General features: G+C 42.8%; 7 protein-coding genes and 5 long non-coding RNA genes across 24 annotated transcripts; 7 read left to right on the top strand and 5 right to left on the bottom strand.

Moving 5' to 3' along the window:
• Positions 1-4,361: 4,361 nt before the first annotated feature.
• On the bottom strand, positions 4,362-19,394 carry PLP1 (proteolipid protein 1). Of its 2 annotated transcripts, none has more exons than XM_070605097.1 (7): positions 19,248-19,394; positions 11,308-11,494; positions 10,259-10,520; positions 9,019-9,187; positions 8,471-8,544; positions 7,600-7,665; positions 4,362-6,469 (listed from the first exon to the last, which is right to left on the bottom strand). In XM_070605097.1, exons 1-7 carry the CDS (start codon positions 19,249-19,251, stop codon positions 6,398-6,400), a joined length of 834 nt encoding a protein of 277 aa, XP_070461198.1. In that variant the 5' UTR covers positions 19,252-19,394; the 3' UTR covers positions 4,362-6,397. The 2 variants fall into 2 exon arrangements, with proteins under 2 accessions (XP_070461198.1, XP_070461199.1); XM_070605098.1 differs by having other exon boundaries at positions 10,364-10,520.
• Positions 15,581-33,753, top strand: LOC139081074 (uncharacterized). The gene is made up of 5 exons (XR_011536035.1): positions 15,581-15,723; positions 19,592-19,755; positions 20,566-20,688; positions 32,087-32,140; positions 33,153-33,753. It is a non-coding gene; the product is annotated as an uncharacterized lncRNA (long non-coding RNA).
• Positions 23,980-26,114, top strand: LOC139081076 (uncharacterized). Its single transcript, XR_011536037.1, has 2 exons — positions 23,980-24,075; positions 25,280-26,114. It is a non-coding gene; the product is annotated as an uncharacterized lncRNA (long non-coding RNA).
• A 28,967-nt stretch (positions 33,754-62,720) lies between the features above and the next one.
• LOC103541794 (glycine receptor subunit alpha-4) lies at positions 62,721-89,213 on the top strand. 2 transcript variants are annotated; one of them, XM_070605096.1, is made up of 10 exons: positions 62,721-63,305; positions 66,820-66,950; positions 67,235-67,302; positions 67,938-68,161; positions 68,300-68,382; positions 69,905-70,045; positions 72,957-73,171; positions 77,802-77,951; positions 83,633-83,970; positions 88,994-89,213. In XM_070605096.1, the coding sequence occupies exons 1-9, from the start codon at positions 63,235-63,237 to the stop codon at positions 83,921-83,923; spliced, it is 1,374 nt and encodes a 457-aa protein (XP_070461197.1). In that variant the 5' UTR covers positions 62,721-63,234; the 3' UTR covers positions 83,924-83,970; positions 88,994-89,213. The 2 variants fall into 2 exon arrangements, with proteins under 2 accessions (XP_070461197.1, XP_008506885.1); XM_008508663.2 differs by lacking the exon at positions 88,994-89,213 and having other exon boundaries at positions 83,633-86,605.
• A 2,538-nt stretch (positions 89,214-91,751) lies between these two features.
• Positions 91,752-100,940, top strand: LOC139081075 (uncharacterized). The gene is made up of 3 exons (XR_011536036.1): positions 91,752-91,878; positions 98,742-98,847; positions 100,810-100,940. It is a non-coding gene; the product is annotated as an uncharacterized lncRNA (long non-coding RNA).
• Positions 100,941-101,483: 543 nt separating this feature from the next.
• Positions 101,484-113,983, top strand: MORF4L2 (mortality factor 4 like 2). 3 transcript variants are annotated; one of them, XM_008508661.2, is made up of 4 exons: positions 101,484-101,623; positions 104,359-104,448; positions 110,969-111,072; positions 112,435-113,983. In XM_008508661.2, exon 4 carries the CDS (start codon positions 112,459-112,461, stop codon positions 113,323-113,325), a length of 867 nt encoding a protein of 288 aa, XP_008506883.1. In that variant the 5' UTR covers positions 101,484-101,623; positions 104,359-104,448; positions 110,969-111,072; positions 112,435-112,458; the 3' UTR covers positions 113,326-113,983. The 3 variants fall into 3 exon arrangements, with proteins under 3 accessions (XP_008506883.1, XP_008506882.1, XP_070461194.1); XM_008508660.2 differs by lacking the exon at positions 101,484-101,623 and adding an exon at positions 102,811-102,950; XM_070605093.1 differs by lacking the exons at positions 101,484-101,623; positions 104,359-104,448; positions 110,969-111,072 and having other exon boundaries at positions 112,533-113,983.
• A 2,531-nt stretch (positions 113,984-116,514) lies between these two features.
• On the bottom strand, positions 116,515-124,255 carry LOC103544920 (uncharacterized). Of its 8 annotated transcripts, XR_011536031.1 has the most exons (6): positions 124,147-124,255; positions 123,856-123,958; positions 123,395-123,449; positions 121,718-121,812; positions 121,476-121,563; positions 120,228-120,331 (listed from the first exon to the last, which is right to left on the bottom strand). XR_011536031.1 is itself a non-coding variant. In XM_070605094.1 (5 exons), the coding sequence occupies exons 1-5, from the start codon at positions 124,031-124,033 to the stop codon at positions 120,326-120,328; spliced, it is 615 nt and encodes a 204-aa protein (XP_070461195.1). In that variant the 5' UTR covers positions 124,034-124,169; the 3' UTR covers positions 120,228-120,325. The 8 variants fall into 8 exon arrangements, 2 of the variants coding, with proteins under 2 accessions (XP_070461195.1, XP_070461196.1); XR_011536033.1 differs by lacking the exons at positions 121,476-121,563; positions 123,856-123,958; positions 124,147-124,255 and adding exons at positions 116,515-116,965; positions 123,671-123,799 and having other exon boundaries at positions 120,260-120,331; XR_011536034.1 differs by lacking the exon at positions 124,147-124,255 and having other exon boundaries at positions 123,387-123,449; positions 123,856-123,990.
• A 15,647-nt stretch (positions 124,256-139,902) lies between these two features.
• On the bottom strand, positions 139,903-143,435 carry TCEAL1 (transcription elongation factor A like 1). 2 transcript variants are annotated; one of them, XM_070605091.1, is made up of 3 exons: positions 143,083-143,435; positions 142,581-142,645; positions 139,903-142,220 (listed from the first exon to the last, which is right to left on the bottom strand). In XM_070605091.1, exon 3 carries the CDS (start codon positions 142,206-142,208, stop codon positions 141,729-141,731), a length of 480 nt encoding a protein of 159 aa, XP_070461192.1. In that variant the 5' UTR covers positions 142,209-142,220; positions 142,581-142,645; positions 143,083-143,435; the 3' UTR covers positions 139,903-141,728. The 2 variants fall into 2 exon arrangements, with proteins under 2 accessions (XP_070461192.1, XP_070461191.1); XM_070605090.1 differs by having other exon boundaries at positions 142,922-143,144.
• LOC139081073 (uncharacterized) lies at positions 142,570-182,233 on the top strand. Its single transcript, XR_011536028.1, has 3 exons — positions 142,570-142,667; positions 181,719-181,804; positions 182,063-182,233. It is a non-coding gene; the product is annotated as an uncharacterized lncRNA (long non-coding RNA).
• Positions 182,234-182,397: 164 nt separating this feature from the next.
• LOC103559759 (transcription elongation factor A protein-like 3) lies at positions 182,398-183,258 on the bottom strand. The gene has a single exon (XM_008533493.2). It carries the CDS (start codon positions 183,256-183,258, stop codon positions 182,653-182,655), a length of 606 nt encoding a protein of 201 aa, XP_008531715.2. The 3' UTR covers positions 182,398-182,652.
• On the bottom strand, positions 182,398-193,515 carry TCEAL4 (transcription elongation factor A like 4). The gene is made up of 4 exons (XM_070605089.1): positions 191,881-193,515; positions 191,133-191,318; positions 183,636-183,702; positions 182,398-183,285 (listed from the first exon to the last, which is right to left on the bottom strand). The coding sequence occupies exon 1, from the start codon at positions 193,513-193,515 to the stop codon at positions 192,826-192,828; it is 690 nt and encodes a 229-aa protein (XP_070461190.1). The 3' UTR covers positions 182,398-183,285; positions 183,636-183,702; positions 191,133-191,318; positions 191,881-192,825.
• A 26,909-nt stretch (positions 193,516-220,424) lies between these two features.
• On the top strand, positions 220,425-233,077 carry LOC139073324 (uncharacterized). Its single transcript, XR_011536026.1, has 4 exons — positions 220,425-220,719; positions 226,105-226,238; positions 228,487-231,629; positions 232,028-233,077. It is a non-coding gene; the product is annotated as an uncharacterized lncRNA (long non-coding RNA).
• The last annotated feature ends 34,633 nt before the right edge of the window (positions 233,078-267,710 follow it).

Raw genomic sequence — 267,710 nt, 5'->3', positions numbered from 1 at the left:
AGGTACGCACATCACCCTGAGATCTTGTTGAAGTGCAGTGTCTGATTCAGTAGTCCTAGGGCAGGGCCTGAGATTCTGCGTTTCTACTAGCTCCCAGGTGATCCTGATGCTGCCTGTCCTCAGACCACACTTTGAGCAGCAAGGTCATGGGGGGAGGGGGCAGGAGGTGGGCCCTAACATGTTTTACTATAGGGCTGCGCAATCAAAAACATTTGAAGATGACTAGGGAATGGATGGACCACACTGCCTTCAGGTTATCTTCCAAAACTAATGCTTCTCTCGGTGGAGTTTCTAGTGGGGACTGAGCTACAATGACTGCAGTTCTACTCCCTGACAAACACCTGGATGCAGCTCATCTCTGCAGCTGTAGCAGTCAGCTGAACTGAGATAGCATTGACATCCTCAAATTCAAATTGATGTGATCAATAATGGCTCGTGTTCCAGCCTGGAGCTGAGGGCTAATAGTTGCTTCTGCCTCATAGGACTGGCGCAAATGTTAAACGAGATAAGATGTCTAAACTGTTTTGTAGAGGGCTTAGTAAAGTGCAGCTACTATTGTGGGAAGTATGGTTGCATGTGGACTGGGCCAAGATTCTTTTCAGACAGTTATTTTGAGTCTTCTTTAACACTGAGACAAATAGGTCACCAAAGCCGCATGTCACAAAGCATGACATTTAAAAATTTTTTAACCTGGGAATATTTTTAAGTGGCTGTAATCACCTCAGTTAATGAAAACAAACAAATAAACAACAACACAACTCAGTTAGCACACATAAAGCACCTGACTTTGAGAGATGTGGTTTATTGTGTGTCCTCCCAGACAAACTAGCTGCAGAATCTATCCTGTGGCACTTGCTCTATGGAATTGTTTACACTGTTCACCAACAAGAAGTTGGGAACATCTACTGAAAATGACATATTTGTTTTTAGGAAAATCGATATGTAGGCTTTCTTTCTAGCAATAATTAGCTGGGCCATTTGTTTCCTAAGACCACTCTTAGCTTGTGATAATAACATCATCTGCATATGGGAGAATGCTTATGTTTCTGTTCTCATTTTTTTGTTAATGTGGGTTGATATCAGACTTCAGATCAAATGAGATTTCACCAAATTCATATCCGGTACATCTCGGGGCATGGAGGAGCGCTTTGATTGTAAGGGTCACATTTCCCTTCTTTTTTTGAGTGGCGCTACACGTGAGCTCACATCATCAAATAGAATTAGAGCCATCTATAAATTTTCAAATATCAGCTAGCCTGTTTGGTTTTCATATTGTAACTCTCAGAATCCAGCTGTGTGGTTTCCCTTTTCACGTAGAAAAGGTAGAGTTTCACATAGTATGTGGAATACTAATGGAGCTAGTTCCCTCAGAGACCAGAGCTGGCTTACTGTCCACATTGGTAAGCAAAACAGTATAGGGCCATACAGCATGTTTCAATAGTAAATCATAGCATGTCAGGCCTCTTTCTCTAGACACAGACTTGCATGCCTCATCTTCTTTTATTTCACTCTTTGTTTCTCATGGGTCTGGACAAGGTTCTCCCTGATTCCGTCTTTTCTACCTTTTCTGTAAAAGATACAGTCTCAGTCTTCAACATGCTTCCTATCTCCCTCCCTAACCTTGTTGGTCTTTAGTTGAGTTCCAGGAGGGTGGAGATTGTGTCTGTTGTATTCACTGCTGTATGACCAGTACTTAGCATAAAACTTGGCACCGAGAATTTGTTAAATAAATATTTGTTGAATGTTTGAATAAAATGTTGAGGTTGGATTTCCTTTGATTATTTCATAATCTGGAAAATACTAATTACCTTCTCTGATTTTTCTTTCCTTTGGAATAAAGTAGATGAATTCAAGGCACACCAGAGTGGGAACACGTAGACACCAAACTTTGCAGGATAACAAAAATTTTGAAGAGCATAGTTGCTTGTTTCAAAGCAAGTGAGTGAACAGGGAAAATCTTTTCCAATTTACAGATATTGACTTGAATCCCTTACTTGCTTATTGATGTAAGAAAAGGCCAGGTATTGATTTTATTTATGTAAGAACAAGTATTTCTTCCATTGTTACTTAATATTCATCAAGATAACCGTTAATATCAAAATAGACACGCTATCTGTGCTCATAGTAAGGAAATTCAAAGAGAGAAGTTCCTTGTATCTTATATTACCCTTCTATGGCTTCTCAGATTTAGCCTGGATGGAAAGAAAAGGCCATGCGGAATAGCCTGTGTTTATATAAATCATAATCCATGTGCCCTCTAACCCCCTAGATGACTGAGTGGGTGGAAGCATGCACATGCATTGTGACAGTGTGTGCATAAATATTGTCACATGTAATGCTAGAAGCAGGATGACACAGAGCAAGTCACAAGTTGTCAGGAATCTAAATTGAAGTTTTGTTTTTATCAGGGCCCTAGAAAACCAGAGCCACGTGAGTTCACTGCCTTTAACCACCACCTCTCCCACGTACTGAAGGGAGAATTCAGATGCCCGTTGCAGTCAGCTAGTCAGATTGCTTCTTGCATGCTCCCTGCCTCCATTCTGGTCCACTCTAGGAGACCTCTCTGCTATGGCTGAGGCTGAGTGAAATCCTTAAGTGTAAGATCATATCTTTATCACCTTTCTACCCACACCACCCCCAAACTTGAAACTTCCAGGGTTTAGCACAAAGCTTAGTAGATACTCAATAAATATTTGTAGACTGAATTAATGAAAGGATGAATGTGGCTCTGGACAAAGCTACAGCTTCCACACCCTGCATAACGGCACTCAGTACTGACCCTGAAGATGGGAAAAGCAATACAACCGATGCTGTAAGAAAATGTTTCTTGTTTATACTGCTGCATCCTGATCTTTGGCTGATCTAAGCACAAAGAGAGCTCTTTCAGTTCAGAGAAAGGGGTTTATGGTGTGTGGGAGAGCTAAGAACAATGGAGTCAATTGATAGACTGGAGATGCTCTCAGCTTCTGAGAGCCTGGAACCTCCATCTATAGATGGGTCCCAGAGGGCAGAGCCAAATAAGGGCAGATGGAGAACACAGCTTTCTTGGGAACTGGCTTTCCGCTCCTCTGAGGCAAAAATACATTCACTCTATAGCACCCTGAATCAATTCTCCAAAATATGGTGCTATGCCCTTGTTTGCCAGTGTATAAAAATAACGTCTTGTCATATTTTTTTTTCTGTCTTAAAGTCATCCAACCAGACTTGCTTGCAGAATATTAATTGTGCTGAAGCAGAAATCGGAAGATTAGGGGCTGGCCCGGTGGCACAGTGGTTAAGTGCGCACATTCTTCTTCAGTGGCCCAGGGTTCACCGGTTCAGATCCCAGGTACAGACATGGCACCACTTGGCAAAAACCATGCTGTGGCAGGCGTTCCACATATAAAGTAGAGGAAGATGGGCACAGATGTGAGCTCAGGGCCAGTCATCCTCAGCAAAAAGAGGAGGATTGGCCGCAGATGTTAGCTCAGGGCTAATCTTCCTCGAAAAAAAAAATTAAAAACCAAAAAAAGAAGATTAAATTTAAGCTTCTTTTGAATGGAGCTCCTTAACTGATGACTGACTTGTTGCCCCTGGCCAAAGTCTCCTTTCTTTCCAGTCATGTTCCTTGCCAGCTGCAACTATGGGACAATGAATCTACCGCTAATTTAAGTCAGCTTTCTTTAGGCTGGTCATTAGTGTGCTGTCCAAGAGTGCCAAATTCTAGCCTAGGGTAGTGATAGGCATTTAATGCTGTGTCGCAGGTGGGCTAGGGGGCTGACCATCCAGGGTAGTAGATGTCACTAATTTATTTTAATACTGCCCTGCCACAGCCTATTTAAACCTACATTGCCCTTCCCATACCTGTTCTGCCCTTACATTAAACCTTTCATCCAGTACTTTCCAAATAAATCTAAGTAGTATTCATGTATGAGGCACTTAAGAGCTCATTACTGGAATATCCAAACAATTCAAACAACAGGTAACAGTAACTTAATCCTAAACACACCAGGACTGGGACACCATCATTGTATTGAAGAAGTAATCATACATGACTCTGAATTAGCAGAAGACTCTGAAACGCAACTTGTAAGAGAAAAGAAATCTCAAAACAGGCAATGATTTGGTACCAATACTTGAGTTCTAGTCCAAGCTCACATGTGTACTTATTGGGTTTCTTTGGGTAATTTACTTTGCCTGTATTTCTTAGAGTCTCCAGTTAAAATAGAAGCGATTTATCTAGTCTTTATTTCAGAGAATTGTTGTGAGAGCGACTTGGATAATCTGAAAAGTAAATGAGCTCCTTGAACAATGCACAATAAAGGTACAATTATTCGAGTTTCTCTTGTAGAGTCAGAACGATTCACTCAAAGGACACAATGTTTGATTGAGAACATTCTTAATTTTATTTTCTTTAATTTTATAAAATACATTTTGTAAGATAAGCTTCTAAAAGTTTGTCCTTTATGTGTGTTAAAATTGAAATTCTACATCAGAAATGAAGGAAACACTTGCAGTTGATTAACTCTGTGTGTACATGTGTGTGTATGCGAGGGCGGTTCAGGGAAGGATTGGTTATTTGTTATGTTATTAAATCAAAACAAAACACGAAGTATGGATTACTTCACTTTCCGTGATCTTGATTGGTTTCTTACAGAACCTTTTCCATCTGCTCCCTCTATGCAGCCTGGAAGCTTATCTTGTATACTGGTCTGAAAACAAATATCATGTCTTTGTTAAAGCTCTTACGTCTTCTTAAACATTGCTGAAACCTCTTTGGGGGACAATACAAAACACCTCTTTACAACACAAGAGCCACCTACAGCCATACCCGTAGAATCCTTTCTTCAATAAAGACCAACCAGCCTTTTATTTTTTTAACCCAAAGTTAACAAACTCAGAAAGAGAAGACTAAAACCTGGGAGCTACTCAGGTATCAAACTCTCTCCACCTTTCCTTTTCAGTGGAAGCTTACCAACTGAATAGCTGACGGCTGGTGCATTCGGTCATGTGGTCTATACAAGCAGAGAATAAACTGTACATTAAACCTGACTCTTTAACTTGCCAAAGCAATATTGCTGAATCAAATGATCTCCCACCAGCTAGAAAAAACGATCAAATAGGTTATTCAAATTGAGGTTCAAATTCACCAGATCTGTTTCTGCAAAGGGCAGAATAATTTGTAGAAAATCCCAATAGATGCATGGAACTAGCCAATTTTAAATATCATTTGTGATGCGAAATGTCCAATTTTCATTTGCTAAAGAATCATAATCAAAAAATCATTCTCCAGACCTTTCTGGCACAACCCCAAACAAGTGATAAACTGGAAAATGTGAAATGCGTATCATTCTGAAACAAATCAAGATCTTCATAACACCTACTATGACTGAATGGATAACACCCCATGAAAAGAGCACCATTGTGAAGATATGACAGAGGCCAGAGTATACAACTAATTAACAGAAAAAAGACATGCTATCCAAAGAGTTATCTATCCTGTGTTTACCAGAGGGCTGGCTCAGTTTACACCATTAGCCACTAGCGACTGCTGTTCTTTAGGCCAGTCTTTTTTTGTATGAGCTAGTTTCTCTCTAGTCTCAGCTCCTAGGAAACCACAGGGTTGTCATGGTAGCTGTTATCAGGAGAAGGGAGTGAGAAGATGCTGACAACACCCTGTTTCTCTTCTCTAACGAGGTGTAAGGCCAGGTGCCCCCTTTGTCTACACAGATACTACGCTCCCTTATGCTGTAAGTAAGGTTGGCTGAGTTAGGGCTTAAATAGTCCATTGCCATTGGGGTCAGTGCTCTCTTTCTATGGGTGAAAGATCCTTGCTTTGACCCCCTTCTCCCAGCTGCAATAGGTAGATTTGGGCAAATGCTCTTATTGTATTGCTGGCATTCTTTTTTTTTTTTCTTCTATCTTCAGTGGTAATAGGGAGACAGGAGTAAGTTCTCTGTTTTGTACACCAAGGAGAATATATTTGGCCCCTACCCTATAGATGGTGAGGGGACCAGGTACATCCCTTCTCTCTACCTGAGCATTTTTCTTTCCACTTTGTTTCCATCAGTGGAAGTGCCTTTTGAGAAGAAAACACTTCCTGGTCCTCAGGAGATGCTTGACAATTGAATTTGAGCCTCCATTTCTTTGTGACTTGCAGTTGAGGAGTCACCATCTTAAGCATTTCCCATTTCTAGCAGGAACCAGCTGTGAAGCAAAATGACTAAAAGAGGTATGTAAGAGGGGAGAGTCCACAGAGAGACATTAATCACCACAAGACTCTCCTTTCTTGTTACACTCATCAAGTAAGAAGAGGGCCAGTCAGTGGCAAAGGCAAAGAGTTAACATGGGAGACGCAGCATCGTAGGCTGTGTGGTTAGAGCCTCGCTATTAGAGAAAGGGAAGTTTCTACAGGAGATCAGAACTTGGTGCCTCGGCCCATGAGTTTGAGGACGGCAAAGTTGTAAGTGGCAGCGATCATGAAAGTGAGCTGTAGGGAACAGAAGAGAGAATATGAGTGACAGTAGAAAAGAAAGCTCTCCCTCCTCCAATCCGTTTGCGAATGAGGAAGGGAAGAAATAAAATCATAGCTAAATAAACAGAAAACCCCTGCTCTGCAAAATCAGCAGGTCCCAGGCTGTTGCTCCATATACTTGACAAGAAGTCCTCTCTGAGACATTTCCTTCCAACGGCCCAGGCCAAGAGAATGAACTCAGCCAAGATTTATTCCACACCTATGCTCAGCCTAGTACTGAGTTTTCCTCAGGGAAGTGAACAATACATGGGCTCTGCCATCAGCATATCCACAGATTTGAGAGACCTGAAGTCATAGGGTAGTTGGTGTAAACACACAGCCACACTGTGCACTACAGCCCTCCCCTGCTTAATGCATCAATTTATTTTACAAAATAAGAAACAACTCGACTCTGTACAAAAGCCTCAGCAGTAGGGGCCAGGATTTCTGTGAGTTTATCCTTGAACATTCACCATTTATTCAAATGATTGCAGACAAATGGCTTCACCTTTCAGTGCCCTAGGTTTTTAATCTGAACAATGAATGCACTACATTGACACTGCACTGTAACACCATCAGCAGGACCTGGGACATAGACGCGCATTATAGTAATAACAATTCTAAATGTTAGGAGGTCTTTCTGGGATTTTGGGGAAAGTAACTAAATCTCTTGGAGAGTGTCCAAGATAGATTCATATTTACAATATACAGAATTCCAGGCTTTGGAAGGTCATGTTTAGTAATGTTTCAGTGTTCTTATCATCATCTGACTAGGACGTATTGAGAATTAACCATAATTTATGATTGCAAAGTTCTTGGCAGTATTATATGCTCTGTAAATGCCAAATATTATTATTCTTGACTATGAATATCTTACTTCCTCTTTCCTCACACCACTTTTCTTGTTCCTGTCTAATTTCTGAAGTTTTTCTACCTTGCCAACCTCAAGTAGAAGTGCATAGTCTCTACACTTTGCTGTCTCTTCCCAGTAGCTTCTCTCTAGCATTTCAAGGTTAGAAGGAGTCTATCTTTTTCCCTGTGAGCAGAACTGTACCCAAGCTATCCTTGGATCATTTATTTGCCAAGATCATTCAAAGACAACTCACCAGGGAAACCAGTGTGGCTGCAGCCCCCACAAACGCAGCAATAAACAGGTGGAAGGTCATTTGGAACTGCAAGAAAACGCAAAAGGGAGAAGTGTTTCTTGCAACAGCAAAAAGATGTTCTGCTGTAGATCGTGAATGCAGTTTTCTGAATGTGTTAGTATCTTTCTCTGTGTTAATTCTGCATCTCTAAGTTGTCACTTCCCTGAGTGGAGGCCTCCCATTCTTCAATGTACACCACAGTCCCTAGGCCTATAGCACCCACAACAAAGAATACTCATAAAATACTCATAAAGTATTTTAATCAATTGGTTCCCTACACTTGTGCCTAGGACTTCCAAATATAAAGTCAACATTTTGCTTTCAAAAAATAATTTACTGCCTAGGATTTACTTTTATTCTTCTGCCTCATTTGTGTATAATATCCATTCTCAATACAGTATTTTCCTTTTTCACATGTACTTTTTTTTTTTACTTCTCATTAGAGATTGAGAAGCTTCAAAATGAAAGTATTTTGTAAAATCTATGTCTCTATGCACAACCCATTTTCTTGATCTGGTTTTTAACTAAAAGAATCAAAATTTTCACTTGGGGGATTTCTCCATTAAGCTCTATCTTTACCTAAAGCTACAAATTTCTCTTTTAAGGGAGGAAGTCTTGGAATGGAAGGCTTCCTTCCAGCTCTAGGGAAAATAGATATTTTACCATCTATGCTTATTGGCTCAGGCATAATCAGCCAATATTTTATAGAAGGCAATCTGCAAACTCAAAATCCAGCAAAGAGAAACTGTGGTCCTTAAAATTGAAAGCCGTGGGTAGGAATTTGTATAGTATTAGCCATTCCATTGCAAAGCAACCAAAATAACCCACTCACCTCAGCTGTTTTGCAGATGGACAGAAGGTTGGAGCCACACACCTTGCCAGGGAAAGCATTCCATGGGAGAACACCTAAGTAAGACACAGAAGTCAACCAGGGTGTGATTCACAGAGTTGTGGGGCTACACGGAGACTTTCCTCCAGTGCCTTTCTTCCACCTTTAATCATTCTGGTTGAAAAGTTGGATCCTACTAACAATCAGGATCCTCTTTTCTGAAGGTTTGCCAAAAATAGAAGGTGATATTGAACAGTTGTGAAATCTTGTGTTTGTTATTGAAGTGTCTTGCTTCTGGGTTGGGAACAGCAGTCAACTAGGGTAGAGCAGTGTGACCAGCCAAGAAAATTCCCACCACTTCCAAGAAGTTCCCTTCCAAGGGAAGACATGTCTCCAGTTTCAGTGGAGAGGGATTAACAGACTAAGATCCAGGCATCCATAATCTTATTTTTTTCCCCATAATTACCACCCTCCTTACCCTGAGTAAAGAACCAAATACGCAGTGCTTCCATAGGGGGTAGGGGAGCCAAGGCACCCATGTCCTAACTCACCATACATTCTGGCATCAGCACAGAGACTGCCTATACTGGCAGAGGTCTTGCTGGGGAAGGCAATAGACTGGCAGGTGGTCCAGGTGTTGAAGTAAATGTACACAGGCACAGCAGAGCAGGCAAACACCAGGAGCCACACAATGGTCAGGGCATAGGTGATGCCCACAAACTAAAACAATTGACATGGGGTGGTTAGAAATCAGCATCAGCCTTGCAAACGTTGAAACACAAACTGGGAGACCCTGGAGTGACATGTGCCAGACATGAAACCAGATTCCAGGAATTTCCACCAAATCAAATTAGTAAGCAGGGCACCTCTGCCAAATGCCATTGGCAGTATCTACTAAAGAACGGGCCCCAAGTGTGACGGAGGGTGGGGGGAATGGGTGGGGGTTGGAGTGAGGAGGATCCCTGGGTTAGAGAGGCTTCAGGAGATTTTTTTGGCAGATAAGATGTGAAGAAATCAAAACAGATCTTGAAAGAAAGTCGTGCCATTTCTTGCCTTAGGCTGAGCTTAGAAAATGTTCCCTGTCACAGGACTTGTGATCCCTAGTCATTCAACAAAGCCAATAAGATATTTAAATTTCAGATCCAAAAACCTTTCTAAGCCAACTGCTGGCCACAAAAGACATCACTACAACCCACAAGTATTCAGCCCCCAAAGGATCTTTAACTCTAGAGACTGAAAACCAGCGTATGCCTCACTAGAAGCATGGATAGCCCTCAGACAAAGATGAAGCACTGAATATGCAGATCTGCACTAGTTCCCTCTGGGACCTCTAACAGTGTAGAATCCCAGAATACTGTGAATTTCACCTTGGAATCAATTATTTAATTTCCATGATCCACCCTCCCTCTCAGATCAGGTACCTACATCTCAATCCCACGAGTAGCATTTTAGATTCTTGGGCAGTCAGGTCTACTCTTGTGGTCCCTGTTAGGAGGGGAGTAAAGGGATACCAACAGATGACTTAGAAATGGTCTCATTATACAAAGCATCCCATAAAACTCATGCTTTTCATTTTGAGATGAAATTTTCTAGGGAACTTTTGAAAGTTGAGGCTAAGCCGGCTGGGCACCACGTTCTTCCTGACCTTCTCGTTCGGCTGTAGCCATCACTTTCTCACTCAAAAGCCAGGCCCCTAGAGAGGACCCAGCCTTGAGTGGAGGTGAGGCCACAGACTCACGCCCAATTGTCCCCCACCCCTTGTTATTGCCACAAAATCCTGAGGATGATCACCTTGTCGGGATGTCCTAGCCATTTTCCCAAACAATGACACACCCGCTCCAAAGAATGAGCTTGATGTTGGCCTCTGGAACCCCTCCCCTTCTGGCCCCCTGTTACCGTTGCGCTCAGGCCCTTGCCGCAGATGGTGGTCTTGTAGTCGCCAAAGATCTGCCTGACTGCGCCGGTGGTGTAGAAGCCCTCAGCCAGCAGGAGGGCCCCATAAAGGAAGAAGAAAGAGGCAGTTCCATAGATGACATACTGGAAGGCATGGATCCTGCGTTAACATAGACAAAAGAGACCAGAGATTCTTATTAATGAGGACCCAGTTCCCTTCCTGCATAAGTGAGGTAGACACTTGAGTGGGCACCTACACAAGCCTAGGGATTCTTTAGAGGAATCACTAGTTTCTTCCTCCATGCTTCCACCTTATCTTTATTGAAGCAAAGGAAGACAAGGAGCATCTTCCAGTGGCCAGCAGCACATCCTCCTCCACTTATGCCTTGCTTACTGTGTGACCTAAGAACTGGGATGCTACTCTCCTTGGCCTGACCCTTCAGAGACACTCCCTCAGAGAAGAGAGGAGAGGGTAGCTAGGCAAGAATGGAGAAGGATGAAGGAACAGGAGCTTAACTTGCTCTACGAGGATGGGCTTAGTGCTGGGCCTGAGCACACTCAAGCGATGTGTCAAACCAACAGCAGCAGCTCCACTCTGCCTCATCATTGTGCCTCCCCTGGGTTCTACGACCACAGAAGCTTCAACTCAGTCATTGTTAACCTTACCAAGCAGAAGTTAGAGCATGTGGGACAAAGCAAGGGCGGTGATGGGGGGAGGTGAGAAGTGGGCTGGCAGGCAGGCAAATCTCCCCTTTATGAATGTGACAGTTTCCCCTCTTTTAGGGCTTGAGATGTGGCACAGGTGGAATCTGCACACAGAGATAAGACTCAGGGATCCTGTCCAGCTCCACACCGATCCCCCACTACTCACTAAGGTACTGATGAGTTCTGTATCTTCAGGATGGAGAGAGGGAAAGAGGGGTTTGTATGAGACAACAGGTACTTACACATTGATGAGATACTCATAGTCCTGGTAGTTTTTGGAGAAATAGGTCTCAATTAGCTTTTCTGTGCCAGTGAGTGCTTCATGTCCACAGCCACAGAACAGTGCCACCCCAAAGAAACACAATCCAGTGGCCACCAGGGAAGCAAAGGGGGCCCCTACGAGACATCTTGCACAGCACTCTAACAAGCCTGAGGAAGATGGAGGGGAAACAGTTAAGGATGTACAATAGGCAGCTCGTGCCACTCATACCTCTCTGCCAGACCAGTCAGACCCTGTGCTCGCATCCACAGATAGAGTGGTCACCAGAGAATCCAAAAGCAGGAGAGTCTAGTGCTTTAGGCTTCTGGAATGTGAGATTGACCCCAAAACCATACTTTGTTCCATTCCTGAAAATATATCTCTACTTTAAATTCCCAGAATTTGTTCTTTTTTTAAAGTATCAGGAATTCAAATAGCGAGCCAGAGAAATTATGCAATCATTCTCTCCTTTCTTATCATTCCGATTTGTCTGCGTTAGTCATTCATCAACTCTCATGGAGATGTGCCCGGCATTGTGCTAGGTGTTACGTGGGATGTGAAGACGTAAAAGACATAGACTCTGCCATATGGGAGTCTCTTGTTTACTGAGGAAGAATGAGCAAGGCAGACCTAGTATTTTCAACTAACAATTCCAGGCAGCCAAGTACGTAGTTACAAAGGGCAAACGAACTTAGAGTTCCAGGAAGGAATGAGCGCTGGCCAGAGATATTGGTCTTGCAGGCCCCACACCAATGCTGCTGAGAAACAGGAAAGGCACACAAGAAGTCACAGGAGAGCAGCTGTGCCCCAAGTACCAGCCCCACACTCTAAAGTGCCACACGGAGTAAAACCTAACCAATGTCAAGTAGATGACTGACTAGATGGGAAGAGAATTACTCCCTCTGGCCTCTTGGCCAGATCCCCAAAAGGTGGAAGAAATGAAAATGTTGAGCTCTTCAGAAAAGAATACACACACACACATACACTATATATATATATATATATATATATATATATATATATATATATATGCTGACTGATTTTATACATCTGTTCATATATCACACAATATATAAAGATACATATGAATTATTTTTTGTATTTAGATATATGTATATATGAATTATTTGTGTATACACACATACACACACAAATAATCAGCAAATGTGCTGAGTAGTTGCTATTTTGGAAAAGTATATTGGGGCTCCTTATAAAAAGAAAATAAATTGTATTAATTTTAGGTTTGAATTTTTATCCAAAGCTCACTTGTTTATACTAGGGTGCAAGGGACTAGGGGAGTCCTTTGTCTGACCCTGTTAATACTAGCACAGGTTCTTTTTACCCCGAGTGCTTGAACATCTGGTGATTTTCATGGCTGAATTTCATCAATATGAACAGATTTTGGAGGACCAAATTATCTCTAACATGGGAAAGTTGGGGTAAAGGCATTTGTCTGCATTCTCAGAGCCACAGAATGACTGAGTCCTATTACCCACTGTCCCCTAAAATGATAGCCCTTCCTCGGTCCTCAAAGAGCCTCTTCCTCAAAGACTCTTGCATGCCACATCAGAGGTGAGGCCCAGAAGTCCAAGCAAGCAAAGAAAGCAGCTAACATTTGCAGCAGAACTGAATTTCCTTCCTCTTCCAAGAACCAAAGCACTGCTGTCAGAAAACTTGGCCTCTATGGGAGGCAATCAATTTGTAGCTGTGCTGTTGTAAGTGGAGGCAGAGTTTACTTAGTATGAACTTAACAATAGTGCTTGGTAACAGCACCTCAGCCATGCACACAAATGGGCACATGCACACATGTGTATACCAGAGAGAAAAACACAGATGTTGAAATTAATCATTGTTCTCAAAAATTGATCTTCTTTCTCAACAGGTTAAGATACTAGATGCATCTGGTAAGTCAAGAAAAGGAGCTTGGAAATAAACAGTGCTGCCATTTTCCTTCTCTGTCTATCCAACTCTTCCCCACCCCCAAACTCTTAGACTTGTCTAGTAAAGAAAGTCTCAGAAGCCTGGGGGTGGGGGGAGGGGAAGGTCAGTGACCTCACTGTTCCCTCTCTCCCCAGCACAGGGTCAGGGCTTGGACAGAGCCCTCCATAGCTCCCTCAGACAAAGAAGCCTTGTTTTTCCCTGAGATCTCAGGAGCCTCATTGGTATTCTGCAGGGGCCCACAGGCCTGGGGGTGGGGAGGGGGTCAGATCCAGGGAACAATGGCAGAACTGTTTGTTTAGCCTGGAGTAAAGAGTGCCATCCACCCTAGCAAGTGACCATCCTGTGCCCACTCACCCCAGCTTTTTCGCCCTGGGAAGGGTTAAATGGTGGGGCAGGTGTGATCAGGGATGGAAGAACTTGAACTCTTGCTGACTACACAGAGAATTCCACTCTAAGTTTTAGCTGATGCCGCCTCCAGGGTTGTAAAGATGAGGAAAAGTCCTCTTTAGTGTGCCTGACCCCTCAATCATCATCCAAATAACCAGAGAGTCATATGTAGTGTTCTTACTGGGGGGTGAAGGGCTAAGCCTTGGGAGCAACTCTGAATCACCAACTGATGCTCTTCTTTTTTACATGCATTTTTCCTCTATTTTCTTTGAGCTCATATAACTGAGCTTTCCCTTATCTGCTCCACTGTCTCTCAAAGCAAGGGACAAGAAGGACATAGGCTTTAATGAGTCTCTAACGTGGAGTCAGAAATAAATGGCCCTGGATAGATCTATCACTCTTGAGCTATAAACAGTTCAACAATATCAGCATAAGCATCAGATATGCATCTCTTCACAATCCAAATGAAGTGTTTGTTCTGGAGGCATTTAAGTTCAGCAGAAGTGAAGAATCTCTGTTAGTTTGTCCAAGCAAAAAAAATCAAATTTTGGATTCCAATTGGGAAACATGCAAGAAATTGTGTCTTCATCAAAGTAGCTGACAATCAAAACATCCTGAGAAAGGTCCGTTGGGTTCACTTTGATTTTTCACAGCCCAAAAAATGTCCTTGGGAATGTGTGAACAATAGCCTAAAGCCACAGGCTCTCCATTTCAGAACACTTCGCAGTTGAAAAGGTATAGGTTTGATTCAGGAAAGCTGTGAGGGGTTCTGGAGAAGTTCCTTGGCTCTCTTAAGAGACATTCTCACATTTCCAGGCTAAGTACAGACTGAAACATGGTAGAGTTGACATAAAAGAACTGTATAGTAATATTACCCTGTGCAATTCAATTGGATTAAACCACCTGACTTTGATGAGAGGTCATAGAGAAAAGTAATGACACTCTCAAGTGTTTTCCTTTCATTTCTGCTTATGTGGATCCAGTAAAATTACCAAGCACATTAGCAGTAATCCATACACTATGAGAACCAAAAGGGAATTATAAGGCCCAGTCCCTTTCTTCAAAGACCTTTCAGTCTTGTTGGGGAGAACAAACTTATGTCTGTGAATCAAAGACCAAAGCTACCTGTAATCTAGTGTTAAAATGTGTGTAACCAAGTCCTGTGGGCAAAATGTAGGGAAAAGGGAAATATTCAGTGTTGGCTAGATTTATCTACAAACTCCCAATACTAGTTTAATCAATCTGTGATAGAACTTCAGGCTCTTCTTGGCAATGCTCTTCAGAGGAGTCTGACAGAGATCAACAGGACCATTGTGACTCATCCAGATTCACAGCCATCCAAGGGACTGTGTTGATCCTGATGCTGTCTCTTTAAGCAGGAGCCAAGAGCTCCCAAGCCCTCCCTCCTTTCCCATGCCCCAGGCACGCCTCAAGGACCAGCTCCATGATGGAAATTCAGTGTGAATCTGGGAACTCATCAAAGGGAGGAGAGGAAGGGCTTTCATCGAAAGGGATGGTAGAAAGAGACCAATTGTGCCTTGCACAATTCCCAGCCTGTCCCTTGAATCCAGCTGACAAAGGGAGAGACAGAAGAACCCTATACAATAGAGCTAAACAACAGGCAGGCTCATTGATTGAAAAACTGGCCCCATCTCCCTAAGTCTCTAATCTACACCACGGTCTTACCCTCCTCACAGAACCCACCCCTTAACCTCACCCCATGAACAGAGGCCTCCTTGATCAGGGCCTATAGCAGTTGACAGGGCCAAGATGCTAGAGCAGCCGTGACTGGTACTGGGGATGGATGGGGATCAGTGGGCGGGTTCTAGGAGTAAAACAACAATAATCAGGAGGTACCAGAGACAAAGACTTTTGCTTCTGGCCTCATCCTGGTCAGACAAAGCCCTGCCTATAATCTTGCCTTTCTTACATGATATCAGCACTTATACCACATTCAAGTGCTGGAAAGGGGCCCTGCGGTTGCTAGGATATATGATTCCAAGCCTGCTGGATAGTCAAGTCATGTGGACAGCATTGAAGAAAAAGGAATCTCAGCCTCTTCTTTGGACAGGTATTATTATTACCATGGCAACAGCATCTGGACCACTTTGTTTCCAAAATGTTCCATTCCTCCCCAAACACACACACACACACACACGTACATGTGTGCTAATTTATGCCCAAACATTGATTGGCTAGGGTAGAAGTATGATTGTTAAAATCTATCCCTGGCACAATTGTCTTCACCTTGCCCACTTATGGGAAGGTGGAAGAGAAGCAATTGGCACTAAGCTAACAGACCACAGTTTCCGCACCTTATTCCTTAGGTCAGTCTCCCACCAATTGGTCCTCTCTCCTTGGTTGCATTGTGAACCTGATCTGGGGAGCTTTGTTCTCTTCCTTAGGAAGTCACTGACTCTTTTCCAGAGCCCTTCTCGGCAGAGAGCTCAGAGGCCAGTTCAGAGTTGAGAGATCACCCTTAGGACTCTTTTAAAATAGCCGAGGAGGAATTAGTCAGTCCTTGCTGAGCTTTTGATGTCAGTTTGGCACTGGGCAGGCTCTGACAGTGGGAAAGGAAGGGAAAGCTGCTCTGTTCATCTGCCATGGCTGGTGTGGCCCTTCCTGATCAAGTCAGTGCCCTGACTTGATCTTCTCTGGACCTGAGGTTCTGTGGGCAGGGAATGCATTTCTACTGTTGCTTTCTTTCAAGACCAAGAACTACAGCCTGTGGATGGTTTTCAGGGCTTCAAGATAATACAATAAAAACGAACAAAGGAAAGAGATACCACTGGCTGGGGTTCTGTCTTGATGGGTTTGGAGTCTATATTTCCCCTCCCACCCATCTCCCAAGGGTTTTTTGGGCTTTGTTACTACTCAGTTAGCTTTGAGAGAGTAGTTCTAGTTGTCAGGCTGTTGAGTAAACTTCTGGCTCTTCTAGCCAGGGCAAAAGCCCCCTGAGGTAGAGCAGACCTTCCAATTGGCCTGGCTCTCCAAGAGCTCCTCTGGCTCTGCAAGGCCAAGGTGGGGAGTGCGGTGGGCTGTCCGTGATCATTTCAGTCAGTGTCTCTAGGAAGAGAGTAAGTGACCATGCTGGTTTAGACCTGGTTTCTCTTCAGCTCCTGGCATTCTTGCAGGATTCTTGCTATCATGGTGGGATTCAGTTAGTTTTCAGGCATTTTCTAAAACTGGACCCCTGCTGTGCCTCCACACTTTTGGCCTGGGCTACACCCACTTACTCTGAGCCAGCCAAAACTACACTGCTCGGCAAACAGCCACCTTTGGAGGGAAGCATCATAGTCTGGTTACCAGGGTAACAGCCGCTGTTCTCAGACAACAGGCTTGCAGGAGCCAATGTTTGGCTGTTCAGTAATGGCATTGTGTTACTGAGCAGAGAATAATCAGCTACTGCTCTTTGGCTCTTTTCCGGTTCCATTGTTATCCCAAAGACTCATTTGGAACATCCTCCTCCCAAGTCTGGAGAAGGTTTAACGAACTATCATTTCCCCCATAAACCTTTTGCATAGACAGTACTGAATTCAGTGTTCCTCTTTGCATCCAATCCTATGAGATTCAACATGGTTGAGGTAGTGAGCTCCCTATTCCTGGAGGTGATTAAGCAGAGACTGTAGGAATGGTTAATTGGTTGTTGCAGAAGGGATTTCTGCATTGAAAGTTGGCTCAGACAGCTTCTAGAGTTCCTTCCAATCCCAGATTCCATGATCTAATTTGTCTGCTACAATTGTTAAACAGCAGCACACTCCAAATCAGAAGTAGTAACAGTTCAACATCTTGTTAGAAATGGCCTATTATTTACAAAGTATTTGAGATGGCTATTGAATAACTGAAAACTCAACAGCCACTCCATCATGTGCACCTGTCCCAAGTATCACCCACCCCCAGGATCTGGGATCCAGTGCAAGACCTCGACTGTGCCTTTATCTGTGGCAATCTCCCCTGGAGACAATCATCCAGCCTCCATAACAGGGAACTATCCTGTGGTCACCTTATTTGTTCCTGCCTTTTCCTCAGGGCTTTCATCCCCTGAGAGAGTAATATTCAGTGTTCTTCTTTACTTCCTCTCCATTTCTAATTCACGACCTACCCAGTTAGCTGCCGTGACATTAGGTAGGGTTCCTAGAGCAGGAATTGAGTTCCTCCAACATTCACCTCTCACCTGACCACACTCAATTGGTCAAACAATTCTTACCCAAGTGCACACAAAGAAAGCCCAACCATTTTGGAAAGCGTACGATTCAGCATGTATACATTATTGTATAATAATCAGTATTATCATGATTTACAATTGTTATAGAGCTTGTCATTTTCAAAGGACTTCCACATAGTTATTACTTGATTTTCACAACCCTGAAAGTAGACAAAGCAGTTATGGTTATCCTCATTTTCCAGATGATGAAGTGACAATTCACAGCGACCTACCCAAGGTCAGGAAGTTCATAAGTGGCAGATCTGGGATTCGAACCTGGTTGTTGATTTCTAGTCCATGCTCTGCCCTCTTAATTATTCTATCTGAATACATGGTTCAAAGCACATGTATATGTTTCAGAATGAAACAACCTAAAGGCTGACATCAGCTTAATATAACTGAGAACCTATCTCCGTGGATGTTGTCGGAATTTCTAGGTACTACACTTGATGGTGAATATGCAGGGCAATTGATTCTCATTTCATTTAGGATGCATTCAGACTGCTACTCTTGTTTTGCCAAATGTGAGCAATGTCTCCACATCTCTGGCATCCTGTGTGGACAAAGACCCTTGTACTCTGCACACCTGCTCTGAGCAGACACTACCGGAGACCAGACCCTGTAGCTTCTCTCTTTGTTCATGAAACCGGGAGAAGCTCTCAGTATTCAACCAGGTCAGCAAGAGCCCTAAGGTTCCAGCAGCCTCCTTGTCATAGTAGGGATTTAGAGTCGGAGCCATGTCCTTGGGGAGGCTAAGTCTATGATATTTGCGAGATATGATCACCTATACATGTGCGCACACACATACACACACGCACACCCCTACCCATAATCATTCCCCATGGTAAAGCCATTGAGGTCTTTATTTTCATTCCCTGAACCTGAGCCTGGCCTCCTCAGCCATGGCCAAGCCTGAGTCCATCTTGCCCAATTCCCCAATTTCCTTCCGATGCCAAACAGGGTCCAAATTTTGTATCAAGCAGGCAGTTACTTTGTACATCTGAGGGTTAGCCAACACTCAGTTGCCTCCAGCAGAACCAGGGACATCAGCTGACCTGGCCATTACCAGGGCCTGGGAACCAGGGGAAAAGACAAAGTAAAGGGAAATGAGGGGGTAGGAGGACACATGACCACATCTAGCCCACGGGACACTCTCTCCAAGGACCTGTGGGACTCTCCACGTGCTGCTGGAGTTCTTTGGTAATAAAGCGTTGTTCTCAGTACAGCAGAGAAGGAGTTAATCTAATAGCATGTTAAGGAATTAAAAAGAAAACAAGTGCCGAAACACAACTCATTTAAACCATTGGAAACCCCGAATCCCAAAGTTTGAAATCCTCTTGCAAATTCCTGTGCCTGCTTGAATCTTTCATGCTAAAGTTTTTGAAACTCACCCATGTCTTTGGGACTCTGACTCCAATTGTAGCCGGCTGGCTAGTCTGCTTTGCGGCTGACTTTGTTCAGCTGGAAGGATCCTGGTCTCTCCAGTCTCCTTCTTCGATCCTTTACTTTTTCTCTCTGAGTATCTTTGTCCTCTTCTCCTGCAATGAAAAGGGCTTTCTGATTGACAGCCAACCCCCTTAAAGAGACAGGCCTGCTTTCCTCCTCCTCTCCTCCTCCCCTTCTCCTCCCCTTGTTCCCACCTCCTCAGGGATACTCCCTTCTCTAAGGACTCTATCTTCTCTTTCTGTCTTTCACTGCCAATTGCTTCATTTTCTTTTTTCTTTTTTTCCCTAAGGCTTGCCTGTATGGAATTTCACTTTGCTGCAGAGACATCTGGAAATGTGTTTTCGGGATGGAAACAAAAAGAAGCGGTCCCGGAAGCCTCCAACTGATCCTTGGATCTATTTGGTGCGGGATGTGGCATCACAAGTGTCAGGAGCCGTGGAAGTGGTAGCCCTGGTGAGAGGTTCAGGGTCACAAACCTTGATGCTATCTCCCAGAGGCCTTCCAACTCTGCCTCAAGCCTACCCCTCACTCCTAGCTGTCTTTGGCCTTATCCACCTTTCCCCTCTCCCCACTCCTTGGCAAATAAGCACCCCTCCCTCGACCCAGCTCTAGAAACACACTATAGAAGAAAAAAATGCCTTTTGAAATAATTACCTCCAAACCCTTTTTGGTTTCAACTGAATGAGGACAAAACGCAAGCTGTTGATTCCACGAACAGATTGTGACCAAACTGGAGGAGGCTACCACTGTAACAATTTTATAAATAGGATAACAGAGACCCAGAAAGGGGGCAAGACCTATGCAGTTTCACAGAAGAGCCTAAGGAAAAGGTCAGAGTTAGGGATGTGGGGGATTTCCAAGAAGGGTAATTGATTTTGAGACAAGTCGAGAATATGATCTTGCAATCAGGTAGTCGATATCCCGTCCCGAGAATGTAGTGTCATTAGAGAGCTGAGGACAGGCTGGTGAGAGGCAAGGAGTGGGTTGGGGCGAAGCAGCAGGTGCCAGTGAGGGTGGAGAGAAGGGGAAAGGAAATACAGTCCTTGTCTCAGAGAAAAAAACACTGAGAAAATAATGGCCAAGCAGCAAAATCAGGGGAATAATATATGAAACTTGCATTACCAATAATAGTTATTTCTAAAGACTGAGAAGGTATTTGAGCGCCCAGTACCAGGTGATATTAGCCCGGGAAGCTTTTCTAGGAGAGGTGAATCTTAACCAATGTCTATCTAGACTCTTTGTCAGTGTTCTCTGTGCCTTCAGGAGCCTCGGAGAGACGTAACTCTCTTGACCTTGAGGCCCACATCCTCCCATGGATCGCCTGTGAGGAAGCTGGTTGGCATATAAACTGGAGGAGTACCTGTTGGAAGACTACAGGGAAGGAAGGTATGGCCCCCCCAGAATTTTTCTTATGGCTTTGCATTGAGATCAGTGAAGAGAGAAAGGAGGTACTGAGCAGAGCCTAGAACCTTCCTGTTGGGAGAGAGGGGCAAGATTATGTCTTACAATTTTCTCTTTGGGCTGTGACCTTAGACACATTCTAGCTGTTAGAAAATCAGTGAGTCCTCTGAAAATGCCCCTGTGAGTCCACTCGTGTCTTGTGTCCTGCAGTATTTGAGGTTTATCCAGAGTCCTAGAACTCTAGATCCTTTGCTCTTACACCAGCCCAAAGGACAAAGGATCCCTGTAAATGCTGCCCCTTTTACAGAACCGTATAGTAATAGCTTTCCAGAGCAGACCAGACTAAGGCTATATGACTGATGTTAGAGGGTCCCAGGACTCCTGACCTTGCCAGTCCTGCTCTCCAGCCATAGATTCTGTGATTCTGCCTGCTGAGGAAGCTGAGTTGTGGGATTGTGCCAACAAATAACTTCTGGATGGTTGTTGTCACTCTCAGGAGAGAGAGGACCAAAAGCAAGAAGTCACCAAATGTGTTGTGCCCTCAGCCCCTCAGATGGCGGAAGGAACTGAGTCCAAACTCTGGGAGTTCTGATTTAGGGGATGAGAGAGATGGTTTTTCACAGCTCTGCGTGCAGGAGAAATCACTCAGACTGAGCCCTCTCATAAATCTGCCCTTGGATTCTCAGAAGTAGCTCTGGGGACTGCCAGGCTACTTGGAAGAAAAGATGTGTTCCCAATAAACTCACAAATACCAATTTTTCAACCACATTTCCCTAACACACATTTCTCTTCTCCTTTCCTCCATCTCTATTGCCTTACTCTTCATTTTTTCTTCTCCCGAAGTCTCATTCTCTTGGTGTCTCTGTTTCTCTCTGTGGATCTGTCTCTCTGTCTCTCTTTCTTTCTTTTTCTCTCTCCACACTCCTTGATGGAGCATGTCTTCCTGTCTCTACCTGTTCTTATGCCCAGGAAAGAGAGAACCACCTCGGCCAGGTGATTGTGTCATGCTCACTGTCCCAAGTGCCTCAAGGTTCCAAGTTCCCCGGGATCTAGGGTACTGTAGTCGCTCTGTACATCCCGACACTCTGCCTCAGCGCCCACTCATCACCCTTCTCCTGTGCCCTCCCCACAGTCCTCACAGGGTCTCTTTCCAGGTCCCCAAGGGGCCTTTTTTTATCTACCCACTCCCACTTATTTCTGTGATTCTGCTTCCAATGGTTCTGCTGGGTGCCCTTGGCAAAATGTTCAGGTCTAGCTGGGTCCCTGGCAGTGCTTAGGGATTCCTCAAGAGGGCACTGTCAGCCTTCTTGGTGCTGCCTGCACTGGGTGCCTGTGGGAACAATGCAGGATTGTATGAAACAAGTAAACAGTTTGCTTCATGCAATTCTGATGGTACCTCAGAGGATCTGGGCCCCCTTGATCGTAGCTTGCTTTGCTTGTGCAGCTTTCTTGCAAGTAACTCCAAAACACTTGGATATTACCTCCACTCTCTGCTGTGTGAGCCCATAGTACCAGATCCTTGAAGGCCACTGGACAAGTAAGTGGGTTCTTTCTGCTCCATTGTATAGACTGAACTCTGAAACTCAAGGAAGTCCAGTGCACTTCTCCAAGGAAAGCAAATAAGGGCTCAAGTGCCCAATCTGGCGATCCACTTCTTCACGTCCACGTAGAAGATCATAAAGGGGAAAAGAGAAGGCACAGTACCAGTGAAAGCCTGGCATCACCTGCTAGCATTGTGGCTTCTGGAGCTGATGTTTTGCTTTTTCTCCCCAAGATAACCTCCTCCAAGACATTTCAGGAAAGCAAGTGGCTTCCTGGCACAGAAGGCTGGCTGGCTGGCAGGCAATATATTATGTCCTATGTACTTGCAACTAGAACTTTCCACACCCAACTTCATGCCGATTGGCTTGGCCTTGTCTTTCTGGCCAAGAGAACTAAAGGCTGAGAGCCAGAGACGTCACATATTTTGAGCTGGCATGGGGTGGGGGGAGTGGAGGGTGCACTTCTTCCTCTCCTGAAGATGCAGGAGCAGTGCAGTGATGGGTGGGGACAGAGGATGAGAGGATGAGAGGAGATGCCCATGGCTTGGGGATAGAGTGAAGAATAGCCTGGAAGCCAAAATAATCAGATTAATAAGCTCAGGAAAGGAGTGCCTGGGGAGCACCAAACAGCTACTAACAACGTGGAGAAATCAGTTGTCCACATAACCCACCTCCATCAACATGAAAATTTAGCCAGATTTGGCACCGTGGTCCCTGCAAAGAGGCTGCATGTTTGATATGATCTCTGAGCACAGCAGAAATAATACTACTCTCCTTGGTTATCAAATACCCACCTAACTCCTGAGGGCCAACGTTATGTGTTCCATTTCACTGATGGGATACAGAGGTAGCTTTCCCAATGCCACCCAGCAGGTAAAGGACAGAGCCACCTCTAGAGAATGCCTCTTCCCAGACTCACATTGCTTGGAAGTTGCTTGGAAGATTGTTCTGCTCCAAAAGAATGTTTGAACAGAGAGCCTCTGGCCTGAGCGAGAACAGCCAGGGGAAGGATGGAAAGGCTTCAGGTTGCCATGGCCCGGTCTCCAACCCTCTCAACATCTCAGGCTAAACAGGAAGCTCACGTTAGAAATCCAGGCAGGGCAAGGTGCATGCAGTGTGTAGATCTGTAGGATTCAAAATCAGTCAGTGGAAATTAGATGATACTAAGGACTTTGTTATATTTGTTAAGTGTGATAATAGGGTGATTATTACACTTAACATTAAATTAAATTAAAATTAAATTAAATTTAAAGTGTGATAATGGTGCTTATGTTTTTAAAAAGGGTCTTTATCAGTTAGAAATGCACAGGGAAATATTTATAAATGAAACGTCATGATGTCCAAGATTTTTCCTCCCCCAGAAAATTACAGTAACAAGGTTAGATTAAACAACATCGGTCAAATGTTGAAAATTATTGAAGCTGGCTGATGGGGACATAGAGGTTCATTATACTATTTTCACTACTTCGTGTATGGTTAAACTTGAGGTCAGAACAGAGAAGTCATTACAGTTAAGATTCAAACTAGCCCTGAAGAAGAAAAGAGAGTACATCTCCAAGAGAAGGCTTTGATCTTTCTGGGAGGATGCGTATAGCACAGTAAAAGTGGTTGCTTCTGGGGAAGGGGTTGGGGGCTTAGAGAGGGGGAGAAATTTTTCAGTCTACACCCTTTAGTATGGTGTAAATTTGTAATTATATGCATTTCATACTTTTTCTATCGAAAAATCTCATTTGAAAAGTCCTTCAAGCAGATTGAAGGACAGCCTGCAGGCTCCTCGGGTTTGCTCCACTGCAGCAGGTGGCTCAGGAGAGAGAAGCCTCCGCCATGGCAGGTTGGCCAACCCCCACTCCCCTCACACCACCCATGCTGCCCATGACCTTCTTTGCCTGTGTCTCCAAAATATTGACCTATTCCAAAACATGGGCCGTCCCTGGCCACAGGAGAGGACTCCCAGGAACCCCTCCTGAGGCACAGCTGGCTAGGAAAGAGGAGGTGCTCTTGACTTGCTCCCCATGGGAGGAAAAGACATGAGCCCTTGAAAGCAAGAAAAGTCCTCAGCCCAAGAGGCTGCTCCCTCTGCCTTCCAGGGGAACAAGGCCCCTCCTTGCCCCTCTGCTGACCCCACAAACAGTGAGGCTACATCTGCCACTGAAGGAACTTACTCAGGCCTCCTCTATTCAAAGCCACTGCCCAAGACTGCCTTTTCAGAGATATGGTTCCTCCTCCTCCAACATCATCATCGTCAAAGTTTGCTGTCTCTTTCAGAGAAGGCAGGCCAAGCCCTTCAGCTCTGGTTGCTCAGCTGGGTAAAATGAGTCACTGTGGGCTGTGGACAATACTCAACCCAAAGCCAGGATCTTATGAAGCAGACTGTCTACCCTCGAGGCTGGGATACCTTCCCTGGGAAACCGTGTCAGCAGCCATGAGAGAGAAGAAGGAGAGCCTCAGTTCTCCCTGCTGAGATCATGATGCCAGAGCTTAGAGCGAGTGCCCCACACGGGGAGACCAGCCTGCCCCAGCCTTTTGGCTAAAGCTTGCTTTCCCCCTACCTTTTCCACCACCCTGGCCAAACCTAGGGGAAGGTCTGGGCAGCTGCTCCCCTCGCCAGCATGAGTTCCTCCTGCCATCCAGTAGGATGGGGCAGGCGCAGGGCCACGAGGAGCCCCCACTCTTTAATCATTCCTCCCCTAGGCACTCCATTGCTGTGGGATTTTCTCTGTGATAGCCCGGAGGACACAAAGGCCACTGGGCCCTGCAGCTGAGGCTGTGGACAGGCTTTGTTGAGCTGCTACCTCCCCCAGCCCCTGAAGCGGGGAGAGGTTAATGCACTCCTCCATCCTGGCCTGTCTCTTCCTAGGCATACACACTCTAGCCCCGGAGGAAGATGGGTTCTTTTTTGAAGCACAATTAGTTCAAAACCATAAAGTCTAAGAAGTGATTCCCCCGGAGGACCCTCCAAAGAGGGTTTTACATGTTCCTTGGGTTATCCTTGAAAATCCTTCAAAATTTCTAAAGCACTGCAATTATTTCCACAGGCTGAATCCAGCAGTTCTTGGAAGGATTTCAAAGGGTAGAGTGGCAGCATCTCCCCTTAGCCTCTGCTCACTCCCCATAGCAGAGACCTTCGAAAAGAGAAGCAAATCCTCACTGGGCTGTCCTCTCTACCCTGGCTGGACCGCTGCTGCCCAGCTGCAGAAGGCCTCTTCAGTCGTCGGCCCATGAGTCCCCCTCCAAGGGGCTGGCCTTAGAGGGAGCAGCTGAGCCTAAACTACAAGCCTAAAGAGCCGATATGGCTGTCTATTCTGGGGCAAGAGCTGCCCAGCTGTCCTCAAATTTCCTCAAAAGGAGGGACTTGGAGGTGGCTGGTGGATGCAGAGGTAGGGCTGGCTATCCCAGTTAAAGCTGAGTTTGGAGAGTAACTAGTCATCAATTTCCTGGGAGTAGCCATCTTCTCTCTGCTGATAAACAACCAAGAGGGAAGTTAGTAGAATTACAGCATGAAGGATTTTAGCTACATATCAAGTGGGCCTTCCAGACAATCAGGGCTCTCCATGAGCAGTGGAGTATAGTGATTAAGAACATAGACCCCGAAGTCAGACACCCCCAGGCTTGGATACCAGCTCTAGCAAATGGCAGTTCTGTGTCTTTGGGCAATTCAGCCTCTCTGTGAGTTTCCTTTTTTTTTTTTTTATTCCTAAAAAGGTATAACAATAGTAGAGACCTCATAGGCTCATAGGTCACTATGAGAAGATTACACAACATCAAATATTTAGCACTGTGCCTATGCTAAGGTGCAATAATAATAACAATAATGATAACCAGATGAGGTAACAGTATCTCCAGAAATGTTTAATAAATGTTTGACAAACAGAGGCTGAACTTTAGTGATCTCTAGAACCAATGCCTTTCAGATCTAGGACTCCTAGACTTCTCCAGAACCTGTCCATCTTTAAAAGGAACCACAGGAAATGTGCTTAAAAGAAGTTTTGAGACTCACCTAGCAGTCTAGCCATGTATTTACTGTCTTCCAACATCTCTAGCTCCTCTAGGGATGTCCCTCACTAGGGTGACCAACTGTCTGGGTTTGCCAACAACTAAGAGGTTTCCTGAGATGTGGGAATTTCCATGCTAAAACTGGGTAAGTCCCAGGAAAACCAGGACAAGTTGGTCAGCCTACACCAGCACTGGCACTCAAGCAGGGCCATAAGCACTGTGCCTGAAGCAGTTCCCTCAAGGGCTGCCAGGAACAGCGGGCAGTAGGTTGCCTGTGCTGAAGCCACTGAACGGGAAATCCCAAAAGCCCCCTGTTCCTCCACTATCTGAAATACGCCCAGGTAAGGAGGCTTGCCAGGTAAAATACACGATGCCTGATTAAACTTGAATTTCAGATAAACAACAAACAATTGTTTAGGATATGTAAGTATGTCCCAATAGCGTATGGGATATACTTATATTAAAAAATTGTTTATTGTTTCTCTGAAAATCAAATTTAACTGGGTGCCCTGTATTTTTATTTGCTGATTCTGGCAACCTGACAAGCAAGGGCAGTATGCCATGGCAAGCCAGGCTGGCTTCTGGGGAGGGAGCCAGGGGAGTTGCAAGGGAAACCTCAAATAAGAAATCATGATTCCCTACGGACACACCTACTCTGCATTTCAGTACCCACTTCCTTCATCCTGTGAGCCTTACCGGCCCCCCAGCCACACCTAGCTCTAGGGAAGATCATTTGGGGCAAGGCAAGATGCCATGGGCCCTGAGGCAGGCTGCATAATGCAGTCGTTAGGGACTGGGGCTTTGTAACAAGCCAAATTGGGCTCATATCCCACTCTAGCTTAGGACATAGGACAATTAGTAGCGATTGTTGTTAATACTTAGAGTCTGACCTTCCCCCTGCTTGTCTTCTCTCGTGTCTTCTGATCCTGCATCCAGCACTTTGCCAGGCTTTGAGGGGACTACAGAGAAATGGGAAGATTTCTGGACACAGCCCTCACGTGAGGGAGATTAAAGCCTCCTCGTCTAGACAGCATATTAGAGACTTTAACCAAATAGAGATTCAGACACAACTGACATTGAGCACCTACCTGTGTTTGGCTGGCCCTCAATGCCCATGTAAACCAGATGTCAGCAGAGGGTCAGCCTTTTCTTCCTAAGTCAGATGAAATTGGCTCGAGCTCCCATCCGACCCTTTGTCGGGGAAGTCTGGTGTCTTCCCCAAGATTTCTGAGAATTCTGAGGGAGCTCAGAATCCCATGACCAATTCTGGTTCTGAATTTGGGCTCCTAATGAACTGCTTATTCACACCCCGTTCATCTTCCATGGCCACTCTCATCTTCCTACTTTTTGTTACACCAGATTGGGAACACTGCTTTTCTTTTTGGATTTGTATCAAAACCTCTCACACGAAGGATTTATGCAAGTAGCAGAATTTATCAAGGTTTGGGTATATGGGGGGCATATATTATAGCAACACAAACAATTAAAAATTGATTTCTAGACATTCCTGTATTTAAAAGTCCTTGGCTATGTTGCTACTTAGAATTTCTCTGCAAAATCCAACCTCCTGCCGTGAACTCACGCTTGCTCCTTTCTCCCATTTTCTCCTGTTTCTTCTCTGTCCCACCCCAAATTCATGTTTATTTCTTACGAAGAGCAGTTTAGCTGCATATGGGCTATCTTCCAATCCTTTCTGTTGGAGCTTCTTCTTCCCTGAAATTGCCCTTCAGAGTATTTTCCTTTAAAAAAAAACCTGTCCCTTTCTTAAGAGAAACCCTGATGTCAACTAATAAAATAATCATTCTATCACCTCATTCCTCTTGCACAAACGTAATCCCTGTTAATCTCACAACACGTGAGGTATGGTTGTTATACCCATTTTACACATGAGCAAACTGAGGCTTCTGAAGCTCACAGCTACCACTGGAAGAACTAGGAGTCAAACTTAGTTCTTCTAAGTCTGAGTCTAGTGTTCTTCCCACTACGCCAAGAGCATTGCTGCAGAGAGAATATATCCGAAAGTGCTGAATGGTGTACTACAAACAATTAGAAATATGTCAGGGATCGGGGTTGGAGAAATTGCTCTCAGGTAGAGGGTTCCCTGACTGGGGAAAATGGTCTACTGCAGGCTACAAGCCTCTCCTTCAAGCCAGCTCCAGAGCCAGCAGAGCAGCGTTGTCTGTCTATAGGAAAATCACAGGCACCCAGATTCACTAGGCCACTGGATTCCTGAGTTGTTTAATCTAGGAGCCACTTCAGGCACAACCTAGCTATCACACCTTCGTTTTGTTTTTTAAACAAATTTTACTTCTAGGTCTTACGGCAGCCCAAAGAAGTGGCTACTGCTACTTTGTCCAATTTACAGATGAGCATGCTGAGTATCAGAGAGCTCAAGTGACTTGCCCAAGGTCACATAGCTAGTAAGTGGCAGGAACCAAAGTACGGGCTCTCCAGCTTCGTGTGTTGTCAGGGCCCTTCAGCAAAAGACCCCCAGGAATACACCTGTGTTTGATCAAGTTGGGTTTATTGCTTGTTACAGCAAAAGGAGACACCCTGTCACTCCACTGTCCCCCAAGTTTCTCCCTCGTGGCTACGAGCAATAAGCCCAACTTGTTCAACCCCAGGTGTGCTCCTGGTGGTCTTGGGCTAGAGGCCATTGACAGCAATGGAGGTTCACTGAAATTCAGCTGAAGCCCTCACTTCCTTGGACCCAGATCTCCCACCTAGTAATGGTGACCACATCTGAGACTCCATGTGTCTATCTGTTTGAGACGCAGGGCTGCCCATAGCTGGGAGGTAAGTTCACGCTGAATTGCACTCTGATATTTCATTGAACTCCCTCAGCTTTAGAGTTATTTTCCTTTTCCAGGAATGAGGTCCGTTGGGGTACTTTTGGTTATCTGATCAGATTTGTATTGTCCATTGGTAAAACTGTTTTCTAGCCTTCTAACATGTGCTCCTATAGTCTATCTGCTTGGCTAGCATCTTTGATGTTTGTTTACAAGAGGAAAAGTCTATAGGGAGAGGATGACATAGATTCAATAAACTTGTCCTTGAGCTGGTCCTGGGGACTGAAGAGTTCAGAAGGTCTCCTCAGATCAGTGTTTTTCGAGCAAACTTTGTGTCAGGTTATCATTTCAAAACCTATGAAGACTTTCAATCTTATCTTTTTGTCCCTGAGACCTGCTTTCGTTAGTTTCATCTACCCAGAATCAGGAGATTTTGTCCGGCCCCTGATTGGTGGCAAATTGGCCTTTGACCAAACTCTGGAGACACAAAGTTCACCACTACCATCAAAACAGACCTTTGAGTTCTCATGGGGTTTTTTCCATCTAAAAATGGACCTATTCCAGGCTAAACACCTGCTTCCTTCATATTTTCTCCCCATAGTGCTAACTTGTATGCTTACCCTTCTAACTGGCACAATTTCGGTAGGGTCAATTTAAAATTGCAGTGGCCCCTTTGAGGAGCTTTGAACATGAACAAAAGAGGTACTTTAGAACAAAAAGCAAAAGAAGCTCTCATGGGGATTTTCCTGTTTGTCTAAAAGAGAGATGACTTTGTTTAACATAGGCGATATCACCTCCCTGGTTTCCACATTTGGGGGATTAATAAATGCTGGCTTTTTAATTATACAGCTTGATAAACTTGTCAAGGGTCCATGTTATATCAAAACCAGATAACTAGCTCTGTACAGTGATAATTACATATTTGACTGTAGCTGGCTCTTCCATTTTTATCTTTTTTCTGTTCCATTTTCTCTCTTTTTCCTCTCTTGTGATGTTTTAAATATTAACTTATCAAAAAATTATTTATTTTGCATATACTCTAGGAAAATCTAGTCCAGATAAAGTCAAATTTGTCTAAAAGAAAGTTTTAAAAGTTATTAAACCACGTTACATTTTTGTGTGCACTGAAAAGTCTATTTACCTAATAACCTTGTTACTATCGCTATAAGAAAATAAGAAGAGGCTTTAGTTTCAAGATAAAAGAAGAATTTGGTGTGATTCAGTGTCTTTAGCACATTATTTTGATTTGTTCAAGACCAGGTTTAAATTTCTAATAATTCAAACTTCCTAAATTTCCTTCATTGGTTTCATGAATTAAATAGTTACCACTGTTTCTATCACTTGTTTAAAATTAAAATTATATGTCTAAAATTGCATTCAACTAAAAAGAATAAAAAGAATGGGTATATTATCAAAAGTTTAACTTTATGAAATTCTTAAAATACTATGAATCGTAAGAATTCAATGTTTTAGCTAAATCATAATTTCCGGATTCTCAGCTAACTTTAAGACCTTAGACCTAAGTTAATTACAGATAATCTTTGGCTGTCTGGACAGTTCCAAAAATAAAAAAATAAACCAGATACAAACATAGCTTTCTTCTTCTTTTTTTTGATGGCAATCAATTAACAAAATATGCAAAAGCTTTTGGATATATTTTTTTTTTCCTCCTAAAACTGTTACAATGATATGAAATAATTGCTTGTGGAGAAAAAAATAGCTAAACAATTCTTTATTTTCTTTTTCTAGTTTTCTCTTATCTTTGAAGAAAGAAAAGTTGGTTATTTTGATTAAAGATAAGAATTAATATAAATGGTTAGTTATACTTAGTACAATAATTACCAAGAAATAGAAATATGTATATAAGATAATGGATATTATTTTAATTTTGTTTATTAAAAAAGTTATCATAGTTTATTCATATGATAAATTTAATATATTTTATTTAATATACTGATAAGCTAATTATATTTAAACCTATAGTTAAAAGCTTGAGATTATTACCTATTTTCATATTTATATATCAGTGTATGCATAAGTACATATATATAAGGGTATATTAATAAAACCTTTACTATAAATTGCTACATGATAATATAGCAAAGGAGTAAAATTCGAATTTGGGTCTTTTTTATGTGGAACGACTAAGTTATTCTATGCCCAGATTAGTAGAGGCTCCTTTTTGTCACCAAATTATTCTGTTAACTCTCAGAGCTTTGTGAGATATTCTGAAATGATTTTTTGAAAAATTCCTTACTTTAAAAAAAGTGAATTTCCTAATAGACTTTGTTGTTTATTGTTGGGTAATTTTACAATGTTAACTATAAATATTTCTTGCCTTAGATATTTATAACTTATACTTTATCCTTTCTAACAACTATTCTTAATTTCGCCTTTCCCAAATACAGACTAATAAAAGTATTAAGATGTCTTTTATGCCTCACTTTGGGTTTCCTAAAATGGCCATTAGGTACCACAAAGATTCGCCCTTTTACACTATAAAAGAAAAGATAATAAGAATAATTAGGTTTGTCTAAATTTCTCCAACTTTTGATAAAGTCAAACTGTTATGAGAATCTTGTCTACCAAACTTAGTATTAAAAGAACCTGACAGGGGCCAGCCCGGTGGTGCAGCAGTTAATTTCGCATGTTCCGCTTCACTGGCCTGGGGTTTGCCGGTTCGGATCCCAGGTGCGGACATGGCACCACTTGGCAAGCCATGCTGTGGTAGGCGTCCCATGTATAAAGGAGAGGAAGATGGGCATGGATGTTAGCTCAGGGCCAGTCTTCCTCAGCAAAAAGAAGAGGATTGGCAGCAGTTAGTTCAGGGCTAATCTTCCTCAAAAAAAAAAAACAACAAAAGAACCTGACATAGTAAAAGACAGAGGTTATCTTTTGGGCATAAGTAAAATATGCAAATATAGATATCTATCTCCAATAACTTTCAAGTTAAAAGAAGCATACTCATAGTTAAGCACAAAGACTGATACAATACCTGTCTAGCAAAGCATTTTTCTAGGATTCTAGATTCTCCAACCCTTTTTCTCTGTTTGTTCACAGAGTTTCTGGATCGGCAGTGGGGGCACTAACTTAATCACATGGGAGTTGTCCGAGGTATATTGCTTATTTCAGTCTTTCATTAGATCCAGTAGCTAAGACATAGCACCTTGTCGAAGAGCTATAACAGCAATAGCAAAACATGTAAAAACTTCAATTAGCTTAGTTCTAGATCTCCACTAAACGTAATGGTTCCCCATGCTGTGCAAACTCTTTCATTGACAAAAAATGCTCACCACTTTCCAGCTAGTTGCCTAACCTCCTAGGAAATATTGCTTTCCTTTTCACATTGTCGGTTACTGTGACACTCGAAACCCAGGCAGCCTTTTTCATTTACTTGAAGAAAGAAAAACCCACACTTGCTTACTTCTGTTAGGGAATTCTCCACATCTGTGTAGGCAAAGACTTCAGAGATACTCCAGACTGCTTTGCAAGAACTGTTAACTCAAAAAAATGTTAACTTAGAAAGACACAAAATGGGCTCACTGCTATTGTCATAAGTGGTACTTTTGCTGCCAGTACAGTCTGTGCCCCACTAGGGTACTAAGTGGACATGAGACATCACACTAACTTATCCTGTGTATTCAGGGCAATTTTTAGAGACTTTCAGATATTTGAAATTACCTCTCCTCCAGAGGATCATGTTTTCTAGAAATAATTTTTAAATTACCCCAAAATTACCCAATTACCTCCAAAATGAGGCACACACAAGCCACTATCTCAGAAAGGATAACTGATTGCCTCTTCATGGATACTCTTCAAGATGATTCCCACATTAGCAATAATACAACTGGTAAAGATGGTCCAAAACTTGTTTCTGACCCCAGAAAAATTCTTAAATGATATAACATCTACTCCGAAAGCCCAACAAACTAGCCTAAATTTAGTAGCTAGGGCTGTTATGGACAATCACGTTACCCTTGGTTTTCTCTTAACTAGTCAAGGGGGACTTTATGTCATAGCAAATACTTCTTGCTATGCCTATATACTGTAAGATAAGTGAAATAGCTGGAAAAAAAAGCCACTTGTTTCCTGGCCTCATTGTCCTTTTGTTTCTGATCGTTGTTAGCGTTACAGTTGGCTGATGTATCCTGTCTAGAGTTTCAAATGATATTATACAACCACTGTCACGTCAGAGGACTCAACAACTCATCTTGCAGCATAACAAGCAGAACAGACGAACTCTAATCCTACTACAGACTACCTTCTCTAAGCAACCTCCTGATCAGCACAATCGTGGCAATGCTGAAAGTCTGGATGCCATTGATTAATGTCTTGTAGCCTGACTTCATCTGCCCTTGGCTAAAAGAGAGGCACTAAGCAGCCCCTGACAGCTAGGACCTGATCTCGTACTATCAGTTGAGCCTTGCTGTTTTCCCGCTAAACAATTTCACAGAACATCGTCATCAAATAAGGCCAAGTTGTGATCTTAATGGATCAAGACCAAAAAAGACCACTGTGGAGGCTGAAATAACTCAGTTGGGAGAGCATTTGACTGAAAAGACCACTGTGTAATCAGATTTGAACATGGAAAACATGAACAATATCTAAACCATAGAAATGACCAAAGTTCCCTGTTTTCTGGCTAATATGAGTGACTGCTGCTTCATTAATTATATCTTTATCTTTGCTCTAATATTCCCTCTTTTTAAATAAGAATTATTAAGATACCCAATTAGAGAATTACTCCCGCTTCCTGATAGCATCCAGTCCAGAGCAAAGCCCCACTTCCTTAAATCCTCCCCGAAATCACTTTAAGTCCCAATCCTGAAGCACCCCCTGATTCTCCGTTGTATGCATTCTCGCTCCCTGCAGTGAGTAATACATACATTACCTCACTTTTATCCCACAAGGAAGTCATTATCATCACCATTTTGCAGATAATGAAACTGAGACTCTGAAAATTTAAATAACTTTCTCCAAACTACCCAGCTAGTAAGCAGAGAAGCTCACACAAAAACCCAGGACTTGTTCTTTACAGTATGTCATGCTGCTTTTAGAAGAGTACTTAAAGAGAGATTCTATTGGGTCTCTGGCAATTTCTCTAAAGAAAATTCCATTTTCCAGTAGGCTGCATCTTACTCTTAGTTGACATATTGGCGTATCGTCCCCTCCGTGATTATTCTCGGCCACTTTTAATGCTCTCATTAACGTTACACACAGTAGTTGCTCATTAAGTGTGTGTGTGTGTGTGTGTGTGTGTGTGAATATGTGTGTGTTGTGGGTGAGTGGGTTGTAACCTATGTTGATGTGTCCTGAAGATTTGTCCTGGGGCCTGCACCTGGTTGCTAGAATCACCCAACCATATCCGCACAGAACAAAACCAAGCAAACCTCTTTCTTCAGACTCCTTCCAAGCTGAGCTGCTGAGGAGCTCACAGGCCGGTGGCAGGTGAGCCTGCCTGAGGAGGCTGCTTGCTCAGCGCAGGGGTAGCGAGGCAGTGTGAAGGGAGGAGCCAGAGCTGCCACTGCAGAGCTTCTATTTAGTGCTGACAGCAGAGAATTGGCTGTCAGTCACCCAGCAAACATGAAGTGAATTCTTACTGCTGTCAGCCTCCTGCCCACGTTGTGCTGGGCACAAGGGCTGGAAGAGGGAGTTGAGAAGGGGTATAAGATATGGCTTTTGCCATGGGGAGCTTACCTTAGCTTCCCGCAATGAGACTGTCTCCTGCTTCCTCTTCTCTCCCTCCCACCTGGTGCCTTGCACTGAGATGCTAAAGGAAGCACTCTTGGGGGTAGGGGCAGATGTGCTGGCCCATGTGGGCATGAGGCACAGCCGGTGAGAGCCCTTAGATGAAGAAGCATGAGCATTCATTGACCTAGGTTTGTCTGCTCTAGGATAATTACCAGTCAAGAAAGTCTCAAAGGGTGATGAGGAGGGAAAAAGGGAGGGAGACAAGGAACAAAGTTCCAGCCATTTTTATGTAGCAGGGGTTTTGGGACAGCGATCTGGAATGTGTGTTAAGGGAGCGGGGGAGTTGGCCTGGAGCCTGCTTCTGCTTAAAGGTACCTTATTTGGATTACACTTTCATTTGGGGAGGCCTGGTGAGCAGGTGGCAGCCTGCAGCAGTAAGAGTAGAGCTACAGCTGCTCTCAGCCACCCCTGCTTTCTGGTGAGATGAGAGGGCCTCCTTCCCTGGGCCAGGCAGGCAACAGAGGAAGTCAGAGAGATGGGTCTGGAGTCTTGAGAAAGGGTCGGCAGGCAGCAAACTATTCAGATACAGCAATGGCTCCTTCCTGAGAATCAGCTGAGACAGTGGCTGTTTATGAACTGCCCGAGTCTACATTCAGGGCACTGTGGCTGGCAGAGGATGTGCTACATATAGCCCATGTGTAAGGAGTATGAGGACCAGGTAGCCCCAGCCTAGTATGGTGCCTTGTTCACTGCTGGCCTTTCTCAGATAATAAGAGAACATTTTCCCATCTCCACTCATAGATTTAAGAGGAGAATAGAATCAGTGGAATGATCCATAGCATTCTTGAGATTTTATCCTCCAAGCTTTGAACTGGAAGGTTAGAGTAGAGGGCTGACTTGGTCCCTCTGGACTTCCATCTTCTTGTTTATCCCACAGCCACGAGAGCCACCAGCCCAGTTTCTGCTCCTCCTCTTAGAAAGCCCCAGCCCCAACAAAGACACAGTGCCTTTTCCCTGTCCTCAGCAGCCCAGCTGACACAGGCTGGCATTTTTAAAAAAGAACCTCCCTCCATCCGCCCTCCAAATAGGAGATAATGAATAGGAAAGAAAGTATCAATAATATCAAATGAAAACATCTCCAAAGCACTGAACAGTTGATTAGAGCCCTTCACTGAAGAAAAGTGGAGTTTCCCAAAGCATGTTTCAGAGAATGTCCTTTCCACTGGATGTTGAGAGGTGTAATGTGAAAAAAGAGGGTTCTACAGGCAAATATATTTGGGAAAGGCTGGGTTAACCAAAACTTAAAAATAAGAAGTCTTTTTACTTTGAGACTTCTCAGAACCTCCAATATGCTAATATGCATTATGGCTTCCAAAAAATGGAGAGAATAGAGTTTGTGGCTAGATGCCATTTATCAAGCACTGACTGTGTGCTAGGCTCAGAGCTAAGTGCTTTACATGTATTAGTCCTCTTGTAATCCTTATCGCATAAGATAAAAGCAACTGTTCATTCTAGTGATGAGAAAATAGAGGCACAGAGGCTAAGTAACCCATCCAAGGTCACACGCTATAATCAGCAGAGCTGACACTTCAGGGGATTGCAAGATAGAATATGGGGTCAGTCTGGCAGGGGCTGTACAGATGCTCACTGAAGGTATTTCCTCTTCTTACAGGGCCCACCACCAAATTAGATCTCCCAGGCTCCCTTACAATGAGGTGATCAGCCCTTAGCTGTGGAATGTGAGCAGAAGTGCTGTGTGTCCCCTCCAGGCTGAGGCAGATAAGAATGGGTATGCCTCCTCCACCTTTTCTCTTTTCTCTCACCTGTTGGTGGAATGCAGAACATTCAGTAAAAGACTCCGGGGACAGAAAGATAGCCAAGCTACACTATGAAATAAGCTTGGGTCCCTGGATGACTGTGTAGATCAGAGCCCACAAGCCCAGCCCAACCTCACTCTTTCCAAGCAGCACTGGATCGTGACGTGGATAAAAAGAGAAATTGTTGGTTGCATTAAACCACTGAGATTTGGGGGCTGTTTGTTACAATATTTATCCTATCCTGTCCTAACTAATACAATAAAGAAATTCTTTTTTCCTAGAGTATTTCCTGAGACAAAGATTCTGAGGAGTTTGCACTGAGGAATGGTTGTGTAGTATAATAAGCCAGTAAGAACTAGATTCAAATCTCAGTTCTGCACCAGCTGTGCAACTTTGGGCAAGTCACTTAACTTTTCTGAGCTTCTGTTGCCTAATGTAAAAGTGAAGATAATAATGTCAAACTCAGAGAGTAGTTGTGAGGATTAAGTGAGATTGAGTACTGAAAGTGCCTGACACACAGTAGGTGCTCATTAAAAGTTAGCTATTATCATTACAGGAAAGCCCTGGCACTCTGCCTACCACATAATAATAATGACCTCATAAATAGTAGTTCCTTCTCTGTAATTCCTTCCCACAACCCCATAGCCTAAAAGCTGGCTTCACTTGGCCAACACCTTGTCTGGATTTCTACCCTCCCTGTTCCCTCCTGACCAGTGTCTTCTTGGCAGACCGTCCTTTGCCTCAGCCTCAGGAGCTGTTCCGTGCTCCATTCTCATCCTGTCCCAGACAAAAGCCAAAGCCCCAAGTGAAACTACTTGCCTCTTTAAAGGGTTTCGTGGGCTGAATAGTGTCCCTCTTCTAGATTCAAGCGCTCAGCTCCAACCTCCTCTGGAGTCCTCCAAGCTGACTCTGACGACTGGGATGGGCCGGGGTTATGCTGCTGCCCTCTAGTCCCAGTGTCCAATCTAATGCTACCTTCAGCACGTAGGGACCAAAGGTGAATTCCTCAAGTGTCAGCCAACGTGGTGCCACTGAATCCTGCAAAGGGGCATGTCCAGGCCCTGGGAAGACCAGAGTTGTAACAGCTGCGGACAGAGGGCTGGGAGGGGGAGTGCCTACTGCAAAGAGAATTCTGGTGGCAAGAGAATCCTTGATCTGTGGTGATATGTGACCACTCCAGGCAGTGATCCAGAAAATTGAATTCACACCCACTTGCCTTTTCCTGGAACAAGCAGAACAAATCTTTCTTGTATCCTGTCCAGCTCCAGCACCCTCCTAATTCCCTCTCCCCCTCCAAAGGAAAAAAAATGAAAAGCTCAGCTATTTTTAATTCTCTGCTTCTTCAAAGTTGGCCTGGATCTTTCAACTGTTGTTCCTCTTGCCTCTATGCTGGAGTCTTCATTGATTCGAGACTCCCTTATTCCCTTAGGCTGATCCACCTCCAGAGGTAACCTCTTTGGAGGGTTGCATTGGTGGGTATCAGTGGGGAGCATGCTCTTGCGGGGGACATGGAGGGCCTTCCCTCAGCCCCTGCAGGCCGTGAACTTCTCGCCAGCTCCCTCTGGCATTCCCTGCTGTTCTTGACTAGGAAGCTCATGGCACCACCCCCACCCTCAATCTAGACCATTCTGTCCTCTGCGTGAAGTAGAGAACTGGGCTTTAAGCCCTCAAGGAATGACAATGATGGAGCTAACACGGGCAGCACTTCTGGAGGTCTTCAAGCTTGGGGCTGATTATACTGAGCTGAGGCTGAGCCACGGATCCCTGGAGAGAAATCTTTAGAAAGTGCCATGGCCCCTCTTCAGGCAAGGCATCTAATAGGAACTCCTAGCAGCTTGGGAGTTGGGAACAAATCCTCCTATCCCCTAAAAGGCAGACTAAAATGACATCAATAGCAATTGGGGGAGGGGACAACACATTCCCAAAGGGCAGACAAGCTCCAGCCTAGGAAGGGCATGACTGGCAGAGGGATGATCCATGATCCACATCGTCCTGCCTTGACTGTGGTGGAGGATGGGGGAGGGAAAATAATAATTATAGCTAACAGTTATTGAGTGCTCAGCATATGTTCAGCACTGTTCTAACCATTTGTCAATAATAAAGCACTGAATCCATAAAACACCCCTATAAGGAAGAAATTATTATTACCCCCATTTTAGAGGCAAAGAAACTGGGGCACAGAGAGGTCGCACAGCTGGTGGGATAAGAACCAAGGTTTGGACCTAGACAGTCTGTCTCCAAACCCCGGGCTCCTAACCACTATGCACAGCGCCTGGCTAACGTGCCTGTGTGGAGATAAGCCCCTTCCCCTGCCTTCTACCTCCTGATTTAGTTCCTCTCCACTCAGGACCTGGTTCCCTATCCCTGGGGGCTTCACCAATCTCAGAGAAAATCCCAGTGTTTTGCCATAGTAAGGCCCTGGGCCAGTGTGGTCTTAAGGCACAGACCAGAAAGCCTCTCCTAAGAATCTGAGGAGGGCCAGGAAAGGAAAGGAGGAAGGGTAGCTAAATCACATGTCTGCAGAAGGAGGCAGCCAGTGAAGTAACTGGAAGCAGAGAGAGAATCCCCTCCCCTCCCCAGGCAATACAACTGCTCTCCCAACCCTCCCTCCCAACACACATGCACACGCTCACACACACATATTTCTGTGCTCAATTATTCCAACAGAAGGGCAGAGCAAGGCTGCCAGAGAAGAGACTGCTCGTTAGTGAGGGAGCTTGGCAAACATGCCCTCCGGCTCTGCTTTTGAAAGAGGCCAGAGCATTGGGGGCTGGGCGACATGTCCAACTCCTGGGGTTCAGGAGATGTGAGGGCAACTCCTACCGAGGGCAGATGCTGAGAAGACACTTGGCTGTCCTACAGGACTGGCTTATTCAAGTCTCTGTAAGCAAAGCTTTGTGGATAGCCTCCTCGACTCTCAATTAAGTCCTAAGGTTCCATTCTGGAATCTTCCTAAGGCAGACATAACAGGGCTATTCAGAGGAAGCCTCATTCCCTCTTGAGGTTGCTTATCCTGCAGGACCCTCTGCATCTTCCCAACCAGTGGGCTACCTGAGGACAGAGCCCTAGCTTTCCCTAGGCTTTCCAGTTCCCTAGGCTCTGACTCCTCAGCATAAAACTACAGTCCTGGTGACTGAGGCCTCGGTTCCCCGAGAATAAGCTTGCTAAACAGAAAGCAAAGCCTTCCCACAGTGTTCTCCCAATGGCTCCCCATCCTGTGTCGTTAGAACCTGTCCACCTCACGTCATCACACATCTCTGCAGTTGCCACCTGCTCTTCTCTTCTTACCCTTCCACTTCTACAGGCACGGTTTCACACGTACTTACCCGACTTAGTTTATTCAGCTGTAAAATGGAGATGACACTGCCCTGCAGATCTCCCAGAAGTTTTGAGAATCTGATGAGACAAAGTTCAGAGTGCTCTCGTAAAGTACACAGAGTGCTGCGTGTGATAGGAGGTGCGTTCGTCTCACCACCAGCCTGTGAGCTTCTCATCAACCTGATTGTTGCCTTCCTAGTGCCCAGCTGAATGTTTTGCACAGAGTAAATACCTAATAAAATGGTGCTTCATAAATTCAAGATATGACTGGGAGCATAGCATTTTAGGACTGCAAATAACAGTCAAGCCCCTGTTACCATGAGCTGCTTCACAGCCTAAGCCTGGGACCAAGCCCTTCCTGTGTCCCCAACAGCAGCATCAGGTGACACCAAGTGAAGCCAATGTCACTCATTTTTCTTCAGAGGGGTCCAGTGGGAGTAGGGCTGTGCTGGGCTGTAAAGAGATTGGGTCAAGGCAGTGTCTCTCTTCCCATTAATGACAAGGAATTGGGGGGGGGGCAATACCAGGAACCAAGTGTGGTGGTAGAGAGTGAAAGGGGGACAGTAGGAGACATGGAGACTGTTTGGGCTCTGGTTCTGTGTTCGTTCCTAACTGTTTCAGACCCAGTCAATGTGAGGGCAGTGAAGGAAGGCAGCTCAGTGGGGCCATTTGACTCTCTCAGCAGGCAGATGGCCTAAGACTCAGGGGAGAGAAAATGATCACAGACCCATAGACCTGGATGAGACCTTCAAGGCCACCTCCTTCATTTTACAGTTGAGGCCCAGAAACATGAATTCATTTACCCAAGGTCACAAAACCAGAGAAGGTCACAGCCATGACTGGAATCCAGGCAGCCCAACTCAGACTAGTGTTCATTCTATTCCCCATCCTCCCACCAGGGGGAACGGTTCTTTATTCTTTCATATCCCCTATCCCATTTGATCTTCATGGCAATGCCAGGAATCGGACAGGACAAAGGCTGTCATTCCCATTTTTAAAAATTATTTTATTGAGGTCACGTTGGTTTGTAACATTGTATAAATCTCATATTTATATATGAGATTATAACTCATATATATTCCAGCTTCCACATACCCATTTTACATCAGAGAAAACTGAGGCCCAGAGACCTTTTGCATTAATAACCACAAATATTGGGGACATGGCCAGGATCATAACCTACTGCTCCTGATAGGTCAACTGAGTGGTTAAGGGCACCGCAACTGGAGTCAGACAAGCCTGGCTTTGAATCTCAGCTCCACAGATCGCTGTCCCTGAAACCTTGGGGGAAGTTATCTAGCTTCTTTGGACCTCAGTTTTCTCAACTATGAACTAGGGAATGATAATAGTGCTGAGGTGAGAGGCATATAGTAAGTGCTCCATAACTCTTAGTAATTCTTCCCTTCTCTCTGCACCCTCCCCCCAGCCGCAGTACCTCTCTCTTCAGAAGGAGTCCATTGGGATTCAGGGGAGGGACGGTTGATAACAAAAGCTGAGAAAGTGAGTTTTGGAACACATGACCAGCAGTGTTCCCCTATCACCTGGCCCCTGCCCCTCCTCCCTCCCTCATCTCACCAAGGACGCTGGACAAAAGAGTATTCGGAGCAGACTGGCACTCCCCATGCCATTTGTGTTCCTGGGCAGGCAGCCTGCAAATTCTTTAAATACAAATTAAAAAAATAAATAAATCAGCAAATCCCAATTGCCTGACCTTGGAAGCAAAGAGACAGACAGTCAGACAACAGATGCAGAGGAATGAGCCAAGAGGACTGAGGGCTCCACAGCTTGAGGGTGGGGGAGGAGGTGGAGGTAAAGATAAAACGAAGGCGAGGAGAAAAGCGTGCATAAATATGAATGTTCACCATGTGGCTGAGTCTCTTTTCCCCCTGGACAGACAGCCAAGCAGCTTTGTGGCCTAGTAGGACCGGGCGCCCTTCTCCCTTAGCACCACCCAAACCAAGGTCAATTTCAAGTCCTGACACTGGCCCAATGACAATCTCAGCAAGTGGGGGCTTGGTTCAAAAGAGCAGGGAAGTAAACAATAAACATTTGCTCTTTCCAGAAGCCCTTCCCCTTTATGCCCCGATGTGTACTTGTTTCTTCTTTCCCGTCTATACCGTTCGCCTGGTTCTTAGGCCACTGGCCTGGTTTTGTCTTGGGACCTCTACAAGGGACTGCTATTCCTCAGCTACAAAATAGGTCAAAGCCAGACTGGAGACTTGAGGCATTGCTGTCTAGTTGCCTCCATTGTCACGACTCAAGTCTCATAGACTGCTCTTCCTTAACCACGCCCGTGGGAGCAAGGCTTTTCCTATTGCTTTTCTGGCTTCTCATCTTTGGCAGCAGGTCCCTGAAGGCTACTATCTCCAGAACTGGCCCTGTTCATGCTGAGCCAGGCTGGGCTAAACTAATTGGCCCCAAGCAGAAATCAAGGCTGAGACTAGTGAAAAGCGGGCTTCTCAAGCACCTCCCTGTTAGGGCCCTTTCAGCTCAGCTTGTGGGCTAAGTCTCTGCCACAGTATCACGTCCTTTGAGTTCATTTCCTGTGTCCCTATACAGGGACGGCAATTTCCTTAAACCAGCTGCCAGGTATCTTGGCCCCCAGGATTCCTGCGCTACAGAGCCCATTTCTCAGAGCAGCCAAAGGGATCTCTGGGCAGGTATAGTGTTGGTTCAGACAAGAGAAGAGGTAAACCTTCTCTCCACCCTTGAGCGAACAGGAAGGCTAGTCTCACTGGCTCCAGGACTGCCAGGCTGGCAGCCCTACTGATGGGCTCCTTGGGTCATGTTCTCAGTACAAAGATGGTGGGATTGGGGACAGGAAGAGCAAAGGGAGCTCACATCCCAGTGAGAAACATTCAGGATGTGGAGGCCTCCTGTTGGTCTCTAACCACGTGCCCTCGTTTCACTTTGGTGTCCTCCAGCACCTCCTCCAGGTGAACCAATTGGCATCCATGGACAGATCCAAATGCCCAGGTGTTTGGTTCCTGGGCTCTTAGTACTCCCTACTCACTACTGCTTCCCTCTCAAAGAAGAAAAAGATGAATCAGGAAAAAGGAAACTCACATTTGCTGAGCAAGTATTGGTTGCCAGACACTGTCTTGGGCACTTTCCTATATATCCTCCCATTTCTTTCTTTCTATTTTCTTTTCTTTTTTTGGTGGGGGGAATGTTGTGCCTCGGATGTAAAAAATGGCATTGATCGAAATTCTGTTAGAGTCAAACTATTATTAATTCATGCGTGGCCCACTTTGTTTTATTATATTTCTATTTTTTATTCATCTTACTTTATGTCTTTCCCTCTTTATTTCCCTTCCCAATCTCATGTCCTTTCCTGATGAACACTCACTCTTATGTTTGATTTACATAAGTGATATAATCCTGTACATCTTTTTCTGCTTCTTTGTTTCATGCAACATCACAATTATACAGAGCTAATTGTGTTGATATCTATGGATCTAGTGTGCTCATTTTGACTACTGCATAGTATTCCATGGTTTGCATGTTTTGCATTTTATTCATCCATTCCCCCGTTGATGGACGTTTAGGTTGTTTCCTATTCCCTTCTATTGCAATATTGCAATAAACATTTTACCAGCCACTTAGTGTACCAGTGAAAGCAGTTCTTGGAGGATATATACCCAGAAGTAGAATTGCTCTGTCACAGGGTATATAAAAACTTAAATTTTCTAAATATTTCCAAATCCCTCTCTAAAATGACTATATCCATTTACGTAATTCTTAGCAATGTATGAGGATCCCCGTCTCTCTACATTGTAACCAACACTTGTTATTAGCTTATTCTTTTTAACTGTATTGCCAGTCTGATGAGTATAAAAGAGTATCCTGCTGCTATTTTAATTGACTTTCCCTAATTATAATGAGGTTGAACATTTCCTCAGATGATTATAATCCACTTATTTGAGCGTCCCCTTCTGCAAGTTGCCTATTGGTATATTTGCTGTTAACTTTATCAGATTTCCTGTCTCTTTCTTGCCCTACATATTCTGGATATTAATCTTTTTTGCTCATGTACATTACAAATATTTTCTCCAAGTCTGTCACCTCTCTGTTCAATTTGCCCATTGTGTTCTCTGTAGAAAAGAAATCTTTACTGTTAATGGACTTTAATCAAATCTGCCTACTTTTGCCTTTATGATTTGTGCTCTCCACACCTTAAGAAAGCCATTCTACCATAATCCTGCAAAGATATTCTCCTACATTTTCCACTAAGGGTTGTATAGTTTTGCCTTTTATGTTTAAGCCTTCAACACCCTTAGAGTTGATTTTGTATAGGGCATTAGATAAGCTCTTAATCTTATTTTTCTATATAATAAGCCAACTTTCCCCACTATCCCTCTATCGCTGCACTATGCCGATTTTACATAGCATGGACCTTTCCTGTGACCCTCAGTTCTTGAGCAGTAAGTCAAGATCTGTTTACTGAGCTTCTATTGTGTTTCAAAGCCCTGAAAATGGAGTCTAGTGGACTTTATGTTACGGAGCCTACCTTCAGGAAACGTGCCATCTAGCCGGGAGAATAAAACAAGGACAGAAGGACTTGAGAGTATACACAAAGCAACACCTAGGGGAGGATAAGTAAAGACCTTAGGAGCTGAGAATGCAAGTGTGAAGGGTTAAAGAGGGAGCAGGGGCTCTATTCGCAAGCGAGGATGGATAAAATGTTTGGGAGGGGTGCAGGGACACCGTTTGATACCTTTGCTCTGAGATGCTCATCCAATCAAGCTAGGTTTATGTAGCTGCCACAGAATGAAAGAGGAGATAGGAGCCACTGACACTTCACCATTTGCTATCATCTGGCCTTGCTGGTGCCCTCAGGGTTTCCTTCCCATGCCCTTCTCCCCTCCTGTAGCTCCTCAGCCCCAGGGTACCAATTAAGAAGGAAGCAAGGTCATTTTTGACTAGATCCCAGGCACCCAGTCCACAAAATTTCCCTGAATTAGCTGTCTCCCATCTTAGAGCAATTGAGTGAATTGAAGGGAACTATTTATAAAAGAAGAAGAAGAATATAATACCCTCACAGCCATTCTGGAGCCCACATTTTCTTGACAAATGTGCTCTACCTTCGTCACCAGTGGGAAGGGAGGCAGCTGATGGAAGAAGATTTGGTGGACTGGGTGCCTGAACTCCAGTCAAAAAGGACCTTGGGATGTGGAAGACACTAGACAGGAGTTCCATGACTGCCAGAACTGAGCTGCCTCCCTTTTTCCAGAGGCCTCCCTCAGCCCAAACTCCTGGGTTTTAGTTTGCCTATGCCTTTCCTGTTCTGTGGCTAGGAAGAACAAAACCATAGAGGCTTCAGAGAGCTTCAGGGAACCCTCCTCCCCCACCAGTCCCCCTCTGCCTCAGGAAGCTGCACCTGCCACAAAGGTGTAACATCTTGCATTCCAAACTTGGCCCTCCCTGGAGTCTGCATCGCAAAGTACACACCAATTATCCTCAGCAGGTCAGCCTGTATTTAGTGTAGCCTGCATCAGGAGCTGATTTTGCTCCTGGTAATCTCCTTCTGCTTTAGTGATTTGAGATTTTGGAGCGGTAGGAGGGAGGGGAACAGAGAGGAAGCAGGGTGGGGGAAGAAAAGCAAACAGAACTCATCAAAACCAACAAACAAAAAAGCACAAGCTTCCAGCTCCTTAATCCTCTCAGGGCCTACTCCTCACCATGGCAACCAGTAAGCCTCCAGGCCTCCTCAGTCCTCATCCAGTTGTTAGTGAAGAGCAGCGGCTGGCTGTTTTGCCTGGGATGATTTCAATACTGGGCAAATTAAACTGGTGCTGGGGAGATGTGGAAGTTGAAAGAGGAGGAAGCGGCTGAGAGAAGAAAGGGAACACTGAGGTAGGGAAAGGCAGGTTTCCATTAGGTAGCATCTCTCAGGAAGTCTCTTGGGAAGATGGAGAGGACCTCCAATGCAGGCCTGGATTAACCCTCAAAGGTCCTGGTAAAGGCCAGCCCTCCTCACTCTCTTCCCCATTCCCCTCAGGCAAGCCTCTGCAGTCTGAGGGATCCTTCAGTGTGTGTGGATGCCAGTCAGCTCTTTGTGGCCTGAAGTGATTTGTTCCTTCTTTGGCCAAAAGCAGAAAGAAGAGATAGAAAGTAAAAGTCAGCAGAGTACCCACTTTCACCTCGCCCGGGAGGTAGCTGGTCATTGGTAAGAGTATAACTCTCCAAAGAAATAGGAGGTGCACTCCTCAGGAGAGGTTCCTGGCAACTCAGCTCCTCTGACCTCCAGCTCTGCCTCGCCAGGCCTCCCAAAGGCACCATTTCCACAGCCCTCATTTGGTTCGGTCTGTCTGCTAAAGGGCACTGACTCTCAGGGATGGACAGTCAACTGCCAAGGTGGACAGCCCTTCACATCATATCAGAGGCTCTATAACTCCCACTGGCAACTGCTTTGGCAACTGTCTTTCCTAAGAAACTGAGGCTGGAGATGGGTATGGGGCTGGAGCAGATTCACTGACCCACATAATGAGCTGGGTCTTGACTCGAAAATCAGTCCCAAGGCTAGTCCCCAGGCCCCTCACACTGGCTCTGCACGATAGCAGTGTGAATAAATTCTTAGATCCCTTCCCAAATGCATGCTTTGACAAGGAAAGGGCAGGCAGTAAGTTGGGGAAGAAGGACTCAGGGAAGGCCCTTCGGAGTTTGGCTCACGTCCACAGCTAGTGAAGAGTTTCTTGCTCAATTTGTTCTTCGTGGGTTTGGTTTCACCTATTGCAAAGGGAACTAGACACTCCTTACTCCTTAAAAACACTATCTTCCTTCCTCGGTATGTCCCCTTGTTTTCTGATACCATCCACACACTCTTCCCATTCCCTTAGTGAGCAGCTGAGTCCCGAGTCTGGAAAAATAACCATCTCCCCTTCAGCCCCAACCTCCAAGATCTTAATAACTTACAGTAATTAGTTTCTGAGCCAGGGTGGAGTCTTGCTTTCACACTCACTCACATACCAAACATTTATTGACAGTCTCTAAAATAAAGTCCATGCGGGCAGGTGCCGTGTCTGATTTTGCTCACCATTGTGTCTCCAGTGCCTGCAGTAGATATTCTGCGAAGATTTTTTTTGAATGAAGCCTACTTTGTATATAATCTGAGTTTGTTGATCACTTAAGATAACAGTGGCATCTAAAGCCACCCTTTATTGAACAATTACTATGTGCCAGCGCCTGTGTTAAGTACTTCATATGCATGCTCTAATATAATGCTTATGAGAACATGGAGGGGTAGAAACTATTGTTTAATTCCATTCCAGAGATGAAAATAACAAGGCTCAGGGACGTTAGTTAATTTTTCCAAACTCACATGGTTAATAAATGGCAGAGCCTGATACCAAACTCAGGTCCCTTGGCCTCCAAAGCCTGACTCCCTATACATGTGGTGTTAAGGAAGAGCTATTGAGATGGAGGTCACTATCTTGGCTCCCCAAAATGCCAGCTAGCCTTTCACAGAGGCAATTCCTTGGCTACATACTTTATTCCCAACACTGGCAAATCAGTTTGTTTGAAGAGGCCCAGGTGAGAGAGTGTGAATTGCTAAGTGTGCCTTTCTATTTAGCAACATCCCTTACACAGGTACAATGTTGTACAGTTTACAGAACACTTTTATCTCTCCCATGGTCTTCCCAGCAATCATAAGAGGGAGTTCTGTTACTGTTACTCACTTTACAGATAAGGAAACTGAGGCTCAAGGAGATAATGCAAATTGCCTAAGGTCACACAGCCAAGAAAAGGTAGAGCTGGGGCTAGAATCCACTCTTTTCTGGTTTGAAAACCCCAGAGCATAAGCCCCTGGGTCCTTGGCATATAAAGCATTGGCAACCTTGGTTTGCATTATGTGCTAATTCCCACTAAAGAACCTCTGCCTTCTATTCATACAAGGATAATCTTGGGCTTTGGCGTTGCATCCCAAATTGCTAACTGGGAAGAAGCTTGGCATCTCTCATGCGCTGTCGGAAGTAGAAACACATTACCTTGCAGGAAAACCTTTTGATGTCTTCTCCTCAGAGGTGCTGTCTAAAAACTAGCCTCTCCCTGGCCACCCCCCAAACTACGGAGGGATATGTACACAGATGCAGTGCAACCTGGCAAGGGCTTATGTGAGTTTGTTTCTTTTCCCCTGGCACCTAAATGAGAACCAGGAATGCATGTCACTCCTTCCCTCCATCTGTCCTCTTTCCCCTCTGAGGACTGTTAATCATTTTTAAAGTCTCAATGAATAAAAAAAAAAAAAGAGGCCACCACCCCCAGAGATTACAACACTGCTCTCTGGAAGTAGGCATTGGCCATAAAGAGATTACTGCTTGATGGGGCAAAAGCCAAAAGATTACTGGGGATTTGTACCAGCCTAAATTGGCTTAGCTCCTAAGTCTCAAAGTGGCTTGGACAAGGATCCCTCAGAATTCTGTTAGTGACACCTGTGTAGCCTTCGTTCTCCTCATCCTCTCCTGCACCACTATCACCCCAGCCCCCATTCCTCCCATAACAAGATGCAGTCTTTCTCTGCCTCGCCCAATGTCCAGGGACTCTTCTCAGAAGGAATAACATTTCTTGGGCTTCCTTCACTGAATTATTCATCTTCGCTGCCTGGCCATGACAAAACTTCTCGTTAAAAGCCCTGGGTGGGGGCTGGCCCAGTGGCGCAGTGGTTAGGTTCCTACATTCCACTTCAGTGGCCCGGGGTGCACCGGTTTGGATCCCAGGTGCAGGCATGGCACCGCTTGGCAAGCCATGCTGTGGCAGTTGTCCCACATATAAAGTAGAGGAAGATGGGCATGGATGTTAGCTCAGGGTCAGTCTTTTGCAGCAAAAAGAGGAGGATTGGCCACAGATATTAGCTCAGGGCTAATCTTCCCCCTCACACACAAAAAAATGCCCTGGGTGAGAGACACCTACCTGCTCCCAGACCCCACAGCTAGCTGGGGACAAAGCCACAGGGAAGGAGAGATGCAGAGGTAGGGCTGGGAGGTTTCCCCAAAGGGCCTGTGGAAGGGAGTCCCTGGGGCCCAGGGACACAGGAGGGTGGGGGACACATGGAGGCTCTTCACTGCAGGGTGACCACAGTGCTGGTCTGGGGCGTCATCCTTCTCAAAAGCTTTGGACAAACACAGAGGGCCTGATCCCGCCATTTTTCCCAGACTTAGAACCTTCCAGTGCTAGGCAGTCAAAGGAGATCCAGTCATGGGATTGAAGAGAACTCAGCCTCTGTCTAGGCCATCAGGACTCTGCTTGGCTGAGGCAAGTAGGGTAAGCTAACCGAATTGTACTAGCCGGGGTCGGGGAGAGGAGACCTAACTGCTGGTTGCAGCTCTGGCATTAACTGGCTGTGTGACCCTGGGCACCCGGCTTGCCTTCTCTTTGTCTGAGTCTTCACACAAGTGCACAAGGGAGGCAGCATGCACCCTGCAGCAGCAATTCAAGGTGTGGGCCCTGGAGCCAGGCTGCCCGGGTTCCCATCCCAGCTCTGCCTCTTCCCAGGGACGTGATGGTGAAAACCCTTTTAGCCTGACAAAGCCTCAGTCTCCTCATCTGTGAAACGGGGACAACAGTAGTGCCCACCTCGAAAGTTGCTGCAAACGAGTGCACAGCAGTCAGCACGCAGCCTGAAAGAGCACTCAATAAACGTTAGCTATTTGCCTCTAGTCAGAGATCCTCATTCTCTGGAGTTTTGTCACCGGTGTATGTCCTAGCAGCTCAAAGGAAGTCATAAAAGTACTTAACACTTCCTCAAGGTTGTTTTTCAGACCTATGTTAGGAAGAGATACCATCGCCAACTGGCCTGAACCAGGCAGAGCCCTACAGCGAGAGCAGCGCCTGCATGGACGGCCCAGAGTTGACCTAGTCTCCCTCTGTCTCATTTTAATACTAAAGTCTCCACCCCGGGAAGAACCTAAGCCTTATTAGCCTCACACATGATGTACGTGAGAGCATGTGTTCCCACTGAGCCTGCACCCACGGCTTTCCCCACTGAATATGCATTCCCCATCCGAAAGAAATGGCCCCTGCTGTCCCGTGCTAGGGGAGAGCCACGACTTGGGAAATGATTCCACGTGATCTCCTCCTTGCTACAAATAAATTTTACTTCGTGTGACAACTACTTCTGGTGAAGGCTCTGATTTCAACTCACCAGGAAGCTGATCCACTTTGGTTCAGTAACAGTTTGATCTGTTGAACAGTGAACTTTCAGGTCTGTCATTTGTTCCAGGGTTCAAGTCACTGGGACCTGGCTTTTCATTCTGGACAGAGCATGACATTTTGGCAATGAGAGGAGGTGGTCTGCAGGTTGCCTGAGCCACCCCTTCAGGATCCATGCAGATCATGTCCCATGTGATTTCATGCAAAAGCACGTGTGTCCTCCTCATTTTTGAGGCCCCAGTGGAAACACTGCTGTGGAGACCAATGCTCCCGGGCTCCCGAGGCCACCTGCCCACAACTCTGCATACAGCTGGGTAAGGGCTATGGGGCAAGAAAAGTAATTTTCCCTCTTCCCTTCCAGGCTCCTGGCTGAGACATCCCTGTAATAAAACACAGACTGACAGGAAAAAAACAAACAGAAGTTTAATACCATCTATACCTCCTGGATACACAGGAGAGACCCAGGAAACTTGAGTAACTGCCTGAAATGGCCCAAGCTACCACCTTAAATCTCCAGCTAAAGACAAAAGACATTGTGGTGGGACAGTTTTGGGAGGTTTTCAGGGAAAGCAAGGTCACCAAGGGTAAGGTTGTCATGCAGATTTAAGTCCTTGCCTCCCCATCGAGAGGAGTTTCAAGAGATTTAGAGTCAACCTTCTCTTCCTGGTACAGTACAGAGAGGGAGACACCCTTACAGAGATTTCCCGTATAAACATAATTGTCTCCTAGAAAGGGTAACTTCTACTCAGTTCTCAGAGCTTTCCTATGTCTGCTGTTTCTTGAAAATAATCAGCCTAAAATAACCCTGATGCCAGTGAGACACATTTTGGGGTGGCAAACTCTGCTCCTTTTCAGTGTCCACCTTCAGAGAGCCAGAGACAGGGTCCAGGGCGAGGGCAAGGGTGCAGCCCGCCCCAGGGCCTCTCCTCCCCCGGCCTCTGGGTGCCCAGACAACCAGCCTGAAATGGGGCGCCTGCTTCCCCTGCCTCCTACCCAGACCTGGCTGCTGTGGCTTCTCTGTTTGCTTTATGTTTGGGGAGTGACTGGGACTCTGCCCAGAGACGGGAGCCTACGAAGAAGGGGCCCAGGCCCTGCTTTGTCACCTTTCATGCCCATTAATGGGGTGGCAAGCGACCTTCCCAAGAGAGCAGCGAGGACTGACACTCAGCATTGTCGTCCAGGCCGGGGCTGCCACCAGTGCCTCCCCAACCGTTCTTTCCCTCATGCCTTCATCCATTCATTCATACCGAAATATTTAGCTGCCACTTCTCCTTGCCTGGCCCTGCATGAGGTGTGTAGGGGGCTCAGCCATGAGAAAAACGGGCATAGGCCTCGACCTCGTGCATCTGACAGTCTCGTGGGTGAGGGGGCATTTATGAGGACCCACACTTGGATGCGAGATTACAAATTGTGAGAAACAGAAGAAAACAAAAAGCAGAATGTTGTGAGGACCTGTCAGATCGAGTGGGAGGCCAGGAAAGAACTCGGAGGAGGTGATGTTCAGGCCCGACCCTGGAGAAGAGAAGGCACCAGTCAGGCAGAGTGCAGGGGAGATGGGTGCAGGAGGGCCCAGGTGTGTCCCTGCCCCTGGGCCAGGGCATTTCTGAACTTTTTGCCCTGCTGGAGGCAGGCTCCCTTTGGTCTGGACGCTTGTTGGCTTTCACTTGTCAAACAAACTCTCTGGCTGCTGCTGCTGAGGCTTTTCAATGCCTAGCCCTCAGACCACGTGTGTCAGAGTGGGCCAGGAAACTTGACCAAGTGTCGGTGTCTGGGCCACATCACCTGCCAGAGACTTGGATCAAGCAGGTGGAGGTGGGGCCAGAGAATTTGCATTTTTAACAAGGTCCCCAGGTGGTTCTGACTTTACTGGAACTTGGAGAACCTCTTTACATAGTATAGCATGGGGAAGATGGCTTGGTGGCAGAAAACAAACTATGAAATTATTGCCCATGTTTATTAACCTGGGTTAAATAGTGCCTTTCATTCGAAAGCCTTCTGTGGTCTGGTCCCTGCATGCGTGTTTTTAACGTCAGGCTCTGAAGAACGGGGCTCCCTTCATCTTGGGCTTTCTGAGTGAGTTTTTCTGTGGGTTACCAACTGTCCTGGCTTATCTAGAACTCTCCTCGTTGCATAATTGAAAGTTCCATGTCCCGTGAAACTCAGTGTTAGTAAACCCAGACGATTGGCCACCTTAGTTTCTTACAGAAGTGTCCACCCAGATTTACTTTGAAGAGGGAGGAATCATTAGAAGTGTCCCCCATATCCCTCTGGCCAAAGTGCTCCCTACCTGCTCAACTTGCCTTCTCATCTATCTGGAAAGAGCTGCACAGGGAGCTTCTCCCTCCAGCTCCCCAGCCATGTACCTTCTCTCTTTTTTCTTTCTGGACAGGTATCATATCAAAGAGAAGCCATGACAATAAGCCAGCAGGTCCCACAGCATATCTAAAGTGCTGGGGATGGAAACACCAAAGCTTCATTGAGGGTTAAGCCCTGGACTGAGAAACCAGAGCAGAAAGAAACCCTCAGCTGCCAGATTCACAGTCTAATAGAAAAAGAAGACGTATAGCATCACCATGGCAACCAGCCTCCAAAGGCCCCCAGCACCTGCTCCTTTCTACACAAGATTTCCCCAAACAGGGATATTTCTTACTTCCTTGTTTTTCTTTTCAATAAAGATGTTAATTTTATTTCCCCTCATTTGTGTTTAATGTTCCACTAGCAATTTCACTTCTCCTCGGCTCTCCAGCCCCTCCCTTTCTCTCTTAAACCTTTTCCTCCCCTGTCTCCCGATCCTTCTTTTCTTTTCTGTCTATCTCCTCTGTTTATTCTGTCTCTCCTCACAACTTCCTGTCCCCCCTCTCCCCAAGCAATATTTCTAATCATGTCTAAGCCATTATCCAGGATATTTTATCAGCTGCCATTCTAACAGCCTGGTAAGCATTTGTCTTTGCTCTGGGTAAGCACTGTGTGGTACTCCCTCCAAAGCCCCCACCCTCTGCTCTGGTGTCCACCAGCCGGGGACACAGTACAGCAAAACCACTTCAGCCCACAGAGCAGATGAAGGGAAAGAGCGGCTCCAGGGTTGAGAATAGTAATAGTTTGTCGAGTGCTGACTGTGTGCCTAGCCTTACGCTAAAGCCTATGTGTATTATTAGCCCATTTAATCTTCATGACAACCCTCATGGCATAGGTCTTATTTATTATTTCACTTAACAGATGGGGAAACAGAGGTTTAGACTGGTTACATCACTTGTGAAAGGCCACACAGCTAGTAAGTGGTAGAGCAAGGATTTAAACCCAGGCAGTTGAGCATCAAAGCCTGCCCCTTTCACAACTACTTTCAGAAGAGGTTCGGGGAGGGAGATCCTGTCCTAACTCATTGAATGGGAATGGGGTCCAGGCAAGCCCTTTAATTAGCATTATTTGGAGGGGGTCTAGTCAATTAAAAGGTCCAGGACAACAAACAAAAACAAAAAAGGTCTTTCTGCTTAGGTGAGTGGGAGCCGTGGAGCAGAAAGAGGAGCAAGGGAGTTGAGGAGCCCTGGCTGTGAGCCTCTTCTCTCTTCAGACACTTAATACATGCATTCACTCATTCTTTCCTTCATCCAACACACCCTGAGCAAGTATCTCCCATGAGCCAGGTTCTGCTCAGCCTATCCATAGGCATCCAGGTTGTGGAAAGACTGTTGGGTGCTAGGAGCCCTTTTTATGAGGCCTGGCTCTCCACTTGCCATTTCTGAGCTTATTTTTGGGGATAATGATACTTGTGAGCTGATAAAAAATCATGGCTCTAGAAGCACCTAACATGAGCCCAAGAGGGCTCAACTTCATAGAGGCAGAATTACTTCTACAAGGGAAAGTTCCACTGAGACAAAGGGGGGTGTGCTGAATTCTCCCAGAGACAAGATGGGTCTGGGGGTGCTGGGCCCCCTACCAATCCTCTTAGGAGTGGGATCTCTCAAAGCCAGGGAACCCAAGGCTGCCCACAGCATGTACCTACTTGCCTCTTGGAGCACAAAGCTTCCTCTTTCCAGATCGCTTACTTCTTTTGGTCGAAGAAGAGACCCAGCTTTCTGTGGAACACAGCATTTGGTTCTCACACCAGTCTTCTATGCTGATGAGGTCCCTGGATAAAGAAAGACCTTGCCGAGGCAGGATTATTCTTGTCATTGTCATTATTATAGTGGAGCAATGTGTGCTCAGGCTTGCAAGGGAAGCTGGGCCCGCAGAACAGGGATTAAAAAATGGTTTGGTGGGGGGAGTGCCAAGAAATTCTAAGGAAATCCACTCTTCTGTTTCTCTTGCTCTCTCCTCTCTTCTTTCATTTCTCTCCTCAGTTCTGTTTTTCGGAGGAGAATGAGTTACCAAGTAAACAGTGGAGGAAGCAGCTTCTGTATGCATAATTTAGCTGACTTGTGGCTGGTTTAATATAAAGGGACTCCCTTAGCCCTACTGCTGAATCTTTACTGCAAAGTAGCAACTCGGGAAGGCCAGATTGCCTGGGCCTGTGCTCTGCTGGAAGAGCTCATGGCTACCAGGTGCAGTGCAGAGTGTAGGTGTGCACATGTGCATCTTGTGGAGAAGGGCATAGGGGAAACGTCGCAGAACACAAGAGGGAAGGTTGATTTGGGCTTTTGGTAAAAGGCAGTGATGTGATGGAGAGCAGCTGGCTTGGGAGCCAAAGTTTCTGAGATCTACTCCAATCTCTGCACCAAATAACTGGATCACCTTCAGTTTGTCATTTCACCCTTTTGGTCCTTTATTTGGCCTTCAAAAAAAGAGGATTGGATTTGATCTCTAATATCCTAGCCATTTCTAAAATTCTGTGAATTGGTGGATTTGCATGAGATTTGGAGGGGATTCTAGCCCTTCTTCATTTGCCCCATGCAACTCTCTCCTGTTGAATTTTAGTCTTTTCCCCCATTCCTCACCAAATCAATATATTTAAGGCACCAAATGGAAGGCACAATGCACTTCTAAATCCCCCATGAGGTAGTCAAGGCTGCCGCCATCTCTGCTCATGGAAGCCTGGGCCAAACTGCTGCACAGACATTAGAAGGAACGTGAGAGTCAGCTGCATTTTCCTTCCACTCAGCTCAGGCACAGAGCAGAGTCAAAGAGGATTGCTGACAGGGGGCAGGAGACAGCGGAGCAGAGCAGAGAAAATCATACCCTACGGGAAAAAAATATCTGCCGAGTTCATTTCATCCATGGCTTGTGTGGTGGCTGAAAGGACCCCTTCGCTAGGCTGGAGACAACTTCACCACTAAGCACAGCAAAGTCTGATTTGGAAGGAAGTATTAATTGTGGACTACTGTCTATGTCCCTTAATGATGTAAGGATCTAATTTGTTCTCATTTGTCTGGAGCAGCCAGTTGGGGGATAAGTCTGCCTGGCTTTGTCTCCTGGCTTCCTGGTCAACTTGTTTGACCTTTGGGGAAAAAGCCCTATTCCATGGCCAAGCTCTGTGGAATGTGTGCTGGAGAAAGTGCAGTTTCTTCCGACAGAAGCCTCCAGAGTGGCCTTTGATTCCTAGGAAGGCAGGATATCTGTCCTTTCTCCCTTCTCCACTCATCTTCTAAGACCAAGGGGAGCTGTATGGCAGAATCAAGTCCCACGAGGAATCAACCATTCTGTTATTCCCTGATGCTCACTGGACATCAGTAGACTTCATTTCATCTTTAGAAGATGACACTGTGAATGTGCATTGAGTAGAGGTCTGAGTAGGTGCAAAGCAGTGGAAAGGCCAGAGTCTAAATATGGAATTGGACATGAGACAGACATCTAAACATTCCCTAGATACTAACTGCAAAAAGAAGTCTAGTGTCACCCCTGCTCCAGTCTATTTTATCGGTTGGCTTGATTTCCACCAACTTCTAAACATAATACAGTTATGTTTGGGAAAGTGGAGATAGAATGAGAGTGGAGGTACAGAATGTGAGGCAGAAAAGACAAAGATGAACAGTGTTGTGGGTCTTCACTTTCTCATCTGTAAAATGGATCTAGGAAGGACTGATAATAGCAGATCAGATTGAAAATGGAGTTAAAATAAAGACACTGAAATGTAGCTAATAATAGTTATGAATCCCACTAACTTAAAACAAAGAATCTTCACTACCTCTGACAGGTTGGAAGACTTGAATGCCAGAAACTTCTCTCCCACAGTAACTAGGACTCCTTTCCAGTCTCCATGGGGTCAAGAGAATCCTCTCAGAATAATGAAGAGGGCCCTTTGGTGTCATCAGAGTCTCTGGTGGACTCAGTTCTATCCTGGGATTCAATTTATGCAATTAAAATGAGCTAAGACACCCCAGGCATTGGCCTTCTCAGCACTGATTAACAGCTTCTCCAGGATTTGGTCTCTGCTCTGAGGCATATCTCTTTAGTTTAGCTTTCTCTGGGAATCTTCTGACTGCTGCTGGCTGCCACTTGATCTTGAATGGAATCTCAGCAAACTTTTTGCCAGAATCTGAACCATCAAAAAAGAGCCACTTCAACTTCTCTCCCTCCAGTAGCACTGGGTGAGTTGCACTCTCCTGCCCATGCTTCCAGTTTCCCCTTGGGTGCTTCTCTGAAGTGTGAAAATGTTCGTCCTTACTTGGTGAACCTACTAAATGGTCCTGCTCTACTCCGTTCTACCATTTCATAGACCTGATTCTATGTGGAAAATAATTTGGTCTCCCAAGTGCTTTTGCTTAAGGTGATGCAACTGAGCAGACTTCCCTGGATCTGTGCCACCGCTTGCTTGAAAATGTCAAGACCTCAGCATCCTATTTGTCTCTCCTGAAACTGGACCATAATTGAGGCTGGATGTACTGGGTTTGCAGTTGTGATACAGCCTTTGACTCAGCAGTGGGCACACTGCTGTGGAAAGTGAGGGGATTATAGAACACGTGGGATGTAACGCATGGTAGAAAGGCAATGTGAAGGTTACAGAAAGAAACTGACAATGGGCAGGAAAGAGAAGTCAGAGTTCTCAAAGCAATGCTCTCTCTCGGTGTCGGACGATGATGTTGCTGACAGCGCAGGAGTGGGTGGCAGCAAAAGCCGGTGTATGTGATCTGCTGAGGTTTGGAGTTGCTTGTTGTCTGATTAGCATCTCTGGTGACTCTTTGAGAGTGACTGTCATTGATTAGAATCTGTTGCTTTGGGCTATATGCAGCATAACTTTTGCAAAGTGAGTTAACCCACCCTGTACAAAGAGAAGTGGTTGAATTTGGCACCCTACCTAGCGATTGCAATTACCCTGCATAAACAACTGTGACTAAAAGGGCTTCATTAGTACAGTACATGTAGAAGCCACAACCACAAATCAAAGAACAAGATCCACCTGCACTCAGGATGAAAGGGACTACTCATCACTCCCCAACTTTATCACACCTCACAATCACACTCTTGGACAATAATTCCCGGCAGCAGGGGCACCATCTTCGGATTATCGAGAAGAGCTCTGTGTGTGTGTATGTGTTTGTCTGCATGCACACACATGTGTATACTTAGATGGTGAACACTGCAGGAGTGCAAGATTAAACTAGAGCATCTTTTCTAATGTTAAATTTCTAATCTTTGCTATATAAAACTTGCTAATTTAACTATAACTATTTGATTGGTACCCTTAACGCAAATTCAGTTTTTTGCATAATTCTATATAGTCACCAACTAAACTTTTCCTTACTTCATTGTCCAGTGTCCTATTGCAGCAGACATTGAATTTATCCATGGTAAAACCAAAAAAGAAGACAGGAGGACAGACAGAAAGACAGACTGAAAGACAAAGACAGCAGAGAGGAAAGGATGGAGGGAGGAAAAGCAAATCCTAAATAATTGGAGACCACTCGGAGAAGAACCACAGCAGGAGTGCTAAGAGTACTGTTAACGCCCTAACTCTCCGAGTGAGGAAGGTGCTCATTAGCAGCACAGACAAATATGTCTGCACCACCACAGACGCTCATGGGACTCAGACATGTGTATTCTGTATAGGGTTGGATTATTGGAGGATTAGCTTCTTGGGAGGATGTCTGCAGGTGATGACCTGTGTGATGTGACTAGCAGACAGATTCTGGGATAGACGGAAAGGAAACTCATTCCTGCCTGCTGAAAATTAGTCTCTCTCTTTTCTAGGCTGTGTGATAAATGCCCAACGCAAATGCTGTGAGAGGTACTTAGGCCCTGGGGCACTGATGATGACCCACACAGAACCTTCTTTTGGAAGGAATTACATTACTACCCCACTAGAATGTAAGCTACATGAGGACATGGGCTCCGCTTGCTTTTTTCACTGTTGTATCTCCGGCACCTTCAACATCTGGCGTATGATTTGCCCTCAATAAATATTTGTTGAGTGGTGCATGGATTAGTAGGAATGTGATCCATTCCACACGGTAAATATTCGTTCATCTTTCCAAGTTCTGTTGCTTTATGTTATGTAAGGGCTTCACACCTCACGTGGCATGGATGATCATAATCCCCAAATGGGTAAAACAAGATATTCAAGAGTATGATCAAAAGCAAAAACCAATTTACTTTTGAGGAGAGGCGTGACGTGGTCCTATCATTCCCAAAAAAGAATGTTTCAGAGTTATGAGAGCCAAAAGACAAGGTGAGTCCATGTAAACTCTGTGGAAACCTGAATGAAACTCTCCTGCACACCTGGTGAATTGCTCTTGAGTAGCTGATGGGCTGAGTAATGATTCTGAGGGTCCAGCAGGGGAGAAATGCTACACACCTGGATGCTAATCAATACACCTTTACTGGCTGGAGCCCCACCTCTCTGTTGTCCCATGGATGCTGAACAGAGAGCCCAGCAACAGAGGCGGGACCATTGCTCACTGGTGCTATCCTGGTGCTGATATCTGGTTTGTCTTTGAGGACTGGGAGGAGCTCAGTAAATCTCTCCATGGGCTCCCGCCAAGTTCAGACACCCCAGCCTTTGTCTGCAAATCCCATGCCTGAAAAATTCCATAAAAAGAAGGAAGGCTAATCTTTGAAACATCAGACTTAAGCCAGTCCCTCTCCAAGAGTCATAGGAGAGCACTGAAGATGTCTAAAACATCGGCCATTTTGTTCTTCCTTCCTCCAGCTGAGTCGAGGACTGTGAAACTCCCACCGCCTCTACTACCCACACACACTATGCATGTTTCCTTGAGTCTGAAGGGCAAAAGGTCTTCCCGCCTCTGCTGGCAGTGCTCCCTCAGCACCTGAAGTTGAACCCCCACTTTCAAGTAAATTCTCACATGCTTGGAGGTTGAAAACGACCCTGAATAGAAAAACTCACACGCAGCAAAAAGATGCAGCCTTGCTCCTTGGAGATCCAACTGAAACGGCCCCATCCTTGTCAGCAGATTTTTTTAAAAAGCGTCTTTTATTTCACCCCCTCCCAACTTCTTACCCCAATGCTTCTGAAAAGTAGCTAATTCTCTGGGAGTTTTTTTAGATTGAGGATACAGCCTGCCTTCCAAGGTACCCCTCAGACCACTTTCTACTCTAATAAGTGGGATAGGCAATATGGGGGAGTTGGGTCCAGGAAGGTATGCTAACGGATTCTCCAACTTTGTCACCAAAATTCAGCCCCAGAAGTCACAAATAATACCCATCCCAACACAGACATGTGGCTCCTCAGACTGAAGTTTCAGGAAGCCTGCTTGTCAGGAGGGTGCAATTGCAATTTTCCTTGCATAGGGCTGAAATATGACAGACTCTTTCCTGGAATGAAACATTTATGAAAATGTGCTTAATCCATTTTTAGCAGCTCAGTAGTTTTTTTCATGATGAAATAATATCTTTCATCCTGAAAAACACTTTGCCTATTGTAACTTCTACACAACCTCAGCACTGCAATATAGTCAGTCCTCAGACCAATGTGGCAGCCAGTTGCAAAACAGGAAAAGGGTGCAGTACATTTTGAAATGTGGAGGTTCATATACACCATAGTTTGACAAAAAGAGGAGGAAAAGGTTAGGGAGCAAGGCTGGTGACAACTTTGTACCCTTCCACACCAGAAAGTGCTGAGATCATCTTCAGAGAGGGTGGCTTCCTGTTGGTACAGGGAAGTCTTGAATGGGCATCTCTCCTGCTGCTTGTCACATCCTAGGAGAAGCTTTCCCAGTTCTTTGCCTCTCTTTCCTCTCTTCTTCTCCCAAAGAGTCTGCTTCCAGCACCCTGAAAAGGCCGTACCCCTTTATCATGCCAGCAGACATTTGGTCATTGCTGCAGCCTCGAATAAGAAGGCACCTTTCCTCCCAGGAAGCTGACCCTGCTTTGCTCTCAGCACTCAGGGATCCCATGGGGCACACAAGAGGTGAGACCCGAGACAATGGACCAGTCCCCAGGGGCCTATGCCTTCCATTAGCCAAGAATTCCAGATGAGGGAGTATGAGGCCATAGGCCTAAGGGGCAAGGGAATGAAAACTGCCTCCTCATTTCTCCTTATTACCATTACCTAATGCTAGCCCTCTCTTGGTGTGTCAGACTTATCATTCTTATTTGACAGAGAAAGATGCAAAGGCATCTGGGCTGGGGGATGCCCAGTTTGCTTCTCTTAATGAACATTCATTAATTGCCTATAATGTGCCACGTCTGGGCTGGGCCTGGGGATTTGGTGGATCATGTGTCTCTGCCCACAGGGAGTCTAGGTATGGGGGTGGGGGAGGCAGGTAAGTGGGCAGCTGTAACAGGCTCCAGGTGCTGTGAAGGAGGAAGGCGAAGGTCCTGTGGCAACACATTGGAGGGTCTCCTAACCCAGAACCGAGGCAGGCTGGAGCAGTTCAAGAAGTCTTCCTTGAGAAAGTGACAACAAAACTCAGCCTGGAAACTACCTGGAAGCTGGAGAGACAGGTGACTCAAGATGCATCAGTGGGATGAGCAGAGTGACCAGATCATGCAGCGCCTTTAAATTGCTGCTTTTGGAGGGTGCATCCGGGGGGAGGTGGGAGGGAAGGAAACATCTATGAGTCTCCCTCCTCCCCCCACTCCAAGACTCTCTAGGGTTTGGAGAGTGATCACTGCCCAAAGAGAATCTGGCTCCCCAGCAGGCAGGCTGAGGCGGGCTCAACACCTTGAACTTCAGCCTGAGAGCAATAGGGAACAGTTGAGGTAGAGGGAGTGATATGATCAGGTTTGTTAGAGGGAGTGAGTTAAACAGAGGAGACAAGTGTCCCCCCCCCCCCCCACATACACACACACTGCCCTTAGCTCCCTACTTGGAGCTCTGCCCTAAGAAGTTCCGTAAGGCTTGGTTGTGCCCAGGGAGTGGGGACTGTGATGCTTGTGAGGAAACAGGGAAGGAGGGCGAGCAAGTGATGCTAAAGATGTTTTGGGGATAATTTGCTCATTAAATTTTGTGCTTACTGGTCATATACCTGTTATTTGAAACTTGTAATGCTCCCAGTCTCAATTCCAAAAGCCCAGCTCCCCCATCTACATTTCAGTGTGTATTCTTTAAAATTATCTTCTTTCCCTTTCATTTGTGGTTTGAAAACCACATTCCTCTTCTTTAATAATAACACAGCCACAAGGGAGATGCAGGACAAGTTCCACCCCTCGCTGCCTTGTCATTAATCCCACTAAGTACCTAATGGGTCTCATAGAAGAGTTTTCAATCTCCACAAACCCTCTCTGGCTGCAGGCAGCTCTGGGGTTGACCCCTGTAAAGTGACACCGACCCCTCCCCCAGTACACTCTCAGAACTCAGGAGAGCTGGTGTGAGAGTTTCTGCTGAAGAAGAAATGAAAACCCTTGGCTTCTCACTGTGCAACTTAGAAGGAGAGAGTGAGAGAATGGAGATAATGGGGAGGTTGAGAGAGAAAACGGGGAGAGAGAGAAAGTGAGGGCTGAAGAAGAAGACAAGACAGACACAGAAAGTGAGACACAGAGAGGACACAGAGAGGGAGATGGAGAGAGAATAGATGAAGGAAAGCTTCAGGGAGAGAGGGAGGAAAAGAGGGAGGGAAGGAGAGATGATGCGTGGGCAAGTTTGGGGAAGGGTCCAGCAGAGGACATGGAGTTGAAGCACCTGGATGCTGTAAGCAAATGGGCAGAGGCAAAAGAGGAGACCAGCCCACCTTCCCTGTCTCTCTCCTCCCTGTCTCTCTCCTCCATCAGGGGCTGTGGACTGCTAGGTCACTGTTCGTGGTCCCCTTGACTCCTCTGAAGCTTGCAAAACCTGCTGTGTGCCAAGCCTGCCCTCCCCAGCCAGGGACACCTGTCCCTTCCCACAGCCTAGCCAGGCTGGGGAGAGGGTGTCGGGCTGGGGAGAGGGTGTTGGGGAATGGGGGTCTCCAAGAGCTACAGAGGGCCAGCCAAGCTCAGCAGAGATGAACTGAGGGAAGGAAGCAGGCAAACAAAAGGCTGCACACCTAAGGACGAAGGAGATGAGGGTAGGTGGACAGAATGACAGGCAGGCAGACCACATATGAGGAGGACTCCGAAGTTCCTCAGTATCATCCATCCCCCATGCCTCCACCCAGAGGGCTTAGAAAAAACCTCTCCTGCCCTTGGCCTCCTCTAATTTGAAGCTGTCAGCTTGGCAGTACCCAGTGGCTCTGCCTAAACCCTCTCAGGTGTTTTTCCCCCTTAAAATATCATTAGGACTTCACAGTTCGGGCCTCAGCTTGGCTCCAGGCTAAAAGGGAAGCTGCTGGGGAGGGGGAGCAGGACAGCCCGCAGGCACTCCTCCAGCTGGAGAGTTAGAAGCTGGATAGAACACCTCCGGCCCTCTCCCAGGGGCAGCAGCAGCCCAAGCTCCTCCCGGCCACATGGACACGCTCTCGGAACCCCACTCCAGCTGCAGGCGACTGTGCCTTTAAATTGCTGCTTTCGGAGGGTGCATCTGGGGGGAGGTGAGAGGGAGGGAAACCTCCTACCAGTCTCCCTCCTCCCTCCCCTCCAAGACTCTCCGGGGTTTGGAGAGTGATTGCTGCCCAAAGAGAATCTCCTTCGGCTCCCCAGCAAGCAAGCTGAGGCCCTCCGGTGCCCCAGGAGAGCCAGAGCAGGAGCCGGTAGGGTTATCTGTGTCAGGATCATTTCCAGGGGAATAGTTCTGGCCCCTGACTGGTAACGGCAGGGCAGAGGAGAAGAGAGCAGAAGAGGAGAGAGCGCAACTCCTAGCCCAGCCCCTGCGGGCTCCTTGTGAGCAGCCCAAGTTGGAGGAAGGCTCTATACTTTCGGGTTCCTCGCCAGGATATCCCCTCTCACCTTGGCAGCCAGGCTGAGAAAGGGCTCCAGGGTCCCCGCGGAATGAAAACTCTCGTTCCTGCAACCCTCTCCTTTCTTCTCCTCTGGACCCTGCCAAGGCAGGTCCTCCTCAGGTGAGCTGGGTGGGGGTGAGAAGGAGGTGCATGCAAACACTGGCCGGGGGCAGCAGGGGCTTCTGGCACGGTTTCCTCTAAGTTTGCAAAAAGCCTGCAGTCTGGAGGGTTTCAGGGGAGGACACACTCTTCCCCACTCATGACCCAGGAGCCTTTCATGAGGGATGTCAAGGCCCCAGGGCTGAGGGGAAAGCTTCCGAATGGGTGGGAGTTTCCTGGGCCTGGGTGGGAGGTAAGTAGCGGAGCCCCAGCATGGAAGCCATCTGTCCTGCCATCCAACCCTATCTCCCTACCAGCTTGGCCACACACTGTTGAGATCCCTAAAAATGACACCAACATCTGCCAGCTGCCCACCCAAGGGGCTTCAGGTAGCAAGAGTTTACCCAAAACTACATCAGAATGAAGCTGGGCTGACCAAACCCTGGCCCTCCACAGTCACCCTGCTTATGTCCACGTGGCTGCTTACTGTCTCTGGAGGGGCACTCAGTGGCAGTCATTTCCTGTGCTTGGGGGCAAGACACACTTTGGGCTCACTGTAAATGTTCCCCCACCCACTCCCACTTTGTCTTAGACCAGGAGCCAGTCTAGGTGGACAGGGTGAGCTGAGGAGGAAAGATGGCTCTACTTGAACTGAAGAGAAGTGCCTCCCAGGGCAATGGGGAGTGTCACCGCAATATCCTCCTCTTCTTGGGTCAAGGAGCATACCAGGACTGCTTGTCTCTGAGGAATTTCCTGCCTTGCTGGTTACAGACACATTTGCTGGTAGGCAGGCAGGGACCCAGTGTGGGGCAGCAAACTTCTTAAGAGTGAAAAGCAACTCAAAGTGGAATGGAGCTCAGCTGGAGTTGATAGGAGGATGCAGGCAGAAGGGGGCACCTTGCTGGCCCTCCTGGAGAGGAGGCTGCCTCAAGGCCCAAGCTACCATGGCAGTATTCCCACTTGGGCTATTAGAGCAAGACAGGCCCTTAGGAAGTTTTGAGTCCAAGTCCTTCACGGTACATGCGGAAACGGAGGGGGGTGACCTGTCCAAGGTCACTCGGTCCCAGTAGGAGAATCAGAGTTGTCTCCCCTCCCCACCCCAGGGCCTTGCGTGAGCTAGATTTTCAGCTCTGGAACTTCTTGGGTTGGGCCAGTGTTTGGGAATTTCCAGGAATGAAAGGAAGGAGCGGCTGCACACAGTGATTCTGCCCTCAGGTCCACAGACAAGGTAGCCCTGGAAAAGAGAGGCTGCAACAGGGGTTGAAGCCCGAGACAGCTAAGCCCAGAGCCTGTCCCACGGTCCTGGGCTGGGGCTAGTGGGAGAGTGGGGCTAAGGATGATGGCTGCTCCGTGTGCAAGGCCATGTGACCTCATGGCAGGTGGCCAGTAGCAGCACCTGGCCAGTGTGGACGCCCTGTGGTGAAGCCATGAACTTCTGCTTGTTCCAACACCACCATCAGCCTCCTTGGAATTTCAGAGTCTGCTTAGGCCACCTGCTCTGGCAGCCTCTACTTTGGGCCAAGGTGGCCTCTGTTGCCAGGCTAAGGGCTTTCTCCTGCTCATGGGATGCAAGAAGGCAGGCAGGACTCTAGGAGGTCACGGTGTGGCTGCTCTGGACCTTCTCCCGTTCTAGTTCCTTGGCAGCCCACCCTGGGCCGCTTATATCAATCTATAGTGATAGATGGACTTAGTTCTGAAGCCAATAGCTCCGGGTTAGAGTCTTGGTTTACTGATTACTAACTGCATGATCGTGAACCTGTCATTTCACCTTGCTGATCCTCCGTCTCTTCATCTACATAATGGGGATAGTAATACTACTTATTGAGAGGATCGATATGAGAATTAACTAGATAAGATGAATAAAGCATCTGGCATGGGGCCTTAGCTATTTATATTATTTTATTGCCACTGGCTGCTGCATAGATTTACTGAGAAAGAGGGACCCACCGGCTCATAGAGAGTCGGGCCCAGAAGGTCCACAGTCACCCTGCCTCCCAGCCCCACAGCGCAGCAGTGGTAGTGGCAGTGGAGAAGCTAGCTCTAGCACCTGGTGCAGTGATGACAGCAGGATGGAGCAGGAGGCACACACTCCAGCCAGAAGACCAGCCTGAGCTCAGCCCTGCTCCACCCCTGCACCCCATCTCTGCCCTCAAGGCTTTGCTGAGCTCCTGGTCCCTAGTCTACCTGAGGGTTGGCAAGCAGATAAGCAGGCCTGTGGAAGGGGCTTTGCTGCTTGTGGAGGAAAACTTGTCAGGGAGAAGGGGCTGGCCTCTAGTCTAGGCCAAAGCACACTGGCCACTTCCTCAAAATCAAGCTGTCAGGGGGAAAAAGATGGGAGTTGACCTTCACAGCATGGCCACTCTACTGGGAAGCTTTCCTGTGCTCCTAAAGCCCTGCTTCCCCATCTATTTTGTTGCCAAAGCGGGTTTACCTGCCTGAAGCTGCCGCAACCCTGAACTGAGGTCCAGCTCAAAACATAACTTCCTACTGGAGCAAACGTGAGAAGCCAAGCCTCCCTCTCTGGAAGCTGGCTCCCAGCTCCTGAACGGCTCAGCATGAAGGCCAAGTAACTGAAACCAACTCTCAGGGATGCAAGTTGTCCTCGGGCCTTCCCATCCTTGGGTAGGCCCCATGGGCAAAACATTGCAGCAGCCACATTATTTCCAGTGAGCCATCACTCTTCTTTGAGTGCTTAAAACACCTTCAGAAAAAGAACACTGGATGAGTCCTCAGCCTCAGGTTTGAGTCCTAACCCTGTTGCTTACCAGCTTTGAGACTTTGGGCCAGTCACTCCCCTTTTGTTTATTTATTTATTTATTTATTTTAGATTCCACATGTAAGTGAGATCATATGGTATTTGTCTTTCTCTGTCTAACTTATCTCACTTAGCATAATACTCTCTAGGTCCAGCCACGTTGTCACAAATGACAGGATTTTCTTCTTTTCTATGGCTGTATAATATTCCTCTGTGTGTGTGTGTCTCTGCGTGTGTGTGTACCACATCTTCGTTATCCATTCATCTGTTGATGGGCACTTAGGTTGTTTCCATGTCTTGATTATCGTGAATAATGCTGCTATGAACATGGGGTACGGATATCTTTTCAAGATCCTGATTTCAATTCCTTTGGATAAATACCCAGAAGTAGGATTGCTGGAAGATATGGTAGTTCTATTTTTAATTTTTTGAGGAAACTCCATAGTGGTTGTACCAATTTACATTCCCACAAGTCACCCCTCCTTTGTAAGCCTCAGTTTTCTCATCTGTAAACTGGAAATAACAGTCCTCACCCCCATCACACTGAGAATTATGAGGGTAAAAAGATCTAATATATGAGAAAGCAATTTTCTAGGACTAACTGGTTGGCTTATGACTGTTTCTGTCCTCATTTTGCAATGGGCTCCCATAGACCCATCTTCTCCTATCTTCCTACCTGATGGGGAGACCAGCCAGGGGTGGGTGGGGACAGGGAACGAGAGGGTCTATGATAAATGCAGAAAACAGCTGGCTTCAGATTTCTTTATATCTTCTGTCTAGGGTGGCCTTGGCAAAAGAGGAAGTCAAATCTGGGACCAAGGGGTCCCAGCCCATGTCCCCCTCTGATTTCCTGGACAAGCTTATGGGGCGAACATCCGGATATGATGCCAGGATTCGACCCAATTTTAAAGGTAACAAGGATTCATCCTACAAAATTACCTCCCTCCCCACTCCTTTTCAGGGCACCCTGCCTAGCCAGCCCCTATTGCCTGCCCCAAGGACCGGAGGCTGGAGGTACAGGACTAGCTCTTAGGGCTCAAAAGGAGCCTCCCCTCACCATTGCCCATGGGCCTGTGTAGCTGGCATTGCCTTCTCCCAGCAGTGCCCCGGCTTCAAGGTCAGGAAAAGAGTCCTGGAAACTGTTCCGAGCCTCCTGGAATGCCCTGCCAATATAACTGTGCTTTGCTGCCCTTAGGCCCACCCGTGAACGTGACCTGCAACATCTTCATCAACAGTTTTGGCTCTGTCACTGAGACTACCATGGTGAGTAGTCTCCCCGTTCCCTGCTTCCATTCTACTGTGAATGGGAGAAGCCTACCAGACAGCAAGCCTTTCCTCCCTCTACTGTCCTTTACATGTTTCATGGTCATGGCTAAAGCCACGGAATGTGTGAAATTGATCACTAAGAGGATATCTTTCCTCAGCCTGGGGTTTCATTGGCTACAGGCAGACTAGCCTAAGGAGCAGATGGTCAAGCATGGGAGGTAGCACAGGCTTTGGAATCAGACAAACCCACGTTCAAATCCTGACTCTACCATCTAATAGCTGTGTGACCTTAGGAAGTTTACTTAAATCTCTTTGTCTCAGTTTCCTTGTCTGTAAAATGAGGATCATAGCAGCACTCTCCTCACAGGGTTGGTGTGAGATTTAAATGAGATGATGTGTATAAAGAAAGCACTTAGCAGAGAGCCTGGAACATAGTAGGTGCTTAATAAATGTCTTTTCCCTTCCCGTTTTGCCATATCATCCCAAGGCAGACTCATTCTCCAGTAGAAAATGCCCACTGCCCCTAAGATGTGCTCCCAACATTTCTTCCTCGTGGTCCTCCTGCCCATGTAGGCTTGCTGGGCCCCTGGAATAGCACTGCCTCTGATGGGCTCATCTCTGCACACTCCCAGGACTATCGAGTGAATGTCTTCTTGCGGCAGCAGTGGAATGACCCACGCCTGGCCTACCGAGAGTATCCTGATGATTCACTGGACCTCGATCCCTCCATGCTGGACTCTATCTGGAAGCCAGACCTGTTTTTTGCCAATGAGAAAGGGGCCAACTTCCATGAGGTGACCACAGACAACAAGTTACTGCGCATCTTCAAGAATGGGAATGTGCTCTACAGCATCAGGTGCACCTGGTGGATGGCCAGGAGAGCTTGGGTCAAGGGGAAGAAGCTAGATAGAGGCTGAAGGGTGGGAAGAGGGTCCCCTGTGCTGTGTTGGGCCCCAGTAAGCTGAGGTCACTTCTTTCTTCCTGTCCCTGCCAGGCTGACCCTCATTTTGTCCTGCCCAATGGACCTCAAGAACTTCCCCATGGACATCCAGACCTGCACGATGCAGCTGGAGAGCTGTAAGTGTCTCTAGAGAGTCACAGAGCAAAGCCGGGAATGCCAGCTAGTTAACCCCTTCACATTATATTCCAGACAGGAAAAGGGCAACCCAGAGTAGGGAGGGACGTACCCAAGCACATAGTCAGTTGTTGGCACAGATGAGACTAGAAGCCAGGGCTCACTAACATCCAACCCAGTGTGTTTTCCCATCCCCACACTATTTGCTGGTCTGGCTGTTCCACAGGGCTGGAGAATGGGAAGGCACCAGCCTTACATAAAAAAGTGCCTGTGCTGGTTGTGGGGGGCCATTTGAGGGGTGCTTCCTCTCCCCAAGGATATCTTCCCTCTCACAGTGCATGAAGTAATTCTATCTTTACTCCCCCTGAGTTAAGACATTCAAGATGCCTATAAAAGTGCCAAGTTGGCAGGGATGGGGTACTCTTGAACACAGGTAACTTTTGTAGAGAGGTGAGAGAGGACAGTTCTAGGCATAGGACAGTGCCCAGGGTGGCAAGGTCAGCCAAGGGCTACTCTATGGTAGGCGTGCCAGCCCATAGGGGTTGCCCCAATTGCAGAGAAGCCAAAGGATGGCAAGGATGGACCATCACCTGTGTCCACTCCTTTGCCATCATCTGGGCAAGGTGATATTGTGAGATCAGAAGACATCCACTTGGTCCTCAGAGAAGAAGGCTTGTCAGGCTGTTTCCAGCATATAATAACAGTGATGAGTAGAATGTGTCCTATGCAGTCAGCTCTTTAGAGTTCGTAAACCACTTTCATGCCCAGGTTCTCATTACCCGCTACCAACAACTCTGAAAAGTAAGTGGAGCATTTTACAGAAGGGGCAGTGACTTGCCCCATGCCACACAGTTCCCCTGGGTCAAGGCCCTACACTGGACACCTGTGAGACTTGATGTTTCTGCTCCCATTTCCACCTGACATATGTGAATATGGTCGTATATGTGGCAGGAGTCTTCACCAACTGCTAGCTATCTGTCAGCACTTTGGCATAGTCAGATGTTAGTCTCAATTTGCCCCAGTTTGGGGCCCTGGCTAGGAGTCTGTGGTGTGCATCGTCCCATGCACGACTGGCAGGGTATAAATAGCTCTCTCCTCCCTAGGGTGAGGTGGCAGAAGCCCTGGCACTGAGGCTGGCTCAGCTTGAGACATGTGGTCCGTACACATGCTTACTCCCCTGGGTTTCAGATATGGCAGGAGGTTCCCAGCTGGGTTCCCTGACATCTTTCCAACCCTTTTGACCTGCTTTCTAGATTTTCCAGAATAATTTCTCTTTGGGCCTTGCTAAAGCTTGAGAATTAGGTAGGAGGGGAGTCTGGAATCTTTCTGATTTACTTGCTTAGGATGGGCCCATGAAACAATTGACCAAGTACCCTCTTCAGCGGTTTCCATTTCCAAGATGAGCATGAAGCCCCTAAAACCCAGGCTTTACTCCTCATCCTTTTCTGCCAGTTCTAACCTTCTCCCTATCCCCTAACCCAGCAGCCACACACTGCAGCCCTCTGCCATCTCTGTTATTTTCAGTTGGCTACACCATGAATGACCTTGTGTTTGAGTGGCTGGAAGATGCTCCGGCTGTCCAAGTGGCTGAGGGGCTGACTCTGCCCCAGTTTATCTTGCGGGATGAGAAGGACCTAGGCTACTGTACCAAGCACTACAACACAGGTAAAAACCCAGGATCTTTACTAGCTGTGAGCTAGAGGAGGGCCTCCAGATGGGAGGGAAGGGGGCAAGGCAGCCAGCCTCTATTGAAGGTCCAATCTGTGCCAGATGTGGTGCAAAGTGCTTCGTACACCTTATGTCATTATGAGGGATTATCAGCCCCATTTTCCGGAAAGGGAAACTGAGATTCTGAGAAGTTAAATCAATTGTCCAAGTCACACACCTAGTAAATGGCTGATTTAGAATTCAAATCCAGATCTGTTGAATTCCAAAGCCCACGTTCTTGTCCCTGTCGCATGCTGCAGAGCAAATGGGCCTGTGCCAGTGAGTGACAGGAGTGTCCCATCTGTTCTGGGGCCAACTTCTTGCAGAAGGTGGAGAATCTACATCTAGGAGTAGTCAATGGCTGTACTGAACCGAGAGAGAATAGGCATCAGGGCACCAGCCAGTTTACCGCCCACACCTCCTACTGCTGCCACCACTGCCCAACTCTTTTGAACTGGCTTGTTTTCTCAGATGTGAAACATGGGCCAGGAAGTAGAGAGAGGTTGCTTTTCTAGCCTAAGCATCTGCTCCCTGCAGCTTCCCTAAGAGCTACTTGTTCTTCATTTCCCTTGGTGATCTGGCCACAAAGAAAGAGCTATGACCCTGAGATAGAGACCAGAGGCTGAAGAGGGGAGATCCTGGGTACCTTCTATGGTGTGCTGACATGCTTTGGGTGCCACCCTATGAATATGTGTGTTCGTGTATGTGGGGGCGCCTGGAGTGGGAAAACGAATAGGTCATTGAATTTAGAAAGTGCTGGTCAAAGTGGAAATTGACATAACTTTCTTTGGGGAAAAAATGGCAATTTGTATGCAGGTCAGTAGTCTTCAAACTTTGGTGTGCATTATATTCCCCTGGGGAGCTTGTTAAAAAGTTGAGTCCTGGGCTCTACCTCTCAGAGATTTTGATTACATATGCTAGGAGAGATGCCTGGAAATCTGCATTTGAACAAGCATCCTGAGGATTCTGATGCAAGTGGTCCAGGGGGCACACTTTGAGAAACTTTAGTCTAGAAGCTAAATTTTTTTTGTACATGTTTATCCAGGAATCTCACTCCTTGGAATTTATTATAAGGAAATATTCCAAAATATCTTATTGACTTTAGACCCCAAGAGGGCTCTGGGTCACTGTTTATACCAGCAAAAACTTAGAACTGTTCTAAATATCCACCAATAGGGCAGAGGTTTAAGTAAATTACACAGTGCATCTGCTTGGTAGGATGTTATCCAGACATTAAAAAGGACGCTTGCAAGGTGCTTATATCAACATGGGAAAGTATAAGTGAAAAAGGCTAAGATTCAAAGTTATACACACAGAATGATTATTTTGTGGTAAAAGAAACAAATCAAAAGCACCTGTTTAAAAATCCTGGAAGGAAACAGCACTAAATGTTTCTAAAGTCATGTGATACAATGGATAAGAGCAAGCAGTTTGGAGTCTGATAGAGCTAAGTTTGAATTCTGGCTCCACCATTTACTGGTTGGGTGCCCTTGAGAAACATAATTTAATCTCTTTGACCCTCAGTATCCCTATCTGTAAAATGGAAAATAATAATTTTACATGCCCTAAAGTGTTGTCATGAGATTTAAATGAGAGAAACTGGATAAAGTCAGGCCACTTAGTAGGGGCTTGGTAAGTGTTAGCTGACGAATATTATTATTCCTTTTCCACTTCTCACTTTTTTTCTATACTAAACAAGTGTTAATTTTGTCATTAAAAACCAAACCACTATTATGGCGTCGGGGGAGGGGGGGGAAGGAAGGAAGGAAAATGTGGGTACCTAGCAAAGGCATGTCACTGCAAGAAGCAGGGAGTGGGGTGAGGTGGAGTAGACTCAAAGAACAATAAGAGATCACAGTATCACACGGCATGTCAAAGCCGTAATCAGTCACTGATGAAATTGCTAGCCTTGAGGAATCAGACAGGCCTGATAAGAGCAAGCCTAGGCCAGAATAAAATAACAATATACACACCCTCTGCTTTTTGCTTTGCCTATCCTAAACCTCTGCTGCTGGGAGAAGCTCTGAGCTAGTGTTTTCTTAGCCTTGGGGCATGGGAAGCAGAGTAACGTGAAGATGGCTGGCCAAGGAGGCAGAGCATTAGTACACGTGCCTGGGGCCAATGCACTTTTTGTTGGTGGAATAGAGTACTGCTGCCTGATGCTCTATGGGAACCTGCAGCCCACTGTCCAGAGCTGGTCTCTTTTGGACATTGTGTCCAGATGTTTGCTATCTGGCTGTTCTCACTTGCTTAAGACACAGACAGTGTCTATTTCAGTGAATTGTTGTTGCTAGAGAGCTTCTGGGGTACCAGCAAGCTCAAGCAAGGCTGCTGTGATTTAAGTGGAGTGTAAGCTCATTGCTTTGTTAATAATCATAATAGTACCAGCTACCTATGTGCTCAACACCTCAAACACATTATCTCATTTAATTCCTACACTAGCCCACTGATGATGGAGTTGATATTGTTAATACTCTGTGTTACAGGCAAGGAAACTGAAGCCCACAAAGCTTGGGTGTTTTGCCTGAGGTCACACAGCTAGTAAGTGGAAGGGTCAGGATTCAAACCTAGGCTGTCTGGCTCTGGAGCCTTCTTGCTCTTAATCCTGTTGCTGTGCTGTCCTGTGGAAGGTCTTCTGCTGGAAACTGAAGTGCCAGGGTCAAGAGGTCAAGTCTTTGGTGGCTGCTCTGAGAGCTTCCTCAGAACATACACCTGGTGCTCCCTGGGGCCATTTTGAAAGGCTCATTTATTGGCCCAGCTGAGGTGCCCGGAGGCTGGCCCATGGGGATAGGGCTGCCCTAGTCCTGCCCCTCAGGCTCAGCTGCAGGCTGGGAACCTGGTGCCTGATACCTCACCTCTTTCCTTGCAGGGAAATTCACCTGCATCGAGGTAAAGTTTCACCTGGAACGGCAGATGGGCTACTATCTGATTCAGATGTACATCCCCAGCCTACTCATCGTCATCTTGTCCTGGGTCTCCTTCTGGATCAACATGGATGCTGCCCCTGCCCGTGTGGGCCTAGGCATCACCACCGTGCTCACCATGACAACTCAGAGCTCTGGCTCCCGGGCCTCTTTGCCTAAGGTGAAGAGACATGCAAGGGAACTTGCTTGCTTAGAGCTCCCCATTTCCCATTCATCCCCTGTTCCCTCCTGCTCACTATTTTCCTTGGATTTAAGGTAGAGAAGAGCCATTGAGCAAAAGCAGGTGGCCTGCATTCTCTTCCCCCACAACATACTGCTAATAACATGCTAACAGTGTGGAAGCAGGGGTTGCAGATGCTGTCTGGCTAGGGAACAAGTAGAGACAGTGCTTGACTTACTTTGACTTTCATCAGGAAATACTAGCATGTCCAAGATCAAAAGACTCTTAGCGAGTAGAAAGTCCTACTCCCTCATGGTACAGATGAGGACAATGCAGCTCAGAGAAATAGAATGACCTTCTCAAGGTCATGCTCCACAAGAAACAATCAAAGAAATACAAGGATTTCAAACCGACATCTATATCTTACTTTGTCGGAAATCGGATACTATTACCAAGAGCTCTAGAGACACTACCCATTCTTTTGCAGTGGGAAAATTTTGAGGTAGCAAATAGTAATTAAAGTCAGTGGACTCTGGTTATCCTGGATTATGCAGAGAGCTTTGTGCTGACGTGACTGGGCCCAGGGTCTCCCTGCCTTGTGTCATCATGTAGAGAATTTAGAGGTCACCTCAAAGCCCTTACAGTCAGAAAGACTCTGAGAAAATCAGGGAGCAACCCCATTTTAGTCAATTAATATTTATTGAGCATGTACTATGAACCAGGCATTGTATTAGGCCGTGGAGAAATAATGGGAAACAAAAACAACGCAGTTGCTTGTGGATCTAAAGTGAACATATTCCCTCTTGCTCTGATTTGATAGGAACCAGGCCCTGATCTCCCATCTCCTAAAGCTTATTCCTAAGAAGACATTCACCAGAGACTTAAGCGGGGGTAATCTGGGCATCCGTGGTGAATTTATAGATTCGCTGTATGGGGACAGGAGGTGTGTGGTAGTTAAGGGTAAGAGATTAGACTCAAGCAGATTTCAGTTTAAGTCCCAGCCTCATCATTTACTAATGGTGATCTTAGGTAAATTCTTTAACCTCTCAATCTCCTTGCCTGTAACATGGGAATAAGAATATTACCTCTTCCACAGGGTTATTGCAAGAAATAAATAAGATAATGTATTAACACAGAGAACAGTGTTTGGCACATAATAGCCACTCAATAAATTTTAGTTATTGTGATTATTAGATGTCTGGGTGGAAAGAACTGAGTGGTGGACCTAGGGCTATAGCAGCTGGTGGTGTTCCCAATTACTTTTGAGTTGCCAGGAAATCTTTGAGATGGCCCTAAGCCCTCTAGGGATAAATGGTGACAAAACTCAGATTAGGATCAAGATCAAAACCCAAATCAGGGGAAGTTGTCAGAGATCATTTCCTATAAATGTGTTTCCTATGTGAGCAGGGATATTGAAGAGGCTCTGAGAGGCCTCTTCAATAGCCAGGGCTTAGGCAAGGGCTATACAAGCAGACAGGGCTGTGATGGCCATGTTGTGGTAGTGGTCTTGTAGGAAAACTAGAGGCAGAAAAGTAGCTCAGACCTAGGAACCCTGGCCTAGCTTATTGCCGCTGCCACACAAGAAGGAGATTCTTCTCTAACTCAGGAAGGTGCTGCAATTTATGCCTTATTCTTACCAAGAGAACTTCCTTCTCCAGTCCCCTCCTGTGAGCAAGCACAATCCATTTACTCACAGGAATCACTTAGTTTCCTCATTTGGAAAAAATGGACTTTGTTGGAGGGGTTTTTTTTTTCTCCTGAGGAAGATTAGCCCTGAGCTAACATCTGCTGCCAATCCTCCTCTTTTTTGCTAAGGAAGACTGGCCCTGAGCTAACATCTGTGCCCATCTTCCCCTACTTTATATGTGAGATGCCTATCACAGCATGGCTTGACAAGTGGTGCTTAGGTCCACACCCGGCATCCGAACCAGCGAACCCTGGGCCACCAAAGCAGAATATGCAAACTTAACTGCTGCGCCACCAGGCCAGCCCCTGTTGGAAGGGTTTTTTTTTGCAGTATTTGGTGCCTTCTCATCAGATTTTGATGAACTTTTCATGGCCTCATTGGCCAGTAAGCAAACTATGTAGGTATGACGCCAAACCAAATAGCTTCATTGGCCAGCCCTGCAGAACAAGGAACTGAGTAAGTCAGGGGGCTTCTGCTCACTCTTGAGTCTGTGCAACATTAGATTTGGTAGGAGCCCTAGAGAAAGAGGTGGGGCTGGGTCAATGGCTTCTGAAAGTCACACCAATCCCACCCCAATAGGACTCGAGTGTCCAGGATAAGAGAAGCAGAGGCTCACTTTTTAAGGGAACTCAGCTGGGATGGCCACTTCTGATGCCCCCAGGAAACCACTCCTTTGTCTGTTTGGGGGATCCCAAAGGCACCAATCACTGTCTTCTTACCAGGCTCTTTATCTACACAACTGCAGGTGGCTCAGTACAGAATGGAAGAGCTAAGTGAAAATTTCTACCAGAGATTAGACCTAAAGTTGCAAGAAGGAGGAGGGACCCAATTCTCTTGAGAACCTGTAATCTAAATGGCTCACAGTTCTTGGGGCAGGTAGTAGCAAGGAGGGGAAAAAAGAGCAAACATAACCAGTAGAGACAAATACATTGCTAACCCATCTCCTTGGGAGACTACTGAAATGGTTCATCATGGCAGGGTCATAGATTGCCAGGGGCGAGATGAGGCTGAAGAAGTAGGCAGGGCCTAAATGTCATGCTAAGGGGAGCATAGACTATATTGTAAAGGTAACGGAGAGCCATTGAAGGGTTGTTAGCAGAGGAGAGATATGATCAGATTTACATTTTGAAAACAAAAACTCTGGCTGCTGTTTGGAGAACAGATTGGAGGTGGCAAGCAGAGATGCAGGGAGACCATTTAGGAAATGGTTGCAGTCCTTCAGATGAGCTAGGGTAGTGAGAGGATGGATTCCAGACATATTTAAGATGTGTTATTGACACAACCATCATTAACAAGGCTTTTCTCCTGCTGTTTAAGGGGTCTTTTTCTTTTAGTGGTCCAAAACCTTTCATGGCCCTCCCTGTCATTACCTCATTATTGATCTTCATAGCAGACTTGATGACATCCCTGGGGGCACAGTGAGACTGGGAAATGGTGAATGAACTAAGATGCCCTCTTAGTAGGTGGCAAAGTGGAAATACCAAAGGATGCTTAATCAGAGATGCCTAGCAACCCACCACCACTACTCACCAAAGTGGAATTTCCCTAAAAGAGCAGGGTTTCTCAACTTAGCACTATAGCCATTTGGGGCTAGAGAATTCCTTGTTGTGTTTGTAGGGAAGGAGGCAGGTGTCCTGTGTATTGCAGGATATTTAGCAGTGTTCCTGGCCTCCAACCACTGGATGCCAATAGCTACCATTACCCTAAAATTGTGCAACCAAAAACGTCTACAAACATTGCTGAATAGCCCTGGTAGGGGGCGGGAAGAATCATTCCAGGTTAAGAACCACTGAGGTGGAAGGTTTATCCAGTGAGACCTGCTCCTTACCTGGAGCCTGCAGCACCCTCAGTATCCAACATAGCAGAGGCTAGTGAAAGAGGTTGTACGTCATGAATTCTACTCCAGCAGGAGAGCCCCATAGAGTGAGCTCAGCAGCTCAAAACTATGTGGGGAGTTGATCTGATTGAGGAGGTGAAAGGACTCTGTAAACTTGAGTTCTGTCCCCCATCTCCTGGCCCCACCCAACTGCAACCCTGCTCCAGGAGAGGTAAGTGTCCAATCTTCACAAGGGAAATGGTAGAGAAAAGTATTTAAAGGCTGCTAAGGCAGGTAGTGAGAGGACAGAACTAGGGACTGGATAGGCAGATGCCAACAGTGCCTTGAAAGTAGAAAAGTGTCCATAGCCGAGGGTGGGTGGCGCTCCCTTGGGATCTCTGCCCTGTTCTGCTCTCCACTGTGAGAGAGGAGGCCTCAGCTCACTACTGCGCTCAATTCCTCAGCAGAAGAGCAGCAGGAAAAACTACAGGGTCAAGGGAAGAATCGGGGTGGAGGAGGGAAAGGAAGGAACTCCTAGTCTGATATTGAGACTGCAGCCTAGGCGACTGGCAGTGCCACTGAATAGAAAGCCCAGAACCCCCAAGTCCTAGTGCCACCTTCTCCCTGGGTAATCTCGGCTAAGACTTTTCCTCTCTAGACCTCAAGTGTCCTCACGTGTCTCATATGGGACTGACAAACTCTGCCTGATTCCCACCATGGCTCTGAGGATCCTAGGAGATATCAGAGGGCAAACAAATGCAACGTTCATGCTCATTGCTGTTTATTGAAAGAACAGAATCAGAAGAAGACAAGAATGAAAAGAATAATAAGAAGCAGAAGCAAAAGTACAGAAATAATAAAGAAATAAAGGAAAAGAAGTATAGGGAGGACAGGCAGATGGAAGTGGAAGGTGGAGAGTGCAGAGAGGTGAAGGATGATGGGTAGCCCGATCTCTTTGATGTGGGCCTTCAGACAACGGGACAAATCTTGGAAAGCTTCTTTAAAAACCAGAAAAAATTCAGGATAAAACTGAAGAAGAGGAGGCAGTCGATATGGGCTGGCAACGCACTGAAGAGGCCATGGAAGGACTCCAAGAAAGATGACTATGCTGTTGATGGATGTTGCAGGTGTCCTACGTGAAGGCAATCGACATCTGGATGGCTGTGTGCCTGCTCTTTGTATTCGCTGCCCTGCTGGAGTACGCTGCTGTCAATTTTGTCTCCCGTCAGCATAAGGAATTCATGCGACTTCGAAGAAGGCAGAGGCGCCAACACATGGTGAGTATAACTAGGGAGGGGCCCACTTCCTTCCTCCTTTGGACTCCTTCCTTACTACTCTTCCCACAAACCAAGACCTGACCTAGGGCTGCGAAGATTAGCCAGGCAATCAGGAACCCTGGATTCTAGTCCCAGGCTGGTCACAGATAAGCTAAGTACTTTAACCCCTTTGATTCCATTTCTTTATCTGTCCAATGGGACATTAATCCCTGTAGGGAAGTCTGTAGAGTGATTAAGAGTGCACAGTGCCTGGCACATAGTAAGCACTGAGAAAACGTTAGCCAGTATTAGAACCTTATCAAGTTAGTCAATATGAGATTGCTTTGAGAATTAATAATGAGTGCTCCTGGCTCTCCCCTCTCCCAGGAGGAAGTACCCCAGATTGTCATACACTGAGTCATGGTTAAGAATTAAAGGGTCAGGCATTGGTGCCTTTCTAGGGGAGTATTATAAAAGGGTCCCCATAGCTAAGCTGGAATTGAAAAACCACTACTTGCCTCTTCTGGCTGTTGGATTTCTTCACCTTGATCTTCAATAGGTGCATCAGAGTTGTTGGATGTGAGCTGTTGTTCTCCCTCACTCTTGTTCACTAACCCCATTTCTTCTACAGTAGAATGATCACCTGGGGAAATACAGTAGAGATCATGTCGTCATGACAACAGAGGCAGTTTACCCCTGATTGCCCGGACAATAGGTGCTAGGTACGTTGTCATGACAACAGAGGTGCCTGGGCCACTCTCACAGAAGCAAGTGCCCAATTGTGAGCAAAGCTGAAAACCTATTCTGAGCTACATTCTGGTCCATTAATCATCAGACACAGAGTTCCGGTCTATCTTGAGACCTGACTCCTTGATTTCTGCCTAAACTGGGCCAAACTCTAAAGCCAAAGACGCAAGCTCATATGACCTCTGAGGGGAGGGGAAAAATGATCTGAGCCCACTGGCTCTAGCCTCTTGGCCACTCTAGCTCTAAGGCTCTTCTCTCCTCCTAACCCCTACCTCCCACCTCAGCTGCTCCTGGGCTATCTCTACCATATAGCCACACTAAAAATAATTCACAAACTACCTTTGAGATTTCATGTCACTTGCTAAGGTCCCTTTGTGCTGAGGGCAGGGCTCCTGTCTCATCTAGCGGTTTGTCAGAATTTGTCAATTCTTGCCCAGCTTTAGTCCTTTAGATGGGCCCTGGGAAACATGCCCTCTAGTGGATTGATCCACAACAGCATCTCCTAGAGTAAGACCCATTCTTCAAGAGACCTAAAAGCCTTTCCTATCCCATGCTGAGGATTAGAAAAAATATACAGACTTAGCAGAAGGGCAAGAAAAGAGGATGTACTCTTTTCTAAGCTAACTGTCTCCACCACCTCTTTAGCTGTGTCAAACTGGCCTGCAGGTACCAAAATCTTATCTTTATAGCGGTTTCGATCTTGATGCCTTCTCAGTGCCTACCTTGGAAAAGAAGAGCAAGCTGCCAAACTGTTCCAGAGTTCTTTTGCCAGCTAAATCGCCTGTGTTGATGTCCTAGCAACAGACAACTGCCGCGGTTTCTGTAGAGCTACTCCAGGTTGACACTAGTCCCACTCCTTTCCCTGTACCTCTCTAACCCCCAACTGCCCATAGCCTACCCGCTTCCTGGTCATATATAGGTTGGTCATGATCTCATAGTGGAGTCTGTCATAGCCAGTGCTCAATTATTACAAAGTTGTAACAGCAGCCTGGGCCTTCCCTGCTTAGGCTCCTGGGTCCTGCTTGAAAGTGGACTGGGCTTATTATTAATGTAAATAAAACCTGAAAATTAAAAGCAGTGCCATTAGTCATGTCCCTTTTCAAGTTTCCTAAAGCCACTGCCATCCCAGTGGAACTGTAGTGGGAATCCTGGAGGTCACCGAGCAGGCTGGCAAAAGTTGATGCAGAGTTAATCCATCTCTAGAAACTCTCTCTGGGCCCTGCTGTTCCAGCTAGAGAAGCAGAAGCCTTCAGTCAGAGAAGAGCCCTCTTGAGGAAGGGGAGAGAATCCATGTGATTTTCAGGGAGCCCTTAGTCAAGAGCAAGTAAGGAGTATTCTAGGAGCCAGTGGGCTGTTCACCCAGCTCCAGGCTTAATCCTGTTCTTCTCTAATCTCTCTTCAACCATCCATCTCCACTGCGTGGTGGTCTGTTTCCACATCACTGTTTAAAGTGGTTTAATTTTTTTCCACATATTTCTGCTTTGTCTTCCCAGCTAGTCTATAAGCTTCAGAGGGAAGAGTCTGTCTCTCTTTTTCATAGCTTCAACAGGCCCTAGCACCAAACTCTGGACACAGCAGCCATGTAACCCAGTCCACCAACCTTTGCAGGCTGACTGGCTAGGGCTGTCTTTCAAGCTGGACAAAGAGGAAGCCTTGCCATTATTAATAGAATAACTTGAGAAATGGAAGACATTTCAAAATACTGCCAAGTCCTTTCAGAGGCTTGGTCCCTGAACTCTGCTTGCTCTCTCTCCATCCCCCAGCACCCTCTCCTATTCTTCATTCTCGGCTCTTCTCTTTGCTTCAGTACACATCCCCTAATACCTATCACTCTTTCCCATCTCCACACCTCACCTCCCATACTGTGCATTCCCTCCCCAAATTGGCTTTGGAATATCTTTCCTCTCTTGCTCCCCAGCCCTCCTCCCCCGTAGATAGCTGCAACAAAAGTGTTCTATTTCAACAGCCATGGAAGCCACAAAGTTACGTTTAAGTCTCCATTGTCCCTCCTCAACACACACACACACCCCCTCCTCAGAATTTGACTTCAATAGATAATACCCAAATCCAGGCCCTTCACCCTTGGATTACAGACCATTGATCTTTGCTCCCCTAACTACAAGTGGTACAACATATTAAAATCAAAAAGACCCAAGGGCAGCTTACTGTATTGGCTATATTTTCTATCCCATATGAAATAGCTTTTTCAGCCTGGGAAATATTTTCAAATAATTCCCTTTAGATTTACTGATTGGAGAAAAGGGGAAATACCTGGATCTGTAGAAACAGAAACAGCAGTTGGATTCACCTTCCTCTTTCAAAACTTTTTGAAAACAAACATATTCCGTGGTTGTATCCTCTAGCCGGGGGGCTGAGGGGATTGGGATGAGCAGTGGGGAACAGGCGGTCTGAGGGACCCTGAACTGGAAAGCAAAAGAGAAAATCATTTTCTTTATCCCCTCATTTTTCGATTACTTGGGAGATATTTTGTTTGCCTCTGGTCCTTCATCTCTAAAATGGGTCCAGCACAACCTCCCTGGTAGGAAGAGTGTGAAGATGAATTAGAGAATACAGGTGAGGTGCGCCAAGGCCTTTGGTGACTGAGGCTCTGTAAATACCTTTGAGCAGAGAGCTAAGACTGCCCCACTACAGTGACTCAGGGGCGAAGCACAATCACAGTAGTGAATTGCCTCTGGCCTACGCATGTACAACTCTCTCCACAGAGAGTGGCAAAATCAAGAATTGTGTAGCAAAGCTCCCTGGTGGGCAGACTTAGATTTTTTCCCTATACCAAAGGTGCCACTCTTTCTAGAAGCTGAAGGGCACCAGGCCATTGTGCAGGAGTGGGACAAAGAGTAATCCTTTTTCCTGCCAAGCACTTTGTAACTGAGGAAGATTCTCTTCTGAGTAGACTCTTCAGTTTGAGACCCTGAGAGGATGCTGGCTTCATGAGAACAAAGCCATTCCCTGTCCTATATTCTGAAGCATGTGGCTCATCACTCCATTCATTCATTCAGCTGATATCTACTGAGTGCCTACTAGATGCCAGGCGATGTGCTAGGCAGTGGGGATACTGCAGTGAACAAGACTGATGCCTTTCCCAAGTTCGTGCTATGAACCCACAGGAAGCAGAGAAAGAGATACAATCTGTTGGTGAATCTCTGGCCTGAGTTTGCCTGCTCCTGATGCCCAATGACAGGCCAGGCCTTCTGGTGATGCAATAATCCAGGGTTACTGGGACCCACCACACCAACATCTCATCTACAGAGCCACTTATCAATGTGTTACCATAGCTGCAGAGGTCCCATTATAAAGACCCTATAATGTCTAACTGCACAGTGTGGGTAAAATCTACTTTTCCACATTTTAGGTATATCTATGTCACATCCATTCAATGTATATGTTCTTTATTCTTATAAGTTGTAGTAAGTGCCTCAGGTAGCTGTAGGGTGACGAACTCTTCCCGGTTTGCCTTTGACTTCCCCGTTTTAGCATTGAAAGTCCCAAGTCACAGGAAGCCCTCAGTCCTGGACAAACCAAGATGGTAGTGGACATCATCCCACAGAGGGCATCTCACGCCAGGTGATTTCTTAGATAGCTGAGGCTTTTACTCCCTTAAACATCAATACTTTTAAAAACTTCAACCATCTCTGAAGGAAGTATTTCTAGGTTCGGTTGTACATTTACCTTCCTCTGTCTAATTTCCAGGCTGTGAACCATCAATTCTGATAGCAGTGTGTCCTTTAGAAACAGAGAAAATTAGGCATGTTTGGGTTGTATATAAACTTCATGAATAGGCTCTGAGTGGAGGCCTGGTGGGCTCTTAAGTGAGCAAAGCTTTCTCTATTGATCGCTCAGAGGCTTTGGTTCTCTCTCTGGCTCGCTCGCTCACTCACTATCACTATCACTATCCATCTTTCTGCCTTTACTTCAGGGCTCTCAGCTGTGTTATAGCTACTTAGGGTTTTCACCTCACTATTGGATAAATGAACTTTGTGTAGTCTGCTACATTACGTAGTGCTTATATAAAATTTACCTCCTCAGGGGCCGGCCCAGTGGTGCAGCGGTTCAGTTCCCACCTTCCGCTTTGGCAGCCCGGGGTCCGACGGTTCGGATCCAAGGTGCGGACATGGCACCGCTCATCAAGCCATGCGGTGGCCCACACGTAAAGTAGAGGAAGGTGGGCATGATGTTAGCTCAGGGCCAGTCTTCCTCAGCAAAAAGAGGAGGATTGGTGGCAGATGTTAGGTCAGGGCTGATCTTCCTCAAAAAAAAAAAATTACCTCCTCAGCATTACTGTGTTCATCATAATGCATGTATTGTACATGAATGGAATGTGTATTGGGTAATAAATGTTACCCTAGATGTACTGACCCCTATGTCAAAATCTGCTGGTTGGCAGAGAAGCACTTGTATCTGCAACAGAGTAATCAGCTTTACCCTAATTTGGAAAACCCACTAGGTTATTGAAAACTTTTGGAATTTTCAGCTTTGAGTTGAGATAGCACAAGGAGAATTAATTCTGCAGCTTTTGAAAGTCATTAAAGTCAAGTTCACCAAGTCTAAATATCTCAGCTGTGCTTTCTAAAGCTTTCATTGTTCTGCTTATTCTGTTTCTTACCAGTCAGAGATAACTTGACTTTGAGATGCCCCTCTCACAGTGGGTTGGCGCTTCACTGGTTTTTAGATGGCTCTAGATGATGCTGTGCATTTTAAAAAGGCGGCTTGGGGCTTATCTGCAATTGGAATCATAACACATACCATACGTACCATACACAGCTGCTTAGCAGACATCTATCTCATCTGGCCATAAAAAAAGCATGCAATGGGCCTGCGTACCCAGCCACCCCATCTGCATAGCATCAACTATGACATATTTGTGTGTGGCCTTGTTGCTATCCCTCTGCTTTAGAAGTGTAACCTCAAATTCTGCCTTTTCTTCCATGTAATTCCAGGAGGAAGATATCATTCGAGAAAGTCGCTTCTATTTCCGTGGCTATGGCCTGGGCCACTGCCTGCAGGCAAGGGATGGAGGTCCAATGGAAGGGCCTGGCATTTATAGCCCCCAACCTCCAGCCCCTCTTCTGAAGGAGGCAGAAACCATGCGGAAACTCTATGTGGACCAAGCCAAGAGGATTGACACCATCTCCCGTGCTGTCTTCCCTTTCACTTTCCTCATCTTCAACATCTTCTACTGGGTTGTCTATAAAGTGCTACGGTCAGAAGATATCCACCAGGCACTGTGAATAGAGTGGAGGCCAGAGAGTCCAGCTGTTGGCTTCCTTCCTCCTAGGTGGGCTTTCCCCCTCTGTTAGATTCTATCAGGGGGTTGGACAGTTCCTTCCTGATCTCCCACTCAGAATTTCAACGGCCAATCCTGAAGCTATGGGGGTCTACACTGCATGGTGCCAATAGTAGCTGGACTTAGAAAGATGGCTTATCTACCCTAATCCAGATTTTCTCTGTGCTATCCCATTTCTCTTGAGAGTAAGTTTTGGCCGTGTTCCTGGGGCCGGGATGACCTTCTTCCCTTGCTGGAACCTCTCTGTTTTCCAGTTTTCTAGAGGAGAAGAGTCATACTGCTGCTACTAGATTCTGGTGTTTGTCATATTAATCTGCACCACTCTTCACCCTGCCACCTCCACCTAGAGCCTGGCCTGTACTGTGCCCTCTGTCCCTCCTACCACAGGCTCAAATAGGGAGTCTTTGCTGCCCACAAGTGCTGCCCTGGGTGACCCAGTCAGGTTTCCTTGTCTATGGGAGGAAGGCAAGGTGACAGGTTCCGTACCTTTCAGCAAGGTTGGAACAGTCATGAGCTGCGCTGGGATAGGGCATTGCTATACGACCCAAAAGAGATCTTCAAGTCTCCTAGGATGCTCAATACTGTCAGAACAGGGTCAGGAATCTTGGACTCTCGGAAAGCCCACCCTTCCAGATCCACCTGAATTTCCTGGTCTCAGAAATATTTGTTTTATTCTCTAACCAGCTAGTATGGCGGTAGGGTGTGTTTGGCTGCTAGGGAGTATAAAAAGAGAAAAATGCTTACTTTTTAAGAAACTTACTCAGTGATGCTAGGAAACTTTCAAGAAAAATGAGACCCAAGGTAGTAGGACCTAGGAGGAATAGGATACAGAAACTATCCTCAGAGAGATTTTTGTTGGCTGGACATTCATTTGTTTCTTCTTTTTCTCAAAGTCGCTTTATTTCCCAGAACCCTTCATTTCCAACTTGTTCCTTCACCTCCTTTTAGTGGGCTAATAATAGTGTCATGCAACCTTTCCCGGGATAAAGTGGGCTTCAAAGTTCCTGGGGAGGAACTAGGCATATAGAGGACTCCTATCCTTGACAAACATTGACTTGGCCGACCTTAGGGTAGTAGTTGTAGAAGGTAGAGAGCCATGAATTGGAGTCCTTTCTTAACCCTTCTTTTGCTTCCCTTCTCCTTCCACAGTGAGGATGGGGAGCAGGCAGTGGAAGCTGCCAGAAATATCAGGATAGAGAGGGTGTGGGAGAGCCCATTCAGGCCTGACATACGACTGGGACGTGGGGAAGCATGGGTCTGGTACACTGAGTCCTTTGAAGTGACCCAACTGTGAGGAATTGAAAAAGGGTGGGGCTAACAGCTGGAAGACAGAGGTGATCAAATGATTTCTTAAACATCTTGTCCTTTTCTCTGGACCTACAATAATTAACTATGTGAGTCCAATCTCTCTCTCTCTCTCTCTCCCCCGCCCTCCCTCCCTCTCTTCCCCTCTTCCTCCTTTCATCAAAATGGTGTTCCAGATTGAAAGTCAATAAAACCAATGACCAAAGCAAATCCTATAATCAAACCAAGAGGTCAGCTTTCTTTCCCCCTTTTTCCTATTGAGCTTGTCTGCTCTTTCCTGTTCACTGAGCTACTCCTCTTGTCTGTCTCTTGGCTTTGAGGATAGCATTATTCTGGGCTGACCAGGGTAGCTGGACCAGAAATTAATCTTGTTGACGATATTAACTATGACTCTGGTGCCAAGGAGAGTCAAAACTAAAGGACCGGCATAAGGGAGGAGATTGAATTGAGAGGGCAGAGAGTCCCTGTTTTCCCATTTCTGCCCAGGTAGTGCCAATCAATGAGAAGCCACAAGCAATACCCTTTTGAAAGGAGCAGAGAGTATCTCTTTGATACTCTCCATGGCGGGGCTGGGGTGTCAGGCTGCTGCAGCCCGAAGGCGGGGGTAGCGGGGGGTGGACTATGGAGATGAGCTTATTGCACAGAGCTCTACTTGTTATAGATCTTGTCCAGATGGGCCAACTGCACAAATCTGCCCTGTTGGAAGTCTCAAGAACAATGCCCTGGAGACAGCTAGCACTGAGCAATAGAGCCTGCCCAACTGGGACTCAGCTCAGGGCATCAGCTGGTGCTGGGAGCCAAAGAAGCCAAAGTACCAACCAACATAATAGCTCAAAGGAGTTCACAAAGCTACTCAGAGGCAATGCCAGGTGGAAGGTACTGTCCCTCCCTCTCAGAGCCCCCAAGTGGAGAAGGGAGACACATGGTATCAGAATCAGGTGCAAATGGATTTCATTTTCTTCACCCTTCCCACATACGCGGTGGAGGGGAATGTTGGGTCCCACTGGAAGCGTGTGACACCTAGCAATCCATTCAGTCATGAAATTCTTAAACTTGGGCCCCTCTCAGAACAGTGAGCTGGCAGGAGGTGACATAAGAGACTCGCTTGGAGGTCACTTCCATTTATCCTCATCCTTATAGTACTCATTCCTCCAGAGACCCACACTGCTTTCTGCCTGGATCACATATGAAGTGATTTTGAGTTTTAAAGCAGCATATTTTCTAAAGGGGAAAAAACTTCCTATACTAATAAGGTGTTTTGGGTGTTTTCATTAATTCATTGTTAATGTCAGTTAAATATTTTACACATAAATTTTTCCAGAGAAAGGGCTTTGTTTATTCAGTTGTCATTGAGGCTATCAGCACCTCCATCTTCCCTTCCGTTTGCTCTGCTCTTTGGAAAACCAGTGGTCTGTCTTCCTCTTTCCCCTCGTTCCACTAGCAGGGCCTCTTGCTCTCCCAAAATTCACAATCAAATCAAAAAGAGCTTTCTATGTGGAAGAAAGGTAGTGAACACAGTTTATTCCTTTTCATTTCCTCCACAAGCCTTTTCTCCCCACCTATCACCAAAGAACTGACACTCTTCTAGTTGAAATGTTAAGTTGATCCCTGAGCTATTTTCCCATTTCACCAAGCCATGTAAATATCTCAACTTTGTCCAGAACATACTACCTCCTGAGAATCTATGTGTCCCCAATTGCCTCTCTTCATTCTTGATTTACTATTATCAATGTTTTCATTATTATTATTATTATTATTATTATTATTATTATATGATTATCTTATCATTTCTAGCTGTCAAAATCTTAAATTCAAATTCACTATGTTGGGATTAAAGATCTCCCTAGCCTGCTCTGCTGATGAAAGACAAATCAGCCAAGCATGGGAACTGCCAAGGGATTAGGAAGTCAGGTAGTATTATCACTTGCTGAATGGAAGAAATGTAGAATAAGCTCCTTGAGGGCAGGAACTGCCTCTTATACAACTGTTTAGCCCACACAGCTTTGGCTACATAGCAATACTCAGCACGTATATGTAGAAGGAAAGCATGACTTCTCATGTGGTTTATTATATACTACATTTCTATTCATTCTCTTTCCATTAATCTGTTGATCACAGAAAAATAGACCTGGAAGGGAACTTATAAAATCAGACAGAGTTCACACACACATGTGCATGCACACACACACACACACACCCAAGCTGGTCCAAAAGTTAAGAAGACATCAAAACCTGGTAAATTGCATTGTTGAATAAAGAATGATAATGATCTGATTAAACATTAATAATATTCCAAATATGGAGACTAGTATCAAGCTATATCTCAAAAACCAATCACCAAATGAAAAGTCTAGCAGTGACAAGTGAGTACAGTAGCAGAGATTTTGGCAGTACAACCATCTGCCTTTCTCTGCTGCACATGCTGTTCCCACTGAAGGGATAACAATTAGACTGTCCTTCCCAGCCTCACACTCCATGCTCCATTATGCCTCACATCTAGTATAACATTTACAGTCTACAAACTTGGACTGGTGGCATCAGAACAACTTGCCAACAAATCTGAGACCTGGAGGAGGGAGAATATCTGAGCTAGGGGCTTTCTTGTTCACAGAGCATTCTCTCCATGAAAGAACGAAGTATGGCTGCTGTCATGCAGCCACCTCAAAAAGTCACATGAGAACTCGGCTATTGCTGCCCAGCATGAGTAGCTCTGTTTTTCTCGGTCTCTGCTTTCACCATGAGGTTTTCTACAAATGCCCTGGCTGCATTATACTGTGTGGTGCATTACCAAGGAAGTATATGCTGTCACTACCAGCTCCCTGGCATAAGGGCAATTCTTACTATCACTTAAGTTCAGGGAATGTTTTGCCTTACAGAGCTGGATCTAGAAAAATATGCACATATTCTCTATTTTAATAGCTTCCATTCATAACAGCATAGTGATTAAGAGTGTGGCTTTGGTACCAGAGAGAGCCTGGGTTTGCATTATAAGTCCAACACTCACTAGATAGGGATTCTGGGACACCTCTGGACTTCACCTCCCTCAGCCTTAGATTCCTCCTCTAAAGGGCCATTGGAGGTCTCTGAAAGATCCAACACACAACAACTGTGTGGCCTTGAGCAAATCATTGAACCTTTCTGTGATTCAATTTTCACATCTGTTAAATGAAGGCAATATCAGTACCTACCTCATAGGGTTGTTGTGGGAATTAAATGAGATAATGTAAGTAAAGTGCTTAACTCAATGCTTGGCCCATAGTAAGTGCTCAATAAAGATTAGCTATTACATGACCAGACCACATCATTGTAGTCTGTCTTCTACCCTGTCAAATTTCTAGCATGTGGGCCTGGTTGGAACTTTAGATTTCTATTCTGTGCCTCTCATCTTGCTGAGTTCACACTCAGAAAAGTGGTCAAAAATCACCTCTCGGGGCTGGCCTGGTAGCACAGTGGTTAAGTTCGCATATTCCACTTTGGCATCCTGGGGCCCGCCGGTTTGGATCCCAGGTGTGGATCTATGCACTGCTCGTCAAGCCATGCTGTGGTAGGCATCCCACATATAAAGTAGAGGAAGATGGGCATGGATGTTCGCTCAGGGCCAGTCTTCCTCAGCAAAAAAAAAAAAAAAAAAAAAAAAAGAGGATTGGCAGCAGATGTTAGCTCAGGGCTAATCTTCCAAAAAAAAATCACCTCTCTTTTATATTTTCAGTCTCTCCACTGTCACTGGATTCTTTCTGCTGGCATATAACATGCTTACAAACTATGCAACAATGGCAAATTGTTTAGTCTCTCTGAGCCTCAGCTTCTTCATTGAGAGAGAAAAAGAGAGAGAAGAAGAGGGAGGAGGAAGTGGAGAAGGGAGAAGAGGAAAAGCAGGAGAAGGAGGGGTAACAGGAGGGGAGGGGAAAGAGGGAAAGTCTCTCCTGTTCAAAATGAAAAATAAAAGTAAAAACCACCATCCTTTTGACCGTGAATTTCTAACTATTGATCTATTGCTTTCCTTCCATTCATCACCAAGTTTCATACAGTGATGTTCTTATTAGAGGTTTCCACATCCTCACAACTACCATTTACTCCTTAACAGACTGTAATCTATCCTTTGCTTTCTTTCCCTTAACTCCCTCCCGAAAATGCTTTTTCCATGTTCCTCACACTGCCTTCTTTATTGCTATATCAAGTCAACACTTTCCTGTCTTAATCTTTCATGACTTCCTGTAACATTTGTCAGAGTCATCACACCTTCTTTGAAATTCTCTTCTCCCTTGGCTTTCACTCTCCAGTTTCTTCTCTCGCCCCTCTGGCCAGTGCTGCTTGGTGTACTTGTTCTCCAGGATTTCATCTTTGGCTTTCACCTCTCTTCCTTGCATACCTACTGCTTGGCTGTTCTCAACTATTTCCAAGGCTATAATAACCTGTATGCTGGTGATTCTCAAATTTCTACCTTCAGTTCAGACTTTCCACAGCTCTAGTTCTGTTTTCCAGTTCTCTGTTGAACATTTCCACCAGGATATCCCAAAAGCACCTCAAACTCAACATGTCTAGAGCCAAACAATTCACAATCTCCTTCAAACTTCCTCTTCCACCTCCTCCTCCAATCTTCCCAATCTTGATGAGTGGCGCTTCCACCTACCCAGTCACCTAAGCCAGAAACCTGGGAGTCATCCTTGACAACTCCTTCTTCTATAGCCCACAGATCAAATCAGTCACCAAGTCCTGTTGAGTCTACCTTCCAAATATTTCTGAAATCTGTCCCTCTTTCTCCATCCTCCCTGACCTCATCTTGGTTCAGCTTTTGATTCCAGTATCATTTCCTCTCCTCCACACTATTGCCAATTTGACCTTTCTGAAACACAAATCCATTTATGACACTTCCTTGCTTTGAATCCCTCAATAGTTCCCTATTGACTTCAGGAAAAAGTCCATATTCCTTAAATTGACCTCCAAGAGATTTTTCTGCTCTGGCCCCTGCCAGTGCCTCCAGCCTCTTCTCTAATTAGTCCCCTTGCTCCCCTAAGTGCACCCCGCATTTGGCCATGCTGATCCACCCACAGATCCCTGAACCCAATAACTCATCCTGTCTGATGCCCTGTGCCTTTGCACATGCTGTTCCCCAGTCTTTAAATGCCCTCCTCTGACCTCTTCTGCCTGAGGTACCACTACTCATCTGTCAAAATTAACCAGATATCAAATTTTCTGTGAAGCTTCCTCAAACCCTTGTTGCCCCGACATCCAGACAGATTTGGGTTCTCCAACAATGCCCTGTACATAGCTCTATATTTGTACTTGGAAGATTAGATAGTGTTCTTTTGTCTGTTTCCTCACACATAAATATGAATTTGAGGTCAGAGATTATAATGTATTTATCTTTGGATTCCCAATACCAAGCTCATAGCATGGAATGAATTAGTGTTTGCTAGATAACTTTTTTGAAGTAGTGAGCACTGTAGTTCTTCAAAAAAATTTTTTCAACCACCCAATTGCAGCATCAGCTCTTACTTTTGCAAGGGTAATGTCAGGAAGACTATGTTATCAAGGTAACAAGTAGCCTTGTATTCTTTTCCTTTTCAAAGCACTTAAGTGCCATGTCATCCTCAAAGAAAAACATTGAGGTAAAATAACCATGTATCCATGCAAGAGATAAGAAAATGAGACTCAGAGAGGCCAAGTGACTTACCCAAGTCTCACCACGAGTTAGTGACAGAGGCAAAACCAAAACCCAGGTTTCCTATTTCTCAGTTCAATGCCTTATCTACTGGGCAAAGGATTTTCAAAGTCAACTTCAAGGAGTCCTAGAACAGGCAGCCAACCACCCCCCCCCACACACACACACACACATACACACTATATACACATTTCAGTCAGAGTAACTCTGCTTTCAGCTGATATATGTACTTCACCATAATATTTTGTTCAGAGTAGGAGTGTGGGGAGGGGCAATGAGGGAGTTTACTGCTGCTTTAAAGTATTTGAAAACAAAAAAACTTTCAGAGATAATCCGTTTACCAGGTCAAAGGGTGTTACAGCTGTATTACTTGGATAATAGTATAGAAAGACCTTATTTTTTGACAATAGGGCAAAATGAAGGGCAGTCATGACAAAGGAATCTAACAATTGGGGGTCTTTTTGACTCTAAGCTTCTCTTCAAATTATCAACCTACGAAAGTCCTGAATCCTTATCAGACCCCCTCCCCCTACATTTACTAACAATGCCTTGCTGACTGATCTCAGTCTTATCAGTCCTCAATTTAACGCTCATCCCTAACTATTTCAGGCAGTGAGAAGCACTGTTATAAAGACAGCCCTGACCATCAGAACGGCAAGAAGGCTTGGGACTTTGGTCACAGCAGCACATTTACTATCTTGACTGCATTTACCACTATTCCCACACAGAGAAACAAACAATTGGCTCTTTTAGAAAACTAATCTCTCATGGGATTTCCCATAAGGCAACTGGGTCAATGGATCACAATGTCTTAGAATTCTAAAACCTGGCACAACAGAGCTGGAAGGGCCTTCTGAGATCATTTAGACTGGTCGGCTCATCTGACAACATGGGGACACCAAGGGCCTGACTGGGCAAAGTAGAGGCCATAGGTGAGGTTTAACTCCATTTTTTTTTCAACTTAGTTGAATCTTTGAAGGGAAATATTGAAATAGAAAGTGAAGGACCAAAGTGTGTCATAATTTATTAGCTCCAGAGGCTCAGTTCTGAGACTACTCTGACATGCACACTGTGGCAGATTCAAGGCCAAAGGTAATCTGCCGCTAGGAAACTGTCTCTGTGATGACCATTCAGTCCCCAGTCTCTGCCACCTTAATCTGTTGGCTTATACCCATATTAGATGCCCACAGTCCCCATAGAAAGAGGATAGCACAAATCTTGGCAAGAGTTAGGATATTACAGGTGTAAAATGGTCGTGCCAAGCTCCAAATTCTACAAACTCAAGGTGTCCTCTTCCAGGGATCCTTTGTGAATCCCTTAGACTTATACTTCTTTTAGCCTTTCCCTGATAGAAACATAACCTGTTATCAGTATTTGACTGGCCTAAGCTTCAGGTTGGTCCTTTAAGGAAGGACTCAGTGTGGTTTCTCATTAATATACTGGTATCCTATAAAATATACTGCATTGATTTTGGAGTTAACCCTTCCTGTCCTATCTCCTAGGATTTCAATTTCCAGGTGTATGAACCATCTTAACCCAAGGCTGCCTAACAGAGTAGAGCAATGAATCATAGAAATTAATCTCCTTCATGTCTTTCTGCTACTTATGTAGTCTCTCTCCCTGATATTCTGGTGGTGGATTCATGTTCAGGGTAAGGGATTCAAGGGAGAGAGAGAAGGTCAAAACTAATGAATATATCTTCAAAGCATCACTGATGCTATGTCTGATGTTATCCCTCAACCAAGAGATAACCAGTTAGGACTGCAGCCACAAAGCAATATCTCCCCTTTACCTTTCCCAGGGGTGCACTGCCTCTCTGACATCCTTATTTGCTCTCTTCCTAACCACCTGGGAACTGAATCTAAGACAAAAAGAAACCATCCCCTGACATTAATCTCTACCCCAGGGTAGGGGTGGGTGCTTTCTGATTGTCTTGGGAAGGTTTCTTGGAGTCACATTTTTGTTTCAGCCACCCTCAGGGGGCAGGACAACTCCTCAATTTTTATTGGGAAATCTAATTCTTTTTCCTGTCATTCCTTGTCTTCCTCCACTCTGCTTTACTCAAGGGGTGCACCTTGGAGGCCTATTTGCCTTATTAAGCTCAGCCTCATAAGGTTAAGGAATGGCTACTGCCTGAATGCCCTTCCAGACATTCTCCACCTTGCCACTTAGCCTCCTTGTGGGAGGGTAAAAGTCTAGTGTGGGTTAGCATAAGCATCCATTCTCTGAGTCTCAATGAGTTCCCAGTTTTACAGAGGACCTACCCCTGAGATTGAGGTCCTTTGTTGGTTCTTAGTGCCCTGAAAAGTCTCCCTAATTAAGCCCAGATAAGGCAAAGCCCTCCACCAGAAATTTGAAGCTATCAAGTGAGTGATCAGTATGAGGGGTTCACTCGGTTGTGAACTCCATTAAGTTAGGAATAAGGTCTTCTTCATCTGTAGCTAGGAGCACAGTGCTTAGAACAATGGAGGGGGGCAACCAATGCCAGCTGAATGAACAACTGCACGTGTGGAAGTAGGTGCACTTGGCCCTACTGCCAAATCTCTCTGGTTGGAGGGACCAATGAGTAAGTTTTCTTGTGTATTTAAAGGAGGGAGCGGTGGGGGAACAGGTAAGGAGACTACATGAGTCCATAAGATAATTTGCAAGCTAGAGTTTGTGGTAAGTTGAGTTTGGAGTTCTCTGGGTTTTGTTTGAATTGTTTTTTGTTTTTTCAAAAGTTGGTGTTGTCTAACGATTTCTTCATCCTCTAATCAAAAACTTTTAAAGGTTTCCCTTTGTCTGTGGATGTAAGAACAATCTCTTCAGGCTGGCTTTTGCCTACCAATTTTGCCTCATCTCCCCTGGATTCATTCACAGATTTTTGTGGAGCACCTACCACAATATGTCAGGCACTGTACTAAATACAAGGGGAACACAGTGAAGAAGAAACATAGCCCCCGTCCTCAGAGGGCTTATATTGTGATGGGGGAGACAAACTGGCTAAGTTGTTGGAGAACAGTAAAATGGGGGAAACATGGAAGTATTATGGAAATATAGAAGAGGGGGACAACCTAGTTGTGGTGGAAGTTAGGGGAGGGGATGTCCTGGAAGGCTTCCCTGAGACAGAGACGTATAAGATATGACCTAAAAGAAAAGTCAGAGGGTGGGAAGCAGGAAAGACGTAAGGGGAAGCAAAAGAGAACAAAGGGGTTAGGAGTAGGAGAGTTTTAAAGAAGCAAGTGACGTAACAGATTTGAATTTTGCAAAGAATGTTCTGAGTGTGGCGTAGAGAACAAATTGTAGGGAGACAAGAGTAGATCATCAGGTGAAAATGGCGGTGGCCTGAAAAGGGAAAAGTAGTGGGTGCTAGGGGAACATAAAACAAGGGTACTTAACCTGGTCCTGGAGATCAGGGAAGGCCTCCCTGAGGAAATAACATTTCAAGTGAGACTTGAAGGCTGGGTTAGCCACGGTGAGGAGTTTGAGGGGGTGAAGAATTGAAGATAGTCTCCAACCCAGGAACCTTCTGCTTTAATCAAAGCAGTCCTCATCTTTGCTAATGCCTTGGTACCAACCTGGAATGCCAAGTGCCTTTTCCATCTAGTCAAATCATATATATCTTCCTAAGCCCCTCTCAAATCCCACCTTCTCTGATCATAGCCAGATATGGCTTCACTTGCTTCTAAATTCCTATTTATGTTTGTCACTTGGCATTTAAAGATACACTATTTAGTACTGTTACTTAACTTTACACATATCCCCAAACTCCTTGTAAGCTCCTTGACTTTATGAACTGTCTTCTACTACTTTGGCATCATCCAGGGTACCTATCACAGTGATGGGCACATAAGGTACTCAATGAATGAATGAACGAGTGAACGAGGCAGTGGAGTCCCTGCAGACCTCCTTTAGTAATTCACTATTATTTGTGAAGGTGACATGGAAAGAGGCCCACTTTCCCTAAAACGTTTCTACTACTTGCATCCAAAGACCTAAGATTTGAAATCGACAGCTCCTTCCCATGGTCACTGCTTCTCACCCCCTTCCAATCCTGTCCCCCTCCCACCACCACCACCTTCTATTGTTTCTTCTGTCTTCTGGTTGTCAGCCAGGATGAGAAAATGGTCTAGCTGTCCTCAGGGACTTACGCCAGCCTGGACTGCTCTGCAGTGCCATGAAGGGCCAGGACTTTTGTTTACAGCTGGGACCATGGTGAGGCGGTGAGCACAGCTGACAGCCCCACTCTGGAGCAAACATCAATCTTCCTCTGTCCTCTCAGCCAAGTTTCACAGACCAGCTCTATTGAAAGCTGGCTGCACCCGCCTGGGTCTCACTGACGTCCCACCCACAACTCTGGCCTGGGAGCAGCTGGGTGAGTCTCAGCTTTGTACCTTTCAGGAACTGCCCTTGCTCTCGTCTCTGTACCCACTTTCTAATCATGTTACCTCAACCGCAGAGCCTTGAAAGAACATGTCCTCCTAGGTCTCCACACCCTACACAATGCCCCACCTCTCCAACCGTATCTTCCCACTCCCAGCAGTGTATCAACACCCTCATTTGCTCAGTCACACAGTAAAAACACAACAAAAAAAGAACCAAACCACACAGTTTTCAACGTATACTTTATAGAGCCTGCCTTTCCAAGCTGAGTGGACAGGTTCTAGGTCCTTGGACACGTGTGTGTGTGTGCTCGCACACATGTGTGTGTTTAATCTTTGTCTTTAGAAGGCTTTTCCACTGTTTCAAAACCTGCAAATCAGATGGGGCCTGGAGCCTTCAAAGAATATCCTTTGAGATCCCAAGTGCGGGCCTCTTTGCCATATATTCTGCTCTCTGGTCTCCTCCTTCCTTTGCAGCTTTGACCTCTCCAGCACTGGCCTGGGGTGAGAATGAAGTCCTGTTGCACCACTGGCTGTCTCATGCCCCAAGGTTCCCTTTGCCTCTTTCTCTGCCTCCTGGCTAACACAGCTTTCACCAGTTAGCTGAGACCTGTTTTCTTGGTTTTCAACCTCTCTCCACTCCCAAACACCCAAGGGATGTGATACAGTTCTTTCACTAACAGTGGCTCATTACAGCAACGCTTCTTTAGGGGTCTGGTGGAGGGGGACTGCGAGCCAGAGAAGATTCCTCTTCAAGGAGACCTTATCAGAATTTCTGGTGTGGAGGCTGTTTCAATCTAAAATACCCCACTCCCAGGATGTGGAGAAAAGCGATCTTCCACGCACTGTTGGTGGGAATACGAACTGGCGCAGCCACTACGGAAAACAGTATAGAGGTTCCTCAAAAAAATTAAAAATAGAACTACCACACGATCTAGCTATTCCACTTCTGGGTATATATCTGAAGAAAACAAAAACACTAATTTGAAAAGATATAAGCACCCCTATGCTTATTGCAGCATTATTTACAGTAGCCAAGATATGGAAGCAACCTGAGTCCATTGATAGATGAATGGATAAAGATGATGTGGTATGGGGGCTGGCCTGGTGGTGTAGTGGTTAAGTTCACGCACACTGCTTTGGTGGCCTGGGGTTTGCCAATTTGGATCCCAGGCATGGACCCACATACCACTCATCAAGCCATGCTTTGGTGGCATCCCACATACAAAAATAGAGGAAAACTGGTGCAGATGTTAGCTCAGAGACAATCTTCCACAAGCAAAAAGAGGAAAGTTGGCAAAAGATGTTAGCTCAGGGCCAATCTTCCTCACCAAAAAAAAAAAAAAAAGATGTGGTATATATACACAATGGAATATTACTCGGCTATAAAAAAGAATGAAATCTTGCCATGCGTGACAACATGGATGGACTTAGAGGGTATTACACTAAGTTAAATAAGTCAGACAAGAAAGACAAATACTGTATGATTTCACTTATATGTGGAATCTAAAAAACAAAACAAATGAACAAAAAACAGAAACAAACTCATAGATACAAAGAACATACTAGTGGTCGCCAGAGGGGAGGGAGTTGGGGGAAGGGCAAAATAGGTGAAAGGGATTAAGAGGTACAGACTTCCAGTTATAAAATAAATGTCTTGGGGATGTAATGTACAGCATACAGAATATAGTCAATAATATTTTAATAGGTTTATATGGTGACAGATGGTAACTAGATATTGTGGTGATCATTTCATAATGCATAAAAATATTCAATCACTATGTTGTAAACCTGAAACTAATATACTGTTGTATGTCGATTATACTTCAATAAAAAATTGAAAACAAGCAGAATAAAGTCACCTAAACTACAAAAAATTACCCCCCCCCCTAGATTTTCACATGGTACATCCCGACTAAAGCGGGGGGGGGGGGGGGGTATGTTTGACCCAATCCCTTGGTTAATAAGCACTCTTCTAAAAGGAGCCCCATGATGTTCTCCTCCCCAGGAGTGATGAAGCACTTTTAATTTTTTTGTCTTTTTAAAATGTTTTATTACAGAAAGCTTCAAAAAATACACAAAAGTAGGAAGAATAGTATGATGAACCCCCACATATCCATCATTAAGCTTCAACAGTTTAGATGCAGCACTTGAAGGACTACTGGTTTGTTCTCTTGAATAATATGACAGTGGAAATTTTTAAAGACATAGCTTTTATCATTCCCAGTAAAATGGGGACTGTAGGGGCGGGTTATAAGCACAAACAGTTATCTCTGGCAAATTGGCTCAAGGCATCCTCTTGAGGCAATGCTCAGATTGTAGGAGTCGGCATACACTGGCGGAAATCAGTTCTCATCTCTGTCAGTTGATTTGTAACATGGATGACTTGAAATGATCATTCCAAGTGAAGTCTCTGGTTCACAAAACCATGAATTTTGGTAAATTGTATGCTCAAGAGGGGGAAACCAAGGGATTATGTGCAAGTCTGGCACCCCCAAGGTCACCCAAGGACTACACTGATTAGATTCAGGTTCTTAGTCATTTGAAGTAACCTCTTTTGGCCAAATGGATGGGTCAGTCAGCACCAGGGGTGGGGGGTGATTACAGGAGGAGAGAGGATCTAGAAGAGAACAGATATTTCTAAACAGATAAAACTTTCCCGCTACTATTTTCATCATTTGCCCTGTCTGTCATGGGCTAGCAAACTAGACTGATCCAGACAAATTTGCTGAACTGGTTTTATGAAATCCCTATGGAATGAGGAAGGTATAAACAGACAGAAAAACATCATTATTAGAGAAATATCATTTTTCTTAGCCTTGAAATATCAGGGAGTTTTTTCACTTTTAAATTAGCCAAACATTCTTTTAAAAATCATTCAATAAGCTAGTCAGAACCAAATGAAATAAATATCAAATTAACCTTAGAATGGACCCATTTTATCTACCACCCGGAAGCCATGGGAGGACACGGGTGTCTCTCCCCATTCCAGAACAGACTGACCACTACGTTCCAGACCTAGGAAGGCTCACTCAGCCACCAGGTAAAATAAGCAAGGCCAGCAAATACCGTTGGGCATGGCAGGCTGCACCCAGCACAAGGGTATTCCATTGAGAGGGAACAAGTGGAGGCTGAAATTCATTCTTCAGCTGCCCTGGGAAGGCTTCAACATCACTGAGAGAAAAAAGTATTCTTTCTCATTTCCCACTGGAGAGGACGCTTCTCTGCAATTTGTCTGCCCCCAGGTGGCACATGTTTCTAATTAGCACAAAGGCATTGTATGAGCAAATAATGGCCTTGAAAATTAACGTAGAGATCTCGGAGTCATTGGGTGTTCTGTGAAGGCTGGGGCCATAAACAGTCTCTGTCTGGCCTTGAGCCTTGAAGCCAAACAAACATTGACCTAAGCTATCTTTCCCTTCCTGTTGACACAGATTATGAAGACAGTGGTTCCGCTGTAAATTCGAGAGGGAGAAGAGTAACTTGCATTTTTTGAGGACCCACCAAGAGTCAGGAATCTGCTGAAGCTTCACCCCATTAGTAAGTGGAAGGGGTAGGAGGGTATTCACATTTGAGAGGGTAGCATGGCTTAATGGGACAAAACATGGGCTTTGGAGTCAGAGAAGTCTGAATCTTTGCTCTGCCATTTACTCGCTGGCAACCTGGAATGAGTATTTAACTTCTCTGGTCTTCAGTGAGGATTCACAAAGATAATAGATGTAAAGCGCTGAGCACAGTTCTGCCTGGCACACAGAAGGCATTCAGTTCCTATGTCTTTTTCTGCTACTATCCTGAATCCAAAGTTAATTCACATTATTCACACCCTTGGCCCTGAAACTTCACTCAATAGAGCATAAGGATGGGTTTATTTGACAGAATATTGGAGCAAGAGCAAGGAGATGTGGGTCCCAATGCCAGACACATCCCTTGTTGTAGAACGTTGGGTAAGTTACTCCCCTTTCCTGATCCCATCAATAAAACAGGAGAATACCTCTAGCTCTGATGCTGAAAGGAAAGAGCAGAGGAAATCACTTTTCTTGGGCACCTGCCAAGAAATGTACACTATGCTAGGCCCTTTTACATACCTTATATACTCTACATCAGCACTGTCCACTGGAACTTAGTGTGATGGTGGGAATGTTCTGTATCTGTCAGGATCTAATACGGTACTAATACTAGCCATAAGTAGCTATTGAGCCCTTGAAATGTGGTTAGTGGGACTAAGGAACTGAGTTTTTCATTTTACTTAATTTAAGTTTAAATAGCCATATGTTCCCAGTGTCTACCACATTAGATAGTGTAGCTCTAAGACTATGAAACAGGAATAATTGTTCTCATTTAATATATGGTGAAACTGAGGCTCAGAAAAGTTGAAGAACTTATTGAAAGTCACATTAACAGTAAGTAACCAAACCAGATTCAAAACCAAGCAGTGGAAAGTTTAGCAGGATGGTAGGGTCAGATATACCAGGAATCACCCAGGCTCCACTACAGACAAGTTATATGACCAGGGAAAAATAATTATAGTCTCCAGAACTCACTTTCATTATGTATAAAAGTGATGATAATCATCACCTAATTTACAGGCCTATTGTTGGGATTAACGGGTAGAGAGCTATATAGAGTGTGTGCCCCATAATAGGCCTTCAACAACTGTGTTTCCACACCACCTGATTCCTTCCTCACACATAGGAGAGGTTCAGACATAAACTCAAAAAAATAACTGCAGAGCGGAGAGCATTTGGGAAATATAAAAGCAAGAAGGGAAATACTTATGAGCTTTTATGTGATATCTTATTACAGAATGGAGATGAGGGAGGGTATGAAATCATCAGAATATTTCCATTTATTTGGTTTGCTTCCCTGCCTTCTTCTTGATGCTGTAGTCAACATTAGCCAAAGCAGAGATCAACGTATCTGTAGTGTAGTTTGAGGCCCAGAAAGACAAGCTACTATGGCTGAACAACAGAGTACTGTCAAGGGCTTGGGCTCCAGAGGCAGGTAAATTTCAAATCCTCGCTCCCATACTTTTTGTATGCACTGGGAAAATAATTTGACAACTCTCCACATTAGTTTTTAATCTGTAAAAGGGGTCTGATAATTTGCAGGGTGTCTCAATAAAAAAATAATTTTGTTTTACATTCTGTAGCACCCTCTAGTGGAGTGTACAAAAATAAGCATTGCATTTCCACCCTCCAAAGCAGTGGTTTTAACTTCAGTGTGCATTGGAGTCACCAGAACAGTTTGTTATAACATAGGTAGCCAAACTCTACCCCTAGGATTTCTGATTCATTAGGTTTGAAGTGAGGCTTGAGAATCTAAATTTCCGACAACTTCTCAAAAGGTAATAATGATGTTACTGGTGTGTCTTGGAAACATACTTTGAGAACTGCTCTAAATTCTGCCCCCCTCCTGTGTGTGTGTATGGGTGTACATACACTCATGTATATGATTGATAACTGGAAGAGGTATAACTTTTGTTGTTTGATTTTGACTTATTAGTACTCATCTAATAAGGATTTTGTGAAGAATAAAAGAAGATCCACGTGAAGGATATGACACAACATCTAAATTACAGAAAGCGCACAAAACCCTGAGAATCACAAAACATAAACCCAGGGTCTCAGAGCTGGTAAGTGGTGGAATGGGGTTTAAAATTAGGTCTCTGACTCCAAAGACATAATAAAGTTTAGCAATACCACTATAGAAAATAGGGTGCAAACACATACCTAATAAAAATTTCAAGAGGAAAAGATTAGTTTTCACTATCAGGGTCCAGGTTCTTATCTGTCCTTACTGACTAAACAGCCATCTGTATTTTTCACTGGGGCGTGGGGGGGGGGGGCGGGGGGGAGCTGAGCATTTGAAAAGATAGTGCACAGAAAGGATTAGAATCTTCATGAGCATCAGTGCCCCAGGTCACTAATCAATTCTGACCTCCGCCCCCCAAAAGGCAAAGAAGAGGCGTTGAGGGGGGAAATTCTTTCTCAAAGAAGAAAAGAAATGAAAAACATTTGGATCTCGGGTCATAGTCCTCTGCCTGGGTGGGCTATTTACAGAAGTTTATTTGAGTTTTCCCTAGCAAAGAAAGATACACATGAGCCCTACAGATTGTTTGAAGAGTTCAGCGAATCAGAAAAAGGGGGGGAACAAAATCCCATAATTCCAAGGACCAAACAGCCAATCCTTTGCTGGGATTTGGCGGCATCTAGTGGCAGACTCACGAGCTATAAACCTCACCCAGAGAACTTTCTGGAAAATTAACTGAGCGCATACTTGCCTGAAGGGCACCGTGCTTGGAGCTCAGGACAAAAAGGTAAGAGAGCTCCAGCCCCCACAGAAATTTGCAGTCTCTTGTAAAGGGGAAGGCTGTCGTATATAGATACTCTCAACAAAAAAATACGTTTTGTGTCAGGAGAATTGCACGCGACTTTAAGGGGGGGGAGCGGGGAGGAGGGGAAAGGAGCAGGGAGAAGGGGGTGAAGGATACTAGGCAACAGGAAAGAAGCGGCACCTTGGAATCGCTAATATGGGAATGGGAGGCTTTGGGTCTTAACCATTGGAGGGTTATGGTTTAGAACAGGATTTTGGCACCGAGAAAAACGTGGGAAGAAAGTGTATTTGTAGGGTCTTAAATTAAATTGACAGGAAAAACCAAAATATTTCTAGCAAAGGCCTTTTATTTCTGTTATGGTCGCCTTGACTCTATTTTCCTTTTCATTAGAACAATTTTCAAACATACGCAAAAGTAGAGAACGATTTATATGGAGTGCGCGCGCGCGCACCCAGGCACGCACGCCCTCGCTGCAGCATCCACACCGGCCCCAACGCTAGAGGCGCGCGCCTGCGCACACCCACCACCTCCAGCGCCACGAGGACTGGCGCGCGCACACACCGCAACCCCAAGGCCATGTGAGCTCGCTGCGCACTAACACACTAGCTCCAACCCCACGCGGCTGCAGCACCCACCACCCCTTCCCGTACATATATCAAAATCCCCATTCTGCCTTTTTAATTTTTTTCCAAGAGTTGCGCAAGAGGTTCGGGGACGTGGCCCTAGGTTTGACCTCGCGCTTCCCCACTCCCGGGAACCTTAGCTCATTTCCGCCCATCCCGTTTCCGCAGGCCACGTAGACACTTCCTTTCCCAGTGGGAAAAAAAAAACCCATAATGCCTCCCTGCAGGAAAAAAAAAAAACTGGTCAAAGCGGAACTCTGGGTCGTGAAAATAGGCCACGTGAACACCCTGCCCTATAGACTTATGACCCAACGGCTGTCGCGCTTTTGGAGGGCGGGCTCAGAACCTAAGGGGGCGAACGTCATTGGCCAGAGCCCGCACTAAAGGGGGAAGATGATTGGTTTGCCTTAAGCCTTAACCGTGAAGAAGCAGGTTGCTAGCACCCGCCTTTACTGCGGCGGAGTGTCATTGCTTACGTGGTGGGCCTCGTCCAATCATTTGATAATGGAACATTCTAAAACTTAGACAAGACGATTGTGATTGGCTGCAGGGCATAAGCCCGCCTCCAGGGTGACGTGTCTGCCTATGGATATCAGTTGCCAGAGAAACCTGGCTTTACTATGGCGGTTGGAGGGACGGCAGTGATCACACGTCGGCTGCTGGAAAGAACTGGATTCTCGTTTCAGGTTTCGGGGTGGGGGTGGGGAGAAAGGGTTGACGATTTCCTCTTATCGTCGTGTATATAGACAGGATTAACTGATAGCTTCACAATCGGGCAGATCTGGATTCAAATTCCCGTTCGCCAACGCCCAGCTTAGGCTGGCTCCCGTTCTTTCTGTGTCTTGGTTTCCATGTTTGTAAAATGGTGATAATAATAGTATCTACCTCAGAGACGTGTACCTCAGAGGCGTGTACTGTATATGCGTGTGTATAAGGCGCTTAATACGAAGCCTGGCTCTGAAAGATATTAGCTATTATTGTGGACAGAAAAACCCGCGTAACAGAATGAGGAAAAACATAAATTATGTAAATTCGTTCATTATAGTGCTTTTCCTGCCCATCAGCTTCTTCCTTGGAAGAAACTAGAGATATAAGACAGACATATCAATTTTTACCGATGAAATATTTGCTATCTGGGAATTACCTTAAAATAGCGGGGATTGGAATTTTCCATATTGAAAAGTTTAAAAAAAGGAGGGGGGAGAAAGATGAAGAACGAGAGCGAGCTGGAGACGAACCACATGCAATAAGTAGGCCTTGTTTGGATCCTGATTCGAACACACCAACTGTAAAAAAAAAAAAAAAAAAAAAACTGTTTAAGATGCGTCGGGAAAATGAGAAGACGGATTCGATATTTGATGGTTTTTTTTTTTAAGGAATTGATGTCGATTATTTAGACGTTATAATGGTATTGTGGTTATGTTTTCAAACAGTTTTTATCCTGTCGAGATATATATGAGAAAATATTTATGGGTTAAGTAATAAAATATCTGGAATTGGTTTCAAAATACGCTGATGACTAGGATTTGCTTCAAAATAATCACAGCGGTAGGAGGAAGTGGGGAGGGGTATAGATGGAACAAAATTGGCCTCAAGTTAATAATCGATTAAGCTGAGCGATGGACATATGGGGTTCCTTATATTATTCTTTCTTGGTATGTGTTTGAAATTTTCCATAATAAAATACAGAAAGTCAGCTATTCAGTGAACTTAAAAAAATCCGAGTGGTGGGGGAGCGGTGGGTGGGGTTATAGATGAAACAAAATGGCCTTCAGTTGGTAATTGTTGAAGCTAGATGATAAATTCGGGTAGGTTTGTAATGTTCCCTCTACATTTTTATCCATTTGAAATTATCCTTAGTAAAAAGTAAAAAAAAAAAGGCAAAAACAATTACTTTGTCAAAAATCAAGATAAACGTACAATAAAGTAAATCTGAAAATATAACCACAAGAAAGGGAAAAGAAACAACTTGTACATTATTTATCAGCTCTGGTGTCCTTTGTGTGTGATAAAATGCATTGATTGATGGGAAAGAAAACCATCTCATGTCTTTTTATTTTGTGTCCTTTCCTGTCCCCTTGTTTGACCTTCTAGGACATCATCAGAAAAGCTAAGTTTGCTGTATAGTAAGGATCAGAAGATCTGATCCTGATTGCAGAACTATCCCTGATTACAGAAACTTGGGTAAGTTCCTCCCTTCTCCTGGTCTCAGTTCTCAAACAAGATAATTTCACATAACATTCCTAACTATCCAGAAATATTTGGAACATAAATAAGCACCTATCTGGGAAAGCACTCTAAATTCTAAGGGGAGGGTGGAGCTAAGTCCATTGGTGCTTTCAGTATAGAAAGTACCTAAACAATTCCTTGATAAGAGATACTACAATTGATCCCCTATAGTTAGTTACATATGTTGTTTTTCTTACTTTGTGGCATCTCACATGCAGCATAATTTAGTGGTTAAGAGTAAATGCTGACTTCCTGAATTTAAATCCTGGCTCTGCCACTTCTTATGTGATCTTGGGCAAGATAACTTACTCACTTGGTCCCTAAATTTCCTCATATGTAAAATAAAGATAATAGTTCCTACTTCATAGGATTGTTGAGGGGATTATATGTAAAGTGCTAGGACAGTGCTTGGCGCTGTGTTTGCTTTAATAATACTTATGGCTCTATTAGTCCTTCTGGTACATCCTGTTTTACACACACACTCACACTTACACTTCTAAAAGTAGTGGATACCTCTTTCTGGAATTGTAAAAATAATAATAATAATACTGTTGGTTTCTCTCCTGATTTTCCAGAAGCAGCAGTTACCACTAGAACTGAATTCTGAAATTATGACTTCTGGCTTGTCCTAACAATCTAGAAAGATTTTAAGTCTATTGATCATATCTATTTATAAGGGAATTTCCAGGAGCTATAATTTTAACTAGCAAATCATAACCGTATTCAGTCTGCTAACAGCTTTTATATCATTCCTCCTTCGTCTCAGACTCAAAAAATATCTGTTAAATATAAAGGAAGTGTTCCAAGATCGAGAAGAGAGAGAATTGATATAAATGTAACTGACATGATGTATATTCATTTAAAGGTTTATTCCAACAAGCTGTAGCAGATGTTCACACTCGTTTGTGACACACCCATACACAAAGGTATTAGCAATTGGAGTCTGCATTCCTGAATGGTCCATCACTTGCATGAGGAGATGAAGGAAGGTTTTTCAGTCTTTTGACAGCTTCATTTTCCCATGGAGTCACTATATTTTTCTTATTATTTTTTCCCTTCTGAAAACCAGGTTGCAGAGGAGGGCACTGCCCTGGTGGAAAGGATGCAGTAGATGGGTAGGCACAAAATCCCTTTACAGGGGCCATTTGGAGAATGATTAAGGGCTGAAGGGAGGGAGGTGGACTTTTGGGCCAATAGGAACTTAGAGAAGGCAAGGGTCAGGGTAGCCTGAAATGGAGAAAGCCTGAAGGAGGAAAAGAACCTTGACCTGGGCCTCTGAGGATGGGCAGAACCTAGAAGGAGGGAAACCAGTCCGAATGGTATGCCTACAAAGTATATTTTACACTGATAATTAACTGAAATATCCAACTATGTGTGAGGTTCGTGGATAAGAGTGAGTCAGAAAATCATTGTGAATTTTAAATATATGTATTTTAATGTAAATTTTTAGTCACATAATTGGTACATGAGTACATTCTCCTTGTAATGTAAAGAGTTGAAATATTACAGAGTAGGCTCAGGTTTCCTTTTCTCACCACTCCCAATTCTCTTATTCTCCCCAGAGTTAACCACTATTATCAGTTCTATTTCCTTCTAGATGTCTAAAGTATGTACCTGTTTAAAAAATGGATATGGATATATATAAAATATTGTTTTGTGTTTTCTTTTACATAAATATGGTGTCACATTATGGGCATTGTTTTGCAACTTGCTATTTTAATTGAACAAATTCTCGTGGATGTCTTTATCTCCATTCATAGAGTTCTCTTTGATTCCTTTCAAAGTGACATTCTTTTAACTAGCTTGATATTCTCTATTATGGATGTATCACATTTTATTTTGCCAAGTCACTATTGATAGTCTCCTAGGTTGACACCAGTTTTGCGCTACTTCAAATAATACTGCATCAAACATGCTTGAACCCATTTACAAGTGTTACTCCAGGGCAACATTTATGTCTTTTAACTATGATAATTAAACCAAGGTGATACTGGTGTGAGAACAGACATATCATTGACAGAACAGATGACCTAGAAACAGTGATACCTTTTAAAATGAAATAATCAGAAATCATTGGGAAGAGAGTACCTTAGAAGACCCATATATCTCTAGGAATTTAGAATGTTATAAAATAGCATTTCAGATTAGTGGAGGAAAGATGCATTCTTTAATAATTAATATTAGAAAAATTATATATTTGGAAGAAACTATAAGAAATAATATAGAAAATCATTTTTAGAATATTGATTTAGGAGCATTTTCCCAAGGCATGACAAATGCCAAAGTTCACAAAGGAAAAGGTTGGTACATTTGTGTGATATGTATATTTATATATATGCGTACATGCACACGGACCCACTTATGAAAAAAAGTGACAGTTTGGAAAAAATATTTCCAACATACAAAAAAACTTAGTACTTCATTATTAGAAATCAATAAAAGAAGCAAACAACCTAGTAGAAAAGGGGACAAAAATATTCATATAAGAAAGAGATACATACGAATGTATGAAAAGATGCTCTATCACATTCAAATAAAAATGTTATTACATATTAGATTGGCAAAAAACTTCTTTTTCAAAAAGATGTTTATCCAGTGTTGCTCAAGGTGTGGGTGAATGAAATTTTACCTTTTTTTCTGGGAGTACAAATTAAAGCGGTTCTCTACAAATTGAATTTGCCTCTATCTTGTCAAAGTTGTAAATAAGCAAGTCCTTTGAACAATTACTCTTCTGAGAATATATCCTCCAGAAATACTTACCTAATGCTCTAATACATCTGCACACTGATGTCTATTACAGCATTTCTGTAATGAAGTATTGGAAACAGCTTAAATTTTCATGAGTTTGGGACTGGTTAAATTGTGGTACATACAGATTATAGAATGATATGGATATTAAAAAGAATGAGCTAGGTATGTGCGGACATAGATGCTGATAATAAAGTGAGAAAAGTGGCAGAGCAATATGTATCTTACCTTTGTCAAGACAAATACATCATACATAGTCACATGTATGTAAGACACATTTACTTTGGAAGGTGGGTTTGTGTGAATGGGGTTGAAGCGGGGAGGGAATAAGGGGAGAATGCCCACATCTTTATATATTTTGGTATTTATAGATACATAAAGAATAGATTAATAAATGGTCCCACAAAATTAATTACTTGTGGGAAAATAATACACATTTTCAGTTCATAACTTAAAAATGCTGGATGGATTAAGGTATTAAAGTATAAAACAAATCATCTTACTTTTCAATCTTAATGGAAGGCAAAACTACATATTGCATTAAATAAAGAAAATCTTAACATCAGACACTATAAAAGAACACACTAGGAGAACTATTTGCCCAAAAAATGACAATTCTTGATATATAAAGAGCTCCTATAAATGTCAAAATCACTAAGAACCAACTCAAAATGAGTAGGCAAAGGACAAGAGCAAAGTATAAACGACCAATAAATACAGTTTTTAAATGTTAAAACATCACTAATAAATACAAACTGGACAACTAAAACCATTTTTCTTAGCAAATTCACAATTTTTCTAAAATGAGGGTAGTCATAGCCAGTGCCAACCAAAGTGAGGTGTGATAGACGTTTTTACACACTACTTCTGAGGTTGGAAATTGGTACAACTTAGTGGAAGTAATTTGGCAATGTATTAAATGTTACTACCTCTTGACCTAGTAGATTTTGCATCTGGGAATCTCAATATGAAATGAGGGCAAAAAATGTTTCAATAATTATTGTAGGATAAGTTGAGGGAAGTCACACTGTTTCCAGAGAGGGGCTGGTTAAGGAAATTAAGGTGTGCCCATTTGATGGGATATCATACAGTTCTCAAAATGTGTGCATATTATAACCTGACTGACATGAGAAAATGATTAGTTGTAATAGCAACTTTTTCGAAAGGGAAGAGGGGGAAGACAGAAGATTTGATATTCCATATGAGTTCACCTCTGTTTAAATGAGTATTTACACAAAGATTAGAGGTAGAAACTAAGGCAAACATGCGAATGTGTTTTCTCAATGTCTGGCCTACCCTAGAGCTGACCTGTAGGGAACAAATGGAAAAATATTTAATGACTTGTCCCTAATTTGTGCTTCTATTTTCCCCATGTGTTGAATCATCTCCTCACTTTGATTCACTATTGTATACCCCCAGGGGACCTAAATGCTGTTGGAAAAGATGCAAGAGATGGATAACACAAGACCTGTGGCAAGTGGAGATTAATGGTGTAGTTCTATAAGCAAAATTAACATATGAAACTTAAGTAATTAAATACTAAGCTCTGGAGTACCAGCGTCAGTTTCATATGGTACTGGAGATGGGAGAGAAACATGGGCTAGGGTAGTTAGTGGAGATTTAAAGAGGAAGTGGTACTTTTCATGGTCTTTAGATGAGAGAGACGAAGGGAGGAAGCATGATTGGAGCAGAGTAGGTTTACTAAGCCAGTAAACAATAAAGCCTGAAACTCAAGACAGAAACTGGCAGTTTCAGAGTTTTAAACAGCTCAAAATAAAGCAATACATACTGCCAAATTTTTAAATGAAGAGTGCACAGCACGTCTGTCACCAATCCATGGAGCAGTTTCTAGCTTCTGGAAAGGGAGGTACAAAGTGCGGTGACTGTACTAAAGCTATCCATAGACTTCTATGGCTATTTGGTACAAGTAGGAGCCAGATATCGAAAGGATGGGTATTTCCTTTCTTTGATGTCTGGCTTCTGACTCCCAGGTAGTAATAGTTGCTTGCTTGATCGTAGGATACTCAGATGAAAATAAAGGTACAGAGACAATTCTTAGAGAGGCTGCCGCCCTGGCTTTAGTCACTGGGCAAAAACCATGCCTTGTGGTGCAGGTATTTTTCTGTAAAATGTCAGATATTTCTTTCAACTTGGGGCGTTAAGTGAATGATAGAAGAATTTGTAGAGAATTACAAAACTCACCTGCTTTGTGAGACGCAGATAGAATTCCTTTTTGTAGTTTTCTTATGCGTGAATATATGCAATCAATATCAAGGCTATACAGTAGGTTTGGCTGTCATTCTCAGGTTCCTCCTCACTAAAGAATTGCTGATGACCAGTATGACTTCCAAAATACTTCCTGTCCAGCCTAGCTCTACTTCTGTGTGTTTCACACAGACTGGTTGGCACTGGGCCATCTTGCTTTTAGTTGGTATTTTAACTGTCCCCTTGTTTTGTGGAAGCTCTGCACTATATTAACCCCTTGGTAGGTTTTCTGGATTTCACCTATACTGTATTACTTAACTGAATTCTCTGATATTCTCAGATACTGTGTCACCTCTGTCCCAGTCACATTGAATTTTTTTTTGAGATATTATTTTGTAAGCATGATAGCTTACAGTTAATGCCCTGACACACTGGCCACTGAATGTTCACAGGATGTGTCTATATATCCCTCTCAGCCCGAAGGTTTCTGATTCCAACAGGGTCAGTGTATTCACAGACTCTGATGCTCTCTGAGGACCACCTTTGCCCTTTAATTCACGCTCAGAGCTTTCTGCCGTTTCAGTTAGAGGATGTCATTTGCTTAGTGAAAGTGCTTCTCTGATTCAGGGCTCTAGTTTTCTAGCATTCTTTATTTCTTAGTTCCCCCTTAGGGCTTCCCTGACACCTACCCACATTGTCTTAAAGAGCTAGAGATTGGCTGAAGGGCGTTTTCTGTGAGTGAAAGTTGTTACCAGAGAAACCTGGTTTAAGGCTAGTCTACCATCCCTCTTTCTTTCCCATAGGTTACCCCAATTTTAACAGTCTGGTATTTATCCATCTGGATACTTTCCTATGCATTTATACACACCAGTTTAAAACACAAAAATTGGAACACACTGCATAAGAACTGTCTGAGATTGGTATTTATTTCTCTACCTGTGCTATCTATCTCTTTAGGATCCTATTGTACATATTATTATGCAACCTACCTATTTACCTGACAATATATATTGAATGTCTTACCATGTCAGTACATGATCTCTGCTTTTAATTCATTTGAATGTTTTTCGATAGTGTGCATACATAATAATTTACGTTACCATTTCCCTACTGAAGAATGTTTAGGTGTTTCCAGTTCTTCAGTATTACAGGCACCACTGCAACAAACATCTTTGTATCCATGTTCACATGTGCAGCTATTCCTGCAACGTGCTGTGCTAGCTCTCCAGCCACATTGTGTTATGAAATTCTTAACAAGAATCTGTGAAGGCTAGGGGGAATTTGCTGCGTTCCAGAGATGAGAAAGAGGCTAAGAGAGTTTACATATCTTGCCCAAGGTCTCACAACTCATAAATGGCAGAGCCTAATTAAAGTAGAAGTATGTCTAACAGCAGAACTCATTTATTTTCTCTGATAGCACAATTGTAAACCACATGTTTATAAATTAGAGTATTTTTTTTCTTTTTCCTATGTTGTTTCATAAAAGTTCATCTTCATTGCAGTTACCTGCTTTCCTTTCTAGGTTGTCTCTCCCACCTCATCCTTCCAGACCATCCCAGAAGATCTATAAGATTCCATCTGGGAAAACACTAAGACTTCTTGGAAGGGAAAGAGGAAGAGGATTGTGTAAGTTAAAAGAACTGTTTTATCTGTCACACCATAAGAATCACAGAACACTGTTTTTTATCTTTATCTTACCAGCTGTCTTTGCTGCGTTTTACACTGTAGATTATCCCTTTCCCTCCTTGAAGTTCTAAGCTGCTTTGGCTTCCAAAATACCATTCTCCTGTGGCTGCTCTAACCATTTTTATTTGTGGTCTCTCTCTGCTTACCCCTAAATATCATTTTTTCTTAGGTTTTTCCAGAATTCCATACTTGTTTCAGTTTTTCTTCCTCTATTCTCCGCTTTTTGGCTCTCACAGTTTCCACCACTGGCTATATGATGATTACTCTCGGATCTCCATTTCTGGCTCTGACCTCTCACCCGAGCTTTAAAGTCACGTGTCTTAACTGCATACCTCACACTTAATAGATCCAGTACTCAACTTGTTTCCTCTCTAATCCATTTTCTCCTCCTCTAGATGCAATCTCATTTGATGGTAATACTAATGACCTAATCACCCATCCTCAAAACCTGGGAGTTGTCTCTGACTTCTCCCTCACTAGTTTATCACCTCTTCCAACAAGCTATAGCTGAAAACGGTGTCTTACCATTTCTTGTTTGCTCTCCCAAAATTCTTTGCCTATAGCTATCATTGTGCTAACCTTGATGTTTTATAATTGTCACTTTAGGAATCCCTAACACCTAGCATAGTACCTGTCCTGAAGCAGATATGCAGTAATGTATGATGACTAAATGAATGGATGAATTACCTGTATTCTATTATTTTATTGCTGATTTCAGACTAACAATTAAAAGTCAATGCTTTTATTAATTCATTAATTACTCAGACTCAAAATTGCAGAGCCACCTTTGACTCCTCCCTCTCCTTCATTTACCAAGTTCTGTATTCAGTTTCTCTTGACTCTGTCATAACCCTAGTTCAGGCCTTCCTAGACTTATACAAAAACTTTCACTATTACCCATTTGCCTCCAGTCAACTAAATTACTCTTTCCTATTTCTTTCATCTTGTCATTTTTCCTGTTCAAGAGTCTTGAATTTCAACTCCACTGCCTTTTGTAGTTTCCTTCATGTTTAATTAATTCCTTCTCTAAAATTATATTCCTGTCTTTTTGAGTGGCATCAGAAAATCTCATTTATGGGCAGGTCTGATGAGTGATAGGGTGGGGTGAGAGTGGTGGGTGGCAGTGAGGATCAGAGAGAGAGGGAGGAGGTAGTAAGTCACTTACAAATGGTCCTGAAATAGGATTTGAAATCCAGATTCCAAGAGAGTAGCATGAGTTGTGCTTTGATGGGCCTTTATGAAGCACGGTGTGTTAAAAGTCACCAAAGAAAACAACCAAGTAAAATACTTTATATATTACAGTGGTTGGAATAAAAACAGGGTTGAATGAGTTCCAGAAAGCAGGGTTCTCAAACTCGTGGACAACAATCTGCAGAAGAAGACAACTTCAAAAAACCAACTAGAAGCAATATGCAGAGAAGTAAGATGAGAGGGGCCTCCTCAGGAAAGAAGACAGCTGGTCCACAGCAGAAGAATCTGGAACCGGCTCTCCCTGGCAGGTGGGGGGGTCGCTCTGCGGAGAACCCGCCTTCAGGATCTGTGAGGAAGACAAGAAAGAACAAACAGAAGACTCCTGGAAACGGAGATGGTGGCAGTACCAGCGAAGCACCTCAGCCACCTCGGAAGAAAAGGGCCCGGGCAGACCCCACCGTTGAAAGTGAAGAGGTGTTTAAGAATAGAATGGAAGTTAAAGTGAAGATTCCTGAAGAATTAAAACCATGGCTTGTCGAGGACTGGGACTTAGTTACCAGGCAGAAGCAGCTGTTTCAACTCCCTGCTAAGAAAAATGTAGATGCCATTCTGGAAGAGTATGCAGATTGCAAGAAGTCGCAGGGAAATGTCGATAATAAGGAATATGCGGTTAATGAAGTCGTGGCAGGAATAAAAGAATATTTCAACGTGATGTTGGGCACTCAGCTGCTCTACAAATTTGAGAGGCCCCAGTATGCTGAAATCCTCTTGGCTCACCCTGATGCGCCGATGTCCCAGGTTTATGGAGCGCCACACCTACTGAGATTATTCGTAAGAATCGGAGCAATGTTGGCATATACGCCCCTTGATGAGAAGAGCCTTGCATTATTGTTGGGCTATTTGCATGATTTCCTAAAATATCTGGCAAAGAATGCTGCGTCTCTGTTTACTGCCAGTGATTACAAGGTGGCTTCGGCTGAGTACCACCGCAAAGCCCTGTGAGGGTCTACTGACCACTCACTGTCATGTCTGGTATCTGTAAACACTCTTTTCGTTCTTAGTCTTTTTCTTGTATAATTGATGTTCTTTAAAATTGTTAATGTATAACAGGGCTTATGTTTCAGTTTGTTTTCTGTTTTGTTTTAAACAGAAAATAAAAGGAGTACAAGCTCCTTTTCTCATTTCAAAGTTGCTACCAGTGTATGCAGTAATTAGACAAAGAAGAAAAATTCAGTAGAACATTTTATTGCCTAGTTGACAACATTGCTTGAATGCTGGTGGTTCTATCCCTTTGACACTACACAATTTTCTAATATGTGTTAATGCTACGTGACAAAATGCCCTGATTCCTAGTGCCAAAGGTTCAACTTAATGTATATACCTGAAAACCCATGCATTTGTGCTCTTTTTTTTATGGTGCTTGAAGTAAAACAGCCCATCCTCTGCAAGTCCATCTATGTTGTTCCTTAGGCATTCTATCTTTGCTCAAATTGTTGAAGGATGGTGGTTTGTTTCATGGTTTTTGTATTTGAGTCTAATGCACGTTCTAACATGATAGAGGCAATGCATTATTGTGTAGCCACGGTTTTCTGGAGAAGTTGATATTTTAGGAATTGTATTTCAGATCTTAAATAAAATTTGTTTCTAAATTTCAAAGCAAGTAATTTGTAGTGTGCCTTTAATGTTACCGCGGCTAACAAGTCAGCAGGCTAAGGAAAGGTCTAGATGGTATCAAGGGAGAGAGTTCTGACTCCTCGTGAAAGAACTCCTTTTTCTTTTTGGTGTGGCCGCCAGGAGTGTGCCCTGTCAGGCCAGGCCCCGCCTCTCCCCTCAGTGTGGCTTCTCAAGGTGGGACTTCTTTCTAGTGCTGCTTCTATGAGCCAATTTTGTTCCTGATGCTCCTTGCCCCTATGAGTTGGGCTGGGCTGGTACAATCGGATATTTAGTGGGTACTATAACAATCACTTAACATTTACACAGAGCTTTGCTCTTTCCCACCAGAGGAAGCATGGGCAGCCCCTTTCAGTATTATATCTATCAGAAACACTTGTAAGTTTTGGGCCAAGGATGGCAGCTTTCCCTAGTTCCCTAATTGATGTCATGTTCCCTCTATTTTTATAATTCCTTGGACATAATATTGGGAATCCTAGAGTAGGGGATCTGTGGAGGAGAGGGATGGCGTTGGAAGTCTGTGATTATAAAACCATCTTCTATGGAAATTTCCCAGTCAAACCAAATTTTGTTTCATGACAGTGGTTTTTTTTTTACATCTTAAGCGAAAAAAAGTATTCTGTGGTTACTGCAGAAATTTTGAAAAATGTAGTAAGAACAAATGGAAATAAGAATCATGTATACTCCTATTGGATCAGTCATGTATACTTCCTACTGGATCAGTCAGGGTCCCAAGCAGGAAATAAATGATACTCAAAATGGATGATTTGAGGAGCTTAATAGAGAATTTTTCCCAAGTTGTCAGCAGAGGAGTAGGATCACGGCGTGTATTAGTTTGCTAGGGCTGCCACATCAAAGTACCACAGACTGAGTGCCTTAAACAACAGAAATTTGTTTTCTCACAGTTCAGGAGGCTAGAAGTCTCAGATCAACATGTTGGCGGGGTTGGTTTCTTCTGAGGCCTCTCTCCTTGGCTTTAGATGGCTGTCTTTGTGACATCACATGGTCTTTTCCTCTGTACCTGTGTCTTCATCTTCTCTTTTAAGGAAGCCGGTAATATTGGATTAGGGCCCACCCTAATGACCTCATTTTAACTTAATTACATCTGTAAAGACTCTCTCCAAATACAGTCACATTTGCAGATACTGGAGGTTGGGACTTCAACATATGAATTTGGAGGTGACACAATTCCGCACGTAACATGGTATTACTACCTCTAGGCAAAGAGAGGAGGGGAGGGAGCGGGGTCAGGGGAGGGGCTGGGGTAAGGATGGAGTAGGAGCTGGAGAGGAGTGGGAGCCAGGAGGGGAGGTGGGGGAGTGGTTACTGGAATGGTAGACAGCTGTGTGGAAAGGGCCACCTGACAGCAGCTGTGATCAGGATACAGTAAGCTCACAGAGACCTTGAAGAGAGAATCCAGGATGAGGGGGGAAATACCTCACCTCACTCTTCCCTCCTTTTTAACTCCTGCTGGGTATTTCCTTTTGGCCAAACTGGAAGCCAGAGGGCAAGGAAGACCTTTGATGTAGTCTATATTGGTAAGATTGGGGGACACAGAGCAGGAAGGCAAAGTGGATGGGGTGGGAGGAATGAGAGATTTCTAGCATACACATACCTGAAATAACTACAGTTCATACTTTGTCATATATTCTTAGAATTATTATGTCCTCTCAGACCTAGGGCCTGGCCAACTAGAAGAGTTATTAAGAAGGACTCATCCATTCAGAGGACAGTTGTGTAATAGCTCGTGACACTCATGAAACACTCTCTAAGGGCCTGTTTCCTTTGTTATTGAAACTTTGAATAGGAGGGTTGGCAACAGATGGATCTTAGCTCACATGTTTGAGCATGTTAGAAATATCACATTTTAAAATTGCTTTTAAATGAACATAAATATGACCGTGATCCAAGCATAGCATGTTGGTGAGACACCCACTTCAGTTATTTGGGATTCCCCGTCTCCACTAGCTGTACAAACATCCTATGGTCTTATCTAGCACTGTAGCTTGAGGAGATCCCCAGTCATCAGATGTCTCTCCACACTGATTAGGGATGAGATGCTCATTTACTGAATGGACACAGTATCTTCAGATCCCTTGTCCCTGCTGCTTCCATCCAACCCTCTGGGTAGGGAAATCTTTGGCAAGACTAGATGCCCAGCTTCCCTGAGCCCATCATAGAGTCCTCCTTGGGTCCTGATATGGAGAAATACTCATGTCTCTGCTACTGAAAGGACCCACAAACCCTGACCTCTCTTCTCTTGCTGCTTTCAAATGCCCTCCATTCCGATACAGGAACATGTGGCTTGATTTTGTCAAGGAATATAATCCTTTTCAAAATAGAAAAGCCACTGGCTACAAGCAGCTTCTACTTCCAGCTCTGCCACAAACCTCCCTCTCCTGGATCTCTGCTGGAAATGGGAAGAGAGAAAAATATAAGAATGCAATGCATATGTAATATCTCAGTGACTGATAATTCAATATTTTCCAGTTCAGTTCATAGGTCGTTTCTTTTTATTTTAGCTGATTTATTGTTAATTGTTTCATTTTTTAAAAACGATACCTTAGGAATATTCAGGAGAGGCCTAAAGTGCTTTATAAGGATCTAAACCAGCCTATCCGATCAATTTTTTTAAAAAAGAGGGCAATTATAAGTGTACCCAAACTACTACCCAACTCTGCTGATTTAGCAAGTTTCTCTATTCTGAAATTACACAGGTATATAGTTTCATCTAGATGACTAAATGGCTTCCCTTCTAAAACTGAAGAGTGGTTTTGGGAGGATAGCCCATGAGATTCAGCACCTAGATAACATGGTGATTCCAAAATAAACAGCTATTATAATCGGTTTTTAAAATTATTTTCATCAATATCATTACCAATATAAGCAAGCCCATTTTCCATTCAGGAGAGTGTACATGGACTGGTACAGGAACATGTTGTGAAATATCTCTCATGACACCCAAAAACACCTAGAAAGTAAAGAAGGTAGCCATTAAATATAAGGCTCGTCTTGCCTAAGACAAATTTCTGGCACAGAATAAATGTTCAAAAATGATAATTCTCTCTCCTCTCTCCATTCCCAAAAGGAAAGGGTAAAGAATATATTCCTAAAATCTGTGGTTCTCAACCTGAGGTCCCCAGACTCTTAAGAGTCTTTAAAGATACCATTACGAATTGAAGAGCTGTTTTCTTTTCTTTTTTTCCTAATTCATTAATTCATTATGAAGCTAACACTTAGCTGAGCTTTTTCTAGAATCAAATTAGATAATATATTTAAAAGTGCGTCATGAACTGTGAACTATCAAAATTATGGTTGTTTGCTTGCTTATAGAAATGCCAATTATTAAAAGTTGTATATATTTTTTTTGGAAAATAAATTCAAAATGTAAAAGTCTATAAATAAGAGAATAGAAGTTGGAGATAGTCTAGATTTTGTTTAAAAATATAAAGTTAGATAAACAATTTAGAAAAATCTTAGGATAAGAACTAAAAGATTACAAATAGAATATGTAAATTCCAAAATTCCAAAGAAAACTCCATTGGTCCAACAGAAAGTAGGAGGGAAGAGGGAAGGATACAAAGAAAAAGTATGATGAACAGAAAACACAAAGTGGAAAGGTAGAAATATACATCCCATATGTCAATAATCATAATGAATATACATGGATTCAACTCATTAAAAAGAAAACCTCAGATTGGATTTTTTTAAAGGCACAGAATCCAGTTTCATGGTCTTTCTCAAAGTGCTCTTAAAATTTTCCAGAAAAGTTCAAAAGAAAAGGATGCAAAAATATATACCAGGCAAATTCTAAGCAAAAGAAAGCTGGTATAGCAAAATTAATGCAAAAACATTAGTAGTGTTCACTCATAGGAGCACGGCACGTCACAAACACCATACCAAGCAGATGTAGTCAGTATACTGAACAAGAACTACTGGTGAGATATGGTCAAAACGCAACTTTATTTTTGTCTAATCCTGTACATTTAAAAAGCTTTTCCCAGGCCCCGTGGCTTTGCTGCTCACTGTGAAGACTCCTACAGTCACTTTAAATAAAAAATTGAGCCTTATTTCAATGATTAGAACCCCCAGTCCCAAATAATAAAGGACCCTCTAAAACTATTTAGAGTTGAACCTTCTCCTCCCTCAGCTAGCACCAACTTCAGGTGGATCTACGACTTTTGGGAGAAAGGATGTGCTGAGTTTCTTCTTTCCCCATGCTCCCCAGCTTGCTGATTTTGACTTCAGGCCTGTCTTGGGTTGAAGGGAGGGAGTAAGCAGAAAGTTCTTGACTGGTCGCATAGCGAGTTGGCTTCATGCTCTCTGAGTCTAACTGATGTTTAAATCTGACTCTTTCTCACCTGAGGCTCCCCTACTGCAACTCCGGTGTCAAGAGCGAAACATTCTAGTGCTGTTTCCCCTCAGCTCCGGGTTTTCCAGTTGTCCATTCCAACCAGTTTTTCTGGTGGAATCCACAGCACTCCCTAACAGTTCTCTTCAGCAACACTGAGCAGCTTGCTCTCCTGCACGGCCCACTTCTGGTACTTGAGAAACACCCATATATCTTTTGCTCACAACAAATTGGGAATGTAAACATCCCAATAAAGTCACCTCTCCTTTGCTCCCACCATCACCACAGTCACGTTCTCTAGCCCATAAGATTTCTCCTGCTGGAGTCGGATTCCATTTCACTGTTCCTGCAAACTCAGGAAGATACAAATCAAGCTGCAAGGGCTCCAGCTGATGCCCTGGGGTGAAGAGGAAAGCATTCCAACTTTTCCCCCTGGGAAGCCCACTCCAAAGAAATCCTCCACACAAAAATTCCATCTCCATATCTCCTCTGTCTTGACCCTTTTAATTCTCCTTGTAAGTTTTAGAGCAGCTGCTTTAAGTTTGGTAAGGTTATTTCCTTTGAAAACCTGGCTTTAGAATTTCATATCTAGTATATCTTGATGTGTAAGAGGAAACTTCCAGTTTAACATCCTGTTGTGCAAATTTAAACCAAGCAATTCCCCAGTCCTGGAAGGTCACCATCGAAAGTTTAAAAACATTTAAAAGGTAAAGTATGGGCTTGGGAGTGTGAGGAAGCTGGGTTAGAATACAAGCTGTGCAGCTTCCTAGATTTAGGGCCTTGGGAAATACACTTAACCTCTCTGAGTTGTTTTTCCTCGTGCAAGGGAAATACTGCTCCATACCTCACAGGATTGCTATGGGGATTAAAGAGAGAATCAACCCAGAACACCAAACACTGCCTCTGTCCCTTAGTGAGCACTCAGGTAAATGTTAGTTCCCTTCCCACCCTGCCTCTTCCCTTCCTTTAAAAATATGCCTTTGACACAGTCTACCATGAAGAGCATTTGTAAATGGAACAGCAAAAAGGGGAAACGCAGGTATGATCTTCAGTGACATGTCTGTATTCCAGAATCACTAGACGATTACAGTATAGAAAAGGGGACAATATTATCACACTATTCTCCCTCTGGGACTTACCCACCCAGGGGAGTTGAAGGTAGGGGACACAATCATCATGCCATCAACTGGTTCATGTGTTTTCCTGAACCTTAATTTTAGCTTCTAGTTTAAAAATCAGTAGAGCAGGGGCACGTGGCATAGTGGTTAAACTTGTGCACGCCACTTCAGCAGTCCAGGGTTCGCAGGTTTGGATCCTGAGTGTGGACATACACACTGCTCATCGAGCCACACTGTGGTGGCATCCCAAATACAAAAAATAGAGGAAGACTGGCACAGATGTTAGCTCAGGGACAATCTTCCTCACCAAAAAAAAAATAAATAGAGCATGTGTATTTAGAGTTCCAGAACTGGAGACTGAGAGTTTCAGCACCAAACTCATCAAGAGCCACAGGAACTGGTAAGATCCTGTCCCTCTTCTGACTTCATCTATCAAAGATGGTAAAATAGCTGATATTACTTAGTATGTGTGGGACACTAAGTGGTCTGTATAATAACTCATATAAACCTCAAAACAACCCTAAGGGGAAGTAATGTGATTATCCCCATTTTAGGAAAGGGGCACAGAGTCCAAGGACACACAGCTAAAAGTGCTCGACCTGGGACTTGAATCCAGTTAGTTAAGCTCTTAACTACTATACTATCCTGCCTCTCTGAAAAATAGTACAGCTACTGAGAAATGTGAAACTTGAAATCTCATCTGTGAAAGCACCCTGACCCTATGATCAGTTCAGGCCCTCCTAGAAGCAAATGCCAGGACAAGCTTAGATATACAAGAGATTTATTGAGGAAATACCTGTGAAAGATAAAGGGAGAAGGAGCAGGAGAAGATGGAGAGAGCCTTCACACTGTGATGCACGTCTCACACCTGTTAGAAGAAGGAGGGAAGAAGGGAGGATTAGGCAGGAAGAAGCCCAGTCTGCAGGGCAATACTGAGAAAGTCTGCCCCAGGCCAATGGGGAGTATGAACAGAGATTAAAGGAGTCCTCCAGTGAGCAGAAGGGCCGGCTCAAGCCGCCCAAACAGGCTCAGTTATGGCATGGGAGCACCTGGGGAAAGGGGGGCCTTAGCATAAATGTCAGAAGAGATCCAAAGGTTCTTCTGAGGAAATATCTGAGCTATGTGACTCCAGGGCCACCAGAGCCCTGGTGACTTTTTCCTGGCAGTCATCCCAATACCTTCTACTGCCTGAGGCCTGAGCCCTTTGCAAGGACCCTGAACTTGATCCCTCTACGCTGCCTCACCACAGGGCCTCCCACTCTCATGCAGTGTCCCCTTAGAGCCAGGGCATCCTGGTTAGCAGAGGGCTCTCTCCAGAGTCCAGGGCCCTCAATGCATTCTGCTCTGGAGTTGGCCAGGCAAGTCACTTCTGGGACATGTGACTGAGATACCAGCCTTCTGCCTAGGCAGGGAGGTGGCGAGGGGCCCAGAGAACCAGGCTCTGGATGCCACTGACCCTCCACCATCGATGCCTTCAAAAGCATCTTCACACCAGCTCACAGCTTGACTGTCCTGGCTCCCAATTCGTGGGCTGGGCCTGCAGTGCACAGGGATGTTCACACAGGAGGTGAAACCCCTTTTCTCCTGAGCTGCAGGACCACGTGCCTTTGCAAGCTCCCTTTCCCTGGGGTCTCCTGTGCCTCTGGGCCTGGGCTGACGCAGACAGCAGAAGCATGCACCAGGCACACACAGAGCTACAGTCACCGCAGAACCACCCAAACAGGCCTGTGCACATTCGAGGCTCTTCTGGGAATCTGAGAAAGGTGGGCGGGAGAGGGCTGGAGAGGTCTTGTCCGAGGTCTAACCCCATTTTGGGGGGCTACTTCACTGGACTCTGAGAGAAGGACCAGCTCCTTCTGCTTCAGCCCCAACTTACCTGGTTGGACATCTGCTCACCCAAAGTCTGTCCCAACCAGTGTTTCCAGTTAGGAATCCTTGGGGCTTTATCTCCTCCCCTACAAAAGGTTCCCGAAAGAGGAAGGGAAAAGGGGGGAAGGGCAAAGGTCTCTGACCTGTGATGGGGACAGTCCCTGTCCTCCAGGTAAGTATGTCAAGGACAGCCCAGCCATCAGCCTAGGAGGGTCTGGTGCCTGCTGCAGGCTGGAGCAGAGAAACCAAAGTCAGACCTCCCTGCAGAGGAGTGTGGCTTGGGTGAGGCCTTCCAAATTCTACCTGAGCACCACCCCTCAGGACGCCAGGGGGATGGATTTATCTTGACTTGTAAAACTGCCACAGTGAGCCCCTGGACCCTCACCTCATTCCAGCCAGAATCCAGCTCGACCAGCACCCATCAGGCTGCCATAATCTTGAACACTGGTCTGGAGACATGAAGATCCCCCGAAATGACATCTTAGAAAAAACAAAAATCAAAGAGCATGTTCATTCTTGCTTTGCTTCATAGAAACTTAATTTTCTTTTCTTTTCTTTTTCTTTCTTTCTTTTTTTTTTTTCCTGAGGAAGATTCACCCTGAGCTAACATCTGCTGCCAATCTTCCTCTTTTTGTATGTGAGCCACTGCCACAGCACAGCCACTCACAGACAAGTGGTATAGGTCCATGACCTGGAACTGCAGCCAGGCCACTGAAGTGGAGTATGCCGAACTTAACCACTAGGCCACTGGGGCTGGCCCAGAAACTTAATTTTCTTATATTACACTTGTCATTTTGTCTTTGTAAATTTTTTTTGAGGCATATAATCCCTAAGCTAACATCCAGCACCAATACTCCTGTTTTTGCTGAGGAAGATTGGCCATGAGCTAACATCTGTGCCCATCTTCTACCTTATATGTGGGACACCTGCCACAGTATGGCTTGATGAGCAGTGCGTAGGTCCACGCCTGGGACTGAACTGGCAAACGCTGGGCCACTGAAGGGGTACGCATCAACTTAACCACTATGCCACCAGGCTGGCCCCTTGTTGTAATTTTGAATTTTTTGTTTTAGTGCTTTAGAGATGCATTCACCCCTTGAATTCTTATGAATATTTTCTTTTTCTCTCTTTATAGATTACACTCCCTCTGGGCACACAGATAACTGTACTTACTAGTCCCAAAGCCCCCCAGCCCCTTGCTATTAGGTGAGGCCACATGACTAGTTCCAGGCAATCAGCTGTGCACAGCAGTGACTTATGTTACTTCTGAGGTTACTGTACAAGAGTGGGTGACAGATCTCTCTGACACTGTCCCCTTGTCACAGTGACCAGCAATGTTCCAGGTTGTGAAGCCTCCTTCAGCTGGTGTCCCTGACAGACTATAGGAAGCAAAGAACCCCTCACCCCTGGCCTTCACCAACACATGGGCATTTATTGTGTGCTAGAAATAAACCTTTGCTGTGTTAAGCCACTGAGGCTTGAGTGTTGTTACTCTAGCATAAGCTTAGCCTAACCTGATAAACTCAGGGATGGCTCTCAAAGTTTAGAGTGCAATGGAGTCATCTGTGACACTTGTTAAAGTGCATATTGTGGGGCCAGCCCATGGCTTAAGTTGGCGTGCTCTGCTGCGGTGGCCCAGGGTTTCCCCGGTTCAAATCCTGAGCACGGACATGGCACCACTCATCAAGCCATGCTGAGGGCGGCATCCCACATGCCACAACTGGAAGGACCCAAAACTAAAAAAAAAATATACAACTATGTACCGGGGGGCTTTGGGGAGAAAAAGGAAAAATAAAATCTTTAAAAAAATGCATATTGTATGACAAAAATATAGTGGGGGACAGACACGGATTTGTGATGATTGGAGAGAACTACTAGACTATCTTATCAACTGATTGACAGATCCTTTTGAATTTTATAATTTTTCATTTTGTTAACCTTATAATAGTATTTGTTACCCAGGTAATAGATACTCTATTTGGAAAACTGAGAAGGCACAAGAAAAAAGGAAAAATTAAGATAAAAATCCAGAACTCTGTCACCGGAATATTAACCTTCTGACCTGCTGGTGTGTTATCATGGCAGGAAATTTCCTTTGAAAAAAGACCATCTTTTCCCTGAAGGAGAGAAAAGGAAAGAACCCATAGTACTCCTTTCGAGAGAGCTCCATCAGCTCCCCCTAAACACACACACAAGCACGCAGGCGCGCGCGCGCTAGGCAAGAATGTGGGGAACGCAGTCCTGGAAAAGGATTTGCTTCCACGACTGCCCGACCGCCCCCGCCCCCACCCCCACCCCTACCCCTGGGGACCCATCTGCAGGGAACCGGGGTGCTTACCTCTCTTTCGTAACCTTCCACTCGACACGCCCACATCCTCCGCAATAGGAAGCTGGCACCCACGCAGGGGTCCCGCCCACCTCCCCAGCATTCTCTATTGCCCACCATTTTCTGAATCAAAATGGTAGAGGGCGTGGCTGTGGTGTGACAACTGCAGTACAGGACCTGCCGCGGGGGTCGCTTACATTCGCTTCTTTTCCGTGGTTTGCAGGTGGCTCTTGCCTTCACATGCGCTTGCAGGTTACCCGGGCATTTTCCTCCTCCTCTTTCCTTGGGCCAGAAGCCAGCCTGCTTTCGAATAGGGAGCTGGTACCCAAACCTGACCACTGTCCCCTCCCCAGATTCCTCCCCCAAGCCCACCATTTTTTTGCCCCCAAATGGACTGGAGCAGGGGCCGGAAAGGGGTATGGGCAATGCAGTTCTGGACCCGCTTTGCTGTTGACCCTCGCCTTCGGATATCCTCTGCTCTTTCAAACCTCCTCAGATCCGGGACAGGAGGTAGTCTCCTCCTCTGTCTGGTGTCCAGAAGCGCGCCTGCCTGCCTCCAGGGTAATCAGGAGATGGTGTTCAGGCGGGAAAGAGGGCTCAGACTACACAGTGACTTAAATTCACGTCTGCCTTTTGTCCAGTGAGGCCTCTGTTAACTGAGCTAGGGTCCCCAAATTAACCCTCCGAATGGCACCGCAGCAGGAGCCGGGTCGACGCTCCCCACCCCCCTCCACAACTTGACACTGCTAATCTTTTCAGTCTGCGCCAGAAGCATGAAAAGTGTATCATATCCCTGGAATTTCTATTTGCCCTTCTCAGATTATCATGGAGGATCAGTCCCTTGGGGTTAATCGACCATGTCTGTTTTTCTCGCCCGCCGGCTAGACTCTCCACCTCCCCTCCCCCAAGACCCGAAGGTCTACCATTTCTCTTGCAGTTCTGTTCAGGCATGAAATGGGGTTCAGGAAATGAGGCTCAGAGTGAAGAGTCAGAGATTCTTACTAGCTCTTTTAAATTTTTGCCAGTTCTGTTCCTTAAGGTTATTATTATCATTACTGATAGTAATATCAGCCTACATCCTATTTGTCTTTAAAAGATAGAAAAGAGCTATCTATTGTCATTTGAGAAGCAAGAGGTGGATTCAAGAGTATATGTGGGTAAACAATAATCCAGCCACCTGTTTTCCCTACTCAGTGATAATACAAATATAGATCCTTTAGGCAGCCACTTTTTTGAAGGTTTGAAATGTACAGAGCAGCTGGAGGCGCCCCTAGTGAGGGGCCCCTGTGGGGGAGGACTTTCCATGAAGTCAGCCTCTGAGGTCACATAATCTCACAGTGCCAAGGACACCTTGGAATTTCAGAGTTTAAAAGCTGGTCACAATGTTCTGGTCTTCAAAATTATTAATTCAACCTCCACAATTGCTCTATTTCCCAGTTCTCTACCACATCCACATCCTTATTAACCCTTTCCAATTGCAACCAAAATTTCCTACTACTTCTTATCATCCCAGGGACACATCTAGGTTGTGGGGCCTGAAATTTACAATTTGAGGGACCCTCTTTAAGATGCAGGCAATTAGATACCAAAGTTAATATTTATTTATAATGAGAAAAGAAATCACAACAAATTACAAAATTTGAACAGCTGACATATACAAAACATCCCAATTTCCATACCAATGACATTTTTATTAACTGTCTGGCACACCTCTACGATTTTTGGCTACAAACTCTTTGATCCTCTCTTCATATGGCATTTTTTAAATATCATTTTTCCTAGAGAAAAATGTAAAGGTAATTTAACCTTTCCTTTGCATGATTAATCAGTTTGTTATTATTACTACTGATAAAAATTCCAGCATTGCAACTCATTGGTGATGGGTAAATTTTTAGTATTGTCAAATTTGAGTAAACTGCTGTCAACCTCTGTCAAGTTTCTTTCTTTTTTTTTTTTAAGATTGGCACCTGAGCTAACATCCGTTGCCAATCTTCTTTTTGTTTCCTTCTTCTTCTTCCTCTCCCCAAAGCCCTCCAGTACTTAGTTGTATATTCTAGTTGTAGGTCCTTCTAGTTGTGCTGTGTGGGATGTCGCCTCAGCATGGCCTGATGAGCAATGCCATGTCCGTGCCCAGGATTCAAACCAGTGAAACCCCAGGCCGCCGAAGTGGAGCGCAGGAACTTAACCACTGGGCCACGGGGCCAGCCCCTCAAGTTTCTTTCTTATGTGGGCTTAAGATTTAAGTTATCCTGTGCAGATTCATATCTTAAATATTCTTTTTTTTTTTTTTTGAGGAAGATTAGCCCTGAGCTAACTGCTGCCAATCCTCTTTTTGCTGAGGAAGGCTGGCCCTTAGCTAACATCCATGCCCATCTTCCTCTACTTTATATGTGGGACACCTGCCACAGCATGGCTTGACAAGCAGTGCATACGTTCACACCCGGGATCCGAACCAGCAAACCCCGGGCCGCCAAAGTGGAACGTGCACACTTAACCACTGTGCCACTTGGCCGGCCCCTTAAATATTCTTAATAATGACACTCACAAACCAGTGTGATGTCAATGTTCTGAAGGTGAGCAGAATTTGCCACCCCCAAATATGCCTCTTGGGCACAAGGATTATTTTAGGCTGATTATTTTTAAGAAACAGCAGACATAGAAACTCAGAAAACCAGAAGTTACCCTTTCTAGGAGACAATTACATTTATACAGGAAATCTCCGTTTGTAAGCGTGTCTCCCTCTCTGTACTGTACCAGGGAGAGAAAGTTGACTCTAAATCTCTAGCAACTCCTATCAATGGGGAGGCAAGGACTTAAATCTGCATGACACCCTTCCCCTTGGTGACTGTGCTTTGCCTGAAAACCTCCCATAACTTCCCCCACCAATATCTTTTGTCTTTAGCTGGAGATGGTATTTAAGGTGGTGGCTTGGGCCATTTCAGGCAGTTACTCAGTTTTCCTGGGTCTCTCCCATGTATACAGGAGGTATACATGGTATTAAACTTGTTTGTTTTTCTCTTGTTAATCTGTCTTTTATTATAGGGAGTTCTCAGCCAAGAACCTAGAAGGGTAGAGGGAAAATTATTTCTCCTCCCCCACGGTCCTCATTGTAGTAGTGATTTTGAGTTTCATGGTGTCTTAGTCAGTGTCAGTATTTCATGCCAAATCACCAAGAAATTAACATGAACCTGTGTAGATGTGACTGGGCAAAGCCACAGGCATGGCTGGTGTAGCAAAGACCAGGAGTCCATTTTTGATAAATCATATTGTACTTATAGGGCAGTAATGGGAGCCAACACTAAAAAAGTATCTTGGAATCAGGTAATGAAGTGGGAAATAGTATCAAACGCTGGCAAGTGGCTGATGTTAAACCATCGTGCTTTTAGTTTGAGCTATAGAATTTGTCCATGGTTCACTAAGCATCTGAAAGGCAAGTATAGTGTTAGGCTCATTAGCATTAGAGTCAGGCAACCGTGGTTTGAATCCTAGAGCTTCTACTAATTACCCTGTGAAATCTTACTAGTAATTACAGTCATGCACTGCATAACAAAGTTTCAGGACAGACCACATATACGACCGTGGTCCCATAAGATTAGTACCATATAGCCTAGGTGTGTAGTAGGCTATACCATCTAGGTTTGTTTAAGTGCACTCTAAGATGTTCACATGACAAAATCACCTAATGAGGCATTTCTCAGACCACGTCCCCATTATTAAGCCACACATGACTGTACCTAATTATACATGGAAGGGACTGAGGAACACATGAATAAATTATCCAATTAATCTGAAACTAAATGTAATTCCAAGTCAACTTCTCCTTAGCTTGATCCCAAACATGCCCGCTTCCATCTCACCACCAACATGAGGGGAAGTCAGAGTGGGAAAAGAGAGTCTTAAATTGTGGTCAATATTCTTGCTTTTGCTAACTTTTACAGAAATATATGAGATATAGTATGGCCCCTGTATTAGTTTTCTATTGCCATGTAACAAAATACAAAACTTAGCTGCTTAAAATAACACCCATTTATTTGGCTCACAGTTCGGTAAGTCAGAAGTCCAGGCATGTTGTGACTGAGTTCTCCGCTCAGGATTTCATAAGGCTGAAATCAAAGTGTGAGCCAGGCTGCATTCTCATCTGGAACTTTGAGTGCTTTTCCAAGCTTTCATGTACGGAATTGAAAAAAGACGGAGTCTCTCATATTAAGGCACTAAAATGGAGCCAGGCAGAAGAGGAGAAGGACAAATTCCTCCTTCAGGATGAACTCTTGAACTCATTAGATGCCTGAAATGCATCTGCAAGTCTTCTCAAGGAAGATAAGATTATCGAGATACAGACCTCATTCCTGTCAAGGTCATCTTCTACATTCCTAGGTTTTAATGGCTTGTGTCAGCTGACCCTCACCCCATGACTACCTTGGGCCTGGAATTTGTTAAAAGACATTCCTCCCCGCCCCCACTTTTTTTTTTTTTTTTTTTTTGCCTTCATTAGCCACGACTGTAAAACCTTCCCTCTCCGTTCAACAGCCAGAACACAAGTGGAACACAGATTCAATGTTGAATCAATGTTGAATCTGTGTTCCAGGGTTGCAGTTCTAATAAACCCCAAGTAAACTTAGTTTTCTTTAAGCCTATCAGAGTCTACCTCATAATTGGTCGAATACAGTTATGGCAGAATTCAGTGCCTTGTGGTTGTAGGATTGAAGTCCTACTTTCCTCTTGGCCATCAGCGGGGGGCCATTCTTAGCTCAGATGCCACCCACATTCCTTGCCACATGGCCTCTCTATCTTCAAAGTCAAAGTGGAAAATCTCCTTCACATTGAACCCCTTTCCTATTTCAAATCTCTCTGACTTAAGGAAAGGCCATCTCTTTAAGGACTCATCCTGTTAGGTCAGGCCCACTTAGTAACGGCCCTTTTGATTAACTCAATGACTTGAGATCTTGATTGCATCTGCAAAATCCCTTTTGCCGTATACCTAACATAATCGTGGGAGCAATATCTCATTATATTCACAGGTTCCATCTACAGTCAGGAAGAGGGAATTACACAGAGTGAAGGTCATTGGGGACCATCTTAGAATTTTGCTTACCATGACCCTTTCTAGAGGCCTCAGATGGTGCCCATACAAATCAAGGGGCCATGAAGATTAAGATTCTTTAGCTTCAAGGTGAATTCACCTCTGCACTACCTTGACCCTTTCAGTTTTTCACTTCACCCATACAACTGTATTCTGCTAATGGGCCCACAAAGCTCACTCATCCATAATTATGGATTAGTTACTGCTTACAGTTCTAACAGAAGTTACAAGCTGAATTGACCAACATTCTTTTTGCTGCTAAGATTTTCAGCATTTACCTAAATTTGGGGTAATTTACATCTTGGGCATGCAATGAAAGGCGGTCATGGTTTCTTGTATATCCACCAGGGTATGTTAGGTTGAGGCTGGTTAGGTTGGGGAAGACACAAAAACCAACCACAAGGAAATGGTACTTGTCCTCTAAAGACATTTGGAAACTTCCTCATTACTGTGCCTGCTACGTGCCCCACATGGGGACAGTTGTTTTGTATAGGCCAGCGGACTATCCCATGTGCTCCCTCACCAGTTTGTGAAGTAGGGATTATTAGCAGGTCAGCAGAAACTTGGAGAAGATAATGTCCAGTGTGGACTGGAGTTATTAGAGAAAAATTCAAAGAATAAGTAAATGACCAAATTAATCTACCTTATTTCCTAATTTCATCTTGCCATTCTCCTGCTCAAAGGCTCTGGATGGTAACCGCACAATCCACTAAATAATCTTAGATTCCCTATCCTAACAGGGCACTTCAGGATCCAACTTGAGTTGCATTCTCTAAGCTTTGCCAACTATTTTTCCTCTGCTCCAGCTAAAAGGGATCCCCAATCAGTGTGACCCAAATATGCTTTTACTTACCCACTCTGTGCTCTTGCTATGCCATTCTCCTAGAATGAGTAATTCCCCCAGACCTGGTACTATAAAGGAATAAGAACAGATAATATAAAGGAATGTATATCTCATGAAGGAATTGCTCCTTAGGATGTTTCAGGAACATAAAAATAGACCATAGGTGCTGAGAGCAGTAAGTAGCCAGTCTTAGGACAGCAAAGGCTTCACACCACCATTCCATTTGAAGAGAACCAGAGAGTTTAACTCAGCCTAGTGACAAAGGGATTCTATCAGAGCACTCTGGACCATTGATTGGTTTGTAGTCTACACCTGACTTCATCACTTTTCATGGTACATACAAGATCTCCTTCACTTTGAACACATTTAATCTCTTTTTCCATCCTTCCTCGTGCCTCCGCTTATACTATATTCCTTTCCATGCACTCTTTGAATAAATATCCTACAACTTGTCTTCTGCCAAACTGAGCATAGGTAGAACTATTCTCCTCTCAGTGAAGTGGATCACGGCCAGCCCTGTCCACAAAAAAGCCCCTAAGTTGACATGCATTGAAAGCTCCCTCCCTGAAGAGCAAATGCAGAAGCGAGGCACTGCCGGCGCCACCACAGAAAGAAAGTCTAGGCCTGGAGCCTGGACACTAGGCCTTTGAAGTGGTTCACTGAGTAGCAGATGTATCGCCTTGGAGGTTAGTCCAAAGTTCTTTCTGACACCTGACAGGACTGGAAGTTTAAAAAGCAGTGAACTCACAGTTCTGTGCTCCTCTGACTTGGTGAGCATCTCACCTTACACAGGCTGCCAAGACCACTGAGCTTTGACCGCACCATAGTGACAGACAAGACACAGAATAGATTTTCGGCATTCAACCACTTGCACTACCATCTCTTCTATATCCTTTGCATGGTATATTTGCTACTTTAGTAGTAACCAATCTAACGCCACGTTGAACCAAGTTCACATTGTCATTCTCACGTATCTCTGAATTCAGACCAGAATGAAAATTTATAAATATGTATTTGCGAGTGCTACAAAGACACAATTTTATAAATCTTCTTTTGACCTCATTTATAGATGAGAAAGTAGAGACAGAGAAAGATTAAATATGTTGCTAATTTCATCTAGCAAGCAAGAAAAGAGATCAGCTTTGGAACATATGTCTGTGGACTCCCAGCTATTCTTACTAGATTCCTTGACTAGTCTATATAATTCAGAAGGGACTTGCTACCTGCATCTCACCTTCCAGAGCTTTTCATAAGGTTGCAGGGGTCTTCCCTTGGTGAAAGCTGCTCACAGAGAAGTGGGCTCCAGCTGCATTTACCGCAGCCGCAGCCCGGTGGGCAGCACAGGCCTTTGCAGGTAGCAGGAGCTGAAGGTATCAGGAGGCAGGCAGGGCAGCCAAGCAGGCACAGGCAAGGGGGGAGGCAGTCAGCCCCTGGCAGCTGCTGCCATGACAACAGTCTCCAGGGGTGAGGCCTTTCTCTGGAGGATCTGAGGAAGCCCAGGGTGGGGCTCTGGTTCAGGGATTCCTGGTCCCTGGTGAGGCTGCACTTCTGTGGCAGAACAGAGCCCCCTCCCTCTGAGCCCTCTACAACACAGACTGCAGAGGGCTGGTTTCCCTCTGCAGGGCCTGCCTGCTTGTCATTGAGGAGGCCTGCCCTCCCCGGTCCAGAGGTTCCCCCTGCTGCTGTGGCCTCCGCATTCTTTCCTAATGACACCCATGGCAGTGCTTTGGTCTCAGGACTTGCTGCTGTGTGCTGCAGCAGGCCCTGTCCAGCCTGTGGCTCTCTGGCTCTCCTCTCCTCACCCCTCTGCCCCAGGGGAATTAGCCACGTGGGAAATGCAATGATAAGAGCCTCCTCCTTTCTGCTTCTGGTCTCACACTAACTGGGTCTAGACACACACACACACACACACACACACACACACACACACACAGACCCTATACATGCCCAGAGAAACAAGGAAGGGGCTGTGAGGAATGGGGCCGTGGGGGGGGGGGGGGCCGCAGCTCAGGCTGCTGGCAAACACTGAGGGACAGGGAAGGCAGGTCCAACCTTGACCCAAAGGAAGGCAGTCCCAGGCTCTGTGCTGGGCAGGACTCAAGCTGTCACTCACTCACTGGAGGGCTCTGGAGGCCTGGAGGCCTTCTACCCCTCTCCTTGCCTCTGTTTGTCCGCCTTCTTCTCCCTGACAGGTGGGGGGAAGGGCTGTGGAAGAACCATGAATGAAGTCCTTCCGGCTCTGGGATGCTATGACTCCAGGCTGCCCACCTCAGTGAGCAGGGGCTTCTCTGAGGAACACCATTTGGCCTGAGCGGGGACTCTCCAGACTGTGGCTGCTGCTGCTTTTCTCAGAATCCAGACGAGCTCAGAGCACAGAACTCGTCCTGGGCTGGGCTTCCCTGTGGGGCTCCAGCGTGCTCACAGCCTTACTCTTGGCCTCAGGGACTCTCAAAAGGGCCCAGAATAACCCCAGTCTCAGGTCTGGGGACAGAAGTTGGGACAGAGAAGACAGTCACAATCTTGGGTATTTGGTTCAACAAACTTATATTTAATGAGTGTTCTGTCCTCTGTCCTGTATATGCTGACAAATAAGACACGAATATCCCAGAGGAGCTCATTGATTTATAGGGGAGATAGATGTGTAAACATGCTTTAACACACAGTAATAATAAAGTCTAAGTCACTTGGTGATTTAGGAGCACCAGGAAAGAACCAGCTAAGTCAGCTTGTACTGGTGACTGTCAGGCAAGTCCTCTGGGAGTGTTAACTTACTTGAGTTTTAATGATTGAATAGGAATTTGCTTAACAGAGAAGGGGAGGGCAGTCTAGACAGAAGGAGCAGAATGAGCAAAGGCATGGAGGTTTGGCCTCAAAGGTCTGACTGGACCAAACCAGTCAAAGTCAAAGTGTGGAAAGAACTCAGATGACAAATGTCCAGTACAAAGGCCAGTTTGGCAGTATACCTTATGACCCCACAACTCCACTTCTAGTCATTAATCCTGGAGAAATACTGACACATAGGTGCAAGGAGGCAGGCGAAAAAAAGGGCCCTGCAGCATGTTTGTAACAGCAAAGCGTGGAAACCACCTAAATCTCTGTCATTACAGAATAAACTACAGTATGTTCGCCCTCTTCAATGTATGCGGCGGGTACATATGAATCAGATAGAGATCTAATGTGTGTTTTTTTCAACACACCAAGCAAAGAACTCAATTCTGACACTGAAACACAGTCAAATCCCACAGATTAAGGGCTCAGTCCCACAAGAGTGCATCCTTCTCACTTCAGACGCCAACCTTAAGTCCAGTTGTCACCTGTGCTTCTGACCAACTGGTCATAGTGGAGGTTCCCTCAATCCCCGTCCACTTCAGATTCAATTAACTTGCTAGGTGTTCGATTAGCTTGGCAGATCAGCTCACAGAACCCAGAGAAACATTTACTTATATTTTCCAGTTTATTATAAAGAATATTGTAAAGGATACAGATAAACAGCCAGATGAAGAGGTACAAAGGGGGAGCGAGGTCTGGAAGGGTCCTGAACGAGGGCACTTCTGTCCCCAAGGAATGGGGCCACGCCACCCTCCCTGCATGTGGATGCATTCATCAACCTGGAAGCTCATCAAATCTCATCCTTCAAGAGTTTTTACAGAGCTTGACCTGCAGCCCTCCCCACCTTTCCCTTCCCAGAGGTAGGTGAGTGGGACTGAAAGTTCCACTTGGTCTTTCAGGGCACGAGCCCCACCTTGAGGCTATCCAAGGGGCCCCACCCTAGATCACCGTAATAGCATATGCTCAAAAAAGGCTCCTTAGGAAGGACAAAAGACACTCCTATCACTCAGGAAATTCCAAGGGTTCGAAGAGCTTTGTGCCAGGGACTGGGACAAAGACCAAATATTTCTTATTATACCACAATAGGTAACAATAGGGATAGATTTCCAAGACATACTGTTGAGTGAAAGAAAGAACATTTTGTCAAATGAAATGTAGGGTGTAATGCCATTTATATGATGTCATTTAGATTCTATGAACACATGTGTATGTGATTTGTGTTTCTTCTCATGTGAATTACTTCTCCATGTATTTTGCTCATTTTCTATTCAGTGAGTAGAGATTTACATTTTTCAAAGATATCTTAAAACCTGCAAGAGACGTGTAAATATTTCATCCCAGTTTCTCACATGCAATTTAATATTCTGAGTTTTTTTAGTTCAAAGATTTTGAAAGAGATAATTCTTTACTAATTTTTCTGATTGCAAAAGCATGCTTGTAGCAAATTCAAACTCAACAAGAGTGGGGCATGAGAGTGAGGGAGTTTTCCCAACTTTTCTGAATTCCAAAAGATGAATGCCACTAGACTAGGTAATAAGAGAGAAGGTGTGAAATTTTTGGAGTAAGCAAGGCATAATGGTTAAGAGATCTGACCTAAGGGTCAGACAAATTTGAGTTCAAATCCAGTTTCGTCCGCTAATTGGCTGTGTGACCCTGTGTAAGTCACTCAAACTTTCTGAGTTACAGTTTCCTCATCTATAATAAGGTAATAATGCCTTCCTCAAAGAGTTGTAAGGATTAAAGGAGATCCTAAACATAAAACACCTGGCCCAGGGGCCAGCCTGGTGGTGCAGCGGTTAAGTGTGCATGTTCCGCTTTGGCAGCCCAGGGTTTGCTGGTTCAGATCCCGGGTGCGGATGTTGCATCGCTTGGCAAGCCATGCTGTGGTAGGCGTCCCACATATAAGGTGGAGGAAGACGGGGACGGATGTTAGCTCAGGGCCAGTCTTCCTCAGCAAAAAGAGGAGGATTGGCAGCAGATGTTAGCTCAGGGCTGATTTTCCTCAAAAAAATAAAAATAAAAAACAAAACACCTGGCCCAAAGTAGGTTCTTGATCATTTTGAATTTCTTTTCTCAACTCCAAACAAAGGTGCTGCTCTTTCCTCTACTTTATGCTTTTTGGGGTACCTGTCCATTCATGTGGCCTTCAGACATAGGCCTCTGAGATCAAAGAGAACACTTTTATCTTCACTATAGACATCACCATCAAGGGTTGGGGTTGATGGAATACCCATATGGATGAATGTCATGGCACGTGTGCAAACAAAAATAAAGGAATACTTCAAGTAAAATATATGTTATAAAAGGTATAACTACAAACACATAAATGAATACATAAAGGTATGTGCATAGATAATATACAAACATATAAAGTAATATACATATATACTATATATAAAAATAAATTGACATGGTATATAAAAAGAGATATATACACACACACAATGTAAGTACATGTATCTTGTAAGGGAGGAAAAATAATTTTACCTTTACCCTTCTAGGTTCTTGGCTGAGACCCCTCTGTATTAAAAGATTAACAAGAGAAAAACAAACAGAAGTTTACTAACATGTATACCTCCTGTACACAGGGGAGAGACCCAGGAAAACTGAGTAACACCCCAAAATGGCCCAAGCCACCACCTTAAATACCATCTTCAACTAAAGACAAAAGAAAGATGCTTGAGTCGGGGGAGGCCAGTTATGAAAGGCTATCAGGTAGAATACAAAACCTCAAGGCAATGAATAGAACTAGAATCTGACATCAACATACATGTATTATAGTTTCTACTGAAAACATAATTTTACTCTCTCTGGTCAGCCCCATTTCTATCAGAGATAACCAAAATAAGACTAATTTGTTTGCAAAATAAGTCTAGTCTCATTAAACTTGGCCTGATTATTTACATAAGTGCAGCAAGAATAGTGATTGACCATATAGACTCTTTTAAATCTGCTTTCCAGGAACTTTTTTTTTCTTTTGGTGAGGAAGATTAGTCCCGAGCTAACATCTGTTGCCAATCTTCCTCTTTTTGCTTGAGGAAGATTATCCCTGAGCTAACATCTGTGCCAATCTTCCTCTATTTTCTATGTGGGGCCACTCCACAACATGGCTTTATGAGCAGTGTTTAGGTCCACACCTGGGATCTGAACCTGTGAACCCCAGACCACCGAAGCAGAGTGCGCAAACTTAACCACTATACCGCTAGGCTGGCCCTTTAACTTTTCATAAGATATCTCCATTGGACTTTTAAAAACCTCTTGAGGCCAGAAAGACAAGCCAAGAGCTCACTATGAGACTTTGCTTACAATACCTACAGATTTGGGTGAATTCCTCTCTTCTTGAGGTCTCCAAAATATTCTGAGGTTACTGGGCCTGCCATGAAGTGACCTTTCTTTCCCCTGCTAAGGCTGCAGTAAACCATGTAAGCAAGGTATCAGGCTGGTTTTCCAAGGGATTTTATGGCTAAACAAAGTCAACTTTAGTTCCTTAAATCTGTGTGGTCAAATGTGAATCTAGGTACATTCTCAAATATGACATTCCAGTGGTAAGGGAACAGAATATGATACCCCAAAATGTGCCTCTTTGCCATGAAGATTATTTTAGGCTGGTTATTTTTATCTTATTTTATTTGGTGAGGAAGATTGGCCCTGGGCTAACATCTGTTGCCAATCTTTCTCTTTTTGCTTGAGGAAGATTGTTGCTGAGCTAACATCTGTGCCAATCTTCCTCTATTTTGCATGCGGGATGCTGCCACAGCATAGCTTGATGAGTGGTGAGTAGGTCCACACCCAGGATCCAAACCCGCAAACCTCTGGCTGCTGAAGCGGAGCACGTGAACTTAACCACTACAGCGCTAGGCCGGCCCCTGGGTCGATTATTTTTGAGAAGCCACAGACACAGGAGAAGCTCTGAATGCCGAATAGAAGTAACCCTTTGGTTAGGAATACTTATATTTATAAGAGAAATCTCCATCTGTAAGGGTGTCTCCCTCTCAGTCCCATATCAGAAAGGGAAGGATGACTAAATCTCTAGAAACCATCATCAAGGGAGAAGGCAACGACTTAAATTTACATGACAACCTTACCCTTGGTACTGTGTTTTGCCTGAAAACCTCCCATAACTCCTGCCGGCCCCCCATCCCCATCTTGCACCCCCTGCAACATCTTTTGTCTTTAGCTGGAGATGGTAGATGGTATTTAAGGTGGTGGCTTGGGCCATTTCAGAGAATTAGTTTTCCTGGGTATCTCCCATGTATAAGGAGGTATACATGTTATTAAACTTTTGTTTGTTTTTCTCCTGTTAATCTGTCTCTTATTACAGGGGGCTCTCAGCCAGGAACCTAGAAGGGAAGAGGGAAAATTATTTTTCCTTCCCTACACAGTCAAAGCCTTGGTAATATAACCAATGTTTCTAATTGTGTTCTGTTACAAGGAGAACAGATTCTTTTTTTTTTTGAGGACGATTAGCCCTGAGCTTACTACTGCCAGTCCTCCTCTTTTTGCTGAGGAAGACTGGCCCTGAGCTAACATCCGTGTCCATCTTCCTCTACTTTATATGTGGGACACCTACCGCAGCATGGCTTGCCAAGTGGTGCCATGTCCGCACCCGGAATCCAAACTGGCGAACCCCAGGCTGCCAAAGCGGAACGTGTGCACTCAACCGCTGCGCCACCGCCACCGGGCCAGCCCCAGGAGAACAGATTCTTGTGCAAATAACCACATTGCCGTGAAAATTATAGTACTCATTAAGAGTTTCCGAATTCTGGAGGGATCAGGTCCAGTGTGAGTCAGGGTTGAGGCATTCCCTTCCCCAATATTGTCTCTCGCCCCCTGCCGCACTTTTCCAAGTTTCTCTCCTTTGTTAGCTGTGTTTAACTCGCGGTTCTGACTTTGGTCACCAGATGGCGAGCTTACTCCAATATTCTAAATAATCTTCATGACAGGTAGTGTCTTGGTAAAGAGGTGTAAAGAAAAAGTTCATTTTTTACACACAGGTCATGAATTAACACATTCAATAGAATCCCACTTGTGTTTGAAAATATATATTCACAGAAAAGGATAGAAGGATATACCAGTGGATTCTTTCTTTCTTCTTTTTACAAAAAGCTTGAGCAGAAAGTACAAATAGTTCCCATATATTCCCTAACATATTCCCACACAATATCCTCTATTATTAAAATCTTGCATTTTTGCGGTACATTTGCTACAATTGATGAGCCAATATTGATTTTCATTATTAATTAAAGTCCATAGTTCACATTAGGGTGCTGTACACTTCTGATGTTGTGCGTTCCACGAGTTTGGAAAAATTTATAATGACATTCATCATTGTAGTATCATACAGAATAGTTTCACCGCCCTAAATATTCCCTGTGTTCCACCTATTTATCTACAGTCTTCTGGACTGGAGTCTTCATTCATTCATTTAATTCAATAAATATTCATAGGGTGCTTACTATGTGCCAGGTACCACCAGCCACAATCCATATTTCCATGTCAATGTATTTTCCAAACTCTAGACACTTATATCTAACTGCCTACTGGACATTTCCACCTGGAAAAAGATAATAATATGAAAACTCACCCAAATATACACACCAACAAGGATATAATACTTAGCAAGTCTAAAACAGTTATTCCCTAAGCCATCTCAGTCCCGGAAAGCTACAATCTAAATTGGAGGCAGTGTGGTAGAAAGGAGAGAATGCAGAATTGGATTCAGACAAATCTGAGTTAGAACACAAGATCTACCCCTTATTTATCTATATAATCTTATTCATTATTTGTAAAAAGAATTGAGCTTAGATTAGTATTTTTGAATGAGAGAGGGAGGAGTCTTTGGGCATTTTGCAAGGACCCTGAACTTGATCCCTCTACGCTGCCTCACCACAGGGCCTCCCACTCTCATGCAGTGTCCCCTTAGAGCCAGGGCATCCTGGTTAGCAGAGGGCTCTCTCCAGAGTCCAGGGCCCTCAACGCATTCTGCTCTGGAGTTGGCCAGGCAAGTCACTTCTGGGACATGTGACTGAGATACCAGCCTTCTGCCTAGGCAGGGAGGTGGCAAGGGGCCCAGAGAACCAGGCTCTGGATGCCACTGACCCTCCACCATCGATGCCTTCAAAAGCATCTTCACACCAGCTCACAGCTTGACTGTCCTGGCTCCCAATTCGTGGGCTGGGCCTGCAGTGCACAGGGATGTTCACACAGGAGGTGAAACCCCTTTTCTCCTGAGCTGCAGGACCACGTGCCTTTGCAAGCTCCCTTTCCCTGGGGTCTCCTGTGCCTCTGGGCCTGGGCTGACGCAGACAGCAGAAGCATGCACCAGGCACACACAGAGCTACAGTCACCGCAGAACCACCCAAACAGGCCTGTGCACATTCGAGGCTCTTCTGGGAATCTGAGAAAGGTGGGCGGGAGAGGGCTGGAGAGGTCTTGTCCGAGGTCTAACCCCATTTTGGGGGGCTACTTCACTGGACTCTGAGAGAAGGACCAGCCCCTTCTGCTTCAGCCCCAACTTACCTGGTTGGACATCTGCTCACCCAAAGTCTGTCCCAACCAGTGTTTCCAGTTAGGAATCCTTGGGGCTTTATCTCCTCCCCTACAAAAGGTTCCCGAAAGAGGAAGGGAAAAGGGGGGAAGGGCAAAGGTCTCTGACCTGTGATGGGGACAGTCCCTGTCCTCCAGGTAAGTATGTCAAGGACAGCCCAGCCATCAGCCTAGGAGGGTCTGGTGCCTGCTGCAGGCTGGAGCAGAGAAACCAAAGTCAGACCTCCCTGCAGAGGAGTGTGGCTTGGGTGAGGCCTTCCAAATTCTACCTGAGCACCACCCCTCAGGGCACCAGGGAGCTGGATTCATCCGTCTTGTAAAACTGCCACAGTGAGCCCCTGGACCTTCACCTCATTCCAGCCGGAATCCAGCCCGACCAGCACCCATCAGGCTGCCATAATCTTGAACACTGGTCTGGAGATGTGAAGATCCCCCAAAATGACATCATACAGTGAAAATATAAAAACAAAAACAAAGTCAAGGGCACAGGGTTCGCTTACAATTTTGTGAGCTGATGACCAAAGGAGAACTTTGAATTTATTTCTGAGGCATTTTACTCATATTGGAAGGAAGCAATGCAAGGCATTACACAATATCAATCGTGGAAAATATGTCTTGCTATTTTGTCATCTCTCTTAGCTTTTTATTCTGGGTATGGTCTTACTTTGCTGAAAAAAATCTAAATTTTATGTAGTAAAATTGAAGAGTTTGTTTTTAATTTCTTACTTAAAAATATTCTTGGACAAGCCTTTCAACCTTTTCATTCTGACACAATCATCTATATTTTCTTCTATCTATGTCACAGTTTACTCTTACCAAAACCAGGAGTATATTGTATATAGCAGGGGCTCTCCAGCTTGTGTGCTACTTTACAGAAAAGCAGATTTGGTGCGTCTCGGGTAACGCCCAGGTCTCTGCATATTTGATAAGAGAAACACTGATACATAAAATATTTGAATACTTTTAATGTTGAATTTGGAGAAACAATCCCTCTCCGCACTGTGATCTTTTGGAATTGCAAATCATACTTTTCAGAGAAGCGAAGACACTGAAGCTATCATAGCCAATCAAACAGAAATTCAGGGTTTATGATTGGGTCATAATTTAAAAACATTATTAACCACTATCTATGTTTCTAGAATTAATAAGATCAATAAAACAAAATCAATAAACAGGATCAATAAAACAAAATCTTAGGTTTTATAAGAATAAATTAACAGAGAAATCGCAATATCTGATACACACCGCCCATATATATGTATATACATTATACATATACTTTAATGACTGTAAGTACTTTAATGACTTACAAAGTATTTTTGCATGTTTCTTGTTGATGTGGGATGGGTAGAAGGGAAATGTTCTAGCTTGAGCCTGAATCTTGCTTTCCTCTTTAATTTATATAAGTTGAGCAAGTCAGCTGAATTGGTAAGGCAAGCCTGCCAGAGGCCCCTGGGAGGAAACTCACCCTAAGGTAAGTGTTAGACAATTAAAACCCTAGTTAACCTTGGAGATTATTTGGGAGGGAGGTTCCAATTCTGAGTACACAGCATTGTGTCTGACTCACAAATTTTCTTCTAGTCCAGGTCCCAGTGAACTCATGTTGATTCCAGTGGAGAAAAGGGAAGTGTTCAGGAAAAAAAAAATGGGAACGAGTATTTTGCTAAGAATTCTTTAAGATATTGAGGTTTAAGCGGCACTGTGATGGTATCCACTTGGAGAAGTGTAACATTAAAGCTGGAGGAGAGGCATTCTCCACATATTTGTAGGAGACACAGTTCAGCTTTGGCCCGGCTTTGCACCTGGAGAACCCCGGCACTCCGGACCGAGGCAGGAGCAGGACCCAGAAGGGGCAGCTGGACCCAGTAGACATGACAGTATTCAAGGGAAGAGAATAGCAGGACAGGAATGGAATGTGGTACTCACCTGGAATCTCACAGGAATTATTTGTGAGCGCAAGTGAGACCTCCTTTGGGTCCTACACCCTGTACTTGAAAGGAATCTACAGGGGCTGGGGTCCTGCACGTGCAGGTGGGGGCAAAAACACACAGCTCACACAATCTTTACCTCATTTGGTTCCACAGCAGCCTTGTAAGTCAAGGATTAATCCTATTTAAGTGGGAAAAGAATGACACTTAAACAAATAAAAGTACCTAGTTTATATTTCTGTATAAGAGAATCAGAAGAAACATGGGATTTACTTCTCTTTTTTAAAGTTCTGACAGGTATTTATTAAGTGCCACATTGTCTTTTTAAGCTGAATGACAGTTTTTTAAGTTGCCTTTCAATTTTTCATTATATATTTTTTTGCAACACAAAATGTGTTCGTGTTGAAAAAAATGAGAAATTCCAATAAAGCAAAAACGAAAAATCAAAAAATTCACCTATTATCTTACCACACAGCCACTGTTAAGCCTTTGAAGTATATACTTTCAGTTTTTTCTCTGCATATTAATATATAAATATACATTTTTTTACAAAAATGGGATACTACATATACTTCTTGAAGACTGCTTTTTTCACTTCACAATATATAATGTACATCTTTCCATGCAAATGGGTGAGACCCAGGGCTGAAAGAGGGGGATTTGCACATTGTGCGGGGTGGGGGGGGGGTGGCAATTTTATGCCAGTTACAAGCGAAACACCTAAAATAAAGCCACACAAAAAGTTAAAATTAAGAAGATGTGGAAAGGTACATGAGAAAAATGCAAACAAAGTTCAGGTGGCAATACTTATATCCGGTAAAACAGAACTAGAGGCCGAACACATTAAATGGGATAAGGACGGTTCCGTCTTGCCTTCCAATGCATGATCATCAATTTGTTGCGTACTCTTTTCATCTCTTCCATCTCCTCTGCTACCTGTATCATCTCCTCGTTGCTTAAATTTCTGCCATGTATGTCCCCTCTAAATTGGGGGCGAGAGCGAGCCAGCCTTTCCTTAAAGCTTCCTTCTTCTAGCTTATGTTTTCCCACTCCACAAGGAGGCTGCTCCATGGGAGGGCGCTCCTCAAAAAGGTCCTTCCTAGAAAGGCGCTCCTGCGGAGGGCGCTCCTCGGACACGAGCATCTCAGGAAGGAGCTCAGGAAGGAGTTCCTCGGGAAAATACTCCTCCTCCGAGGACTGCTCCTCCGAAGACGGCTCCTCCGGAGAGTGCGTTTCAGGAGAGTGCTCCACAGGAGGCCGCTCCTCATCTGCCTTGGGCGCGCTCTGTGGCTGTTCTTCATTCTCTTGGCAGGATTTTTCCATGTCGAGAATGGTCTTTTTTAAGCACAGTTATTCATAGGAGACAAGAAAGGCAGAGTCGAGTCAGAATACTTGGTGGCTGGACCAAAACCCCGGCCATGGATTCCAACAACCTGCCTTTTCCTGATTCGGGGCCCAGGTCCTCCAACCTACGCTTGCTGAGAGGCTCTCTGGCCCTGGGGACCCCGCCGCATCTAGTCCCCCCGCCCTTGTCGCCCCCTCCTTTCCGAAAGCCCACCATTTTCCCAGCAGGCCTTGCCACAGGCCTCTCCCGCAGTGGCAGGGGCGGGGCGGGGCGGTGGTGCCGCCGACTCCGTTCCCATCAGCGTCCTCCCTCGCACCCCATCCTGGCCCACTGCCCACCCCTTCCCCGACCTGGACTTCTCCTGGCGGCTTGTTCCCAGACGTCCTCTCGAGGTGCCCCGCTGCGACCGGCAGACCTGCAGACAGACGCCAGACAGGGTAGGGGGCGGGGAGTGCAGAGGAGGGAAAGGGCCACACACGCCCCTTTTCTGGGCATCAGCCGCCGCCCCACGCCAGCCCCCTTCTGGTTCCCCTCCGCCGGATGCCCTAGCTCAAGCCTGAGTCCTCTGTGCCCCCACCCCTCCACCCCGCAATGTTCGTCATTTCTTTTCAGGCGGGAAGTGGAAGCGAAAGATTGCTTAGCAACTATTTCTGAATGTCTGTGTCTCCCTCCCAGGGGAGCCCCCACTCACCTCCATAGCCCACCCCTAAGACCACCATTTTTTGCACCGAAATGTGGGCGCAGGGGGCGGGGCTGGGCATAGGGAAAGGCCTGGACTCTGCCATCCCGATCCCAGGGGTTACTGGGCGGCACCGACGCTCACACCGATTTAAGAAGACTAAGGGGACTTACTTCCTTTTGCTTTTCCCCTCGACCAAAGGGCAATTGGCAGACGGTGTCTGGACAGGCAAAAAGGACTAAGACGAGAGGGACTTGGGCAGACATAGGCTCCTGGTCACGTGAGGGCCGCGCGTCACCGCCGAGCTCAGATCAGATCCCCAGTTACCACTTTGACCGGCGGCTGTGCCGCAGCAACCTGACAGTATTTCCTGACCCAACACACCAAGCCCTGTCATTCACCTCTCTTTGTTTATATTTGCCTTTTCCTGGTTACCAGACGATCAGCGTCTAGTCTTGGGGGTTATTGCCTCTTCCTCTCTGCCGCTTCCCCTGATACCACCTCTCTCCCTCATCCTCCCGTCATCAGCCGCCAAGGCCCATTAGTTCCCCTACAGTCCAGATCCTACACTGAAATCTGACTACTTCTCATTAATGACTCGATGTCATATGCCACCTCTCCCAGTTTTAATCCACATTCATAAGTCCATTATGTCCACTTAGGCTCTATCGACATGGTTTTTATCTCCTGTCACTTTCATGGAAGATAAGCTTTCACTTTTCCATAACTTGAGGATTTTTTTTGCGCCCCCAGACCTGTATCACAAATAGAAGCTCCATTCTAAATTGGTAATAATTCAATTCTAGAACCCTAGAAAAAGTTAAGTTTGTAAGGTATGTAAATCTAAAAGGGCTGAACACTTTGATTTTCATAAATCAAAAGACACGTTTGTCTATCTAAGTACAAATAGTCTGAAAACTTACTTACCTGAAATGGGAGCATATTTGGTGGAGAGTGTGGCATTATTATATATTTATGTATATATGTATATACATATATACACACATAATGTCTATGCATGTATATACATATATTCAGTAGTTATTATTCATAACAAAAGAAAGAGGTATTGCTGGAACTCTGGTGGTGCTGGTTGAGAAAGTTTATATTAATTCATTAAATCAGCAAATAATTGGGTCCTGGGACTGCTGGACCCAAAAAGATAGATTCAGCACAGAGGGCATTCATGCTAAACTATGCAATAATTCTGTTGATCACACACTGAATAGCAGGATTAAAATCATGCTAATATACTCAGCTGAGATTACAAGGATGTGTTTGTGGATCTGCAAAATTGGAGACATGATAGTACCTACCTCATAGGATTGATTGGTAAGAGGGATAAATGAGTCAGTATATGTAAAGGACCCGGAATAGTGCCTAGCACATAGAGAACACTCTATAAGCATTAACTATAATTAGAGTAGAGTAATAGTAATAATAATAATAGTATGACTTAGTGCTAATAATACTACTAATTATCATTCTTTTATTATTAACATTAATTGAGCACTTATGCCAGGCATTGTGCTAAGCACTTTCAATATGCTATCTCATTTAATCCTTAAACAATTATGTTCTCACCAAAACTTTCTTTTTAGGTTTAACCTCCCCAGTTATTTCAGCTCTTTCCGATGTGATATATTTTTTCAAAGTCACTCAGCATCCTACATGTTCCTGAATTTGTAAATATCTTTGAAAATACTGAATATTTTGCCTAGTGTAGGATGGAGTGATCTTATCACAGCTTTCATTCTGGAATAGCCACTATACATCTATAGATGCATCCTAAGATCATAGTAGATTTTGTGGATGCCATATCACACAGTTGAATCCACTTTATGTTGAAGTCAACTGAGACCCCCAAATCTGTTTCATACATCTCTGTTAATGCACTTCTAGAAATCATTTTAATTTTAAACTAAGTACAGAAGCTTCTATTTTTCTTGGTTAGACGTTATCCTGTTAGATTCACTCCCTCATTCTTTGAATCCAGATTCTGTCATTCAGGACATGAGCTACAAAATATTAATTTAAAGCAAACCATTAGTACTAAATAGGATGATAAATTCAGCAAGCTCGGGAAAGATCTAGGGGAGATCTCAGCAAAAAGCTCTGACTCAAAATGAAAAAATTCCTGGGGCCAGCCCCGTGGCATAGTGGTTAAGTTCATGTGCTCTGCTTCAGTGGCCCAGGTTTTGCAGGTTCAGATCCCAGACATGGACCTAGCACTGTTCATCAAGCCATGCTGTGGCAGCGTCCCACATAAAATAGAGGAAGATTGACGTAGGTGTTAGCAACAATCTTCCTCAAGCAAAAAGAGAAAGATTGGCAAAAAATGTTAGCTCAGGGCCAATCTTCCTCCCAAAAAAGAGAGGGGAAAAAAAGGAAAAATTCCTTTTCCCTGTTGGATGTGGCAGCCAGGAGTGTGCTCCGTCAGGCCAGTTCCTCTCCTCTCCTCTCTCAGTGTGACTTCTCAGGGTGGGATTACTTTCTAGTGCTGCTGTTAGGAGACAGAGTTTCCCCCGAAAGCTGCCAAACCACTATAAATTAACCCTTGATAAGAACTTGGTAAACTGGGGGGCAGACAAGGGGGGTTTCAGATTAAAACCAGAAAAGGAGGAATGAAGACAGTGTCTTTGTATTGGCTCTGTCTCTGCTTTGATTTGGGGTTCCCTTGGGAGAAAGGGCTCTCAAGAGGGAGTAAGATGAAGGTGGTTCTGCCGTGGTGACAACCATTTGTTACAAAGGAATGTGGTATGCTCCTTGTCTGTGTGTGCTCGTGGTGGGGGCTGTGAAATAATCCTTCTGAGAGATTTTATCTGATACTGCTGATTTAGGGTCCTGTGAAGACATGGTGCTTAGCTCACTAATGCTAGTGAGAGTTTAAGGAACTGCATTTTAAAGGTGAGATAACTAAGGCTCTGAGAGGTTACAAATTATTCCCATGGAAACAGATGATAGTGAGTAGCCCAGATGGATTTATACCCTGGCAGTAGGATATGAGTACTTGAACCTTAAACCACTTTGTTAAACTGCTCCTGGGCAGTGGGCTCCAGCCGCATTTACCGCAGCCGCAGCCCGGTGGGCAGCACAGGCCTTTGCAGGTAGCAGGAGCTGAAGGTATCAGGAGGCAGGCAGGGCAGCCAAGCAGGCACAGGCAAGGGGGGAGGCAGTCAGCCCCTGGCAGCTGCTGCCATGACAACAGTCTCCAGGGGTGAGGCCTTTCTCTGGAGGATCTGAGGAAGCCCAGGGTGGGGCTCTGGTTCAGGGATTCCTGGTCCCTGGTGAGGCTGCACTTCTGTGGCAGAACAGAGCCCCCTCCCTCTGAGCCCTCTACAACACAGACTGCAGAGGGCTGGTTTCCCTCTGCAGGGCCTGCCTGCTTGTCATTGAGGAGGCCTGCCCTCCCCGGTCCAGAGGTTCCCCCTGCTGCTGTGGCCTCCGCATTCTTTCCTAATGACACCCATGGCAGTGCTTTGGTCTCAGGACTTGCTGCTGTGTGCTGCAGCAGGCCCTGTCCAGCCTGTGGCTCTCTGGCTCTCCTCTCCTCACCCCTCTGCCCCAGGGGAATTAGCCACGTGGGAAATGCAATGATAAGAGCCTCCTCCTTTCTGCTTCTGGTCTCACACTAACTGGGTCTAGACACACACACACACACACACACACACACACACACACACACACAGACCCTATACATGCCCAGAGAAACAAGGAAGGGGCTGTGAGGAATGGGGCCGTGGGGGTGGGGGGGCCGCAGCTCAGGCTGCTGGCAAACACTGAGGGACAGGGAAGGCAGGTCCAACCTTGACCCAAAGGAAGGCAGTCCCAGGCTCTGTGCTGGGCAGGACTCAAGCTGTCACTCACTCACTGGAGGGCTCTGGAGGCCTGGAGGCCTTCTACCCCTCTCCTTGCCTCTGTTTGTCCGCCTTCTTCTCCCTGACAGGTGGGGGGAAGGGCTGTGGAAGAACCATGAATGAAGTCCTTCCGGCTCTGGGATGCTATGACTCCAGGCTGCCCACCTCAGTGAGCAGGGGCTTCTCTGAGGAACACCATTTGGCCTGAGCGGGGACTCTCCAGACTGTGGCTGCTGCTGCTTTTCTCAGAATCCAGACGAGCTCAGAGCACAGAACTTGTCCTGGGCTGGGCTTCCCTGTGGGGCTCCAGCGTGCTCACAGCCTTACTCTTGGCCTCAGGGACTCTCAAAAGGGCCCAGAACAACCCCAGTCTCAGGTCTGGGGACAGAAGTTGGGACAGAGGCAGAGTAGGCTACATAATTTGCAAGGGCCAGTGTTAAATTACAATGCAAGGCTCCTTGTTCAAAAAGCAAGAAAAAGTGCCATTAAAGGTACTAAAATATAAAGCTTTTCTTTCTCCTGTGGTCTCTCTTTCTACTTTTCATTTTTTTTTAGTAGACTTTATTTTCTAGAACAGTTTTAGATTTACAGAGAAATTGAGAAGATACTGTCGAGAATTCCTATATACTCCACATCCAGTAGCATCTTATGTTATTATGGTACATTTGTTATAATTAATGAGCCAATATTGATACATTGTCATTAACTTAAAGTCTATGTTTTCTTCAAATTTCTTTTGTTTTTGCCTAATGCCCTTTTCCTACACCTGGATCCCATCCAAAGTACCACATTACTTTTAGTTGTCATGTCTCCTTACGCTCCTCTTGTCTGTGACAGTGTCTCAGACTTTCTCTGATTTTGATGATCTTTACAATTGTGAGTTCTAGATAGGTATTTGTAGAATGCCCGTCTATTGGGATTAGTTTGGTATTTTTCTCTTGGTTAGACTGGGGTTATGGGTTTTTGGGAGGAAGATCACAGAGGTAAAGTGCCATTTCATCACATCATATCAAGGCTACATCCTATTAATATGATTTATGACCATTGATATTGACCTTGACATGGTGCTTTTTATTTATTATTTAATCTTGTTCTAAGTAGAGGAAAATTAAAATTTTAAATTGTTAGCATAAATTATATAGTCATCTTTGTATTGTACAATGCCATTTTTAAATGCAAGTACAAGAGCATTTGACTCATATGCAGAATCACCAAAATTGCACAATTCATATTTTGGAGTTCATACATATATATGTGTATACTTTTTACCAGAACGGTGGGAATGCCTAACAAAACCAATTCAAATGTTTTTATTTCACTTCTTCTTCTTCTCCTTCTTTTTTTTTTTTTTTCTGGTGAGGAAGATTGACCCTGAGCTAACATCTGTTGCCAATCTTCCTCGTTTTTTTCCCTTCTCCCCAAAGCCCCCCAGTACATAGTTGTATATTCTAGTTGTATCTCCTTCTAGTTGTGCTATGTGGGACGCCGCCTCAGCATGACTTGATGAGCGGTGCTAGGTCTGCACCCAGGATCCAAACTGGTGAAACCCTGGGCCACTGAAGAGGAGTGCGTGAACTTAACCACTCGGCCACAGGGCCAGCCCCTTTATTTCACTTTTTTTTTTAAAGATTTTACTTTTCCTTTTTCTCCCCAAAGCCCCTCAGTACATAGTTGCATATTTTTAGTTGTGGGTCCTTCCAGCTGTGGCATGCAGGACACCACCTCAGCACAGCCTGATGTGTGGTGCCATGTCCATGACCAGGATCCACACTGGCGAAACCCCAGGCATAGTGCACAAACCCAACCACTCGGCAACGGGGCTGGCCCCCTAATTCACTTCTTGATACGTGCAATATGCCCATTTTACGGAGGGACTGAAAGGAAAAGGAACTGTGGGTTGCTCTATCTTTCCTTTTCCTTCTTGTCATCATTTTCAACATAAGTGATTGGCAACTACAAGGAAGTAACACATGTAAGAAAGGATATGATTGGGTTTCTTTGTCATTTGTGTTTCCTTTTATTTTTATTTTTTATTTTTCCTTATTCTCCCAAAGCCCCCAGGGACATAGTTGTGTATTTTTAGTTGTGGGTCTTTCTAGTTGTGGCATGTGGGACGCCGCCTCAGCATGGCTTGATGAGCGGTGCCATGTCCACACCCAGGATCCAAACAGGTGAAACCCTGGGCGGCTGAAGCAGAGCGCGCGAACTTAACCACTTGGCCACAGGGCCGGCTCCTCATTTGAGTTTCTTAGAATGTGATTCTGTGTTGGAAGTAAGCTCTGAATGGAACCAAAAGGGTGGCCTCTCCTGGTTGTCCGCAGTCATAGAAATAACATGCCTACCATTTACTTGCTTTGAGTCTTGCTGAACTCCCATGCATCAAGGTTCACTGGAATTTTGTGATCCTGGGGCATGGGAAATGCAATATGCAAATGAAGCAGCAAGAATGGCAGACACACATATTGTGCATCTCCTTTCCTGTCCTTTTGCAAATCCCGTGCTGTCTTGATGACTGCAGCTCTACAGGAAGGCTCAAGTTCAGATATTGTCAGTCCTCTGATACTGCTCTTTTTCATGATTGTTTTGACTGCTACAGATCCTGTGCATTTCCTTACACATTTTAGAGTCAGCTTGTCGATTTTTACACAAAAAGCTAGGTAGGATCTTAGTTGGAATTATACTGAATATACAGATCAATCTGGGGAGAATTGCCTCTTTGACAATATTGAGTCTTCTGATATGCGAACATGGTATACTTCATAACTTTTTTAGGTCTTCCACAATTACTCTCGGCAATGTATTATAGATTTCAGTGTACAAGTCTTTACGTATTACATACAATTTATCCCTAATTACTTCATACTTTTTGATGCCATTGCAAGTGGTATTTAAAATTTTTCATTTTCTAATTATTTCTAGTACCAAGATATATACTTGATTTTTGTATATTGACCTTTTATATTGAGACCATGCTAAATTCACTTATTAGTTGTAACAACTTTTTATACATTCTTAGGGCATTCGGTGTTCATGCTCATGATATTCCTGCAAATAAAGGTAATTTTACTTCTTTTCCTATCTACATGCCTTTTTTCCTTGCCTTATTGCACTAACTAGGATTTTCAGGACATTGTTGAATAGCATTGGTAAGAACAGACATCCTTGCATTGTTCCCAATCATAGGAGGAAAGCATTCAGTCTTTCACTACTAAGTATGATGGCAGCTGTAGTTTTTTCACAGATGCCTTATTTCAAGGTAAGGAATTTCCTTTCTATCCATAGTTTCCTGAGAGATTGTATCATAAATGGGTGTTGTCTTTTATCAAATGCCTTTTTGTATCTATTGACATGGTCATAATTTTTCTCCTTTATTACGTTAACATGTTGAATTACATTGACTTGTGAATGCTCAACCAACTTTGCATTCCTCAGAATGCAAAGATTTAAAGATTTTTAAAATCTTTAAAAATATTTTTAGAAATCTTTTTTTTTTTTTTTTTTTTTTTGCTGAGGAAGATTCACCCTGAGCTAACATCTGCCACCAATCTTCCTCTTTTTTGTGTGTGAGCCACTGCCACAGCATGGCCACTGACAGATGAGTTGTGTAGGTTCAGACCCAGGAACCAAATCTAGGCCACCAAAGCAGAGCACTCCAAACTTAACCACTAGGCCACCAGGGCTGGCCCCCATTATACTTCTTATATACAGCTGGATTCAATTTCCAAAAAAATTTTAAAGAAATTTTACTTTTATGTTCCTGAAGTATATTAGTCTTAGTTTTCTTGTAATGATTTTGTTTTCTATCAGGGTAATCCTGGCTTTATTATGTAGAGAGGAGAACTCTTCCTCTACCGTCTGAAAGTTTGTTTAAGATTGGTATTATTTCTTCCTTAAATGTTTGATAGCATTCAATAGTGAAGACATCTGGGCCTGGAGTTTTCTTGAAAGGTTTTTAATAACAAATTAATTTTCTGTTATAGATATAGGCAGTGGCATGCTGGAGCTGGCTTGTATCAGCTAATGAGAGCTGATTGTTATCATCTCTTAACAAATCTTCAGTCAGTGATGTCATATTGATAGCTTGAAATTGGCCATGGCTTACATCACGGAAATTAGATGTGCTTACAAATCAGAGGCTTTACTTTCTTCTAGAGACCTGGTGGTTAAACACTACTCTTCTCTTCAGATTTTCTATTTATTTTTTGAGTGAGTTTGGTAATTTGTGTCTTTCAAGGAATTTAACAGTTTTATCTATGTTATTGAGTTTATTGGCATAAAGTTGTTCATAATATTCCCACACTACCCTTTAAATGTTTGGAGGATCTATAATGATGGCCCCTTTTCATTCTATTTTTTAACAGCTTTATTGAAATATTGTCACATATCATACAATTTATCCATTGAAAGTGTACAATTCAGTGGTTTTTTAGTATATTTGCAGATATGTGCAGCCATCACCACAGTCAGTTAGAACATTTTCCTCACCTCAAAAAGAAAGCCCACACTCTTTATCTATCACCCCTCATTGCCCCCACCTCCCCAACCCTAGGCAACTACTAATCTACTTCCAGTCTCTATGGATTTGCCTATTCTGTTTATTCTATTCTTTACTATAAATAGAATAATGTAATATGTGGTGTTTCGTGACTGTCTTCTTTCACTTAGCAAGATGTTTCCAAGGTCCATCCATGTGGTAGTGTGTATCAGTACTTTATTGTTTTTTATAGCCGAATAATATTCCATCATCTTGCTATACCACAGTTTTTATCTATTGATCAGTTGATGGATATTTGCATTGTTTTCACCTTTTGGCTACTATGAATAATGTTGCTATGAACATTCATGTACAAGTTTTTGTGTAGACATGTTTTTGTTTCTCTTGCATATATAACTAAGAGTGGAATCGCTGGGTCATATGGTAACTCTATGTTGAATATCTAGAGTCATCTTGTCTATTTCTACAGAGATGTCCATGGGGGTTCTGATAAGGGTTACATTTTATCTGTAGATCAACTTGGGGATTGTTGTCATTTTAACAATATTAAGTCTTCCAGTCCATGACCATGAGATTTTTTTTTCCATTTTCAGATCTTCTTTAATTTCTTTCAAGTGTTTTTAGTTTTTAATCTACAATACTTGTACTTCTTTTCTTAAATTTATCCCCAAGTATTTTACTCTTTTTGATGCTATAGTAAATGGAATTGCCTTCTTAATTTCATTTTTGAATTGTTCATTCTAGGTATATAGAAATACAACTGATTTTTGTATATTGAAATTGTATCCTGCCACCTTGCTGAATGCCTTTATTAATTCTAATAGATTTTTAGTAGATTCCTTAGGATTTTCTACATAAAATCATGTCATCTGTGAATAGAGATAGTTTTACTTCTCTCCTTTTCAATCTGGATGCCTTTTATTTCTTTTTGTCTAACTTCCATGGCTAGAACCTCTAGCACAACATTGAGTAGAAGTGGAAAGAACAGATATCCTTGTCATGTTCCTGGTCTTAAGGGGAAAACATCCAATCTTTCACCATTAAGTATGTTAGCAGTTCATGTTTCAGAGACACCCTTTGTCAGGTTGAGGAGGTTCTCTTCTATTCCTAATTTATCGTTTTTTTAATCATGAAAAGGTATTGGATTTTTAAAAATGCTTTTTCTGCATCTTTTAAGATCGTCATGTGGTTTTTATGTTTTATTCTATTAACATGGTGTTTTACATTGATTGATTTTGGGATGTTAAACCAATCTCACATTCCTGGAATAAATCCCACTCTGTCACGGTGTATAATTCTTTTTATATGTTGTTGGATTCAGTTTTTAGTATTTTTGTGTAGATTTTTGTATCCATATTTACACAAGATATTAGTTTGTAGTGTTTTTTTCATGTGATGTCTTTGAATGGTTTTGGTAACAGGATAATACCGTCCTCATGGAATGAGTGAGGAAGTATTCTCTCATTTATTTTTTGGAAAAGTTTGTGAAGAAGTAGTAGTAATTCTTCCTTACATGTTTGGTAGAATTCATCAGTGAAGCTGTCTGGGTGTGGAATTTTCCTTCTCAGTAGGTTTTTTTCCCTAATTAATTCTCTTTACTTATTATAGATGTGTTCATATTTGCTATTTCATCTGGAGTCAGTTTTGATAGTTTGTGTCTTTCTGGGAATTTGTCCATTTCATCTGTTATCTAATGTATTGGAGTACAGTTATTCATAGTATTCCTTTAATATCCTTTTATTTCTGTCAAGTCACTAGTAATGTCCTCTCTTTTATTTCTGTCTCTAGTAATTTGAATTTTCTTTTTTTCCTGGGTAATCAATCTAGAGGTTTGTCAATTTTGTTGATATTTACAAAAAAACAGCTTTTGGTTGTATTGATTTTTCTATTCTCTGTTTCATTTGTTTCTGTATAGTCTTTATTACTTCCTTTCTTCTGTTTGCTTTAGTTTTAGTTTGCTCTCTTTTTCAGGGTCTTATGGTAGAAGCTTAAGTTATTGATTTGAGATGTTTCTTCTTTTTTAATATAGGCATTTATAGCAATAAATGTCCCTCTAAGCATTGCTTTAGCTGCATCCCATATGTTTTGGTATGTTGTCTCTTCATTTTCATTCATCTCATCTCAATATATTTTCTAACTTCCTTTTGATTTCTTCTTTGATCCATTGATTATCTAAGACTGTGTTGCTTAATTTCAACATATTTGTGATTTTCCCAAATTTCTTTCTGTTTTTGTTTTCTACTTTCATTCCATGTTAGCAGAAAACATACTTAGTGTTATTTCTAATCTTTCAAATTTATTGTGGTTTGTTTTATTGCCTAGTGTATGGTCTGTTCTGGAGTATGTTCCATGTGCATTTGAGAAGGATGTATATCCTGTTGTTGTTGGGTGGGGTGTTCTATAGATGTCTATTAGGTCTGGCTGGTTTATAGTGTTGTTCAAGTCTTCTATTTTCTTGTTGATCTTATCCCTAATTGTTCTATGCATTATTAAAAGTTGAAAGTCTTCAACTATTATTGTTAAATTCTCTATTTCTCCCCTCATTTTTGTCAGTTTTTCCTTCACATATTTTGATGCTCTCTTATTAGGTGTATATATGCTTATAACTATTATATCTTCCTGATGGATTGATCCTTTTATCATCATAAAATGTCTCTTTTTATCTCTACTGACATTTTTGTTTTAAAGTCTATCTTGTCTGATATTACTATAGCCACTCCAACTTTCTTGTGGTTGTTACTTGTATGATCTATCTTTTTTATCCTTTTACTTTCAATCTATTTATATCTTTGAATTTAAAGTGTGTTTCCTGTAGATAGCATATTATTAGATTTTGGTTTTCTTATATCCAGTCTGACAACTCTGCCTTTTATTGGGTAGTTTAATGCATTCACACTTTGTTGTTACTGATATAGTTGGATTTACTTCTGCCGTTTTAATTTTTGTTTTCTATATGTCTCATTTTTTTGGATCTCTTTTGCATTAAGTGAATATTTTCTAATGTTGCATTTTAATTTTGTTTATGATTTTTTTGCTATATTTTTAAATATTTCCTTAGTGTTTGTTCTAGTGCTTACCATATACACATTAACTTAACAGAATCAGCTTCAGATTTACACTAACTGAATTCTAGCGAGATACAGAAATACTACTCTTATGTAACTCCATTCTCTTTCCCCTCTTTTTGTGATTTTATTGTTATATATATCACACCTATACATCTTACAAATTCAACAATACACTGTTGTAATTATTCCTTTATATATTGTAAAGACTTGGCGAGAAGAAAGGAAAGAGAGTATATATTCATGGCTTTTGTTATATTAACGTTCTTATATATCATTTCTTGTTCTCTTCACTGGGTTCCTCTGAGTTACCTCTTGAGTTACCATTGGGAGTCATTTCCTTAGCCAATATAGCACTTGATAGTGTCCCACATTTCTCTGAGACTGTACATTTTTCTTCAGCCTTTTTTCTCTCTGTTGTTCAGATTGCTTAATCTCTATCAGTCTATCTTTAAGTTCACTAATTAGTCTGCCAATTTAAATCTACTGTTGAATTTTTCATTTCAGTTATTGTACTTTTCAACTCCTGAATTTCCATTTGTTCTTTTCTAAAAAATAATTTCTCCTTATTGATATTCTGTATTTGATTTCACATTGTCATCATATCTTCCTTTACTTGTTTAATCGTGGTTTTCTTTAGCTCTGTGATCACATTTATAATGGCTGCTTTAAAGTCTTTGTTAAAGCTGACATCTGGTTACTCTCACAGGCAGTTTCTGTTGCCTACTTTTTTCTGATATATTGGTCATACTTTCCTGTTTCTTTGCATGTCTCATAATTTTTTGTTGGAAACTGGACATTTTAGATAATATATTGTAGCAACTCAAGGTATTGGCTCCCACTCCCCATCTGGGGCTTGTTATTGTTACTTTCATCTTTATTTGTTTAGTGACTAGATTATTTTACATAATCCAGCTAGTCTCTAAACAAATAATGTCTGTGCCAAAACACAGTGTGAAACCTCTTATGTTGCCTCTCAGTGGGCACAGCTTTAGGTATGCCCATAGTCACCCTAGGATAACAATGGGTTTGGCAGGGCTCTATTTCCCTGACCAGGCGCAGCTGTTAAACGCTACTAATTGCCTGCTGATTGCTCTGTTGTTGTCAACAGTGCCCTGAGGCATAAATTGTTCTACGGACTGAGATTAGTTCTGCTCCCAGGTCTCCTCCTAGCTCTCTTTCCCAGATTTTTTTCTGGTAAATGAACTAACCTACACTTTAGTCTGTCTCCAGTGACTCTACCAATGTCCTCTCAATTGCTGTTCACCATGTGTGGTGTTATCTGACACCACTTCTGACACCAAAATTTTTCAACACCTACCAATTCTCTGATTTTCCAACACCAACTGGGTGTCCTATAATTTAATTCACTTCTGACACTAACTCATCAGAGTTAGTGCAGACCCCACAGGTTAAAGACTCAGTCCTACAACAATGCCTCCACTTCAGATCCCAGTCACAAATGGGTTGCCCAGGCTACCCACACTTCTGCCCAGCTGACTACAAATTTTGGGGTTCCCAAAACCCCCTCCTCAGTTTTCATAATTTACTAGAACAACTCACAGAACTCAAGAAAGTGCTTTAGTTACCAGTACCAATTTATTTTAAAGGATACAATAAGGAACAGCTAAATGGAAGAGAAGCACAGGGCAAGTTATTGTGGTAAGAGTGTGGTGCAGAGTTTCCATGCCCTGTCCAGGCACACCACTTTCCCAACACATCAATGTGTCACCAACCTGGAAGCTCTCCAAATCCTGTCATTTAGGGAGGTTTATGGACATTTCATTACCCAGGCTCTATTGATTAAATCATTGTTCATTGGTGATTGAGCTCAATCTCCAGCTCCTCTTTCCTCCCCATAGGTTGTAGGGGAGTGGGGACTGGAAGTTCCAACCCTCTATTCATTTGTTTGGTCTGTCTGGTGACCAGCCACCATCCTGAAGCTATCTAGGGGCTTCACCATCAATCACCTCATTAGCATAAATTCAGGTGCGGTCAAAAGGGCTCATTATGAATAACAAAAGACACTCCTATAACTTAGTAAACCCCAAGGGTTTTGGGAGCTCTGTGCCAGGAACTGGAGGCAAAGACCAAATATATATTTTTATTATACCACACACCACAACCTCCAATGTTCTCAAGAGCTCCTTTAGGCTTGATCTTCTCCACGCTATTGCAAATGAAGTCATTTCCTTTGGGAAGAAATTTAGAGCTCTCTATTTTACAGCCTGATGTCCTCCCACGTAAAATATCTGAGCCATGGTGCTAGAGTTTGCAGTATTTATTTTATATTATTACAGTATACCTTCAAATAATTTTCTATGACTTCGTGGATAATGGAAGAACTTTAAAACCTTGTATATTTTCCCTCTCACCCTTTTTTCTAGTGTTGTCTTACATTTTACTTCTACATGTGTTATAAACCCACAATACTAATAATAAAATAATAATAAAAATTATTATTTTATTGTATAATCATTTCTCTTTAGCAATGTTATTGAGATATAATTTATATGTCATATAAATCACCCATGTAAAGGGTACAAATCAGTGATTTTTAGTACATTCACAGGGTTGGGCAACCATCACCCAATCTGATTTTAGAATGTTTTCATTATCCCACAAAGAAACCTGGTATCCATCACCAATCATTTCCTATTCCTACCCTGCTCCCTGAACCAAGAAACCACTAATTTACTTTCTGTCACTATAGATTTGCTGATATAGCAATTTCTTATAAGTTGAATAATAAAATATAGGGTCTTTTGTGACTTGTTTCACTTAGCATATTGTTTTCAAGCTTCATCCATTTTGTAGCTTGTATCAGTACTTCTTCCTTTTCATTGCCAATTTTATTTTATTATAAGATATACCACATATTGTTTATCTATTCATCAGTTGATGGACATTTGGAGTTTTTTCCACTTTTCCATTAGCTATTATAAACAATACTTCTATCAACATTTGTGTATAAGTTTTGTATGGCCATATCTTTTCATTTCTTTTGGGTATATACCAAGGAATGGAATTGCTGGGTCATATGGTAAGTCTATGTTTAACATTTTGAAGTACTGCCAATCTATTTTCTAAATTGAGAATAGCATTTTACATTCCCGTCAACAATGTTTGAGGGCTCCAGTTTCTCATCATCCCTGCCAAAACTTGTTATTTTCTATCCTTTTCATTTTAGCTATCACATTGTATTTTAAGTGCTATCTCCTTTTGGTTCTAATTTGCATTTCCAAACAACTAATGATGTTGAATTCTTTTTCATGTGCCTATTGGTTATCTGCATATCTTTGGAGAAATGTCTATTCAAATCGTTTTCCCATTTTTAAATTGGGTTATCTTTTAATGGTAGAATGTCCGGAGTTCTTTATATGTTCTGTAAACTAATTCCTTATCAAATAAATGAATTGTAAGTGATTTTTCCCATTCTGTGGGTGGCCTTTTCACTTTCTTAATATTATCATTTGAAGCACAAAAAATTTTCATTTTGATGACAACTTATATATATTTTGTCACATATGCTTTTGTTGTCATATCTAAGAAAATGTTGTGAAACCCAAGGTCATTAAGATTTACTCCTATGTTTTCTTCTAAGAGTTTTATAATTTTAGCACTTACGTTAATACTTTTGACCCATGTTGAGTTAATTTTTGTGTATGGTATGATGTAGTGGTCTAAATTCAATCTTTGGCATGTGGATATCCAATTGTTACATCACTATTAGTTTTAAAACCATTCTTTCCCCTTTGAATTGTCTTGGCACATTTGTCAAAAAGCCATTGACCCTAAATGTGAAGATTTACTTCTGGACTCTCAATTCTTTTCTATGGATCTATATGTCTATCCTTATGGAAGTAACACACTGTCTTGATTACTGTTGTTCTGTAGTAATTTTTGAAACTAGGACGTATGAGATATCCAATGTTGTTCTTTCTAAGATTTTGTCTATTTTGGATCCCTTGAATTTGGAATAACCTTGTCGTTTTCTACATAGAAGCCAGATGGGATTTTGATGGGATTGCATTGAATCTGTAGATCAAATAGGGAGTTTTGCCATCTGAACAATATTGTCTTTCAATCCATGAACATTGGATTTATTTTCATTTATTTGGGTCTTTAATTTTTTTCAACAAAATTTTGTGTTTTTAATTTATGTCTGGCCCTTTTTTGTTAAATATGTTCCTAAAAATGTTTTTCTTTTTGATGCCACTGTAAATGGAATGATTTTTTCAAGTTTATTTTCAGATCGTTAATTTCTGATGTAAAGAGATGCAGTTGATTTTTGTTTATTGATATTGTATCCTGCCACATTGTTCCACTCAATATTAGTTCTCATAGTTTTTAAATGAGTTTCTTAGGATTTGCTGTATACAAGATTATGTTATCTTCAAATAGAGATCCTTTTACTTCCTTTTTTTGAAAGATTTTTTATTTTACCTTTTTCTCCCCAAAGCGCCCTCAGTACATAGTTTTATATTCTTAGTTGTGGGTCCTTCTAGTTGTGGCATGTGGGATGCCACCTCAGCGTGGCCTGATGAGCAATGCCATGTCCGCGCCCAGGATCCGAACCGGCAAAACCCTGGGCTACCAAAGCAGAGTGCATGAACTTAACCATTCGGCCACAGGGCTGGCCCTGAGATTCTTTTACTTCCTTTCCTAATGGGATGCCTTTTTATTTATTTTTCTTGCCTAATTGCCCTGGATAGAACCTCTACTACAACCTCTAGAAATGGCAAGAGAGGACATCCTTGTCTCATTTCTGTTCTTAGAGGGAAAATTTTTAGTCTTTCAAGCTTAAGTATGATGTAAGATGCATGTTTTTGGTAGATGTCCTTTATCAAATTGAGGAAGTTCCCTTATATTCCTAGTTTGTTGAATATTTTATCATAACAGGGTGGTGGATCTTGTAAAATGTTTTTCTAAATCTGTTGAGATAATCATGTGGGTTTTGGCCTCCATTCTGCTAATGTGGTGGTTCATATTGACTGATTTTTGTGTATTATACCAAACTTGCCTTCCTGGGATAAATCTCAGTGGTCATTGGGTATAACCCCTTTTATATATTGCTAGATTCAATTTGCTGGTAATTTGTTGAGTATTTTGCATCTATATTCATAAAAGATATTGGTTTTTAGTTTTTTGTTGTACTAGTCTTGTTTTGATGTCATGGTGATACTTGTCTCATAGAATTAATTAGGAACTGTTCCTCCCACTTCTATACTATTAAAATAATCAAACAAGAAGGCTGTTAGACTGAGGTGGCTCTAATGACTTGGTAGCCTATGTAAGCAAACTAAAACCTAAGCCAGAGTCAATTCCTCTAAATGCCTCAAGATTAAGAACAACCAATCACAAGCAGCCAACTAGTTTTCCGATATAATGCAACCACTTAAGTTATAGCCAATCAAATAATTTTTTTTTTTGCTTTGCTTCTGTGTCTTCTCTATAAAAACCTTGCCCCTTACTCCTGTTGATGAAGCACTTCTAACCACTTCTGGTTTTGCACTGCCCAATTTGAATCAACGTTTGTTCAGATAAACTCAAAATTTATGATATGCTTCACTAGATCTTTAAACAGCCTTCGTGTCAGAAGTGGGATCCAAAGGAGACTACTGACAGCCCCAGGGAGCAATGAGCAATGAGCAAGAGTAGGTACCCACTGAACTCATTGTGCTCATATTTTTTCTGTTGTGTCTGGAGGTCACAAATAATTCCCTCTTGGCTATCCAAGCTCTACAGCATTTGCATTATGAGCTCTCTGACTTTGCTTGAGCATTTCTTTTTCTGGACTGGGTCCAGTGTGAGTCCTCACATCAACAAATTTTATTTTAAGTGAAAAAAAGAGAAAATGGGTTCCTCCACATCCAAAGAGTCCAAGACTCCTCCATCTTGGATTCTGGCTAACTACATGTATAAAAATTATGGGCCTACAGGCTCACTAAGACAAAAAGAGAGAAGACTCAAATACGTAAAATTAGAAATGAAAGAGAAGAAATCACAACAGAGACCACAGAGATACAAAAGATTATAAAAGAATACTATGAAAAAATTATGCCAACAAATTGGACAATCTAGAAGAAATGGATAAATTCTTAGACTCTTACAACCTCCCAAAACTGAATCAGGAAGAAATAGAGAATCTGAATAGACCAATCACAAGTAACAAGATTGAAACAGTAATCAAAAACCTCCCCAAAAATAAAAGTCCAGGACCAGATGGCTTCTCTGGAGAATTCTACCAAACATTCAAAGAAGATTTAATACCTATCATTCTCACTTCCTAACACATTCTATGAAGCCAACATCACCCTGATCCCAAAACCAGACAAGGACAACACAAAGAAGGAAAACTACAGGCCAATATCCTTGATTAACATAGATGCAAAAATCCTCAATGAAATATTGGCAAACCGAATACAGAAGTACATTAAAAATATCATACACCATGATCAAGTGGGATTTATACCAGGGACACAGGGATGGTTCAACATCTGCAAGTCAATCAATGTGATACACCACATTAACAAAATGAGAAACAAAAACCACATGATCATCTCAATAGATGCAGAGAAAGCATTAGATAAGATACAACATCCATTTATGATAAAAACTCTCAATAAAATGGGTATAGAAGGAAAGTACCCCAACATAATAAAGGCCATATATGACAAAACCACAGCCAACATCATACTCAATGGGGAAAAACTGAAAGCCATCCCCTTGAGAACAGGAACAAGACAAGGGTGCCCATTCTCACCACTCTTTTTTTTTCTTTAAGATTGGCACCTGAGCTAACAACTGTTGCCAGTCTTCTTTTTTTTATGCTTTTTCTCCCAAAATCCCCCCAGTACATAGTTGTATATATATTTTTTTTAGTTGCGTGTCCTTCTACTTGTGGCATGTGGTACACTGCCTCAGTGGGGCCTGACAAGCGGTGCCATGTCCATGCCCAGGATCTGAACCAGTGAAACCCCGAGCCACCGAAACAGAGTGCACAAACTTAACCTCTCGGCCACGGGGCGGGCCCCTCACCACTCTTATTCAACATAGTACTGGAGGTTTGGGCCAGAGAAGTTAGGCAGGAAAAAGAAATAAAAGGAATTCAAATAGGCAATGAAGACGTGAAACTCTCACTGTTTACAGATGACATGATATTATATATAGAAAACCCTAAAAAATACATCGGAAAGCTACTAGAAGTAATCAACAACTACAGCAAAGTTGCACAGTACAAAAACAACTTACATAAATCAGTAGCATTTCTATATTCTAATAATGAACTAACAGAAAGAGAACTCAAGTACACAATCCCATTCACAATTGCAACAAAAAGAATAAAATATCTTGGAATAAATTTAACCAAGGAAGTGGAAGACCTATACAAAGAAAAGTACAAGACTTTCCTGAAAGAAATTGATGACGACAGAAAGAGATGGGAAGACATTCCATGCACATGGATTGGAAGAATAAACATAGTTAAATTGTCTATACTACTTAAAACAATCTACAAATTCAGTGCAATCCCAATCAGAATCCCAATGACATCTTCACAGAAATAGAACAAAGAATCTTAAAATTTATATGAGGCAACAAAAGACCCCGAATTGCTAAAGCAATCCTGAGAAAAAAGAACAAAGCTAGAGGCATCACAATCCCTGTCTTATACCCGTTAGAATGGCTAAAATAACCCAAACAAAAAATAGCAAATGTTGGAGAGGTTGTGGAGAAAAAGGGACCTTCACACACTGCTGGTGGGAATGCAAACTGGTGCAGCCACTATGGAAAACAGTATGGAGATTTCTCAAAAAATTAAAAATAGAAATAGCATATGACCCAGCCATCCCACTACTGGGTATCTATCCAAAGAACCTGAAATCAGCAATTCAAAGACACCCATGCACCCCTATGTTCATTGCAGCATTATTCACAGTAGCCAAGATGTGGAAGCAACCTACATGCCCATTGACTGATGATTGGATAAAGAAGATATGGTGCATATATATACATATACATATATATACAATGGAATACTACTCAGCCATAAAAAAGGATAAAATCGTCCCATTCACAACAACATGGATGGGACTTGAAGGTATCATGTTAAGTGAAATAAGCCAGATAGAGAAAGACAATCTCTGTATGACTCCACTCATATGTGGAAGTTAAACACATGGATAAAGAGAACAGATTAGTGGTTACCAGGGGAAATCAGGGGTAGGGGTTGGCCACAAAAGGTGAATTGCTGCACCTACAATATGACTGACAAATGACTGACAAATAATAATGTACAACTGAAATTTCACAAGGTTGCAAACTATCATAATGTGAATAAAAAATAAAATGGAAAAAAAATTATGGGCCTAGAATCTGTTTGTCTGAACAAGTGGATTAACCTTACGAAAGACAATCTTTAATTATAGTGGCCACAGTGGGAAGCTTTTAACCTTGATAAGCTTATTTACCAGGTACCTTAGAGAAAAAGGTGTCTTGGCCAAGAACTCATAAAGGTAGAGAAAAAATATATTTTTCTCCTCTATAATTTCTGGTGACACCTCTGGAACACCTCACTTGCTCTGGACCCTGTAGAAGGGATCCCAGGATGACTGGCAGAAGCTGGTGAAGGGTAGGAATTCTTCCCAAAGTTGGCTCTCCTGTATCTTTGTAGTGCCCAACTGAGAGAAGAAGGTAAAATTTCATGGTATCCCTTCTTTTCCAAATTCAGACTTTTGTGAATTTGGTTTTTGGGTACCCATTTATTATCCATCCTTTCCATCTCAGGGACAGTTATTGATTTTCTATCTGCCACTTGTTTTGTGTCCTGAGGACTTGGCTTGGCTTTACTCCTGTCGAGGCACACAAATTGTCATTGCTTGCATGTATAGGCAGCTCAACTGTCAGGTTGAGGGTCTCAATAATATGGCCACACAAATGTGGGTTGCACCCCATTTGTGGCTAGTGTCCTATGGACTGTTGCTAGCTCTCAGGGGAATTGTCTAAGTATTTCTTTCTTTTGGTTATCTTTGTAAGTGATTCTGGATTATAGGAGGACTGCATCTTTTGCACCCTCTTTGGGGACACCACTTGTGTCCATGGTTAAGCCATAAAAGACTTATTGGTTTTAGTATCAAGTCACTTGATAGGTTCCAAGGTAAAAGGAAAAATAATAATAAAAAGAGTTCAATACTGCCAGGAATATTTACTATTTGTCACAGCTAAAATCTGATAATAAGATATTTGAAGGAATTTTTTCCTTAAAATTTCTTTGGTGAGAAGCTTGCCAAATTGGAAGCTGATATTCAGAGCTTGATAGGAAAATTTTTAGGCCTTTTCCCCTAAGCTAAAATGGAACTTTGTACCCAAAGGAAAAAAAATCCTGAAGCTTTCATGGAAAGATTTACCAAAACATTCCAAAAGCACAGCTCTAAATCTAGAACATAGGAATCTTTTTTCCCCCTAAAGATTGGCCCTGAGCTAACATCTGTTGCCAGTCTTTTTTTTTTTCTTCTTCTTCTCCCCAAAGCTCTGCAGTACATAGTTGCGTATTCTAGTTGTAGGTCCTTCCAGTTGGGCTATGTGGGGGCGTCCTCAGCCTTAGCATGGCTTGATGAGTGGTGCTACATCTGTACCCAGGATCAAAATCAGTGAAACCCTGGGCTGCCAAAGCAGAGCGTGCAAACTTAACCACTCCACCACGGGGCCAGCCCTAGGAATCTTTTGATTTCTATCTTAGTTAGATCTTCTCCTTGATATAAAGAAGCAAATTGAAGATAATGTAGTTGGAAGAGTGGGTGAGCACCTTGATAGCATTCAGGTTTCAACTCAGTTCTTTGAGGAATTACTCAAAGAACTCAAATTGTTCTTGTCTTACAAATTGAGACTTTCAAAGAACAGAAATGTGGCTCTAGAAGCAATTTAAAGCCCACCTATCCTTTTTACCAAACCCCAACCCTCCCCTATTCATCTCAAAAATGGTTACAGGTATCATAAAAGATCAGGACAATGAAAACAAAACTACTTCTTGGAGAAAACTTACATTCTTTTTCCGTGTCTTCAAGATATAAATTTTCTACCAGAGTCTTCTCTAGGAATTGAGAGCCATCTCTTTGAAATGCAAACATCAGGCGGACAATTGTTATCAGAAGGAATAAAAAAGAAGCTATTTGGGACCTGTGTATGAAAAATATTAAAAGTCTTCTCCACAAATATTAGTAAAAACTTAAGCCGTCTGAGTGGTTAACCTTAACTTATTCCATCTGCCAGAAACACAATTTGGATCCAACCATTCTTTTGTAAACTAGGGAATTTTGCATTATTATATCCATCTTATAGCTAAAATTTAAAAATAAAGACTATAAGATCTTTGTTTGTGTTTGCCTTTATGTTTATGTATGTCCGTATATGTATGTTATTTATGAGTGGTTTTTCAACCTCCAGATAGTATTGCCAAAATTAATTTTTAAAGGGTTCTATTTAATTGGCTTACAGAAAAATAAGCTTTTATATAAATTAGGCATTCTCTGAGAAATATAAAAACTACCCCAAATGTTTCTCAAGTTCATGTGATCTGGGATAATCTTTGGGAAATAAAAGTGAGTGTAAATAGACCAATCACAAGTAAAGAAATAGAAACAGTAATCAAAAACCTCCCCAAAAATAAGAGTCCAGGACCAGATGGCTTCTCTGGAGAATTCTACCAAACATTCAAAGAAGATGTAATACCTATCCTTCTCAAACTATTCCAGAAAATTGAGGAAGATGGAGCACTCCCTAACACATTCTATGAAGCCAACATCACCCTGATCCCCAAACCTGACAAGGACAGCACAAAGAAGGAAAACTACAGGCCAATATCACTGATGAACATAGATGCAAAAATCCTCAACAAAATTCTGGCAAACCGAATACAGCAATACATCAAAAAGATTATACACCAAGGGGCTGGCCCTGTGGCTGAGTGGTTGGGTTCGCGTGCTCTGCTGCAGGTGGCCCAGTGTTTCATTTGTTTGAATCCTGGGCACAGACATGGCACTGCTCATCAAACCATGCTGAGGCAGCGTCCCACATGCCACAACTAGAAGGACCCACAGCGAAGAATATACAACTATGTACTGGGGGGCTTTGGGGAGAAAAAGGAAAAAAATAAAATCTTTTAAAAAAAGGATTATACGCCATGATCAAGTGGGGTTTATACCAGGGACACAGGGATGGTTCAACATCCGCAAGTCAATCAACGTGATACACTACATTAACAAAATGAGAAACAAAAACCACATGATCATCTCAATAGATGGAGAGAAAGCATTCGACAAGATCCAACATCCATTTATGATAAAAACCCTCAATAAAATGGGTAGAAGGAAAGTACCTCAACATAATAAAGGCCATATATGACAAAGCCACAGCCAACATCATACTCAATGGACAAAAACTGAAAGCCATCCCTCTGAGAACAGGAACAAGACAAGGGGGCCCACTTTCATCACTCCTATTCAACGTAGTACTGGAGGTGTTGACCAGAGCCATTCGGTAGGAAAAAGAAATAAAAGGAATCCAAATAGGCAATGAAGTAGAACTCTCGCTGTTTGCAGATGACATGATCTTATATATAGAAAACGCCAAAGAATCCATAGGAAAACTATTAGAAAAAATCAACAGCTACAGCAGAGTTGCAGGGTATAAAATCAACATACATAAATCAGTAGCATTTCTACATGCTAACAATGAACTAACAGAAAAAGAACTCAAGAACTCAATCCCATTCACAATCGCAACGAAAAGAATAAAATACCTTGGGATAAATTTAACCAAGGAAGTGAAAGATTTCTACAATGAAAACTACAAGACTTTCTTGAAAGAAATTGATGACGACATAAAGAGATGGAAAGACATTCCATGCACATGGGTTGGAAGAATAAATATAGTTAAAATGTCCATACTACCTAAAGCAATCTACAGATTCAACGCTATCCCAGAGTCCCAATGACATTCTTTACAGAAATTGAACAAAGAATCCTAAAATTCATATGGGGCAACAAAAGACCCCGAATTGCTAAAGCAAGCCTGAGAAAGAAGAACAAAGCCGGAGGCATCACAATCACTGATTTCAAAACATACTACAAAGCTACAGTAATCAAAACAGCATGGTACTGGTACAAAAACAGGTACACAGATCAATGGAACAGAATTGAAAGCCCAGAAATAAAACCACACATCTATGGACAGCTAATCTTCGACAAAGGAGCTGAGGGCCTACAATGGAGAAAAGAAAGTCTCTTCAACAAATGGTGCTGGGAAAACTGGACAGCCACATGTAAAAGAATGAAAATTGACCATTATTTTTCACCATTCACAAAAATAAACTCAAAATGGATCAAAGACCTAAAGATTAGGCCTGAAACAATAAGTCTTCTAGAAGACAATATAGGCAGTACACTCTTTGACATCAGTTTCAAAAGAATCTTTTCAGACACCATAACTCCTCAGGTGAGGGAAACAATAGAAAGAATAAACAAATGGTACTTCGTCAGACTAAAGAGCATCTTCAAGGCAAGGGAAAACAGGATTGAAACAAAAAAATAGCCCACTAATTGGGAAAAAATATTTACAAGCTACTTATCTGACAAAGGGTTAATCTCCATAATATATAAAGAACTCACACAGCTCAACAACAAAAAATCAAAAAATGGGCAGGGGACATGAACAAACATTTCTCCAAAGAAGATTTAAGGATGGCCAATAGACACATGAAAAGATGCTCATCATCACTAATCATCAGGGAAATGCAAATCAAAACTACACCAAGATATCACCTTACACCCATTAGATTGGCAAAAATATCCAAAACCAAGAGTGACAAATGTTGGCGAGGTTGTGGAGAAAAAGGAACCCTCATACACTGTTGGTGGGAATGCAAACTGGTGCAGCCACTATGGAACACAGTATGGAGATTTCTCAAAAAGTTAAAAATAGAAATACCTTATGACCCAGCCATCCCACTACTGGGTATCTATCCTAAGAACCTGAAATCAGCAATTCCAAGAGTCCGGTGCACCCCTATGTTCATTGCAGCATTATTTACAATAGCCAAGACATGGAACCACCCTAAGTGCCCAGCAACTGATGATTGGATAAAGAAGATATGGTATATATACACAATGGAATACTACTCAGCCATAAAAAAAGACAAAATCGTCCCATTTGCAACAACATGGATGGACCTTGAGGGTATTATGTTAAGCGAAATAAGCCAGACAGAGAAAGACGAACTCTGTATGACTCCACTCATAGGTGGAAGTTCACATATAGACAAGGAGAACTGATCGGTGGTTACCAGGGAAAAGGGGTGGGTGGGGGGAGGGCACAAAGGGTGAAGTGGTGTACCCACAACATGACTAACAATAATGTACAACTGAAATTTCACAAGGTTGTAAACTATCATAATCTTAATTTAAAAAAAGTGAGTGTAAGTTTGTTGATTTAATTAAAACAAGCATGTCTTCAGAGTTATCAACATTAAATATAATGCAGATGTACGACTTTTATTCTACCAGATTTCACTAAAAGTCATATTATCTCTTATACAGGATTTGTTGTCAACAAAAATAACTTAAGATGGTGGTTGGCTGTTTAATGTCATAAAATTTTCAGGAGTAATTTAAACATAATTCTTAAGAACAAATGAATTATATAGATGTAAGTAAGATAAAAGTTTATAGATGATTTTTTCAACAGTAATTATGTTTAAGTATGTCTACCTAAAAAATAGTTTCAAAAGTCTTTTTGGTAACTTGAAACCTTATACTAAGTTAAGTTAAATGATGGGTATTCATTGGATATCTAGATCATTTCCAAATAAGATAAAATACTGAAACATTAACTACTGAGTATAAGTTTATCTACTTTTGGTTTCTTATTACACAGAAACTGAAGATATTTTGGTCTATCAGTAAACATGTCTTGTACCATACTGAAAAATTTACTGTGAGGAAAGATACACTTCGAGAAATTATGAAATATATTTATAAATTTTCCAGTCCACAGAATGGTAGTGTAACAGGCAGTCCACAATTGCTTTTTTTTAGGAATTCTTTTCTTTTTTAAAAATAGGCAGTATGCTTTTTTCTTTTTTAAAGATTGGCACCCACACTAACATCTGTTGCCAATCTTTTTTTTTCCTCTTCTTCTCCCCAAAGCCTCCTGGTACATAGTTGTATATTCTAGTTGTGAGTGCCTCTGGTTGTGCTATATGGGACACCACCTCAACATGACCTGATGAGCGGTGCCATGTCTGTGCCCAGGATATGAACTGGCAAAACCCTGGACCACTGAAGGAGAGCACACAAACTTAACCACTCCGCCACAGGCCAGCCCCCACAATTGCTTCTTATTTTTCACTAAAAATTAAAGTTTCTAAGGGTTAAGAATGTTAATCAATATATGTAATTAAAACTACTGGAAATAATAAGAGTGAAAGGAAACAACTGTGTATGAAAAGCAGGTAAGGAAAGTAGAATAGGTTTTTTAGATAAGGAAAGCTATGAAGGACGAGTTTTTGTAAAGGGAAAGAGAGTAATTTTGTCCTAAAGTAGAATGACTGGTTGTTCCAGATGGGAAAGACTAAAATACAGGATAAATCCTGAATGGATAGAAGGTTTGTGGAAAAGGAATCTTGGGAAAGGAATTTTATATGTGGTCAAGCTGGATAAGATCAGAATGGATTTAAGTTTTTAAAGAATGAACTTTAATATCAAATTACACCAGTGCAAAATTAGAATTTGGCTGTCTGTTAAAAAGACAGTGTTTTTGGACTATTGGTCTGCTTGTGATAAGAGATTGTGAAATCTTTTTATTTACCTTTTGGGTAATCTGCCTGGAAAGCAAAGATTGTGTGTCTTGCAAAAATAATTTCCTGTGCTTCATGTTGTCTTTATCAGGTCTTTTTTTTTTAAAGGAGAGTAGAGCATCCTCTGGGTCCTTTATTTTTTCTTTAGGGAGGAAGACTGGCCCTGAGCTAATATCTTTTGCCAATCTTCCTCTTTTTGGTTGAGGAGGATAGTCTCTAAGCTAACATCTGTGCCAATCGTCCTCTATTTTGTATGTGGGATGCCTCCACAGCATGGCTTGAAGAGCAGTGTGTATGTCCATGCCCAGGATCTGAACCCATGAACCCTGGGCCGCTGAAGCAGAGCACATGAACTTAAACTATGCCACCAGGCTGGCCCCCATTTTATCAGGTCTTTGATTACATGGGAGAACTGAGTCTTCTCAATATGAAAAGAGCTACATTTTATTAACAACTTTGTAACCTCTAATGCCTTTAAAATCTTTTATTTTCACTTTGGCTAAATAGATAATTAAATATTCTTTCATGATGATCTGTGATCCTATTTCATCAAATGTTTAAACCTTTGATATTTTTGACAACTCCCCCAAATCAGATTCTAAATGGAGTCTTTTTTACCTCAAACTAACTTTAAGATTTCCCAGAGGGACCCTCTGTCTCACCTTGTAAAAGAAAGATGTTAAACTAATTACGTTTATTTGGTATGTTAAATTATACAGAAAGCATTGTCAAGTAAGAAGTGATGATAAGCCTTCTTAGGTTATATGTGTATGGATATGTGATATTAAAATAGGTATTCCAGAATTAAGTTCATAGAAATTTGTCAATACTCTTATTGTCCAATTACAATCTTAAATTGTCATATGCCACAGAATTAAGTAAATTTCCTTTTCAAATGAACTCTCATCAGATCTTGAAACATGGCCATTTTTTAAGTCATTTTTGTGATTTACAGACAGTTATTGTTTTACTGTGATGCTTTTGCAAAAGTGCTTCATTTTCAGCAAAATTTAGGAAACTATTCTGAAAGCACTTGAACACATTTTTTCTGGTAACATTACAATCATACAACTGAACTGAGTAAGAATTTCCAGAATTCTAATGGACAAATTGAATTCAAGCTAAACAAGAATTAACATGGGATTAATTGAACTGAAAAGATGATTATAATTTTTTATGGCTTTTTGTTTGAAACAATCCTGGTTCTTTAATGTTTTGTTTTCCAGATTTAAGGAAATCTTTCTCTCTTTTCTTTTAAGCTATCTATAACATAGCAATTTGATAGATTAGACTTTTGTAAACAGAATTGAAGTATTTATCTTTTTCTCCATACCTGATCCCTCCAGAATTTGGAAACCCTTAGTTTTTTAAATTTTCATGACAATAAAGTTATTTGCATACATTCAGTAAAAATATGTTCTTGTAACAAGACACAATTGAAAACATTGGTTATATTACATAGGCTTTGACTGGAATGTCATATTTGAGAATGATGTGCATAAAATCAAATATGACCAGACAGCTTTAAGGAACTGAGGTTGACTTTATGAAGCCAATAAAGCTCCTCAGAGAAACTGCCTGATATCTTGCTTACAGGGCTCCCAGCCATAATAGGTAAGTAAGAAAGGTCACTTTCTGGAAGCCCCAGGAACACCAGGCTATTTTAGGGACCTCAGGAGGAGAGGAATTCACCCAAATTATAGGTATTTCAGGTGATGTCTAACAAGTCCTTGGCTTGGCTTCCTAGCCTCCAGAGGCTTTTAAAAGTCCAATCTGGGGCCAGCCCTGGTTTCCTAGTGGTTAAGTTCAGTGCACTCTGCTTTGGGGGCCTGGATTTTGTTCCTGGTCACAGACCTACACCACTGGTCTGTCAATGACCATGCTGTGGAGATGGTTCACATACGAAACAAAGAGGAAGACTGGCAACAGATGTTAGCTCAGGGTGATTCTTCCTCAGCAAAAAAAAAGTCCAATCTTATGCAAAGTTCTAGCAAAGCAAACTTTAAAATAGCCTGTATGGTCAATCACTATTCTTGCTGCATTTATGTAAATAATCAGGCTAAGTTTAATAAGACTAGACTTATTTGGAAACAAATTAGTCTTGCTGTGATTATCTTTGCTAGAAATAGGAGTGATTGTAGAGAGACAATTTTTGTTTCAGTAGAAAACTATAACTGAGATTATTAGATTCTAGCCCTGTTCATTTTTTGGGGAGTTTTGTTATATATCTATAAACTGGACTGGATCCTGAATTTTTTCAGCTTTTATAAATATCTGGCTACAATTCTCCAAACTAATGTTTTCAACTTTCTCTTACCTTTCTGACTTGGAATCACTAAGAACAGAGTGCCCTTTATCCTTGCTGAGAGGGACCATACCAGATCCTCCTCACTGCCCAGACAGCACCAAACTTCAGGGCCTTGAACCTTGAGTCCACATCTCCCAATTAAAAAGCATTCCTCCAGACTCTTGGAACTTCACACCAGCTGGAGACCTAAAATTAAAATTAACTAAGATGGTTCCTCCCTAGAATTAGACAGTATTCAGAGGCGGACAGCTCTCCCAGGATCATGGATCAAGATCTTCATCTCCAATACAGAAACTTTATTCCTTTTCCCTTTTTGCTACTTCCTTTGTCTCTCTGTTAATGCACAGGAAGATGATGCGCCTTAACTCTGGCAATTATCACTGAATCTAATGTTAAGGCTATAGCTGCACAACAAAAGTCCCTAGGTTTTTTTGTTATGGTGGTTTTAGATAATGGAATTGCTTTAGATTACTTGCTGGTTGAACAAGGAGGAGTTTGTGCCATAGCAAATAACTCCTGCTGTATCTGGATCAATACCTCTCATATTGTAGCAAATACTAGGAATTAACAAGCTACTTGACTAAAACAGGTGATGCCTTTTCAGGTACATTCTTTATTTGATATCAACTGGTTTGGTTCATAGGGGTCCTGGCTAAGGAGCCTACCTCAGTCTCTTGGTATTATCCTCCTGATATCATCATTGTAGTCTCCCTAGTGTGCTCTGTTCTCTCAAGGGTCTTAAATGCATGTTCACAGCCATCAGCAGTACACCAGATGGTCTCACTTTGCTTGGAGAAACAAATAAGATAAACAACAAAATGAACAGCAAAAACAGTTCTTCCACAAACCTGACATCATAACCTATGAATTTCGCAATGAGACAAGAACAATTTAGGGGCTGGCCCTGTGGCTGAGCAGTTAAGTCCGCGCATTCTACTTCATAGGCCAAGGTTTTCACTGGTTTGGATCCTGGGTGCAGACATGGCACCGCTCGTCAGGCCACGTTGAGGTGGCGTCCCACATGCCACAACTAGAAGGACCCACAACTAAAATATACAACTATATACTGAGGGGATTTGGGGAGATAAAGCAGGAAAAAAAAAAGATTGGGAACAGCTGTTAGCTCAGGTGCCAATCTTTAAAAAAGAAAAAGAACAATTTAAACCTGATGGTGACTGAGAGCGGTGATAATACCAAAATTTTTTCTCTCTCGTGTATGACAAGATGACCAAAAGGGAGGAATTATTAAAGTAATCAAACAAGGACACCATTAGACTGAAGAGGCTCTAATGACTTAGTCGCCTAAGTAAGCAAAACCAAAACCTAAACCAGAGTCAATTCCTGTAAATGCCTCAAGGTTAAGAAGAACAACCAATCACAAACAGCCAACTAGGCTTCCCAAATAATGCAACCACTTAAGATATATCAAATTAAATAACTTCCTTGCTTTGTTTCTACATCTTCTCTATAAAAACCTTGCCCCAGCTCCTGTCTATGTAGCACTCCTAACCTCTCCCCGTTTGGCTCTGTGTGATTTGAATCAATGTGTGCTCAAACTGTTAAAAATTTTAATGTGTCTCAGTTTATCTTTTAACAATACTTTGTGAGATTTGTAAAGTGTTGGCGTTTATTTTTCTTGAAACATTGATAGATATAAATTAAAAACACACTCCTGTGTTTCTTCTCTACTCTCAATACTCTACTAAAACACTTCTACCTTACTTCCAACACCAGATGTGTGGGTTTTCCACACATCAAGCAATTCTGCAACACCAGCTGGGTGTCCTACGTTTTGACTCAATTCTGCCACTATCTACCAGGAGATAGCATCAGATCCCACAGGTAGAGCATTCAGTCCTACAACACTGCCCCTACACCCACTCCAAATGCCAGTCTCAAGTCCAGGTTACCTGTGCTTCTGACTGACTGGCTATAGATTGGAGGTTCCCATGACCCCCTCCTTGGGTTCAATTAATTTGCTAGAGCAGCTCACAGAACTCAAGAAAGCATTTTACGTACTAGGTTAGCAGTTTATTATAAAAGGATATAACTCAGGAACAGCCAGATGGAAGATAGGCATAGGGCAAAGAATGTGGGAAGGGGCATGGAGCTTCCATGCCTTCTCTGGGAGAGCCAGTCTCCCAGCACCTCCATGTGTTTACCAACCAGGAAGCTCCCTGAAACCAAGTTCATAGATTTTTATGGAGGCTTGACTACATAGGCATAATTCATTAAAACATTGGCCATTAGTGATTAACTCAACCTCCAGCCCCTTTCTCCTGCCCTGAGATGGGGTAGGGGGAAGGAGGGAGGGACTGAAATTTTCATCCTTCTAATTATGCTTGGTTCCTCTGGCAACCAGCCCCCATCCTTAGGTTACACAGGGGCTTTCCAAAGGTCACCTCATTAATGTAAACTCTGGTGTGGCTGAAAGGGACTTGTTAAGAATAACAGGACACCTTTGTTGCTCTCATCACTTAGGAAATTCCAAGGGTTTTAGGAACTTTGTGCAAGGAACAGGACAAAGACCAAATATGTATGTATTATAAATCACAATATCACAATAGAATGCACCAATGCAGCCATCTGGTCCTGGGCTTTTCTTTGAAGGAAATTTTGTGTGTGTGTGTGTGTGTGTGTGTGTGTGTGAGGAAGATTGGCCCTGAGCTAACATCTGTTGCCAATCTTCCTCTTTTTGCTTGAGGAAGATTGTTGCTGAGATAACATCTGTGCCAGTCTTCCTCTATGTTATGTGGGATGCTGACACAGCATGTCTTGATGAGCACAGTGTGTAGGTCTGTGCACAGGATCCGAACCTGTGAACTTCGGGTCGCTGAAGCGGAGTGTGTGAACTTAACCACTAACTAACCACAGGAAAACAATAGAGACAATCAATGAAACCAAAATTGGTTCTTTAAAAAGATCAACAAAATTGACAAACTGTTAGCTACACTGACTAAGAAAAAGCAAGACTCTCATTATTAAAATCAGGAACCAAAGTGGGAACATCACTACTGACCTTACAGAAATGAAGAGGATTATAAGGGAATAATATGAACAACTACATGTCAAGAAATTAGATAACCCGGAAGAAATGGACATTTTCTAAAAAGATATGCTGTACTGAAACTGATTCAAGAAGAATTAGAAAATCTGAATAGCCCTATATCAAATAAAGAAATTGAATCAGTAATCAAAATAATCTCACAAAGAAAAGCCCAGGCCCAGACACTTTCACTGGTTTAATCTACCAAACTTGAAAAAAAATTAATAACAAATCTTTATTTCGCCCAAAAATAGAATAGAGAACACTTCTCAACACATTCTATTATGTAAGCATTACCCTGATAACAAACCAGATAAAAATATCACAAAATAAGAAAACTACAGAACTAAACCCCTTATGGATATAGACACAAAATTCCTCTTCAAAATAGTAGCAAAATAATCCAGCATGATATATAAAGGATACCATGACCATGTGGAATTTACCTCAAGAATGCAAGGCTGGTTTGACTTCTGAAAATCAATTAATATAAAATGCTTATTAATACAATAAAGGAAAAAACCCCACATGATTATCTCACTAGACACAGAAAAGGTATTTGACAAAATGGGAACTTCCTCAACCTGATAAAGATATACCCAAATATAACTATAACTTACATTATACTTCATGGTGAAAGATTTGATGCTTTTCCCTTAAGATCAGGAAAAAGACAAGAATGTTTGATCCCCATACTTTTATTCAATATTGTAATGGAGGCTCTAGCCAGGGCATTAGGCAAGGAAAAGAATAAAAGGCATCCAGATTGGAAGGAAGAAGTAAATATATCTCTATTCATAGATGCCATCATCCTGTATATAATATTCCTTCGGTATCCACACACGAAAAAGCTTTTAGAAGTAATAAATATTCAGAAAGTTTGCAGAATATAATAGCAAAGTACAAAAGGAAGTTTTATTTTTATACACTAGCAATGAAATATCTGAAAATAAAAGTTAAGAAAATGATTCCAGAGCCTGCCCCTGTTGCTGAGTGGTTAAGTTCATGCACTCCACCTCATCAGTCCAGGGGTCACCGGTTCAGTTCCTGGGCACAGACCTACAAAACGCTCATCAAGCCATGCTGTGGTGGCATCCCACATGGAAGAACTAGAAGGACTTGCAACTAGGATATAGAACTATGTACTGGGGCTTTGGGGGTGGGGGGGAAGAGGAAGATTGGCAACAGATGTTAGCTCAGGGCCAATATTCCTCACCAAAAAGCATACCTTAAAAAAAAAAAGAAAGAAAATGATTCCATTTACAATGGCATCAAAAAGAATAAAATATTTGAGGATAAATGTAACCAAAGAAGTGCAAGAACTATACATTGAAAACTAAAAAACATTATTTAAAGAAGTTAAAGATGACCCAAATAAATGTAGAAGTGTCCTACATTCACGGATTGGAAGACTTCATACTGTTACCTTAGCAGTGCTTTCCAAATCGATCTGCACAGTCACAGCAATCTTAGCAAAATTTTGTCTGATATTTTTTTCAGAACTTGACAAGGTGATCCCAAAATTCTTATGGACATCCAAAGTACCCAGAATAGCCAAAACAATCTTGGAAAAGGAGAAAGTTGGAGGCCTCACAGTTATCTATTTCCAAATTTATTATAAAACTACAGTAATCAAGACAGTGTGGTACTTCATAAGGACAGACATATAGATCAATAAAATATAATTGAGAGTCTGGAACTAAACCCTCACATTTATGGTCAGTGGATATTCAACAAATGTGCCGAGATAATTCAATGGGGAAATAGTTTTTTCAAGAAATGGTGCTAAGACAACTGGATATCTGCATGCAAAAGAATTAATTTGGGCCCCCTACCTCACATCATATAAAAACTCAAAATGGATTATAGTTCTAAATGTAAGCGCTAAGCCTATAAAACTCCTGGAAGAAAACATGAGTAAATATTTATGACCATAGGTTAGGCAGTGTTTTCTTAGATGTGACACTAAAAGCATAGATGATAAAAAATAAAATAGATGAGTTGAACTTACTCAAAATGAAAAACTTTTGTGCTTCAAAGGACACCATCCAGGAAGTTAAAAGACAACCCACAGAATGGGAGCAAATAATTGCAAATCATATATCTGATAAGGGACTCATATCCAGAATATATAAATGTCTCTTACATGTCCACAATAAGAAGACAAATAACCTAATTTTAAAACCAGCAAATGTTTTGAATAGACGTTTCTCTAAAGAAGATAGACAAATGGTCACTATGTCCATAAAAAGATGTTCAATATCATTACCTATTAAGGAAATGCAAATCACATCACAGTGGGATACTACTTCACATTCACTAGGATAGATAAGATTAAAAAAACAGATAATAACAAGTCCTGGTGAGAATGTGAAGAAATTGGAGCCTCATACATTGTTAGTGGGAATGTAAAATGGTGCAGCCACTTTGAAAAACATTTGGCAGTTCCTCAAAATGCTAAACATAGTTACCATATGACCTAGCAATTCTATTCCTGGGTACATTCTCCAAAGAACTAAAACATGTGTCCAAACAACAACATTTACACAAACATTCATAGCAGCATTATTCATAACAGCCCAAAATAAAAACAACCCAAATGTTCAATGATGAATGGATAAATAATTGTGGTGTACCATATAATGGAATATTATTAGGCAGTAAAAAGGAATGGAGCACTGATACATGCTGTAACATGGATAACCCTTCAAAATATTGTTAGGTGAAAAAAGCTAGTCACAAAAGACCACGTATTGTATGATTGCATTTATATGAAATGTCCACAATAGCCAATTCATAGAAACAGAAAGTAGATTAGTGGTTGCCAGTAACTGAGTAAGGGGACGATGGTGGTGGAGGAGAATATGTAGAGTTTGCTAATGTAAAGGGTTTCTTTGGGTGATGATAAGGATATTCTAAAAGTAGGTAGTGTGATTGTTGCACAACTCTGTGAATATACTAAGTACAACTGAATTGTGTACTTTCAAGGGTTGAATTTTGTGGCATGTGAATTATATCTCAATAAAACCAATATATAAAAAAGTGTAATTGTTTCCATTTAAAGACAAAACACTGTTTCTCTGGTGGAAGAGGTCCATAGTAATCAACCTTCCCAAAGTGGATGGCTGGTACTCCCTGGAAATGGCGCTTTATGAGGGACTCAGCATTGGCCTCTGGTGTTGGCAGGTTCTGCTACTCAGCTGTGACAGTAGTCAGATAAGGCTGGTAATGGGAGACAATATTGTTGAGCTCTTGCATAGCTCTATTCCTGCTTCTGTAGCCACTTTGTACATGGGCTCATTGAGCAAACAGTGGGATTGCTGGAAGGAAAGGTTGAATGGTATTTTCAGAGATGGTCATTTTTTTCTCTCAATTATTGAGAATTTCCTCTGCATTGGATGTCCCTAGTGGGTACGCTCACTACCTGAATAGATATAGTCTATTTAGAAAGGAATGTGGTCTAGTAGCTTTTAGAACTCAAGATCCTCCCAACGATTAGAAACAGGCAGAAACTTGGTCAGGGTGTCCACTGAGGGAGCCCTGTGCCCCTGTTTCTTTGTGACCATCCAGATACCTTCCGTGAGCTGGTGCATGAACACTGCAGAGGATGAGCCTGATCTCTCTTATGCTCCCTCCCACAGAGTAGCCCCCACTGACAAATAATATTTTCCCAAGAGCTGGGGCAAACTGATTACCAGAGGGCTTGCTCTCCAGGGTCCTGAACTCTAAACTTCCCTGGGTTGGATGGACAAGTACCTCCTTGAAAAGCTAATTGAGATAACCAGACTTCTGAACAGATAGGGAGGGGCCCAGAGAACCAAGCTCTGAACAATTCTGACCCTCTACCAATGAGTAACAATCAGGATGCTATAACCTTAAAGAACAGTCAGTAGACATAAACAGTCCAGAAAATAAAATCACAGGGGCTGGTCCCGTGGTTGAGTGGTTAAGTTTGCGCACTCCACTTTGGCGGCCCAGGGTTTCACCAGTTCAGATCCTGGATGCGGACATGGAACCGCTCACTGGGCCACATTGAGGTGGCGTCCCACATACCACAGCTAGAAGGACCCACAACAAAAATATGCAACTATGTACCTGGGGGATTTGGGGAGAAAAAGCAGAAAAAAAAAGATTGGCAACAGTTGTTAGCACAGGTGCCAATCTTTAAAAAATAAATAAGTAAAAAATAAAATCACAGAGTAAAAACCTATTTTTTTAAATGAAGGCACAGGCTGGGTCAACCATTTTGTGAGCTGATCACAGAAAAAGAGCTTTGAATTTATTTATGATAAATTTTAGTAAAATTGGAAGGAAGGAATGCAGGGCATTAGGTGTTCAGTCAAGGAAAGTTACAAGCCACAGAAACCAACTCTGGCTAATTTAAGCAGAAAGGGAATGTATTAAAGGGTATTGGGTAGCCTTGGGATGGGGCTAGGAGAGGCAGAGGAACAGGCTTAAATTTTCCACAGTTGGGAACAACATTCAAAATTACACTTGAGATTCAATCTGATTTCTGTCTCTATAGTTTTGCTTTTTCTAGAATGTCTTATAAATGGAAGCATACTAGAGGGTAGCCTTTTTTGTCTGGCTTCTTTCACTTAGCCTAATGAATTTAAGTCATTCCTATTTTTGCATGTACCGGTAGTCTTTCCCTTATTTATCCATTCACCGTTTGGGGAACATTTGGGCTGTTACCAGTTTGGAGCTGTTACGAATAAAGCTACTAAAATTTTCATTTCTCTTCGGTAAATTCCTAGGAATGGGATTACTGGGTCATATGGTAAGTGTATGCTACCAAACTTTCCCAAAGTGGCCATGCCATATTGTATTCCCACCAACAATGAGAGTTTCAGTTGTTCCATATCTTTTCTAGGACTTTATAATAACAGTTCTTTGTCTTTGTTTTTTAGTTTAGCCACTACAATGGGCGTGTAGTGATATCTCATTATGTTATTAATTTCCATTTCCCTGATTATTAATGATATTGAACATCTTTTCATGTGATCACTTGCCATCTTCATCTCTTCTTTGGTGAAGTGTCTATTCAAATCTTTTTCCTATTTTTAAATTATGTTATTTATCTTATTATTAGTTGTAAGAGTTCTTTGTATATTCTAGAGACAGGGACTTTATCAAATTTCTTCTTCCAGGTGGAAGCTTGTCTTTTCATTTTCCTAACAATGGCTTTGAAGAGAAGTTTAAAAATACTTTAATATATATGTGGTCCAATTTACCAGTTTTATCATTAGTGCTTATGTCCCTTTATGAAATGTTTGCCTAACCCAAGATAACCCCCTTTTTCCTATTTTTCTAACAATATCTTAAATTTTATTGTCTGCATTTACATGCTTTATCATTAGCATTTGCCTTTTCCCATTTCTTAGTAGGAGAAACCTCTGGAACTTATTAAGTAGACAGTGGCAGAAAAATAATTTCAAAAGTCTTTAGATCACTACAAAATTAATAAGCAATAATATTTTACTCTGCAACTACAAGCTATTTTTTTCTATTTTTAAAAGAAGTTTTTTATAATTTTAGGTTTTACATTTGGAGCTATGAACCATTTTGAATTCATGTTTTGTATATGGTGTGAGGTAAAGATACTTTTTTGTATATGGATGTCTCCTATAGATCGAAAGTTTGCATAATCCCAAAATTCAAGTGTTAAATCCTAATGCCCAATGTGATGTTATTTGGAGGCGGCACCTTTGGGAGGTGATTAGGCCATGCGGGTGGAGCCCTCATGAGTGGGATTAGTTCCATTTTAAAAGAGAGCTCCCTTACCCCTTCTGACGTATGAAAACATCTGTTTATGAACCAGGAATCAAACCCTCACTAGAGACCAAATCTGCCAGCGCCTTAATCTTGGACTTCCCAGCCTCCAGAACTGTGAGAAATAAATGTTGTTTAAGCCACCCAGTCGGTGGTATTTTTGTTAGAGCAGCCTGAACTAAGACAACATCCAATTATTCCAGTAGCGTTTGTCGTCTTTCTCCATTGAATTACTTTGGGACTTTTTTAAAAAATGAATTGACCATATACAAGTGGGCTTCTTTCTGGACTGTTTTATTCCCTTGATCTCTATGTCTATCTTTACGCCAATACTACACAATCTTGATTACTGCAGCTTTATAGTTAGTCTTGAAATCAGGCAGTGAGTCCTCCAACTTTGTTTTTCATTTTCAAAATATTTTGGCTATGCTATGTCCTTTGCTTTTCCATATAACTTTTAGAATCTCAGTTTGCTGGGATTTTTATTGGGATAGCATTGCATTTATAGGTCAATTTTTGAGAGAATCACCATATTAACACTATTGAGTCTCTAATCCATGAACAGTGTATCTCTCTAAACTCAGGACTCCTGATTCAACCATAATTTAAGTATATGTGTCAAGTACAGTGTAAAGGATATGAGGATGAATAAAAAAGATTTTGTTTTGAGAAAGGAGCGTACTGGTAGATTAAATAAAAATGTCTAACCTTAAGAGTTCTTAATAGTTTTAAGAGCACTATTACCTTTTGCAGTTGGAACTGGTTTGGAATGGGAAGGGATATTTTCAGCTTGAAACTTAGTTGTGTAACCCTCTGTGATTATTTGTGGACAAGTCCCTTGATTTTGTGTAGCAAGCCAGCCAGGAGACTTTTTAGAGAGAAAACTCACACTAAGAATGGTATGTTAGTTTAGATATGGTTTCCCTGGGGTACTGTGGTGTGGTGTTCAGTTCAAATCACTATCCATTGTCTGGTCCATAGATTAGTCTCAGGACACAGCCCCCAGTGGACTCAAAATATCAGAGCCCTATGAAGAAAAAAGAAACTATAAGCAAATATAAAGTGAACTAAAAGTATTGATGACTACATTGCTAAGAACTGCGTTATACAGTGAGGCCCAAGCAGCCCTGGGACAGTACCACTTGGGTAGGTACAACTCTGAAATTGAGAGAAGGGCTTTATCCACACTCATATAGGAGTCAAATAGAGGCTTTGGCCCTTTAGGGACTATGAAGAATCAGAAGGGCTCTGTCACACCAATAGCTGTCAGCATAGGGTACAGGGCACAGCAGAACAGGAGTGCCCAGAAGATACAGTAGTATCCAGAGAAGGGTGGCACCCTCTTCTCAGCTGCTTGGACTTGTTCCTGGGAACAGGTAAGTTCTAACTTCAACCCTTCCCTGAGTGTCTGACAGGGTCCAAGGACTGACTGCTACATAGGAGCCAGCCCTACACGGTTTACATACTCAGTACCTCATCTGATCCACTCAGCAGTCGCGAGGTAAGTTTTATCTCCGTTTCACAGGTGACAACACTGACCCTTATAGCAGTGGGTCTGTTATAACTGCCAGGTTGCTTCCTCTAGCTATGAGTCCAAGAGATAATGCGAGTTTTACTTAGCATTTTACATTTTGACAACAGGAATTTTAAGTGTCTTCATTGCCCTCATAAGCTCACTGAACAGTTTAATCTCTTATGTATTGTTTTCTGGTTTTAGTTATTTTTTTATTATGACCTACATAATCCATATATCTTCCAGGGAAAAGTGGAGATGAGTGAGCAAAGAAAAAGAATCACACGTGGTGGGAGCCACAGGACAGTAGAAGACCCAGGAGAAGGGGTGGCAGTGCCCACTGACACGGTTAGAACGAGGGGAAGGCATGGGGATGCGCACTCGCAGAGGAATGGCATGGGGGCACCTAACCATCAGGTGATTGGACTCATTTTTGAGCACAGGCGAGACCTATTTTTGGCTACCATGCAGGAAAAACCATTGCCTACTTTTTAGTGCACACACTCTCAGAGTTTTCTCTATGCACAAATGCATTATGCAAACATATTTATATTTTTACAAAAACGGGCTGATGCTGTGTATGCGGTTCTGAAAACTGTTTTTTCTTTATTGTTATTTTACAATATACCACAAACATCTCTTCCATGCACATGGGTGAAAATCCCCCACTGACAGACAGAGCACTGTAGTTGGATCAAAAGGCTGCTGGTAACAAGAGTGACACCTAAAGCAAAGTATCAGCTTAAGGTTAAAGCACATAGCCTGGCAAATGCCTGCCAGGGAAAGCAGGGTTGGAAATATTCCCATCAGAGAAATCAGAATCAAGGCCACAGGCATTAAAGATAGGTGATATCATGTAAACCCCTTTGGCCCCGACCTCCGCCCCTCACTCCCCTGACACCACGTTGGCCCCTTGGGGCGAATGGATCCTGTACATCTCTTTGTATCCAATGAAAACCACCCATTTTCTGCTTTTTCCTTAGCTCTTCCTGAGCCCTTGACATATCTCCACATTCTCTCATCATCTCCTCACTGCCCAAATGCCTTTCCTGTAGGTCCTCCTGATAGTCCTTGGGGGAGTCGTCCGTCCCCCTGTCGGTTTTCCTTTTTGCTTTCCGGGGCACATAATCTTCAGCCGGGCGCTTTTCGGCAGCCCGCCGCTCGCTCTCTGGCTTTGCCTGGGATTCTCGCTTGCCCTCGCCGCCCTGTGGTTTTCCCTCATCTTCGGACTGGCCCTGCTTGTCCTGCTTTCCCTTATCTTCTGGTTGCGCCTCATCATCTGGCTGTCCCTCATTCTGGGGCTTTCCCTTGTGCCCTGGCTGCCCCTCTACTTCTGGTTTTCCTTCCTCATCTGACTTTTCTTCATCTTCAGGCTCTACTTCATCTTGTGTCTTTCCTTCACTTTCCAGCTTTCCTTCATTTTCATTGCAGAGTTTTTCCATGTTGAGATTTCCTCTCCTTTTCCTGTCCTGGGGGTGAGGGGAATAGGAGACAAGGGAGACTGAGGGCTTGGGGGCGGAATGCAGGTCTGGATACTACTTGCATCTCGTCCCCTGTCAGGGTTCCCCTGACCAGCCTCGGCCTCCAAGTGTGCCTCCTGCCCACCCCTTTACCCCCATCACTCCTCCCACACACCAGAGCCAACCCTTTCCCTGGCAGGCCCTACCACCTTCTGTACCATCCTTCAGTGTGGCGGCGTGCCTGTCTATTATGTATGTGGTGGTGGGATGCGAGTGGGGCCCTCAAATTCTGCCCAGGCCATGCCCTCCACCCACCTCCCCGGAGTCCCCATCCGGGGCCCCTCCCCCCTTTTACTGACCTGCAGAGATTCTGGACAGGTTCCTCCTTTTCTAGCCTAGCAGAGTGCTGGGAACAGAGACGAAGACCTGCAGACAGACAGCAGACAGGGGCAGGGGCTGCACGCTCAAGGGACTGAGGTTTCTTTTCTGAATTTGAGCCCTCGTCATCCAACGTTTCCCTCTCCTATTTCCCCTGCATCCCAGCCGCCATTACCTTTCAGGCCTCGGGCACCAGACCAGGATGCTTTCCAAACTGTTTGGGTCTCTGTGACCCCCTCCCCAACAGGCAACCCGCCCCCAACCCAAACGCTTTTCGCGGAGATCGCTATTTTCTCATAGGCGCAGAGTGTGAGGGGGGTTATTAGCAGAAAGTGTCTACGTTTCACTGTCGCACTGCGGGGGCGCCCCCTCCCCTCCCCATCGCAGGCTCGAAAATAGATGGAGGGCGCAGAGGAGGGGCGTCGAGGAGAAGGCGGCGGGGCCCGCTGCGGGGTCGTCCCTCCCTCCCCACTGCCCGCGCCCCGTCCCCCTCCTCATCCATCTCCTGGACCCCTTCGTCGGCCCCTCCCCGCTGCTCCCGGATCCTACTCCCACCCACCTCCACCTCTGCCCCGGGACGCCGGAAGCGCCCATCTCCACACTGACCTGCGGGCCCGGGACGGCCTGCGCCTCCTCGGGCTCGCTGAAGCCCGCTCGCCCCTCGCCCGCCACCCGGGCAGCTCGGGGAGCTGGTTCCGCGCGGGCGACGGGACCGCAGGGCGGCGAGCGGGTGCGCGGGCTGCTGCCCACGTCGGCGCCCGGCCGGTCACGTGAGCACCGCGTCACCGGGCTCGGCCCCCGCCCCGCCCCCCCACCCCATCCCCGAGGGACTGGCAGCTGCGGACCGTGGGGGTGGGGAGGGCGGGTGACCAAGAGGGAGTCACCGAGAGAGCAGGAGGCAGGCGACTTCCTTACCGCAGGTGCTTTACCTGGCGCATTTCAGGTCCTTGCACAGCATCTCTCTGAGATGCTCATGATCGCAGGGTGTGACAGCTGATCACACGAAGGGTACCCGACTTCGCCAAGAGCGCTCAGCAACAGAGCCTCACAGCCCATTTTCAAGACCAGCTCAGCCTAACTCCATGGCCTGGGTGATGGTGCCCTCTAGGAAGCTGCGCTGCCACCTATAGTGGTAGTGTTCCTTGGCCTCCTCTCTCCTGGGTGATCTCTGTTCATTTCCCTCCAAGCACAGATGATTTCCAAATTGCTTCTCCAGGCTGTCCCCTCCCCGGAGCCTAAGATTCATTTTTGCTTTCCCATCAGCAATATAGGAGAGTGCTTGTTTCCCTACACCCTTTCCAACCTGTGTGACATATTTTTAATTTTCACTAATATGATAGGTGAGAAGTAGTATCTCAATGGCATTTTATTTTGCGCTTCTCTATGTTTAATGACAATTTTAATATCATTATGAATTGTCTGCTCATATCTTTCCCATATTTTTCTTTCTTTTTTTAGGAAGATTGGCCCTGAGCCAACATCTGTTGCCAATCTTCCTTTTTTTTTTTCTCCCCAAAGCTCCAGTACATAGTTGTATACCCTAGTTGTAGGTCATTCTAGTTCTTCTATGTGGGATGCCGCCACAGCATGGCTTGATGAGGGGTGGGTAGGTCCATGCCCAGGATTCGAATGAGGGAATCCCAGGCCGTGAAAGCAAGTGCAGGAAGATAACCACTCAGCCATGGGGTGGCCCCCATATATTTCTATTGGATTGTCAATCCTTCTCCCCTCATTTTTCAAGTGTTGTTTATACACTATATTAGGCCTTTATCTTTTATATATGTTGGAAATATATACTTCCAGTTTGTTAGTTGCTTTTTGACTTTATAGTGTTTCTGCCATGCATTAAAAAAAGTAGTAAAATTTATCAAACTTTTCTTTTATTGCATCTAGATTTTGGTTCATGGTTAAGAACTCTTTTCCTACATGAAGGCAATGAGGAATTCACCCATGTTTTCTTATAGTACTCATATGGTTAACTATACTTGCCTTGAGGGCATCTGTGGTTAAGGAATAAACCAGTGCCAAACTGAGTTGAAACTATGGCAGATTCAATGTACTAGAGTAATAAAAACGAAAGCCCAAGACTCATTAAAAGGGGAGAGGATTCCTAACAAACCATCACTCATACACCTCAAATGTTTCACTTTAAGGGTAATTTTAAACTGGAAATAAACTAGCCCCCACAAAGTCTTTTAGCTTGACTTTGCAATATATAGGTAGACTGGTAAACTTTGAGCTTTGAACATAGATTATGGTGGTTCCAGACAGGAAGCACTCTTATGGGCCTGACCAATGCAAACAAAATCTCTGGAGTAAGATTCCATCATCCTAAGCCTCAAATTATCTCAACAAACAATTGTTGAAGTAAAATGCCCACAAAGAAAGATAAGCAAGAACACAAAGAAAGTAAGAAGCAGTAGAGACAACAGGCAACACAAACAGATCCATTAGCTTCGAATTATTTGAATTATCAGATACAGACTATTAGACCACAATGCTTAGTGTATTCAGATAAATAGAATACAATTTTGAAAATTTCACAGAGAACTAAAAACCAGAAAAAGTAAAAAATAAATAAATGGAAATTCTAAAACTAAAAATTAACTTAGCTGAAATTAGAAACTAAATGTATGGCTTTAACAGCAGATAGACGCAGCTCAAGAGAGAATTAAAGAATTAGAAATTATGTTCAGAAGAAAATATCCATAAGGCTGCACAGTAGTCAAAAACATGGAAAATACAGAAGGGAGGGTATCATAAGATCTAACAGGGATTTACTGGTAATTCGAGAAGTAAAAGAGAACTGGAATGGTTTAGAGGCAATCTTTGAAGATATAATGGCTGAGAATTTTTTCAGAACTGATGAAAGACATTGATCCATAGAGCCAAGAAGTCCAACAAATTCCAAACAGGATAAATAAAAACTCACACATAGGGGGCTGGCCCAGTGGTGCAGCAGTTAAGTTCGCATGTTCCACTTCAGCGGCCTGAGGTTTGCCAGTTTGGATCCTGGGTGCTGACATGGCACTGACTGGCAAGCCATGCTGTGCTAAGTGTCCCACATATAAAGTGGAGGAAGATGGGCACAGATGTTAGCTCAGGGCCAGTCTTCCTCCAAAAAAAAAAAAAAACTCATACATAGATGCATAATAGTGAACTTTCAAAGAAACAAAGATAAAGAGAAAATCACAAAAGTCGCCATAAAAAAAACAGAGTATGCCTTGAAAGGAACAAATGTTAGGTTGATTTGTTGCTGGATTCTCAACAGCAACAATGGAAGCATGAAGATGGTGGGATGATATCTTTAGTGTCTTGAAATAAAATAATATCAAGAAATGATAACCAGCAAAAATACCCTTCAAAAATGAGGTGAAATAAAGACCTTTACAAATAAACAAAAACAAACAGAGTTTGCCAGCAGCAGGCAGGAACAAAAGGAAATACTAAATGCTACAAGGCATTCCCCAGATAACAGGAAAATGATTCCAGATGAAAGACAAGATGAAGGATGGAATAAACAGTGATTAAAAGGATAACTATCTATTTAAATATAGGGGCCGGCCCCATGGCAGAGTGGCTAAGTTCACACCCTCCGCTTCGGCAGCCCAGGGTTTCACCTGTTTGGATCCTGGGCATGGCCATGGCACCAGTCATCAAACCATGCTGAGGTGGCATCCCTCATGCCACAACTAGAAGGACTCACAACTAAAATTATGCAACTATGTACCGGGGAGTTTTGGGAGAAAAAGGAAAAATACAATAAAATCTTTAAATTTAAATCAATGCTACATAAAACAATAATATTTTGTTAATTCATATTGATCAATAACATATGAGTCAAGAGAGCTGGAGTAAAAGTATTTGAAATTCTGGCATTATCTGGGGAGTGTCTAAAAGCATAAATTAATATTAGCCTTTGATAAGGCAAGACTGTGTGCTATAATTGCCAGATAACCATTAAGGAAAAGTAAAAGAGTGTAAAACTCCTAAGCTAATAAAAGTGAAAAATAAGAAAATAATCAATAAAGAAGAGAAAACTAACATAGATCAGATAGGACATGGAGAAGGAATTTGGCACAATAGTTAACTTATATCTATTAATATAAGTAAGTATATTAAATATAAGTGGCTTACATGAAGAAATTAAAAGACAAAGATTTTCAGAGCGGAAAAAATCCAACTATATACTGTTTACAAAAGACATATCTGAAATATAAAGATACATAAACACTGAAAGTAAAAGTACAGAAAAAAGTATAACATAAAAACACTAATCAAAAGAAGCCCATTATAGTTAAATTAATAACAAAATAGACTTTAAAACAAGAAGCATTACAACACATAAGGCGTGTCACTTCATGATATTTTAAATTTGTATGCACTTACTAACTTGACCTCAAAATAAAAAAAAAAAATTTGACAGAACTACAAGGAGAAATAAAGAAATGAGTGTTGATGAATAAGCATTTCAGTGTTAACACTCCTATCTCTGTAACTATGGAAATATTTAAAGTGTTGAAAGAAAAAACCCACCAACCTAAAAGTCCATATTCAGCGAAATTATCCTTCAAAAGTGAAGGCAAAATAAATACTTTGTCTCAGACAAAAACTGATGAAATTCAGCACCAGCAAGCCTTCGCTTCAAGAAACGTTAAAAGATTTTCTCCAAGCAGAAGGAAAATGATATAGGTCAGCAACTCATATCTACATAAAGAGCACTGGAAATAGAATAAATGAAAGTAAAATGAAATCTTTATTTTTCTTATTCTTAATTGAATAAAAGATCTGTTTGTCTAAAGTAATAATAGTAACAATGTATTGAGTGATTATAGCATATGGATAAGTGAAGTGAATAACGAATACTCTGTAATAAGGTAACTGCGCTATATATAAGAAAGCAGAATAGTGTTATTTGAAAGTGATGTTGGTTAAAACTGCATATTGTAAACTCAAGAGAAATCACTAAAAATATTTTAGAAAGAAATGTAATTGATACGCCAAGAGAGAAGGCAAGTGGAATCACGGAAAATACTCAATTAAAAATAGAGAAGTCAGAAAAAGAAGCTTCCGACAACAAATAGAAAACAGTTATAAACATGGTCGATATTAATCCAAATATAAAAAGAATCATTTTAAATGTGAATGGTTTAAATACACCAATTAAAGATAGAAATTTTCAGAGTGGATTAAAAAAACCCAACTATATGTTGTGTATACAAAGCCCACTTTAAATATAAAGACTCTGAGAGGTTAATAGTAAAGCAATGGAGAAAGATATACCACACTACACCAATCGAAAGAAAGCTGGACAAAAAAGAAAGCTAGAGTAGCTGTATAATTTAGGACAAAGCTGACTGCAGAACAAGTAAAATTATCAGAGATAAAAAGGGGCACTACATAATGATAAAGAGATCAATTCTGAAAAAAAACGCACATAATCCTACACATGTATGTACCTAACAAAAGCGTCAAAATATATGACGCAAAAACAGATAAAACTGAAAGGAGAAACAAATCCATGATTAGGGTTGAAGACTTCAACACCTCCCAGTCAGTAATTGATAGATTAAGCAGGCAGGATATCAATAATGATTCAGTTGACCTGAACAGCACTATCAATCAAGTTGATCTAAGTGGCATTTATAGAACATTTCATCTAACATCAGAATGCATTTTTTTCAAGCTTACTCAGAACATCCACCACGAGAGTCCAGATTCTGGGCCATAATATACACCTTAACAAATTTAAAGGAATAGAAATCATAAAAGTCTGCTCTCAATGGAATTAAACTAGAAATAAATAAGAGAAAGATAGATGGAAAACCAAAATATTTGGGAATTAAAGAACACATTTCTAAATAACACGAGTCAAAGAAGAATTCTCGAAAGAAATGTAAAAATAACTTGCAACATATCAAAATTTTTGAGATGTAGCAAAAGCAGTGCTTAGAAGGAAATTTCTAGCTTAAATGCATATAAGAGAAAAGAAGAAAGATCTAACATAAATAACCTAAGCTTTCTCCTTAAGAAACTAAAGAAAAAAGTATAATTTAAGCCTAGAGCAAGCAGAAGGAAAGAAATAATTAGAGAAGAAATCAATGAAAGTGAAAACAGGAAAACAGTAGAGAAAAATCAATGAAACCAAAAGCTGGTTCTTCGAAAAGATAAATAAAATTGATACATCTCTTCCCAGGGTGACCAAGAAAAAAAGAAAGAAGACTCACATCAACAATATCAGAAATGAAAGTGGGGTTATCACTACTGAGCCCAGGGACATTAAGATAATAAAGGAAAACTATAAAAACCTCTATGCCTACAAATGTGGTAACTTAGACGAAATGGACTGATTCCTGAAAAAATAAAACTACTAAAACTCACACAAGGAGAAAAAGATAACCTGAATAACCCTGTATCTATTAAAGACATTGAATCAATAATCAATAACCTTCCAAAGATAAAAATCACCAGGGCCAAATAGTACCAAACATTTAAGGATAACCAGTGAACATTTAGGAATCAACAGTGAATTCTACCAAACATTTAAGGAAAAAATAATACCAGTTCTCTGTAAACTTTTCCAAAAAATAGAAATAGAACACTTGACTCATTCTGTGAGGCTAGTATTAGTCTAAATCCAAAACCAGATAAAAGACGTTACAAGAAAGGAAAACTACAGACCAACATCTCTCATGAACACAGACACAACATCCTGAACAAAACATTAGAAAATTTAATCCAGTGTATAAAAAATTGTGCACCTAATAAGTGGGATTTATTCTAGATATGCGAGGCTGATTCAACACTTGAAAATCAATCAATATAATCCACATGAACAGACTAAAGAAGAAAAATCATATGATCTTATCACTTGATGCAGAAAAAACATTTGACAGAATCCAACACCCATTCATAAAAGTTCTCAAACTAAGATTAGAGGAGAACTCCTCAATTTGATAAAGACTATCTATAAAAAACCCATGACTAACATCATACTTAATGGTGAGAGAAAGCGGACACTTCACGTTAAGATCAGGAACAAGGCAAGGATATCCATTCTCATTGCTCCTGTTAAACATCATACTGGAAGCCCTAGCGAGTGCAATTAAGACAAAAAAAGGAAATAAAACAGATACAGATTGAAATGCAGGAAATAAAACTGTCTTCATTTGCAGATGACATGATTGTCTATGTAGAAAATGCCAAAGCATTAACAAACTCTTGGTCACAAGGTCATAAGATGTAAGGTCAATACACAAAAGTCAATTGCTTTCCTATATACCAGCAATGAACAATTGGAATTTGAAATTTAAAAATACCATTTATAACAGCAGCCCCAAAATGCAGAAGGTGACTAAAGAATCTGAGTGTATTACAAATATATGAAATAACCTCACTGAAAAAGACAGGACAATAAGGTGCTGACATAGGTAACTTTGGAAATGAGTGGAGTCTGTAAGACTAAAGATAAAATTTACCTCTGTGGTCCTCTTCCCAAAAACACTCAACAGATCGAAACTGTGAGACATTATACACAATATCTGACCAGTACTTCTCAAAAGTGTCAAGGGCGTCAAAAACAGGGAAGGTCAGAAAACGTCACAGCCAAGAGGAGCCTAGGGAGACATGACGACTAAATGTAAGGTGGTAACCTGGGTGAGTTCCTGGAAGAGAAAAAGGACATTAAGGAAAAACTGAGGAAATCTGAACAAAGTATGTGATTTGGTAAATAATAATGTATCAATATTGCTTCACTGTGACAAATGCACCACACTAATGTAAGATGTTAATAATAGGGAATACTGGGTTTGGGGTATACAGAAACTCTGTTCTATCTATGCAATAATTCCGTGAATCTACAACTGTCCTAAAATAAAAGTTTATTTTAAAAAAACAGTATAAGCAAATAAAAGGCTAATAAAAAGCCAGGAAAAACATCACATAGGTAGATGGGTCTGTTGAGATGGCAAGGCAGGGCTTAACAGGAGTTTCCTGGGAGAAAACTCCTTCTAAGAAAAAGGTCTCAGCAGACAAGAGATTAACAGGTGAGAATAGCATAGCATCTGGTCACTCAGATTTTTCTCCTGGCTCAATCTCCAGTATCTAAATCCAGAGGAGACGGCTGTAGGCAAAAACACACACAAACCAACCGAAAACTTAGAAAGGGATGTTTCATAAAAATTTTATGAAATATCAAGGCCTAAGTGACAATTGTGTACTACCCACCTGACTTAGAGTAACTCTGATTTGGGTAGAGAAGAATTCTTGACCCTTCTGATGAGACAGTGTTGCCTTAGTCCATCGTGGTCTCCAGCCCACCGGCAGCAGTGGCGCCCTCAGGAGGGTGCAGAGCCCATGAGAAGAGGCACAGTGCCCATCAGTCATGGTATTACCCAGGGGAGAGTGACACCCACCTTTCTTCCTGGACACAGGTGAGAGCTCCCTCAGCTCTCCCCCAAACATCTGATGGAGTTCTGGTCCTGCAAGTGCAGGGGAGAGGGCAGGAGCCAGCCCAACACAGTTCACACACTCAGGACCTCATCTGATCTTCTCCACAGCCTTGCAAGGCAAGTTTTATCCCCATTTCACAGATGACAAGACTGTTCCTTAGAGAAATGGATCTGTAATAACTGCCAGGTTCATACTTCCAGCTTCGAGCCCCAGAGATAATGTGAGTTTTATGCATCATTTTACATCCTGACACCAAGAACTTTGTGTCTCCACTGCCTTCATAAACTCACTGAACAGTTATTTTGATTGCTTGGTATATATGGTTTTCCTATTTTTTGTCTTTCATTGTTTTTATGACAAAAGTAATCTGTGTTTTTAGGAGAAAACATATGTCGAACAAAAAAGGAACAGGAAAAAAAATCACCCACAGATAACCACTGTTCATCTTTTAGTGGACACAGCTTTTAGAGTTTTTTTCTGTACATAGATCACTAGGTAAATATCTTTGCAGATTTAGAAAAATGAACTGATGCTGTATATATGGTGCTGCAAACTGTTTTCTTTTTAATTTTATAATGCACTATAAACATTTTTCCATGCAACGGATGAAAATCTGCTACTGAAACACAGAGGGCTGCGGTTGGATAACAAGAATGACACCTAAAGTAAAGTATTAGCCTAAGGTTAAAGCACAGGGCCTGGCCCATGGAGGCCAGGGCACTACACAAAAGGAATGTCTTCAAAGCCCCTTTGTGGCGCCCTGCAACCACCCCTGAGTTCCCTTGGGCCCCTCGGGTGGAAGGGGTCCTGTAAGCTTTTTTGCATCCACATAAACCCCCCCAATTTCTGTCTGGTTTTCTTCACCTCATCCTCCACCCTAGCCATCTCATCAAATTCTCTTATCATCTCCTCATTGCTCAAATGCATATCGTGTATGGCCTCCTTATATTCCTTGAGGCACTGAGCCAGCCCCTTGTTGGTTTTTCTCTTGGCTTTCCTGGGTACATCATCCCCAGCTGGGCGCTTTCCTGCAGCCTTTGGTTCGCTGGCTGGCTTTTCTTCTTCTTTTGGCTTTCCCTGGCTCTCTGGATTTCCCTGGGTCTCTGGTTTTCCTTCTTCTTTTGGCTTTCCCTGGCTCACTGGCTTTCCCTGGTTTTCTGGCTTTCCATGGCTCTCTGCTTTTTCTCCTTCTTCTGGCTTTGCCTCACTCTCTGGCTTCTCCTTATCATTTAGTACTTCCTCATCTTCTGTCTTTCCCTCGTGATCTGTCTTTCCCTCGTTTTCTAACTTCTCCTTGTCTTCCAGACTACAAGCTACTTCCGGCTTTCCCATATCGAGTGGCTGTTCTTTGTTTTCCATCTTTCCTTGGTTCTCAGGCATTTCTTCATTTTCAGTGCAGAGTTTTTCCATGTTGAGATTTCCCCTCCTTACCCTGTCCTGGGGTTAGGGGAAAGAGGACACAAAGAGGAGACAAGGGAGACTGAGGGCTTGGAAGTGGAATGCAGGTCCGGATAGTACTTGCATTTCGCCCCTTTTCAGGGTTCCCCTGACCTGGTCCGACCCCTAATTGCGCCTTCTGCCCACCTTTTTACCCCATCACTCCTCCCAACCGTTTTCCTGGCAGGCCCTACCATTTTCTCCATGTTTGCTCAGTGTGGCATAGTGGGTGTGTAAGTGTGTTGGGAGGTAGGCAGTGGGGCCCCAAATTCTGCCCAGCCCATGCCCTCCACACTCCCCACTGCTCTGAGTCCCTGTCCAGCAACAGCCCTCCTTCACTGACCTGCGGGAATTCTGGACAGGTTTCTCCTCCTTTTCTAGTCTAGCAGAGTGCTGACAACAGCAGACACGCAGACCTGCAGACAGACAGCAGACAGGGGCTGGGCGTTCGGTGGATGCACAGGGACTCGGGTACCTTTCCTGAATCCCGGCCCTCCACACCCAAGGGTTCCCTCCCCAACCTCCTCCACCCCCCGCACCCCAGCCGCCATTTATTTTCACGCCTCGAGCGCCACACCAGGATGTTTTCCAAACTAATTTTGGATCTCTGCGTCCTTCTCTCCGGGAGGCAACTCGCCTCCCCACCCTCGAGGTCAACTTTTTTCTCTACATACGTTGTGGTAAAAGGGGGTTTATTTCCACTGTCTCACTGCTGGGGCGCCCCCAGCTCACCATCCCCGGCTCTAAAATGGACGGAAGTCAGAGAGGACGAGGTGCGGAAAAAGGGGCACGGGGACTTGGGGTGTCCGCCTTCCCCACCCTCCGCCCATTGGCCGCTTGCCCCCCTTAGCCATTTTCCCACCGCCATCTCTATCTGCACTCGGGCCAGCTTCCTTCGACCCGGACCCCATCCCCAACCTTTTTCCCTCCCATGCTCGGTCCTCCTCCCCATTCTGGTGGTCCGCAGGCAGCGACGAAGGTCCTTACACTGACCTGAAAGAACCTGGAGCAACAATTAAGAGCTCGCAGACAGCTCCGGGTCGGACCGCGGGGAGGCAGGGCGGACACCCGGACTGGTGCCCACATCTGCGCCCAGGCGGTCACGTGAACTTCGCGTCACCCCAGCTCGCCCCCACGCCCCGCCCACTAGCGGCGTCGGCCTGCCACCCCCTGCTTCTTCAGGGCAGGTCCCCCTCACTTCTCAGGGCCCTTTTGTCCTTTTCCTCTTCTTGAGAAGCTGGTCAAAGAAAGAATTTTAGTAAAAAACACAGAGGCTTTTTTTTTTAATAGGTTGGGCGGTCCGGGGGAGGAGTCTTGACGATGTTGCTCATAAATGCCACTGACAGAACGTAGACCCACCCAATGAAATCGTATGAATGTGAACTTTAATACTGTACAAAGAGTAGAATGTCGCACTTTAGAAAGGATTAGGAAAACTGTTCCCCTCAAAATGAAATTGTCCCTTGCTTCAGACATGCACAAACATAAATTTTCTAATGAATTAAACATTTATATCTAAAAATGAAATTTTATTTGAAACAGAATAAAAGAACGATTTTTTTAAAGGGAGAGACTGAATATACAACGGACAATGACCAGCCCATATATGACAATAGAACTGTAACCCACGACCTCTGCAGCGAGCAGCCCAGGAAGCCAGACCACAGCCTCTGCAGCAATCTTCAGGACTTGATCAGAGACTGCCAGCCTCCCAATTTTTGCCCCACTGCCAACTAGAGCAAGCTCCCCAAACCAATCACATAAAATGCCCTGCTTCTACTTAGCCTGCCTCCAGCTTCCCCAGGCTAACAACCTCCATTCAGAGAATACCTGAAGTCTCCCCTTTTTTCACTCTAAAGCTTTCTCATTCCCCTGCCTGCCTTTAAGTCTCTGCCAAAACACAAGTGATGGTGGCTGTCTCCCTTGTTATAACAAGCTCTGAATAAGTAGCCTCGGTTTCCACGTGAAGGAAGGCCTTTAAAAATATAATAACAAAGAGACGAACAATGAAGGAAAATGTTGATAGATTTGATTACATGAAAATGTGTATCAGATTTATTGAGAGACTGCGGACACATGGCACTCTTCCCTGCTCTTGTTGAGTGTATTGGTAAAAATTTTCTGAAGGGCAACTTTGTAAATTGTTTAAAAATAAAAATATTTGACATTTTGGCTCAGCAGTTCCACTTCTAATATTTACCCACAGAGATAATAAAGTGTTAAAATTGAATCTTCTGTTTTAAAACGTTTTATATTTAAAAAGTTCCCATAACAATTGTTTATTATGCATTTATTCTTTGCTGGAACTGGGGCTACAGCAGTGATTCTGTAGGCTTTGATTAAAATGGAAAAAAAATGGGCCATCACAGTTGTCCATCTGTGTCCATCAGTACAGATTTGGTTACATGACGTCTTAGTACATTTGTTTTCCTTGGTTATCTTTGGATGTTTGGTTTGGAAAAGTAATTAATTCTTTTATGATGGGTGCTCACTGCACAGTAAAAATAATTGTTAACTATGAATAATCCCAAACTGCTATGGGTGGTGGGACAGAAAGGATAACCACAGGATGTAGTTTTGCCCTCTAGAAAATGCTACCTATGTGCCAGGCACTATGCTAGTTACCTTATCTTGTTTGGTGTGGATTTCATTTATACCTGGTGGAGGAACTCATACTTCAAAGAAGCAGAATGATTTAGAAAGCTACAGTCTTAACTCAGTGTAGTACTGGAATAAGCACAGTAAGTGGAATAAAACAGAGAAAGCCCACTAACATCCCCAAATATAAGTTTTTAGTATGTGATAAGGAAGCACTTCTGAATCAGTAGTAAAAAAAAAAAATAGGTTATTACGGAAATTATATTTGTATAATTAGTTCAATAGTTAAAGGAAAACGAAGAGCCCTATTTTATGACATACACTCAAATTCTTTTCAGATTAGGCAAGAAAAATGAAATAAAAGGCATCCAGGTTGGAAGGATAGAAGTAAAACTCTCTCTATTTGCAGATGACATGATATTGTATATAGAAAATCCTAAGGAATCCACTAAAGAACTATGAGAACTAACAAGTTCAGCAATGCGAAAGAATACAAGATCAATATACAAAAATCAATTGTTATTTCTATATGCTAGCAATGAAAAATTCGAAGAGAAAACATTTTTGTCAAAAATAGCATCAAAAAGAATAAAACACTTAGAAATAAATTTACTTAAAAAGTCCAAGACTTGTACACTGAAACTAAAAAATATTGTTGAAAGAAATCCTCAATAAATTGAAAGACATCTTATGTTCATAGATTGGAAGACTTACTATTGTTAAGATGGGCAATATTTCCCAGATTCATCTACGTACTCAACACAATCTCTATCAAAATCTCAGCTGGCTTCTTTGCAAAAATTGACAAGCTGATCCCAAAATTCATGCAGAAATGCAAGGGATTCAGAACAGACAAAACAATCATGAAAAAGAAGGACAAAATTGGAAGCCTCACACTTGCGGATTTCAGAAGTTACTATAAAGCTAAAGGAATCAGGACAGGACATATAGACCAATGGAATAGAATTGAGAATCCAGACGTAAACCCTCACATTTACGGTCAATTGATTTTTAGACAGCGTGCCAAGAAAATTCAATGTGAAAGAACAGTCTTTTCAACAAATGATGCTGAGACAACTAAATATCCACATGCAAAAAAATGAATTTGGACCCTCACCTCACACCATATACAAAACTTAACTCAAAATAAATCAGTCCTAAATGTAAGAACTAAAATTATTAAACTCTTAGAAAAAAATGTAGGTGTAATTCTTCATGACCTTGGGTTAGGCAATGGTTTCTTAGATATGACACCAAAAGTTCAAGCAACAAAAGAAATATAGATAAATGGGACTTTATCAAAATCTAAAACTTTTGTGATTTAAGAACACCATTAAGAAAGTGAAAAGACAATCCACAGAATGGGAGAAAATTTCTGGAGGTAATATATTTGATAAGGGACTTATATCTAGAATATATAAAGAACTCCTACAACTCAATATAAAAACAAAGAATCTGATTTAAAAATGGGCAAAGGATCTGAATAGGTATTTCTGCAAACAAAATATACAAATGGCCAATAAGCATGATGGTCAACATCATTAGCCATCAAGGAAATGCAAGTCAAAACCACAATGAGATACCACTTCATACCCACTGGGATGGATATAATCAAAAAGTCAGGTCAGCCCTGGTTGCCTAGTGGTTAAGTTTGGTGTGCTCCACTTCAGTGGCCCAGGTTCAGTTCCTGGGCACAGATCTACACTATTCTTCTGTCAGTGGCCATGCTGTCACAGCAGCTCACATACAAAAAGAGGAAGATTGGCAACAGACGTTAGCTCAGGGTGAATCTTTGTCAGCAAAAAAAAAAAAAAAAAAAAAGGATCGATAATAACAGGTATTGTCAAATATGTAGAGAAATTGGAACCATCACACAGTGATGATGGGAATGTCAAATGGTGCAGCTACTGTGGAAAACAGCCTGTCTGGCAGTTTCTCAAAATGTTAAACGTTGAGTTACCATATGACTTGACAATTCCACTTCTAGGTAAACATTCAAGAGAAGTAAAAAACTATGTTCACACAAAAACTTACATGCAAATGTTCTTGGCAGCATTATTCATAATAATTAAAAAGTGGAAATATCCTAAATGTCCATCATCTGATGAATGGATAAATAAAATGTGGTATATACACACAATGGAATATTATTTGGCAATAAAAATGGAACAAAGTGCTGATACATGCTAAAACATGGATGAACCTTGAAAACATTGTACTAAGTGAAAGAAGTTATTCATAAAAAACCACATATGGTATGATTCCACCAATATGAAATATCTAAAATAGGCATATCCATAGAGAGAGAAAGCAGATTAGAAGTTGCCTAGAACTTGAGGGGAAGATGAGGTGAAATGGGTAGTGACTTTTAAGGAGTATAAGGTTTCTTTTTGGGGTGATAAAAATGTTCTAAGATTGATTGTGGTGATGGTGGCACAACTCTGTGAATAGCTAAAGACCACTGAAATATGCACTCTAAGTGGATGAATAATATGGTATAAGAATTATATATCAATAAAGCTATTTAAAAAAATCTCATAATTTTGTTGATTTCAAAGTGTTTTATTATATAGATTTTCTATACAACAGACTGAATTAAGATCATGTAAATTTTTCTCTATTAAAGATACTTTTGTATTTATATCTTGGTGTACTTGTCTGATCATTTTCTCTGAATTTATTCTAAGAAATTGAATTGACAAATCAAAAGTTATAAAAACTTTAAGGTTTCTTATTCACGTAGCTAAAAGTTACCTATGTTGTTAATTATAAGAATTTCAGAAAAACACAAACATGTATAATGCAGAAAGTAGATCTGTATGTTGTATATTATTAAATTTTTTGTTTATTTCATACATACAATTTACATATTTACTGGAATTATACCATATATACTGTTCTGCTACTTGATTCTTCCACTTAAAAGTATATCTTCAGGGGCCAGCCTCATGCCCGAGTGATTAAGTTCATGCGCTCCACTCTGGCAGCCTGGGGTTCACAGAGTCAGATCCTGGGTGCAGACCTACACACTGCTCATCAAGCCATGCTGTGGCAGCATCCCACATAGAAGAACTAGAATGACTTACAACTTGGTTATACAACTATGTACTGGGGCTTTGAGGAGAAAAAGGAAAATAAAATCTTTTTTAAAAATTTAAAAAATAAAAAATAAAAAATTTTCAAAATTATATCTTCAGCACATTCCCATGTAAGTATAGATAGAACTACCTTATACATTTTAATGGTTGCATATTATTTTACTCTTTAGATTTATCACAAATTATTTAATCAAACCTCCATGGGCTAACATTAGAAATGTTCTATACTTTCGCTATTAACAACATTGCTTCAACGCATATCTATATGCAGATTGCATCCCTTTGTTCACCTGGAGGACAGATTTAATTTCCAAAGATGATATATCCCAATCCACATGTGACCTTGCCACTGTTCTCATTGAGAAATGTGGACTATGTTTCCTCCCTTTGAATCTGAGAGGACTTCTTTTGATCAACTGAGTACAATGGAAATCACTTTGTGACTTCTGAGGCTTGGTCAGAAAACACCATGAAGCATCTAGCTGGTCTTTTGGGATGCAGACCCATGTAACAATGGTCTGGGGGAAGCAGCCACCATGTAACAATTCTGCCTACCCTAAGACTACCATGCTAGAAAGACCATGTGTAACCTCTCTGGTTGACAGCTCCGCCTGACTTCTGATCCAACAGCCAGCAGTAACTGCCAGCCATGTGAATGAGCCCTCTCGGATGTCCATCCCAGTCCAGCTTTCAGATGACTGCTGTCCCAGCTGACATCTGACCTAAACATCAGAAAAGAACCCAAAGAAGAACCTAGCACCTGACACTTCCTGAATATAAATGATTATTTTAAGCCGCTAACTTTTGGAGTAATTTGTTATGCAGCAATATTAACCAGAACAACCTGTATAGAGGATATAATAATACTAGCAGTAAAGGAAATTGTAAATAGCCTGCAAAGCCCAAAACATTTACTATCTGGCTCTTTACAAAAAATTTTGTCAGCCCATGTCTTAGACCAAAAGGAACAACTAAATCTCCACCACCACCACAACCATCGTCATTAAGATACGATGTTGAGTGAGTACTAATACAGACGCATATCAGGGTATAGGTAGCATTCCATTCATTGGGGGGGGGTAAACTTTTAATATAATTTTAAACTTACAGAAAAATCATTCCAAGTATTTTTGAAACAACTAATTCTTGAGTGCTGAAAGCCCATAATGTAATAGTTGATGGCCTGGTATACTGAGAAGAGTCTAGAATTCAGATTCAGCACATACTTTAAAAAAGTATTTAATCTCTTTTAGGCCCAGTTGGTTTTCCCATCTATGAAATGGGAGAACGGATAACAGTCAAAAGAGTAACCATATCAAATGTTGGCAAAGATATAGAGTAACTGGAACCCACAAATATATTCTAGGTGGAAGTGTAAATTGATACAACTACTTTGGAAAACTGTCAGTATCTATTAAAGCTAAACATTCATGCTTATTCTGACTCAGCAGTTGCACTCCTGGTGTATTTCAATAGAAATGAGTCCTTGTGTCACCAGAAGACATAAACAAGACTGATGATTAAGCTCAAAACTTAAAGCAATGCAAATGTCCATCAACAGAAAAATAGTGTTATAGTCCTATAATGCATTACTATACAGAAATGAAAATGAACAAGTTACAGATACAAACAAAAACATGGGATAAATACCACAAATACGACACCAATACTTCCATTGTAATCCCTCCACCTCCTTCCTGCCTGTAAAACCACATATCCATGGAATCATAAATGGGGGCACATTTGAGGCCACAGGAAAGATTCAGGGAGAGGGAAAAGCTGAAGTGGCCCTTGGAACTCAACCTGGTCTCTGACATCCTTAGCTGTTGGAATTTGTCAAGGGAAAACATGCTAATGCATTTTAATTTGAATTAATTACCCCAATGGAGATTGAGGTAGGTCACGCAAATTAACACTGCATTAGCTTTTATTTTAAAGTATTTCCTGTCAAGCAGATCAATGCAGAGAGGCACAGTTTCTATAAGCTCCTGATAGGTTCAAACACTCAAAGGCTAATACCATGTCTGATGGACCAGACACTAGAGCGAAATTCAGGAGATCACCACGAGGTCCTGGTGACAGTTCTGACCCAGTAGCTATGTGAGCTTGGGTAAGGCCCTTCACCTCTCTGGGAAGATCCCATCTGGGAAAGAACAATGAGTTCCTAGAAGGGATAGAATTAACTATGACAGTCCAATTATTTTAACAAAAGCAACACCTATGAATCTTATGCTTTCTTAAAACAAAATCCCCAGTGGTGCGTGATAAACTGTCTGGTCAAACATCATGTCCACCAAAGTCATATGGTCCCTGCCTAACTTCAGCTCCCAGGAGCTGACGTTGTTCACACTTACCTCTGTGTAGGAAGACTCTGAAGGAAGACTTAGTTACATTATGGACAGGTTTCAGGATTTCAGAAGAATTTTAGGGCAACAGCAGAGGCTATGATGAGCAGGACTAGCCATGTCACAACCCTCAGACGGACACTAGACAGCATGTCAAGGACTGGATTGATGACCTGCTAGAGGGGAGTACATGTGCTCTCGTGTTCCATTCATGTCCACCAGTGATCCTAGATTTGTTTTTAAAGTCCCTCATATTAAGGAAAAAGAATAAATGACCACTTTTTCAAGCTTCCTCATCCCTTGCCCCATACTCATTCTCTTCTTACCCAGGAGTGACAGCCCAAAATCAAGGAGTGGGGGATGACAATGGGTTAGGAATCAGGACCTACCCCATTTTATTCGCCTCTGTCCTGGGGTGAGGTTTTCATCCTGCCAAGTTAAGGTGGTGAACTTCATTTTGTCAGGCATATACATTTGAAGGTGAAAAATAAAATAAAATAACTCAATATTCAGATAGCTTGAGGAAAAAGATGGTGGGGGGAGAGTCATCTTATTTCTCTTGATGGATCACCATGTTTCACTTAATATAATGTAAAAGACAGGTCCTTCATTGGCTGAGCCAGTGGAGAATGGGGCAGGAACTGCTCTCATTGGACGCTCCCATCATCAGAGTGGAGCATAATTGCAGGTCCTTAAGGTTTACATTTTTAAACATGAAAGATTATACACTGGAAAAGAATAAAAGCAAATAAATCTGAATGAAATAGAGTAGTAATTTCAGAGTCCAGGGAGCTTAATAAAGGTATTGTTTCTTGAGATTTTTGATTTATCTATTTATGCACTTTTTGTTTGTTTGTTTCCATTATGTATTAAAATGAATTCAAAGAAACACTTGTGGTAGTTTTTTTCCCTTAACACTGTTTTCCTCGGATTCATGCTTATATGCTATTTTCTATAGTTAAAGCCATTTCCCTTTAGTCTTCTTCATAAAACACAACATTAGTACATGATTGTTTACTTAGTCCCTTTGTTCCTCATTCACCCACTAGGGTAAATATCAGATGTACCCATTGTCCCTTCCAGCCTTCAACGTCAAGCTAGGTTTTTCTCTCTAGTTATCAGATTCATCTGTCTCAGTCACCCTGCACTCTCAACCAAATTATAGTGCATTTAAATGCTTTTTATTAATACTTCTGTTCACTTTCTGAATTTATAAGTGCAAAACAGCCAAAACACACAACTGTTCTAATGGATTCAATATATTAAAATACCTTCTAATACATTATGCACGAGACCAGTGTGCTAGAATAACTTTGGTAAAACATTTGATGGCGTGAGAAATGTTGGCATTTCGAAGCAGCAACAACTAATATAAATTAAGTGACTTGGTGAAATGCTTTTCTTCCTGAACATGTCCACAGCTCTTTCTCTGAACACACACAACTCTTTGCTTTCCCACAATTGTATTTCAGATGTGTAAGTCAATCATGTGCCCCCCACCCCTGACCAGGGGATTCACCTGCATGTAATTTTGTGATACTTTTTCTAGGTCTTTGCAGTAAAATCCTTTTTCAAGTCCTTTCATAAGATTTTTCTAATATACCAGATGACAAATAAAAGTTCTGATGAGAGGATTCAATTTTTGTGAATCTTGTCTCTATTGATGGTAATACTAGTATTTCACCATGAAACAAGCATTGTGATGTTAGCAAAGGGATTTAAAGCATGTACTGAGATTAACTGAGATTTTTTCATTAATATTATAAAGTGAATGTTTGTATTTTGCTCAGTCTGAAATGTTTTTCTATTCTTGAACGACTCCTGATTTGTCTTTTCTGGTTCATCGTTTGCCATTATGCCAGATATAATTGTTAATAATTTATGTAGGATTTTTATATCCTAATTTATAAATGTGACTGCTCAGAACTCTTTTTAGCATGCTTTTTTTGCATTATATTTTCTTCAAATAAAAATGTATTTTTTTCATCACAATCTAACACCATTTCATTAACAGAAAAAATACCTGTTCCTTAATGATCTAAGATTAAATGTTTTTGGAAGCCTGGCCATTTGGTATGGTAGTGCATTGATGATCTCAATATCTTAAATTTTCTTAGTCTTTAAGTCCTTTTTAGGGGAGGAAAGTGGGCTTAATTTCTGTAATTTAGAGCCAGCCCTGATGGCCTAGTGGTTGAAGTTCAGTGTGCTCCTCTTCAGCGGCCCAGGGTTCACTTCCGGTGCTGGACCACACCACTCCTCTGTCAGCAGCCATGCTATAGCAGCAGCTTACATAGAAGAACTAGAAGGACTTGCGACTAGAATACACAACTATGTACTGGGGTTTGGGGACATAAAAAAAAGAGAGAAGGAGATTGGTGACAGATGTTAGCTCACAGCAAATCTTTCAAAAAAAATTTCTGTAATTTATAATTTCCACAAATCCACACATTTTGTCAGTATTTTCAATTGTATTATCATAGATATTTGAAAGACATATCCTTTACTTTGTATAATATTTTCCAAATTATTCCCTTTTTCTTCCTAAGGAGGTTACTTAGATGTGTAATTTACCAATTTTTTTTTCCAGTCAACAGCTCTCATATTTACTCACCAATTATATAGTTTGGGTTATTTTTCTGGACTTAAGTATTGCCAAGAGAAGCAATTTTTTTTTCTCCCTGAGGCAGATTCACCCTAAGTTAACATCTGTTACCAATCTCTCTCTTTTTTTTGGTATGACTCTTTTTTTTTGGTGAGGAAGATTGGCCCTGAGCTAACATGTTACCCATCTTCCTCTTTTTTTCTCCCCAAAGCCCCTCTACATAGTTATATAACCTAGTTGTAGGTCCTTCTAGTTTTTCTATGTGGGACCCTGTCTCAGCATGGCTTGATGAGTGGTGCTAGGTCTGTGCCCAGGATCCCAACTGGTGAAGCACCACTGTGAAGCAGAGCACGGGAACTTAACCACTATGGCAACAGGTCTGCCAATCTTCCTCTTTTTGTATGTGTGCCCCAGCCACAGCATGGCCACTGACAGCGACGTAGGTCTGCGCCCTGGAACCAACCCCAGGCTGCCAAAGTAGAGCACGCTGACCTTAACCACTAGGCAACAGGGCTGGTCCAAGAGAAACAATTTTAACTGTGGTTAATGTTTAAGGATATTTTACATTTTTAAAAATATACCTATTTCTGTTCGTGTTTTGTATTTGGAGACTGGTTTTGCCATTTTTACTTTTTCCCAATTCACTGAGGTTTTGATCACAGTTGGAGACAATGGCTTGTCAGCCACCTTCCTTGTTTTACAGGAGCTCCTCTCCTCAATCGGAGAGCTCCTGCTCAAGTCAGGGAGGCTTAAGCCCAGCACGTTAGATTCTGAGTTGGCGGACAAATGCTCCAAAGGTGGCTAGTGTCATTCCGTTAGCATCGTGGGCCTGGGTTACAGAGGACAAACTCTTGAGAACCTGAAGCTGAAACTTCTACAATTCAAGCGCTGCAGATAGCGTCTTCAAAATGCTCTCCACAGAAGCTACAGGAAGCTTTTAGATAGTCTGATTATTCCATGCCTTCTAATTGGCTCTTGCCAGGTAGAACTATCCAATCAAATTTGACAACGTGTTGCTTATTGACAGGGTTTCCTGCATTACACTTCATCCAATCAGATGCTGCGTGCACCAACACCTCGTTTGAATACAGGGAATATAAATAGACACCACTCTGTTACCAACCAGCTTTCTCTTTCATTCCAGTGTACTGGGAAACTATGTCCATCGTGGCTGAGCGTTCTCCTAAATCTATCTTTGCCAAGAAGGACATCAGGAAAGCCACTTCCAAAACAGAAAAGGGGAAGATGTAAAAGAGACGCCCTGAGACAAGTTACGCCACCTATGTTTACAAGGTTCTGAAGCAGGTTCAACTTAATATGGGTATTTCATTTAATGTCGTGCGCATCGTGAATTATTTTCTTAATGATATCTTGGAATGCACTTCAGATCATGCCTTCCTCCTGGCCCGCCCACCAAGCGCTCCATCATCTCGTCCAGTGAGATCCAGGACTCTGTGTGCACGCTGCTGCCGGGGGAGAGTGACAAGCACACCGTGCCCGAGGCCAGCAAGGCCGTCATCAGGTACATCAGCCGCTGCTGAGCTGCTTCAGGAGCACCTGAGCATTGCAACCCAAAAGCTCTTTTCAGAGCCACTTAAGTTTTCATAAGAACTGTATTCTGGTAAAGTTTGATCTGCTTTATTTTATTTTATTCTTATTATTTTTTTTGGTGAGGAAGATTGGCTCTGAGTTAACATCTATGCCAATGTTCCTCTGTTTTTTGTATGTGGGATGGCGCCACAGCATGGCTTGGTGAGCAGTGTGTAGGTCCGCGGGGCATCTGAACCGAGGAACCTCGCTGGGAAGTGGAGCGTGTGAACTTAACCACTACGCCGCCCACTGGCCCCTGCTTTATTTTTTAAAGTGTGGCGTTCTGCTAATTTTAAAACAGCTTTTTTTTTTTTTTTTTTTTACGGTAAACTAAATATTATCGATTTTATTTGAATATGTCTATGGTCTAATTTGTTCAAAATGAAATAGTGAGTTTTGTTCAATAATTTTGCATTATACCACTTTACTAAAGAGTCCGTTTTTTTAGTTATTTTTCTAGGTCAACCTTTCACCCAGCTTGTAGGATAATGTTATTTACGTTTTTCACTCTCATTCTCTCATGAATGTATGGCAAAATTTTCCAGAGATACAGCATGTACCATAATGGCAACAGATTAAGTGCAGAAACGGATATAAGACTCCAACAGATTTCTATTAGGACAGATATTAAAGAGATTTTCAAATATCTTTTTAAATGTCCATCTCCTCATGACTTTTTTTAGGAAATATATTTTTTGTATGAATTTACAATTTATGTTTATATGATGTAATGGATATTTTATTATAAGTTTTAAATGAACTAAAGTTCTCCATTTTAATATTTAATATAGTAAATATTGACAGATATAGCCGACATAAACAATTTAAAACTCCATAATTTTTGAATCTGTAAAGTACTCTGAGAACAAACTGCTCCAGGTATTGTTAGCAGTGTAATCAGATCAACTGAAAATGCTTAGCCTCTGTTTTGGTGGTTTTTCTGCAGGAGAGAATGGAGGTCCTTTCCCCACCTTGCCAAAGTTCATTTACATATTTCCAGACAGGAATTATTTCTGTTGCTGCAAGTTGCCTAAAGCTTGTGGTTATGAATAGTTCCCATAGAATCAGAATCAAATAACACAGAAGGTTTACACATAATTTTCCTTTGAAGAACAATTATTTCCCTATAGTCTCCCCGTTTTGGATAAACAGTAATCTCAAAGAAAGATTATTCTTTTTGTAAATTGAGGTATAATCGACATACAACATTATGTTAATTTCAGGTGCACAACATAATGATTCGATATTTGTATATATTTTGAAATGATCACAATAAGTCTAGTTAATATCCATCACCAACATAGGGAATTTTTTTCTTGTGATGAGAACTTTTAAGATTTACTTTCTTAGCAACTTTCAAATATGCAGTACAGTATTATTAACTATTATCACGATGCCGTACATTACATTTCCGTGATTTTTTTATTTTATAACTGGCAGTTTGTACCTTTTGACCCCTTTCACCCATTTCGCCCATCCCCAACCTCTGCCTCTGGCAACCGCCAATCTGTTCTCTGTACCTATGACCTTGAGGGTGGTGGTGGTTGTTATTTTTTTCAGACTCCACATAGAAATGAAATCATATGGTGTTTGTCTTTCTCTGTCTGATTTATTTCACTTAGCATAATGCCCTCAAGATCCATCTGTGTTCTTGCCAAGAATGGCAAGATTTCATTCTTTTTATGGCTGAATAATATTCCGTTGTCTATATGTACCACATTTTCTTTATCCATTCATCTGTCCATAGACACTTAAGTCCTTTGCCCATTTGTCAATCCAGTTATTTGTTTTTTGTTGTGGAGTTGTAGGAGTTGTAGGAGTTTTAAAAAATATATTCTGGATATTAACCCTTATCAGATAGATGGTTTACAAATACTTTCTCCCATTCAGTAGGTTGCCTTTTCACTCTGTTGATTGTTTTCTTTGCTGCACAGAAGTTTTTAGGTTTCGTGTAGTCCTGTTTGTCTATTTTTGCTTTTTTTGGCCTGTGCTTTTAGTGTCACATTCAAGAAATTATTGTCAAGTCCAACGTCATGAAGATATTCTCCCATGTTTTCTTCTAGAATTTTATAATTTCAGGTCTTACATTTGGGTCTTATATCCATTTTGAATTAATTTTTATATATGGTGTAAGTAGGGGTCCAACTTCCCCATCACCGTTTGTTGAAAAGACTATTCTTTTCCCATTGAATGGTTTTGGCACCTTTGTTGAAAATCAATTGATCATACATGTGAGGGTTTGTTTCTTGGTTCTCTATTCTATTCCATTGATCGTCATGTCTGTCTTTATGTCAACACCACACTGTTTTGCTTACTGCAATTCTGTAGTAAATTTTGAAATCAGGAAGAATGAGACCTCCAACTTTGTTGTTCTTTTCCAAGTTTGTTTTGGTTCTGCAGGGTCCCTTGAGATTCCATATGAATTTTAGGATGGACTTTTCTATTTTTGCAAAAAATGTCACTGGGATTTTGATAAGGATTGCATTGAATCTATAGATCACTTTGGATAGTACTTCCATCTTAACAATATTAAGTGTTCTAGTCCATGAACATAGGATGTCTTTCTATTTATTTCTGTCTTCTTTAATTTCTTTCAGAAACATTTCATAGTTTAGTGTGCAAGTCTTTTGCCTCTTGGGTTAAGTTTATTCCCAAGTATCTTATTCTTTTTGATGCTATTGTAAACGAAATTGTTTTCTTAATTTCCTTTTGAGTTTTTCATTATTAGTGTATAAAATTGCAACTAATTTTTGCATGTTGGTTTTGTATTCTACAACTTTGCTGAATTAGTTTATTAGTTCTGACAATTCTTTTGTGGAATTTTTAGATTTTTCTATATATTAGATCATGTCGTCTGTGAATAGAGATAGTTCTACTTCTTCCTTTCCAATTTGGATGCTTTTATTTTTTTTCCCCAGTTGCTCTAGATAGAACTTCCAGTACTATGTTGAATAGAAGTGGCCAGAGTGGGCATCCTTGTCTTGTTCCTGATCTTAGAGAAAAAACTTCTAGTCTTTCACCATTGATTATGATGTTAGCATTGGACATTTTCACATTGGACTTTAAAAAATCTCTTATTATTTGCTTATCCTGAGGCTAGGAATGAAAGCCAAGAAACTCTCTCAACCGGATTCCACATGCAGTATGTATAAATTGGGTGAATTTTTTTCAGGGTTACTAAACTATCTCAGAGTTCCTGGCCTGCCAATAAGTGACCTTCCTTTCTCACTTATAAGGCTGGAGACCCTGTAAGCCAAGTATCAAGCCAGTTTTCCTCAGTGGGCTCCCTACAGTCAACCCTAATTTTCTAACTGTAGCTGGTCATACTTGATTAAATGAACATCATTCTCAAATATGACATTTCAGGCAAGGCCTTAGTTGCATAACCAAAGTTTCCAATTGTATCCTGGTAAAAAGGAGGACAGATTCTTCTTGAACATGTGCAAATCATAATATTGCCATGAAAAGCAAGAAGATCCAGTTAGAATTTGTAAATTCTACAGAGGCTTGAGAATCAGTAAGAAAAAAAGTCATTTACAAATGTTTCATTTCAGTTTATACATAATGTAGGAAAGACATAGGCCACATTATATACACAGAACGTAGAAGATTAAAACAGCATCAACAATATTCCAAACAAAAACTACAGTCACTCCTCATCAGGTCGTTCAGTCCTATATAATTAATTCCTGTTCTGCTGGGTTTTGGGTCAGTAGTCTCTTGAACCCACCTACTTGTCAGCTAAAAATCCTCCTGGAAATCATGACTCGGTCCATTGGAAAGGCTTTAAAGTTGTTGAAGCAATGACTTCAAAAGCCTGTATCCACAAATGTGCTCTTTCAAGTGTCAATAGGCTGAAATACCTAGTGTAGTTCTCTTTGAAGAAACAGCTCCTTCTGGCACCCTAACAACTTTGCATGTATCCACATTGGCCACATAGGCAAGACTTGAACCACTGCCCATCTAAGTCTTGGAAGAATGTCTTTGGTCTTCCCAGAGCATGAGAACACGGAAACCTTCTGAGCAGCAGTTACCACACCATATCCCACTCACCTCTCCTATCTAGCAGGAGGTTATCTTGAAAGTTTCTTTGTTGCCTCTTGGATTCTGATGAGGTGTGTCTTTCTTCTGAGCACAGCTGTAGGCTATAAAACTTTAGCTGCAGGGTGTCACTGACTCATCTGCAACAGTGTCATGTCATCCATATTGCAGTCATCCGGCCCCTTTTGTTTTTCCCAATGCAAGGGACAGGGGAATTATGTATTACCTTTGGCTACTCATCCTTTTAACATCTATGTAAGTAATGCACGTCTGAATCTAAAAAGGGCTCACTGTTTTCTTTACTAGTCAAATCACTTATCCTGTCTTGTGTTGACGTCCATTTCCACAGGGCTCTGAGACAGTCCTTCTTTCTTGAAAATACAAACTCTGACCTGTAGCTGATTTCAGAGTCTTCAAGCAAGCATCAGAATAAAACAAAAACTATTTGCAGGTGTGATTTTGTGATTTATAATAAGGAATATATGTTTGGTTTTTGTCCTTGTTCCTGGCGCAGAGCTCCTAAGACCTTTGGGATTTCCTAAGTGATGAAAGCGATAAAGGTGTCTTTTGTTAAGGTAATAATGATTTGGGAAGGCCCTAGGTAACCAAAGGATGGACTGGTTGCCAGGGGAATCACGCCTGTGATTAGAGGGTTGGAAGTTTCAGTCCCACCCGTCCCCCCACCTCTGGGGAAGGGAGAGGGGCTACAGATCGAGTTCAGTTACCAATGGCCGATGATTTAATCAGTCATGCCTATGTAATGATGCCTCCACAAAAACCCAAAAGGACTTTGTTCGGAGAGCTTCCCGGTTGGTGAACATGTGGAGGTGCTGGGAGAGTGGCACACCTGGAGAGGACATGGAAGCTCCGCACCTTTTTCCCATACCTTGCCCTATGCATCTCTTCCATCTGCCTGTTCCTAAGTTATATCCTTTTATAATAAACCAGGAATCTAGTAAGTAAAATGTTTCTCTGAGTTCTGTGAGCCGCTCTGACAAATTAATCGAACCTGGGTCCGGCCTGGGGGCACAGTGGTTACGTTCTTACCCTCTGGGTCGGCGGCTGGGTTTCACAGGTTCAGATCCTGGGCGCAGACCTAGCACAGCTCATCAAGCCACACTGTGGCGCCATCCCACGTAAAATAGAGAAAGATCCGCACAGATGTTAGCTTAGCGACAATCTTCCTCAAGTGAAAAGAGGAAGATTGGCAAGAGATGTTAGCTTAGAGCCAATCTTCCTCACACGCGCGCGCGCACACACACACACACACACACACAAAGTTTAATCGAACCCAAGGAGGGAGTGGTTGGAGCCTCCAATCTATAGCTGGTGAGTCAGAAGCACAGACGACAACTTGGACTTGTGATTGGTGTCTGAAGTATGTCTCTTGGGGGGGGGGGCAGTCTTGTCGGACTGAGCCCTTAATTTGTGGGACCTGAAGCCATCTCCAGTTAGTGTCAGAATTGAGTTGAAGTGTAGGACACCCAGCTGGTATCAGAGAATTGCTGGTCGTGTGGAAAAAAATACTTCGGAATTGATGTCAGAATTGGAGTGGATGACAGCGGCTTTAAAATGGCTGTGGTTATTTTATTGATGGTGTTGATGCAAATAATCCATAGTCAATCTATAAATCAAAATTGTGGTGAGTTTATTATGAGTTCTAGCCGAATGTGCTCGTGAGTCCATTTGAGGTGTCATCAGATAGGTACGATCTGGTAGCCATGACCATGTTACTTTGCAAAGTGGATGTACCAGGTCACAATCCAACCAGCTGTGTATGGGAGTTCTCATTGCTCTACGTTGGCCATCTAAAGAGGAGGCTGAATGCCTGGTTCCAAGCACAGGCCTTGAGTCAAGCACATGGGGATTATGATGGCAGCTCTTTCTCTTAGTATCTGTGTGACCCTGGAACATGTACTTAACCTCTCTGAGCCTCACTCTTATAATCTGTGAAAAGATGTCTTGATACCAAAGAGAATATGTAGAACATGTAGACTGGCAGCAAACCTTTGTTTCCTTTCTGTTCCGTCTTTTCCTCTCTTTTCTTTTCTTTTTTTTTTCTGAGGAAGATTAGCCCTGAGCTAACGTCTGCTGCCAATCCTCCTCTTTTTGCTGAGGCAGACTGGCCCTGAGCTAACATCCGTGCCCATCTTCCTCTCTCTTTATATGTGGGACGCCTGCCACAGCATGGCTTGCCAAGTGGTACGGAGGTCCGCACCTGGGATCCAAACCGGCAAACCCCCGGCCGCCAAAGCAGAACGTGTGAATTTAACCGCTGCACCACCAGGCCAGCCCCTGTTTTCTTCTCTTTTAAGAGAGATTAATTTTAACCTCAAGACCATCGCTATGTCTTAGAGAGCATTTTGGGAATGTTAAAAGAAGAAGGAAAACAGATACACTCATGTACATTATGGAACAGATTCAGGGCCATTTCTGTGATAAAGAATGCTATAGAATGAGTTGTCTGATGGAGTGTAGGGGGTGGAAATACTTAGTCTTTCCTATTGAGTGATTATGCCTTTGCTGTGGCCTTTCTGGGTCCAGTAGTTTCAATTCAGGCATGCACATGAACTGGGAGTCTGGGACCTCCAGAAAGATGAGGCATTTGGTGACTGGGAATCTGCAGGGAGGGACCCTGGAGCAAGATTCAGAAGCACTGCCTGAGTCTCAGTGCCTGAGCCTTCACTGTTGACAGGACTTTGGGAGGGTCATTTCCTCTCACCTCTCCTCAGCTACCAAAGAGGATTGCACCAGGGAGCAGGTCAATGAGGGCATGGTACCTGGATTGAATATCTATGTTCCAGGCACTGTACCATCTGCTTTACTTGCATTTCTCCCTTTTCGTCAAGCACTTTTGCTCAAGAGGCCTTTATGGGGCAAACTCCAGCATCCTATGAAAAAGAACAATATTGGGTATCTGATTTAGATGGGAAGGGGGCACAGAAATCCTCTCTGAGAAATTACATTTAAAAGGTAACCTGAAGTGTGAAAAGGAGAGAGCTAGGGTGGGAGAGACACCCACGCAGGAGGAGCAGCAAGTGTAAAGGCCCTGGGGTGGGAATAGCTTGGCCCTTTTGGAATGGAGTGAGACCAGTGTAGCAGTCAGTGAGAGAGGGGGAGTGGCCCCAGATAGGAAGGCAGGGGCCAGAGCACACAGGCCCTCTAGGCCATGGTCAGGAGTTTGTGTTTTACCTGCTGAGCTCTGACAAGGGTGGAGAGTTTGTAAACAGGATAAGCCACTTGCTTTTGGCAGCCAGGAAGATGTTGGACTCTCAGAGCAAAAATGCCTTGCCTTTCCTGTCAGCAGAGTAGCCCTAAAGAGCAGCCTTGTGGATGGAGCCTCTGTTGCTGAGGTGACAGGACTGTGTCCTTGTTACTATGGAAACCTGACATTGGGCTGGTGATGGTGGTGAGGGGGACACTTGACAGGCCTTGAGCTGGCTGGTGAGACTGTCCTGATTCCCTTACCCAAGGGAATGTATTGCATGAGGTGAAGAGGTTTGCGGGGGAGGGGCAGGTGATCCTTCATGGGGTTCAGGTCAGTCTATCGGCCCTGCTAAGGGAGGACAGAGGTCACTTAGACACACAGCCCCACGTCCCTTGTCTCGTTCTGAAACAGCTAGAAATTCTTCTGTTTATGACAAGAGGTTCATCTGCCCAAGACATTTTCCTGATTATAATCATACCTAGCCACAGTTCCTAATCATATAAAAGATACTGTTTGTAGGGGCCTGGCCTAGTGGTGTAATGGTTAAGTTTGTGTGCTTCTCTTTGGCGGCCCGGGGTTCGGAGGGTCAGATCCTGGGTGTGGACCTAGCACCACTCGTCAAGCCACGTTGTGGCGGCATCCCACATAAAATAGAGGAAGATTGGCAACAGATATTAGCTCAGGGCCAATATTCCCCACTGAAAAAAAAAAGATACTGTTATTATTCAGTCAGTGCATAAAATGTTCCCATAATGAACTATAATTCAGAAGGAACATAGATCACATTTATTTACATTTTTAACTGTATCCAGTGAACATGATTTTATTTTTTGCATTTTTAGATCATAAACCATATGGAGCTAGCTATCACTCCTAGATTAATTTTAGTGGACAAAGACAGACAAATGGGTTTTAAGTGTATGTTGCATATCATTTTTACTCTCCTCAGTACCCTTACTCCTTATCAGATGTTTTCCATATATGCTGTTTAATAATGGATTGTAAACATAAATAATATATGTGTTGTGTAAAATGCCTCACAGCCAGACAAAGTGAAAGTGTCTTTCTGGGCCAGTGTTCCTCCATCCCACTCCCCAAAGGTAATCAATGCTGTCATTTGATCTGTACTTGGCATACATTTTTCTATGTAGATTGAAATACACATACGTGAATAAATACATTGGTCTATTCATCAACTGATTTATTTTTTTTAGATATTAAATTGGAATCACAGAATAATACTGATGTGCTACTTACGTTCTTGACTTAACAAGATGCATGTTTTAAAAATTATTTTCATTAAAGTATGATTTAGAGGAAATAAAATTCACTTCCTTTAATGTAAAGTTCTGTGAGTCTTGAAAAATGCATACAGTTGTGTAACCACTACCACAGTCAAGATATCATGCCAAAAAATTCTGTGCTCCTTTGTAGTCAACCCATTCTCCCCAGCCTAACCCTGACAATGACTTATTTGTTTTCTGACCCCCAAAGCTTGACAGCTGTAGGTTTTCATTTTGTATTTTCATTTTAATACTGTTCTATGTATTTTTAATTTCCCTTGAGACTTCCTCATTTGACCCATGAATTAATTAGATATGTGTTGTCTAGTTTCCAAGTTCTTGGAGATTTTCCTATTATCTTTCTATTATTGATTTCTAGTTTTATTCCATTACTGTCAGACAACACATTCTGTTTGATTTCAGTTCTTTAAATTTGTTAGGGTTTGTTTTATGACCCAGGATATAGTCTTGTCTTGCTGAATGTTTCATGTACGTTTGAAAAGAGTATGTATTCTGCTGTTTTTGGGTGGAGTGTTCTGTAAATGTCACTTAGATCCAGTTGGTTGTTGGTGGTGTTCATTTCATCCACAACCTTGCTGATTTTTTGTCTACTAATTCTATCTATTTCTGAGAGAAGAGTGTTGAAGATGCTAATAATAATCGTGAATTTGTCTATTCCCCTTTCAGTTCTGTCAGTTTTACTTGATGTATTTTGAGACTCTGTTGTTAGACATAATACACATTTAAAATAGTTCTATCTTCTTGGTGAATTGACTGACCCTCTTTATCCCTGGTTAATTGTGTTTGTTCTTTCAAGTCTACATTGTCTGATGGTATGGAAGCTCTTACTTTCTTTCAATCAGTGTTTGCATGGTATTTCTTCATCCATCCTTTTGCCTTTAAGCTACGTATATCAATATATTTGAAGTGAGTTTCTTGTAGACAACATGCAGTTGGGCCATATTTTTGGTTTCTGTTGTTATTTTTTAAATCCATTTTGACAATCTCAGTCATTTAGTTATGTATTCAGATCATTGACAAATAGTATAATTATTGACATGTTCCAATTTAGATCTACCACTTTATTATTTGTTTTTTGTTTGTCCTCTCTGTTTTTCATTAGCCGGTTTCCCCTTTCTTGCCTTCCTTTGGTGGTTTTTGTTTTTGGTGAGGAAGATTGGCCCTGAGCTATCTGTTGCCTGAGGAAGACTGCTACTGAGCTAATGTCTGTGCCAATTTTCCCCTATTTTGTATGTAGGATACTGCCACAGCATGACTTGTTGAGCAGTGTGTAGGTCCACACCCGGGATCCAAACCTGCGAACCCTGTGCTGCTAAAGTGGAACGTGGGAACTTAACTACTACACCACTGGGCCAGCCCCTCTTTGGCTTATTTGAATGCTTTTCAGTACCCCACTTTAATTTTTCTTTTGTAATTTTGAATATATCTCTTTGTACAATATCTTTGTGGTTGCTCTATGGATTACAAACTACTTAACTTTCTACAGTCTATTTAGAATCAATACTTTACCACATCAATTGATATGTAGAAATCCCACCCTAATAGGTCCCCTCCCCTTCCCCCTTTATGCTATATTGGCCTTATGTAGTATATCTACATAGATATCTACTATAGCTACATTATTGAGAACTTCATCAGTCAATGTTATGGTTTTCTGTGGTTTTCTGATAGGTACCATGCTTTTGGAAACCCATTCTACTGTATCTTCATATTCACTTCCTCCCTAAATCTCCCTGAGTCCAAAATTGGTGTAGGAGGCAGTGAGAATGAAAATTTTGCCATTCATAGTGTTTTAAAATCCACAATAATATTCTAATTTAAAGGTAATATAGGTCATTATTAATAAATTAAGCAATACGCTGGGCAGCATCAAGCGCCAGCCCCCAGGGAGATTAGAGCACTCAGAGCCCTGGCGGCTCCGGGACTCAAAGGGCTTTAGAGTAATTCCAGGCTCCCCCACTGAGCGGGCATTCAAAGCGGACTCCTGGATTCACTTTAACCTCTCCTAACTTCCTACCCTGATCTGAATTATAGGTTAAAATAGATAAATTGAACTGAAGATAACTTCAAGTGTTAAGATGAAAAGAGAGAAAATTTAGAGTACCACTTACATACATTAATTTCGTAAGCACTCATTTCCTACCCTCCCTATCATCTTTCTCAGAGGACACAACTGTTCTGACTGATCCCTTTCTATCGACCATCTTAAAAGCCAGTCAATTCACATAACCCCCATACACAATTCTCTTGCCCTCAGGGGCAGGATTTCATTTCTACTGTCATTATCACTATCACCAACACCAGTCAGTATGCGAGTGAGTACCCATGGGGAAGTTTAAATGACCTGTCCCTAACTCGTGGTGGCCCATCATCTAGATAAGAGATCACTGTGTATACGAAGTGTTTGTCAACCTTCTTTCATTATTACCCCCCGCCCCCGGAGCCTTTTCAGACATTTTTTGCCTAATCACCCCCAAACCCATTCCCCAGAGGAATGTGACATTTTTAATACTACAGGTGTAGTTTATCTGTTTTTATACTGTGGTCCTTTGGAGATTCACAGACCATCGTAAAATCTATGAAAATCCTGCCCCCAAGATCCAATCTTTGGCCCCTCAGGGGGCGATGTCACCTCTGTTGAGAATGCATGGTATATTGTGATTAGGGCAAAAGCTAGAATCCAATTCCTGCTCCATCCATCTCTTGATCCACACTAGAAAATCTGTCATGCTTAGATGTCCAGCCTCAGTGGACCATCCATGGAGCCACCCCAAGCGTTGATATGGAGTAGTGTTCTGGTCCCTACTCTTGGAGGGACCTGTAGACCTCCAACCTCATCCCTCTCTGAGAGAAATTTCCCTTCCTTCTGTGTCCTCAGAGGCCTTTTGCTCCCTACCAGGTACAAACCGCCCAAAAGTTTAAGATTTTACAAAGGATAGAGGAAACGTGGGCTTCAGCCAGTTTCTGCTCCAGCCCCCTCACAAACCCCACCTGCAGAAAGTGTAAGGGGCACCCGGTGAACACAGGGAGAACAGAGATTAAGCACCTCAGCAGTATGTGTCCTGATACCTTCACTAAATCTTTGCTACCCGCAATTGAAGGTGCCGAGGATGTCAGGTTCCATCCCTGGCTCTGGCAGTGGGCATTGGGAGCAACCTCTTTGCCATCCATCTCTGTCCTCAGGAGCACGTGGTTTGGAGTTACAGACATCCGTGAAGAGAGGATAGTGAAACCTTACTAGCAGGGCTGTTGTGAGATTAAATCCAGTCACGAACATGAGGAGCCTGGAGCTGGGCCTCTCTAAACAATCTGTTCCATAAATAGTAGCTGTCTTTCCTCCCTGGATGGGGATACTTATGTGGTCCTGACCCACCCCCTCAGCTAGGGCCCCTTGACCAGACTGCAGGTCAGAATCACTTTGGGGATCCTTTTTTACACCCTCAAATGAATTTCCCTTGTTCGAGGAAATAGGATGTCTGTGTCAAAGGCCATTCAAATTACTGAGCCATAATAATATGGGCCTCAGAAAATGGACAAGCCCATTTGGCACCAACAGTGTATGCCAGCGTCCATTTCCCCTTCATATCACCAGCATCAGGTATTAACAGCTTTGTATTGCCAAATCTGATCTCTTCGTTTTTCCAAGACCAGTGCCACTGGAAGAGTCATCTCAGGTCTGTCGTTAAACTTATGTAGATTCACAAGCTTCTCCCCTAGGGTTGCCAGATTTAGCAAGTAAAAATACAGGACACCCACTTGAATTTGAATTTCAGATGAACAAAGTAATACTGCATGCAACATACGTACACTAAAAATTATTTGTTGTTTATCTGAAATTAAAATTTACATGGGTTAAATTTAATCTGGCAACCCTACACGTGGAGAGATCTGGAGGAGAACCAAAGTGCTGCAGTCAACAGCCCCAGCTGAGCCCCCAGCAGACGCCAGCACCAATCCTCACCCATGTGAGTGAGCTCTCTTGGATGTGGCAGCCCAGAGTGAACCTACAATGATGCAGCCCTGGTGACAGACTCCACATGAACCAAAGAAGCACCAGGCTGGCATGACACAAAATCCTGAAAGAAAAAACATGGCTATTGTTTTGGGAGTGTGCTTATTAAACAGAAATGGATATCTGACGTGGTTTGAGTGAACTCTCCCTCTTTTTCTGTGGTCTGTAATTATTGGATGAGGATGGGATTCTCTTATCCTTCAAGGTTTGGTAGGACTTCCTTATAATTTTAGCTATCGTCTGCATGTTGGTATAGCTTTTGAACATTTAAATTCTTTCTTGAAGGGATTTCCAAGAGAGATTTTCATGATGTATGATTTTCATCCTACACTTGGAATTTAGAAATTTACTCCAATCCCCTCCACAAGAGGAGCTTCCACTACGATTCTGCTTGTGAAGGGAATGAGAGGGTATTGCTAGAAATGCTCCCTGAGACACGTGGAGAGCCATATCCTCAGAAGGTGGCTTGGGGAGTATGCGATCAGAACAAGGGGTATTTATTCCTTTTGAGAAGTGTTTCTCAAAGAAGGGGTCCTCAAACTCTTTCTCCTGCTACAAGGATAGTCTCCCAAAGAAGCCATCTTTCTTGAGTACACATAGGACTCCTTCATCAGACAGCAGAGAGACAGGCATCCCAGCCCTTGGCCTTTCTGACTGTCCCAGTGCAGCACTGCTGGGTGGATAATTCTGCCCAATTCTGGGGTTCTTTACTAGGAAGCCCACTTGCCCTGTGGGAGAATCTAAGCCATATTCTCCAATAGCACCTTTATAAGGAATAAAATAGATGTATTTTTCTTTCTATTCTTTTCTCCTATTTCTTAGTTGGTTTCGAGACCAGATGTGGAGAAGGGGTCTCTTAAAGACTCAAGCATTTTTGGAGCAAGACCATGGGAATAGATTGGGAGCCAGCAAGACACAGAAAGGGAGAAGAGCTGTGGATCTGTTTTAGACGCACCCCTGAGGGCAGAGTGAAAGATGTGCTCTGGAAGGGCCGCTTGCTACAAGAGCTTTGAAGGGACAGGGCCTGGGCTGTGCAGCCCGTTTATCCTTCCAACCTCACTAATCAGGTAAGTGACTCTCTACACAGAGGACTGAGTGTATAGAGAGGCTGGATGTGTTTGGTGGTGGATGTCCCTCCACATGGAAGAAAATATCGGGAATGCAGGATAAGAATTCCCCAGGAAATACCAGTGTATATAGTTCAACTGACTAGGTTTGTGCCTATTAAATGACTAATATTTTAGGCCTGCCTCCCCCAGATAACTCTCAGATTTTTTTTAATGAAAAAAGTCATTAAAAAGTAATTTTAACTTTATTTTTTTAAAGGTTGGCACCTGAGCTAACAACCCTTGCCAATCTTTTTTTTCCTCCTTCTTCTCCCCAAACCCCCCCACTACATAGTTGTATATTCTGGGTGTGCTGTGTGTGACGCAGCCTCAGCATGGCCTGCCGGAGCGGTGCCATGTCGCGCCCAGGAACCCAACCGGTGAAACCCTGGGCCGCCAAAGCGGAGCGCGCAAACTTAACCACTCGCCATGGGGCGGCCCCCTTAACTTTATTTTTTGTTTCTATATCATTGTCACATGATTATGGACAGTCTCTTAGTTCTCTGCCACAGATGGCTAACTGCTTAGCATGGGCGTGATCACGTGCACCCTCCTAGGTGAGCTCATCTCTAAGAACCCTCAGGAAATCTCCCTGGGTCTCTGTGTACCAATAATACTCCCCTACTGTCTCTTTAAGGCAAACAAAATTCTGACGACAGGGACATGCTGTGTTCCACCAAACTGGGCAGAATTCCGCCAATTCTCGGGTACCTAGTCTAGTGCCTGTATTTAGTATGCTTTTTCACGGGGTGGCTGAAGAGCGAAAGAATGTTCTACTTTAGCTAAGGGTCCAGGTGTGGACGAGCAAACGGAGCGAATTTGCGGGGGAAGGATGTGCCTGCGCTTCCTAGTTGCCGTAGAAACGTGACGTACATGATAGCGACCGTGACGACTTTTAATAGAGACGGAGGGGCTCTGGCAAGAGCAGGTCTCACCTTCAGGTATCCGAGACGCGGCAGAGGCTGTGGTTCCCCTGGAGGGGGCTGAGCCGCCCCGGGGTGTGGGGGAGACAAAAGGACCCACATCCAAGTCGCCTCTTTCCCGCTTGGGACTCGGAGTCCCGGCGGGTTCGTGGGTAAAGGCACTGGGTTCCCGCCGGTCCCAGTGAGTGTGGCGTCCTGCCCCAAGGGTGTCCTCAAGATACTTTGCTTCTAAGGGCCGGGGCGCGGGAGGTGACACAGGGAATGGCTCTCTCAGCCCCAGCTCCCCCCTCTGTCAAACGGGATGAGATTGCTTAACCCCTAGGATTGCTGTGAGCGTTCAGTGACAACACGTGAGTAAGCCCATGGCCCTGTGGTTATTGCGGGACCATGTATGTCTGTATGAATTCCAGCCACTTCTTACTCATTTTCAACTTTATTGTTAGGAGATAGAGGAGGAAAAGAGGGAAGAAAGACCGTTATGAGAATACCATTGTATATTCTGGTTGTTATGATCATTGTGCAATTGTATTAGTGTCATATCACTAACCCAGTGCCTAGCATGGCGCCGGGCACATAGCTACTCCAGTAAAGCGTAGTAATTGCTGGATCTGTCTCTCCCTGTGCAGCTCTGCATGCCGCTGCCCGAGCTCCTATCAGGCGTCTGAAGGAGGCAGCTTCTGAGGATCTGTGCCCTGCTGGCTGCTGAACCATCTGCTCCACATTGAAGGGCAGCCATCCTCAGGAGACCCCAGCACTTCACATCCCTGCTGGGATATGACTTCTGACTCTGAGTGAGTTCCTAGATCTGAACGAAAGCATGTTGTGGAGTAGCTCCTGTGAGGTTCACAAAGGAGCCTCAAAGAAGAGAAGCTGATTTGCTGCCACATGGGAGAAGAGGTTCAGCAGGTGGAATCCATTCCTTCAGCAGCTGCATGCTCTGTAGTAGCCCTGAAGCCCAGCTTAGAGGAGTCTTTTCTTGCCAAAAATCAGTGAATGGTCCACTTGGGAAGAAATTTGGTCTTTAACATGCATTTGCAATAAATGTACCTAAATTGTCCTCACCGTATAAATACTAATCTGTGATTCCCATATATCTCTCAGATGGGTGTGGAAATATACAGTTGTTAGATCTTCCTAGCAACTTGACATTGTAATGTAGATTCTTCCATGGTGACCAGGGTTTTCTTCCCCATTATATGATAAAATTTTTAAAGAGTCAGAAATATTAAATTGTTAGTTTAAAGTCAGTTAAGAGAACTTAATATTTTTTAAAAGTAATTATTACTCTAAGAGCTTGCCCTATTATAATGATACTCAGCCACTTTCCCTAAAATAACCAGTTCCTCTCAAATATCATTGTGATTATTTTCTTAGGATATAATATTTTTATTTCTGTACTTCAGAAGGAAAGGGACATCAGCTTTCCCTAAAGATTTGGGTATATTTCATTGCAAATAATTATTTCTATTTTGGTCATATGTAGTGTGGGCCAATTTGATAGGACATACTGTGGACCTGTTAACACTACAAGAGCACAATCTTGGGAATCTTTCACATGATTAATATAACTGCATCAGAAATATGAATGTGTAAATATATTTCAAATAGTTTATTGAGGTATGGAGGACATACAGTACACTGTGCCTATCTAAAGCATATGCTCTACTAAGTTTTGCTGTCTGTGTGCACCTGTGGATCCAGACCGGTCAACATAGTGAACATATCCATCTCCTCAAAAATCTTCCTGGTGCCCCTTTGTAATCCCCCCACCTACCTCTCTCACCTCTCCTCTCTCCATGTCACTCTACCCCTTTCTCAGGCAACCACTGATTTTCTGTCACTATAGATTGGTTTTCTTTTCATGTAATTTATGTGAATGGAATCATACAATGTGTATTCTTTTTTGTCTGTCTTCTTTCCTTCAGCCTAATTATTTATAGATTTATCTATTTTTGGCATGTATAAATAGGTCCTCCTTTTCTATTGTTGACTGATATTCCATTACAGTCAGGCATCACTTAACGACAGGGATGCGTTCTGGAAATGCATTGTTGGGGGGGATTTCGTCATCGTGCGAACATCCTAGAGTGTACCACACAGACCTAGATGGTATAGCCTACAGCACACCTAGGCTGTACGGTATTAATCTTATGGGACCGCTGTCGTATATGCAGTCCATCATTGACCAAAAAGTTGTTATGCGGTGCATGGCTATCAAGGGACATATCACGATTTGTTTTACCTGTTCACCTGGTAATGGATATTTGTTTTGTTTCCAGTTTGAGGCTCTTGTTAATAAAGCTGCTGTGAACACTTGGGTATAAGTCTTTGCTTGGACAGATGCCTTTTTTCCCCTAAGTCAGTACTTAGGAGGACAATGACTGGGTCGTGGTGGTCGTAAAATTAACTTTGTAAGAAGCTGCTAAACTGTTTTCCAAAGTAGTTGCATGATTTTTCATTACCACCAGCCGTATATGAGAGTCCCATCCTCCGCAACCTTGCCAGGACTTGCTCTGGTCACTCTTTAGTTTTGGCCTTTCTCAGGGCAGTGTGGTGCTGTCCCATTGTAGTTTTCACTGACATTTCTCTAATGACTAATGCTGTTGAGCATCTTTTCATATGCTTATTTGACATTTGTATATCTTCTTTGGTGAAGTATCTGTTCTACCGTTTTGCCCACTTATTTACTGGTGTCTTTTTTCTTATTGACCTTTGTGAGATTTATTTATTTTGGATACAATCCTTCATCAGATATGTGACTGTCTCATATTTTTTTCGCCAGTCGGTGGCTTATCTTTTAATTCTCTCAACAGTCTGTTTGGAAGAACAGAATTTTTTAATTTTGAGGAAGTCTGGTATATCAATTCGTTCATTTATGGTTTTGATTTTGTCTCATTGATGTCATATGTAAGAAATCTTCACCTAACCTAGGGTCACAAGAATTTTCTCTGACTTTTTTTAGAAGTTTTATAGTTTTAGCTTTTATATTTAGGTATGTGATTCACTTCGAGATCACTTTTGCATATGGTGTGATATATGGATCGCACTTTATGTTTGTGTGTAGGGGATATCCAGTTGTCCCAGCACCATTTGTTGAAAAGACTATCCTTTCTCCACTGAATTGCTTTTGTAGCTTTGTGCAAATCAGTTGTCCGTATATATGTGGGTCTGTTTCTGGACTCTATTTGTTCCTGTGATGTACATTTCTTCCTTCATGCCGGTACCACACCATCTTGATTACTGTAGATTTATAATGTGTCTTGAAATAAAGTGGTGCTTATCCTCCAACTTTGTTCTTTGTGAAAGTTGTTTTCATAGTCTAGGCCCTTTGCATTTCCACATGACTTGTAGAATAAGCCTGTTTATTTCTTTTCTTTTTTAAGATTTTATTTTTCCTTTTTCTCCCAAAGCCCCCCAGTACATAGTTGTGTATTTTTAGTTGTGAGTCCTTCTAGTTGTGGCATGTGGAACGCCACCTCAGCTTGGCTTGATGAGCAGCGCCATGTCTGTATCCAGGGTTCGAACTGGCGAAACCCTGGGCCACTGAAGCAGAGTGCACGAACCCAATGACTCGGCCACGGGCAAGCCAGTCTATTTCTTTTTTTAAAAAATGTAGGATTTTTATTGCGATTGCATTGAATCTATGGATCATTTTGTTGAGAATAGACATTGTAACAATACTGAGTCTTCTGACCCATGAAGACAGTGTGTTCCTTCATTTATTTAAGCTTCCTCTCTTTCTCTCCACAATGTTTTGCAGTGTTCAGAGTACAGGCCTTGCACATCTCTGGACATAGATGTGCTACATAGATTATCTCTATGTGTTTCATACTTTTTGATGCTATTGTCAATGGCAGTATTTTTTATTACGCTGTCCAGGTATTATATTTTCGCGGAAGTGTCAGCAGTCAAATGTTGCCAGGAGATCTTTTTTTGGTTGAAAGCACAGGTTACTCTAGGATAGAAAAGATTCTTCATGCTTAACACCTGTGTTTGTCAGAGTTCTCCAGAGAAACAAGAACCTGTAGGATCTTTATATATAGGTGGAGATTTATTTCAAGGAAGTGACTCATAAATTGCAGAGGCTTGGCACAATCTGATGTGGGAGGCCGGCAGGCTGGAGCCTCAAGAGTGACACCTGGAGTCTGTTGGGCAGTCTGCTGGTGAGCCTGGAGGAGCTGATGTTGTAGATGAAGTCCACAGGCAGTCTCCGGGCAGAATTCCCTCTGGCTCGGGGAGATCAGGTCTTTGTTCTATTTGTGCCTTCAACTGATTTGATGAGGCCCACCCAAATTACAGAGGGCTAACTGCTTTATTCATAGACTACCCATTTAAATGTATATGCCATTCAAAAACACTCTCAGAGAAACATCCAGAATAATATTTGATCAAATATCTGGGCACGTTAGCCCTGCCAAGTTATCCCACAACTATTTACGATCACAATATTCATTTGCCTGAATTTCCATATTAGCTTTTAGATGTGATTTGCAGTGTACTGACCTAGGGACAAAAATATCTCAGAGAAAATTCTACAGGTCATCTCCAGAAAAATCAGTCACTAAAATGAAATCGTTTAGTAGCTTTCAAGTTTATTTGTGTGATTAGAATGGAAGTGTGGAGATTTCTTCTTTATCCCAAACAAATGCACCTTGCTGAACTCCTGGGTTCTTGGGTGGGAAGAGAAAGAGGGAGAGCACGTGTGTGAATGTGGGTCTGCGTATGCGCGTGTGTGTTTATTGCTGAGGTTGTGAGGAGTGTTTGTTGTGAGGAATGTTCGAGGTTAATTACTGAGTGTTATGTCAGTCCTGCTCAGTTCCCAGCACATGTTAGGAAACAAGTCAGGGTGGTTGCTGTTTGTTTTTCCCAGCTTTCCTTGGCCAGCGTGGTTACCACGGTGACTCAGTGACTGCTGTGGGATTTGGTACAGACTGAAAATTGAGTCCTGATTCTCACCTGACTCAGGCATTACTGTGATGGTGTTAAGTGTTGCTTTTATCATTCTGCCATTCCGTCTAGATTTCCACATTGACATTCAAATGTTGGGACGAGCTTCCCCTTCTCCCCTATCATTTATTTATTTATTCATGTGTTTATTTATATTAATGTGACTCATAGGTTTTTATTTTGCTCAGAGGGTTACCATCTGACATTATAGTTATTTCTTTTGATGCTGTCATTGTCCCAGGATTGGCCAGTGTTAGCCCCACCAGGTTGGCTTCTGCGTCCACTTGATGCCTCCTTAGACTCCTCTGAGCATGTACTTTGCTCTCTGACCTTGAGTATCTGCCCGTCTGTAGAACGGAAGTAATGATGCCCTCCTTGAGACATGCCTTGAGGATATAAAAATTCTGAAAATAACAAGTCTATGCTGTGTAGCATCTGGTGGGCTCTCAAAATGTTAGTTCCCCATTCCAACTTTGCCTCCTTCATTCTGTCAGTGTGAGGCCCCTGACATAACATAGTAGCATGACTCCCAGAGAGAATACTTGGACATGTAACAGCCACCAGGGATAAGCCCTATTTCCATGATGTGTGAGCTTCAGTGTCACTGTGTGGGCAGGAGGGGCTCTGTGGTGGAGCTGGGGAAGAGGCGAAGCGTCATTGCACAGCTTCCAGTGGACAAGTGGGGACAGACAAGGCCACCTTCACCCCTTTCCCGTGTTCATGTGCTTTCCCCTCCTCTCACTTTACTCCAGTCCATGTGCCGTCTTAGCCCCTGACTCTCCTTCTAGTGGGCCGTCAGAGGAGGGTGTGGACTCTGAGCCTCAGAAGCAGGAGCTGACAGAGAAGAACCAAGTGTGCTGGCGCGTGTGCAGACAGGTTCCTGGAGCAAGAGTGAGGAGATCAGGGTCCCATGGCCACTTTGGTAAGTCACTACCCTTCCACCAGTCCCGTGTATTCAGCAGAATGACAGTACCCACTGCTGCTGACCACCCGGGAATCCTCTGGAGTTTGAGTGTGATCCCATGTGGGAAAGCAATCTGTGCTCGTAGGTTGGAGGAAGGACCAGTGCACTTTCAAGGAATTACATTAACAGAGACACCCCAGATATCACAGAACTCTGTGTGGCAGACATCAAATTAATAGCACAAAACGTCAGATACTTAGGTCAGGATTTCTCCAAGTGTGGTCCGTGGGCTGGGTCAGAAAATCGTCATGGGTGCTGGTTGAAACAGCAGATGCACGGCCCACCCTAGGTCTCCTGCATCCAGAACGGGGAGGTGGGGTGGGAGGTGTCTGCATGTTGAACAATTTCTCCTGTTGGATGCGGTATGCGTCCCAAGTTTGAAGAGCACTGCTCTGCATTTGCAACAAGGTTCTTAAAATGTTGCATCCTTTGATGTCTAATTTTGGTGTCAGTTTCTCCTGCAACTCAGATTGAAATAGCTGTGTCTGCTCCCAGTGGGTCAAAAAGGGGACAATTCTTTATTCTCAGCAATACTTCCTCAGTGTTTTCTGTATGAGGGACTGCATTCATCTTCCAAGGCTGCCATAGCAAAGTCCCGCAAGCTGGACGGCTTCACAATAGACACGTCTTGTCTCACAGTTCTGGAGGCTGGAAGTGGATAATCAAGGTGGTGCCGGGCCGTGCTCCCTCTGAAAGCTGTCGCAGAATCTCTCTGTGCTTCTTCCTGCCTTCTGTTGGTTGCTGACAGGCTTTGCGTTTCTTGGCTTGCAGCTGTGTGACTCCATTCTCCGCCTTTGTGGTCACATGGTGTTACCCCTGTTGTTCTGTTTTCACATGGCTGTCTGCTCATAAGGACTCCAGTCCCCTTGGTTCAGGGGCCCACCCTACTCAGGATGACCTCATCGTAACTGATTACATCTGCTGCAATCATAGTTCCAAGTAGGGTGACGTCCTGAGGTGCTGGGGGTTAAGACCAATTTATCTGTTTTTGGGTGACACAATTCACCCCATAACAGGCACTGAACTAGTTGATAGGCATGCAACACAGTGACCAAGACCCGGCAGTGTCCCTGGAGCTTTATTCTAGCTGGGAAAACTGTCAGTAAGCAGGGAAACAAGTCGGTATGGCGAGGCAGTTCCATGTGGGGGTAAGTCCTTTAAAGAAAATAATCAAATCCATTGAGTAGAAAATAACAGGACGGGTTATCATAGATGGGTTGTCAGGGACGCTCTTGCTCAGGAAGTGACAGTGGACTGAGTTCAGAACGACTAATACGTGCCCTTCGTGGGAAATAGGGCCTTCGCAGATCTAATTCGGTAAGGATTTTGAGGGGAAATCACCTAGGATTTAGGGCTCACCTAAGAGAAAGGAGAGGGAGATCTCACACACACCCAGGGAGGAAGCCCATGTGGAGACAGAGGAGGAGACTGGAGTTACGCTGCCATGATCCAAGGAGCTCCAGAAGCGACTGGACACTAGAAGAGGTAAGGATGGATTCTCCCCTAGAGTCTTCGGAGGGAGCAGGGGCCTGCTGACGCCTTGATTTCGCACTTCTGGTCCCCAGACCTCTGAGTAAATACACTTCTGATGATTTAAACCACGAAGTTCATGGTAATGTGTTGTGGTGGCCCCAGGAGACTAAGACACTCAGTAACAACATGCCCCAAATGTCACCGATTGTGAATACACATCAGTCTATATCCTATTTTTCGTGCATGTGGGGAGGGTAATGCCAATAAAGACGTATAAAAAGAAAGAAAAATGACTAAAATGTGTTATGTACCAAGTGCTTTTGATGTATTGAGTCCTTCGGTGCTCGCAGACCCCCTATGAGGCAAAGGTTTGTTGTTCAGTGACACAAGCAGTCTGTACAATCGTGTGTATTCTACGTGGCTTTTAACGTAGCACTCAGTATGTTAATATATTTATACCAAATATCTGGAGCTAGTGACAAAAAGGTAACTGTGACCTTGGTGGGAGCCCATTCATTGCCGACTTGGGGACAGACTTGATAGTGCGGTGAGATAAGGGGTCAGTGGGAAGTGAAGAATGTTAGCAGGGAATGCAAAAACCACTTTCTGGAACTTTGATTTTGAAGGAGAAGAGAGAGATAAAGAGAGAGAGGCTTGTGGTGGCATGAGTATGAGGGGACCAAGGAGGGATGTGTCACAGAATCCTAGTAATTTTTGGATTTTTTCCTGTCAGGGAGGCAGCAGATGGCTGAAATCCTGGCATGACGTGGCTGGATCATGCACGATCTGAGGGCCCCTGCACTGGTGACTGGGGCGGGTCCAGAATTTTCCTATCAATGTATTAAGACACAGGTCAGTCCAGAGCAGCAGTAAGGCAAATGCCACACCTTGCTGCCCTGGTATCACGTCTCACTGAGCTCAGCAGGTGAGGAACTGGATTAGGGTCTGCGCAGAGGCACGATGTGGGGCAGCTCTTAGGAGCTTCTGAAACATCCAAGAAAGTAGAGAATCTTGTTTCTCCAAAACTTTGAAGTCACGGCATATCAGAGAGATACTTGCGTCTTTCATAAAGATATGTATATTCTCATACAGGAAACAATGAGAAGTGACTCCTCACAGTGCCTGCCTCAGGCCCGAGGCTCAGCCTGCCCCTGCTGCAGTGTCCCAACAATGAAAGGGCCACTGAAGTCCCACCACATGCTGTGTACTCTGGGCAGGGTTTCTCATTTACACCTGAGGACGGCTCTGTGGCAAAGGTGTCCTGAGTCCCACTTCACAGATAGCCAAGCTCAGGCTGACCGAGCTGAAGTCCCCTCTCCAGATACGTGTCAGGACAGGAATGAGGCTCCATCCCTCGCCCTCCACAGAGGACACAGAGCAGCCCCCCCTTTCAGAAATGGGCTTCCAGGGCTGGAGAAATGGTCCATCACACTCCCCTGATAATGTGGCCCCAGGAGTAGTCACTCAGCAACCCCTCTGAGTGGTGAAGATGACAGAGGACATGAAATCCCACTCTTGGTGCCAAGAGACCTGGGTGTCGGGCCACATCCCTTGGCTGATCCCGGAATCAGTGGGGCTCAGCAGAAGCTCAGGTGTTGCCCTTGGGACAGGCGATCTAGAGGGATGGAAAGTAATGTGTACAGAACAGCTTTGAGAAATTGTACTTGATGTTCCATCTCCTTTCATCTTAACAACTATTCAACTTACCATCCGCTATGACCAATACTCAGATGAGGGGAGTTTGGGGGGTTGAATTAATCAGGGAGACCACTCTCTATCTCCTGATCAGCAGCTCACTCTGGAATTAAAGTTTTCTCCATTTTGCCTTGAAGCCCATAGAGGAGTGGAGATGGTTTTGTGACCCTTTCCTCGTGTAGTTATCCTGTCCTGATGGACATGTAGGTTGCTTCCTATATTTTTCCTCTTCCCTTTCATGCTCTGCTGCAGCAAACAGCCCCTTACCAGCTTACTTTTGCACATGTGAAAAGATTTCCCTCAATTATGTGTTTAAACATCTTCCCTGGGACTTGATTTCAATAGTTCAAACTTCCTCAAAAAGTGTCCGAGCCGTCTCATTCTTTAACTACTTCCATACCTATTGTTCATAACATTTAAATTTATTTCTGTTTCCATTTCCTTGACTTTTACTAACGTTGAGTCTCTCTCTCTGTTTCTCTCTCTGTCTCTGACATACACACAAACACACACAGAGCCCGTTTTCAAATTTGTATTTGTAAAATTTTTGTTCCTTCTTGTTTTTCCTCTATTTAATGTTTGACAGATGATAGGTGGTAAAAGGATATCTAGATGCTTTCATTTGCACTCCTTAAATTATTAGTGAGTTAGAACACATTTTCTTTTGATTAGTGGCCTTTTTAATTTCTTCATCCGTGGTCCGTTTAGACATTTTGGTGTTTTGTTGTAGGAGCTCTGCCTGCATTAAGGTGAATACCCTTCACTAATCCATGGATTCGTGATTTCAATAAATTTTTATTTGGTGAATATGATTTGCCAGACACTCTGGCAAAACTCCGTGTTGCAGATCTCTCTTCTGAGACCCAGATGCTTATGTTTACTGGAAATGTGCACTTGGAGAAAGAAAAGTATTAATACTGTGGGGGATCGGAATCAGCCCCCCCAAAATGTGTCTCTTTGGCTTGATGATTTTTCAGAACAAAAGACTCGGAAAAAAACTTTGCCCTTCCCCCCTAACTGTCTAAGAGAATTTAAGATAGAATGGCTATTCCAGGAAGGAGCTAATACCATAAGATCACTATTGTATAATATGAACTAGGTGAGGTCGACATGGAGGAACCTGGCAGGGCCCACTTGATCCACGTCCTCTCTCTGTCTCTCATTGTCTTTACAAGGCATGGTCACCATTTATGTACCAAGCATTTGCTTTTCCATCTCCATGTAAATTACCTTCCTCCCCTTTGAAGTCCCAAACCACAACCCCAGACATCCTCCTCTGTCCTTAGTTGAAGATGGTATTTAAGGTGGTGGCTTCTGCCATTCTGGCGAGTGACTCAGTTTTCCTGGGTTTCTCCCATGTATACATTTTGTTAAACTTCATTTGATTTTCTCCTGTTATTCTGTCTCCTGTCAATTGAATTCGTAGACCAGCCGGAAGAACCCAGAGGGTAGGGGAATAGTTCTTCCTCGCCTACAGTACCCATCCATACATGCGTGAATCGTCAAGGAGAACATACACGGTTCAAAAACACTTATGCCTAAGCCCTGAATGACCACCAAGTAAAAAGGACCCAGTTTGTTATATGAGGAGAGCTATGGCTTGGGATTATGATTGCTGTGATCTCTACACTTGTGGAAACTTGTTTAGAAATTACATATTTCTGAGTTTGCTTTGTCTGATTTATAAAATGGGAACCTTTATAGCTATACGAGACGATTGTTCTGAGAAGCAAAAGAGCAAAATATTTCAAGTGTCATACACAGCACATAGTACATGTGGTACGCAATTGTGTGAGTTCCTTTCTTATCCCATACTTATCCTTCCTTTAAAGAAGCTTCCCTTGACATAATCCAAATAGCATGACTGTGTAATGATAGGAAAATGTTAAGTGGAAGGGAAACGTATAAGTTTCCATTATGTATTGACTACTGTGTCATTTCTCTTTGTTGGACTGATTGGTCAGATAATTTAGGAAAACAGGAAACAAGCACTGGACCAGTTCCCTAGGGTTTCAAAAACAAAACCATCTAAACCGTCACCCCCTTTCACTTTATTTCATATCCTTTCCCTATCCCACTTTTTATCTTCTATGGTAGTTTCTCGAGAATAATACTGTGCACCATAGCTCAGAAAGAAGAGGCTTTGCAGAAGAATGCTGTCACAGAACACTGGGACTCTGGGTAAGTCCTTTCCCCTGTGCTTGTTGTTTGGGGATCAAACCTCTCTGATAGACAGAGAGGTAAGTGAGATCCCATTTAGGGAAGCACTTGTGAGACCTCAGTTGGGAAGGAAGGAGCAGTGATTTCCAAGTAATTACTTTCCAGTCTTCGCTGCCTCTCTTATGATGCTCTGTCTTGGGTGAACTCGAGAAGTTCTTGTACCATTTTGTATTTGAATGACCATTTGTGCATGGTCCTAGGGTGGTTGGAACGTCAAAAAGTCGCACGAAAAGCAGGACCCCTGACCTCAGGGAACCGTGAGGACTCAGCTTTCCTGGATGCATGCGACTTTTTTATCTCATCTATTTCCTACAACATTCCAGGGAGGTAGAGAACATGATTTCTACATCTTTTTGTAGCTGGAGAAACCATGATGTACGGAGGTTAAGTAACCTGGCTGGGGGTCATCGTGCTACCAAGACGAAAAGCAGAGACTGCTGCCTTCTGTGTCCAAATGCCAACTGCATGATGCTCAGCTGCGAGCCACCTCCAATCAAGTAGACCTTGCTCTCCTTCTGAGCCGTGTCACTCCTACAATCTGCGTCTTCACTTCTGATTCCAAAATGCTAGTCCTGCCTGTGTTTATACAAGTCAGTGTACATGATTCAACCTCAGTTTCCTATTCTGTAAAAACAAGGGTGTGTGGAAAGAACACAAGGAAGGTTTTGGAGAGGATGGATATGTTTAGGACCTTGGTTATGGTCATTGTGTTACAGGTGCATGTGTAGGTCCAAACCTATGAAGATTTATACGTTAAATTGTGTAATTTTTTGTCTATCAGTTATACCTCAATGAAACTATAAAATCCAATCTCTCCAGGAGGTAAGGTGTGGCAGTCTGCCTAAATCTGCTTCTGCACACTGAAGTTAAGGGCTCCCATTTTGCAGCCGTCTGGTGCAGAGTCCTAAGAAGCTGCATCCTCTCAGCCACGCAACACCACGGGGTCCGTCATCTGCATGAAGAGCTCTGCCCTGGGACATAAAAATTACACTTGCCTGCTCAACAACCACCTCTTTGTCACATCTCTAGATCTTGAGTGTTGAAATGAGTGTTCAAATGGAGACAGACAGGTCTTTCTCCAGGAGGAAAGGATTTCCTTCCCCCAGGACAGAATTCAGTTGCTTGGGTAGAGACAAGGATTATATTGCTGTGCGATCAGGTACGTAAAAGCCCGAGTTGTAAATGCCTCCACAGAGTCAGAGTCTGATGATGTGAAGGCTGTGCTTTAGGCAATGAGCTTTCAAATTAAGCACGCGTTTTTTCCTCAGGTCCTGTACTTTTGCTTCATTGAAAAGGATTTTGCAGATAACAATCATTTTTTCTGGTCACTTCAATAAACTCTGTCTTATTTCTTTTTCTTTCTTTCTCAAGGGATTTCCGTTTATGGAATAAATCATCTGAAATTATAATGTCTCAAATTCTGTCATGGGTAAATGGGTTGTCTAAATGCATTGTCTAATATACCACAGCTAGGCAACGTAATGGTGGTGAAATATAATGGTGGCAGTAGGGAACTCTTGCAGGTTCCTGACTCTTAAGTCAGAATACTTTTACTGTACCACAGAAATCGGAATGGTGAACTTTTGGGGATGCATCCCTTCAGTAACATAACACAACCGTCATAGTAAAAGCAGACGTGAATCCTTACTGCTAAAAGTGTTTGAGTTAATAAAGAAATGGGTGACGGGAGACAAGCTGTCTTGATCAAATATTTCTAAATAATGTATGTAGATACCCTGCCTCCATGAAGTGAACCTTAGTTCTGCCTCCACCGCTGAGGGCAGGGCATACTCAGTGACTCCCTTCTAAAGAACTGAGTCTGGGGGTGGAGAACAGTTCCTGTACCCTGGAGAACCTCGACAAACACCTCAGCCCAGCCATGAGGGTCAACGTGTCCAGTGATCCAGCGATGTCACATGGGTCTCATGTCCTCCCAGATATCATGTGCTGAGAAGGGCACTTGAACTCTGTGCTATTCTTTCTCAAAACCTGTAAGCACAGTCTAATCAAGAGAAAAATAGCAGACTGCGCCTGCACTCCTCAAGGCTGTCAGGGTCATGAAAACAGTCTGGCAGTTCCTCAAACAGTTCAACAGAGACTTACCACATGACCCAGCGATTCCACTCCTAGGTGCACAGCCAGGAGAAATGACGACACATGTATACCTAAAAACTTGCTCACAAATGTACGTGGCATCATTATTCATAATAGCCAAAAGTGGAAACAAGCCAGATGTCCACCAGTTAAGGAATGGACAAATAAAATGTGGGATATAATTTGGCAATGAAAAGGAATGAAGTACTGAAACATGCAACAACACGGGTGAACCTTGAAAACGGTATGTCAGGTGAAAGAATCCAAATATGCAAAGACCACATATTGTATTGAAGGGGAGCAGAATATGCCACCTCAAAATGCGCCACTTTGGCATGTGGATTATTTTGAGGTGAAGACAATCAAGGCCCAGAAGACTCAGGAAGAGCTTTCTACCCCCACCTTAACTGCCTGAAAGAATTTAGATACAGGCCCTGGTCCAGGAAGAGAGTTGTCACCAGAGATAACTACAAAGAATATGCACTAGGTGTGGTGAGCTGGGGGTTGGGGGGACTCAGCAGGGTCTGTTTGTCCACATTCCTCTCTGTGTCCCACTGTCTCTGCACAGCATGGCAAACATGTGTTTACCAAACCTTCATTCAACCATCTTCCTATGAATTGTCTTCCTTTCCTTTGAAGCCCCAGAACCTTATCCCCTTCTCCTTAGCCCAGAGTGGCACATAAACCTCAAATGCCTGACTGTCGAGGAGCCTCTCATACATATGTGGGGCTCCCATACATACGAAACTAAATTTCTTTTTCTCCTGTTAATCTGTCTTATGTCAGTTTAATTATTAGACCAGCCAAAAGAACCTAGAGGGGTAGAGAAAAATTTTTTTCTCCCCTGCAGTGTGATTCCACTTAGATGAAATGTCCAGAATAGGCAAGTCCATGGAGAGAAAGCTAATCTGTGGTTCCCGGGGCTGGCAATGGGTGTGGACTTTAACTGCATTCAAGCACAATGGGACTTTTTGGGGTGATGGAAACGTCTAAAACTCGATTATGGTAATGGTTGTACAACTCTATGCAGTTACTGAAAATCATCAAAATGTATGCTTAAAATGTGTGGATTTTGTTCTCTCTAAATTATATTGCAAGAAAGCAGTTAAAAATGTGATATTGGCCTGGTCTTCTCTTGTACCACGGTAATGACCAACCTTGTTCATAGAAAGGCCTTGATGCACATGTTTTATATCAATTAATATGGCTGCCTCCCAGGCTTGCTGATGCTATGTCCTGTGTTCCTCGAAGCAGTGACCTATCTCCCACACGTGTGACCTCAGGTTGCGCTTGTGTGCAAAGTTTGGTTTACCTCTGATCACTTCCACATCTTCCGCATGTGGCATAGTTTGAGAGTGAGTCCACGACAGCACCCAGGGCCTGGCCTGTGTGATGTGATGTCAGCATTACTATTTTCTTCACTCCTCTGTGGCCTTTCTCACGTGACTCCTCTTTGGGGAGACTACACTGGAACTACCTTTCTGGATGTCGGTATGGCAGGACTCCTCAAAGGGCCACACAGGTGCACACTCATTACATCGACAATTCCCCTTTTAGAAGTTTATCTTCAGGATGTAGTTAAAGATGGTGACAAGGATTTGATTATAAGGATTGCTGTCCTGGTAATTCCCTAGTTTCACTTTTGGGTCTGAATTTAAGAAATGAGACGAAATGGGAAGCGATGCCACGAAGGGACAGAAGGAAGCAGAGGGAAATGTGGTTGTCAGCGCACTCGGCTGCTGATACACACTCAGCTGCATGTGCATGCACGCGTGCGCACCCGCACACACACACACACACACACACACCAGGTTCTGTTGTCATAATAGTAGATTTCTCCTAAGATAGACTTTTGGATTCAAAGAGGACACATTCAGCTCTCCAATGCAAATAGCAACGTGAACAGTACCCTTTAGCAGTGTACAGACACTGAAGAGATGCCATCCACACGGTGTTGATAATAGGGACTATCAGAAACGCATTGAATTCCAAACAACACGGGATTGTGAGAATTGATGATGTCACACCCATAGCATGGAATTCTAGACAGAAAGTAAAAATGAGTTATAATGAAAACAATCATGAGAAATGGCTTCTTGCCTATCAGGTAAGCAGTGATTCTCATTATTTCTGATGTGTGGAGGAACAGGCATTTTCATACAGCAATGTTAGGAATATAAATTAGTATTTTCAATGTGTTAATATAAATATTAGTTTACCTGGTTTTGAAAGAACACTTTCGAGAACTTATAAAGAAACACAAGGATATCTGCATATATATGTGCAAGAGTGTTAAGTATACTATTGTTTGTATCAGAAAATATGGTAAGAGAACTAAATTTTCACCGCTAGGGTACTGGTGAAATAGTTTGGGCACAATATGATTGAACACATGGCTGATATAAAAAAATTGAAATTTATTATAAAGTAATTTAAAATGTTCTCATAGACATACATTTACATGGAAAGATGGCCATATAAGGGCAAAGGTGGGTTACAAACATCATAAATGGCACAGATCCACTTTTGCTTATATGGGTCTCTAGCTATTTATCCAGAGGTCTCAAAGGATAAAAATAAAAATATTTTTGTCCTTTTCACATACAGCTTTCTCTTCAGCATGGAAAGAGGCCGTCAGTGTCCCTATAGCCTGGGAATACCCCTTTTCCACCCAGACGGCTCTGCCTGTGGGGGTTTGGGTCACAGCCCCTCCCCACCCACCTTCCTGCTCCGAGATGTTGAGGCTGCAGTTCAGGCTTCTGTCACAAGGTGGCACCAACGTACCACCATCATCAAACCTCTCCTCAGAACTGCCTGCAAGAAGTAAAAAAATACAATATCCTTCCTTAAAACCCACTGTCACCTTGTGTACAGAATGATTCTAACTCTGAAAAAGCGGATAGGTGTGAAAGAAGTCTGTAAAGTTGTGCTCTCCGGGGCCTGCATATGGTGAAGCACCAGGTGGCAGTAGCGTGCCCTGGCAGTGGGAGGCGGTGGGCTGGTGACTGGCAGAGCAGGGCAGGCGAGAGGTGACAGAGAGCGTGGGGCATCGGAGCAGGGTCTGGGCAGCTGTGTCCAGTGTCCTGGACAGCGGCTGAAAGACGGCAGGTGGGAGAATGACTGGGCAGCCTGGACAGGGGTGGGGAAAAGGGGGATGAATGCCCTGTCCTCTTGGAGAGAACCCCCCTCCCGCCCCCCGCCCGCCCCCCCCCCCCCCCAGTGTGGACACCTGAACTTACACTGATGAGGGAAGAGAGAACTCAGTGAACACGATGTAGATTTAGCGTCAACAGTAGATGGAGCTGCTTTAATATACATATGAATTTTCTAAACAGAATTGGTGTCATAGTAAGCAAACCATTCCAAGCCATTTGTCATTCTTTGCAAAATGTGCTCTTTTCATTAAATAAAGAGGAAGGTTGCCACCTGCGCGCCAGATTCAGTTTGCAGCTCTGAGAATCACCACCGCCTCCCCACTTGCACTAAGCAAAGAGGAGGGAGTGGTGAGGTTGGGATCTTGCTTTAAGGTGTCAGCTAGAGTTTTCTGGAATTATTCACCTAATGGTACCAATTCGTCTGCAGCCATCATTTTCTGGGATATCTAACCTAGACTGGATGCCCAGCCTTGGTCAAACTGCACTTGTGAGTGTGTATTTTGGGTGAGCCAGCTAGAGACAAACACAAGACCACACACACACTACACTGTCAATTCAATTTTTTATTTACTTTGGTGCCTCATAAAATTGAATACAATGAATGCTTTTTCAAAGTAATGAATATACGTGCATTATTACTTTTGTCAATTTGTTCACAACTATATTTGGTGTTCAGATTTTTATCCAAATACTGTTTTTACTGAGTATCAAATTTCAAACAATATAAGAAAGTATATTATAAAGTAATCTGCATCTCTCACGGGCCTGACTTCCCCCCTGACCCTAAGGGACCTGTTGTCATAGAGCAGGGCCTCCTCTCCAGATGCGTCCCTGTGGGGGAGGGGTGCATGAACACAGACACCTGCACACACACACAGGGTCTCTTCCAAAAGAGGAATCATGGTACTCATCTTTTGCATCTTGCTTTTTCCACTTAATGTTCTTCTTAGGGTTTATATTTTCATCTATTAGTTCTAGTTGTGATGGTTAATTTTATGTGTCAACTTGACTGGTCATGGGGTGCCCAGGTCAAACAGTATTGCTGGGTGTGCCTATGAGGGTGTTTCTGGATGAGATTAGCATCTGAATTAGTGGACTCAGTAGATTGTCCTCCCTGGTGTGTGGGGGCCTTATCCAATCCGTTGAAAGCCTGGCTAGAACAAAAGGTAGAGGGAGGAGGAATTCACCCCTTTCTGCTTCCTGCCTCATCACTTGACATGTCATCGCATCCTCTGTCCCTCACGCTGGGACTTAAACCATCGGCTTGCCAGGTTCTCAGGCCTTTGGACTCAGACTGAATTACACCACTGGCTTTCCTGGGTCCCCAGCTTGCAAACAGCAGACCATGAGACCTCTTAGTCTCCATAATCACGTAAGCCAATTCCTCATAATAAATCTCCTTTTATTTATTTGCAGAGAAAGATTTGCCCTGAGCTGACATCTGTTGCCAATCTCCCCTGCCCTTTTTTGCCTCCCCAAAGCCCCGGTGCATAGTTGTATATCCTAGTTACAAGTCGTTCTAATTCTTCTATGTGAGCTGCCACCACAGCTTGGCTACTGACAGATGATTAGTGTGGTTCCATGACCAGGAAGCAAACCCAGGCCACCAAAGCCGGGAGTGCCAAACTTCAACCACTGGGCAATCAGATGGCTCTAAATCTCCTTTTATGTATAAACACATAACGTACTGTTCCCATTTCTCTGCAGAACCCTAAGACACTAATGGTTTAGGCATATTTTAACATACTTATTGTTCATATATATATATGATTTTTATTTGAATTCTCTGTTGAAATTAGTTACCAGTCATTTTGTTACCTAGTGTGCTTCACAAATCATGGATAGGAACCCAATATGTGAGGTGTAGTTTACAAATGTCTTCTCTGTTTTAACAACTCTTTGTGCATTTTTTTTCATTTAGAAAGTGTTTTAAATTTCAGTAATGTGACTTAGAAACAATGTAAGTGTAACCGTAGGCCCTCCAGGACCAGTTCAACTGACTCCATCTTATTAACAGAGTAATTAATAAATTATCTTTCAGAAAATTTACAAAGCCACGTAGCCAGTAGGAGAACCCCAATTTTGTGTTGTAACAGAAGTATTATTAAAAAAGTAAAGAATTAGGATAGCATGTACTGTCAGCCTTCAGGAAGATTAGAGAATTCAGATCCCAAGATACATTGTTACTGAACATATTGGGTTCTCATACCCCATGTGCATTAAAACAAAGCTAATTATTATGACACCAGCTTTTGGGAAAAGAAATCAGCTTTATTCTGTGAGATTGATCTTCAGGGAGATAGGGGGCATGTGCCCTCAGATCTGTCTCCTTGATTCAGGATGTGGGGTGAAATTCAAGAGGTTAGGGAGAACAGCTTGGCACACAGAAATGCCGGCAAGACAGGTTTTGACTGGTGGGCTTCAAGCATTTATGGGAAGGTTCTAAACATTTGTGGTAAGGTTCTAAACTTTTATGGAAACATTGGGAAGGAATTTTAACACCAGATCTTCCTGAATGATAGACCCCTCACTTCTGATAAGAGTCTGACTTTTAAGTTCTCGTCATGTCCTGGTCCTTTCGTTCCATGAGGAGGAGAACCTTTGGTTCTACAGTCTTTTCAGGTCAAGAGTTCTTCTTCTGCACATGCTCTGGCTACATGAGTTTGCAAATTTTCTGAAAGACAATTTCTTGATCACTCTGTTGATGAGAGATGAGGTCCATTCAAATTGGCTATAATTGGGCCCATGGTTACAAATCCCCCATTTTTGGTGTTCATTCCTCAAACCTGAGGATGTAGGGTGATGACTGCTGTAGCTTCTTCCTGTTGATGAGGGTCAGAGGTTATTCCATCTCATTGAACCAGTCTCTTTGTAAGGTGATTATGCAGGTGGGCTCCCAAAGTTAAGCCTATATTGTAGTCAGGTATTTAATAAGAAGCATTTCTAGAGAAACAAAAAGAAAAACAAGGTTAATGGTTGGAGCAAATTATAAACCAGTTTCTGACCCCAGGGGGATGCCAGTCAAAAAGATTTCTAAATGTCAATGTCAAAGCATCTTTTGCAATTTGAAATGTCTCTGATAACGTCATCAAGCGTTCAGAGATCTTTCTGACTGGCTTACACAACAACAGACCTGAATCTCTCTTACGTTTATATCAAGTCATCCAGCTTCAGTTTGCAGGGCTTCAGGAAAAAAGGTTGTTTCATGTCTCAATGATTCCTAATGAAAATGATGGCAAAATTGAAAATGTTAGTTTGGAGATTTGTAGCCAGATATTTCAGAAGACTACAATAATTCAGGATCCAGTCCAGTTTACATATATAAAACAAAAACTCAACGACAGTTATCAGAACTAGAATCTAATATCCATGAATGTGTACTATAGTTTCTATTGAAACATAATTTTTCTCTCGAAAATCAACTTCATTTTTACCAAAGATAGCCAAATTAGGACTTTTTGCTGGGAAAAATAAGTCTAGTTTCAATAAACTTGGCCCAATTATTTACATAAGTACAGCAAGAATAGAAATTGATCATATAGGCTCTTTTAAATCTGCTTTGCTGTAACTTTTCATAAGGAATCTCAAAATGAACTTTAAAGGACTCTCAAAGTCAGGAAAACCAAGCCAAGGACTTGTCATCAGACTCTGCCTGCAAGACCTATAGATTTGGGTGAATTCGTCTCTTGAGGTTCCCCAAAATATCCTGAGGTTCTTTGCACATGCTAAGGAAGTGACATTCTTTACTCACCTGGTAAAGTTGCTGTGAACCTGTAAGTAAGGTACCAGGCCAATATTTCCAAGTGGCTTTATTCCATGAAGTGAATCTTTGTTCCTCAAAAGCTCTCTCATCATATCTGAATCTGTGCAGGTTTCTCTGAAATATGACATTCCAATCAAACCCCTAGTAATATAACCAGTGTTTCCAATTGTGTCCTGCAATAAGGAGATCAGATTCTTATTGAACTTATGCAAATAACTATATTACATGAAAATAAGAATGCTCACTCATCAAGAGTTTCCAAATTCTGGAGGGATTAGATAGGGAGAAAAAGATAAGTGTTTCAGTTCTGCTTACAACGGTATCATTTACCAAATTGCTGTGTCATAGTTAGCTTAAAAGAAAAGAGATAAAGGTTTCCTTAAATCTGAAAAGACAAAACATTAAAAATCAGCAATATCTCAAAGGAAAAGTCATAAAAATTATAATCATCCTCATCAGTTCATGCAGTGCTGTGTAATCGATTCTTGATCTTAATCTTCTGTTAGCAGTTTTATAAGACCATCAGTTTCTCCATTAGAGTTGTGTAATTTCTTTTTTTTTCCCCAGCTCAGTTTTATAATCTGAAAGTTTATCAGAAACCTGCATTCTAGAGCAAGTGTCAGAGTCCTTTCCATAAATCTCTCTGAAGATAAAGTACATTTGCAAAACCCTCACAGTAAACCAACAACTATCTGCAAATGACAAAAGATTCAAAAAGGCAATAGACAAAGAAACTTGGCTATTTCTGTGACATACAATGCTTCAAAATAATAACTAGAATTATGGTTGACTACCAGGACAGATCAGAGTTTTAGAAATGTTATATGATTTTTAAAAACACTTATATTAGTAACATTCACCCATACAATATAACCTAAGAAGGTTTATCATCACTTATTTGACAATGTTTCCCATATAATTTAATATACTAAATAAGCTTAATTACTTTAGTGTCTTCCTCTTTATAGGAAGAGAGAACAAATTTCTTTGAGTAGTCCCAGGGGTCATCAGCAAATTTTCAAAGAAAAACTTTTTTTTCAGGTCCAAAGAAAGACTTTGTTCACGATTTGAATTTGGGGGGAAGCTTGTCAAAAATATCAAAAAGTTTTAAAACACTTGGTCAAATAGGAAACAATGCTCACTGTGAAATAATGCTTAGTTATCTACTTATCCAAAGTGAGACTCACTCAAAAGTAAAAAAAATCTTTTATAATCTCTTTATCAAGAGAAGACTAAAATTTCAAGAAAATTATCTCTTTTAAGAGAGAGAAAACCAAATTCTAATTTTGCACCAGCTTACTTTTGATATTAAAACTTATTAACTTATTAAATTTATTTTAATCTTAGCCATCTTGATCATGTACAACATACTTTCCCCGGGATCCTCTTCCACAAAACTTCTATAAATTTTTTTACATCCAGAATTTGCCCCATGCCTTCTTTCTCCCCTCCTGGTACTTTAGGACAAATTTCTTTTTTACAAAACAGACAAAAATATTTCCATTCTTTATACCTTCTTTACTGAGAACATACATCTTATTTTCCTTGAATACAAAGATGTTTTCCTTATTAATTTTTAGTAGCTTTAATCACATATATTAATTAAAATTCTTAACCTTTACAGACCTTAACTTTTAGTAAAAATTAAGAAGCAAGCAATTCAGGGGCCGGCCCCATGGCCGAGTGTTTAAGTTCATGTGCTCCACTTCAGTGGCCCAGGGGTTCCCTGGTTTGGATCCTGGGCATGGACCTAGCACCACTCATCAAGCCATGCTGATGTGGCATCCCACATAGCAGAGTCAGAAGGACCTACAACTAGAATATACAACTATGTACTGGGTGGCTTTGGGGAGAAGAGGGGGGGAAAAGGTTAGCAACAGATTTTAGCTCACGTGTCAATCTTTAAAAAAAAAGAAGTGAACAATTATAAACCATTTCTACATTAGCATTCTGTGGCTTTTCAAGTTTATAAACATTTTTCATAATTTCTAGAAACATGACACTTCACAGTACAATCTTTTAATAAAATACAAGACAAGTTTACTAATATACCCAAACATCTTTTAGTTTCTCTGTAACAAGAAGCCAAAAGTAAATAAACTTAGACATGTTTAGCAATAATGTTTCATTATTTTATCTAATTTTAAAATGACCCAGATTTTCAATGAATCTTATCATTTAGCTAAATTTAGCAAAACTTCAAAGTTTAAAGTTACTGAAGAGATTTTGGAAGTTAAATACACATGCCATAACACATAGTTATTGTTAAAAAGTTCACACAATGCTTTTACCTTTTTCATATCTATTTAGTTTACTTGTTCCCAATAATTATTTAGATTGCCTACAGAACTTCATGAGACATTAGGCAAAATTAGCTATCATTTTAAGTTATTATTTCTCCTAACCAGTTTTTAACAGAGATAATATGAGCTTACTTGACCAATAAACATAGAATAAAGGCATGTCTGTATCATATCTGATGCTAATAACTCTGAGGACATGACCATTTTGATCAAACAAATCATCTTAAATAAGCTTTTATTTACTGAAGAGTATACCATGTTAACTTGGAAGACATTTGGACTACTTTCTATTACATTTATATAAGTGCTCACTTTAAGCCAATTAATTAGAGCTCTTAATTTTGTCCATACCATCCAGAGGTAGAAAAATATCTCACATTTACAACATATACATATAGACATACATGAACACACAAGTAAACACAGATAGAGACTTTACAGCTTCTGTTAAATTTTTGCTATGAATCAGGTGCAATACAAAACTCACTAGTTTATAAAATAATTGGATCCAAATTCTGTTTTGACAGCTGGAAATGTTACGTTTGTCTGCTTAAATGGCTAAGGCTTTTTACGTTTTTTGATGAGCCTACAGAAGATGGGAACAGAAAAGCCACATCACAAAGCACTCAAGTTTCCTTCAAGATGAAGTTTCTGGGGCATATTTGCCATATCAGTTTCTAATGTCCCAATATCTGTGAGCATTTTGAGAAGAACAGGGGAAGCTTTGGGATTGGCAAAAGGACAAGTGAACTTTGAAACGCTTTCTAGAGCAACACCTCCAGCCCTACAGAAATTTGAAGACAAAGATGGTTGTTTCCCGTTCCCCAAAGAACTGGATTACAATACGAATGATAAAAGAGGTTGATCCACCCTTTCAGCTACATTTTTCCAATTGCTTCTTTACATAATCAAAAGATTTTTATGTTCTAAAACTTCAGGACAATTTACCACATCTTTAAAAAGTCTGCACAAAGTGTTTAATAAAGGCCTTTGTTCCAAGTGCACAATTCAACTCTTGACCAATTCACCCTGGGTGGAGGGGCGGGTGGAGCTTTCATTAGTAAGACCATGAGAGGAAGCTGAGACTCCAAATTTGATTAAGTTCTTAAGACTATTCATTACAAGAGCGCTCTAAAAATTTTTCAAATTTAGAAGTGTTTCTAATTTAGGGATCCATCGTGTCTGGCCATTGATGAGCAGGACCTTAATAGTGACTCAAACCAATAAGCCTTTTGTGGCTTAACCATGGACACAAGAATTGTCCCCAATAGAGAGTGCAAAAGAAGCAGCCCTGACAAGATCCAGAAAATTCAATCCCAAAAATAGTCTAAGAAAGCAAAGGCCTTTGTTGCACAGGCAGTAGTGCACTAACAAGCAACAAAGGTTGAGATAACAAAGGCCCCTGATGGACTGGGACCCCTTATGACAAACTCTCCTCAGAGCTGATACAGCTGCACAAAAAGAGTATGTTACAGAAACAAAGTGGGTCTGCTTCCTGGTGAAGTGAAATCAGAGCCTTCACCAGAAGTAGTTGTCATACAAAGTAAAATTTATTTGCAGCCAATAGGAGACCATTTGGAATCATTTCCAAAGTTGTGGGTCTCCCCCAGCATGGGACAGCAGGGGCCTTTTAATTTAGTGGGGAATGAATACTCAAAAGGGAGAGGTGGGTATTCACTTGTGCAGGCTTAGTTGGAAAACATGCTTCCATATACATCATACATTAGGCTAATAAGGCCTAAGCTCCTCCTGGGGTGGAGATCTCAGCATTAAAATGAAGTAAAGGACAACTTTAGGTCATCTATCAGCTCATCTGCATAGGCGCTGCTCTTGTGGTGAGGCTCTGCCTGGTTCAGGGTGGTTGGTGATTTCATCTCTTAGCATAACAACAACAAAAACCAATTTGGAGAAAGAGTTAAATGCTTCCGAAAACTCCCTTGAGTTCCTCAGGGCAATTAGTTGGTGACAAGTACATCTCAGAACCTCAGTCTATTTGACTGGCCACCAAGATACACACCAGTGTGTGCATCCTCCAGATGGCAGAGACCAAAGAGGTCACAAAGCCAAGCTCTCAAGACACAGAACAAGACAGAAGGAAAAAAAACTTCATCTTATATGCACATTAACAGCTTTGACTAAGCCTTGGGTCTCTCAGAGCCAAACTAATACCTGGGAGGATGGTGGTGTAGGGTTGGCGATTGTGTGTGTTTTACAGAGTACCTCGTCGCACGTAAATTTTCTTGAGGTTTTTGGGCACCCTGTGTTATTTTACCCCATTCCATGGCCAACTTGTCCTATTGCAGGAGTCTTCTTGAGGTGGCGAGCACCCTATTGGCTCTGAACTGCTCGACCTGTGCCCATCAATACTGCAGCCTTTTTGGCTTCCAAGATGTCACTTAGCAACAGCTTTCACCTCATGTGCATATTAACCCACAGCAAAGTTTACTGCAGGCCAGCCCCGACAACAGGCTTATGGAGATGCCTGCATCTTGCCCTATGGCTTTTTCTTTTTATGACAAGTGACACAAAAGACAGAGACAAAGAAAAATAGTGGCCATCTCTGGGAGGAGAAGGATCAATAAACCAATGAGTACTCAAACCAAATTTCCCAGAGTCACTGAATGATCCATCACCTGGCCATTTTCTCTAGAGTCTAAAGAATATTGTGGCCATGTGGTGTTGTAAAGGAATATCACCTTTTCCTCTTCATAGACTCATAGCTAAAATTTGCCCAATTTGGTAGAATGCAGCCTAGAGGCTACAGGTGGGGATTGAATTAGCGTTTCCCATTGTTTTGGAATTTAGACACAGCCAGTCAAAAGTACATTTATGCTGCAGCTAGAACCAGATCTTGAAAATATCAGGTATCCCTGAAACCAGGACCCTCACAATGAAGGCCAAACCAAGTCTTCTTTCTAATGGCCAATGTATTTCCCCCAAGGCTGACAGCAGTTTGGCAGGAACCTTAGCCACAAAAGAGGGTGCAACCCACATTTCTGCCCAGCCACATCTGACCACAAAATGGGGTGCAACCACATTTTTGCCCAACCGTATTTTGGGACCTCCAACCTGAGGATTATTAAACCAAGCCCTAAGGACACCAAACAAGCTTGGTAAGATTCTGCAGTTCTTTGTAAACATTTACAGCTTCTGGAAGCTTCAGGTTTTGAGTAATTGTGCTGGAAGGTGGTGCACTTGACTCTTTAAAGATATCTTTGTTTCTCAGTTTGAAAGCTCAAAAGGAGCCCAAAGTGGCCACTGTAATTTTAAATTACCCCGGGTTAGGTTATCTTGCCAGTCATTTACATTTATCCCCATTTTAGGGGCTTTGCCTAAGGTGGCCTCAACAAACAAGGTAATTTCTAAAGAGAGTTTATTATGGTCACCAAGAAACTCAGTCCCAAAACAGCCAATTTTAACAAATAAAACAGTAAAACACAGACAAACATAAACAGACACAGAAATACTCTGGGACCCTAACCCAGGGTACTCTGGAACTCTTACCCAGGGTACTCTGGGACCCTACTCCAGAGTTCAGGACTCTAACCCCATCCTTTGAGTGCCCCAGTGGGACTCTTTTATATTGTCTCCCTTGAACCAACAATTCTAGCCTTGGGAATTTAACCCAGGAAAAATCTCCCCAGTGGGGAATCTTAACCCACAATACTGGTTTAGACAATTTTAGGCACAGGCATGTTTTAATGAGGTCACTCACCCAAAAGACATCTGATCCTGGAGAAGTTTCCTCTCTGAAAAGGATAAAGAGTACCAGGGGGCCTGGGGTGCCACGGTGGGAAAGAGGAATCCAATCAGCTGAGCCTCCAGACAAAATGTCTAAGCGGCCACTTAGGATCAGTGAAAGACCCTGCACAAAGGCAGCGGCTCCAGAGCCTCAGGCAGGTGGTCACAAGACCTTCTCTCTTCTTGGTTGCCAAAATTTGTTACCACACAAATGGGGTTCTCCTACTTGATGAATATTTTAAAATAGAAGCCAATTATTATGGCATCATCATTTGGGAAAAGAAATCAGCTTTATTCTGTGTGATTGATCTGGAGGGAGATGGGGGCATGTACCCTCTGATCTGTCTCCCCACTTCAGGATTTGGGGCGAAATTTAGAGGTTAGGGAGAACAGCCTGGCATGTGGAAATGCTTGCGGGACAGGTTTTGATTGGTGGACTTCAAGTATTTATGGTCAGGTTCTAAACTTTTATAGAAATGTGAGGAAGTAATTTTAACACAGGATCTGCCTGAATGGGACCCTGGCTTCTGATATGAATCTGACTTTTAAGTTCTGGTCATGCCCTGGTGCTTTCGTTCCATGGGAAGGAGAATCTCCAGTTTTGTGGTCATTTCAGGTCAAGATTTCTTCTTCTGCACATGCTCTGGCTACATGGCTTTGCAAATTATCTGAAAGACAATTTAATTACTGTTAATAAGATGGGGTCAGTTCAACTGGTCCTGGAGGGCAAAGGCCCTATTTTCCACGAAGGGCACATTCAAACACGTGAGGGGGTTAGGACATGGACATTTCTTTCCGGGGGACACAAATCATACCCACTACAATGAGGCAAGAAAATTGCCAAACTGCATGTAAGATGAGTTCTTATCTTTTGTAGCTAAAAACGCACACATACGCAAACATGCATAAATATATATATATGCTCGCATAAGAAAACTGCTGGAAAAAAATAATGCAGATGAAAACATGCAGGGCTTCTCTTTGGGTGGTACGTTTTGGGGTAATGATATTTTCCCGTTATCTATTTTTACCTATAATAAATACTTAATGCTCTTGCAACTATATATTAGAAAAAGGAGGAGAGAAGCAAGAGCATTCCCAGCCCACTCACAGAAAAGCCTTTAGAATGGCAATGTCCCTGATGCACAGGAAGGGTGACGAGATGTCTGGGAACATGCTAGATTATAACAGGACAAGTGTCATCTCAACTCGAAACCACAATGATTACTATCAAATTTTATTTATTTTTATGTTTTTATTGGTCCTGACGTTTGTTGCCAATCATTTTCTTATTTTTTCTCTCCAAAGCCCCCAGTACATAGCTGTATATTCTAGTTGTAGGTCTTTCTGGCTGTGCTACATGGGACGCCACCCCAGCATGGCCTGATGAGCGGTACTAGGTCCGCACCCAGGATCCAAACTAGCGAAAGCCCGGGCTGCTGAAGCAGACAGCGTGAACTTAACCACTCGGCCATGGGGCCGGTCCTATCATCAATATTTCAAATTCTTGTGTGTTTAATTGGGGGAAAAACCTGTATCTAGATTGACTTACTTGCTGTGCCCTGAGGAACAGTAAGGTTGAGGGTCTCATCGGATGAGCAGCAGTGGTGAACACTGGTTAGATGTGGGCCCAGCAGCCGCACAGAATCTGTTCGGATCTCAGTCTGTGACTTGCTAGCCCTGCCTCTGCTGTGCCTCACTGATGTTTAAAGTTGGGTGACGACAGCTCCTCCTCACGGGTTGTGGTGAGGACGAAGTGAGTAAGCATAGGGTTAGCACGTACGACAGTGTGGGGCACAGAGAGAGTCAGCGATAATACCAACCATTCTTATCACTACTGTCATCCCAAATGGACCATTAGTGCCTCGGCTGCCATTTTTATTATTATGTGGGCTCATATTGATGGGCGTGGATTGACCTTCATAATATGACGTTTATTTTAAAATGCGTTTTACTAAACTGTAAGTAGGACATAAATTTGTTTTATACAAGAATTCTCGCTAATAAATGCAGAAGAAATTGTAGAAGTAAAACATGATACTTTGCAAATATTAATGGGTTGAATTGTGTCTCCCCCCCAAAAATAAGTTGGAGTCTTAACCCGCGTATCTCAGGACGTCACCCTATTTGGAACTATGATTGCGGCAGATGTAATCAGTTATGATGAGGTCATCCTGGAGTAGGGTGGGCCCCTGAACCAAGGGGACTGGAGTCCTTATGAGAAGACAGCCACGTGAAGACAGAACAACAGGGGTAACACCATGTGACCACGAAGGCGGAGACTGGAGTCACACAGCTGCAAGCCAAGAAACGCAAAGCCTGTCAGCAACCAACAGAAGGCAGGAAGAAGCACAGAGAGATTCTGCGACAGCTTTCAGAGGGAGCACGGCCCGGCACCACCATGATTATGGACGTCCGGCCTCCAGAACTGTGAGACAAGACGTGTCTATTGTGAAGCCGTCCAGCTTGCGGGACTTTGCTATGGCAGCCTTGGAAGACGAATGCAGTCCCTCATACGGAAAACACTAAGTATTACTGAGAATAAAGAACTGCTCCCTTCTTGAGAGCAGACACAGCTATTTCAATCTGAGTTGCAGGAGAAACTGACACCAAAACTAGACATTGAAGGATTCAACATTTTAAGAACCTTGTTGCAAATGCAGAGCAGTGCTCTTCAAACTTGGACGAATACCGCATCCAACAGGAGAAATTGCTCAACATGCAGACACCTCCCACCCCACCTCCCCTTTCTGGATGCAGGAGACCTAGGGTGGGCCGTGCATCTGCTGTTTCAACCAGCACCCATGACGATTTTGTGACCCAGCCCACGGACCACACTTGGAGAAATCCTGACCTAAGTATCTGACGTTTTGTGCTATTAATTTGATGTCTGCCATGCAGAGTTCCGTGATATCTGGGGTGTCTCTGTTAATGTAATTCCTTGAAAGTGCACTGGTCCTTCCTCCCACCTACGAGCACAGATTGCTTTCCCACATGGGATCACACTCAAACTCCAGAGGATTCCTGGGTGGCCGGCAGCAATGGGTACCGTCATCCTGCTGTATAGACAGGACTGGTGGAAGAGGAGCGACTTACCTAAAGTGTCCCAGTGATGGGACCCTGATCTCCTCACTCTTGCTCCAGGAACCTGTCTGCACATGCGCCAGCACACTTGGTTCTTCTCTGTCAGCTCCTGCTTCTGAGGCTCAGAGTCCACACCCTCCTCTGACGGCCCACTAGAAGGAGAGTCAAGGGATAAGACGGCACATGGACTGGAGTAAAGTGAGAGGAGGGGAAAGCACATGAACACGGGGAAAGGGGTGAAGGTGGCCTTGTCTGTCCCCACTTGTCCACTGGAAGCTGTGCAATGATGCTTCGCCTCTTCCCCAGCTCCATCACACAGACCCTCTCGTCCACACAGTGACACTGAAGCTCACACATCATGGAAATAGGGGCTTATCCCTGGTGGCTGTTACATGTCCAAGTATTCTCTCTGGGAGTCATGCTACTATGTTATGTCAGGGGCCTCACACTGTCAGAATGAAGGAGGCAAAGTTGGAATGGGGAACTAACATTTAGAGCCCACCAGATGCTACACAGTGTAGACTGTCATTTTCAGACTTTTTCTCTCTATATCCTCAAGGCAGTGCTCTGAGGTGGGCATCATTACTTCCTTTCTACAGATGGGCAGAGACTCAGGGTCAGGGAACAAAGTACATGCTCAGAGGAATCTAGGGAGGCATCGAGTAGACGCAGAAGCCAACCTGCTGGGGCTAACAGTGGCCAATCCTGGGACAATGTGAGCATCAAAAGAAATAATTATAATGTCAGATGGTAACCCTCTGAGCAAAAGAAACACCTATGAGTCATAGTAATAGTCATACTAATAAAATAACTGCAATCACGCGCCGCATGATGATGTTCCAGTCTTTGACAGACCGCATATATGACAGTGGCGCCATAAGATCAGTACCACATAGCCTAGGTGTGCAGTAGGCTATACCATCGAGGTTTGTGTGATGTTCGCAGTGATGTTCGCACAATGACAAAGTCACCTAAACATGCCTTCCTCAGAAGGTATCCCCGTTGTTAAGCGAAGCCCGACTGTACAAGAATAAATAAATGACAGATGAGAAGGGAAAGCTCTCCCCAACATTTGAATGTCAATGTAGAAATCCAGAAGGAATGGCAGAATGATAAAAGCAACACCTAACACCATCACAGTAATGCCTGAGTCAGGCGAGAATCAGGACTCAATTTTGAGTCTGTACCAAATCCCACAGCAGTCACTGAGTCACCGTGGTAACCATGCTGGCCAAGGAAAGCTGGGAAAAACAAACAGCAACCAGCCTGACTTGTTTCCTAACATGTGCTGGGAGCTGAGCAGGACTGACAGAACACACAGTAATCAACCTCGAACATTTCTCACAACAAACACTCCTCACAGCCTCACCAATAAACATACACGCACACACGTGGACCCACATTCACACACACGTGCTCTCCCTCTTTCTCTTCCCACCCAAGAGCCCAGGAGTTCAGCAAGGTGCATTTGTTTGGGATAAAGAAGAAATCTCCACAATTCCACTCTAACCACGCAAATAAACTTGAAAGCTACTAAACAATTTCATTTTAGTGACTGATTTTTCTGGAGATGACCTGTAGAATGTTCTCTGGGACATTTTTCTCCCTAGTTTCAGTACACTGCAAGACACATCTAAAAGCTAATAGGAAAATCTACGCAAATGAATATTGTGATGGTAAATCTGATGCACTGACTTGGCAGGGCCACAGTGCCCAGATATTTGATCAAATGTTATTCTGGATGTTTCTCTGAGAGTGTTTTTGAATGATACATGCATCTATATGGGTAGACTATGAATAAAGCAGTCAGCCCTCTGTAATTTGGGTGGGCCTCATCCAATCAGTTGAAGACACGAAGAGCACAAACGGCTAATCTCCCCTGACCCAGAGGGAATTCTGCCAGGAGACTGCCTGTGGACTTCATCGACAACATCAGCTCCTCCAGGCTCACCAGCAGACTGCCCACAGGCTCCAACTGTCACTCTTTCCTGAGGCTCCAGCCTGCCGGCCTCCCACCTCAGATTCTGTCAGGCCTCCACAGTCTCATGAGTCACTTCCTTAAAATAAATGTCTATCTATATATAAACATCCCACTTTTTCTGATTCTCTGGAGAACCCTGACTAATACAGGTGTTAAACACAAAGAATCCTTTCCATCCTAGCGTAACCTGTGCTTTCAACCAAAAAGATTCTCCTGCAACATTTGACTGCTGACACTTCAGTGAAAACATAATACCTGGAAATTGTAATGAAAAATACTGCCATTGACAATAGCATCAAAAAGCATGAAACACATAGTGATAATCTATGTAGCACATCTATGTCCACAGATGTGCAAGGCCTGTACTCTGAACACTGCAAAACATTGTGGAGAGAAAGAAGAGGAGGCTTAAATAAATGGAGGAACACACTGTCTTCATGGGTCAGAAGACTCAGTTTTGTTATGATGTCTATTCTCAACAAAATGATCCATAGATTCAATGCAGTTGCAATAAAAATCTTAGCATACATTTTTGTTAAAGAAATTCACAGGCTTATTCTAAAAGTCGTGTGGAAATGCAAAGGGCCTAGGCTATGAAAACAACTTTGACAAAGAACAAAGTTGGAGCATAAGCACCACCTTAATTCAAGACACATTATAAATCTACAGTAATCAAGATGGTGTGGTAGCATGGTGAAGGAAGAAATGTACATCAAAGAAACAAATAGAGTCCAGAAACAGACCCCCACATACATGGACAACTGATTTGCACAAAGCTACAAAGGCAATTCAGCGGAGAAAGGACAGTCTTTCAACAAATGGTGCTGGGACAAGTGGATATGCGTACACACAAACATAAACTGCGATCCATATATCACACCATATGCAAAAGTGATCTCAAAGCGAATCACATACCTAAACATAAAAGCTAAAACTATAAAACTTCTAAAAAAAGAACAGGAGAAAATGCTTGTGACCCTAGGTTAGGTGAAGATTTCTTAGATATGACATCAAAAGCATAAATGAATTGATATGCCAGACTTCCTCAAAATTAAAAACTTCTGTTTTCCAAAGAGACTCTTGAGAGAATTAAAAGATAAGCCACCGACTGGGAAAAAAAATTTGTAAGTCATGTATCTGATAAAGGATTTGTATCCAGAATAAACAAATCTCACAATGGTCAAGAAGAAAAAAAAGACACGTCAGTAAATAAGTGGGAAAAACATTTGAACAGATACTTCACCAAAGAGGATATACAAATGTCAGATAAGCATAGGAAAATGTGCTCAACAGCATCAGTCATTAGAGAAATGTCAGCGAAAACTACAATGGGTTAGCACCACACCCCCCCGAGAAAGGCCAAAACGAAAGAGTGACCATGGCAAGTCCTGGCAAGGTTGTGGAGGATGGAACTCTCACACGCGGCTGGTGGTAATCACAAAAGGTCAACCACTTTGGAAAACAGTTTAGCAGCTTCTTGCAAAGTTAATTTTACAACTACCACGACCCAGCCATTGTCCTCCTAAGTACTGACTTAGGGAAAAAAGGCATCTGTTCAAGCAAAGACTTATACCCAAGGGTCCACAGCAGCTTTATTTACAAGAGCCTCAATTTGGAAACAACACAAATATTCATTACCAGGTGACTGGATGGATCAAACTGTGGTATATCCATTCACAGTCAGGCACCACAATAACGACATTTTGGTTGACAATAGACCACATATACGGCAGTGGTCCATAAGATTAATACCACATAGCCTGGGTGTGCAGTAGGCCATACTATCTAGGTCTGTGTAAGTACACTCTAGGATGTTTGCACAATGACGACATCCCCCCAACAATGCATTTCTCAGAACGTATCCCTGTCGTTGAGAGACACGTGACGGTAATGGAATATTAGTCAACCACAGAAAAGAAGGAACTATTTGTACATGCAACAAATGGATAATTCTAGAAATATTTAGGTTGAAGGAAAGAACACAGACAAAAAAGAATACACATTGCATGATTCAATTCACATAGAATTACATGAAAAGAGAACTAATCTACAGTGGAGATGGATATGTTCACTATGTTGACTGTAGTATTGGATCCACGGTGCATATATATATCACAGCTTGTTAGAGCATATGCTGTAAATATGCACAGTGTATCGTATGTCATCCAAACCTCAATAAATATTTGAGATATACTAATATATTCATACTTCTCTGATGCAATTAATCAGGTGAAAGAGTCCCATGATTATGCTCTTGTAGTGTTAACAGGTCCACACTATGTCTTATCGAATTGGTCCACACTACATATAACCAAAATAGAAATAATCATTGGCGATGCAATAAATCCAAATATCTAGGGAAAGCTGACATCCATTTCCCTCTGAAGTAAAGAAATAAAATTATTATGTCTTAAGAAAATAATCCCGGTGATTTTGGGTCATGTGCCTGAATATCATTATATAGAGCAAACTCTAAGGTAATAAATATTTTTTAAAATGTTAAGTTCTAGTAACCGACTTTAAAATAACACTTGGAAGTTTTCTGTCTTTAGAATAAAATGCACTTACAAGAGGAAAAAAGCCATGGTCACCAGGGAAGAATTTACATGACAACGTCAAATTGCCAGAAAGATGCAACTACTGCATATTTCCACACCCATCTGAAAGATACAAGGGAATCACTGAATATTAAGTATATGGTGAAAACAATGTAGGTATATTTATTGCAAATGCACGGTAAAGACCAAATACCTTCCCAAGTGGACAATCCATTGCTTTTTGGCAAAAAAAAAAAAAAAAAAAGACTTCTCTAATTTGGGCTTCAGGGCTACTACAGAGCATGCAGCTGCTGAAGAAATGGATTCCATCTGCTAAATGTCTTCTTTCATGAGGGGATCAAATCAGCTTCTCTCCTTTGAGGCTCCTTTGTGAACCTCACAGGACGGATTCCACAACATGCTTTCGTTGGAACCTAAGAAGTCACTCGGGCCGGGCCTCCTATCCCAACAGGGATGTGAAGGGCTGGGGTCTCCTGAGGACGGCTGCCCTTGAATCTGGAGCAGATGGTTCAGCAGCCAGCAGGACACAGATCCTCAAAACCTGCCTCCTTCAGACGCCTGATAGGAGCTTGGCCACTGGCATGAAGAGCTGCACAGGGAGAGACAGATCCAGCAAGCACTAGGCTTTCCTGGAGTAACAGTGTACCCCACACCAGGCTAGGCACTGGGATAGTGATCATAACAACCAGAGAGTACAATGGGATTCCAACTCCAGTCTTTTTACTCTCTTTTCCTCCTCTATCCCCTAACAACAAAGTTGAAAACAATAACAAGTGGCCGGAATTCATGCAGACATTCACGGTCCTGCAATAACCACAAGGCCATGGGCTTACTCACGTGTTGTCACCGAACGCTCCCAGAGCATTCTCATCCCATTTGACAGAGGGGGGAGCTGGGGCTGACAGAGAGCCGTTCCCTGCGTCACCTCCCGCGCCCCTGCCTTTAGAAGGAAAGTATCTCCAGGACACCCCTGGGGCAGGATGCCACACTCGCTGGGACCGGCGGGATCCCAGCGTCTTTCCCTACGAGACCGTCTGGGAACCAAGTCCCAAAGCGGGAGAGAGGCGACTTGGATGTGGGCCCCTTGGTCTCCCCCACACCCCGGGGCAGCTCAGCCCCCACCGCAGAAACCCACACCCTCAGCTGAGGACCAAACAACGGAACGTGAGACCTGCACTTCTCGCGAGGCCACGTCTGTCCCTATTAAAAAGTCGTCACGCTCGCCATGATGACGTCAGATTTCTACGGCAACCGCGAAACAAAGCAAAGCATTGTTAATGCGAAACGCTAAAATTCACAAGCAAGATGTGAGATATTAATATTTATGTAGCCAATCACACAGCTAAGTTATTCATAGAGCGAAAACTACAGGAGGTGCCAGGGGAAACAGGAAGAGACACGCTCATAATAGGTGATTCTAACACACTTCTTTTCATCCCAAAATGGTCAAGTGGAGACAGGCGAATAACTGCAGAGACGACCTGGGCAACCTCATCCCAAGGGTACATCTTATAGGCAGATCTGCTGAACTGTGAAGCCTGTTAGACAATGCACAGTTTTCAGATGAGCATGGGGCACTCATGAATATTGACTCCATTGAGGCTGTGAAACAAATCTTGGGTCCAAATAGAATACACATTAAAATTGCAGAATTTGATGAGGATAATGATAATGCAAACACAATGTATAAGAATCTAGCTAAAGCGGCCGTCCGAGGATATTTTAAAGCACCAAATACCTCTATCAATAAAAACGAAAAAAAATGAATTAAACCTTCAACTCAAAAAGCATGATAAAGAACCACACGAAAACGAAGACAATGAGGTGGAAAGAAGAGTTAAAGGGAAAAGAAGAAACGACTCGGTTAAGAAACAACATCTCTGTTGAGGATCAGAGCAGTTGGGAAGGGAAGGCAGCAAATACTGGCGTGGTGGGTGATGCGCCAAATACTGTGCTGGGATCTTGAGGGAAGTCTGCCCTGGAGCTCCCCACAACGCTCCCTTGAGGGTGAGGATCAGGTTTGTGTGTGTGTGTGTGTGTGTGTACACACACAATTTTTGGAAAGGTTGTGAACGATGCAACTCACACACTAAATCCAGTTTCTTAACCAGCTCTACCTGCTTTAGCAAGTTGGAGGATGGGACATTTACCCTGTTTATCTGTGCTTATGTGCATACTGAAAACATGCAAAACAATACTATATATTGTTTAGGGAAGCTCTCACAAGGAGCAAAAATAAAGCAATGTATTGGAATAATAATCATTCCATTCTGGTTAGTGATTATCTCTAGGGGAGAAACGAGGAGGAGGAAAGATTTTCTAAACCGGGATCAGTTCGAGGGCTCCCTATGCTTTCGACCTGAGATATTTCATAAGTAGCGGAGCTTTCAGAAGATACAATTAAAAAATTTTTTTTTAAAGATTGGCACCTGAGCTAACAACTGTTGCCAATCTTCTTTCTTGTCCCCAAATTCCCCCAGTACATAGTTGGATATTTTAGTTGTGGGTCCTTCTAGTTGTGGCATGTGGGATGCCACCTCAGCATCGCCTGAAGAGCGGTGCCATGTCCGCATCCAGGATCCGAACCGGAGAAACCCTGGGCCGTCGAAGCGGAGCGCGCGATTTTAACCACTTGGCCTTGGGGCCGACCCCGGAAGATGCAATTTTTCTCGTGAAAAACATCCATATTCATTTTAGCAAACGGTTAAGCAATTGCAGAGGTTAAAAATACCAATACCCAGCAATCCCATCATGACCGAAATTCACATTGTGCTATTTCATTCCATTGTGGCTTTTGGTTGAAGCGTGCGTGCACAGGTACTACATATGCCCTACATATACAATTCATATAACTGTTAGCATACCATATGTACAGATTAGTATCCTGCATTTTCTGTTATTTTTGGTTTTGCTTTTATCTTAAGTACTTACAAGTGGATGAAGTGTTCTGATGAAATGCCAAGGTATGAGATATGATCTAACTTTGTATTTTAATGAACCCTTTACCAGCTGACCCAACCCCAATTCTTGAACAATGCATCTGATTGGAATGCCATCCCTGTAGCATATTAAATAATGTTATATGTCTGGGTCTACTCATGAGCTTTCTATAGCCATCCTTTGGATGGGTGGTAGGAATAATAATATTATTATTAATAAACAATAATAAGAGACACCAAAGATTACAGGGCACATAGCAGATAAATTTCTCACTCTAGATCATGCAACCGGAAGTGATAGTTCCCAGTGTCACATCGTGGTCTTCTGACCCCGAAGTCCATGCCCTTAACCACTGTTTCTATATTGAGTGTTCTTCTGTGTTAGGCTGGAGGCCAGCAAAGGGAGGGACACACCAAGGCCCTGTGGTGAGTTAAAGGGTCTGGCAAGTGGGACACAGGTTTGGTGACTCCCATCTTCTATCTAGCCAACCCATTATTATTCTTTGCTCTTCTGTACTGTTTTTGCTTCCTAGGGCTCAACGTGAAATTGCTTCATCCATGGGAAACTAGAAAGAAAATAAGAGACCAGAAATCAGGTGGAATAAAAGGGTTGATGAGATGGGACCAAAGTTCACTTCTTTTTTTTTCTTTTCTGCTTTTTCTCCCCCAATCCCCCCAGTACCTAGTTGTATATTTTTTAGTTGTGGGTCCTTCTAGTTGTGGCATCCCATGTGGGATGCCGCCTCAGCATGGCCTAATGAGTGGGGCCATGTCCATGCCCAAGATCTGAAAAAGTTCACTTCTTGCTGCTACATTTCCAGATACATTCTGTTTCAAACCTTCTGTTTTATGGAACACGGGTATTTTTTTCTTGGAACTAGGAATCTCTCTTCTAAGAATCTAGCCAAGAGATTCAGTACAAAGAAAGAAAAAGTCATAAGCACAAAACCATTCCTGGCAGAACAAATCATAAGGGCAGAAGACTAGAAACATGACAGATGTCAACCGATAAGGGACTGGTTGAATAATCTAAGCTACAGCTACATCCTAGAGTACTATGCAGCCATGAAAAGGAATGAGGACCCCCTCTCTGTACTGCTGTGGAGTGATCCCCAGGATACATTAGGTAAAAAAAAGGAAGGTATGGAAAAATGAATAGAGCTGCTGCCGTTCAATATCGTAGGCACCAGCCACATGTGCTATTTAAATTAATTAAATTGAGAGGAAAATAGATATTCACTTCTTTAGTCCCACTTATCATGTTTCAGGTGTTCCAAAGCCACAGGTAGCTGCTGGCTATAGTGTTGGATAATGAAGACACAGAAATTTCCATCTTTGCAGACATTTCTGTTGGATGGTGCAGGTGTAAAATATGCCACTTTTTACCTATGAAAGAGGGAAGAAACTAACATACATTTTATGTTTGCTTATATTTTTAAGAATCAGAAGTTAAAAGTTTAAAAAAATGACAGGGGGCTGGCCCCATGGCCTAGTGATCATGTTCGGCGCACTCCACTTTGGTGGGCCAGGTTCGGTTCCTGGGACAGATCTACACCAGTCGGCAGCAGCCATGCTGTGGCAGTGACCCACATACAAAATAGAGGAAGATTGGCACAGACGTTAGCTCAGGGCCTATCTTCCTCACCAAAACAAACAAACAAACAAACAAAATAGCCAACCTGAAAAGGCTCCTACTGGCCCAAGGTAGAACAATTTGAATTTCAAATAAAATACTGAATGCAATGGATTAAAACACATCCAATATAGAAAAATGTAGAGCTCATGATGACATTCTAAAAGAAAAAAAATCCAAACAAAATCAATTCATTTTTCACCTTTAAAGGACCCTAAAGAGACAACTCATTGTTTTCAAAACTGGAAATATTGCCAAAGAATCAAACGTTCGTCCTCTCCTTCCTGTGTGAACCATACCTCAGTGGAACCTAATAGTTGATGAGGGGAATTTCCTTTTATAGAAGAATTCCACCCAATAAATGCAGAAGAAATTGTGCAGCTAAAACATCACCCTTTTGCAATCTCTAATGAAATGCAGATCTAAGCGAGGACCTTTGGAGGCTGCAAAAAACACAAGTTGAAAAGCACACGGGAAACTTTATAACGGATGAAATTAGCTGACAACACCCGAACCCAGTAATCGATCCCAACATCACAAAAAGAGAGACAACCGTACATGAAAAGCATCCTGGGATGACTCTATAAGCATAAATAACACCACATCTAAGGTACTTTTGCCAAGAAATCTGGATGGGATCAAGCCTCTACATCTAATCACCAATTTAATGGAAATAGGGGAAAGAGGCCAGACACACACAACACAATAGGGATACAATCAGCAAAATCCAGAATGCAAACTCCACACGACAAAACTTGCAGTCTCCGAAGCAAATATTTTTGGAAGGTGTGCTGGTTAATTTCGTGCGTCAACTCGACTGGGCCACAGACTCTTTAGACACCTGGTCAAGCTTTGTTCTCTGTGTCTCTGGGGGTGTTTCTGGATGAGATTAGCATTTGGGTTGGTAAACTAGGTAAAGCTGATGGCCCTTCCCAATATAGGGGGGCCTCATCCATCAACTGAAGACCGGAATAGAACAAAAAGTTCGTCTTTTACTGCCTTCGGACTCAAACTGAAAAAATCAGCTCTTCTTGGATCTCGAGCTTAACAGCTGTTGGAATGGAGCTCACGCCATCGGCTCTCCTGTCTCAGGCCTTGGACTTGGACTGGAACTACACCAACGGCTCTCTTGGGTCTCTAACAAGCCGGCTGCAGGTCTTGGGACTTCTCAGCCTCTACCATCACGTGAGCCAATTCCTTAAAATAAATCTTTTCCCTCTCAGTCTCTCTAGTCAATTAGTTCTGTTTCTGTGGAGAGCCCTGATTAATGCAGAGTTTGGTACTGAAAGTGGTTCTAAAGGAACAGAAATTTAAGGATGACTTTTCTGAATCAGTTCTGGAGTTTCTGGAATTGGCTCCCTATTCTGAGTAGATTTAAAGATGCTAATGACTCCATTTCCAGTAGTGGAGAGAGCACTGATAGTCCAGGTTTGATCTGGGAATAGAGATAAACAAAAGTATCACCGCTGGATACTCCTAATCGACCAATTACAAGAAGAAAGGAGGTGGGTGACTGTGTATATGACATTTTTGAACATTTGAGGCAGACTAACAAATATAATGACACTGGCTGGTTGGTTCTAATGTCACTGGGCAAAATGGAGAAAGAAAATGATGAGCTCAGGAAGTGGAACTCCCAGCTCAAGCACCACATAAATCACCGGTAAACTTCTATTTGTGCCCTGAAGGAGATCCTTATTTCCTGTAGCCACAGGGCTGAGATTGCTGAAAATCAAACCCAAAATCTCATCCTGTGAAACAACAAGCTGCTGACTGGAAGAAAACAGTTGCAAATTATATATGTGATATAGGACTTGTGTACAGAATAAAGAAGATCTCTCAAAAGTCAACAGGAGGAAAATAGACACTCCAATAGATAAACTGACAAATGATTCGAAGAGATACTTCATCCAAGAAGATACAGAAATGGCAAAGAAGCACGTGAAAATATTCACCATCATTCGTCACTAGGGAAATGTAAATGAAAACTAAATGAGATACTACTATACCCCAGTGAGAATGGCCACAATGAAAAAGACTGATCATACCAAATGTTGGCAAGATTGTGAGGGATGGAACTCACACACTAATAGTGGCAATGAAAGATGGTGTGAGCACTTTGGAAAGCAGTTTGTCAGTTTCTTAGAGTGTTAATATTGCATCTACGATATGATCCAGCTGTTGTACTGGTAAGTATGCATTCCAGAGGAAGAAGGCATACGCCCATGTGAGGACCTATACACCAATGTTCATAGCAGATTTATTTATTAGAGACCCAACTGGGAAAAAAATCCAAATTTCCTGCAAGAGTTAAATGGATAGAACAAATTCTGGCATATCCATATAATGGGAAACGACTCAGCAATAAAAAAGAAAGAACTACTGACACATGGAACAAAAGAGGTAAATGAAAAAATAAATAGGCGTCCAGTTTCTTGTCTGGCATGTAAGGAGCTTGGAAGTCAGCACTGCATCTTAGCAAGTAAAAAGATGAACAAACTGAAAAATCAACAACTTTTCTTAGATTGATCAGAGAAGTGAGGGCACAGGGTAAATCGCTGACCCCCAAATTGAAGAGACAGACAGGAGAATATACAGAGTCGCAACTTACCAGAGCAGAAACCTCCTCAGGAACAAGCACCGAGGTAGGACCAGCACCAATACGTAAGTCACAAATTTGTGGAGGCTCAGCGTGGCTAAGTCTGAGAGTTAGAAAGTCCAGGGGAACCTAGGCAGTGGCAGCCTCCCCCGCTTTTGTGTGTTTTATCTCCTGGACTTCTGCTAGGTTCTCACCATGAATATTGAAGAAAAATCCCCTTGTGTTTCCAGCTGGGGGAGGGGGAAATGGAACCATGTTGAAATACGCCAGACCATTCTGTTCTTAACAAGCAAGGTCGGCCATCAGGAGAAACTATTTATCCGCGGCCTAACAACCTGAGATTTTATCAGATCCTGACTGACTTGGGGGAAGGGAAAGACCCACGTCCAGCTGGTTCTAGCCACCTCGTCCCACTGAAGGGGAGGATAAAAAGCTGAGAAGCAGCATGTGTGAAGTACGCAGTCCAGAGGCACAGGCTCACTACCAGCCTGAGACCTAATCTGGACCATAAAATGCTTTCCCTCCTGCCATGGCCTATCACCACATGACCAAAGGCCTATTTACACCAATTCCCTTTACCCAGGACATTATGGCTGGCTATTAAAAAAAGATTTGAAGACATACTAGAAGGCAAAAACAGAGTTGGAAGACACACGGCAAGCATCAGAATGAGACTCATATATGGCAGGGATGTTGGAATTACCAGACTGGGAATTTAGAGCAACAATTATCATGTTAAGGGCACTAATGGATAAAGTACACAGCATGCAAGAACACGAGGGTAATGTAAGTAGAGAAATATAAATTCTAAGAAAGAACCAAAAAGAAATGCCAGAGATCAAAAACACTGTAGAGAAAGGAAGAATGCTTTGATGGGTATATCAGTAGACAGGACATGACTGAGGAAAGAATTTCTGAGTTTGAAGATGTCTCAATAGAAACTTCTAAAAGTGAAAAGCAAAGAGAACAAAGACTGAATAAACCAGAGCAGAATATGTAAGAACTGTAGGACAGTACAAAAGGGGTAACAGACATGTAATGGGAATAACGAAAGGAGAAGGAAGCAGGAACAGAAGAAAGATTTGAAAGAATCACTAAGAATTTCCCCAACCTAACGTCAGACAACAAACCACAGATCCAGTAGCTCAGGGAACACCAAGCTGGATATATTCCAAAAAAATTATGCTTGGCATACCCTTATCAAACTACAGAAAATACAAGATAAAAAAAATCTTGAAAAAGTCCGAGGAAATAAACACCTTAGCTATAGAGGAACAAAGATAAGGATTACATCTTACTTCTCAGAAACCAAGCAAGCAAGGGGAGAGTGGAGTGAAATATTTAAAGTGTTCAGAGAAAAACCCCAACAACCTAGAAATGTGTACCCTGTGAAATTATCCTTCAAAAGTGAAGGAGAAATAACGACTTTCTGGGAAAAACTGAAATTGAGTAAATTTGTTGCCAGTAGTCTGCGTTGAAAGAAATATTAGTAGAAGTTCTTTAGAGAGAAGGATTATAATATAGGTCAGAAAGTCAGATCTACAAAAACAGGAGGAGCACTGAAGAAGGAAAGTAAAATAAAAACTGTTTTCTTATTCTTAATTAATCTAACAGATAACAGTTTGCTCAAAATTATAATAGCCACAATGAATTATATATTTTTATATAAAAATATATGCTTAAGTATAAGTGAAATGAATGACAGCAATGATACGAGGGATGGGAAGAAGGAATTAGGATTGTTTGTGTTAGAAGGTACTTGCTCTACCTGTGAAACAGTACAGCATTATTTGAAAGTGTACTTGGGGGCCAACCCCTTGGCATAGTGGTCAAGTTTGTGCCTTCTGCTTCAGCGGCCCAGGGTTCGCCACTTCGAATCCTGGGCACGGACCTACACACTGCTCATCAAGCCGGGCTGTGGTGGCATCCCACACAGAAGAACTAGAATGATTTCCAACTAGGATATACACCTATGTACTGGGGCTTTGGGGAGAAAAAAAGAAAGCGCACTTGGATTAGTTATAAATGTATATTGCAAACTGTCAGGAAGCCACTCAAAAGAAAAAAATTATAATCGATATTCTAAGAAAGAGGAGAAAATGGAATCACATCAAATGTTCAATTAAAACCACGAATGGCAGAAAAAGAGTGGAAGACAAACAGAAAAAGAGAACAAGGACAATATTTAGAAACTACGAAAACAAATATGGTAGATATTAATCCAACTATATCAATAATCACTATAAATGTCAATAATTGAAATACATTAATTGAAAGAGAGATGTCAGAGTGGATCAAAAAACAAGACCCCACTATATGTTGCCTATAAGAAGCCATCTTTAAGTATAAAGATACATAGAGATTGAAAGTAAAGGTACTGAGAAAGATAAACTATGCTGACAGTAATCAAAAGAAAGTGGGAGTAGGTATAAGAATTTCAAACAGAGCCGACTTCAGAGCAAGGCAAGTTATCAGGGTTAAAGAGGGGCATTACATAATGATAAGGATGTCAGTTCCCCAAGAAGACATAACAGTCCTTAATGTCTATGCACCTAACAGAAGAGCATCATAACAGGCAAGGTCCAAACTGACAGAACCGCACTGAGAAATAGGTGAATCCACTAAGCTATAGACTGAATGTTTGTGTTCCTCCAAAATTCATATGTTGAAACGAATCCCCAGGGTGATGGCATTTGCAGCTGGGGCCTTTGGGAGGTGATTAGCTCCTGAGGACAGAGCCCTCACGAATGGGAGGAAGTGCCCTTATAAAAGAGGTCCCTCCACCGTCTGTGCTCCAGGTACATGAAGGGAGGCAGGGTCCGGCAATTAGCAGCTGCTCAACTCTGATCTCTGCCTTGGAGATCAACCCACTGGAGCTGCAACCCATTAGTGGGTTGTAACATCAATTTAGTTGGCATTACGACCAGCATTTTTTTTAAAGCAAACTAAACGAGAGTTTAAAGATGAATGGAATCAAATATATACTACGATGTAGGTATTTTTTATTGGTTTCAGCTATCTGCATATGTATGTTTGCACTAAAATGTAAAACATATTTTTGTGAGTTCTGGTCCAAAAAAAGAAAAAAAAACTGGGGCCGGCCTGGTGGCACAGTGGTCGGGTTCGCGTGTTCTACTTCGGTAGCCAGCAGTTCGTGGGTTTGGATCCCAGGCCAACATACAAACCGCTCATTAAGCTATGCTGTGGCGGCATCCCACATACAAAACTTAGAGGAAGACTGGCACAGATGTTAGCTCAGCGACAATCTTCCTCAAGCAAAAAGAGGAAGATTGGCACAGATGTTAGCTCAGGGCCAATCTTCCTCACTAAAATAAAAATTTTAAAAAAGTGAGAAACCCTAGTCTATAAAAGCTAGTAAAAATCTCTGATACAGATGCAAACATTACATAGGTATAACCAAATTTACTTATTAAATTCTTCAGTATGTAGGATAAAAATTTCCATATTTATCAGCCTATATACATGCAAGAATGTATATCTAAAGATATATGTTACATGAAATAGCTATAAAATAAATTTCAGAAATTAAAAATATTCATTTGATTATTATGTTCCTACTAACTTTCCTATTCGTGGAGTTAAATATGTATGTAGGAAGCAAAACAACCTATTTCTATGCTTTGGCTTTTAACATCATCAAAGCACAAGATGTTGCTGTACAACTGGAATATATATTAATATTTTTATTGTCGCTTCTTGGGAGAGTTTAATAACTCCAACTTCTTATGTTCATTTATTAAAAACCTACTATATCCCAAATCTGAAGATACTTCTGTAGGTTTTTCTACTTGAGTGCACATGAAATCAACGATTTGGTGATTCACAAAAGAATGGGTAATCTACGCGATTCCCAAACACAAGTCTTCTAGTGGACGTTAGGTATTTAATAGTTAAGAAAGCGTTTCCTGAGTGTTCATAAATAACATGTTCATGTCAAATAAAAGATAATTTAACAGCTATAAATAAATAAATAAAAGGCTGAATGTAACAAGCCAGATGAAAATAAAACGCAACGCGTGTGATTCCAGTTACACAAAATTACGGGAAGTTAAAATAATCTATTGACAGAAGATCAGAGGTTGCTTGGGGACAGCGCACGGCGAGGGAGAGGGTGGTCAGCGAGCGGAGAACTGAAATTGGAGCGCCCTGGGAATAGAATCATAATGATATGTAAGAATCTCTGGTTATTAAAAGGGACATTGCTGGGTCTCACTCTAATAGGGACAACACAGAGGTAATTATTATTTTATAAAACTCCAAATTCTTATACCTGACATTTTTAACTAACACTTGGAAAATTTCAGGCTCCTAGAAAAATTTCATTGGAGAGTGGATAAAACCAAAGTTGCCAGGAAAGAACCCATGTTATGATCTCAAATTGGGAGAAGGACCTTGTAATAAGTGCATATAGTCACATCCATTTGAGAGAAACATAGGAATCATTAATTATTATTCACACAGTCAGAAAATGTATATCAATATTTAAGGTAAATGCATGTGAGAGGTCAAGTGTCTTCCTCAAGCCGGACAATTCATTGCTTTCAGACAAATGAGGGCATCTCTAGGATGGATCTCAGGGCTACTACAGAGCATGCAGCTGCTGAAGGAATGGATTCCACTTGCTAAACCTCTCCTCCCATGAGGGGATCAAATCAGCTTCTCTCCTCTGAGGCTCCTTTGTGAACCTCACAGGAGCGATTCCACAACATGCTTTCGTTCAGATCTAGGAACTCACTCGGACCAGGCCTCATATCCAAGCAGGGATGTGAAGTGTCGAGGTCTCCTGAGGATGGCTGCCCTTGAATCTGGAGCAGATGGTTCAGCAGTCATGGAGACACAGATCCTCAGAAGCTGCCTCCTTCAGACGCCTGATAGGAGCTCGGCCAGCAGCATGAAGAGCTGCACAGGCAGAGACAGATCCAGCAATCACTCTGCTTTCCTGGAGTAACAGTGTGCCCCGCACCAGGCTAGGCACCGGGATAGTGACAATGACACTGATACAAGTGGGTAGTGATCATAACACCCAGAAAGTACAACGGGCTGTCATCAGGGTCTTTTTTCTCTCTTTTCCTCCTCTATCCCCTAACGACAAAGTTGAAAACAATAACAAGTGGCCGGAATTCATGCAGACACTCACGGTCCCGCAGTAACCACAGGGCCATGGGCTTACTCACGTGTTGTCACTGAACGCTCCCAGCGATCCTGGGGTTTGAGCATTCTCATCCCGTTTAACAGAGGGGGCAACTGGGGCTCAGAGAGAGCCGTTCCCTGTGTCATCTCCCGCGTCCCTGAATTTAGAAGGAAAGTATCTGTAGGACACCCTTGGGGCAGGACGCCACACTCACTGGGACCGGCGAGACCCCAGTGCCTTTACCTACGAGCCCGCCGGGACTCTGAGTCCCAAAGCGGGAAAGACCCGCCTTGGATCTGGGTCCCTTTGTCTCCTCCACGTCCCAGGGCCGTTCATCCCCCACCGTGGGGTCTCCCATCTCAGCTGAGTACCCAACACCTGAAGGCGGGACCTGCTCTTCTCGCGAGGCCACCTCTGTCTCTATTACAATGTCGTCATGGTCGCCGTATCGCGTCAGCTTTCTGTGGCACCCGCGAAGCGCTGGAAGGTCCTTACACCCGAAATGCTTCCCATCTATCAGCCATCCAGTGCAGAGTCCTGAGAAGCTGCATCCTCTCAGCCACCCGACGCCATGGGGTCCGTCATCTGCATGAAGAGCTTTGCCCCAGGACATAAACATCCGTCAATTCTCAGCACATGTCTGACACATCCTGCATCCATCCATCCGTCTATCGGTCCGTCCAACCAGGAATTCAGTTAAGAGGTATTAACACCAAACGCTGCACCATCCCTTTGCTTAAGTTCTAGGCTTCTCCAGAATGGAAACAAGGAAGTCAAGGGTGGAAAGGGTGGTGTGGTAAATTCAGATGTTAATTCTGAGAAGAGAGGGCTCCTTCCCATTAAGATTTCACCTGGCTCAAGTCTCTTATAATTGATTTTAAAATATGCTTTAATACCTTGGACCCCTCTCCACACCTCTAGTTACTGTCCTCTTTACATATCATCCCGTTTGCACCAAAGTTCTAGGAAGAATTCTGGATACTCAACTCTCATCGCCCTGCACCTCCCCTCCAACTCAGTTTCATCCCTCATCGAATGGG

The sequence above is a fragment of the Equus przewalskii genome, chromosome X (genome assembly GCF_037783145.1).
Source record: "Equus przewalskii isolate Varuska chromosome X, EquPr2, whole genome shotgun sequence".
NCBI lineage: Eukaryota > Metazoa > Chordata > Mammalia > Perissodactyla > Equidae > Equus > Equus przewalskii.
The sequence above is the reverse complement of the archived record's forward strand: the minus strand, read 5'-3'. Positions and strand labels throughout refer to the sequence as shown.

Excerpts from the sequence above, each read along its gene's own strand:
- TCEAL4 (XM_070605089.1), bottom strand. The coding sequence starts at position 193,515 with ATGGAAAAACTCTGCACTGAAAATGAAGAAATGCCTGAGAACCAAGGA.
- LOC103541794 (XM_070605096.1), top strand. The coding sequence starts at position 63,235 with ATGAAAACTCTCGTTCCTGCAACCCTCTCCTTTCTTCTCCTCTGGACC. Across the intron at positions 66,951-67,234 it reads GATTCGACCCAATTTTAAAG|GCCCACCCGTGAACGTGACC; the intron begins GTAACAAGGATT and ends TGCTGCCCTTAG. Across the intron at positions 68,383-69,904 it reads CACGATGCAGCTGGAGAGCT|TTGGCTACACCATGAATGAC; the intron begins GTAAGTGTCTCT and ends TGTTATTTTCAG.
- MORF4L2 (XM_008508661.2), top strand. The coding sequence starts at position 112,459 with ATGAGTTCCAGAAAGCAGGGTTCTCAAACTCGTGGACAACAATCTGCA.
- TCEAL1 (XM_070605090.1), bottom strand. The coding sequence starts at position 143,015 with ATGGCAGAGTCCAGGCCTTTCCCTATGCCCAGCCCCGCCCCCTGCGCC. Across the intron at positions 142,646-142,921 it reads CTTAGGGGTGGGCTATGGAG|GTCTGCCGGTCGCAGCGGGG; the intron begins GTGAGTGGGGGC and ends GTCTGTCTGCAG. Across the intron at positions 142,221-142,580 it reads AGCCGCCAGGAGAAGTCCAG|ACCATTCTCGACATGGAAAA; the intron begins GTCGGGGAAGGG and ends TGCTTAAAAAAG.
- LOC103559759 (XM_008533493.2), bottom strand. The coding sequence starts at position 183,258 with ATGGAAAAACTCTGCAATGAAAATGAAGGAAAGCTGGAAAGTGAAGGA.
- LOC103544920 (XM_070605094.1), bottom strand. The coding sequence starts at position 124,033 with ATGGTGGGCTTGGGGGAGGAATCTGGGGAGGGGACAGTGGTCAGGTTT. Across the intron at positions 123,450-123,670 it reads TGGAAGGTTACGAAAGAGAG|GGAAAAGATGGTCTTTTTTC; the intron begins GTAAGCACCCCG and ends TCTCTCCTTCAG. Across the intron at positions 121,813-123,386 it reads ACACACCAGCAGGTCAGAAG|ATGTCATTTCGGGGGATCTT; the intron begins GTTAATATTCCG and ends GTTTTTTCTAAG.
- PLP1 (XM_070605097.1), bottom strand. Across the intron at positions 9,188-10,258 it reads GGCTAGGACATCCCGACAAG|TTTGTGGGCATCACCTATGC; the intron begins GTGATCATCCTC and ends CAATTGTTTTAG. Across the intron at positions 7,666-8,470 it reads CCATCTGCAAAACAGCTGAG|TTCCAAATGACCTTCCACCT; the intron begins GTGAGTGGGTTA and ends GTTTTCTTGCAG.